The following is a 282420-nucleotide window of genomic DNA, read 5'->3' as shown; positions in this document are numbered from 1 at the left end:
TCCTATCCCAGAGACCCCCCTAACTTAGGGACCACCCAGCACCCACGAGGCATGGTGCCCCCCAGCTCCTATCCCAGAGCCCCCCCTAAATCAGGGACTACCCAGCACCCACGAGGCACGGTGCCCCCTGGCTCCTATCCCAGAGACCCCCCTAACTCAGGGACCACCCAGCACCCACCCAGCATGGTGCCCCTCAGCTCCTATCCCAGAGACCCCCCTAATTCAGGGACCACCCAGCACCCACCCGGCAAGGTGCCCCCCGGCTCCTATCCCAGAGCCCCCCCAACTCAGGGACCACCTGTGACGAAGTGGGACTATTCTTAATGTTTCCTCTGAATAGTGTGGGGGTGCCTCAGTTTCCCCTAGGCAGTTCTTAAGTATCTAGGGGGTGGGGTAAGGGTGTATGATCATTGCAGAGCCCTAGAGGGCATGTGTGTGCAGGAGTCTGGACACAGAGAATGGCCGACACCCTGTTTCCTGGCAACTGATGGCCTGGGCCCTTCCCCCCTGCAAGGTGAGAGCTAAAGGGTTGGAGAACAAAGGAATCAGGTGACCTCCTGGCCCAGGAAAGGAACAAAGCCCAGAGGAGGAGGGGCTGGAGGGGGTTTCAGTTTGGGGCTGGCTGGGACATGGAGTGAAGTGCAGACGTGGTTGTCTGGCTCACTGCCCCCCAAAATGGACCCAGCTGAGGGGTCCCGTTCTCTGCACCTGCAAGCTCTGTTTTAGACCATGTTCCTGTCGTCTAATAAACCTTCTGTTTTACTGGCTGGCTGAGAGTCACGTCTGACTGCAAAGTTGGGGTGCAGGACCCTCTGGCTTCCCCAGGAGCCCCGCCTGAGCGGACTCGCTGTGGGAAGCGCACGGAGGGGCAGAGGATGCTGAATGCTCCGAGGTCAGACCCAGGAAGGTGGAAGCTGTGTGAGCTGTGTGTCCTGAAGACAGTCTGCTCACAGAAAGGCGACTGCCCCAGAGTCCTGACTGACTTCATGGGGAGCAGTTCCAGAGCATCGCCCAGGGACTCCGTGACAACTGGTGGCAGAGGTGGGATGTACTGCACCCCGTGGATGGTGCTTCCTGCAGTAAGTGACTGGGGAGCAGTAACACGAAGGGGGATTGCCGAGGACCAGGCCTGCTGAAGGCTCAGAGAGGAGCGGTTTCGGGGGGCGGTTAACCCCTGGGAGTGTGTGACCAGCGAGAAGGACTGTGCAGTAACAGGGTTCCCCTGGGGATTGCAGCGAGCAGTCCAAGGGGCGGAGGAGTCTGCAGCTCGACCCTGGCAAAGAGGTGGTGACCTCGAGAAGGGCTGGCACACTAGGGGTTCTCCCTGGAAACCGTGGGGAGCTGAGAACACACGGGCCTGTGAGTCCACAACAACTTGGGAGGAGCGGAGTGATGGCCTGTCACCGTCTCCTTAAGAAGGACATTGTAACCCTGTGCAAAAAGAGAGGGTTGAGCGTTGGAAAGTTCACCAAAGCAGAGTTAATCGTGCAGCTGGAGGAGGATGACCGCTCTAAGGAACAGATTCCTGACCCCAACTGGGGCTATAGCAGGATCTGGGAGCAGCTGAAGCGGGAGCCAGGCATCCCCAAGACTCCTGTCCCCGACCAGACGAGGGTCTTCACGATCGGGTTCCCCATCGGGGGATCGAGACGGACGGGATTGGAGCTGAGTCTGAGAGAGCAAGAGGACTGTGGGGGACAGCGAGAGCCCGAGAAAGAGCTGCAGAAGCAGCAGCAGCATGAACTGGCGGTGGGGAGCGGAGAGGCCTAGGGGACCTCCCCGGGGTGAGTGGGGATAGATCCCGGGGGGCCAGTTCCGCAGGGAACCTCGAGACTAAATTGCTGCCCCTGGTTAAGGGGGGGGGGGGTTTGGATGCCCACCTCACTGCCTTTGAGCAGGCTGGCGATTTGAACCAAGGGGACCCTGCGGAAAAGCCCCGGTGTCTAGCTCCCTTGCTGGGTCCCAAGGCCATAGACTCCGTCAGCCAGATGGTTGGGGATGTGGACAGGCTCCCACTCCTGACCCCAACCTATATGTCTGTGTGGAGTTTCCTGGGGCCAGGCCCCTCGGACCTCCAGTGGGAGCAGAAGGTGATGGTCAATGGGGAGACATTCTTGGGGTGGCCAAAGGGCATGGGCTGCATAAACCTTCCCACATGCGGCCTGCGAGTGCTATCGACCACCCCTGACCTAAGGGAGGGTGTGAAAATGGAAGGGCCTGGTGTAACTCCTACCAAGGAATGGGAGAGATGCTGGGGCATCCATGGGAACGTTGGTGGCTTCGAACTTCCCCAGGTCACCGGCTAAAGTGACCCCGCTCAGTTCGATCTCGAAGGGGGGAGAGATGTGACGAAGTGGGACTATTCTTAATGTTTCCTCTGAATAGTGTGGGGGTGCCTCAGTTTCCCCTAGGCAGTTCTTAAGTATCTAGGGGGTGGGGTAAGGGTGTATGATCATTGCAGAGCCCTAGAGGGCATGTGTGTGCAGGAGTCTGGACACAGAGAATGGCCGACACCCTGTTTCCTGGCAACTGATGGCCTGGGCCCTTCCCCCCTGCAAGGTGAGAGCTAAAGGGTTGGAGAACAAAGGAATCAGGTGACCTCCTGGCCCGGGAAAGGAACAAAGCCCAGAGGAGGAGGGGCTGGAGGGGGTTTTCAGTTTGGGGCTGGCTGGGACATGGAGTGAAGTGCAGACGTGGTTGTCTGGCTCACTGCCCCCCAAAATGGACCCAGCTGAGGGGTCCCGTTCTCTGCACCTGCAAGCTCTGTTTTAGACCATGTTCCTGTCGTCTAATAAACCTTCTGTTTTACTGGCTGGCTGAGAGTCACGTCTGACTGCGAAGTTGGGGTGCAGGACCCTCTGGCTTCCCCAGGAGCCCCGCCTGAGCGGACTCGCTGTGGGAAGCGCACGGAGGGGCAGAGGATGCTGAATGCTCCGAGGTCAGACCCAGGAAGGTGGAAGCTGTGTGAGCTGTGTGTCCTGAAGACAGTCTGCTCACAGAAAGGCGACTACCCCAGAGTCCTGACTGGCTTCATGGGGAGCAGTTCCAGAGCATCGCCCAGGGACTCCGTGACACCACCCAGCACCCATGCGGCACAGTGCCCCCCAGCTCCTATCCCAGAGACCCCCCTAAGCCAGGGACTACCCAGCACCCATGAGGCACGGTGCCCGCCGGCTCCTATCCCAGAGCCCCCCCTAACTCAGGGACCACCCAGCACCAACGCAGCATGGTGCCCCCCGGCTCCTATCCCAGAGGCCCCCCCCGGAGCTGCCCAGCACCCACCCGGCACGGTGCCATTGTTGGCGATGAAGTCAGCCATGTCCAGCTGGCGATTATCGATCAGCAGGTTCCGGATGCAGCCCACAAACTGCCGGTTGCGCACCGGGAAGCTCTCTGGCAGGTCGGGGACCCCCCCCAGGAGCAGGGGGCCCGTCAGATCCAGGGACCTGGGCAATGGAAGCAGAGTCATACGGGGACATGACCATGCGGTGGGGATTCCTCCCCATTCACTATCCTGAGCCAGGCACCGGAAAACCCTCCCCTGCCTGGTGCTGGGCTGGCAGGGGCTGCGAGTCGGGAGTGAGGGGCACCGACTGAGCGGGGGGGGCAGGGCTGGCAGGGGCTGCGGGTTGGGAGTGAGGGGCACTGACGGAGTGGGGGGGCAGGGCTGGCAGGGGCTGCGGGTTGGGAGTGAGGGGCACTGACGGAGTCGGGGGGGCAGGGCTAGCAGGGGCTGCGGGTCGGGAGTGAGGGGCACTGACGGAGTCGGGGGGGCAGGGCTAGCAGGGGCTGCGGGTCGGGAGTGAGGGGCACTGACGGAGTCGGGGGGGCAGGGCTAGCAGGGGCTGCGGGTTGGGAGTGAGGGGCAGCAGCAGGTCTGTGCAGAAGCCGCTTGGCTTTCGCTCCTCGGGGCCCCAGCGAGTCTCTTACTTCTTGGTGCCCGACTGCGTCCCCTGCGCGGAGCAGGAATAGTTCCCCAGCACCTGGCCAAACTTCAGGGCCACAGCCGCGTCGCAGTCATCCACCGTCACCACGGCCACCTTCTGCTCCGAGGGGCCCTGGGGCACCCCCGACTTCCCAATGACGGGCTGTGAAGAGAGCAAAACCCCAGGGTGCAGCAGGTGGCTGGGGCAGGGCATGCGGCACAATCCGCACCTCCCTGGCCCAAGGGATTTGGGCACCAGTCAGACCTTCGCTGCCATCCCATCGTGAGAGCAGCCCAGCAGCCTCCTCCCCGAATGGGGCCGCACCCCAGAGAAGAGGAGTCCCCAGCACTCCTGGGACCCAGATCTCGGCCTGCCCCTGCCCGCGGGAAGCGGCTGGAGAGTGACAAGACGGGAACCGGCTGGCAGCCTGCGGGCATGTGGAGTCGGGGAGAGTAGCAGCCCCAGGAGCTGCCAGCAGAGCCGCTTTGCCATCACCCACCCGGCCAGCTCATGGCCCGACCTTCTCCTGGCCGCTCCCTGCCCAGCCAGGCCCATGGGAAGCTGGCCCTGCCATGGCCCTGTGGGAGTCAGGCTCCAGGACTCCCATCCCTCAGGCAGTGCAGTGAGTGCCTGTGACCAAGTGGGAATTTTGATGCCTATGTGTGCCTCAGTTTCCCCAGTATTCTGCATGGTACTGGGGGCGTGTCTGCTCTCAGGACAGGCTAAGAGACACAGGTGAATGGTGCCCAGCTATCTGCACTGGGTGAGCTGTGGCGACCCCATCTCAGCCAGCCCCCAGGCCAGCGACACCTGGCGCCCAGTGCCCCAAAGGGGATGGATTCCCCGCCCCTCCACAGGGCAAATGGGTTACCCCCCCCCGAGGCAGGAGGGAGTGGGAGAGGAGAGGGAGCAGAGCTGGCTGCGGGTCCCTTGGAACAGGGCGAGGACAGATGGACGGACAGAGCCTGACCAAGGGGAGCTTGGCTGAGCTCTGGGCTCACAGCAGCCGGCACTTGACCCCTTGCTCTGCTGTGCCCAGTGGGTGGGTAAACCCACATGGTGCCGGCAAATGGCACTAATCCCAGCTGAGCCGCCACGTCTCCGCCAGGAGGCTGCCTCGGGCCCTGGCCACGCGGGACACGCCGGAGAGCCAGTGTAGACACCAGCTGTGCCCGCGGGAGGGGCTCTCCCGTTGCTGCCGATCATCTGCCTCCCGCCCCCAGCGACCTGGTGCCATCTGCATCCATCCATTTCGCGCTGCCCCATGGATGGCTCGGGGCAGCCCTCAGCCAGACTTGTGGGGCAGAACTCCTGGCGTGAGACCTTGGGGCCCGCCCTGGGCAGGAGACTGGGAGCCCTGGGATTGGGGCCTCCACCCCTCCCCCAAGAACCCCTCCCCCTGGACCAAGAGCCTCAGATGCTTCCCGCGGGTCCCACCCCACAATTGCCTCCTCCAGCTCTCTGAGGCCCCAGGACAGGAGCCTGCCCCCCGCCCCCGCCCCCAGCCAGCTGAGAATTGAGGGGGCTGGGGGGGGATGCAGCGAGCTCAGCACCAGGGTCAGCCCGTAGCGAGGGAGGGGCTGGGCTGGGCCAGGGGCCCAGCGCTGCCTCCTGGGGGGCTCTGCTGGGACCTCTGACTGCCTTGGTGATCGCCTCAGCTCCCCTGACCGTGGCGTGGCTGGCAGGCACGGCACTGACAGGCAGCTGCCCGGATGCCCTGCCCTCCGGGTGCCCGCCGGCCCCGCCCCACTCACCTTGTTGTAGTACCACAGCCGGACCGTGTGCCACTGGCCATCGCTCACGCCGCCCGGCACGGACGGGGACACCGTGGTGGTCGACTCGCCTGGGGGGAGCAGGGGACGCTGGTTACTGCGGGGCCCTGGCGAGAGGGGCACCCCAGGGGATGGGGGGAGCCACGGCCTGAGGTGGGCCAGGGAACCCAGAGCTCCCCCCCCGGCAGCAGGGAGCTGGGCCCTGAGAGGGGAGCAGGGCCTGGGGGCAGAGGGCTCTGCGGGGGGCTGCACGCCCAGGAGCCAGAGGGAGCCAGGGGGTGAGGGGAGGCAGGCCCAGGGGAACTGAGAGCCAGGGCAGCTGGGGTGAGGGGTGGGGAGGGCTGGTGGGCCAAGGGGAGCCAGGCCGGGGCCGAGGGGAGCCAGGGCCCGGGCCGAGGGGAGCCGGGTCATGGGGAGCCGGGCCGAGAGGAGCCAGGCCGGGGCCGAGGGGAGCCAGGGCCCGGGCCAAGGGGAGCCGGGTCATGGGGAGCCGGGCCGAGAGGAGCCAGGCCCGGGGCCGAGGGGAGCGGGGCCCGGCCAGGCCCTACCTGCCGAGAAGGTGAACTGGATCTGCTCGTGGATGATCTCCAGGGCCACGAAGTCATGCTTCTCGTTGAAGCGCCCGTTGTACAGGAGCAGCCCGTTCCGCTCCTTCGTGGCGAACCTGCCCGCGGGGGAGAGGATGAGAACAGCGTCCCCCACAACACACCCCCTGGATCCCCTGCCCTCACGCCTGACAGGCTGAGAGAGCCCAACCCCCCCGGGACCCTCCAAGATGGGCAGGAGCCGGTGTAGTCAATTAGTTTGTGTCAAGGTTCAGACTCCAGAGAAAAAAATAACAATAATGATAATAAGTAAAGGAAAAGATTTCGGGGTCTGTTCAAAAGCATCTGACTGTCCAGATTTGGCCTACTGTCCCCTGCTGACGAACCCTGGGCATGAGCATGGCCAGAGGACTGGTGCATGGAGGCACCTTGGCCTGGGTGGGGAATGGATGGCATCAGGGCACAGAATTAAGGTGGGTGTCGGGCATAGTTAAGGGGGTGTTGAGGCAGAGTTAAGGGGGGCACTGAGACAGAGTTAACGGGGGGGCATCCAGGCAGAGTTAAGATGGGTGCTGGACCAGAGTTAAAGGGGTCATCGGGTCAGCATTTAGGGGGGCATTGGGACAGAGAGAAGGGGTGCATCTGGTCAGAATTAAAGGGGCATCAGAGCAGAGATAAGGGGGGAGAATTAAGGTGATGGGCCCCCATGGAGTGTGCTCCCTGTGCAGTGAGGCATGAGTTCAAGGCTGGGTAGTGGCGATCCCATCTTTGGTCGCCCCACAGCAATCGGAGTATAAAGGTGGCCATGGGCCTGGCTCCACCGTGCTCCCTGATCCCCCCTCCCCGTCAGAGATCAGAGGAGTGGCGAGGAGCCTGCAGAGCCTGCAGCAGCCCTGCATGCGTGGGGAGAAGCTGGGCAAGGTCCAGGGCCTGTGCCATGGCAGCCTCACCTCCCTGAGGGCCAGAGACTCTGGGGCTGCTGGGCTGGTTCTGGGGCTCCCTCAGCCCCACGGGGGCCAAGAAGAATGAATATAATGGGGCTGGGACAGCAGGGGCTGTGGGTTGGGACTGAGGGGCCGGTGAGCGTGGTACATGGACGTACCAGTGACACAGGGAAAGGCAGGTACGGGGGGGGTATGGCTGGATGGGGGCACAGGGGGGTATGGCTGGACGGGAGTATGGGGTGGGTATGGCTCAATGGGGATAGAGGGGGTATGGCTGGATGGGGGTAGGGAGGATGGTTTGACTGGATGGGCTACAGAGGGGGGTATGGCTGGACGGGGGTGCAGAGGGGTTATGGCTGGATGGGGGCACAGGGGGAGTATGGCTGGATGGGGGTAGGGAGGAGGGTATGGTTGGACAGGGGTATAGAGGGGGTATGGTTGGATGGGGGTATGGAGGGTGGTATGGCTCAATGGGGATACGGGGGGTATAGCTGGATGGGGGTAATGAGGAGGGTATGGCTGGATGGGGGTACAGCGGGGGTATGGCTGGATGGGGTATGGGGGTGTGACAAAGTGGGACTGTTCTTAATGTTTCCTCTGAATAGTGTGGGGGTGCCTCAGTTTCCCCTATGCAGTTTTTAAGTATCTAGATGGTGGGGTAAGGGTGTATGATCCTTGCAGAGCCCTAGAGGGCAGGTGTGTGCAGGGGTCTGGACATAGAGAATGGCCGACACCCTGTTTCCTGGCCACTGATGGCCTGGCCCTTCCCCCCTGCAAGGTGAGAGCTAAAGGGTTGGAGAACAAAGGGATCAGGTGACCTCCTGGCCAGGGAAAGGGACAAAGCCCAGAGGAGGAGGGGCTGGAGGGAGTTTCCATTTGGGGCTGGCTGGGACAAGGAGTGAAGGGCAGACATGGTTGTCTGGCTCACTGCCCCCCAAAATGGACCCAGATGAGGGGTCCTGTTCTCTGCACCTACAAGCTCTGTGTTGGACCATGTTCCTGTCGTCTAATAAACCTTCTGTGTTACTGGCTGGCTGAGAGTCACGTCTGACTGTGGAGTTGGGGGGCAGGACCCCCTGGCTTCCCCAGGATCCCGCCTGGGCGGACTCGCTGTGGGAAGTGCACGGAGGGGAAGAGGATGCTGAAGGCTCCGAGGTCAGACCCAGGAAGGTGGAAGCTGTGTGAGCTTTGTGTCCCGCAGACAGGCTGCTCACAGAAAGGAGACTTCCCCAGAGTCCTGACTGGCTTCGTAGGGAGCAGTTCCAGAGCATTGCCCGGGGACTCCATGACAGGGGGGTATGGCTGTATGGGGGTACAAGGAGGGGTATGGTTGGATGGGGGTATGGAGGACGGCATGGCTGGACGGGCGTACAGAGGGAGGGGTATGGATGGATGGAGGTACGGGGGGTATGGCTGGATGGGGGTACAAGAGGGGTAAGGCTGGATGGGGGTACAGAGGGGTTATGGCTGGATGGAGGTATGGGGGGTATGGCTGGACTGGGGTACAGGGGGGTATGGCTGGATGGGGGTACAAGGGGGGTATGGCTGGATGGAGGTACAGAGGGGTTATGGCTGGATGGGGGTATGGAGGGGTATGGCTGGAGGGGGGCACAAGGGGGGATATGGCTGGACAGGGGTATGGAGGGGGGTGTAGCTGGAGACCAAATTTAGGCTGCTAGTGAAGAGGTTAAAGTCCAGGACTCCCTGGGAGCAGTCTCTGAGATGCCAGGGAGACGGGCAGAGCTGCAGGGTCTCAATGCGGGGATGAACAGACGGTGTACGGGGTGGGGGGGGGGTTATAACTGGGGCAGGAGGGGCTGATACAGGAAGGATGGGCTCTGCCTAAACCACAATGGACCCAGGCTGCTGGCATGTCAAATTCAAAGGTCATAGAGGAGTTTTTAAACTAGGGGCTGGGGGAAGCTGACAGGTGTGGAGGAGCTCGTGGTTCAGACAGAGACGTCCCTTAGGGGAGGATTCTCTGTGTCCTACTAAGGAGGAGAGGACAGAAGTTGATACCTAGTGAGGTGGTGGAATCTCCTTCCTTAGAGGTTTTTAAGGTCAGGCTTGACAAAGCCCTGGCTGGGATGATTTAGTTGGAGATTGGTCCTGCTTTGAGCAGGGGGTTGGACTCGATACCTCCTGAGGTCCCTTCCAACCCTGATATTCTACGATTCTGTGAACGTACAGTTAGGAGCTGAAAAGAAACAGATGAAAAGAGCCCCAGACAACTAAACAGGGACACATTTTATAAGTGCTTGTGTACAAATGCTCAAAGTCTGAATACTAAGATGGGTGAACTGGAGAGCCTGGTATTAAATGAGGAGGCTGATAAAACAGGCATCCCAGAAACTTGGTGGACCGATGATAATCAATGGCACACGGTAATACCAGGGTACAAAATATCCAGGACTGACCGAGCGGGTCGTGCTGGTGGGGGAAAGGCACCGTATGGGAAAGCAAGCAGAGTCCAATAGAGTAAAAACCTGGAACGAATCAATCTGTGCCGCAGGATCTCCAGTAGGTAGAAAGGTCAATGCTTGGCCAATAAAAGTAGGGGAACTTGCTCCTGACGCCCTGAGCAGGATGGTGACGGTGACTGTGATATGCTCTAGGAGCTCAGAGAGGTTATACAATAGGAAACTCAACAATAATGGAGGATTTCCCTATCAATGGAAGAGGAAACTGAGGCACAGGAAGTGACTTGGGCAAGAGCACAAAGGGAGTCAGCAACAGAACCCAAGAGTCCCGACTGCCCCCCTCATGCCTACTTTTAACTATGACACCCCACTCCTCCCCTCACCCAGAGCCAGGAGTAGAACCCAGGAGCCCCAGTCACCCATATCCTGCTCTAACCATTCGATCAGACATCTGCACAAGGCACCGCTGACCTCCAGCCCCGAGGAGCCGTTCCAGCTTCCACAGGGTGTGCTGGAAATTCAGGGGTTGGTTGGGGGGCGGGGCAGGTCTCGCCTTCTATGACGAGGTAACTGGCCCTGTGGATGAGGGGAAAGCGGTGGACGTGTTGTTCCTGGACTTTGGCAAAGCTTTTGACACGGTCTCCCACAGTATTCTTGCCAGCAAGTTAAGGAAGTATGGGCTGGAAGAATGCACTATAAGGCGGATAGAAAGCTGGCTAGATTGTCGGGCTCAACGGGTAGTGATCAATGGCTCCATGTCTAGTTGGCAGCCGGTGTCAAGTGGAGTGCCCCAGGGGTCGGTCCTGGGGCCGGTTTTGTTCAATATCTTCATAAATGATCTGGAGGATGGTGTGGATTGCACCCTCAGCAAGTTTGCAGATGACACTAAACTGGGAGGAGTGGTAGATACGCTGGAGGGTAGGGATAGGATACAGAGGGCCCTAGACAAATTGGAGGATTGGGCCAAAAGAAATCTGATGAGGTTCAACAAGGACAAGTGCAGAGACCTGCACTTAGGACGGAAGAATCCCATGCATCGCTACAGACTAGGGACCGAATGGCTCGGGAGCAGTTCTGCAGAAAAGGACCTAGGGGTTACAGTGGACGAGAAGCTGGATTTGAGTCAACAGTGTGCCCTTGTGGCCAAGAAGGCCAATGGCATTTTGGGCTGGGGGCGCTGAGGGGTGGGGGCACTGGGGGCTGTCAGGTGCTGGGGACTGGGGGCACTGAGGGGTGCTGAGGGCTGGGGGTGCTGAGGGATGGGATGCTGGGGGTACTGGGGGCACTGAGGAGGTCTGGGGACTGGGGACTGAGGAGTGCTGAAAGCTGGAGGGTACTGGGGGGCGCTGGGCACGCTGAAGACTGGGGGGCACTGGGGCTGAGGGGCACTGAGGACTGTTGAGGGCTGGGGGTATTGAAGGGGGCTGGGGCTGGGGGGCACTAGGAGGTGCTGGGGGCACTGAGGCTTACTTGGGGATACTGGGAGGTGCTCCCTGACCGCTCTGGAAGAGAATGTCACTCTGCAAATGGGGCTCTCCCCCCGGCAGGCAGTGCTGCCCCGGTGCAGCACTAGGGGGTGCTGTTATACAGGGCGCAGGCAGGGGCTCAGCAGGGGGCTCGTAGCCAAATTCCAGACCAAGTCTATCAGCGTCAGCCAAAGCTCCTGCCCGCTCCAGATGTGCTTGTGGGTGCCTGTTCACAACGGCTGCTCGGTTCCACCCCAGAGGTGGCTGCATTTAGACCCTGGCGGCTGAGATGGGAGAAGGGTCTGACACGGGTGCTGTGGGGCCCAGCTACAAATGTTATTACAGGTGCTGGGGCAACACCTCGCAGCCAAGCTCAGGGCCCTGCACTGCACAGAGCGTGAACCAGACCATGCCCTGAACAGCTTACACCCTAGATGACTAGATGCAGGCTAGCAGGGGAAACTGAGGCACGGCGAGGGGAAGTGACTGGCCAAGGTCACTCAGCAGGGCAGTGGGGTGTCCTGAGTCCCAGGGCTCTGCCATTGCCCCCGCCTCCCCGTGCATCCAGCACCACATGCCCATTGGCCCAGGGCCTCACCCGCCTCCTGGCGCGCCTCTGCTCTGTAGGGCCTGACCCCATGTCCAGCAATGGGCAGGTACCCGCCGGCCCCTCCTAGCAGGGATTTTCTGTCCCTTGGCCACCCTAATGCTGACTGTAGCACCCCCAGCCAGGACAGCAGTGCATAGGGTGCCCCCCATACGCACAGCCCAGCAATTTGCCAGGCTGTGGGGTTGCTGGAGGGGGCCATCCCCTCGGCACTCCTGAACAACAGGCCTAGCCCCAGCCCCCCATGCCAGCTGCGATTCATTACCCGCTGTCAGCGCGTAGCAGCCCCCCGTGGGGTGATGGCCCAGCCCCGGCCCCGCCAGGCCCAGCCCCTGCAACGGCTCCACCGCGGGACAAAGGGCCCTGGCTGCCCTGCCTGTGGCTGTGGCTGGCTAGGCCTTTGTTCTGGGCTGACAATGGCTAGCACTGGCAGGATTATGGGGAGGGGAGCCAGGCCCATTGATGAGGGTTGTGATCTCATCGCTCCTTGGGATAATCCCTCCCATCCCCAAACCCTGCCCGTCCTGCTCTGCCTTAGCTGGGGGGAGAGTGGGGCAGGGCAGGGCCAGGCAGCAAGGCCAGAGGCAGAGGGAAGCAGCTGTTCCAGCCCCATCCCCAGCCATGGGGGATCCTCTGGGGGGCCAGGCCTGGGTGAGGGCTGCTGGCGAGCTCGCAGAAAGGCACCCGGGGGCAGACACCCCACCCCACTGGCAGCCAGCCCCCCACCACATCCAGCCAGACAGGCCCTGGAGTGAGTGGAGGGGGCTCCGGGGTCGGGGAGGGCCAATGGAGGAAGACCCCCGGGTGTCCTGCTGGAAAACAATGGGCCCTTCTGGAGCAGCGGAGGGGAGGGGAGAGCCCTGGGCTTTGGAACAAAGATGCCATTTTGTGTCCACCTGCCAGACCCCGATCCCCAGGGGATCTGCTGTGGCAGGGGCTGGGGCAAGGCTGGCACCCCCCAAATAAGAGCTGCCATCGCGGGTCAGCCCAATGGTCCATCATGCCCAGTAGCCTGGAGCAGAGACAAATGATCCCAAGTTGGGACTCCCCTTCCAGAGTAAGTGGCAGTACCAAGGACAGCCCTCCGGGGAGGGCCCCCATTATGGAGGAGCCAGGGAACAGCAGCGGGGGATTCGAGGATGAGAGATACGGAGAGCGGGGCTGTGATGAGCGGGAGACCTGCAGGTGAATTGCTGCCTGGCATAAAAGTAGTGGGACTCATGCGACATCTAGACGGCCCGGCAGGCCGTGCTGGGGAGGAGCCGGTGGTCGTGGTACCTGTAGGTGCCAGTGACAAAGGGAAAGGCAGGAGAGATGTCCTGGAGGCTGCTAGGGAAGAGGTTACAGTCCAGGACTCCCTGGGAGCAGTCTCTGAAATGCTTCAGTTGCACGCGCAGGGCCAGGGAGACGGGCAGAGCTGCGGGGTCTCGATGCAGGGATGAGCCGACGGTGGAGACCAGGGGCTCTCAACCTTCCCAGGCTCAGGAGTCTGATCTGTCTTATGGACCCCACGTTACACCTTGTGACGATGTGACTCAGCAGGGCGGGGGGAGTGTTGACCTGGGAATGTGCCCTGGGGATGGGAGACCTGAGAGCCTGTCACCTGAGCCAGGAGGGGGAGGGGGAGGTAACACCTCTGCCCAGGAATGTGAACAGAGGCTGCAGCAGGGAACCTGCTGGGTGGGGTTAGTTGGCAGTTTGGAGGCTGGGGGGAGGAACACAGGGAACCCCAGGGCTGGGGTCTAAGCTCCCTGCTCCCCCAGAAGGACGTGATTGAGGGGTCCTGGTTGTACCCACAAGCTCTGTTGTGGACTGTGTTCCTGTTGTCCAATAAACCTTCTGTTTTACTGGCTGGCTGAGAGTCTCAGTGGATCCCAGGAAGAGGGGTGCAGGGCCTGGACTCCCCCACACTCCGTGACAACTGGTGGCAGCGGTGGGATCTACTGCACCCCGTGAACGGCGCTTCCTGCAGTAAGTGACTGGGGAACAGTAAAACGAAGGGGAATTGACGGGGACCAGGCGTGCTGAAGATTCAGAGACGGTTTCGGGGGGCGGTTAACCCCTGGGAAGGTGTGACCAGAGAGAAAGACTTTTGCAGTAACAGGGTCCCCCGGGGGATTGCAGCGAGCAGTCCCAGGGGCGGAGGAGTCTGCAGCTCGACCCTGGCAAAGAGGTGGTGACCTCAAGAAGGACTGGCACACTAAGGGCTTTTCCTGGAAACCGTGGGAAGCTGCCCGGCCTGCGAGTGGCCAGCAGGGAGATGTACGCTAAACGCCTTAAGAGTGACCTGGTGGAGCTGTGCAGGCAGAGGGGGCTGCGCATCGGGAGGTCCACCAAGGAACAACTGATTGCCCAGTTGGAGGAGAGGGATCGCTTGGATGACCCGATCCCTATCCCTGAGGGGAGCCGCCCGGCAGACGCAGCGTGGGCCCTGGGGCCTGACCGGGCTGGGAGGGGTCAGACTGCTGCCGAGGACATCCCGAGACCCTTCCTACCTATGTCTGGGGGAGGGGTTGGGGGAAGCCCAGCGAATACCGAGGGCACCCTGACCCCAGCACCCAGCAGGGGATCCTCCCGGCGGAGCTCCCCATCCCTGGAGCGGAGGCGGCTGGAATGGGAGAGGGAGATGAAAATGAGGGAGCTGGAGGATCATGAGAAACAACGTCAACATGAGCAGGAGGAGAAGGAGAAACAACGTCAACATGAGCGTCAGGAGAAGGAGAGGGAGCGTCAGGAGAAGGAGAGGGAGCGTCAGGAGAAGGAGAGGGAGCGTCAGGAGAAGGAGAGGGAGCGCCAGGAGAAGGAGAAACAAAGACAGCACGAACTGGAGCTGGCCAGGCTGAAGAGCAGTGGGGCCCCGGCTGTGGTGAGTGAGGGGGGACCCAAGACTGCAAGGAACTTTGATAAGTGCTTCCTGGCCCAGCGTAAGGAGGGGGAGGACATAGATAGCTTCCTGACGGCCTTTGAGAATGCCTGTGAGCTGCACAGGGTTGACCCTGCAGACAGGCTCCAGTTTCTCACCCCCTTACTGGACCCCAAAGCCGTGGAGGTGTACAGCCGGATGACAGGGCCGGAGGCAGGGGACTATGAACTGTTCAAACAGGCCCTGCTCCGTGAGTTTGGGCTGACCCCCGAGATGTACCGGAGAAGGTTCCGGAGTCAGCGTAAAACGCCTGAGGTCACCTACCTACAACTGGCCAACCGGATGCAGGGGTATGCCCGCAAGTGGACAGCGGGGGCCCGAGCTAAAGAGGACCTGCTTGACCTAATTGTACTGGAACAGCTGTATGAACAGTGCCCTTCCGACCTGAGGCTGTGGCTGGTGGACAAAAAGCTCGAGAACCCCCAGCACGCAGGGCAGCTGGCCGACGAGTTTGTGAACAGTCGGTCAGGGGGTAGCCGGGAGGAGTCCCAAAAGAACAGGCCCCCCCCGATGCAGAGAGAGAGTCACCAGGGGGCCTCCCAGCGGGGAAATAGGGAGAACCCCCTCCCAAGGGGAACGCCTGGCGTCGGGCCCCTCCGACCCGCTCGAGGGGACCAACGTGACCTGAGCTGCTATCACTGTGGCCAGAGAGGCCACGTACGGTCCCAGTGCCCTGGGCTCAGGGACAAACTGAGCAGACCCAACCTACCCAGGGTTAACTGGGTAGGGACCCAGCTGGACGAGGGGCAGACGACTCAGGCAAGGGGGGCTGCCAGTTTACCACCTGCCCCGGAGGGAAGAGTACCCCAGGCCAGCTCCACCAGAGGGCTGGAGGCTCTGGACTCAGGGCGCTCAGTTTACAGGGTGGGCGCGGGGCTGTCCCTCCGAAGAGAGTGCCTTGTTCCCCTGGAGGTGGATGGGAGGAAGGTCAATGGATACTGGGATACGGGTGCGGAGGTGACGCTGGCCCGGCCCGAGGTGGTGGCCCCAGATCGGGTGGTGCCCAACACCTACCTGACCCTGACAGGGGTGGGTGGGACCCCATTTAAGGTGCCCGTGGCAAGGGTACACCTGAAATGGGGGGCCAAGGAGGGCCACAAGGATGTGGGGGTACACCACCATTTGCCCACTGAAGTTTTGATGGGGGAAGACCTAGAGGACTGGCCAAGCAAGCCCCAGACCGCCCTGGTTGTGACCCGTAGCCAGAGCCGGCGAGGGCCACTGCTCCCTGACCTCGGGGAGGGTACCGCACCGGAGGCGCAGGACCCTACCCTGGTGGGAAGGGAGGGCCGAGGGGCACGGCTCAGAGAGGCTGAGGCCTCAGACCTGGCCACTGAGGGGGAACCGGTCCCCATCCCTTCCCCAGCCGCTGAGTTCCAGGCCGAGTTGAGGAAAGATCCCTCCTTGCGGAAGCTCAGGGACCTGGCCGACCTCGGTGTGGTACGGACCATGAGCAGAGGCTGCCAGGAGAGGTTCCTGTGGGAGAAGGGGTTCCTATACCGAGAATGGGCTCCCACAAGGGAAGTAGAGTCCTGTGGGGTCAGGAGGCAGCTGGTGGTCCCCCAGAAGTATCACCGCAAGCTCCTGTACCTGGCCCATGACATCCCCCTCGCAGGGCACCAGGGAATCCGGCGCACCCGGCAGAGGTTGCTACAGAACTTTTACTGGCCCGGGGTCTTTACCACGGTCCGGCAGTATTGCCGATCCTGTGACCCCTGTCAGAGGGTGGGGAAGGCCCGGGACAAGGGGAAAGCGGCTTTGAGACCTTTGCCCATCATAGAGGAGCCTTTCCAGAAGGTGGCCATGGACATCGTGGGGCCTCTCAGCAAGACGACCCGGTCGGGGAAGAAATACATTCTGGTCGTGGTAGATTTTGCCACCCGCTACCCCGAGGCAGTGCCCTTAGCTTCCATTGAAGCAGACACCGTGGCCGATGCGCTCCTGACCATTTTCAGCCGAGTGGGGTTCCCCAAGGAAGTCTTGACAGACCAAGGCTCCAACTTCATGTCGGCCCTGCTCCGGTGCTTGTGGGAGAAATGTGGGGTCCGGCACGACTGGGCCTCAGCTTATCACCCCCAGTCCAACGGGCTGGTGGAGAGGCTTAACGGGACGCTAAAGATGATGCTGAAAACCTTTATGAACCAGCACCCGCAGGATTGGGACAAGTACTTACCTCACCTGCTGTTCGCGTACAGGGAGGTGCCACAGGAGTCTACCGGATTTTCGCCTTTCGAACTGTTATATGGAAGGAGGGTGAGGGGCCCCCTGGACCTGATGAGAGACGAGTGGGAGGGGAAGGCCACTCCCGATGGAGAGTCAGTGGTGGAGTATGTCCTGATCTTCCGAGAGAGACTTGCTGAACTCATGGGCCTGGCCAGGGAGAATCTGGCCAGAGCCCAGAAGAAGCAGAAGGTCTGGTATGACCGCACGGCAAGGGCCCGTGCCTACGCCACCGGGGATCCGGTGATGGTTCTCATCCCAGTGAGAAAGAACAAACTACAGGCCGCCTGGGAGGGCCCTTTCAAGGTCGTCAAGCAGCTCAATGAGGTAAACTATGTGGTAGAGCTGTCGAACCGGGCGCACCACCGCCGGGTGTACCATGTGAATATGATGAAGCCATATTATGCCAGGGGGAATGTGGTGTTTGCCGTGTGTGGACAGTGGGAAGAGCAGGGAGATGACCCTTTAGTAGATCTATTCCCTGGGACCAGAGCTGGTTCCCCCCTGGAAACAATTCCCCTCTCGGATCAGCTAACCCCTGCCCAGCAAGCTGAGGTCAGGGAGGTGCTGCATCCGTACCGACAGCTGTTTTCCAACCAGCCTGGACGCACTAATCTGACTGTCCACCGGGTGCAGACAGGGTCGCACCCGCCGATAAGATGCTCCCCCTTCCGAGTCACAGGGAAAACTGCTCAGGACCTGGAAAGAGAGGTCCGGGACATGCTGGCTTTGGGGGTGATCCAGCCATCTGCCAGCCCTTGGGCCTCGCCGGTGGTGCTGGTCCCCAAAAAGGATGGGTCGGTCCGGTTCTGTGTGGACTATCGGAAGCTCAATGCCATCACAGTATCTGATGCCTACCCCATGCCCAGGCCTGATGAGCTCCTAGACAAGCTGGGAGGAGCTCGGTACCTCACCACCATGGACCTTACAAAGGGCTACTGGCAAGTGCCGCTGGATGCAGATGCCCGGCTGAAATCGGCCTTTATCACCCCTCTGGGGCTCTATGAGTTCCTGACCCTGCCTTTCGGCCTCAAGGGAGCGCCGGCCACCTTCCAGCGCCTAGTGGACCAGCTCCTGAGGGGGATGGAGAGTTTTGCCGTGGCATATATTGATGACATCTGTGTCTTTAGCCAGACCTGGGAGGACCACGTGTCCCAGGTTAGACAAGTGCTGGACCGACTCCAGGGGGCTGGGCTGACTGTAAAAGCGGAGAAGTGCAAGGTGGGGATGGCGGAAGTGTCTTACCTGGGCCATCGGGTGGGGAGCGGCCGCCTAAAGCCGGAACCAGCCAAGGTGGAGGTGATCAGAGACTGGCCCGCTCCCCACACCAAAAAGCAGGTCCAAGCCTTTATTGGGATGGCAGGATACTACCGAAGATTTGTGCCCCACTTTAGCGCCATAGCCACCCCCATCACTGAGCTATGCAAGAAGGGGAAGCCAGACAAGGTGGTCTGGACCGAGCAGTGCCAGGAGGCTTTCCGGGCGCTGAAGGAGGCTCTGGTCAGTGGCCCAGTTCTGGCAAACCCAGACTTTGACAAGCCCTTTGTGGTGTTCACCGACGCCTCCGACACGGGACTGGGGGCGGTGTTAATGCAGGAGGATGAAAAGGGGGAGAGACACCCCATCGTGTACCTGAGCAAGAAGTTGCTACCCCGGGAGCAACACTACGCGGCCATCGAGAAGGAGTGCCTGGCCATGGTGTGGGCCCTCAAGAAACTAGAGCCCTATCTCTTCGGGCGGCACTTCACCGTGTACACCGACCACTCGCCCCTGACCTGGCTGCACCAGATGAAAGGAGCCAACGCCAAGCTCCTGAGATGGAGCCTGCTCCTGCAGGATTACGACATGGACGTGGTCCACGTGAAGGGAAGTGCCAACCTGATAGCGGATGCGCTGTCCCGGAGAGGGGGCCCCGAACTTCCCCAGGTCACTGGTCACAGTGACCCCGCTCAGTTCAGTCTCGAAGGGGGGAGAGATGTGACGATGTGACTCAGCAGGGAGGGGGGAGTGTTGACCTGGGAATGTGCCCTGGGGATGGGAGACCTGAGAGCCTGTCACCTGAGCCAGGAGGGGGAGGGGGAGGTAACACCTCTGCCCAGGAATGTGAACAGAGGCTGCAGCAGGGAACCTGCTGGGTGGGGTTAGTTGGCAGTTTGGAGGCTGGGGGGAGGAACACAGGGAACCCCAGGGCTGGGGTCTAAGCTCCCTGCTCCCCCAGAAGGACGTGATTGAGGGGTCCTGGTTGTACCCACAAGCTCTGTTGTGGACTGTGTTCCTGTTGTCCAATAAACCTTCTGTTTTACTGGCTGGCTGAGAGTCTCAGTGGATCCCAGGAAGAGGGGTGCAGGGCCTGGACTCCCCCACACTCCGTGACACACCTCACTTCACAATGACCGGCTTACAAACCCAGACATGACAATACAAAAGTGTCACGGCCACTGGGATGACGTTCTCCTTTTTACCATGTCATTATAGAATAAATGGGCTGGACTCTAAATCTTGTCGTCCAGGCAGCGTGTAGGGCCCAGCGCGGGACCAGCGCCGTCTGGATGACGTTTCAGTCTGTGCTGACTTCCCCAGTGCTTTCCATGGAGCCTGCTGTCAAACGAGGCAAATCTCCAGAGGAGTTGTTGTACCCCCAGAAGACCTTGCATACCCCGGGGGTACCCATCCCCATGGTGGGGAACCACGGGTGTAGGGTTGGGGGGTTCAGTTTATGACTGGGAAAGGAGGGACCTATACCACAAGGATGGGCTCTGCCTAAACCCCATGGACCCAGGCTGCTTTCTCTCAAGTGGAGCAGTTTTTAAAGTAAGGGCCGGGGAAGGGGCAGAGACGTCCCTTAGGGGAGGATCTGTTCTGGGGCTTCGCTCTGTCCTCCCCAGGCGGGGAGGGGAGGAGCTGGGACGGCCAGGCCTGTGGGCGGGGAGGTGCTGAGTGGGTGGTGGGGGGGTGAGTGGACTGTCCGATTCACTGACAACACGGAGGACGAGCTGGGGACCCACCTCAGCCCCAGCTCCGCAGAACCCCTGGGCCCAGAGTGCTATTGATACGTGGGCAACGGCTTCCCACCCCGGGGCCAGCACTCAAATGAGGGCGATGTCCCCCCGGAGGAGGTGTCAGTCGCCCAGCCCCCCCAGCACTGACATGAGGGTGATGCCCCCACAGAGGAGGTGCCAGTCATCCAGCCCCCCGGCCGGTGCCCCCCCAGCACTGACATGAGGGTGATGCCCCCCCCAGAGGAGGAGCCAGTCATCCCCCCCTGGCACTCACATGAGGGTGATGCCCCCCCAGAGGAGGTGCCCCCCAGCACTGACATGAGGGTGATGCCCCCCCCGGAGGAGGTGCCAGTCATCCAGCCCCCCCCCCCCCCCTCCCCGGCACTCACGTGAGGGTGGCGGTGAAGTGGAAGCGTTGACGCAGGCCCGGGAAGGTGACGAAGGAGTGGGCGGGGAAGCTGCGGCTGCTCATCTCGCAGTAGGGCTTCTCGTAGTCCCCCGAGGGGCAGTCACACTTGAAGCCCCCGACCAGCAGGTTGGTGCAGGTGCCCCCGTTCTTGCAGACGCCCGGCATGCAGCGGCCCAGGTGGGCATTCACCTCACAGTGCTCTCCTGCAGGCAAGGGCAGCCGTCAGGGGCAGTGCCAGGGACCCCCCACCCCAGGGCACATGCTGCTGGTCCCCGGCTGGTACTGGGAGCCACGGGCACAGCACCCTGCTGCACCCAGCCCCCAGGAGCTAATCACCCTGCACCAGACAGCACTCCTGGCTCAAGCCCTCCCAATTCCCCAGTGCCCCAAACAGCTCCCCACTGCCACACATCTGGCACATGCCGTCACGCCCGTGCACTGCCAGCCTGGCGCACTGGGGTACCTGACCGAGCAGGGCATGTGCTCCGGGCCCCACTCACAGCCAGGGGCTTGTCCTCGCCCAGTCTGACATGGCTCCCTGGGCTGGCAGCACTGGTATGTGGGGGTGGGGGTGTCTGCAGAAAGCCAGGGGCTCCGCTGGCCGCCTGGCAAAGGCCCTGGGACACGAGGCCGGCCGGAGCCCGAAGGTGCAGGAGCAGGGACGTGGGTCCTGCTGACAGATCCCCAGCTGGGGTGATGCCAGGGAGCAGGCACTCACCCCAAGGCTGCGGGCACGGGGCAGGCGCTGCGAGGCTCGCGGGAGCGAGGGCATGGCGAGTTACAAGCGGGGTGGGGAACGTGCACTTCCTGGGACGGGCAGGACACCGGGGACAGCACTTCACAGTGCAGGGGACCCGGAAAGCTGGGGCTGGGGCAGGCCAGAGGGCAGGGGCAGAGAGAACAGACTCTTGGGTGAGAGGGGAGTAAGCAGGAGTAAGCAGGAGTAAGAAGGGAGGGCCAAATCGCACCTGGAGCTGCAGCTAGCCAGAGATGTCAAGAGTAACAAGAAGGGTTTCTTCAGGTATGTTGGCAACAAGAAGAAAGCCAAGGAAAGTGTGGGCCCCTTACTGAATGAGGGAGGCAAACTAGTGACAGAGGATGTGGAAAAAGCTAATGTACTCAATGCTTTTTTTGCCTCTGTTTTCACTAACAAGGTCAGCTCCCAGACTGCTACGCTGGGCATCACAAAATGGGGAAGAGATGGCCAGCCCTCTGTGGAGATAGAGGTGGTTAGGGACTTTTTAGAAAAGCTGGACGTGCACAAGTCCATGGGGCCGGACGAGTTGCATCCGAGAGTGCTGAAGGAACTGGCGGCTGTGATTGCAGAGCCATTGGCCATTATCTTTGAAAACTCGTGGCGAACCGGGGAAGTCCCGGATGACTGGAAAAAGGCTAATGTAGTGCCAATCTTTAAAAAAGGGAAGAAGGAGGATCCTGGGAACTACAGGCCAGTCAGCCTCACTTCAGTCCCTGGAAAAATCATGGAGCAGGTCCTCAAAGAATCAATCCTGAAGCACTTGCATGAGAGGAAAGTGATCAGGAACAGCCAGCATGGATTCACCAAGGGAAGGTCATGCCTGACTAATCTAATCGCCTTCTATGATGAGATTACTGGTTCTGTGGATGAAGGGAAAGCAGTGGATGTATTGTTTCTTGACTTTAGCAAAGCTTTTGACACGGTCTCCCACAGTATTCTTGTCAGCAAGTTAAGGAAGTATGGGCTGGATGAATGCACTACAAGGTGGGTAGAAAGCTGGCTAGATTGTCGGGCTCAACGGGTAGTGATCAATGGCTCCATGTCTAGTTGGCAGCCGGTATCAAGTGGTGTGCCCCAAGGGTCGGTCCTGGGGCCGGTTTTGTTCAATATCTTCATAAATGATCTGGAGGATGGTGTGGATTGCACTCTCAGCAAATTTGCGGATGATACTAAACTGGGAGGAGTGGTAGATACGCTGGAGGGGAGGGATAGGATACAGAAGGACCTAGACAAATTGGAGGATTGGGCCAAAAGAAATCTGATGAGGTTCAATAAGGATAAGTGCAGGGTCCTGCACTTAGGACGGAAGAACCCAATGCACAGCTACAGACTAGGGACCGAATGGCTAGGCAGCAGTTCTGCGGAAAAGGACCTAGGGGTGACAGTGGACGAGAAGCTGGATATGAGTCAGCAGTGTGCCCTTGTTGCCAAGAAGGCCAATGGCATTTTGGGATGTATAAGTAGGGGCATAGCGAGCAGATCGAGGGACGTGATCGTTCCCCTCTATTCGACATTGGTGAGGCCTCATCTGGAGTACTGTGTCCAGTTTTGGGCCCCACACTTCAAGAAGGATGTGGATAAATTGGAGAGAGTCCAGCGAAGGGCAACAAAAATGATTAGGGGTCTGGAACATATGAGTTATGAGGAGAGGCTGAGGGAGCTGGGATTGTTTAGCCTGCAGAAGAGAAGAATGAGGGGGGATTTGATAGCTGTTTTCAACTACCTGAAAGGGGGTTCCAAAGAGGATGGCTCTAGACTGTTCTCAATGGTTTCAGATGACAGAACGAGGAGTAATGGTCTCAAGTTACAGTGGGGGAGGTTTAGATTGGATATTAGGAAAAACTTTTTCACTATGAGGGTGGTGAAACACTGGAATGCGTTACCTAGGGAGGTGGTAGAATCTCCTTCCTTAGAGGTTTTTAAGGTCAGGCTTGACAAAGCCCTGGCTGGGATGATTTAACTGGGAATTGGTCCTGCTTTGAGCAGGGGGTTGGACTAGATGACCTTCCGGGGTCCCTTCCAACCCTTATATTCTATGATTCTATGATTCTATGATTCAGGCAGTGATGTTATTGACTTGAACTGGGACCGTATAGAACATTGTTGCAACCAAGGTCCTGTAGTGGCACCAAAGCTTGTATAATGGGGTCAAATGAGGTGTCTCAGACAAGGTCATGGTTTGCTGCTGCTGCTGATGCTGTCTGTATGTGGGTATCATTTTTGTAGTTGAAGTTATGAATATTGGCTCTGTACTGTCTGTATTTCAAACTTGTGCTCTGCTTCTGGGTGACACCCCAGAGAAGTTGGTGTCAGCTCTGCCTAGCCTGCTGGGTGGCCCATGAAGGACCATCAGCTATACAATGACCCATTGAGAGAAGGCAGACACGCCTTGGGACTCAGCCAGGCATGCAGGGACCTGCCTATGGACAGAACTCTGAGGTGTTTCCAGGCCATGTGCTGGGCAGCTTGTCTTTGGGACACAGAAAGCAGAGACCATGGCAAGAGACTATACAAAGCTGCTGCAGATCCTCCATCTGGTCTTCAATCCTGTGTCTGGCCTCTGGAGGGACTTTGCTACAAACTGAAGCTCTGAATAAAGGACCGAAAGACCCCTCCCAGCTGGGGACGTTCTGCAGAGACTTGATTTGAACCTGCAGCTTATTCTGTCACTGCTGCAAGCCTGAACCAAGAACTTTGCCATCACTGTATGTCATTGATTCCATTTAACCAATTCTCGCTCTCATCTCTATCTTTTTCCTGTTATGAATAACCCTTTAGATTTTAGATTCTAAAGGATTGGCAACAGCGTGATTTGTGGGTAAGATCTGATTTGTATATTGACCTGGGTCTGGGGCGTGGTCCTTTGGGATCGAGAGAACCTTTGTTCTTTTACTGGGGTATTGGTTTTCATAACCATTTGTCCCCACAACGAGGGGCACTGGTGGTGATACTGGGAAACTGGGGTGTCTGAGGGAATTGCTTGCGTGACTTGTGGTTAACCAGTGGGGTAAAACCGAAGTCTTCTCTGTTTGGCTGGTTTGGTTTGCCTTGGTGTGCACAGAAACCCCAGCCTTGGGCTGTAACTGCCCTCCTTTTAAGCAATTTGTCCTGAATTGGCCCTCTCCGTTGGGTCTCGCCAGAACGAGCATCGTTACCCAAGCAGTGTGGCCTGGAGCACTGGCCTGCACTCAGAGGAGCTGGGTTCTGTTCTTGCCTTTGCTAGGAGACCTTAGGTGAGTCCCCCAGCTCTGTACCTCAGTTTCCCCCAAACAGGGATAAGGACCCTGACCGCCTTGTGACACATTCAGAGCTCTACAGATAGGGAAACCGAGGCCCAGAGGAGCACAGAGAGCTGGCCTGAATTTCGATTCCGGGGTCCTGTGCCAGGCCCCTCAGCCGTATGCATGGCTCTGGTTGGCAGCTCTCCTGCTGTCAAGCAGCCCCTCAGCGCACAGCAGATAAAAGAACCCGGGGAACAGAGATCTGGGAACACACAGAGATGGAAGCTCTGCCTCAGTGCCCCAAACCCGCCGCTCAGCTCCCCCCCCCCCCGCTCCCCCTCAGTAGGAGTGGGACACTCAGCCGACCAACCACACGCTGCACGCAGCCCAGCACCCTCCCAGCCCCTTGAAAGGCAGGTGCTTTTAACCCCCTCTATCCCGCTGCCTCCTGCCGCTCAGACAGTGACCAGGCGGGTCGGTTTCTCTGCCCTGCTGTTGGGCTGCACCCCTGTAAGGGGCTGGGTACCAGCACCAGCTTCCACGGAGACTAGCAGCATCCTGGGCCCTGCTCGCCTGGCTTGGCTGTACATCTAAGGGCCCGATTCTCAGCTGGTGCAAATCGACGCAATGGGGCTGCACCAGCTTACGCCATCTTATGCCAGCAGAGAACTGGGCCCACCCTTGACGGGCCAGCAGCCTGGAACCCCGCAGAATCTGGGATGAATCACAGAAGCAACTCTGCCCATCTGCGCCTCCTACTCTGAGCAGCCAGCGTATTCCCAGCCCAGAGACCGTGCCCACGCCAGCCCTGCGCTAAGTGTGTGTCCTGCAGTCCCATGTGACGAAGCGGGACTGTTCTTAATGTTTTTTCTGAATACTGTGTAGGTGCCTCAGTTTCCCCTAGGCAGTTCTTAAGGATCCAGGTGGTGAGATAAGGGGGTGTGACTGTGGCAGAGCCCTAGAGGGCAGGTGTGATGGTGTCTGCACAGAGAATGGCCAACACCCTGTTTCCTGGCAACTGATGACCTGGGCCCTTCCTCCTGCAAGGTGAGAGCTAAAGGGTTGAAGAACAAAGGAATCAGGTGACCTCCTGGCCCAGGGAAAGGGGAAAGCCCAGAGGAGGAGGGGGTGGAGGGTGAGTCAGTTTGGGGCTGGCTGGGGATGAGGAGTAAAGTGCAGACGTGGTTGTCTGGCTCACTGCCCCCCAAAATGGACCCAGCTGAGGGGTCCTGTTCTCTGCACTTACAAGCTCTGTGTTCCTGTCGTCTAATAAACCTCTGTTTTACTGGCTGGCTGAGAGTCACGTCTGACTGCGGAGTTGGGGAGGCAGGACCCTCTGGCTTCCCCAGGACCCCGCCTGAGCGGACTCACTGGGGGAAGCACACGGAGGGGAAGAGGATGCTGAAGGCTCCGAGGTCAGACCCAGGAAGGTGGAAGCTGTGTGAGCTGTGTGTCCTGCAGACAGGCTGCTCCCAGAGAGGAGACTTCACCAGAGTCCTGACTGGCTTCATAGAATATCATAGAATATCATAGAATATCAGGGTTGGAAGGGACCCCAGAAGGTCATCTAGTCCAACCCCCAGCTTGAAGCAGGACCAATTCCCAGTTAAGTCATCCCAGCCAGGGCTTTGTCAAGCCTGACCTTAAAAACCTCTAAGGAAGGAGATTCTACCACCTCCCTAGGTAACGCATTCCAGTGTTTCACCACCCTCTTAGTGAAAAAGTTTTTCCTAATATCCAACCTAAACCTCCCCCACTGCAGCTTGAGACCATTACTCCTCGTTCTGTCATCTGCTACCATTGAGAACAGTCTAGAGCCATCCTCTTTGGAACCCCCTTTCAGGTAGTTGAAAGCAGCTATCAAATCCCCCCTCATTCTTCTCTTTCGCAGGCTAAACAATCCCCGTTCCCTCAGCCTCTCCTCATAACTCATGTGTTCCAGACCCCTAATCATTTTTGTTGCCCTTCGCTGGACTCTTTCCAATTTATCCACATCCTTCTTGTAGTGTGGGGCCCAAAACTGGACACAGTACTCCAGATGAGGCCTCACCAATGTCGAATAGAGGGGGACGATCACGTCCCTCGATCTGCTCGCTATGCCCCTACTTATACATCCCAAAATGCCATTGGCCTTCTTGGCAACAAGGGCACACTGCTGACTCATATCCAGCTTCTCGTCCACTGTCACCCCTAGGTCCTTTTCCGCAGAACTGCTGCCTAGCCATTCGGTCCCTAGTCTGTAGCTGTGCATGGGGTTCTTCCGTCCTAAGTGCAGGACCCTGCTTCATGGGGAGCAGTTCCAGAGCATCACCCAGGGACACTGTGACACCCTGCCCACGCCAGCCCTGCGCTAAGTGTGTGTCCTGCAGTCCCGCAGCCAAGAGACCCACAACAACAACCCCGCGTGCTCACAGGCCGGCTCCCACAACACACCCCGCAACAACAACCCCGCGTGCTCACAGGCCGGCTCCCACAACACACCCCGCAACAACAAGCCCGCGTGCTCACAGGCCGGCTCCCACAACACACCCCACCACAACACCAATGCGTGTACACAGGCCGGCTCCCACAACACACCCCACCACAACACCAATGCGTGTACACAGGCCGGCTCCCACAACACACCCCGCAACAACAAGCCCGCGTGCTCACAGGCCGGCTCCCACAACACACCCCGCAACAACAAGCCCGCGTGCTCACAGGCCGGCTCCCACAACACACCCCACCACAACACCAATGCGTGTACACAGGCCGGCTCCCACAACACACCCCGCAACAACAAGCCCGCGTGCTCACAGGCCGGCTCCCACAACACACCCCACCACAACAAGCCCGCGTGCTCACAGGCCGGCTCCCACAACACACCCCACCACAACACCAATGCGTGTACACAGGCCGGCTCCCACAACACACCCCGCAACAACAAGCCCGCGTGCTCACAGGCCGGCTCCCACAACACACCCCACCACAACACCAATGCGTGTACACAGGCCGGCTCCCACAACACACCCCACCACAACACCAATGCGTGTACACAGGCCGGCTCCCACAACACACCCCACCACAACACCAATGCGTGTACACAGGCCGGCTCCCACAACACACCCCGCAACAACAAGCCCGCGTGCTCACAGGCCGGCTCCCACAACACACCCCGCAACAACAAGCCCGCGTGCTCACAGGCCGGCTCCCACAACACACCCCGCAACAACAAGCCCGCGTGCTCACAGGCCGGCTCCCACAACACACCCCACCACAACACCAATGCGTGTACACAGGCCGGCTCCCACAACACACCCCACCACAACACCAATGCGTGTACACAGGCCGGCTCCCACAACACACCCCGCAACAACAAGCCCGCGTGCTCACAGGCCGGCTCCCACAACACACCCCGCAACAACAAGCCCGCGTGCTCACAGGCCGGCTCCCACAACACACCCCACCACAACACCAATGCGTGTACACAGGCCGGCTCCCACAACACACCCCGCAACAACAAGCCCGCGTGCTCACAGGCCGGCTCCCACAACACACCCCACCACAACAAGCCCGCGTGCTCACAGGCCGGCTCCCACAACACACCCCACCACAACACCAATGCGTGTACACAGGCCGGCTCCCACAACACACCCCGCAACAACAAGCCCGCGTGCTCACAGGCCGGCTCCCACAACACACCCCACCACAACACCAATGCGTGTACACAGGCCGGCTCCCACAACACACCCCACCACAACACCAATGCGTGTACACAGGCCGGCTCCCACAACACACCCCACCACAACACCAATGCGTGTACACAGGCCGGCTCCCACAACACACCCCGCAACAACAAGCCCGCGTGCTCACAGGCCGGCTCCCACAACACACCCCGCAACAACAAGCCCGCGTGCTCACAGGCCGGCTCCCACAACACACCCCGCAACAACAAGCCCACGTGTACACAGTCCAGATCACACAACAGACCCCACAACAAGCCCATGCACATGCCCGAAGGAGGAATAACCGCTGTGGTGACCCTTTTATTGCCAGAGCAAGGGGACGAAGCACTGAAGGGGCCCGGGTGAAATCTGCCGAGAGCTGGGGGAGCAGGGCACTCCTGTGATCACAGGCCAGCGGGTGCTGCCCTTGTTTGCTGGCTCAGGGCCTTAGCCTGGGAACTGTGTGGGGCAGGGGCTGTCACGCCGTCTGTGCTGTGCCCACCCGATGGGGCCCCAACGTGCTGCTCGACACCCAGGATCAATAGCACGAATGGCCAGGGACCCGGGAGCCGGTGCCTTGGGAAGTTCTAGATTTATGGCTGTTTCTAGGGGAAGAGGCGCCAGGAATCACCAAGAAACAGATTCAACCTTTCAGCTGCCGCTAATACAAACTAACGTGCAAGGCGACGGCTTCGGCACGGCACCAGTGCCTGGGTGGCGATGCGCAGGACAGGCAGGCCGCACGCCGGGTGGAGCCGGGGCTGGGGCCGGGGCCGGGCCGGGGCCGGGGGGTGGGATTGGTTTCTTTGCTATGACTCTGGCTGTCGAAGACAGAGATTTTGAACAAGCAATTGCGAGATGCGCCCCAGGGCAGACTCCCCTCACAGAGCCAGGGCTGCAGCTGGGGCCACGGCCAGGCCTGTGCCACACAGAGACCGTCCCTGTGTCCGGGGCGGGCAAGGAACTGGCATGCTGGGAAGTGACCCCTGGCCTTTTATCACCGCCACTGAGAGGCACTTCGCCCTGCTGCATTCTTCCAACACGCACCCCCCCACCACCACCACCCCAGCTCCTGCCTTCTAACTTCCTGCACAGGCCGGCACCTCCCAGAGGGCCCCTCGGCTTGGCCAGGGTCCCCCCCTGGCTTGCTGTCTTCGGGGTTTCCCAGCCGGGCAGCGGGAGGGGGAACCTGCCGTGTGGCTCTGAGGTTTCTTCCCCACTGGCAGTAAAAGGTTTCACAGCAGGGCCCCCTGCGTGCGGCGCACCAGGAACACTGGCCGCAGCACAGACCAGCCCGGCTGGCGTGGATCGCAGGGGGCACAGGGAGCCCTTCAGAATGAGCCCCCCCAGCCTGCGCCCAGGTCTCCGCAAACACTGGGGCAGGCGTTCAGAAGTGCTTAGCACCTAGCAGCTCCCATTGGGATCCTTCTCACTGGGGGCCCAGTGGGGATTCTTCATTGCCCCAGTGTGGGAGGGGAATTCTCCATTGCCAGGGAGCTCACAGCTTTCTACAGTCCCGGGTCACACTCCCTTCAGCGCCATCACCCCGGCTACACTTGGGGAAACTGAGGCACAGAGCGGGGCTAAGAGTTAAAAAGAGAATTTGTGACACAGCCAGGGAGAGAGCTGAGGAATCCCAATCCGACACCACTCCCCTCCCACAGCTGGGAATAGAACCCAGTCTAGCTCCCAGCACGCACTGCTGAAACCCCGAACCCCCATGTCTCTCCCAGAACTTGGGCCAGAACCCAGGAGTCCTGCCTGCAGTCATGTGTTCTAACCACTAGTCCCCGCATCCCCATGTCCATCCCAGGTTATGTGGGGGAGCATTTACTGACACCCGACCTGCGGTGCTGGCAGCCTCCTGGGGCAGGGCTTGGGGGCAGGCAGTGCAGGGACACTGGGGGGCACCAGGCCTGGTTTACCGGGGTCCTGGGTCTGCAGTGGGTATCACAGGGGCACGCCAAGCTGTTATGCCACTGCTGGGTTTGGAGGTCACTAGCTGCCAGGGTGAACAGGGATGGGGGCTGGCAGCTGTGGAGCACGTCTGAGGGGAGGGAGGGTCTCTGGGAGGACACAGGGTGGGTGGTGTCCCTGTGTGGGAGCAGGCCAGACACTGGGGCCAGGCTCTTCGCAGGCGCTAAGAGGGGGCAGGCCAGGGGCTCGGGCTCAGAACAAGTGGCTGCTGCGTCCTCACGCTAGGGCTGGACAATCCCACAGGTGGGGGCAGCCTGGCCAGTGCAGGAGGCTGCCCCACTCCATGGCCTGCCCCACGGCTCACGGCACAGCCTCCAGCAGGCCTCAGTGCTCCGGCCCCGGCTCCAGCCCCTTGCGGTGGGGACGCTCCACTCCAGGGCTGGGGCTGGGGCAGAGACCCCACCCGGGCCATGGGCCTCAGGGACACCCCCCCGCCCCACAGAGACATGCCCAACAGACATGAGACATGGCCACTGCCCTGGGCTGGACTTGAATTAGTGCCTTGGGTGTGTGAAGGGGGCTGGGTGGAAGGCCCCCACTATGCCCCAGCCCTCCAAGCCAGCCAGCCCAGGCCCCGGGAGGTGGAGAGGGATGGCTGGAGAGGGGGGTACAGATGCGGCTGGCCGGACGGGGGTACGGATGGGACGGCTGGAGAGGGTGGTACGGAGGGGGGTACAGATGCGGCTGGCCGGAGGGGGGTACGGATGGGATGGCCGGACGAGAGTACGGAGGGGGGTACGGATGCGGCTGGCAGGACAGGGGTACGGATGGGCTGGCTGGACAGGGGTACGGAGGGGGGTACGGATGTGGCTGACCGGAAGGGGTTACGGAGGGGGGTACAGATGTGGCTGGCTGGACGGGGGTACGGATGGGCTGGCCAGACGGGGGTACGGAGGGGGGTACAGATGGGCTGGCCAGACGGGGGTACGGAGGGGGGTACAGATGGGCTGGCCAGACGTGGGTACGGATGCGGCTGGCCGGACGGGGGTACGGAGGGGGGTACGGATGTGGCTGGCCGGACGGGGGTGCGGATGGGCTGGCCAGACAGGGGTACAGATGCGGCTGGCCGGACAGGGGTATGGATGGGCTGGCCGGACAGGGGTACGGAGGGGGGTACGGATGCGGCTGACTGGAAGGGGTTATGGAGGGGGGTACAGATGTGGCTGCCCAGAGGGGGATACGGATGGGCTTCCCGGACGGGGGTAAGGAGGGGGGTACAGATGCGGCTGGCCGGACGGGGGTAAGGAGGGGGGTACGGATGCGGCTGGCCGGACGGGGGTAAGGAGGGGGGTACGGATGCGGCTGCCCGGACGGGGGTATGGAGGGGGATACAGATGCGGCTGCCCGGAGGGGGGTACGGATGCGGCTGGCCGGCCGGGGCACGGCCGGGGCCGGAGAGACGGACAGAGGCGCGTGTGGGGACAGACAGAGGAGCCCTCCCCCGCTCACCGGTGAAGCCGGCGTGGCAGCGGCAGGTGTAGCCGCCCTCCCGGCTGTGGCAGCGGCCGTTGCGGCCGCAGGGGCCGGAGGGGCACAGGTCGATCTCGCTCTCGCAGTAGTGGCCGGTGAAGCCGGCGGGGCAGCGGCACCGCAGGCCGCCGACGGGGCGGATGGGCCGGAAGAGGACGGTGGCGGAGGCCAGGAAGGGCGCGGAGCTGTCGAAGCGCAGGACGGACACGCAGCGCATGTAGTTCTCGCAGGGCTCCCGCAGGCAGACGTTGTCGTCGAAGGGCAGCACCCGCTGCTCGGAGACGGCGGCCAGCAGCGTGCGGTTGAGGTAGAGCCGCTCCTGCAGGTCCTGGGAGGGGACGTAGCGCCCCCCACGGGCCCCGCCCGGCAGCAGCACCGACAGGCTGACGTTGAGGATGTGGGCGGCCGGCACGTCCGTGTCGTTCTGGATGTTGAAGAGCACCACGTGGCGGCGGGGGGCCGCGAGCACGGCCGCCACCCCCTGCAGGAAGAGCGGCAGCAGCGGGGAGAGGAACCGCTCCTGGGACATGTTCTCCAGGCGCAGCGTGATGCTGTTGGTCAGCGTCTCGTCCGTGATGACGGTCACCCGCAGGGAGCACTGGGCCGCCACGCTGTGCACGCCGTCTGCGAGAGAGGAGGGCACGGCGTGAATGGCGCCCGCGGGGCTGGGCTCCCCCGGCCTCGGGGACAGGCTTCCACAGCTCCTGAGTCTCCCAGGAAGGCCCCAGGGCCGGGCTGCGGGGCGGGAGTGAGGGGCACCGGCAGAGCCGGGGAGGGAGCCCAAAGCCTCGTTCTTCTGGGAGCTGCTCCTGACACCCCCGCATGAGCCCCCCTCCCCCGCATGTCCCGGAGCCCCCGGCTGTCGCCTGCCACTGGCTTCCCTGGTGGCTCAGCACCACGCTGGAGATTAACTTGTCACAGCCCCTCCCTGGAGGGTCCCAGTGGGGGGGGGCGGCTGTGCAGTGGGGGGGCGGCTGTGCAGTGTGATGGGGAGGGGCTGTGCAGTGTCATAGAGAGGGGAGGGGAGGGGCTGTGCAGTGTGACGGGGAGTTGTGCAGTGTGATGGGGAGGGGAGGGGTTGTGCAGTGTGATGGGGAGGGGCTGTGCAGTGTCATAGGGAGGGGAGGGGAGGGGCAGTGCAGTGTGATGGGGAGGGGAGGGGCAGTGCAGTGTCACAGGGAGGGGAAGGGAGGGGTTGTGCAGTGTGACGGGGGCTGTGCAGTGTGATGGGGAGGGGCTGTGCAGTGTCACAGGGAGGGGAGGGGAGGGGCTGTGCAGTGTGACGGGGAGTTGTGCAGTGTGATGGGGAGGGGAGGGGGCTGTGCAGTGTGATGGGGAGGGGCTGTGCAGTGTCACAGGGAGGGGAGGGGAGGGGCTGTGCAGTGTGACGGAGGGCTGTGCAGTGTGATGGGGAGGGGCTGTGCAGTGTGACAGGGAGGGGAGGGGAGGGGTTGTGCAGTGTGACGGGAGAGGGAGGGGGTTGTGCAGCCTGCCCTCAGCCCCATCACTCCCCTGACTTGTTCCCCATGCCGGGCTTGTTGGGGTCCCTGTGTGACACGAGGTTGCTGGCTCTCAGCTCAGGTCCCCACAGCACTGGAGCTGCTGGCCCCGGGACCCGTCTCTCTGGAGCTTCACCCCAGACCCCGCTGGGGCCCTGAGGTTCAGCAGCGGGGGAAGGGGGGGTTGCTGCCCCACTGCTGTTTGTGTGGCCCCTGCTCCGAGGGGCAAGCAGAGGGACCCTGCTAGGTGTCATGTCCCCCCCAACCCCGTCTGCCCTGGGCCATGGGGCGCCGTCCCTTTGACCAGCTCCTCCCTGGTGCCTTCTACCCTGGGAATTGACCCTTGAACTCTGAGGATATGGAGAGCGGGTCCTGCTGCCGGGCCCCCGTGGCCAGCCTGACAGGGTTCACGCCCCCCGCCAGTGGGACCAGCTCTGCGGGTACCGCAGGGGGCAGGAGCAGCTCCCAGGAGCTCTCAAGAGAATCAAGCTGCTGCTGCCCCTGCCCAATCCCAGGCTGCACCCCAGAGAAAGCCAGGCCTGGGCCAGCCTGACACACTGCTCTGAGCAATACCAGAGTGACTCCGGAGTGACCCCAGATCCCTCGGGGCTCGTCTACACTCCGTGGGTGGACACACACTTAGTGCAAACTGAGGGCAGCCCAGACCCGTGGGGCCCCGACTTTGCCGGTCCCCACCCAGACCTGCCCCATGGGAGACCCTAGGAAGTGGGACACAGAACCACCAGTTCAAACCCACCTTGTTCCAAGCTCCCCCCCTTCACTTCCTGGCCACGCCCCATTCCAGGCCACCTCCCCTCCCCCGCATTACTATGTCAAGCCTGTACCCTCATCTGGGTGCCCGCACATGCGCGCATAAGCCCCGCCAAGCCCTTGGGGAGAAGAAACGCAGCTCCCCCTACCCCATGGGCACAGATGGGGAAACCGAGGCATGGGGGACAGGGACCAGCCTCAGAGTTGGGACAGACCTGGGGACAGAACCCAGGAGCCCAGCCTGGCAGTGGGGCGAGGGACAGCAGACACTGTGGGTAGATGTCATCTTGGAGGACAACGGGGAGATCTAGGCACCCCCACTGGCCATGCTGGCACAAGGGCCGGGGCTGGAACCTGGCCGGGAGGAGACGGAAGTGAGGTCACTGAGATGCCTGCCCCAGGGGTGCCCGGGCGGCAGGGCAGGTGGCTATGGAGAAGAACGAGGACGGGTGCTGCCCCCAGCCCGCAGCCTTGGCCCAGGTCGTGGGGAAAGGGAACCTGGCTCATCCCCCCTCAGCAGGCCAAGCCAAGCCCCGCAGCCCCAAGCTGCCAGGCTGCAGGGGTGTTGCCTGGCCCTGAGTTACTGAGCGATGTCCAGCCACGCCAGCCACAGGCACCACGGAAACACTCCCAGCATGCCCGGCCTGGTGCCCCTCACTGCCCGGCTGGGTGCCTGGGGCCGGCTGCCAGAGCTGGGGAGCTGCCAGCCAGTTCCCTGCCAGGTGAGCCCCATGGCACAGCCGCCCCTCCCCACGTCCTGCAGCCGGGGTGGCTGTCGGCGTACAGGGCACATGGGTGGTGTCTTCAAACAGGCCCCCCAGGCAGCGGTGCCAGGACACCAGGCTGCCCTCTGCGACCTCCAGCCCGCTGGTCTCTGGCCGTCTCCCCTCACACCCCGTGCAGCCCCTGCAAGGCCCAGGGCTCAGAAGGGGCATTTCAGCAGGCACCCTCCTGCACATGAGGCCAGCAGCTGTGCGCCAGCAGGTGCCAAAGCAGACAGCTGGCAGCCAACACCCAATAGGAACCCTTTTCCCAGCAGCTGGGGGGCCGTTCTCACATGCTGGACCTCACTGGGGGCTCCCCCAACTCCTAGCCCACATCAGCCTGTGGCTACCAGGTTATGCCCCCTGGCTAGTCGGTATCTGTCTGGCTCCCAGCCCAGGGGACATGACAGACCATGCTGCCCATCTCAGCCCCAGCCCCAGCCACTCTCTGTGGCAGGTTAGTTCTGGCCACAGGAGCCGCCTGTCTCGCTGACCCCTGGGAGTTAGCCTGCGCGAGTTGCCCCCAAGCCCTGGGGGGGCTGAGGGGAAGGGGCACATGCTGCACCTGGGGCTCATCACGCTTCTCCATGCCATAGCAGTGAGGTCTCTCTCTGTGGAGAACCTCCCTCAAATAGAAGCAGTGTAGGGGCTATGACACACAGCTGAGCTTCCAGCAGAGGGCAGCAGTCTCTGTCTCTCTCTCACACACACAAACATACCAGTTCATCACAACTCTTAGTGCTGTTTCAGCCAGGGATCTCAAAGCACTGTGCAAAGGCGGGTCAGTAGCATCGCCCTCATTAGACAGCTGGGGAAACTGAGGCACAGCATGGAGGAGTGACACCTGAAGTCACCCAGGAACTCAGTGCCAGAGTCCTGATCTAACCACTAGCCCTCACAGCCCCCCCAGAGCCAGGGACAGAGCACAAGAGTCCTGAAAAGGGATGTGGACAAATTGGAGAGAGTCCAGCGGAGGGCAACGAAAATGATTCGGGGACTGGAACACATGACTTATGAGGGGAGGCTGAAGGAACTGGGGTTATTTAGTCTGCAGAAGAGAAGAGTGAGGGGGGATTTGATAGCAGCCTTCAACTGCCTGAAGGGGGGGGTCCAAAGAGGATGGCTCTAGACTGTTCTCAATGGTAGCAGATGACAGAACGAGGAGTAATGGTCTCAAGTTGCAGTGGGGGAGGTTTAGATTGGATATTAGGAAAAACTTTTTCACTAGGAGGGTGGTGAAACACTGGAATGCGTTACCTAGGGAGGTGGTAGAATCTCCTTCCTTAGAGGTTTTTAAGGTCAGGCTTGACAAAGCCCTGGCTGGGAGGATTTAGTTGGGGATTGGTCCTGCTCTGAGCAGGGGGTTGGACTAGATACCCCCTGAGGTCCCTTCCCACCCCACCCCCGATCGTCTATGGTTCTCTGACTCCCAGCCCTGTACTCAGCCCAGACCGCAAAACTCTGAAGGCACCTGCCTTAGGCATGGGGACTTCGCCCTGGTGCCAGCATCCACCCGCCCCCCACGTGCACTCCCCCCCCACACCCCAGGTGGCTGCAGCCCAGCAGCACCACGTCACCTGTGCAAGGAGCCACTGCTGAGAACCGTGACATCTCACTGTGGGGCCACAAGGGGAGGCTCCAGCACCATGAACTGAGCCGCAGGGGGGAGGGCTGAGCCAGGGGGGCTGAGTGGGGGGCTGAGCCGGGAGGGGCTAAGCCAGGGGAGGCTGAGCTGGGGGTGGGGGCTGAGCCTGGGGGCTGAGTGAGGAGCTGAGCCGGGGGGATGAGCTGGCAGGAGGCTGAGCCGGGGGGCTGAGGCGGGGGGGCTGAGCCTGGGGGCTGAGTGGGGGGCTGAACCAGGGGGACTGAGTGGGGAGCTGAGCCGGGGGCTGAGAGGGGAGCTGAGCCGGGGGGGCCGAGCCAGGGGGCTAACAGAAGCCGCAGGGCAGGGCGAGGAGCCGAGGAAGCGTGCACACAGCTGCAGACTGCTCGGAGCCTGGAGAGCAGCGTTACACGTCTGTGTGGTGCTGCCTGACTGAGGCTGCAGAGAGCTGCCCCCAAACACCCGTCTCAGGGCGATGTGAACGGCTCTCATTCACCACTGCCGTGTGTTCACTCTGAAGCCTAATGGTGACATGTTCAGTCCGGGCTTGGCTGTTTCACTGCCGGTCAGTTCTGCAGAATCTTTCTGCCTGTCTGGGGTGGAGCCTGGACGTATGTGAGAGAGGCCCTGCGGCTGTCAGGAAGGAGCTTAAGGGGGAGGGTTTGAGGCCCTGGCACACTCCACGGGTCCTGTTTCCAAAGCTGCAAGGAACCAAACACAACATGAGGGGGCCCCAGGGTCGTGACCTCACCAAGGAGGTCAAAGATCATCGCCCCCCACCAGGCTGCCGCAAAGAATGAGGAGGGGCCGGTTGGCCCCACAATGGCCCCGCCTGACCAGTGGGGAGGCCACGCGCAGGGATCCCGTGCCCTCGCTCCCCCCCCCCCCGCGACCTATAGAGCATGGGGGGCAGTGCGGCCATGTCACAGCTCCCCTGCAGGAGACATTTACTGAGTGCCCAGCCGCCAGCCCATGTCTGTCTCAGCTATGTCTATCCTGGAATTCGCTCCCCCAGCCTCAGGGTCCCCCATCCAGGCCCCCAGTTCTCCTGCCCCAGAAAGCTGATCCCCTCCCACCAGCCCCTTCCCACCTGCCTCCCTCTCCTCCCAGACGGGACATTCCTGGGCCGAGCCACCCACACACACCCCACGCCCCGGAGCAGGCAGCTGTTAGCTCAGCAAACACTGGGCCCTGGGTGCCCGGCGCTGAAGGGCTCTTGGGCTGGAGAGCGGATGCCTCGGATACCTGGGGTGGGGGCTGACAAACCCTCCTAGCACAGGGGCCTTTTCACACTCCGCACCAAGTGGCCTCCCTGGGCCTGGGATAGCAGGAGTGAGGGGCACCAGCAGAGCTGCGGGGGGGCAGGGGGCTGGGGGTCGGGAGTGAGGGGCATCGGCAGGGCTGGGGGGTGGGGGGAGCCCAGAGCTGGGCTGGCAGGGGCTGTGGGTCGGGAGTGAGGGGCACCGCCAGGGCTGGGGGGTGGGGGAAGCCCAGAGCTGAGCTGGCAGGGGCTGTGGGTCGGGAGTGAGGGGCACCGCCAGGGCTGGGGGGTGGGGGGGCGCTGGCTCTCGCAGACCCTCCTGGGATATGCACACGGTTTCCCAGCTCCATTCATTGTCTGACAAAGGACAACGGCTGCCATGGCAACTGCCAGCGCATCTCCCCTGCGCCCACAGGCAGGGCCCCGGGCTTGGCAGGGCCCAGGCTGGGGACTCCTCCTCCCTCCGCTGCTGGGGCTGAGGGCAGGGTTGGCACCAGGCAGTGCCCCATCTCCCCCTGCTCCATGGGGGCGCCATGCTAGGGTCCTTCCCCCCATCAGGCAGGGGAGCAGGGCCTGGCGAGGACAGCCCTGGCTGAGGGGCTCTCGGAGCCGTGGGGGCATAGCCCAGCCTCCCCTTCCTAGTCCCAACCCCAGGGCAGAGCTAGCTGGCTCAGGGCCCAGGCCCAGGACTCAGCCCGTAACCCGGCTCCTCCCTGGGCAGCCCCCACTCAGTGGTCCAGGCAGAGGCCCCCACTGTGGTCACTGGTTTCTGTGCAGACACTGGCCTGCGCTGAGTACCAGCGAGCTCGTTACACCAGGGCCCAGCGAACAGAGCACAGACGGTACCAGCCTGCCCTGGAGCAGGACCAGCAGCCCAGAGACAGAAGGTTCTGCTGGGCCAAGGCTGGGCCTGGCTGGACAGCCACACCCCTGCGCCCTTCATCTTCTCCCGCTGGGTCTGACGCCAGGGCCGTGTCCCGGAGCACAGGCCCCTGCCCAGTGACCCAGCCCTGCGCAGGGAATCCCCCCAGCGCAGTCCCCAGCAGCCCAGCCTGGGCGGCTCCAGTGCCGGGCAGGGCCCAGCCACTCGCTGGGTCTGCGCAGCCCCACAGAGCTTCCCCCTCGGCCACAGTGACACCAGGCGTCCGCTCGGCTGCCCAGCACACATGGGTTCAGTGGACAGCTGGGCTGAGTCCGCAGGGGTTTGGAACAGCCCGATCCCAGCGAGAGACAAGGGCCGGGCGCACACAAGGGTCCCCCTAACTCCCTGCCCCCCCAGCCCTGCCGGTGCCCCTCACTCCCAACCCGCAGCCCCTGCTAGCCCAGCCCTGCCCCCCCAGCTCTGCCGGTGCCCCTCACTCCCAACCCGCAGCCCCTGCTAGCCCAGCCCTGCCCCCCCAGCTCTGCCGGTGCCCCTCACTCCCGACCCGCAGCCCCTGCTACCGCAGCCCTGCCCCCCACCCAGCTCTGCCGGTGCCCCTCACTCCCGACCCGCAGCCCCTGCTAGCCCAGCCCTGGGCCCCCCCAGCTCTGCTGCTACGCTGTCTCCCTCACTGCTGGGGCCAGGACAAGAAGCATGGGTGTAAATTGCAGCGAGGCCGGTTTAGGCTGGGGTGGAGGAAAACACCCTGCCAGGGCAGTCACCCCCAGGGAGGCTGTGGGATCCCCGTCATCGGGGGCTGAGCCCAGGCTGGACAAAGGCTGCCAGGGTGGTGGAGGTTTCTTTGGCCCTGCCTCAGCGCAGGCTGCTGGGCTCGGTAACCGCCACGGCCCCTCCAGTCCCAGCTCTGATCCGATGGCCGTTTGGGGAAAACGCACAAACCCAACGTCACTCCACATGCCAGCCCAGCGGGATTCGAACCCAAGTGTCCAGGGACAGTGCTCAAGCTCCCTAACCTCCCAGCTCAGCCATCTAACCTGCCCCATGGGGGCCCTGCCAGCCCCCTATGGCCCAGCAACTGGTGCTGCCAGCCCACACCTCCAAGCAGCTGCCGGCCCCAGCCCCTCTGAGACACGGCGGGCACACGAGGCAAGGGAGTGGGAGCGCGCCCCACTGCCCTCGGCCCCCCACATGCCCAGCCCCTGTCCAGCGGCCCGTGGCTCTGGCTGGCCACGCTGGGTTGCCATGGAGGCAGCAGGAAAGGGCCAGCTATGCAGGGGAGGCTTTTGTTCCTCGCACTCGGTTCTCTTCTCTCTGACTCACGAGACAAACACCCCCTTCCCCGGACGCTCAGCCCGGGGGGAGGCAGCTGGGGGAGGGGGAGGCTGAAGGGGTGGCAAGGGACTGGGGGGCCCACGGGGAGCTGGGAAAGGGGCTCTGGGGTGAGCGGGTGAAGGTGACAGATGGGGAGCTGAAGGGGGGGCAGGGGCTGAGGGTGGGGAGCTGGGGGAGGTGCTGTGGGGCTGGCAGGGCAGGAAGGCTGGAGGGGGAGGGGAGGGGGAGCTGTCCCATTCTCTAGTCCCCGGCTCATTCTTCCGCTTTCCGACCCAGTGCCCCAAGCCCCTTTGTGCCTGGCTGGCCCCGCCCCGCCCTCGCCCGCCCCACCTTTGTGCCTCTGTGCTGGAGAAAAAGGGCCCCCCAGTGCCCTCCCCCATCTCTGGAGGGGTCACAGGGACGTGGCTGCAGCCGGATCCTCTGGCACCAGACTGGGGGGGGGCTGAGTGATGGGGGTTCCCATGTGGATCACCATGGAGACAATGGCCCATGGTGATGCCCCCGGCAGGCACCCACCGGGCGGGGGCCACCTCGGTCATCAGCCCCCTCCACGTCTGTCCTTCCCATGCGGCCTTAGGCCCTGCCAGCCCCACACTAGCCCCAGACACATGGGGGGGGCAGATTCACTGACTCCAGCTCTGGCTGGTTACACCCCAAGGACATCCCCCACAGACTCTCCTGCCAGCCCCCCGCTCCGTGACCCTCCCCTCAGACATGCTGGGTCCCATCCTGGCCTACCCCACGCGGTACCATGAGAGTCTCTGAGGGGCTGGGGCTCCCCGGCAGAAGGGGGGTACCTTGCTGGACTCAGACCGGGCCATTGCCGGGCACAGCGCCGGGCTGGGCAGGCCCAGCTCAGGACTTGGCTGCACCAGTGCTGGAGGGGTTAAAGAAGAGAGCCCCCCGTAGCCCAGGCCCTGAACCCTCCCACTCCAGACCCCAGGGGTGTAACCCCCCTCCCAGCCCCAGGTGCCCTCTGCGAGCAGGGGGGCAGCAGAGCCCCGGGATGGCATCAAGGGCAGCCCCGGCCCATGCAGCTGACAACTAACGCACGGTCGCAGGCCTGGCCAGGCTGGGGGGAGATTAACAGCACGGTTGAGTTACGGGGGGGGAGGGTGTCTCAGATCCCCCACCCACCCCCTGCTCTGCCCCACACAGCCCACTGGCGAGACCGGCTCCGCCAGCGCCGCCCCTGCCCCCCAGAGCCAGAGGGGCAGGAACCATTAACGAGCCAGGAGGAACCCTGCCTGCGCCCCGCACAGCACAGACCCCCCCACAGCGCAAACCCCCCACAGCACAGACCCCCCTCACAGCATCCTGCCTGTGCCCCCCACAGCACAGCCCCCCACAGTGCCCCCCACAGCACAGGACCCCCCCACAGCATCCTGCCTGCGCCCCGCACAGCACAGACCCCCCCACAATGCAAACCCCCCACAGCACAGACCCCCCTCACAGCATTCTGCCTGTGCCCCCCACAGCACAGCCCCCCACAGCGCAAACCCCCCACAGTGCCCCCCACAACACAGCCCCCCACAGCGCAAACCCCCCACAGTGCCCCCCACAGCACAGGACCCCCCCACAGCATCCTGCCTGCACCCCGCACAGCACAGACCCCCCCACAGTGCAAAACCCCCACAGCACAGACCCCCCTCACAGCATCCTGCCTGTGCCCCCCACAGCACAGCCCCCCACAGCGCAAACCCCCCACAGTGCCCCCCACAGCACAGACCCCCCCACAGCGCAAACCCCCCACAGCACAGACCCCCTCACAGCATCCTGCCTGCGCCCCGCACAGCACAGACCCCCCCACAGTGCAAACCCCCCACAGCACAGACCCCCCTCACAGCATCCTGCCTGTGCCCCCCACAGCACAGCCCCCCCACAGTGCAAACCCCCCTCAGTGCCCCCCACAGCACAGACCCCCCCCACAGCATCCTGCCTGTGCCCCCCACAGCGTAGACCCCCCCAGTACCCCACACAGCACAGCGCCCCCTGCAGCCCAGCCCAGCACTGTGCAGTGCAGCTGACCGCTTCCTTCAGGACCCCAGGGATCAGCCCCTGGCTGGCGCACAGCCCTGACTCTGGGGTGGAGTGGAGGTGTAAATACCTGCGCCTAGGCCAGGCCCTGCGGGCAGGATCTGGGCTGGGATGCGGAGGGTTATTTTGGCTTCCAGGTGTCAGCAAGACACTGGGATGGGCAAGAGCTAGGTGAACGGGGCCAAGCTCAGAGACCAGGATACTGGCCCAATATCCCCCTTCCGGCTCCAAAACTCGGCCAAAACCCAAAACTCCACAGCTAACTCCCCCAGAGCTGGTTCCCAACCAGCTCCCTCCGCCAACCCTCACCCCCATGGCCATGCTCCCCATGAACAAAGGGGGCCCCCTCATTCCAGGGGTGCAAGGCAGAGGTAGTTGGGGGCACAGTGAGGGGGACCCCCAGCACCACCCAGGAACGACTTCATGCCCCCCGATCCCACCCTGTACATGGCACCTGCGACCCCCCCCCTTCGGTTCAGTAGGGTCCATGTTCCCCTGGTGCCCTGCGCTGCTCCCCAGCCCAGAGTCTAACCCTCTCTCTCCCCATCATGCTGCAGGGAGATGGGGTCTGGATCCTGGGACAAGCTGTCACAGCCAGGACACTCCACGGGACCCAGACCCAGCAGCCGGGGGTGGAAGGTCCGGTCCATTTCCCACCCAGTGCCTGGCTGGCCGGTGCCAGGCAGGGGCGTGGACCTGGGGCTGACGAGGGATACAGCACCAGTGGACCTTGTGTTATGAAGGAGCCTGTGATTTCCGGGAGCCGTGGAGAACCCGCAGGGAAATCAAGGCGGTCCATCTGTTCCACATCCTACGGGAGGGCGATGAGCGGCCAGGCCACGCCGGGGGAAGGGGACGCGGCCAGGGGAGCCAGGCTGCGGCTTTGTGACAGTGAAGGCTGGGGGGGGCGGGGGCGGCTGGAGGGAGGCAGCAGGAAAGGGTACAATTGTCCCAAATCCCTGGCTCCGGGCCCCTCAGAGCAGCAGCACAAGCCCCTGCCCTAGCCTTTCCTTTGATTGGGACCATGGTGGCCGGGAGCCAGGGATCAGAGCTGACCCACACACCCAGGTCCCCACAAGGAAGGCCCAGGACCCACTCCCTCTGGGAGAGCTGGCTCCCATCGCTCTTAGTGCCTAGCGCTGAGCCAGCAGCTGAGCATCGCTTCATGGGGGGCTTGTAGCAGCATCCTCAGGCCACTGGTTGGGAAACTGAGGCACAGAGAAGGGCCAGAACCTGCATGAGTCTTACGCTGGTGACTGTTACATTAGTGGTGGGGCACTGCATCGCTCCTTCAATGCCAGCCCCCTGCCAGCAGGCTGGCACAGGGCACCCAGACCGGGATCGGGCCCCGACTGCAGAGCCTGTACCCTTGAGGCACCGGTTCAAAGCCAGCTGGGGTCAGCAGTGGCTGAATGTTATCGCACCTGTGAGCTGCTTAACCCCCCTTCCCAGGGCACAGCCCCCGCTGCCAGCGCCCCGCCCAGCGCCAGCTGCTAGGGTGGTACAGACACAACCCCGGGCCTGAGAACGGCAGCAGAGGAGCAGAGTTCTCCTGCCAGTGCTATGGGCACGGCAGAGAGAATGGGGGACTGGACACAGGGGGGCAAACAGGCCTCGGTAACCAATTGCCCCCGGGGCAGCCTGGGCCACAGGGGCAGCTGGGCCTGCCCGGGTCCCAGCGGAGCCAGGGGATGGAGGTTAGGGGGAGCATGGGGAGGGGGGAGCCCCTTCCATGGGGAGGGGCTGCTCAGTAAGGGGCAGGGGGTGCTGCAGGGGGGCCAGCACTCAGCCAATGGCAAAGGCCAGTCAGGGTGGCGCTGCCCTGGGGCGGGGTGGGAAGGGAAGACATGGAGGCTGTGTGGCTGCCAGGAGGCGCCTGCCAGGCGTGGACCAGCCTGGCTCTGTCGGGCACCAGCCAAGCTGGAGGGTCAGGGACGGGCTGGCATGCCGGCCGGCCCCCGACGTACACACACACAAGGGTGGTGAGCGCTGCCCAGCGCCGCATCCCAGGGCACAGTGGGATTCCCCAGCGTCTGCTCTCCCCAGACACCAGCGAGGCCCTGGGGAAGGTGAGAGCCTGGCCAGCCGAGGGGTCCAGCCAAAATCGGGGGCGTTTCAGTGGCAGAGAAGCAGCAGCCCAACCATCTCTCCCTTTCCCCAGCTGGAGCATTGTCTGACAAGTCCACTTCCCCGGCCAGCCAGCGCTCACAAGGGCCCGGCAGCATCTGATCAAAGAGACCAAGCTAAACCGGCCAGAGGCCGGCACACAGCCATTGCCGCACTGCTCAATGCTGCAGCCTGGCCGTGCCAGGCCCTCGAGAGTCGCCCCCGCTGCCAGGAGCCGGCTCAGTCTCACCCCAGCCAAGGGCTCCGAGGCTCCAGCACTGCCGGCCTCAGGGGCTCAGGGAAGGGTGGAGGTCAGTGGAGACATGCAGGCGGGAAAGGCCTGGCCCCCATGTGCCCACTGACGGGCGCAAGATGAGCAGGACCCAGACAGTGGCAAGACTCAGGTGCCCCCAGCACAGTGCACAGCATGATCCAAGCAGCACCTGATTGGCAGGTGGCCCAGAGATCCCAGTGCTGCCACCTGGGACCGGGCTCCAGCCCTTCCTTTCCTAGGGGGCAGCCCCCCCACCCTGCCACGCCCTCCGTGGGCTTAGAGACTGGGCTGAGATCAGTGGGTATCACATCCGTCCTGGGCCTCCTCCTTTGGGTCTGCCCAGCCGCTGCCCCACGGTGGAAATTGTTCACTCTGAGGAGTTGTGGGGAGAGTTTCCAGAGAGTTTCCAGGGAAGGACAAGCATGCCAATCCCGCCCCCCAAGACCCATAACAGGGAGTGGGGGCCCCACCCACAATTGCCTCCCCAGCCCCCAGCGCTGGCCAGCCCCACACAGACAGCTCCCACGACCCTGTCCAGACCAGGTATCACGGCATGTGCCAGGCACCCAACAAAGCAGGGGATCCCCTCCCTGGTACTGCCAGTGCGCCACCTGCCAGCCGCCAGAGCCCTGGGGTCTCTGTCACTCACTGCCCAGCTGCCCATGGCACAAGGACCTGACCAACTGTGCGGGTGCCCACATGGCTGCAAGCCTCCCCCCACCCCAGGCCTGGACCCTGGGAGCTCTCAGCCCCTCCCCCTCGGCCCACCCTTCGTGGGCCCAGGCCACAGTCCCTGCCCTGCCCCTTGGCTGGAACGGAAATACTGCCTTTGCACAGGGGCCAGGCCTCCTTACCCCATATGCAGTGCCCTGGGGTCCCCCAAACCACTGCCCCCCAGAGACAGGCACATTGCTCCAGCCAGCAGCGGGAACACAACCGCCGAAGCTCTGCTCTTTGCCAAATGCTTGATAAACAGCCAGTAACAGCCTCCACCCTGACAGGTGGCTTCACCCTTACGTCAGCAGTAGGGAAACTGAGACACAGAGCATCAATGGCTGTCAGAAACAGAACCCAGGAGTCCTGACTCCCAGCTCCCCTGCTCTAGCCACCAGAACCCATTCCCATCCCAGAACTGGGAACAGAACCCAGGAGTCCAGACTCCCTGCTCTCCCCTCCCCCGATCCAACCCACTGAACCCCAGGGCCCCAGACCTCGGTGAGCCACATGTCACACCCTGCCCCTCACCTCCCGCCGTGCCTGCCCGTCCAGCTGGACCCACGCGCCCGTTTCCTACTGGAACGTGGGGAGAAAAGATCTCGTCTTCGCAGCCATTTGGTAGGAAGGGACCTCTCTGGGGCTCTGCCTGGGGAGGAGACCTCCCAGGGCATCACAACTCAGTATGATGCTTCTCTCCCCTTCACCCCTCCCCCCTCAGCTCCCCTGATCTCCCTGCGAACGGGGCTGGGCTCTGGGGTCCCCTCCAGCCTGACACCCCAGCATGTCCATCGCCCTCCTCCCAGCTCCTGCAGGCTGCTCCCTGGTGTGGCTGCCCTGGGCACCTGGGGGGCTGGTCCCCTCCCTGCAGGGAAATGGGGTGCCCCTCTGCTCAACCCTGGGTCATACAAGCCTTCACTTCGCCTGGCTCAGGAGAGCTCTTCCCAGCCCCACAGGCTGTGCCCAGGCCACCTTCCCCTGACAGCCCCACAGTGCAGCCTCATGAAGTGGCTGATGGGGTGGGTTCGGGGGCAGCGCCAGATGCCGGGGGGATGGGCCTCACCGGGGTGCCGGATGCCCCTGACCTACTTCAGGTCTCTCCAGCGGCTTATGGCAGCAATCCGCTCCTTGCCAGTCAAGGCTCCTGGGCCCCTCCAGGCCCCACCCCCTCCTAAACCATATAGGTCGAGCTGGGCTAATCTCTTGGCTTCTCGACCCACCAATCCCCCGGGCCGCCCCCCAGTGCCCCTCTTCCCTCAGCGGCAGCCCTTGCCCAGAGCAGGGCCAGGCAGAGGTGCTCCGTGAGCAGCCCATGGGCAGCCAGGCCTCTGCCTGCAGCCCCACTGGTGAGCAGATGGTTCGAGTGTATTAGCTGCCACCAAGCCCCCGCCACCCCTCAGCCCCCACCCTCTCCATCATGCCCTGGGCTTTGTGCTCGTGTGGGCACAGCCAGGCCCCTGGCTTAGGGGGCAGCAGCAGGACAAGTCTGACAGGCGGAGGTGTATCCCCGGGAACACAGGGACACAGCTGAAAACTGGTGGGCTATTCCCTGCAGCTTGGAGCTGGCCCAATGTGGGGAGCTGCGGGTCGGGCTGGCGGGGGGCAGCAGTAACAAGTCCTTCCTCAGCACGGCAGTCACTGGCCCTGCAGCCCTGGCTCTCTCCCCCAGCCCCATGCACCAGGCAGCAGGGTTTGGGGGCTGCTGTCCACCCCACTCCTCCAGGCTGGCCCCAGTGGGCTTCTCCCATGTCCTGCTGGTGGAGATGGGCCCTTTGCAGGGACCCCAAGGGGGCCGTGGAATCGTAGCTCAATGGGCCAAGGTGTTTTCAGGATCATCTCCTGCGGAGAAGCTCGGGCCCAGACCCCCAAAGGCAGGTAGGCACCTGACTCCCAGTGGGCTCTAGCCCTGGCTCTCCCCCCAGCCCCAATCAACCCCACACCTAATGCACAAACAGGCCCCCAGCCCCTTCCTCAGGCTCGTCCCCAGCTGGGCACCACGACCTGAGCCAGGCTGGTGGTAGGGCTGGGGGGCGGCTCCCTCGCTGTGTCTGCCAGGAGAGAAGCCAGCCCCTGCCACGGCATCCGCCCCTTGGCGGCAGGGCTTGGTGCGTCTCCCGGGGGCAGGAGGTTAAAGCTGCCACGTGTCTGAGTTATTGACACCTCGCAGCATGGCCCCAGCTGGGACCGCCCTGGCAGGGGGCCCAGCTGCGACTGCTCTAATCACCAGCCCCCCCAGCGAGAGCGGCCCGGCCCAGCGCCTACCTGCTCCGATCCCTCCCCCAGCCCAGCAGGTGCACGGCACGGCCCCCCCATGGAGAGGCTAATGGCAGGGCTCAGGCACAGCTGCTCCCCAGCCACCCCCAGCCTGCAGCTGCCAGCTGGTCCCAGACCTACCCCTTCGGCTGCATTAAGCAGGGGCCCCTCGGTTGCGGGGCTCCAGCAGGGCCCGGCGGCAGGCAGGTCGGGTGGGTGAACACCCCCTGCTGCAGTGAGCAGCTACCCCTCCCCACCCCACGCCAGCTCAGCCGGGCCAGCCAGGCCCTGGGACACCGAGAGCAGCCCAGGCAGCAGGCAGCACCAGTCCAATGGGCTCTGGCTAGCGCCCGTCCTCACCGCTGGCCCCGCTGGGCTGGGGAGAGGGATCCAGGCTGGTCACATGGCAGAGATCATCAGAAATGCAGCTTCAGCAGCTTCCCCCACCCCTGCGGCACGTTTCGTCCCCCGGTGCCGCGTCCTGCCCCAGCTCGTCCCAGCCTGGCACACCCTCCTCTCCGCCCAGCACAGCCCCAGCAACACCCTTGGCCGGCAGCGCCCGGCACCTCGCTGCTGCAGCTGCAGGCTCCCCAGCACGGCACCGCGGGGGGCCAAGTGTGCCCTGCCCCCATGCAGACGCAGCTCCGTGGCCCCCAGCAGCAGGCTGGCAGAACAGGGGCCCAAGCGAGACGCCAACAAGCGCCAACTCGTGCAGGGGAAATCCCGAGCCGGGAGCGGGAGATCGTGGGCAGGCCCTGCCTCCAAGCCTGTGCAGGGAAGGCCTGGCGAGGTACACACCCCGCCCTGCTTCTCAGGCCCCGTGCCAGCCACTCGCATGCTGGGGAAAGGTCCCAGACTGGAGGCCTCAGATTCAGCCCTAGCCCATGGGCACGGCCAGCCCCTCCCCCCGACACTTGTCCCCAGGCCCACTCCGATCTTCTCTTCTCCTCTGAGACTCCCACACCAGGGGGCTGGGGGCAGGTGGGGCAGGGTGGCTGAGGCTAGCTGGCAGGGTGGCCCAGTGGCCAGGGGCTAGCTGGCAGGGGAGACACCGGGGTTAGCTCTGGCTGTCATAGGCCAAGCATGTTCCACACACCCGGCCTCTCTGGCCCAGCCCCCCAACCCGCAATTCCAAGGCAGTCGGGCACAGAAAGCCCGGGGGGGGTGGGGGCCCACAGGAAGAGGAGCCGTGCCCAGAGGGTCAGGCCGGTCGCCCTGCGAGGGGCCGGCAGCGCTGCAGACAGACAGCAGGGACGGGCTGAACGGCTGTGGTGGGTCTGAGCAGCCCCTCCCGGGCAGCGACTCCTGGCCCTGACAGGGCCAAGGCAAAGCCCTGGGGCTCTGTGCTCCCCTGGCAGGCTGTGAGCCAGCCCCCTCTGCCCCACCAGCCAAATCCTGTCCCCAGCCAGCTGTGGGTCATGACCCCGGAGAGCCCCCACACGGAAGCACCCAGCACCAGGGACCGCCGGAGGGGCCACCAAGGAGACACTCAGCAGCTGCCTGATCCTAGCTCTGGCTAAGGTGGAAAGAGCCCGCGTGACAGTCACAGCCCTCGGCCCCGATCACCGGCCTGGCGCCCCGGGCAGGTCCCGCACTGCTGTGAGATCGCGCCCCTCCCCCGGCACCTGCTGCACCACACCCCCCCGGCACCCACCGCGCCTCTCCCCCGGCGCCCGCTGCCCCTCCCCCGGCACCTGCTGCACCACAGCCCTCCCCCGGCACCTGCTGCACCACACCCCCCCGGCACCCACCGCGCCCCTCCCCCAGCACCTGCTGCCCCTCCCCCGGCACCCACCGCGCCCCTCCCCCGGCGCCCGCTGCCCCTCCCCCGGCACCTGCTGCACCACGCCCCCCGCACCCACCGCACCCCTCCCCCGGCACCCACTGCCCCTCCCCCGGCACCTGCTGCACCATGCCCCCTGGCACCCACCGCACCCCTCCCCCGGCACCCACTGCCCCTCCCCCGGCACCTGCTGCACCACGCCCCCCGGCACCCACCGCACCCCTCCCCCGGCACCCACTGCCCCTCCCCCGGCACCTGCTGCACCATGCCCCCTGGCACCCACCGCGCCCCTCCCCCGGCGCCCGCTGCCCCTCCCCCGGCACCTGCTGCACCACAGCCCTCCCCCGGCACCTGCTGCACCACACCCCCCCGGCACCCACCGCGCCCCTCCCCCAGCACCTGCTGCCCCTCCCCCGGCACCCACCGCGCCCCTCCCCCGGCGCCCGCTGCCCCTCCCCCGGCACCTGCTGCACCACGCCCCCCGCACCCACCGCACCCCTCCCCCGGCACCCACTGCCCCTCCCCCGGCACCTGCTGCACCATGCCCCCTGGCACCCACCGCACCCCTCCCCCGGCACCCACTGCCCCTCCCCCGGCACCTGCTGCACCACGCCCCCCGGCACCCACCGCACCCCTCCCCCGGCACCCACTGCCCCTCCCCCGGCACCTGCTGCACCATGCCCCCTGGCACCCACCGCGCCCCTCCCCCGGCGCCCGCTGCCCCTCCCCCGGCACCTGCTGCATCACGCCCCCCGGCACCCACCGCGCCCCTCCCCCAACACCTACTGCACCACACACCCCGGCACCCACCACGCCCCTCCCCCGGCACCCACCGAGCCCCTCCCCCGGCACCTGCTGCACCACGCCCCCCGGCACCCACCGCGCCCCTCCCCCGGCACCCATCACGCCCCTCCCCCGGCACCCGCTGCCCCTCCCCTGGGACCTGCTGCACCACGGCCCCCGGCACCCACCGCGCCCCTCCCCCGGCATCCATCACGCCCCTCCCCCAACACCTGCTGCACCACGTCCCCCGGCACCCACCGTGCTCCGCCCCTCCCCCAGCACCCACCACACCACTACAGCTACATTTAGGGGAGCAGGACGGGGCAAGCTGTCTGGCTAGCTCTAGGGATCGCCCCTTCCATGGGCACCACCCCCCTGCTTGGTCCCCACCCCCGTACCACAGCCACACACAGCCCTTGTGATTATCCTGAGGGGGCCCAGCCACTTCTGTAGCAGAGCCCTGAGCGATGCAGCCCCACGGCCCCAGCGATGGCCCCACGCCTGCCTCCTGCACCAGAACCCAGAGCCTTGCTCTCTGCGGGGCTCCCAGGGGCCCTTCCAGGGGAGACCCTGGAAGCTAGAGGAGGAGGTGGGGCAGCCTCCACCCGCCCCGGCTCTGCTGGCCCCTGGGCTGAGGGCGGCTCGGCCGTGGAAAGGTCATAGCCTCCTGCGCTAGCCCCGTGTGGTTAGTTTTGAGCGTGCAGAGGGGGGTGTCCCTGGCAGGCTGCCACAGCCTCCCTCATCGCCCAGCCAGGGGATTTGCACTTTGGTTGGGCCTTAGCCAATTGCAGAGACCAATGAGCAGCTCCCGCCCCACCCCCGATCTCAAGGTGGACTGGAGGCCAGAGGGCCTGGCACAAAGTGGCCACCAGCGCGGAATATCCACTAGCCCCACTACAAGTCTGAGATCAGAGCCACTGGGCAGTTTGCCCCAGACCAGGGCACCTCCACTGTGGCTCGGAGTCTTTGTGGCGAGGCTGGACACCTGCATCCAAGAGACGCTGCTCCGGCCAGGACCCCGGCGTGGGCCCTCTGGCCTGCGCGACACCGAATGGGTCCTTCCCCCCTTCTCTAGCTGACACCCCGGCCCCTTGAACGTCCAGGACAAAACCCCACCGACCTGAATGTGCCCCTGAGTTTGGCCTAGGCCCCCCCAGCCCGGCCGGAGTCTTACCTGAGACAGACACCCGCATGATGGCCTCCAGGGGCCTGTTGTTGTCCAGCGCCCGGCTCAGACGCAGCTCCCCAGAACTGCGGTTCAGCAGCACCAGGTGCAGCTCGTTGCCCTGCTCAAAGCTGTAGGTGAGCGTGTCCGAGATGTCGGGGTCATGGGCTGGGATGCGGCCGATCACCCCGCTGGGGAAGCTGCTGGACTTGTTGGTGATGTAGTTGTTGAAGAGGATCTCAAAGTTTCTCAGCATAGGGGGGTTGTCATTCTGGTCCAACAGGCGGACGTGCACCGTGGCCCGGCTCACCAGCGGGGCTGAGGTGGCCTGGACTACGATGACATACTCTGCCTTGGCCTCGTAATCCAGATCCATCAGCGCCGTCAGCTCCCCGGAGAAGATGTCGAGCTGGAAGACCTCGGGAATGTTGCCCTCCACGATCTGGTACATGACCTGGGCATTGGTGCCCTCGTCCGGGTCGCTGGCCGTGATCTGCGCCACCGCCAGGCCAATGGGGCTGTTCTCTGCCACAAAGACGTCAAACTCGTCCCGCTCAAAGACCGGGGGGTTGTCGTTCACATCCAGGATGGCCACCTGGATGTCGACAGGGGTCCTTGTGGCCGGGATGCCCTTGTCCACAGCGTAGGCTCGTAGCTCGTAGAGAGGGACGTTCTCCCGGTCCAACCGGCGCAACGTCCGCACGATGCCGGAGGTAGATTCAATTATGAAGTCCCCATCCCCATCATCTCCACCTTGGAAGGTGTAGAACACCCTCCCATTGAGCCCCGAGTCCCGGTCAGTGGCGGAGACCTGCAGGACGCTGGTGAAGGCCGGGACATCCTCGTAGACAGAGCCCTGGTAGGCATCCCGCAGAAATTGGGGTGTGTTGTCGTTGACGTCGTTGACCAGGATTTCCAAGTAGGTGGTGTCTGATTTCTGCGGAATGCCATTGTCCCGGGCCGTGATGGCCAGTGTGTAGGACACTTGGTCCTCGTAGTCCAGCTCCATCTGGGTAGTGACTGCGCCTGTGTCCACGTCGATCTGGAACTGGGGGATACTGTCCTCCATAAAGTAGGTGATACGGGCGTTCTCCCCCGTGTCCTCGTCTGTGGCACTGATGAGCACCACCGTGGTGCCAACCGGCCGGTCCTCATTGATGTTGACAGTGTAGTGGGAGCTCTGGAAGACTGGCCGGTGGGTGTTGGCATCAGTCACATTGACGAACACCCGGGCCGTGTCGAGCCGGGTGCCGTCGGAGGCCGTGACAGTCAACAGGTATTGCCGCTCCAACTTGTAATCCAGCGGCAGCGCCAGGGTGATGAGGCCGCCCCCACTCTGGCTGGTGATGGAGAAGCGGTTGCGGGTGTTGCCGTTGGCTATCTGGTAGGTGATGACGCTGTTGGCGTCCCGGTCAATGGCCGAGACGGTCAGGACACTGGTGCCCATGGCAGCATCCTCGTTCAGCCGCACAGAGTACTCCTTCGGGGTGAACTCGGGGTTGTTGTCATTCACGTCCAGCACAGTGATGCTGACACTGGCCGAGGAAGCCATGGGGGGGCTGCCGTGGTCCCGGGCCTCCACCCCAAAGCTGTAGAAATCCACCGTCTCCCGGTCCAGCTCCGAGGCCACCACGATCCAGCCCGTGCTGTTGCTGATGGCGAAGGGGAACCTGGGGCCGGCCTCCAGCAGGGCATACTGCAGTCGAGCATTATCCCCGGAGTCCGCATCGACGGCCTGGATGTGTAGGACCGAGTAGCCGAGGGGCACGTTCTCCAGCACCGTGGACTGGAAGGGGGTGCTGACGAAGATGGGAGCATTGTCGTTGACGTCCAAGACCTGGATGGTCACCAGCCCGCTGATGTTGGACAGAGGGGGCCGCCCCCCGTCCTGGGCCCGGATGCGGAGCGTGTACTCCTTGCTCAGCTCGTAGTCCAGCTGGCTGACCACGTCAATGCTGCCCGTCTGGGCGTCGAGGTGGAACTGGCCCCGGGTGTTCCCGCTCATGATGCTGTAGTGCACCAGGGCACTGCTGCCTTTGTCCCGATCCGTGGCCGTCACCCGCAGCACATGGGAGTTGGTGGCCACGTCCTCAGGCACCTGGGCCATGTAGCGCTTCTCACTGAACTGCGGCGCATTGTCATTGTCGTCCTCCACGGCAATGTGGACGGTAGCCGTGGAGCTGCGGGGCCCCGGGTCCCTGCCCTGGTCGCTGGCCTCCACCAGGAGCTGGTAGGACTCCACAGACTCCCTGTCCACCAGCCCCTTGGTGCGGATGACCCCGGAGCGGGGGTCGATCTCAAAGGCTGCGTTGGCCCCGTCACCATCGAGGAGTCGGTAGAGGATGTCGGCGTTGGTAGTGGCGTCCCCGTCGGTGGCCCTGACTGTCAGCACCTCGTACCCGACCTCCAGGTTCTCCCGCACGCTCTCCTCGTACTCCTGCTGCTCGAAGGTGGGGCTGTGGTCATTGGTGTCGCTCACCAGGATGGTGAGCGTGGCCAGGGCTGTGCGCCGGGGCGTGCCATGGTCCACGGCCGTCACCCGGAAGACGTGGGTGCTCTTGGTCTCACGGTCCAGCTCCTCGGCCGTGCTCACGGCCCCGCTCAGGGGGTCCATGGCGAAGCAGCTGCTGGAGCGGCTGTCGAAGAGAGCCGCCATGGAGTAGTGCAGCCAGCCCGCCTCGCCCGCGTCGGGGTCCGTGGCCTGCAGCGAGATCACCGGGGTGCCGGCTGGCCTGTTCTCTGGCACCGACACCTGGTACGTGGGCGGCTGGAACTGGGGGCTGGTGTTGACGTTCCGCTTCCTCCGGCTGCTCCCCCGGCCCGGGGCCCCGTCCGCACCCTGGAGCAGCTTCCCCAGCACCACCTGCTGCCCAGGGGAGCTCAGACCCAGACTCCAGTTGACCAAGGTCCTAGCGCCCCTCCCCTGCCTGAGCCCCCCCGCCCCGTCCCCCTTCGCGCACCGCTCGCACAGCAGCCCCAAGCGCACCGGGTGCCCCGACCGGAGACACATGGCCCGGACGGGGAGGATCAGCTCCCCCGAGGCCTGGGGGGAGAGGCTCCCCCCGGCGCCCCGCACCCTGCACCGCGGCTGGCAGCCTCCCCAAGCGGCCGCGGGCGGCAGGGGGATGCGGGAGCCGGGCTCCAAGCACAGCGCCCAGCTCCACCTCCTGTCCCCAGGAGCCTGGGGCAGCAGCAGCCGGCTCAGCAGCTCCCTCTCCCCGGCAGCCCCGCAGCCCTGCCCGGCCATGTGCGCCCAGAGGCCGGCTGCACCTGCCGGACAGAGCCAGAGGGCGCAGCGCGGCGGCGGCCGGGACCGGTCCAGCAGCATCAGCCGCGTCCCGGCCGCGGGCCCCAGCGCGCACGGCCCGCGGTGCCCGGGCGCTGCGCCCTCCAGCCGCGGCACCCCGAGCGCCAGGAGCAGCAGGAGAGCGCGGCTGGGCTGGCAGCAGCAACCGCCCATCGCCCGCTCGCTGGGGCTCAGCGGCGGCTCCTACGGCGGCGCTGCCCGGCCCCGGGCCTCATGCCCGGCCGGCTCCCTGCGCCCCCCTGCTCCCTGCGCCCCCCGATCCCCGTGCGCCCCCCGGATCTCGCCCCCCGGCTCCCTGCGCCCCGGCTCCCTGCGCCCCCCGATCCCCGTGCGCCCCCCCGCTCCCTGCGCCCCCCCGACCCCCGTGCGCCCCCCGGCTCCCTGCCCCCCCGACCCCCGTGCGCCCCCCGATCCCCGTGCGCCCCCCGGCTCCCTGCGCCCCCCCGGCTCCCCGTCCCCCGGCTCCCTGCGCCCCCCCGATCCCCGTGCGCCCCCCTGATCCCCGTGCGCCCCCCGGCTCCCCGCCCCCCGGCTCTCTGCGCCCCACGGATCTCGCCCCCCGGCTCCCCGCCCCCCGATCCCCGTGCGCCCCCCGGATCTCGCCCCCCGGATCCCTGCGCCCCCGGCTCTAGGAGACCGAGCCGCCCCCGGCCGAGCGCCCTGGCCCAGCTCCGCTCTCCCCGCCCGGCAGCCCCGGTTCTGCGGCGCGGCGGCAGGGGCTTGCGGGAGGCTCATTACCATAGACCTGCTCGGCGCAGCGCGGCGGCCCTTAAAGGAGCAACGGCAGCCTCGCCACCAGCCGGGGGACCCACCCGGGCCCCTGCGGGCAGCCAGAGACACAGTGCTCTTCCCGGGCGCGGGGCAGGGGCTGGGGCGGCTCCTAGGGCAGCCAGCCTGTCTCCATCAGGCCCATTAGAGTCATCTACCAGGTGAGGGGCAGTGAAGTCTAGTGGTCAGAGAAGGGGCCCAGGGAGCCCCAGGACTCCTGGGTTCCTCTCCTAGCCCCCCCTGCTCAGGCATGTCCCCATTGCAGAAGAGGGATAAGAAAGTGTGGGATCCTGGGCTGAGACGGGCCGCCATCCACAGAGATCAGCTGGGCAGAGCACCCTGGTCCGTACACACCAGCCCTGGTCCATACCAATGTTCCCTCTAACTTTTGACAGGCCGCGTGTGCAAAAAATGTCTTTGGTGCAAATTGTTGTGCGCACAGTGTTTCACCGTGTGTGTGAGGTTTGGGATCTGTGCGCACACGCACGTGCACAGCTGAGAGGGAATGGCGGTCCATACGCACCAGCCCTGGTCTGTACACACCAGCTCTCTCCGCCTCCTCACACTCTGCATCCACGCCAGCCAGGCTCTGTTATGGCCAAGGACTGCTCTGCTCCTACTAGCTTGACTGAGGGAGGGGGGCTCCAGAGAAGTGGGGTAAGTGTGAACAGACATGGAGTTTGGATTCAGGGAATGCTGACATGCCCACACCCTGTGCACACACGTATACACACACATTCACTGTGCACATGCTGTGTGCAAACTTTGCACTCAACATAGACACCCACACATACACACAGTCACTCCTCTTCCAGAATTAATGCAGCAAAGCAGAAAGGAAATAGTTAATCAATAAACGCCAAACTAGCTCCTAGTCCAGTGGCCCATCCTTGGTGGGCAGGTGAGTGGAGGTCGCAGTGAATCACAGAATGTCAGGGTTGGAAGGGACAGGACCTCAGGAGGTCATCTAGTCCAACCCCCTGCTCAAAGTAGGACCAATCCCCAATTTTTGCCCCAGACCCCTCAAGGATTGAGCTCACAACCCTGGGTTTAGCAGGCCAATGCTCAAACCACTGAGCTCTCCCTCCCCCCATGACACCATGGGAGACTAAATCCATGTATCAGAGTAGCAGCCATGTTAGTTTGTATTCACAAAAAGAAAAAGAGGACTAGTGGCACCTTAGAGACTAGCCAATTTATTTGAGCATAAGCTTTTGTGAGCTACAGCTCACTTCATTGGATGGATGCATTCAGTGGAAAATACAGTGGGGAGATTTATATACACAGAGAACATGAAACAATGGGTGTTATCATACACACTGTAAGGAGACTGATCACGTAAGATGAGTTAATACCAGCAGGAGAGCGGGGGGGGGGGGGGGGGAGAAAACCTTTTGTGGTGATAATCAAGGTGGGCCATTGACTTCCTGAGGAAACTACAATCCATTGGTGATCTTCCTGAAAACACCATCTTGGCCACTATGGATGTAGAAGCCCTCTACACCAACATCCCACACAAAGATGGACTACAAGCCGTCAAGAACACTATCCCCGATAATGTCACGGCTAACCTGGTGGCTGAACTTTGTGACTTTGTCCTCACCCATAACTATTTCACATTTGGGGACAATGTATACCTTCAAATCAGCGGCACTGCTATGGGTACCCGCCTGGCCCCACATTATGCCAACATTTTTATGGCTGACTTAGAACAACGCTTCCTCAGCTCTCGTCCCCTAACGCCCCTACTCTACTTGCGAGATATTGATGACATCTTCATCATCTGGACCCATGGAAAAGAAGCCGTTGAGGAATTCCACCATGATTTCAACAATTTCCATCCCACCATCAACCTCAGCCCGGTCCAGTCCACACAAGAGATCCACTTCCTGGACACTACGGTGCTAATAAGCGATGGTCACATAAACACCACCCTATACCAGAAACCTACTGACCGCTATTCCTACCTACATGCCTCCAGCTTTCACCCTGACCACATCACATGATCCATCATCTACAGCCAAGCTCTGCGATACAACCGCATTTGCTCCAACCCCTCAGACAGAGACAAACACCTACAAGATCTCTGTCAAGCTTTCTTACAACTACAATACCCACCTGCAGAAGTAAAGAAACAGATTGATAGAGCCAGAAGAGTTCCCAGAAGTTACCTACTACAGGACAGGCCTAACAAAGAAAATAACAGATCGCCACTAGCCGTCACCTTCAGCCCCCAACTAAAACCTCTCCAACGCATCATCAAGGATCTACAACCTATCCTGAAGGACGACCCATCACCCTCACAGATCTTGGGAGAGAGGCCAGTCCTTGCTTACAGACAGCCCCCCAACCTGAAGCAAATACTCACCAGCAACCACACACCACACAACAGAACCACTCACCGAGGAACCTATCCTTGCAACAAAGCCCGTTGCCAACTGTGTCCACGTATCTATTCAGGGGACACCATCACAGGGCCTAATCACATCAGCCACACTATCAGAGGCTTGTTCACCTGCACATCTACCAATGTGATATATGCCATCATGTGCCAGCAATGCCCTCTGCCATGTACATTGGCCAAACTGGACAGTCTCTTACGTAAAAGAATAAATGGACACAAATCAGACGTCAAGAATTATAACATTCATAAACCAGTTGGAGAACACTTCAATCTCTCTGGTCACTCGATTACAGACCTAAAAGTGGCAATTCTTCAACAAAAAAACTTCACAAACAGACTCCAACAAGAGACTGCTGAATTGGAATTAATTTGCAAACAATTAACTGAGGCTTGAATAGAGACTGGGAGTGGATGGGTCATTACACAAAGTAAAACTATTTCCCCACGTTTATTCCCCCCCTTCACCCCCCCCCCACTGTTCCTCAGACGTTCTTGTCAACTGCTGGAAATGGCCCACCTTGATTATCACTACAAAGGGTTTTCTCCCCCCCCCCCCTTGCTGGTAATAGCTCACCTTAAGTGATCACTCTCCTTACAGTGTGTATGGTAACACCCATTGTTTCATGTTCTCTGTGTATATAAATCTCCCCCCTGTGTTTTCCACTGAATGCATCTGATGAAGAGAGCTGTAGCTCATGAAAGCTTATGCTCAGATAAATTGGTTAGTCTCTAAGGTGCCACAAGTCCTCCTTTAAATCCGTGTAGCCAACTGCCCCCATGTGTGTTGGGGGTGTGGGAACCAGGCCTGAGCCCGGGAGCTGCTGACTTCAGTTTCCAGGAGAGGTTTGTTTGTGCAATGGCCTAAGTCAGCCTTTCTTGGCTGCCCCAGGCATCACTCACCAGGGACAAGGAAACTGGCCCGGTCCTGGGGTTCTGTAGCCACCAGATCATCATGTAAACAGGACACTCCAGTGTCCTGCATACCTGCTTCTGCTGTGTCCCAGGCTCCGGGGGCCAGAGCCTCAGCTGGTATAAACCAGTGTAGTAACTTCCCTTTACACCAACTTAGCACTGGGCCCATTCAGTGTAAACGGACCATGGAGGAGTTGATCTTATGAGCTGGGGATTTTCAGAAATATGTTTTCAAAGTTGTTGTGGCATCAAATTAAAAAGGGGCGTTGCCAAGCTGTGGATCTGAGTCATTTCCCAGCCGGGTGGTGTGCTCAGGGTGCAGCCAAACACCTCCAGGAGTAACCAGCGCCTTTCAGGCAAAGGCGGACTGCGGCCGCAAACAAAGCATGCTCAGGGAACGGGCTCTCCCTTCCTGCGCCAGCTTGCACCGAGTTCCATACAGTGCCTCCTGATTTACACCACGGTGCGTGAGAGGGGAATTGGGCCAGGTGGGTTATTTAGTCGGGGATTGGTCCTGCTTTGAGCAGAGGGGGTGGGACTCGATGACCTCCTGAGGTCCCTTCCAACCCTGATAGTCTATGATTCTAAGAGTGAGCCCAGTGGGTTACTCCTGATTTACACCAGGGCGAGTGTGAGGGGAATTGGGCCCAGTGGGTTACTCCTGATTGACACGGGGGTGAATGGGATTAAAGTCGGGTCTAACCATGCCAAGAACTGGCCTGTTGCCCTGCCTGGGAGCTGACTGGGGCTGCACCTGGGGGGGCAGCGAGCGCCCAGGCTGCAGGGGCGAGAGGGGCAGGTCCAGGCACCCCCTGGGCATTAGCATCTCCTCTGGGGGGGTGACACTGGATCTGGAATCTGAGGATGGGGGCGGGGGTCTGTTTGCGGGGAGAAGAGCGAAATCCTGGCGAGTAGCTTTGGCTGCAGCTGCCAGTGACAGGGCTCTGGGTCCTCCTGCCGCAGGGCAGGAACTAACTGCGGGCTTCCCGGCGCGGGGCTCCTTCGCAAGCACCTGATCCTGGCCCCGCGGGACCGAGCCCGGCGCTGGCCCGGCCCGGCTGTTTCTCCCGCCCTGGGTTTGTTTGTGGTCTTGCTGCGGGCTCCAGGCCGCGGCCCGTGACCGTCCCCTGCCCGGCTCCGGCTGCAGCCCAGGGGCGCCCCGCCCGGGCCGCACGCGGGGCCCCGCAGCCCGCAGCCCGCGGCCCGGCCGGCGCGTCCCCCGCGCGGGGCAGCCGAACGCAGCTCGCGCCGGTGTCTGTCCTGCGAGGACACGAGCCCGGCCGCACCTGCGCGCGGCTCGGAGCCGGCGGGGCTGCGCCCTCTTAAAAGGGCGATGCCCCGCTCAGCGGCCAGGGCAATTGTCCCCCGCGCCGCGCGGCCCTTCCCGGGGCAGGGGCTGCCGCCTTTGCCGGGCAGGCCCGAGACTGGCGTTGTCAAGAAGCCGCCAAGGAAAGCGGCGGCTGGGGCCCAAGCGGCCAGGCGAGGCCGGGGCCAGGGTGTGTTAATTCAGCCGCCTGCCGGGCCGGGGGCTCGAACCGGCTGCGGGGTGAAGCTACCCCTCTCCTCGCAGCTGCTGAGCAGGGCGGGCTGGTGCCCGGCTGGCCCAGGGCCCGTGGCAGGGGCCTTTCCTGGAGCTCCAGCTCAGCAAGCAGACACAGGCGGAGCCCGAGTGCCCCAAACCAAGAGCCACAGACGCCTCTGAAGTCCGGCTCCCGCCCGCAGGCAGCCAGAGGCCGGAGCCAGTCCGCCAGCTTGGGCTGAAAGCGGCTGGGGCCGCTGTTGACGAGCTCCTGTGGAGCTGAGGACAACAGCGGCTGGATAGGTGCAGCTTGCCACGAGGGCCGGATCCCGCAGCCGCCGCCGGGGAAAACCCACTGGTTTTGCACAAGTGGGGTCAACCCCTGACTACAGTGTGTTGTGCCAAATCTCCATTAGCAGTTAACAGGACAGGGTCTCTGACACACAGCCACGCTGTTCTGTACCATGCAGTAGGTGGCATGGCAGTGGTGACTCATACACCAGCCAGGCCATTACATCGGGGTCAACTGGGAAAATATGACACCCCACCCCCACCCCCTTCCTTGCTCATTTTCCAGCAAAGCAGCTGCCTGACCCCAGCTCTGAGTTGTGATGTGACGAAGTGGGACTGTTCTTAATGTGTCCTCTGAATAGTGTGGGGGTGCCTCAGTTTCCCCTATGCAGTTCTTAAGTATCTAGGTGGTGGGGTAAGGGTGTATGATCGTTGCAGAGCCCTAGTGGGCAGGTGTGTGCAGGGGTCTGGACATAGAGAATGGCTGACACCCTGTTTCCTGGCAACTGATGGCCTGGGCCTTCCCCCCTGTGAGGTGAGAGCTAAAGGGTTGGAGAACAAAGGAATCAGGTGCCCTCCTGGCCGGGGAAAGGGACAAAGCCCAGAGGAGGAGGGGCTGGAGGGAGTTTCGGTTTGGGGCTGGCTGGGACATGAAGTGAAGGGCAGATGTGGTTGTCTGGCTCACTGCCCCCCCAAAATGGACCCAGCTGAGGGGTCCTGTTCTTTGCACCTACAAGCTCTGTGTTAGACCATGTTCCTGTCATCTAATAAACCTTCTGTGTTACTGGCTGGCTGAGAGTCACGTCTGACCCTGCCTGGGTGGACTCACTGTGGGAAGCACACGGAGGGGCAGAGGATGCTGAATGCTCCGAGGTCAGACCCAGGAAGGTGGAAGCTGTGTGAGCTGTGTGTCCTGAAGACAGGCTGCTCACAGAGAGGAGACTTCCCCAGAGTCCTGACTGGCTTCATGGGGAGCAGTTCCAGAGCGTCGCCCAGGGACTCCGTGATAACTGGTGGCAGAGGTGGGATGTATTGCACCCCGTAGATGGCGCTTCCTGCAGTAAGTGACTGGGGAGCAGTAAAATGAAGGGGGATTGACGAGGACCAGGCGTGCTGAAGGCTCAGAGAGGAGTGGTTTTGGGGGGCAGTTAACCCCTGGGAGTGTGTGACCAGCGAGAAGGTCTGTGCAGTAATGGGGTCCCCCTGGGGACTGCAGTGAGCAGTCTCGGGGCAAAGGAGCCTGCGGCTTGGCTCTGGGAGAGAGAAGGACTTTTGCAGTACCATGGTCCCCCTGGGGATTGCAGCGAGCAGTCCAAGGGGCGGAGGAGTCTGCAGCTTGACCCTGGCAAAGAGGTGGTGACCTCGAGAAGGGCTGGCACACTAGGGGTTCTCCCTGGAAACCGTGGGGAGCTGAGAGCACACAGGCCTGTGAGTCCATAACAACTTGGGAAGAGCGGAGTGATGGCCTGTCACCACCTCCTGAAGAAGGACATTGTAACCCTGTGCAAAAAGAGAGGGTTGAGCGTTGGAAAGTTCACCAAAGCAGAGTTAATCGTGCAGCTGGAGGAGGATGACCGCTCTAAGGAACAGATTCCTGACCCCAAATGGAGCTATAGCAGGATCTGGGAACAGCTGGAGTGGGAGCCAGGCATCCCCAAGACTCCTGTCCCCGACCAGATGAGGGTCTTCACGATTGGGTTCCCCATCCGGGAATCGGAGACAGGCGGGATTGGAGCTGAGTCCGAGAGAGCAAGACGACTGTGGGAGACAGCGAGAGCCCGAGAAAGAGCTGCAGAAGCAGCAGCAGCATGAACTGGCGGTGGTGGGGCGGAGAGGCCTAGGGGACCTCCCAGGGGTGAGTGGGGATAGACCCCGGGGGGCCAGTTCCGCAGGGAACCTCGAGACTAAATTGCTGCCCCTGGTTAAGGGGGGGGGGGTTTGGATGCCCACCTCACTGCCTTTGAGCAGGCTGGCGATTTGAACCAAGGGGACCCTGCGGAAAAGCCCCAGTGTCTAGCTCCCTTGCTGGGTCCCGAGGCCATAGACTCCGTCAGCCGGATGGGTGGGGAGGTGGACAGGCTCCCACTCCTGACCCCAACCTTTAGTCAGGCCCCAGGTGGTGCAGCCTCAGATGCTGAGGGTCTGTGTGAGCTGAGTGAGGGTCCCAGGGATGAAGCCCCTCGCCCTGCCTATGGCCCAGATCCCTGTGCAGACTCAGGAGGGGTGGGGCTGGCTGGTCGTTGGGGTTCTCCAGGATATCGGCTGTGAGACCCTGTTGGGGAGTGACTGTGTCTTTTTGGGACAGGATCCAGGCCCTGCTCCTGTAATGGCCAAGGGTTTGAATTTGAATCCAGGGAACCAATCGGCGGAGAGGGAAATGGTCAGTGAAAATGCAAATGACCTGGCTGGCAGCAGGGAAGAGCTGCTAGGCTCAGGACACCTGCCTGCCTGTAACCAGCCCCCTGGGGCTGGGTGGGACAGAGAGATGCTCCCCACTCCCTTGCACACCGGAGAGGGGGCTCATGGTGGCTCTGATGCAGTGAGGAAAGCAGGGAGCTCGCTGCCTACCCCCACTGGGACAGCAAGGGCAGCGCTGAGCACAGTGGGAGCTGAGACCCCAGCTGAGTGGGGGGAGACACAGGCAGGGCAGGGGATCTGTGGGGTGTGGCAAGGTGCTTGGTAAGGAGAGTCTGGATGAGCCTAGGCAGCCTTGTGAGCTGATGGCTGTGGCTAGTCAGCAGGGTGGGAAGGCGAGGAGAGTGGAAGATGAGAGTCCCTGGACCTTACCTGTTAGCTGAGTGGAGAATTGGGACAGGGAAGGAAACGTGTCTGTGTCTGTCAGGGGTATTGACTTGCCTGTGGAGGGAGCTACCCTGGTCTCCAAGCAGGTGTCTGTGACCAGCCTTGTGTGCTGGGACAAGGGGAATGAGATCCCAAGCTGTGTGTCTGGTAAAGGAGAAAGTGTGTCCGTCTCTTCTTTGTCTGTGGAGCAGACAGAAGGGGCCTTTCAGCCTGTGATGGTTGAGGGTAGTGCAGTTGTCTCAGAGTTGGTTCTGGATTCAGCTAAAGCCCAGGAAGGGAAGGGTCCTAAGTTTGTGTCTGCTCGGGAGAATGGCCCTGTAACTAGATCGCATCCAGTTAGTGTCTATGTAAAATCCCAGAGCCCAGACAATTCTGGTGCTTGTATTTTGCCTGTTGCTAGTGTGTTGTTGGAAAGGGTGTAGCAACTCTGTCTAATCAGGGTGAGATCCTAGCCAGGGCACAAGGAGAGCATGAAGGTGATGTGATTGTGTTACCTCCTGAGGGTGTGGAAACCTGTAGCAAGAAGGAAAAGATTCCTGAACTTGTGTGTGGCAAAGGGAAGGAGAATGCTTCTGACCTTTTATCTAGGAAGTCTGTAAATTTGCCTGAAAGGGGATTGTGTAAGAATCCGCCGGATGGGCCAGAGGTAATTCTGGATGTAAGTGAGACCTAGAAAGAGTCTGTTGTTGCTCAGGAAAGTGTTCCTCTAGAGCAAGCCCTAGGTGAAGAGGGTAAGAGCAGAATTTCTGTGAGGGGTGAATTGTTGCATAGAAAAGCCCTAGGGAAAGGAATCCTCATGGAGTCTTTGCAAACAGTTTACTGCAACTGAAGGATGTGAAAGTGATTTAATCAAGAAAGTTTCAGTTGCTAACAGCCAGAAATTTTCTGTTGTGAATGGATCCACTGACTTCCCTGTTGAAAGATCCAGTGTGGATAGCTTTGAGAAGGTCTCATATGGAGTGAAACCTGTTAAAAAAGTTAAACAGTCCTATAACCAAGTGGCTGTGTTTGGCCAGCTGGTTGGGGAGACAAGGTTGTTGAGAAAGGGATGTCCCCATGCTAGTTCTGTAAGTGAATAGTATGTGGCCCAGGTCAAGATGGGGGCTCTTAACCAAGAAAGCCCGAATTGCAGCCCTCCAGACTGGAGCGCTGGGAGAAGACCCGATCCCAGTTTGACCCCTGGGGGTTTTGGGATGGCAAAAGGGCACGGGCCGCATAAACCTTCCCACATGCGGCATGCAAGTGCTATCGACCACCCCCGACCTAAGGGAGGGTGTGAAACTGGAAAGGCGTAAAACTGGAAGGGCCTGGTGTAACTCCCACCAAGGAATGGGAGAGATGCTGGGGCATCCATGGGAACGTTGGTGAGTTCGGACTTCCCCAGGTCACTGGCTAAAATGACCCCACTAAGTTCGGTCTCGAAGGGGGGAGAGATGTGACAAAGCGGGACTGTTCTTAATGTTTCCTCTGAATATTGTGGGGGTGCCTCAGTTTCCCCATGGCAGTTCTTAAGTATCTAGGTGGTGGGATAAGGGTGTATCCCATACCCACAGGGGGCCATGCTGCCTGGAAGGAGAGGAGGTAAACCCTGTGGCTGGGAGCATTCAAGGGCCTCTGTGAACCTGCAGAGTGGGCTAGGCCTGGGGTGGGAGTGGGGGGTCACCCTCCTCCCTCCCTGGAGGCTGTCAGAGACACCGGCCTTCTGCAGCTTGTTCACTTAATTAGCAGCCTGGCTTTGGCCAGCGTCACTCAGGCTCTCTGCTGCAATGGGACACCCACGGCTGGCCTGTGCCAGCTGCCTGGGGCTTGCAGGGTTCAGGCTAAGGGGCTGAATAACTGTGGGTCGCTGTTATTTGTCTGGAGCACACACGGCTCCGGGACGCTGGCAAATGCCGCACTCAGAGCTGAGCCAGGGCTCAGTGTAACTAACGTGTGAACACCCAGAACAGGCATGGTGTGGGCGGCCGGGCTCAGGGCTAATCCAAGGGATGGAAGGGGATCAAGAGCTCCCCTGGTAAGCGCCAGGCGCGGAGGTGGTCAGTGAAAGGACACCGACTGCACCTGCTCTGTGGCCTGTGCTAACACTTTGCCTCTCTCTGGAGCACGTCCCCTGCGGGATCTCAAAGGCCTGTGGGGACATGGCTGAGTTTAGCCCCATGAGCACCGCTAGCCCCGGGGAACGGGAGGTGAGTGCTTTATGGAAGGTCCCGGGGGGAGGCTGCGGCAGGCCGTAGCCCCAAGGCACTCCTGGCCCGGCCAGATAACAGCGTGCCCAGCATCTATGCTGGGAAACGTGGCCAGGAGCGTGGTCGGCAGTGATCTCGACACCCACTTGAGCTTGTCCTAGGCACTTCCATCGCCCCTCGCTGCACTGGTCCCTGGGCATCCCTGGATAGCTCCGATTCTCCTCTCATCTTCACTGCAGGAGCTCCCCGGGGAGGCAGCAGAGCGGTGGGTGCTCAGCACCTTCAAGACTCAGGCCCAACCCCCAGATCAGAGGCCACGTTTGGACACTGTCTGTTGGTGGCACTGCCTGAGTGCCCCAGGGCAGGGAGTGTGGGGACCGTGCATGCCCGGCTGGCACACACAGCCTCAGAAAGTTGGGCTGGATTTCGTGCTTCGTTTCTCTTCTTATTCCTCCCAGAGCATCTGTTGTTTGAAGCCCCCGCCCCCGATTTCTGGTATTTGTGGATCTGTGATTAACGGGACTCGCTGGCTTAGCCCCAGTCCTGCTGGATTCTGGCGTTGCCGGATTACCGCATCCACTGGCCAGCCCAGGATCACCTCGCTGGCAAAGCTGGCTGGATTCGCCATCTCCTCAGCACTAGCCTCTCTTCCCGAGCGCCTGCTGGCTGGGGCCCGGCCTGGCTCAGCACAGCCGGGGCAGGAAGGCTCCAGCTGCAGCCACCTTACTCCCTAGCCACTGGGGCTGGCTCAGCGCATGGCCCCCAAAGCTCCCTTCCCCCCACGCCAGGAATGTGAATTCCAACCCCCTTTTGAATTACAAATTGGAGCTGCCTGCTTTGTCTCCCTCCAGTTGGGCATTGTCCCTTTGCCGAGCAAGCGGCTGGAAGCGGGGAAGGGAGCCTGGCTCCCCAGCCCAGCTGCTCTTTCATGTGCAAAAAGTTTGGCCAGATTTTTTTTTTTTTTGCAGCTACCAAGTTAACAGGATAAAACCCCAAAGAACTTGAGCATTTAACGAGCTTTGCAGGAAACCCATTAACAGCTTTGCCGGCCCCTGGCCCTGCCTGACTCTGCAATTACAGCAGTAGTGACCAGTGTCAGGGCGCCAGCAGCCCAGGGAGCAGCAGAAGAGAAGGGCAAGCCCGTGGCCTTGTGAGGGTGGCCACCTTGGTGAGGCCAGCACTGAGCTTCCCAGCAGGTGGTAGAGAACTAAGGGCCAGGGCAGGGCCTCACACCTATTAGGCACCTCACTCGCTCCTATTGATTGCCAGGGAAGTTAGACACCCACCTACCTCGGAGGATCTGGGCCTAGACTCCCTAGGCAGGGCCTGTAACACCCTGGGGCCAGGAGATGTGTACCCTCCCCCCCCCAAACAGTGGGGTACGACGAGCTTTGGGGCAATCAGAGTGATTTTGCTCCAGTCCCACCTGCAGCCTGGCCAGGGCAGTGGGGTGCCAGCCCTGGACTAACACGCTGGCTGGACCAAGACGCCGAGGGGCCGTGTTGCATCTGTCGCCCTGATAGTGGCCAGCCCTTTGCAGCTCACTGGTGAACACAGCCCCAAACATGGGGAGAGTGCAAGGATTGATCACTCTCCCTGGATCCAGAATGGCCCCCCAGGGCCAGATCCCCAGCAGCTGGATCAAGGGCTGGGCTGGCAGAGGGCCTGAGTCTGTTGCCTGTCTCATTGGAGATAGGCAGCGGGAAGTGGGCAGTATCCCTTTAAATAGTCTGTGAGCCCCTCTAGCCACGCTCCCGGCTTTGGAAGCTACCAGAAGCCAACTGGCTGTGCCCAGGGCCCCAGCGCGCAAGGTGCTGCACACACAGCACAGACACCACTTCCTGTTCCAAAGAGCAGACCAAGGCCCTGCACGTTTGTGACTAGTCAGTGCACACAGAGATTTGGGACCCAACGGGGCCAGTGTGGGTGTAAACAGCTGGCACCTGTCTGTATAAACATCCTGGGCCCGACTCATCCCGCTCTCACTTAATTGGCAGCAGGGGATTTACACCAGAAATGAGTTTGCAGGTTGCTTTAAAGACTATCCGCCTCAAGGAAAAACAGAAACTGGGTTTTCCCCCTTTTCTAAAGGGCAAATAAAACATGCCCCAAGGGGAGAACTAGCTAAATCATGGCACCACGTATACTGCAGGAATGAAGCTGGAGTCTGAGGGGAAGGGATTTTTAAAAGATGCTTATTCTACTCAAATGTCTGCCAGGCACTTGGGAGAAAAAGTCTCTGTGGTAAAGAGCCTGGCCCCCCCATCCAATTAAGGGCTGAAAAACTCTGACTCCACAGCTCCAGCTCCGCCAAGGAGGCCCCCAACAAATCCAGCAGTACGCCGGATATCCAATCCAAAGGTAAAACAGAAATGGGGGGGAGGGAGGAAGGGAGAGGAAGAAATCTCATCACCTGATGTTGGTCCACTAAACAATAGGACCGCCCCCGGACTGGCACTCTCGCATTACCCACCATAAAGCAGTAAAACAAGGGGGACAGAACCCCACTTCTTTCCTTTTGTAGGATACTTAAAAACAGTGGCCCTGGTGCCTAGCCCTGCAACCCTTATTTCACCTTCATTTCTCCTGACTGCTGTCCAGTCGGGTGCACGAGGGGAAGCAGGACTGTGGGTGCAAAAGGCACATGGTTGGCAGAGCACGAGGAGACCCTGCTGGATACAGTAGCGCGTAGCAGATTCACAAGGCTCAAGTGACATTAACTGGCTAGTAACTGAAGGAGCTCAGCTGTGGTCTTGAGCTCCGTGCCTGCAGGGTAAAGCAGGAGGCGGATTTGTGTGTGGCCAGCTAGTGGCTTGTGGCAGGGCAGGCATTCACACCCCAGCTGGCCATTAATACCTTTGCTCCCCTCCGGGCAATGTAGCAATTAGTGACTTACCCCGTGATCTGCACCATGCTGTGCAGAGAGAAGACCCCCCCCAGCTGCCCTTTAGTGTCCAGGTCAGCTTCAGGCCAGCCTTACCTATCCGGGTGGCACAGGAACTGTCCTCAGCTGCTAAAGTGCCCCCAGCCCCATCGCCACGCTCTCCAAGTGCCTCAGGCTACACTGGACTGGCACTCCATGGGCGGGGAGGTGGGGCAGCATGGTTCCCCCATCCAGAAGCGCAGACCCCAAGATGAAGGCCCAGCTCAGAGGTATGTGGATGCCTGATTTGCCCCATGTTAATGGGAGTTAGGGGCTGAGACAGCTTGGAGGAGCTGGGCCCAAGTGACTTGCCTGAAGTGGGGGACTGGGAATTGAACCCCCATCTCCTGTGCCCCAGGCTGACACCCTAGCCATTGCACCACGCTGCTGTATTGCAGAACAGAAGGGTCACTGCTGACTGGCTAGTATGTACCCCTGACAGCAGCCTCCCCATGCCCCCTGGGTGGTGGTCTGCAGCCCAGCAGGGTGCTGCAGCAGCTGCCCCCTTCAGGCTAGCAGGCCAGCCTGCCCCCTGGCATTGCCCATCTTGGATGAGACCCACCTCTGGAGCTAGGCCCCAATCCAACAAAGCACATGCTCTGCAGATTCAGGGCCTCGTATCAATCACTGGAGCAGCCCACTGCTGGGCCCCACTTCTGCTCTCTGCCCACACTGTGGGGAAGCGCTGCCATCCCCATGGACAGCTGGGAACCAAGGAGCAAAGCGAGCGACTTGCAGCAGCACTGGGAATTGAACCCACCCATGTCTTTTGTACCTTCACCACAGACCCGTCCTTCCTCTGCCTCACACCCAACACTGGGCCCTGTTCTAGTGCTTTCCTGCCACCCCCTCACATCCCCATAGCTGTGTTATAGGGAAAGTGAGGCAAGAAGTTCTTGAGAATCCATTACCCTCCCACGTCCACTTCAGTGCTTGGCACAGCCTCTGCCATGTTCCTGGCCCTGAGAAAGGCGTGGCAGGGAGATGGCCCCCTGGAAGGGGGTTTTGCCCCACATGGCTGGTATGGGAAGGAGCAATGAAGCAAATGAATGAAATGCCAGTGGCATGGGCCTGGCCCAGGGGTCCACAAAGGAAGATGGCTGTGACGCCAGGCCACCCTGACTTGAGTGCTGGTTGATTTAGAGTGTAGAGGCCTGGTACACGGCCAGGGGCTCACCTTGTAGAGGGGAAATTGCACCTTTGCAGCACAAGTCAGTCAGCATGAAATCAGCCACTAGCCTTCACTAGACTGAGCCACCCACCCAGCAAGGGCCGGCAATGCAGTATCACTGCACGGAGGAGCCAGGCGGCTGGGGCTCATGGACACACTTGGTTTGCAGCCGCAGAACCAGGATGGAAAAGGAAAAGCACGAAAAGCCATGGATTTCCTTATCCTAGGCACTGAAGAGTTAACAGCTTCCCTGGCATGGAGATACATGACCTCAGCAGCACTGCCTAGATCCATCCACCCAACTCTATCATCCTTTGCTTCCACAGCCCTTCATCCCAACCGCTCTACAAACACACAGCACTGGCTGCAGCCAATCAGCATGAAAAGGAAGACAGTCCAGTTAACTGGTCAACACCTCACACTCCCAGGAACTGCCAAGCCGATGGAAAGCAGAGAGGAGCCCAGTGCGGAAGGTCTCATCGTACAGAATCAAATCGTCCCCACTTCGAAGCAGAGAATCCTCACACGGCGCTTTCACCCCACAGCCACCGACCTACCAGAGCCCTGCAACGAGGCCTGGCCTAGCTCAGAGCATGAGCAGAAAACTTCTCCAGGCAACGAGTCCTGCACTTGTTCTCAGCTCTTCTCTAGCTGAAGAGTCTCCCCCAACCCCTTTGTGACTCCTTCCTCTGCACCGCCTCCTTGGCCTCTGGGGGTCGGCTCCTTGGCATTTGGTACCTGACCTGGTCTGGAGGATGCCCCGACCTGCATTTCCAGCTCTGATCCACCACAGCCAGAGACACTGTGCCCCCAGCATGCTGGGTGGCCTTAGGCAGGGGCTCACTCTCCTGTTGAGCAGCAGGTGCCCAGAGACTGAGCTAGGCCCGCTAAGGAGAGTGAGCATCTGCAGGCCATCGGATCACTCGCCCGCCCGTAGGGGAACCTGAGCGGACAGTTCTAAGCTATGGGGACTAAGAAGCAGGAGCCCAAAGAGCCAGTGGTGAGGAGCCGGGGCCAGCGGTCTCCCCACATTGCTTTATTGTATTGAATTGATTGAGAGAGACAATCCTACATCCATGCGAAGAGACTACAGCTACAGGAAAGCCACATACATGACAGGAGCCCAGCTTGGTTTTTCCCTTCTCATCTCCTTAACCCTTGGGGTTCAGTGGGGGCGGGGGCTGCTGAGAGCATGAACAGGACATCAGCACTTTGTCCTGCCCAGGTTCCTGGCTAGGGGCCCCCAGGGAAACCCTTTCCCCAGGCTGCCGAACATAATTTGAGGGACATGGCTGCTGGGGAGAGTAAGAGCTGGCACTGTGAGTGCTTTCCACCTTCCAGGTGCTGGAGCCTCGACATCCCGCGAGGCAGGGGAGTTAAGTGCCATCCCACGCTCCAGTGGGGACAGGAAGCAGAGGGGAGTGATTTGCCCTGGGTCACGCAGTCAGCTGGTGCCCAAGCTGAGATCGGAACCCAGGAGCCCGGCTCCCAGCCCTGCACTCCACACACCAGACCGCGCTGCCTCAGGGAGATTAGGGGGGAGCTGGGTTTAGGTGTCGTTCATGCCCATGTTCTGCATTCGCCCTTCCAGGACGCTATCGCCACCAGCTGGTTTCTTTTTGCTTCCTTCATGCTGCTTCTTCTGTTTCTTGAAAGGTTCCTGGTCAATGGGAGCAGGTTTCACAAAGGGAATCATTTCTGTCAGCCCTGCTGAGAGACGCAGGCAGTTACCCATGGTGAGAGCGGGCAGGAACACTTCCACTTTGCTCTCTTGGCCTGAGAACCATTCCCCTTTACACCACCAAGGGAAGTCCTGCCCAGAAGCCCTCATTCCTCCAGTCCCCACAGCCACAACCTTCCCTTTCCCTTCCCACCCCGCTGGCTCCCTGCTCGCAGGACTGGGTTGAGAACTCGCAGAAGAGTCACATGGGAAGCAGTGGAGCTGGGGGGAGAAATCCAGAAGAGGTATTAGCACTGGGAAGGAATGAGCAGATTGGACTTGCTCCAGGCCAGAGTCCCCCCCGGTCCTGCCTCTCCTATGCTACCAGATGGGGGAGGAGACAGCAGACAGGGAGATGTGGGTCAGAGCACAGAGCAGGGGTGCCACATGAAGGGCTTTCCGAGTCGTACCTGGCGGCATGAAACCCTTCAGTTTCTCTGGCACGACGATGCCATCGTGTGTCTGGTAGTTCTCCAGGATGGCACAGATTGTGCGGGTCATGGCACACATGGTGGCATTTAGCATATGGACAAACTCCACCTGCAAGGACAAAGCCAGTGACCCTGTGAACAGGGCTCGTGAGGAGCTCTGGCCAAGGCCTGCAGGGTGCAGGCTAAGGAGCTGCTTCCCCTCCCTCCGAGGGGAGACTGATGCATCACTGACCAGGGAGCCCAACGGCAGGCACCACAGCAGCATTTCCAAATCAAGATTTCTGGTTGGGGCCCAAGTATTTCCGTATCTGAATCTTCGTCCCAACCCACCCAGAGTTGTCCCCCGAAAACTGAAGGGGGAACGGGGGAGGAGGTTCCCATCAAAATTTTCTGCAGAAGACACCCCCATCCCCCCAATTTTCTGACCAGCTCTAACTGGGCCCCAGCAGAGAGGATGGAGTGGCTGATGCCCGGGGCGGCTCAGCTCGCCCAGGATGGGACACTGCGCTGGCAAGGAATACATTCACTTTGCGGTGAGTGGGAGAGCGAGGAGCGCGGGAGGAAAGATCCCAGCAGGGAGAGCAGCTCCCAGGCAGACACGGAGCATGCAGCAGCAGCAGAAGCCTGGGAGGTAACTGCTCCAAGATGGTTATTCAGTTGCCCCAGGACGCACACGGAGAGTAAAAGGGAGGTACTGAAATGCCACCTACTTTGTCCATCATTTTCTTGGTCTGCCCATAGCGGATCCGCAGGCGACGGGCCTGGTAGTCTGTGCAGTTGGAGCAGGAGACCAGCTCCCGGAAGGCGCCTGACCCTGGGAACCAAGCCTCAAGGTCCAGCTTCTTACTGGCAGCGTGGTTCAGGGAGCCTGCGAGGGCGGGAGGCAGTTACTCAAGCTGGCCAGCGAGACAGCAGCTGCATGGTAGCAGGGAGAACGAGCCGAAGCTGCCTCCGACCTAACAGTGGCTTTGCAGGGACAGAGGACAAAGCCCTCCCTGCTAAGTTACCTGCCCAACTGCTGTGCTCTGGTTTCACCACAAATGATTATGGGGCCTAGAGATAGGCACCTTAGAAACTCCCGAGACCCAGCGTCACAGTGAAGACTAGTACTCAGGGCTCTGCAGGACTCTAAGCAATGGGGATTCTCCTGGAAGAGGAGGATCTAGGGCTGATTCTCTTCCAGCCCCCCGGCCACTGCTCCGGGGTGGGGCTTGGAGCGTCAATTCCTGCAGGTTAACTCTCTGGCCCATCTCGCGCTATGAACGTGGCTCCTGGACTGGGCTTCCCTGTTCTCACCTTCCTATGCCAGCTCCTCAGGGGAGAAGGAGCCAGTCCTGAAGCCTGGCCAGCGAGCAGGGACCGAACAGGTGATCAGGCCGACCAGTCACGAATGCCATTCCCGCCCACCCCCACTCAGGACGTACTTTTAGCAGCTCCCCTTCCCACACCTCAGTGCAGTGCAGCAGTTCTGGGGCACAGGGCCTGCGCAAAGAACCTGTAGTGCCCTCCCCTCTCGGTCCCTTGTTTTAAAGAGGGATGAAGGCTGAATAAGTGAAATGTGAGACGGAGCCTCAGGACACCAACCACTGCACAGCAGCCTCCAGGATCTGCCGGGTGATGTCCACTCCAAACTGCCGCCTGCCAAGGGGACCTGCCATTGCTAACAACAAAGGCAACGTCAAGCCAACACGCCAAGCCTTCCAAGAGGCAAGAGCGTCGTGCACGGCTCTCACCCAGCTCATACTGGGTTATAAGGCATTTGGCCTTCTGAGAAACCAGGTGCACTGCCATATGGAGGCACAGCAAGATGACGGAGGCTGGGTCTACACTGCACAGCTGTGTCAGGCCGGGGGCTGAGAGAACCGTACTGCCAGCCAACAAGAGGGCTTCTGCTGGCCCAGCTGGCCCCCTCGGGAGGTGGTTTCACTATGCCAACAAAAAACTCCCAAGACCTGGATCGCCCATATTGACGCCAGGGGGCTTTGCCAGCACAGAGCCACCAGGCAAAGCATCTGTGAGAGCTAATGGGCAGAAGGGGCCACCACATCGTCTAGTTTGACCTCCTGTACATCACAGACCACCCAGTGTAGACACGGCCTTAGCGAGAGGAGCTTCAGGCTCAGATGCCCAGCTAAGGCTGGTGCAAGCCACACCCGAAGCGTTCGATTTTAAGGGGTTCTTTGACACTGAAGACATCTCTCCCCTCCCTGCTGTCGCTTAGCTTTGCCTCAACACCAGCCAGAAGGGGACGTGGGAGCTCTCGGCACTTCCTCCTTTCATGGGGACAAACCTGCCATCTCTGCAGCACCTCACCCCCACTGCCTGGGGAGGAGACAGGGACCAGAGACCAACCCCATCCCGGCACTTGAGTTCCTGAAGCATGTAGGAGTCCAATCGGGGCCCCGCTGCTGTATGTTAGCACAGCACCAAGCACTGAGAGTTCCTGCCCAAACTCCCTTACAGCGTAAGCGGAGACACAAAAGGGGGAACAAGACAGCTGGGGGGTGGGGGAAGCACAAGGTAATGGTGACAGCGTAGCACATGGATCAAACTGACAGTCTCAGCCCAGCAGCGCCTAACCAACACGCACACAGCTTTCAAAGTGGCCTGTCCCGGACTCCCCTGCGGTGCCCACACGGATGCTGCTAGCAGGTCACAGCAGTTCCTTCCCTAGAGGAAGGGACGAGCCATTTCAGACTCAATACAAGTCCATTATTAGCTTTTCCTATGAAGCCCAAGTGAGCTCTTGATCCCCCCAAGATTGTTCTGACCGTGACTAGGCACTACTGAGAGCGGGGATACAGCCGCTGCAGTGTATGTTCCTGAAGTGTTACTGCCCAGTGACCACCAAGGAAACAGGACACTTTGGGCTCCTTTCCGACCACACCAGCCACCGGCTTGTGCAGGCCGTGGGACAACAGCCGCTTTATCTTTATGGCGGCAGTGTGCAGAGGCTGAGCCCAAGGCCCATCGCGCTGGGTGCTGTACACATTCTAACCAGAGGCACAGAGAGGGGCAGGGGCTTGCCCAAGCTCACCTGCAGGTCAGAAGTCGAGCCAGGACCAGAGCCAGAGCTGGCTCCTCAGACACTGCCCTGCCCACTCAACTCCTCTCTTGGCCCCTGTCCTTCGATGGCAGGCTGGTCCTGTCACATCATTACAGAATCTCAGGGGAGGAAGGGACCTCAGGAGGTATCGAGCCCAACCCCCTGCTCAAAGCAGGACCAACCTGTGACGAAGTGGGACTGTTCTTAATGTTTCCTCTGAATAGTGTGGGGGTGCCTCAGTTTCCCCTAGGCAGTTCTTAAGTATCTAGGGGGTGGAGTAAGGGTGTATGATCATTGCAGAGCCCTAGAGGGCATGTGTGTGCAGGAGTCTGGACACAGAGAATGGCCAACACCCTGTTTCCTGGCAACTGATGGCCTGGGCCCTTCCCCCCCTGCAAGGTGAGAGCTGAAGGGTTGGAGAACAAAGGAATCAGGTGACCACCTGGCCCGGGAAAGGAACAAAGCCCAGAGGAGGAGGGGCTGGAGGGGGTTTTCAGTTTGGGGCTGGCTGGGACATGGAGTGAAGTGCAGACGTGGTTGTCTGGCTCACTGCCCCCCAAAATGGACCCAGCTGAGGGGTCCCGTTCTCTGCACCTGCAAGCTCTGTTTTAGACCATGTTCCTGTCGTCTAATAAACCTTCTGTTTTACTGGCTGGCTGAGAGTCACGTCTGACTGCGAAGTTGGGGTGCAGGACCCTCTGGCTTCCCCAGGAGCCCCGCCTGAGCGGACTCGCTGGGGGGAAGCGCACGGAGGGGCAGAGGATGCTGAATGCTCCGAGGTCAGACCCAGGAAGGTGGAAGCTGTGTGAGCTGTGTGTCCTGAACACAGGCTGCTCACAGAAAGGCGACTGTCCCAGAGTCCTGACTGGCTTCATGGGGAGCAGTTCCAGAGCATCGCCCAGGGACTCCGTGACACAACCTCAATTAAATCCTCCCAGCCAGGGCTGTGTCAAACTGGGCCTTAAAAACCTCTAAGGAAGGCGATTCCACCACCTCCCTAGGGAACCCATTCCAGTGCTTCACTACCCTCCTAGTGAAAAAGTTTTTCCTAATATCCAACCTAAACCTCCCCCACTGCAACTTGAGACCATTACTCCTTGTTCTGTCATCAGCTACCACTGAGAACAGTCTAGATCCATCCTCTTTGGAACCCCCTTTCAGGTAGTTGAAAGCAGCTATCAAATCCCCCCTCATTCTTCTCTTCCGCAGACTAAATAATCCCAGTTCTCTCAGCCTCTCCTCATAACTCATGTGTTCCAGTCCCCTAATCATTTGTGTTGCCCTCCGCTGGACTCTTTCCACATCCTTCTTGTAGCGTGGGGCCCCAAACTGGATGCAGTACTCCAGATGAGGCCTCACCAATGTCGAATAGAGGGGAACGATCACGTCCCTCGATCTGCTGGCAATGCTCCTACTTATACAGCCCAAAATGCCGACAGCCTTCTTGGCAACAAGGGCACACTGTTGACTCTCATCCAGCTTCTCGTCCACTGTAACCCCTAGGTCCTTTTCTGCAGAACTGCTGCCGAGCCCTTCGATCCCTAGTCTGTCGCGGTGCATGGGATTCTTCCATCCTAAGTGCAGGACTCAGCACTCGTCCTTGTTGAACCTCATCAGATTTCTTTTGGCCCAATCCTCTAATATGTCTAGGGCCCTCTGTATCCTGTCCCTACCCTCCAGCGTATCTACTGCTCCTCCCAGTTTAGTGGTATCCCTACAGAGAGGAGCGTGTGCGCCCAGGAGCAGGAGAGCCGAGTTCCGTACCTGAGACAATATTGACGACGCGGTAAGGAATGCCCAGCGACTGGTAGAACTCCTCAGCAGTCGCAATCATTTCATCAAATATCTCCCACGACTTGTTGTCATGAGGCGACGCGTAGACAAACTGCTCAATCTGGGCGGGGTGGGAGGGAAGAGAGAGAAGCAACGTATAGAGGGTCGGACTGCATGTCTTAGTCTGCTGCTGCTCAGAGGTGGGGCAAGGCCCAGGAATGGTGGATTCAGAGAACGGGAACCAGAAGACAAGGAGATTATTGCAGTAGAGAATGTCTTCTCCAATGTCCATCTCATGGAATCCCAGTGTAACGAACTGATGGTGACGGGAAATGACAGAAGGCCTGGAAACTGATAGCAATTTATACTGACCGACCCCTAAAGGACCTTTGCAGTCTCACAAATCTGTAATTACTTTACTCGGAAGAGGCCAGCAGCAGCACCCAGAAGGGGCTTTCTGGAATAACTCTTGTTCTGAGGGTGTTGAACCTGCAGACCTCTCCTCAGATCATGCAGCGAGGGGGCTCTGCAGTTCCCCTCTGCTCCAGGGTATTACTCATTTTCCCTTCAAATATCCAACACCTGGGAGAAAAGACCCCAAGCCCATTCTTATCTACTAGCTGGGAAACGTTTGCAGGATGCTAACTGGCTAGCAGCACGTCCCTTTACCTTTTCAAACTGGTGCACCCGGAAGATGCCTCTGGTGTCACGGCCGTGCGAGCCAACTTCCTGCCTGAAGCAGGTGGACAGCCCAGCGTATCTGATGGGCAGATCCTCCGGCTTCAGCCACTCATCCCTGTGCAAAGCTGCAATTGGCTGTTCAGAGGTAGCAATCAGGTACTTCTCATCGATAGAGCTGTCCTCCGATTTCTCACTGCCCTTGCCAATGACCTGGAGACGGGGGTTGAACAGCATTCTGTTAGCGTGCCAGAGCAGAACACACATCTATGGATACGTGCAATAGCCTCCGCAATGCAGACCTGGGCCCCAGGAACAGCAAGAGCCACAGGCTAGAAGGATCCTTTGCCATGGCAAACACTAACGGAAAACCGTACTTGGTTTGCCAGCATCAGGATGCACAGGCCCTTCCCTGCAGCTTACCTTGTAAAGCTCCTCATCAAACTGACTGAGCTGAGCCACCTCCTGCATCACCTCTTTCCTCATGAAGAAGGGTGTGTAGATAGGGGTGTACCCCTTGCTGAGCAGGGTCTGCAGAGCATACTGGATCAGCGCCTGCTCAAGGAAAACCAGGGCACCCTACAAACACAAGACAAGCCTCTCAGGTCACACGAAGGACCAGTGGCTCGGATTCCAGAGGTGCTGAGTGCATGCAACTCCTGTCCTGGGAGCTGAGTGCCTCTGACGACCAGGCCAGAAGTGCCTACAATAGCTCAGCTTAGAGAATGGAGCCAATAACTAAGACAGAAAAAGGAGTCCAAATCGATGATACCTGAAGGCAAACAATGGTGGTGGGCTTACCCCATGCAAGTCTTGGTCCAAGGTTTTATACACAGCCATGCCATGGAGCGTCTGCACTGAAACCATGCTCAGCAACAGCAGACAGGCAGCACTAGTCATACTCCCACGCACCCAGTCGGACACCCTTTGCTTGTGGCACATGCAGCTGTCTTTAAAAAGTTAATGCAAGGCTGAACTCCACCAGCTGTGCAGAGGCTTTGCTCCCTCCCTAAAGGAGGGGAAAACTCCCTCTGCCTAGTACATGATCAGCGATCAAATTCAGCACCAGAAAATGCACTTGTGCTTACTAGTTTAGTAGATCAGATTAGTGGGAGGTACAACATGAATGGCAGGAAAGCAGCAGATCTCTGCCACAAACACAGGTGGTTTGTTCTATGCCTGTCTGATTCCTTTTTCTGCATCCCAGAACCAGGAAGGTTTGGGGCTTCGGGCTCTCACCTTCAGGAAGTACCCTCTGCTTCCAGCTACTATGGCCCCCTTTTCTCCCTCGAAGCCATCCACCATCACCACCAAGTCTACATGGGAGTACTTCTTCCTCACCGCGCAGTCTCCCCAGATCCTCTCCACTCGGTTATCTGCATCCTGCATGCAAGGCGAGAGAAGGAAAACATGGGCTCACTTGGACGGCCACGCCCGGTGCGGGGTGTAGAACCGTGGGCTAGTGTGTTCTGTGGAAGGTAGGTAAGGAATGAAGAGGGAGTGATCAGGCCCTCATTCCTCTCCCTCCCTTTCCCCACAAGGGTCAGTGCTCAAGCCTCAGGCATCTCCCAGTGGAGAGCATCAATACTTGTCTGAGCGCTTGCCACAGCTGTTACGGGACTCAACCAGAGGGGCTCCCTCACCTTGGGATTGGCTCTGCAGTCTCCATAGCGACTAAATCCAGGCAACTGACAGACAAATCTTGGAATCCTAATGCTGATCCCAGCCGGCAGCATAATATGATGTCACTTGGCTGCTGGCCCAGCCCAATTGTATTCCTGGAGTTAAACATTCTTGCTGGGTGAATGCAGTGGGCAAGGGCATATCCCAGCATTTGGCTCTGCCTAAGTTTCCCATGTATGCACTAAACAATGGCAGAGAGTTCCACACTGTCTGAGCGGGTCTTTGTGTTCAGTGAGCTCCTTCGCTGCAGGACACCCTGTCTTGTAATGCAGATTTCATTCACTCCCTACCCAATCTCAGCAACCCCTCTCAACAGGGAGCTCACTGACTGTGTCTGCGGTCACTTTGATGTGCTGTGTATGGCTGTTTCAAGCTGACTGTACGGTACTTCCCAAAACCTGACAGAGACATCGTCTACACAGAGGGGATGCGTTTGGCTCCTACCTCATCGTTGCTGATGGGCACAGAGGGGTGGAGGAGGTTTCCAATTTCTCGGAGGCTTTCAAACCGCTCTGCCTCCAGTTTCACACGCTCAGCATCACACTTCAGGATGGCTTCGTCAATGAGAACACGGACTTTCTTAATCTGGGTTACCTGAAGACCCTGTTACACACAAATCACTGGGCATGTCACTACACAGCTCAAACAACAGAGAAAATGAGCATTATGCTCTTGAAAAGGGCCAAAGAGTTTTTTTAAGTAGCGTAAACCACTCTGATCTTTGCCTAACCAGCCTGACTTTTGCAGAGGTAAATCACATTTCACTAATCAAACAGACTTCACTGAATATGTCAATACAGTATTGGATAAAGGAAAACCAGTTGACAATTTATTTAGACTGTCAAAGGCCTTTGACAAAGTCCCTCACAAGAGGCTACTACAGAAGCTAAGTCATCAGAGTGAGAGACAAAGTATTGTCATAGATCAAAAACCAGCTAAGAGTCAGGAATCAGAGTAGGAATAAATGGTCAATTTTCATCATGGCAGAAGATGAAGAGCAGGTGCCTCATAGTTTCTCATTAGGCCCACCGTTACTTTATGTATTTATTAGTGATCTGGAAATGGGGGTGAGCAGTGACGTGCAGATGACACGAAGTTATTTAGGTCAGTCCAATCCAGAGAACTGTGAGGAACTTCGGAGGGACCTAATCAAGCAAGAGGAATGAGCAGCACAAGGGTAGATGAAGCTAAATTTGATAAATGCCAAGTACTGCAGTTGGGATGGAATAATTTCAACTACTCCTAAACCTTACTAGGCTCTAAATTCATTAGATCAACTCAGGAAAGGGACCCGGGCATCACTGTAGCCCACTCAGTGGAGACTTCTGCTCAATTGCAGCTGCGGTCAAAAAGCAAATAATTCTTAAGATGCAAAAGGAAAGGGACAGGGATTCATATGGGAAATATGGTGCCATTACATAAACCAAGTGTGCCTCATTTGGAAAACCGTGCACAGTTCTGGCCATCGCATCTCAAAAAGGAAGATTAAAGGGGTTCAGAGAACGGCAACAAAAATGATTAGGGCAACGATAAAACTGATCTGAAGAGAGATTGATGAGACTAGGATTGTTACCTTAGGAAGGTGGAGAATAAGAGGAGCCATGATATAAGTCTATAAAACTAATGACTGGTTTACAGAAGGGAGATCAGAAGCTTCTGTTCTCCCTGTCTCACAACACAAGAACAAAGGGACATGCAAAGAAACGGAGAGGCGGTAAATCCATAACTAATACAAGGAAATACCTTTTCACGTGTGTGATTGGCAAGGAGTTCCACAGTTCAAGGGACATTAAGGCCAAAATCTTAAGATTAAAAAAAGGGACTGAACACATATCTCTATGGATAAGAATATCTGGCTCTAATAGTGGATCCTATTGAATTTTGGACACAATAATACACCGCTTGAGTGTTTCTTGTACCTGTCCCTAAAGCATCTGGTGCAGGCAAGCAAGATACTGTCTTAGCTGGCCAGGGGGCTGATCCAGTCTGACAATTCCTGTATTTACATTTCAGCTGAAAAACAGCACCCCCAGCAGCACTATACTTCTCGTCTCCAGGCAGGGACACCGGTTCAGTACAGACTGAGGAAAGAGAACCACCATCTGAACTGCCAATAGCACTTCGGTGTGTTCCTCAGAGGTGTCCTATTAAAGTATCGTCTCAGCCTGACCCTACCTAGCTGACAAGATCTAACCTGTTCACAGCACAGTGATTTGGCGGGAGGTCTCTGACTGCAGAAGTACAGAACAGTCAGACTTCAGGCCGGAAGACGGTGAGATAAACAGGAATAAAAGAAAAGGCAGGTGGTCAACTATCACTTTTCAGAGTGCCCGCAGCCCCGTGAAAGCCATGGGCGTAACTCACCGCTAAGATGTCGGCAGTGAGGCCATCAAGATTTTGTGCATGTTCTGGTACCGACTCATCATCACCCATGGGCTCTTTTTTCTGCAAAGGGAAGAATTGAGAGGAACAATGAGCACGCTAAGAACATACGGAACATGAGCATGCTAAGAACATACGGAACAATGAGCACGCTAAGAACATACGTTGTAAGCAGCGACATGGGTGCGTACTACAGTTACTACAGTGTGTGGAATCAGGACTGGGAGGAGAGGGCCCAGGAAAGGATCTCAAACTTCATCTTACAAAGCCAGCCACAATATGACACAGAATGAAAAACCATGGCTGGATTGTGCAGGGTAGTGGATTCTTCTAATCAGCTATACGCTTTGGCAGTAAATCCGACATGTGAACAATTTTCTCAGCTCTATTGATGCAACAACCTTAATTTGACATTGTCAAAAATTTCTATGGACATTTTTCAGGTCATTCATTAAGCAAACTTCTTCCTCCTAGAGGTCATCAGCCGCAGGAAGATTAGAGAGATTCCACTGCTTTCCAATAAGACTGTAACAAATCGGGCCACATCAGCGCTACACTAGCACCGTATTACCAGGGCACACCGCTGCTATGATCTCACAGCACTCATCTCTCTTACCTTCATTTTCTCACCTATCGTTTTGCTGCACAGGTTCTTCAGTTTGTTCAAGTTGTCTGCACGAAATCTGCCTGGAAGGGAAGCATTGGAGGAAAAAAATAGACCAGTGATCTCCATAGTGAAACTACACATTTGCTAGCAGATTCAGAAACCTGTTGAGTTGGTAAGTTGTTATCCCTGTAGGTGATGTAACACAGACACAAACAGTTCAGATACACAGCTCATTCCCTCTTTGCTTCAATTAGCTTTACAGATCTTATTCAGAGCCTTGGAAAAATGAGAGGAGAAACTTGCCCGGAGCAGGCATTCCATAACAGCGGAGGGAAAGAATGGCATCACAGCAGGAATAGGAGTTGAGAGAGTCTCCTCTGCCACAAACTCACTGCATGCCTGTGGGCAAGTCAGTCCCCCCGTGACACCATTTTTCCAGCTATAAAGCAAAAGCAGTATTTCACTACTGCACAGAATCACCGGGTGGCTTAATTCAGACTTGCACAGTTCCACTCACCCTCTGGCCCTGTGCAATGTTTTAGGTAAACTGTTCACTGTGTCATTAGTCGGGCTGAGGGAGGAGATTTTATGCCTGAGCTGGTAAATTTTCAGGGCTTGAAAACAATCCCTTCACCCCACTGGTCAGCGTAGAGCAGAAAACCCATGGCAAGAGGGGGAGGCAACTCCTTCCACCCCTCCCAGATTCCAGAAAAAATGTCAATTTTCATTTAAAACGTTTCCAGTTTCTTACGGAGGCTAAGACAGGCTCCCAAATGTTACCATGTACCAAAGCCTACAGCAGGGGTCGGCAGCCTTTCAGAAGTGGTGTGCCGAGTCTTCATCGATTCACTTTAATTTAAGGTTTCACATGCCAGTCATACATTTTAACGTTTTTTAGAAGGCCTCTCTCTATAAGTCTATATATTATATCACTAATCTATTGTCATATGTAAAGTAAACAAGGTTTTCAAAATGTTTAAGAAGCTTCATTTAAAATTAAATTAAAATGCTGATCTTACGCCGCCAGCCCACTCAACCCGCTGCCAGCCTGGGGTTCCGTTCACCTAGGCTGGCAGCAGGCTGAGCGGGGCCTGCGGCCAGGACCCTGGCTGGCAAGGGGCTGGCAACCAGAACCCCAGACAGGCAGCGGGCTGAGCGGGGCCAGTGGCCGGGACCCCAGACTGGCAGTGGGCTGAGCGGCTCAGCCCGCTGCCGGTCTGGGGTTCAGTCCGCTGGCTCCTGCCAGCCAGGTTTCCGGCTACCGGCCCACTCAGCCCGCTGCTGGTCTGGGATCCCGGCCCTGCCCACAGTGGGTACCTACTTTCTCCCTGGTTCTAGCCCATTCTCTTCCTCTCTCTCTGCACTGAGCTGAGGGTGGGAGTGCACTGAGCACAGGACTGGCGGTGAAAGAGCAGGCTGGGGGTTGGGGTGTCAGGTCTGGCCAGGAGCTAGAATGAGGGAGGGGGCTCAGGGTTGGGGCAAGAGGTTTGGATGTGGAGTGCTTACCTGGACAGCTCCCATTTGGTGCGAGGGGTGCAGGTAGAAATGTGGGGGGGTGGGGTGCAGGAGCTCCTGTTTGGTGCTCAGGGTGGGCGTGGGAATGTGGGGGGTGCAAGAGTCAGGGCAGGGGCTGGGGGCATGTGAGGGGGGTGCAGGAGTCAGGGCATGGGGTGTGGGGGGGCTGGGTATGTGTGGGGGTACCGAAGTCAGGGCTGGGGTCGTGGGGGGGTGCAGGGGTCAGGGCAGGAGGCTGGGTGTGTGTGAGGGGGGTGCAGGGGTCAGGGCAGGGGGCTGGGGGTGTTAACTAGAGACAGGTACTAATGCATCCAGGAACTGCACCGTGGCTGGAACCCAAGTGCAGGAGATAGAACAGGATCAGACTTGTCACTAGACTCTAGAGCTGGGGGATTCTTAGGGGAAAGTGTGGTGGCAACCCTTGCTGGTGGCCACGTTCACACTTTCCCCTAAATACTTCATTAGCTTTAGGGAAAACAAATAAATACGCACATGCACATTGCAATTCGTTTACTCCTAGCTAGTAAGTTCCTTGTGAAAAGTGATATTAACAAGCATACAAGTATCACTTGTCACAGCCCTGCCAAGCATGGGGACAAATTAAGCCCTGGCTGGGGGGCCGGGGGAGGCAGCGGGGGGCTGGAGCCTGAAGCCCCACCGCCAGAGCCTGGGACCTGACAACGCACAGCCAGAGCCTGGAACTGGAGCCCAAAGCCCTGCGACCAGAGCCTGCTGCCCCGCCATCCCAGGGCTGAAGCCCAAAGCCTGAGCCCCACCATCCTTGGGGGTACATGGGGTCTTCCAGGGGTACATCAACTCATCTAGATATTTGCTTAGTTTTACAACAGGCTACACAAAAAGCACTAGGGAAGCAGTACAGACTAAAAATTTATACAGACTTGTTTATGCTGCTCTATGTACTGTACACAAACATGTAAGTACTGCACAAGATTTATATTCCAAGTGATTTATTTTATAATTCTATGGTAACAAGGAGAAAGTCAGCCATGTTTCAGCACTAGTGGCTGTGACATTTTTATATTTTTATGTCTGATTTTGTAAGCAAATAGTTTTTAAGTGAGATGAAACTTGGGGTACGCAAGACAAATCAGACTCCTGAAAGGGGTACAGTACTCTGGAAAGGTTGAGAGCCACTACTTAACAGCACTGCCCTGGACTTCACTGGTGGGCACCTCCCTCTATCAGCCTCCGGCTGGTCTGTCTAGTACTGTGGCTAATGGCAGTCTAGTTCACACCTTGTAAATACTGGTAACACTTATGCGGGGGGAGGGGGGGAGAAGAGGGGGCTTAAAAGATGTGTGATGTGCTTTGAGATCACTCAACCAGGAACCAAGCTCAGATTTATATTGATGGCTGATTTAAAAAAAATATATACCAGTAAAAAAAAGTGGATTAAAAGTGGTGTCAGTGAATGATATTCTTCCAAGGTGCTCTGAATGCTAGGAATATCAGCAGAGAAACCAAAAAGCAAATTCCTCCAACCCTTCTCTCCCAAATACAAAGTTGCATTCCCAGAGACCTGACAGTGCAAACTGATTGAATAGTGCCTACTTTTGATCTGTGGCATGAATGAATCAGTTTCTACTCTAATTGCAGCTGGATTGCATCAGACTGCATGAATCACCAATCCCCAAGCAGCATCCTGCCAAATTGTGCTCCCCTCCCCTGATTTAAATGCCAACACACACACGTTCACAGCACAGCTACTGAATTGCAGCTTCTCTTGCATCAAAGTGCTCACTCCCAAAAGCAGAGGACAGCCACTGCGACACTGCCTTCAGCCCAGAGCTTCACTACAGCAACCTCCTGCCTCACTGTCTGCATTTAAGCAGCGCTGCCCAGATATGCAAGACATTAATACAGCACGTGCTGACAGCAAACAGTGCTGTCTGACAACGTGCATTAACCCAGCCCTCTTTCCATAACAAGGAAAGAGGTTCTTCCACATGAAGGCAACTACATTAAAAGTGGGGTCCATGTAGCCAATGGCTTCACATTCTAATAATTACTATTGCCAAAAAACACCTCAGCAACATAAGCTTCTGTATCCTAGAAATAGTGGCCTCTTTTGCAGATTCCCAGAGTGATCTGTCTCCCATTACGACTACATAAATGCATTAAGCTACCATATTTACTCAACAAACAGGTGATCTTTAAATGGATCAACAAGTAACCCACAAAACACAAGGTTCAGATTAGAAAGATCCCCTTGGCTAGTCCCAGGCCATGTGACCTTTTCCTAAATCAGGGGCTGATTTAGTTCTTCTCCCTGGTCACAGCTCCAGGAACAGAGCTGGGAAAAGCTTACTGGTCCTAAGAACACCTGTACTGGTCTGGCAAAGCATTTCTAGGACCGGTGAACCATGACACAGCAGACCCGAAAATAGGTCTTTTCTTTCTGAGGCCCCAAAACATGCTACAAAAACTCCACGGCCTAGCTGTGCCACAACAACGTTTTTTCGGCTTATAAAAGCCAAGGCTAGTGTTAGGGGGTAGCAAGGGGGACTGCCCAGGGCTCCCACCATAGGGGGCACTCTGAAACTAAATTGCTCAGGCTGTGGTGTCAGTCCTGGGTGGTGGGGCTTGGGGCCCCAGGCTGCCGTCCTGCATGGCTGGACTTTGGCTTTCTGCCCTGGGCCCTAGTGAGTCTAATGCCGGCCACGCTTGGTGGCCACCCCTGAAACCTGCTCGCGGCCCCTTTGGGGGCCCAGGACCCCTGGTTGAGAACCACTGCCCTAACAGTCACCTCATTCTTACTGTTCTTATCTTCCCAACCCAACCTTCACTTATGACACAGCCACCAGTAATCTCAGGAACTGCTGAAGTCAGAAGTCAATGCTTTAGACAGCCAACAGATGGGTTCCAGTCTGTCAGATATTTCTAATGACTTATTGCTACAGGACTCAGGGGCGATCACGCCAGTTTGACTGGCTGCGGAAATTATGTGGAATTGGAGCGGGGTGAAACAGAACACAGTGGTCACCGTGCAGACTGGATTTCAAGGTCAGGTAACCAGCTGGAGACCCCAGTGCATGCTCCACACCTTGATGAAGTCAGGGGGCTCCTACCAAAGGCAGCAACAACGAAAGGCCCAGATTGACTCCAGCTGGCTCGGGAGCCACCGTGCCCCGCCCGGCCCCAAAGGGCTCTCCGCTGCCGGGGGCATCGCTGCTGGCTCACCCTGAAGCCACAGGGGCCCAGAGCAGCCCTGCCTCGCCACGGGCACCTGGGGCACGGTCCTGCGCTGACAGCCACTGTCACCTCACGGCCTGCCAAAGCTGGGGGGGCTGGGGGGGCTATGGAGATGCAAGGACTGAAACCTTCACGGGGGGGCCCGCACCCGGAGCGCGGGGACCCCCCCGCTGCAACGGGGGGGAGGGGGGCCCGCACCCGGAGCGCGGGGACCCCCCCGCTGCAACGGGGGGGAGGGGGGCCCGCACCCGGAGCGCGGGGACCCCCCCCGCTGCAAGGGGGGGAGGGGGGCCCGCACCCCGTGCAGGGGGGTCCCCACTGGCTCCAGGTGGGGGAGGCTGGTTCGCGCATGCGCACCGGGCTGCCGCGGACCCCATCTGGCAGCGGCCGGACCCGCTCCCCGCCCGGCACCTACATCGCCGCCAGGCCCCGTCCGCCTCCACCAGCGCGTCCACCAGCGCCGGGTCCTTGAAGCGCTTGATCTGCGTCTCGCGCACGCGGCCGGGGTCCCCGCCCTTGTCGGCGCGGAACAGGTCCAGGTCCAGCACCATCGTGCCGGCGGCGAGCGGCGCTGAGGCAGCAGGCGGCGGCACTGCGCAGGCGCGGCACTGAGGGCGCGGCGGAACGGCGGCCGCGCCTGCGCAGAGCCGGCCGGGAACGGGACGCAGGGCGCATGCGTAGGAACGACAGCCTGGCCGAACAGCGGCTCAGCGCGCCTGCGCGGCTTTCCGGGGCGGGGCGGGGCGCGGTGGAGCGCGCCCTGCCGGCGCGGTGTGGCGTCGCAGGCAGCCCGAGCGCGGCGCGTGGGGCAGGGGTGCTGCCGAGAGCCAGGGGACCCCCTGCAAGCCGGGGGGGGCAGCGGGACCCCAGCCCCCCGCGGGCCCCGGGCTGCAGCCTGGCGACCCGGGGGGAAACTCTCCTGGGCACGTGGCCTCAGCCAAGGGCCTGCGCAAAACTACACAGCCTTCTCCCGCCCCCTGCCGCGCCCCTTCTCCGGGCCCCCCATTCCACCCCCCCGCTACTCTCCCAGCCCCCTCCCGCCCTCCTTCTCACCGGGCCGGCCGGGGGAGGGGGCTCCGGGCTGAGGCAGGGGCTGGGATGCGGGGGGGGTGAGGGCTCCGGCTGGGGGTGTGGGCTGTGGGGTGGGGCCAGAAATGAGGGGTTCAGGGTGCGGGAGGGGGCTCCGGGCTGAGGCAGGGGCTGGGGTGTGGGAGGGGGTGAGGGCTCCGGCTGGGGGTGTGGGCTGTGGGGTGGGGCCAGAAATGAGGGGTTCAGGGTGCGGGAGGGGGCTCCGGGCTGAGGCAGGGGCTGGGGTGTGGGAGGGGGTGAGGGCTCCGGCTGGGGGTGTGGGCTGTGGGGTGGGGCCAGAAATGAGGGGTTCAGGGTGCGGGAGGGGGCTCCGGGCTGAGGCAGGGGCTGGGATGCGGGGGGGGTGAGGGCTCCGGCTGGGGGTGTGGGCTGTGGGGTGGGGCCAGAAATGAGGGGTTCAGGGTGTGAGAGGGGGCTCCGGGCTGAGGCAGGGGCTGGGGTGCGGGGGGGGTGAGGGCTCCGGCTGGGGGTGTGGGCTGTGGGGTGGGGCCAGAAATGAGGGGTTCAGGGTGCGAGAGGGGGCTCCGGGCTGAGGCAGGGGCTGGGGTGCGGGAGGGGGTGAGGGCTCCGGCTGGGGGTGTGGGCTGTGGGGTGGGGCCAGAAATGAGGGGTTCAGGGTGCGGGAGGGGGCTCCGGGCTGAGGCAGGGGGCTGGGGTGCGGGAGGGGGTGAGGGCTCCGGCTGGGGGTGTGGGCTGTGGGGTGGGGCCAGAAATGAGGGGTTAAGGGTGCGGGAGGGGGCTCCAGGCTGAGGCAGGGGGCTGGGATGCGGGGGGGGTGAGGGCTCCGGCTGGGGGTGTGGGCTGTGGGGTGGGGCCAGAAATGAGGGGTTCAGGGTGCGGGAGGGGGCTCCGGGCTGAGGCAGGGGCTGGGGTGCAGGAGGGGGTGAGGGCTCCGGCTGGGGGTGTGGGCTGTGGGGTGGGGCCAGAAATGAGGGGTTCAGGGTGTGAGAGGGGGCTCCGGGCTGAGGCAGGGGCTGGGATGCGGGGGGGGTGAGGGCTCCGGCTGGGGGTGTGGGCTGTGGGGTGGGGCCAGAAATGAGGGGTTCAGGGTGTGAGAGGGGGCTCCGGGCTGAGGCAGGGGCTCGGGTGCGGGGGGGGTGAGGGCTCCGGCTGTGGGTGTGGGCTCTGGGGTGGGGCCAGAAATGAGGGGTTCAGGGTGTGAGAGGGGGCTCCGGGCTGAGGCAGGGGCTGGGGTGCGGGGGGGGTGAGGGCTCCGGCTGGGGGTGTGGGCTGTGGGGTGGGGCCAGAAATGAGGGGTTCAGGGTGCGGGAGGGGGCTCCGGGCTGAGGCAGGGGCTGCGGTGCGGGGGGGGTGAGGGCTCCGGCTGGGGGTGCGGGCTGTGGGGTGGGGCCAGAAATGAGGGGTTCAGGGTGCGGGAGGGGGCTCCGGGCTGAGGCAGGGGCTGGGGTGCAGGAGGGGGTGAGGGCTCCGGCTGGGGGTGGGGGCTGTGGGGTGGGGCCAGAAATGAGGGGTTCAGAGTGCGGGAGGGGGCTCCGGGCTGAGGCAGGGGCTGGGGTGCGGGGGGGGTGAGGGCTCCGGCTGGGGGTGTGGGCTCTGGGGTGGGGCCAGAAATGAGGGGTTCAGGGTGCGGGAGGGGGCTCCAGGCTGAGGCAGGGGCTGGGGTGCGGGGGGGGGGGGTGAGGGCTCCGGCTGGGGGTGTGGGCTGTGGGGTGGGGCCAGAAATGAGGGGTTCAGGGTGCGGGAGGGGGCTCCGGGCTGAGGCAGGGGCTGGGGTGCGGGGGGGGTGAGGGCTCCGGCTGGGGGTGTGGGCTGTGGGGTGGGGCCAGAAATGAGGGGTTCAGGGTGCGGGAGGGGGCTCCAGGCTGAGGCAGGGGCTGGGGTGCGGGGGGGGGGGTGAGGGCTCCGGCTGGGGGTGTGGGCTGTGGGGTGGGGCCAGAAATGAGGGGTTCAGGGTGCGGGAGGGGGCTCCGGGCTGAGGCAGGGGGCTGGGATGCGGGAGGGGGTGAGGGCTCCGGCTGGGGGTGTGGGCTGTGGGGTGGGGCCAGAAATGAGGGGTTCAGGGTGCGGGAGGGGGCTCCGGGCTGAGGCAGGAGGCTGGGGTGCGGGAGGGGGTGAGGGCTCCGGCTGGGGGTGTGGGCTGTGGGGTGGGGCCAGAAATGAGGGGTTAAGGGTGCGGGAGGGGGCTCCAGGCTGAGGCAGGGGGCTGGGATACGGGGGGGGTGAGGGCTCCGGCTGGGGGTGTGGGCTCTGGGGTGGGGCCAGAAATGAGGGGTTCAGGGTGCGAGAGGGGGCTCCGGGCTGAGGCAGGGGGCTGGGATGCGGGAGGGGGTGAGGGCTCCGGCTGGGGGTGTGGGCTGTGGGGTGGGGCCAGAAATGAGGGGTTCAGGGTGCGGGAGGGGGCTCCGGGCTGAGGCAGGGGGCTGGGATGCGGGAGGGGGTGAGGGCTCCGGCTGGGGGTGCGGGCTGTGGGGTGGGGCCAGAAATGAGGGGTTCAGGGTGCGGGAGGGGGCTCCGGGCTGAGGCAGGGGCTGGGGTGCGGGAGGGGGTGAGGGCTCCGGCTGGGGGTGTGGGCTGTGGGGTGGGGCCAGAAATGAGGGGTTCAGGGTGCGGGAGGGGGCTCCGGGCTGAGGCAGGGGCTGGGGTGTGGGAGGGGGTGAGGGCTCCGGCTGGGGGTGTGGGCTGTGGGGTGGGGCCAGAAATGAGGGGTTCAGGGTGCGGGAGGGGGCTCCAGGCTGAGGCAGGGGCTGGGATGCGGGGGGGGTGAGGGCTCCGGCTGGGGGTGTGGGCTGTGGGGTGGGGCCAGAAATGAGGGGTTCAGGGTGTGAGAGGGGGCTCCGGGCTGAGGCAGGGGGCTGGGATGCGGGAGGGGGTGAGGGCTCCGGCTGGGGGTGTGGGCTGTGGGGTGGGGCCAGAAATGAGGGGTTCAGGGTGCGGGAGGGGGCTCCGGGCTGAGGCAGGGGCTGGGATGCGGAGGGGGTGAGGGCTCCGGCTGGGGGTGTGGGCTGTGGGGTGGGGCCAGAAATGAGGGGTTCAGGGTGCGGGAGGGGCCTCCAGGCTGAGGCAGGGGGTGGGATGTGGGAGGGGGTGAGGGCTCCGGCTGGGGGTGCGGGCTGTGGGGTGGGGCCAGAAATGAGGGGTTCAGGGTGTGGGAGGGGGCTCCGGGCTGAGGCAGGGGCTGGGGTGCGGGAGGGGGTGAGGGCTCCGGCTGGGGGTGTGGGCTGTGGGGTGGGGCCAGAAATGAGGGGTTCAGGGTGTGAGAGGGGGCTCCGGGCTGAGGCAGGGGCTGGGATGCGGGGGGGGTGAGGGCTCCGGCTGGGGGTGTGGGCTCTGGGGTGGGGCCAGAAATGAGGGGTTCAGGGTGTGAGAGGGGGCTCCGGGCTGAGGCAGGGGCTCGGGTGCGGGGGGGGTGAGGGCTCCGGCTGGGGGTGTGGGCTGTGGGGTGGGGCCAGAAATGAGGGGTTCAGGGTGTGAGAGGGGGCTCCGGGCTGAGGCAGGGGGCTGGGATGCGGGGGGGGTGAGGGCTCCGGCTGGGGGTGCGGGCTGTGGGGTGGGGCCAGAAATGAGGGGTTCAGGGTGCGGGAGGGGGCTCCAGGCTGAGGCAGGGGCTGGGATGCGGGGGGGGGGGTGAGGGCTCCGGCTGGGGGTGTGGGTTGTGGGGTGGGGCCAGAAATGAGGGGTTCAGGGTGCGGGAGGGGGCTCCGGGCTGAGGCAGGGGCTGGGGTGTGGGGGGGGGTGAGGGCTCCGGCTGGGGGTGTGGGCTGTGGGGTGGGGCCAGAAATGAGGGGTTCAGGGTGCGGGAGGGGGCTCCAGGCTGAGGCAGGGGCTGGGATGCGGGGGGGGTGAGGGCTCCGGCTGGGGGTGTGGGCTGTGGGGTGGGGCCAGAAATGAGGGGTTCAGGGTGTGAGAGGGGGCTCTGGGCTGAGGCAGGGGGCTGGCATGCGGGAGGGGGTGAGGGCTCCGGCTGGGGGTGTGGGCTGTGGGGTGGGGCCAGAAATGAGGGGTTCAGGGTGCGGGAGGGGGCTCCGGGCTGAGGCAGGGGCTGGGATGCGGAGGGGGTGAGGGCTCCGGCTGGGGGTGTGGGCTGTGGGGTGGGGCCAGAAATGAGGGGTTCAGGGTGCGGGAGGGGGCTCCAGGCTGAGGCAGGGGGCTGGGATGTGGGAGGGGGTGAGGGCTCCGGCTGGGGGTGCGGGCTGTGGGGTGGGGCCAGAAATGAGGGGTTCAGGGTGCGGGAGGGGGCTCCGGGCTGAGGCAGGGGCTGGGGTGCGGGAGGGGGTGAGGGCTCCGGCTGGGGGTGTGGGCTGTGGGGTGGGGCCAGAAATGAGGGGTTCAGGGTGCGGGAGGGGGCTCCAGGCTGAGGCAGGGGCTGGGGTGCGGGGGGGGGGTGAGGGCTCCGGCTGGGGGTGTGGGCTGTGGGGTGGGGCCAGAAATGAGGGGTTCAGGGTGTGAGAGGGGGCTCCGGGCTGAGGCAGGGGCTGGGATGCGGGGGGGGTGAGGGCTCCGGCTGGGGGTGTGGGCTGTGGGGTGGGGCCAGAAATGAGGGGTTCAGGGTGTGAGAGGGGGCTCCGGGCTGAGGCAGGGGCTGGGGTGCGGGGGGGGTGAGGGCTCCGGCTGGGGGTGTGGGCTCTGGGGTGGGGCCAGAAATGAGGGGTTCAGGGTGTGAGAGGGGGCTCCGGGCTGAGGCAGGGGCTGGGGTGCGGGGGGGTGAGGGCTCCGGCTGGGGGTGTGGGCTGTGGGGTGGGGCCAGAAATGAGGGGTTCAGGGTGTGAGAGGGGGCTCCGGGCTGAGGCAGGGGGCTGGGATGCGGGGGGGGTGAGGGCTCCGGCTGGGGGTGCGGGCTGTGGGGTGGGGCCAGAAATGAGGGGTTCAGGGTGCGGGAGGGGGCTCCAGGCTGAGGCAGGGGCTGGGGTGCGGGGGTGGGTGAGGGCTCCGGCTGGGGGTGTGGGCTGTGGGGTGGAGCCAGAAATGAGGGGTTCAGGGTGCGGGAGGGGGCTTCGGGCTGAGGCAGGGGCTGGGGTGCGGGGGGGGGTGAGGGCTCCGGCTGGGGGTGTGGGCTCTGGGGTGGGGCCAGAAATGAGGGGTTCAGGGTGCGGGAGGGGGCTCCCGGCTGAGGCAGGGGCTGGGGTGCGGGGGGGGTGAGGGCTCCGGATGGGGGTGTGGGCTCTGGTTTGGGGCCAGAAATGAGGGGTTCAGGGTGCGGGAGGGGGCTCCGGGCTGAGGCAGGGGGCTGGGATGCGGGAGGGGGTGAGGGCTCCAGCTGGGGGTGTGGGCTGTGGGGTGGGGCCAGAAATGAGGGGTTCAGGGTGCGGGAGGGGGCTCCGGGCTGAGGCAGGGGCTGGGGTGCGGGAGGGGGTGAGGGCTCCGGCTGGGGGTGTGGGCTGTGGGGTGGGGCCAGAAATGAGGGGTTCAGGGTGCGGGAGGGGGCTCCGGGCTGAGGCAGGGGCTGGGGTGTGGGAGGGGGTGAGGGCTCCGGCTGGGGGTGCGGGCTCTGGGGTGGGGCCAGATATGAGGGGTTCAGGGTGCGGGAGGGGGCTCCGGGCTGAGGCAGGGGCTGGGGTGCGGGAGGGGGTGAGGGCTCCGGCTGGGGGTGTGGGCTGTGGGGTGGGGCCAGAAATGAGGGGTTCAGGGTGCGGGAGGGGGCTCCGGGCTGAGGCAGGGGCTGGGGTGTGGGAGGGGGTGAGGGCTCCGGCTGGGGGTGTGGGCTGTGGGGTGGGGCCAGAAATGAGGGGTTCAGGGTGCGGGAGGGGGCTCCGGGCTGAGGCAGGGGCTGGGATGCGGGAGGGGGTGAGGGCTCCGGCTGGGGGTGCGGGCTCTGGGGTGGGGCCAGAAATGAGGGGTTCAGGGTGCGGGAGGGGGCTCCAGGCTGAGGCAGGGGGCTGGGATGTGGGAGGGGGTGAGGGCTCCGGCTGGGGGTGCGGGCTGTGGGGTGGGGCCAGAAATGAGGGGTTCAGGGTGCGGGAGGGGGCTCCGGGCTGAGGCAGGGGCTGGGGTGTGGGAGGGTACAAAGTATTAGTACAACGAACTAGAGGAGTGGCGTCCCTTGACAGCAGCAATGCAGCACTTCCTGCCTGTTCTGAAAGATCATTCAGCTTCTGTCTGATCCATCTGATCAGTGTTAGGGGGTAGCAAGGGGAATTGCCCAGGGCTCCACGCTGGACAGGAACAGAGCGTCAAAATCTTCTGTGCTCTTCTTTAGTTTACGTTATCTCTGAAGCTGATAAATCAGCAAAACCTGATGGAATGGATAGAAATTCTAGAAGCAGTTGTGGACGGAGATGTACCTGCTGAAACTCTTCAAGTTGATGAAAATTTAGACATACAGTCAATCCAGGACGTTTTTGGAGAGTGTTGGGGACGACTTCCTGGTGCAAGCGCCGGAGGAACCAACTAGGGGCCGTTCTCCTCTTGACCAGCTGCTCACAAACCGGGAAGAATGAGTAAGGGAAGTAGAAGTGGGTGGCAGCCTGAGCAGCAGTGGAGATGGTGGAGTTCAGGATCCTGACAAAAGGCAGAAAGGAGAGCAGCAGAATACGGACCCTGGACTTCAGAAAAGCAGATTTCGACTCCCTCAGGGAATTGATGGGCAGGATCTCCTGGGAGGCTAATATGAGGGGGAAAGGAGTCCAGGAGAGCTGGCTGGATCTTAAAGAATCCTTATTGAGGGCATAGGAACAAAGCATCCTGATGTGCAGAAAGAATAGCAAATACGGCAGGCGACCAGCTGAGCTTAATAGTGAAATCTTTGGTGAGCTTAAACTCAAAAAGGAAGCTTACAAGAGGTGGAAACTTGGACAGATGACTAGGGAGGAGTATAAAAATATTGCTCGAGCATGCAGGGGTAATCAGGAAGGCCAAAGCACAACTGGACTTGCAGCTAGCAAGGGATGTGAAGGGTAACAAGAAGGGTTTCTATAGGTATGTTAGCAACAAGAAGGTCAGGGAAAGTGTGGGCCCCTTACTGAATGGGGGAGGCAACCTAGTGACGTGGAAAAAGCTGAAGTACTCAATGCTTTTTTTGCCTCAGTCTTCACAGACAAGGTCAGCTCCCAGACTACTGCACTGGGCAGCACAGTCTGGGGAGGAGGTGAGCAGCCCTCAGTGGTGAAAGAACAGGTTAAGGACTGTTTAGAAAAGCTGGATATGCACAAGTCCATGGGCCAGATCTAATGCATCCAAGGGTGCTTAGGGAGTTGGCTGATGTGATTGCAGAACCATTGGCCATTATCTTTGAAAACTTGTGGCCATCGGGGGAGGTCCCAGATGACTGGAAAAAGGCTAATGTAGTGCCCATATTTAAAAAAAGGAAGAAGGATAATCCAGGGAATTACAGACTGGTCAGCCTCACCTCAGTCCCTGGAAAAATCATGGAGCAGGTCTTCAAGGAATCCATTTTGAAGCATTTGGAGGAGAGGAAGGTGATCAGGAACAGTCAGGGTGGATTCACCAAGGGCAAGTCCTGCCTTACCAACCTGATTGCCGTCTATGATGACATAACTGGCTCTATGGATATGGGGAAAGCGGTGGATGTGATATATTTTGACTTTAGCAAAGCTTTTGATACGGTCTCCCACAGTATTCTTGCTAGCAAGTTAAAGAAGTGAGGATTGGATGAATGGACAACAAGGTGGATAGAAAGCTGGCTAGATCGTCGGGCTCAGCGGGTCATGATCAACGGCTCGATGTCTAGTTGGCAGCTGGTATCAAGTGGAGTGCCCCAGGGGTCAGTCCTGGGACAGGTTTTGTTCAACTTCTTTATTAATGATCTGGAGGATGGGATGGATTGCACCCTCAGCAAGTTTGCAGATAACACTAAGCTGGGGGGAGAGGTAGATACGCTGGAGGGTAGGGATAGGGTCCAGAGTGACCTAGACAAATTGCAAAAACAACGAGAAGCCCTTTAGTCTCTAAGGTGCCACAAGGACTTCTTGTTATTTTTGTTGATACAGACTAACACGGCTACAACTCTGAAACCTAGACGAATTAGAGGATTGGGCCAAAAGAAATCTGATGAGGTTCAACAAGGACAAGTGCAGAGTCCTGCACTTAGGATGGAAGAATCCAATGGACTACTACAGGCTGGAGACTGACTGGCTAAATGGCAGTTCTGTAGAAAAGGACCTGGGGGTTACAGTGGATGAGAAGCTGGATATAAGTCAACAGTGCACCCTTGTTGCCAAGAGGGCTAACAGCATATTGGGCTTTTTCGTAGGCGCATTGCCAGCAGATCAAGGGAAGTGATTACTCCCCTCTGTTGACTGGTGAGGCCACATCTGGAGTATTGTGCCCAGTTTTTGGCCCCCCCCCCACTACAAAAAGGATGTGGACAAATTGGAGAAAGTTCAGCGGAGGGCAACAAAAATGATTTGGGGACTGGGGCACATGACTTACGAGGAGAGGCTGAGGGTGTGACGTTATTGAGATAATCTGGGACCGTATAGATCATCGTTGCAACGAAGGTCCTGTAGTGGCACCAAATCTTATATAAAGGGGGTCAAATGAGGTGTCTAAGACAAGGTTATGGTTTGCTGATTATGATTATGCTGTCTATATGTGGGTATCATTTTTGTAGTTGAAGTTATGAATATTGGCTCTATACTGTCTGTATTTCAAACTTATGCTCTGCTTCTGGGTGATATCACAGAGAAGTTGGTGTCAGCTCTGCCTAGCCTGCTTGATGGCCCATGAAGGACCATCAGCTATACAATGACCCATTGAGAGAAGGCAGACACACCTTGGGACTCAGCAAGGCATGCAGGGACCTGCCTGTGGACAGAACTCTGAGGTGTTTCCAGGACATGTGATGGACAGCTTGTCTTTGGGACACAGAAAGAAAGACCACATGGCAAGAGACTATAAAAAGTTGCTGCAGGTCCTCCATCTGGTCTTCAACCCTGCTTCATAGCTCTTGGAGGGACTTTGCTACACTGAAGCTCTGAACAAAGGACTGAAAGACCCCTCCCAGCTGTGGATGTTCTCCAGAGACTTGATTTAAACCTGCAGTTTATTCCATCACTGCTACAAGCCTGAACCAAGAACTTTGCCATGAATGTATGTAACTGACTCCATTTAACCAGTTCTCGCTCTCATCTCTATCTTTTTCCTGTTATGAATAAACCTTTAGATTTTAGATTCTAAAGGATTGGCAACAGCGTGATTTGTGGGTAAGATCTGATTTGTATATTGACCTGGTTCTGGGGCTTGGTCCTTTGGGATTGAGGGAACCTTTGTTCTTTTACTGGGGTATTGGTTTTCATAACCATTTGTCCTCGTAAGTAGTGGCACTGGTGGTGATCCTGGGGTGTCTAAGGGAATTGCTTGTGTGACTTGTGGTTAGCCAGTGGGGTAAAACCGAAGTCTTCTCTGTTTGGCTGGTTTGGTTTGCCTTGGTGTGCACAGAAACCCCAGCCTTGGGCTGTAACTGCCCTGCTTGAAGGAATTTGTCCTGAATTGGCCCTCTCCGTTGGGTCCCGCCAAAACCAGCATCGTTACAGTCTGGCCACTGTAACGAGGCTGGTTCTGGCGGGACCCAATTGAGAGTGCCAATTCAGGACAAATTGTTTAAAGGAGGGCAGTTACAGCCCAAGGCTGGGGTTTTTCCACCTCTAAGCCCTGGTCTACACTAGGACTTTAGATCGAATTTAGCAGCGTTAAATCGATTTAAACCTGCACCCGTCCACACAATGAAGCCCTTTATTTCGACTTAAAGGGCTCTTAAAATCGATTTCCTTACTCCACCCCTGACAAGTGGATTAGCGCTTAAATCGACGTTGCCGGCTCGAATTTGGGGTACTGTGGACACAATTCGATGGTATTGGCCTCCGGGAGCTATCCCAGAGTGCTCCATTCTGACCGCTCTGGACAGCGCTCTCAACTCAGATGCACTGGCCAGGTAGACAGGAAAAGAACCGCGAACTTTTGAATCTCATTTCCTGTTTGGCCAGCGTGGCAAGCTGCAGGTGACCATGCAGAGCTCATCAGCAGAGGTGACCATGATGGAGTCCCAGAATCGCAAAAGAGCTCCAGCATGGACTGAACGGGAGGTACGGGATCTGATCGCTGTTTGGGGAGAGGAATCCGTGCTATCAGAACTCCGTTCCAGTTTTCGAAATGCCAAAACCTTTCTGAAAATCTCCCAGGGCATGAAGGACAGAGGCCATAACAGGGACCCGAAGCAGTGCCGCGTGAAACTGAAGGAGCTGAGGCAAGCCTACCAGAAAACCAGAGAGGCGAACGGCCGCTCTGGGTCAGAGCCCCAAACATGCCGCTTCTATGATGAGCTGCATGCCATTTTAGGGGGTTCAGCCACCACTACCCCAGCCGTGTTGTTTGACTCCTTCAATGGAGATGGAGGCAATACAGAAGTAGGTTTTGGGGACGAAGAAGATGATGATGAGGAGGTTGTAGATAGCTCACAGCAAGCAAGCGGAGAAACCGGTTTTCCCGACAGCCAGGAACTGTTTCTCACCCTAGACCTGGAGCCAGTACCCCCCGAACCCACCCAAGGCTGCCTCCTGGACTCAGCAGGCGGAGAAGGGACCTCTGGTGAGTGTACCTTTTAAAATGCTATACATGGTTTAAAAGCAAGCATGTGAAAGGATTACTTTGCCCTGGCATTTGCGGTTCTGCCTTTGCAAAAGGTTTCTGGGGAGGGCAGCCTTATTTCGTCCTTCATGGTAGGACACTTTACCACTCCAGGCCAGCAACACGTACTGGGGAATCACTGTAGAACAAAGCATTGCAGTGTATGTTTGCTGGCATTCAACCAAAATCCGTTCACGCGGTGGGAGGAGGCAAAATGCGACCTTGTAACGAAAGCACATGTGCTATGTATGTAATGTTAACTTTCAAGGTTTACCCTGAAAGAGTGTAGCCACTGTTTTATAAAATGTGTCTTTTTAAATACCGCTGTCCCTTTTTTTTTCTCCACCAGCTGCATGTGTTTCAATGATCACAGGATCTTCTCCTTCCCAGAGGCTAGTGAAGCTTAGAAAGAAAAAAAAACGCACTCGCGATGAAATGTTCTCCGAGCTCATGCTGTCCTCCCACACTGACAGAGCACAGACGAATGCGTGGAGGCAAATAATGTCAGAGTGCAGGAAAGCACAAAATGACCGGGAGGAGAGGTGGAGGGCTGAAGAGAGTAAGTGGCGGGCTGAAGAGAGTAAGTGGCGGGCTGAAGACAGGGCTGAAGCTCAAATGTGGCGGCAGCGTGATGAGAGGAGGCAGGATTCAATGCTGAGGCTGCTGCAGGACCAAACCAGTATGCTCCAGTGTATGGTTGAGCTGCAGCAAAGGCAGCTGGAGCACAGACTGCCACTGCAGCCCCTCTGTAACCAACCGCCCTCCTCCCCAAGTTCCATAGCCTCCACACCCAGACGCCCAAGAACACGGTGGGGAGGCCTCCGGCCAACCAGCCATTCCCCCACAGAGGATTGCCCAAAAAAAAGAAGGCTGTCATTCAATAAATTTTAAAGTTGTAAACTTTTAAAGTGCTGTGCTTAAAGTGCTGTGTGGCATTTTCCTTCCCTCCTCCACCACCCCTCCTGGGATACCTTGGTAGTCATCCCCCTATTTGTGTGATGAATGAATAACGAATGCATGACTGTGAAGCAGCAATGACTTTATTGGCTCTGCAAGCAATGATTAAAGGGAGGAGGGGAGGGTGGTTAGCTTACAGGGAAGTAGAGTGAACCAAGGGGCGGGGGGTTTCATCAAGGAGAAACAAACAGAACTTTCACACTGTAGCCTGGCCAGTCATGAAACTGTTTTTCAAAGCTTCTCTGATGCGTACCGCGCCCTCCTGTGCTCTTCTAACCGCCCTGGTGTCTGGCTGCGCGTAACCAGCAGCCAGGCGATTTGCCTCAACCTCCCACCCCGCCATAAACGTCTCCCCCTTACTCTCACAGATATTGTGGAGCACACAGCAAGCAGTAATAACAGTGGGAATATTGGTTTCGCTGAGGTCTAAGCGAGTCAATAAACTGCGCCAGCGCGCCTTTAAACGTCCAAATGCACATTCTACCACCATTCTGCACTTGCTCAGCCTGTAGTTGAACAGCTCCTGACTACTGTCCAGGCTGCCTGTGTACGGCTTCATGAGCCATGGCATTAAGGGGTAGGCTGGGTCCCCAAGGATACATATAGGCATTTCAACATCCCCAACAGTTATTTTCTGGTCTGGGAATAAAGTCCCTTCCTGCAGCTTTTGAAACAGACCAGAGTTCCTGAAGATGCGAGCATCATGCACCTTTCCCGGCCATCCCACGTTGATGTTGGTGAAACGTCCCTTGTGATCCACCAGAGCTTGCAGCACTATCGAAAAGTACCCCTTGCGGTTTATGTACTCGGCGGCTTGGTGCTCCGGTGCCAAGATAGGGATATGGGTTCCGTCTATAGCCCCACCACAGTTAGGGAATCCCATTGCAGCAAAGCCATCCACTATGACCTGCACATTTCCCAGGGTCACTACCCTTGATATCAGCAGATCTTTGATTGCGTGGGCTACTTGCATCACAGCAGCCCCCACAGTAGATTTGCCCACTCCAAATTGATTCCCAACTGACCGGTAGCTGTCTGGCGTTGCAAGCTTCCACAGGGCTATCGCCACTCGCTTCTCAACTGTGAGGGCTGCTCTCATCTTGGTATTCATGCGCTTCAGGACAGGGGAAAGCAAGTCACAAAGTTCCATGAAAGTGCCCTTACGCATGCGAAAGTTTCGTAGCCACTGGGAATCGTCCCAGACCTGCAACACTATGCGGTCCCACCAGTCTGTGCTTGTTTCCCGAGCCCAGAATCGGCGTTCCACAGCATGAACCTGCCCCATTAGCACCATGATGCATGCATTGGCAGGGCCCATGCTTTCAGAGAAATCTGTGTCCATGTCCTGATCACTCACGGGACCGCGCTGACGTCGCCTCCTCGCCCGGTATCGCGTTGCCATGTTCTGGTGCTGCATATACTGCTGAATAATGCGTGTGGTGGTTAATGTGCTCCTAATTGCCAAAGTGAGCTGAGCGGGCTCCATGCTTGCCGTGGTATGGCGTCCGCACAGAAAAAAGGCGCGGAACGATTGTCTGCCGTTGCTCTGACGGAGGGAGGGGCGACTGACGACACGGCTTACAGGGTTGGCTTCAGGGAGCTAAAATCAACAAAGGGGGTGCCTGTACATCAAGGAGTATTTCAGGCAGGACTGCACGGAGGGTTCCAATAAGAAATGGTGCACCTAAGTTATCGTTGTTATTGGAACAAGGAGGTTAGCCTGGCCTCTGATTGATACATGGCTAGATTTACCTCGCTGCACCTTCTCTGTGAGTGACTGCAGTGTGACCTAGAGGAATGAGTCCCCTAGACAGGGGAGGAGGCAAATGAGTACAAAACAAATCTGCTCTATTTCTTGTTTTGACCCACTCCATCTATCTTTTACATCTTTGGCTGGCAGCAGACGGTGCAGAAGGACTGCATGCCATCCACATCTCATGGCTGCTCGGCAGAAGATGGTACAGTACGCCTGCTAGCCATCCCCATCTCTTGCCTGCCTGGCAGAAGATGGTGCAATACGACTGCTAGCAATCCTCATCTCTTGCCTGCCTGGCAGAAGATGGTACAGTACGACTGCTAGCAGTCCGTATCGCCTGCCTGCTCACCATAAGATGGTTCAATAGGACTGACTGCAGGACTAAAGAGAATGACCTGGTCAAGTCACTCCAAATGTAGTCCCTGCGCCCATGTCTGCCCAGGCGCTCCCAGCCGACGCGGCCAGGAGCACCTCGGACACGATGAGGACGACTACCAGTCGTATTGCACCGTCTGCTGCCAGAAGGCAAGGGGTTACTGCTACTGTGCAGCAAAGCCGTACCGCGTCTGCCAGCACCCAGGAGACATAGGGTGACGGTTACCTGAGCGGGCTCCATGCTTGCTGTGGTATGGCGTCTGCACAGGTAACTCAGGAAAAAAGGCGCGAAATGATTGTCTGCCCTTGCTTTCACGGGGGGAGGGAGGGAACGGGAGGCTGACGATATGTACCCAGAACCACCCGCGACAATGTTTTAGCCCCATCAGGCATTGGGATCTCAACCCAGAATTCCAATGGGCAGCGGAGACTGCGGGAACTGTGGGATAGCTACCCACAGTGCAACGCTCCGGAAGTCGACGCTTGCCTCGGTACTGTGGAAGCGCTCCGCCGAGTTAATGCACTTAATGCACTTAGAGCATTTTCTGTGGGGACACACACACTCGAATTTATAAAACCGATTTCTAAAAAACCGACTTCTATAAATTCGACCTTATTCCGTAGTGTAGACATACCCTTAAGGTAAACCAAACCAGCCAAACAGAGCAGACTTTCCAAAGACAAACTTTTGGAAAAACTCTCCATAGACACAACTTTAGGATTAATCCTCTCCTGTGCCTGGTTTATGTTAACTTGACTGAACATAGCTTTAATATCATTTCCAATCATAAGAGCCTTATGGATTGTGTTCTTCACTCCCACAACCATGGTGCCCTCAAATCCCTTCCATTTAAGGTGGATTTTAGCCAAAGGTACCCTGACAAAATACTCAGATAGGGCTACAACAGTTACACTTTCATCTGGCCAATAGTCTTCCTCCCTGACAGGACTTGCTTTAACCAAAGTAATATCTGCTGCGGGGTCCCTCCATGCCATACACCTCACTCCATTCACTTCTGCCCTGCTAATAAACTCTGCATTATTTTCCCCATATTTAGCTTTAATATGAGTTTTAAGGTCAAATTCTTCAGAGACCACAGAAACAGCATTTGCACACAGGGCACCAGCGCTGGGCTCTGTGTGGCTTGCCTGTGAGTTTATAATAACAGGATTAGCATTTGCCATGGCATTTGGGGTTGCTGGTTTTGGGCTGCCCTTCAGTGTTGGGTAATCTGGTCTCATGTGGCCAAGCACACCACAGTGATAGCATTCAACCTGTTTATTCTTGAATTGAGAGTTCCAGCCCTCTGGGCCCCCATGAGCTCCTTTATAAGAGTCAGGGCCAGGTTTACTTTTAAATCCTTCCCTCCTCTTGAACTGGGGAGAATGATGATGCATTTTCCCCTGGGGTTTATACCCTTCCTGAGCCCTGTTTTGGGTATGGGCATCTGCAATCTCTGCAGCCCGTAGGACTGACTCAGGGTCCCTATCACACACAGGTGCTCTCACATGGTCAGGCACGATGTCTAAGAACTGTTCCAAAGTTATTAACTCCAGCAGTTTTTCAAAACTCCCATGTGCCTTTGCGCCCACAACCCACTTTTTAACAAAACCCATTAGCTTATGAGCACATTCTACAAAAGTACAAACATTAGGCATTTTAAACTTTCTAAACTTAACTCTGTAAGAATCAGGAGTAACCTTGAACCGCCTCAACACAGAATCTTTAAACCGCTCATAATCCAAGGCTTCTTGTTCCCCCAATTCATTAAATACCTCCCTGGCTTTCCCAGTCAGGCTGGTCAGCAGGACAGGCATTCGCTGATCATTGGGGATCTGGTACAGATTGCAGAGGCGTTCAAAAGTAGACAAAAACTCCTCTAGGTCCTCAGTATCGTTGCAAATGGGACACATCCTCTCCCAGTTTTTCTCGTGGCGGTGGGGGAAGTGGAGTATCATGTGGTGATGACTTTCTCTGCTCTTCCATGACTTGGAGCTGAAGTTTGGCTGTCTCCTGTTCCATCTTGTGAGTCTCCTGTTGTCTCTGTCGAGCTTTCTCCTCAGCAGCCAGCAGCTCCAGATGCCCCTTAGGAGCTTTTTCTTCTCTCTCAGCCGCTTCTCTTTTGAACTCAGAATTCTTTTGCTTTTCCAGCAATTGAAGATTTGTTAGATTCTGTTCATGCTCAAGTTGCAGTTTATTTGCTGCCTTTTGCACTGTAATTTTTTCTGCAGCTTCTGTATCCTCAGGTAAGGGCTGTGCTCCTGCCTCCTGATCACTGGCCACTAACAGATTTCTCAGTTCTTGATTTGTAGCTTTCTTTCTAAAGCTTATCCCCTTTTCTGAACACAAACCTTCCAGGGCTTTTTTGCCAAGGCCCTCATATGCTCTTCGCTCACCCATTGCAACTGCTTTTTAACCAGCCAAACTCTCACTACCAAAATTCAAATTTGGTTAGTGTGGGGTTCTGACCCAAAGTTTAATTGACCTGGTTCTGTGGATCCTGCTGACTATGCCACTGTAACGATGCTGGTTCTGGCGGGACCCAACGGAGAGTGCCAATTCAGGACAAATTGCTTCAGGCAGGGCAGTTACAGCCCAAGGCTGGGGTTTCTGTGCACACCAAGGCAAACCAAACCAGCCAAACAGAGAAGACTTCGGTTTTAACCCACTGGTTAACCACAAGTCACACAAGCAATTCCCTTAGACACCCCAGGATCACCACCAGTGCCACTCCTTACGAGGACCAATGGTTATGAAAACCAATACCCCAGTAAAAGAACAAAGGTTCCCTCGATCCCAAAGGACCAAGCCCCAGACCCAGGTCAAAATACAAGTCAGATCTTACCCACAAATCATGCTGTTGCCAATCCTTTAGAATCTAAAATCTAAAGGTTTATTCATAACAGGAAAAAGATAGAGATGAGAGCGAGAACTGGTTAAATGGAGTCAGTTACATACATTCATGGCAAAGTTCTTGGTTCAGGCTTGTAGCAGTGATGGAATAAACTGCAGGTTTAAATCAAGTCTCTGGAGAACATCCACAGCTGGGAGGGGTCTTTCAGTCCTTTGTTCAGAGCTTCAGTGTAGCAAAGTCCCTCCAAGAGCTATGAAGCAGGGTTGAAGACCAGATGGAGGACCTGCAGCAACTTTTTATAGTCTCTTGCCATGTGGTCTTTCTTTCTGTGTCCCAAAGACAAGCTGTCCATCACATGTCCTGGAAACACCTCAGAGTTCTGTCCACAGGCAGGTCCCTGCATGCCTGGCTGAGTCCCAAGGTGTGTCTGCCTTCTCTCAATGGGTCATTGTATAGCTGATGGTCCTTCATGGGCCATCAAGCAGGCTAGGCAGAGCTGACACCAACTTCTCTGGGATGTCACCCAGAAGCAGAGCATAAGTTTGAAATACAGACAGTACAGAGCCACTATTCTCTGTACAAAAATGATACCCACATATAGACAGCATAATCATAATCAGCAAACCATAACCTTGTCTTAGACACCTCATTTGACCCCCTTTTATAAGATTTGGTGCCACTACAGGACCTTGGTTGCAATGATGATCCATATGGTCCCAGATTATGTCAGTAACATCACAGGGGGAACTGGGGTTATTCAGTCTGCAGAAGAGAAGATTGAGGGGGGATTTGATAGCAGCCTTCAACTACCTGAAAGGGGATTCCAAAGAGAATGGAGCTCGGCTGTTCTCAGTGGTGGCAGATGACAGAACAAGGAGTAATGGTTTCAGGTTGCAGTGGGGGAAGTCTAGGTTGGATATTAGGAAACACTATTTCACTAGGAGGGTGGTGAAGCACTGAAATGAGTTACCTAGGGAGGTGGTGGAATCTCCATCTGTCAGGGTTCCCTCCCCACCCTGAACTCTAGGGTACAGGCGTGGGGACCCGCATGAAAGACCCCCTAAGCTTATTTCTACCAGCTTAGGTTAAAAACTTCCCCAAGGCACAAATCTCTATTTGTCCTTGGCCTGAGATATGCTGCCACCTCCAAGTGATTTAACAAAGACTCAGGGAAAAGGACCACTTGGAGTTCCTCTTCCCCCAGCAATCCCCCCAAGCCCTTACACCCCCTTTCCTGGGGAGGCTTGAGAATAATATCCTAACCAATTGGTTACAAAATCATCAAAGACCCAAACCCCTGGGTCTTGGAACAGATGGCCTCCTGAGGTCTCGTCCAACCCTAATCTTCTATGATGCTATGATTCTATGAGGGGTTGAGGGCTCTGGCTGGGGGTGTGGGCTCTGGAGTGGGGCCGGGCATGAGGTGTTTGGGGTGCAGGAGGGTGCTCCAGGTTGCGACCAAGGGGTTTGGAGGTCGGGAGGGGCCGCTGGGCTGGCACTGGGGGTTGGGGCACTGGGGGGTGTGAGGGCTCCAGCTTTGGGGGTGTAGGCTCTGGGGTGGTGCTGGGCATGAGGGGTTTGGGCTGTAGGAGGGTGCTCAGGGCTGGGGCAGGCGGTTGGGGCACAGGGGTGGGGTGAGGGCTCCGGCTGGGGGTGCAGGCTCTGGGGTGGGGCTGGGGGTGAGGGGTTTGGGGCATAGGAGGGTGCTCTGAGCTGGGACCGAGGGGTTTGAAGGGTGGAAAGGGGATCAGGGCTAGGGTTGGGGTGCGGGAGGGGGTCTGGGGTGCAGGCTCCTGGCAGAATGTACCTCTGGCAGCTCCCAGAAGCAGCAGCATGTGTTCCCTATGTGGTGGTTCCTGGCCAATTGGAGCTGCAGAGCTGGTACTTGGGGTGGGGGCAGCGCCTGGAGACCCCTGGCTGCTCCTATGTGTAGGAGATGGAGGGGGGGACATGCCACTGCTTCCAGGAACTGCGCAGAGCCAGGGCAGGCAGGGAGCCTGCCTTAGTCCTGCTCCACCCGCCGGCCAGTCATTTAATGGCCTGGTCAGTAGTGCTGACCAGAGCCATAAGGGTCCCTTTTCGACTGGGCGTTCTTGTCGAAAACTGCACACACCAGCCAGGTCCTGGCTACAGCCTTGCTCGGAGTGGGCTGGCCAGACCAGCTACCTTCCTCCAGAGCCTGGTCTGCAGCAGTTGCCAGCGTGTCCTGGATTGCCCCGTTTGCCCTCGCAACCATGACTGTCAGCTACAACAGTCACAAATGGACATTTTTATTTAACCCCAAAGCGACATGTGGACCCTTCCCCGGCGCTGCCCGGTTCCCGTGAGTCTGCGCCCCGGGGACCCTTCCCCGGCGCTGCCCGGTTCCCGTCAGTCTGCGCCCCGGGGACCCTTCCCCGGCGCTGCCCGGTTCCCGTCAGTCTGCGCCATGGGGACCCTTCCCCGGAGCTGCCCGGTTCCCGTCAGTCTGTGCCACGGGGACCCTTCCTTGGCGCTGCCCGGTTCCCATCAGTCTGCGCCATGGGGACCCTTCCCCGGAGCTGCCCGGTTCCCGTCAGTCTGCGCCACGGGGACCCTGCCCCACTGTGGTAACACACAAAGGTGACACGCTCCTTGGCTGCACCATGCTGACAGATGCTGGACGAGGTCACTGGTGTAATAAGGTATCAAATCTCATTGGTAATGTAGAGTCACAAAAGAAGCTGTCACTGGTACAAGAAATGTGTCAACTAGTCCCCAAATAATGCTTTAATTCTACGCCCCACTCAAAGACACCTTGAGGAGTTACCACTCTGCACAGTTTGCACACTGGTGATGTATTACAAATACTACATGATTTCTTTACAAAAAGGAATTTTCTTTCACACTGTAGCCACAAACTAAACAGTGTAAAAAGAAAGAGCTCAAGTAGATCCCATTTTAAAATCCCAAACTAATGGTGCTGTTAGCAGGTAAAGGGTCAGATTCTGATCTGTTCTCTACGGGGTGTGAGTCAGGAGTAACTCCTCAAGAGGGTGGCATTGCTGTACCCCCAGTGTGAACGGTCTGTTGCAGGGAAATCAAGGCTTGGCACTTTCCTCAGATGATGGAGCCAAGCTACCTAGATGCCTAACCAGTAAGCAAAGAGCGGGCCTCTGGGCATGAAGGAGAGATCTTAACAGAGCTAGGAATGGGAAGGCACGGCCTCCTGGACTGTCCCATGCAGCTGTTCCAGGCAGGCCGCTTCCCCCCGGCACAAGGGGCTGGGTGGCATATAAACGTCTCTTTGGATATTAAGACACAATTGATTAATTTACAATCCAGCCTGCACAGGAGGGAGGTCTCAGTGTTGCCAACTCTCAGGATTTTTTCATGAGTCTCATGATAATTAAAAGTATGTTGCTGGCCCTCGTGGCTGTAGAGAAAGCTTCAAAACGTGACCCCACTGCACCCTAAAGGCTCAAAAAAACAGAAGGCAAATAAAAGAAACCTCAAATCAGGGGCGACGTGGGAGAGGCCCCAAGCCCTTGCCCCCTCCATGGCTCCGCCCCTGCCCTGCCTCTTCCTCCTGAGGCTCCGCCCCCCCCCAGCCAAGCTGGAAGCTGGAGCCAGGTGTGGGGCCTGAGAGCAGCCCCCTGACCCATCTCGCTCCCCCAGGCTCCCCCTCAGGGCAGGGGGAGGGTCTGTGGGTCCCCACAGCTGTCCACACGGCTCTTACCCCAACCCAGCTCCGGCTTCCGACCTGGCCTGAGGGCAGGGGCTCAGGGTCGAAGAGCCACAGCCTGGCCATGGGAAGAGCCACCTGGGCAGCTGTGGAGAGCTGCAGACCCTCCATCTGCCCTGGGCGGGGAGCCTGGGGGTGGAGACACAGGCCGGGGGCTGCTGTCAGGCCCTCCCTCCCCGGGCAGCTGGAGGGTCTGCGGCTCCCACAGCTGCCTGGGATCCATGGATGCTCTTTGCTGGGCCAGGCTCCAGCGTCCGGCCTGGCCAAGGGGCAGGGCCCCAGGGAGGAATGGTTGTGGGGTGGGGGGAGACGAGGGGAAGGGGGCCAGGCCCGTAGTGAAAAGTGGGAAGGCAATGCCCTTGGCCCCTCTATTCTGGTGCCCCTGGATCAAATCTCTTATTTTTACATAATCTCATGATTTTAAAGCCAATCTCATGATTTTGAACTGCTGGGGTTGGCAATACTAGGTCGTGTAAGAGAGTTAAAGGGACATGGCTGACTTATAAAAGATCCCCTGCCAAGTTCCATGTGAGATCACTAACTGGGAAGGCTGCAGGCAAGAGGGTCTTGGTGTTTTCCAGCCCTCCTTAGACAGCACCTTGGGTCTAGTCAGTTCTGCTCTTTTCCCTGTATAGTCCGGGAGCGAGAGCACAAGCCTCCAAATGAGCATGGCTCACTTGAGCAGTCCCACAGCCTTCAATGGGACCACTCCCGGGCCTAGCGTTACACACGCGCTTCAACGTTTGCAGACGCAGGGCTTAGCTCAGTGTCCCAGGCTGTTTGTGTGGGTTTCTCACCCAGCAAAAGGGGAGAGTCAGGCCTTAAAAAGCCTGTGAAAAGTTGACTGTAAAACCGCACCCATTGGCAGGGCCATGCAGTTGCAGGGTTTTAGAGCACGGAACCACTTTTAACTCTCTTTTATAAAAGCATTGGGCTTAAGAGTTGACAGGGCCCCTTGAACACGTGATACTTAAGGCTTGCCTACAAGGGCAGTGTGACTGGTCTCATCACACCAGTACCACCCCTGAATAAAAGTGAGAGAACTGTACTCATGTCACGCTCCACGTGGCCAAGTGCTTACTTGGAACCGTTTCCCTTCATAATCTAATCAGAACATGATAGAAAAATGGCCCTGCCCTTCTGGACCTTGGGCTAAGGCTGCACTCAGGACTGTTCTGGGGCTCCCAGCCCCAGTCACCACAGCTGTGGGGCATGCTAATCAGGGGGACTACGTGGTTGGACAACCAAAGGGGGGCCTCACTCTCATGGCTGTACAGCACACCCCTGAGCTACTTGTGTGAGTTGTGATTGTTCCACGGGAGGCAACCAGCCCCTTTTCTCTCCCCATAGGTCAGAGGGAGAATTGGGAAGATGATGACACAGTTAACGAGGAACAGCGTTACTTTGGCAATAGTTGGCAAGGAAAGATGATGTGTCCGTACCTGCACAAAGCAAGGCTGGCGCAGGGCTCTCTGACTTCAAAGGAATATACAGAGTAGGTCACCTGGTCTTGTGCCCAGTGGTAGAACTGACTAAAGGGGCAATTACTGCTGCCTGCCTCCCTCCCCCTCAGAGACAGCGTGTGCAGAAAGCAGCATGAACAAGTCACCTTGTTCTGAAGTCTGTTTCTAGGACAGGGATTCTTGTTTAAACACATCCCCGGTTTTGTGGTCTGGCAGAAGAGACCTGTTCTGAACTGCACGTGGTATAAACTGCCCTGTGCTCATTCCGGGCCGACTCCTAGCTCACCTGCACCACCCACAATCGGGGAGTAGGATCAATGGAGTTAAACTGGCAGAGCGTGAAAGGAGAATCAGACTCTTTATTCTCCTCCCAGGTAATCGCTTCAAACTGAAACGATTCTAACCTGAAAGACGAATCCACACAGCTGATTGGAAAGTTAAATATGCCGGCATCACCAATGCCCTGAAAGCAGCATAAGCTTGTCAGCTGTGACTGTTTGTGAGTTTCAAGAACACAAGTGCTCAGACCCATGCAGGACCTGGTCCGACTATGAGCCCAGCGTGTGATGAGAGATTATTAACCGTAGTGCTCAGGGGATGCATTGGGAGGCCATTGTGCCAGGCGCTCTGCAAACTGAGCCAGGACACCCTGCATCAATGGCAACGACCTCCACGGAGAACCTGAAGGCAGCAGCTGGTGCTAGTGAGAATTCTGGGCCCGCTTCAAGAACGCATTGACCAGCAGCTGGGTGGTGCTGCGCTTGGCCTGATGGACAGCCCACGGGCACGCAGGTTTAGTCATCCGCACACTGACTAACGTTACTGCTGCTCCTTTACCCACGTAGAGCCTGTGCTGCCAACTTACTGGCAGCTCATGTTCCACGCTCAGGGCTTGAGTTACTGCTGCGGTTTTACATCAGTGTAACTCCACTGCAATCCAGGCCGGCCTGAGACCAGAGTCACCTCTGAGATCACCGAGCAGAGTAGTGCACTGGGGAATCGAGCCCCTGGCTGGCATTAAAGGGAGCTGAATGCACCCCCTTTTCTCTTGAATAGGAAGGTGTGGCCTACAGAGACTACAGGTTTCAGCATGCAGTGCCCCACCTCATCGCTAGTGGCTTGGAGTCTCCGAGTCTATGTAGTCTCCGAGGGCCAGGTCAGGGCAGCCATGGCTCTGTTGTTGAACTCTAGGGCTGGACAACAGCTATGCTTTGCAGCACATCCGTTACTCCTGGGGAAATTGTGCACCACTGCGCATGCACAGAATTTATGTCTCCTGCAGATTTCTTTGCTTCCCCACAGAAAAATGACTTTCTGATGGGGAAGCAAAGGGAAGCCACAAGAGTGGTCATGTGGCTCTCCCCAGGAGTATGTTTCAGGTGCCTAGGGCAGCCGGCAGAGAGGTAAATCACTGTGGGGCAGGAGGCAGACTGGGGAAGTCCCAGTTGATGGCTCCTACCCTGCGTTGGGCTCAGCTGCTAGTCGCGGCTGGGCTGGGGAGGACGGGACTTCCTCTTCCCCTGCACGGCATCTGGGGCTAGGTCAAATCACCCCCAGATTTCCCCCGGCTGTAGGAAACTCTGCAAACTCCCTTCCGACCGCTTCCTGCACCCATCACTCATTAGCTGCATGGGGAGGGATCCCTGTACAGGGAGCTGCACCCCAATCTGCCCAACCCCCATGCATCCAGATCCCCTCATACCCAGACCCTCCTGCCGAGCCCAACCCCAACACTCAGAACCCCACCTGATGAGCCCCATCCCCCTGCACCTGAACCACCCCAATGAACCACCCTCACCAGGATCCCCACCCCACCAAGCCCCAACCAGCCGCACCTGGATCCCCGCCCCAATCCCCCAGCATCTGGACCCTTCACTGAGCCCCCCACACCCAGACCTCCTGCTGAGCTTTATCCCCCCCCATATACCCAGACCCCCCGCACTGAGTCTCAACCACCTTCACCCCCCATGCAGAGACCCCTTACTGTTGCACTCAGAACGCCCCACCCCAACAAGCCTCTGTGCATTCAGATCCCCTCTGCAGCCAGATCCCCCACTGAGCTGCCTACACCCAGATTATCCCACACAAAACTCTCTCATCCCACACCTGGATCCCCCCTCCCAGCTAAGACCCTCCACACTTGGATCCTGCCTTGCTGAGCCTGCCTGCCCACAGCTGGTGCACCTGGCATGGAGGGGCAGGGCCCTGGAGTGTTTCTGGGGAAGGCCTGGTCCTTGAACTGTGTCAGGGTTCGGTGCGGCCTCACCACTGAGTTCATGTCCCAGGGGGAGGGGGAGCTACACAGTGATCTCCCACCTCTGTGCGGCCTGTGGCCTGTGCTGCCCAGTGCCATGCTGGAACCTCTACATTTATTTGACAAATAAAATGTGCAGAATTCTGCAGAACTTTAAAATATTGTGCGCAGAATTTTTATATTTTTGGTGCAGAATGCCCTCAGAAGTAGCACAGGTACTAAATCAGGGGTGGCCAAGCTGGGGCTCTGGAGCCACATGCGGCTCTTCAGAAGTTAATCTGCGGCTCCCTGTCTCTGTCTAGGCACTGACTCCGGGAGGGCTGGAGCTACAGGCGCCAACTTTCCAATGTGCCGGGGGCGCTCACTGCTCAACCCCTGTAAGAAAGGTCGCTGTTGGCTGGCTGAGTGGATTGGTCTGGACCGTCAGACTTGTTTGGCATGCCAGGGACAGGGCTGGAGCTTGTCTCTTACCACCAGATCTCCAAGGAGGGCTGAGTATGTGAGTACATGGGATGGTGCAGCTAGCCCTAACTCAGCATTACTGCTCTGTCTTTGTGGGGTTTGGAGCACGTGCCTTGATTCGTTGTGCTGATGAAAGTGGCTAAAGCTTTGCTCTGCCCGCAGTGTGAGTGTCTTCCTTCTTTACCCCGGGGCTCCCAACCAGGCAGTGAACTCGACAACCTTGACTCTGTTGGGCCTGATTCTGGGCCTAGAGCCCTACAATCCCCAGCTCTTAAAGCAGAACTAACTGGAAACGGATAATCATCAATAACCACGCAAAGACTCAGGAACGCTCCGTGCCTTCCTCAGAAACAGGCAAGATTTGTCAGTACAGACACTCGGCCCCAGCTCTCGATTTCGGGCCCCATTGCAGACTGTGCAACGCACTCAGCAGCCCCCTCCATCACAGCTGAGGCAATGCCAAGACTTCTGGCAACCCTGCGTGATGACACTGGGCAGCAGAGAGAACCACGCGTTGTCTAGAGAGCCAGAGGGAACCACGCGTTGTCTAGAGAGCCAGAGGGAACCACGCGTTCTCTAGAGAGCCAGAGAGAACCACGCGTTGTCTAGAGAGCCAGAGGGAACCACGCGTTGTCTAGAGAGCCAGAGGGAACCACGCGTTCTCTAGAGAGCCAGAGAGAACCACGCGTTGTCTAGAGAGCCAGAGGGAACCATGCGTTGTCTAGAGAGCCAGAGGGAACCACACGTTCTCTAGAGAGCCAGAGAGAACCACGCGTTCTCTAGAGAGCCAGAGGGAACCACGCGTTCTCTAGAGAGCCAGAGGGAACCACGCGTTCTCTAGAGAGCCAGAGGGAACCACGCGTTCTGCCTGTGTCCTGCAGCCTCGATAAAGATCCCTTTGCTGCTTACAACAGCCCGGCCCTGTCTCTTTTCTGATAGCGAGACTTGGCTGAACTGAAACCCTGTGTCTGAACATGGCCAAACTTTGAGGTGTTTGGACCCTGACTTCAGAGTGGGCCTTTCTCTATGGGAAGCTGTGATCAGAGGGCCCAGAGTTTGAAAAGGAAAAGAAAGCAACCTGCTTTCTTGTTCTTTCCAAGCCCCTTGCTTCCCTGCCAAAGGGACCCATCAAATCAGCGCTCTCTGGGCACTGCCTGTGTGGTGTAGAGAGAACTCCTGTCTCCAGCGGGTTAATGTTGCTGCTGGCAGGGTCTTGTGCAAATCAGACCTCTGCATTAGTCCCCTGGCCTCTGCTGCAGGCCCACGGTGCGAGCGGGCGAGGCCCTAAGCAGGCTGTGGCTAACAGGCTGGCTCCCAGGCTTGGATGCAGAGGGGAACCTGGTTGATTTCAGGGGTCTTAGAAAAGGGAAAGCACAAACCACTGTGACTGAGTTTGGACACAGTCATTTGGCGAGACATGGACTACGAGGAAACCCAGAGATGTGGGTCAGCCTGTCTGGACACAGGAAACAGGCAAATGTGTCGTTTAAAAACACATCTGTATTTGGCGATTTCTTTTGGAGGGAATGTTAACTTCAGAGTTTGTTTGTTTAAAAAAGCAACAACAGCTCAAGTGAAAAGTGTATCTGATAAGGCCACAAGGAGGTGTCAGGGCGCAGGGTTCACCAGGGGTAGCGGCGAGGTATCCTGCAGCAAAGGCAGGGGGGCTGAGGCTCCCCTAGAGGTCCATGTCTGTGCTGCCCGACGAGGTCTTCAGCGGGACAGAATCGAACCCATCCGACGTCCTCTGGAAACAGGAACAGAGAGTGGCTGTCAATACGCTCTGGTCAGCGCATCTCACCCTGCGCCCAGGAGCGCCTCCCATGGACTTATATGCCCACAGTGCCTAGGAGCCTGCTGCTGAAGCAGGACCCGTGGCGCTAGGCGCTGTACAACACAGAACACAAAGGTAATCCCGGTCCCAATAGCAATCTGGGAAGGGCAGGATGGTTGTGACCACCTGGCACCTGTTTGTGGCCCCCAGGGTTGTGCCCCTAGGTTGAGGGCCCTGGTTTAGATAGAATTTCTCCAATCAGCTGGCAACGGCCCAGACAGCGAGCTAGCTTTAGGAGAACTGCAACGGCCCTGTACGTGAGGCTAGTGTGCCTTTCCCTCCAGCGGCCACCCTGTCTGCTAAAGCACCCTGCAGTCCGCCACTCCAGCTCTGCAGCTGCTTTCCCCACTGCTCTGTGTGATCCCGCCTCAGCCTCGGGGGGCACCAGGAGACTGCGGGTTCCAACCCTGCCTTTGTGAGCGGAGCTGCGCAGGTGGAAATAAGCAACACCTCCCACACCCTCGGGACTGGCCCCACTGGACAGAGGGGCAAGCTGGGCCCTCCCCGCATGTCACTGCATTGTGTCTAGATGCGCTGACGCCCCAGGGCCTGATCCCTGCAGCCTGGGCTGCCCATGGAGACTCAGCCGGACACAGTCAGGAGGGGCGCCAGGGAAGGAGCAGCAGCTCCACGAAGCAGCACGGACTCCAGGCCTGGACTGTTCTGGGCTCATTTCCAGAGGTGCTGAGTGTCCACAGCTCCAGCTGCAGCCCAGGGAGCTGCCGGGCTCAGCGCCGACCGTCAGACCCTCTATCCGCCAGCAGGGGAGTTGCAAGCCGGGGCTGCCTCCGAACAAATGGGGGGAGACTGGTGGGTTCAGGCCCTAGGAGCTTCTGCCTCCCCTCCCCCACTCCAAAGATTCATTGATCCTCCCTGCTGCCCCGCCACCCTGCTCTCCACTCTCCCTCCAGCCCCAGCACACGCCGCACCCTTCCCTCGGCTCACCACAGGATGAGACGGGTGAGCTGAAGGGCCAAGGGAGAAGCATCCCACACCCACAGTGAGACTCCTCTGGGCCGGCCTCCATCCCTCCTGCCCAGGGTCCCAGAGGAGCCTCATCCCCCAGCTGGGGTGAGCCGGAGGGGCAGCACATGGCAGGTGGGAGGATGGCAGCAGACGCAGGGTGTGGAGCCTCTGAGCACTGCTGAATGGACACACAACCGGGGCTGGAGGCGAGCCCCACATTAGCAGCTTACTCCTAGAAATAAATCACCTTCTCTAGCGCCAGCCACCCGAGAGTCCCAAGGAACTAGATCAAATAAGGCCCAGTCTGAGACCTGCCCTGGCTCAGGGGTCGGTCTCATGAGCCCCATTTCAGAGATGGGTAAGCTGAGGCCCAGAGATGGGCAGTGACAGTATGTCTGCTGCAGAGTGGGGAGTCGAGCGCTGGCAGGCCCAGCTCTGGGCCTCACGCTCATTTGTTATCCGGGTTACGGGAGCCTCGAAAGGCCCCAGCCAGGCCTGAAGCCTCGTTGTGCCGGGTGCTGCAGAGCAGGGGACAGGCCCTGCCACGGGAGGGCAAAGAGAGGGGAAGTGACTTGCCCAAGTTCACCCTGCAGCTTAAAACCCAGGTGTCGGGCTCCCCGCTCAGACCCCGAGACCACGCTGCACCCCCAGCAAGCTGGGCTGTTCCCGCACGCAGGGCAAAGCTGATGCCACCTCTCGCCTCTCGTGCCCGGTCTCTCTAACTGGGGGCTGCCTCGTCCTCTTACTTTATTGGCACCAGCCCTACAGACGCGCAGCCGAGAGGGGAAACGCAGGCCGCCTTCCCCGTAACTGCTGTTCTTCGAGGTGTGCTGCGCGTGCCCATCCAACGCGGTGTGCGCATGCCACGTGCACCGTGCCGGGAGGTTTCCCTCAGCGGTGTCCACAGGGGACCGGCTCCGGCGCCCCCCTGGAGCAGCGCACATGCCACGGTAGCTAGGCGCCGCCAGCTCCCCCCACCCTCAGTTCCTTCTTGCCGGAACCCCCGACAGTGGGGAAGGAGGGCGGGTGGTGGAATGGACATGCGCTCGAAGAACACCAGTGACGGAGAAGGTGAGAGCTTGCTCATGTCCATTCAACTTCGGTGACTCCCAAGCAGGACCCCTCAGAGGTGCGTAGGGGTTCACGGATGTGTAGATTGCAACACAGCTCTGCTGAACCCAGCATCGTCCCTGGCCTGCTGAGGGATGGCATAGTGGGCCATGAACGTGTGCACAGAGGACTACGTCGCGGCTCGACAGATGTCCTAGATCGGGAAGTGTGCCAGGAAGGCCGCTGAAGATGCCTGCGCTCTGGTCGAGTGGGCTCTGATGATCGGTGGCAGAGGGACTCCTGCCAACTCGTAGCAGGTCCGAATGCAAGAGGTGATCCCTGTTAGAAATCCTCTGTGTGGACACCAGGGGCCCTTCATCCGATCAGCTGTAGAGATGAAAAGCTGAGTCGACTTACGGAAAGGCTTTGTCCAATCTAGGTAGAAAGCCAGGGTCCTTCTTACGTCTCTTCACTGGTCTTGTGGGGCTTGGGGCGGAAGAGTGGAAGGAAGATATCCTGGCTCATGTGGAAAGCAGACACCATCTGGGGAAGGAAGGCCAGGTGGAGCTGAAGCTGGACTCTCTCCTTATAGAAGACCGTGTATGGTGGTTCTGAGGTCAGGGCTCACAGCTCAGAGACTCGCTGACGTCCCTGCCACCAGGAAAGCTACCTTCCATGATAGGTGAGAGCAGGGAGCACCAGGCCAAAGGATCAAAGGGTGGGCCCGTGAGCCTGGACAGAACCAAGTTGAGATCCCACTGAGTGACCAGGGACCGAACTTGTGGAAAAAGACCGCTGAGGAATCTGACTGTCATGTCATGGGAGACCACCGTCTGCCCCAGTGGGCCGATGACAGGCCAAAATGCACCAGATGCACCCTGATAGAGGAGTGCGCCAGGCCCTGTTTCCTCAAATGAAGCAGGTAGTCCAAGATCGACTGCACTGAAGAATATGAAGGGGAGGTGCCCCGTTCGGCCACTCAGTGGGAGAACCACGTCCACTTTGCCAGGTAGGTCTGTCTAGTTGAAGGCTTTCTACTCTTGGGGAGGATCTGTTGGACCCCCTCTGAACAAGCCTGTTCCTCAGGGTTCAGCCACTCCACATCCACGCCATGAGGAGGAGGGATGTGATGCTGGGGTGCAAGAGTTGGCCATGATCCTGTGACAGCAGGATCTGGTCAGTTTGGCAGGGGCCATGGAGGGATCACTGCCAGTCTTGACAGCAGCAGTGCTGGTGAGGCCATGTCGGGGCGAGCATGATAACCTGCACCTTGTCTGTCCTGATTTTCACTAGGACGTTGCTGGTGAGCGGAATCGGAGGGAACGTACATCAGGCTTCCTGCCTACGGCAGGAGGAAGGCATCTGAGAGGGAGCCCTTGCTTAGACCCCATCTGGAGCAGAACCTGAGCAGTTCTGTCTGGTGGCGATCAAATCCACTGGGGAGTCCTCAGACTCAAATCCAGGAGTCCTCAGACACCTCTGGGGGTCGTGCCGGCTACCTCCAGGTGGAGCACCCACCGGCAGTGAGAGGAGAAGTCCCTGCTTAGATGATCTGCTAACGTGTTCTTGGTACCCAGAAAGTGACACGCTTCTGGTTGCCTTCTATGATGAGATAACTGGCTCTGTGGATATGGGGAAAGCGGTGGATGTGATGTATCTTGACTTTAGCAAAGCTTTTGATACAGTCTCCCACAGTATTCTTGCCAGCAAGTTAAAGTAGTACGGGCTGGATGAATGGATGATAAGGTAGACAGAAAGCTGGCTAGATTGTAGGGCTCAACGGATAGTGATCAACAGCTCAATGTCTAGTTGGCAGCAGGTCTCAAGCAGAGTGCCCCAGGGCTCAGTCCTGGGACCGGTTTTGTTCAACATCTTTATTAATGATCTGGATGATGGGATGAATTGCACCTTCAGCAAGTTCGCAGATGACACTAAGATGCGGGGAGAGGTAGATACACTGGAGGGTAGGGATAGGGTCCAGAGTGACCTTGTCAAATTGGAGGATTGGGCCAAAAGAAATCTGATGAGGTTCAACAAGGACAAGTGCAGAGTCCTGCACTTAGGACGGAAGAATCCCATGTACCACTATAGGCTGGGGACTGACTGGCTAAGCAGCAGTTCTGCAGAAAAGGACCTAGAGGTTACAGTGGATGAGAAGCTGGATGTGAGTCATATAACGACCCTGCGTTGCATACGGGAAACTGAGGATTTTCTGGACAAAACTCAGGATAGGCTTCTAGGGGCACAAAGCTCTACAGATACAGAGCAGGTTGCTCAGAGGAGCCAAGAGGCCAGTGAAGAAGCTTGGCAACATGTGACCTCCAGAAGAGGTAAGCGGAATGTCCGGGTTCCAGTAACACAGACACAGGTAACTAACCGCTTTCATGTTCTCTCCACAGGTATCGTTGCGGAGAGCGGACCAGATGATATGTCTGGGGCGAGAAAGCAGAAGGAGACTCCGCTGGTTGGAAGGCATGAGATGCGCTGTCCTGAGGTTGGGAGTTCCACGACCACCACTCCCAAGAGGAGAAGGCGGGTGGTGGTGGTCGGGGACTCGCTCCTCCGGGGGACTGAGTCATCTATCTGCCGCCCTGACCGGGAAAACCGAGAAGTCTGCTGCTTGCCGGGGGCTAAGATTCGCGATGTGACGGAGAGACTGCCGAGACTCATCAAGCCCTCGGATCGCTACCCCTTCCTGCTTCTCCACGTGGGCACCAATGATACTGCCAAGAATGACCTTGAGCGGATCACTGCGGACTATGTGGCTCTAGGAAGAAGGATAAAGGAGTTGGAGGTGCAAGTGGTGTTCTCGTCCATCCTCCCCGTGGAAGGAAAAGGCCTAGGTAGGGAGCGTCGAATCGTGGAAGTCAACGAATGGCTACGCAGGTGGTGTCGGAGAGAAGGCTTTGGATTCTTCGACCATGGGATGGTGTTCCAAGAAGGAGTGCTAGGCAGAGACGGGCTCCACTTAACGAAGAGAGGGAAGAGCATCTTCGCGAGCAGGCTGGCTAACCTAGTGAGGAGGGCTTTAAACTAGGTTCACCGGGGGAAGGAGACCAAAGCCCTGAGGTAAGTGGGAAAGCGGGATACCGGGAGGAAGCACAGGCAGGAATGTCTGTGAGGGGAGGGCTCCTGCCTCATACTGAGAATGAGGGGCGATCAGCAGGTTATCTCAAGTGCTTATATACGAATGCACAAAGCCTTGGAAACAAGCAGGGAGAACTGGAGGTCCTGGTGATGTCAAGGAATTATGATGTGATTGGAATAACAGAGACTTGGTGGGATAACTCACATGACTGGAGTACTGTCATGGATGGTTATAAACTGTTCAGGAAGGACAGGCAGGGCAGAAAAGGTGGGGGAGTAGCACTGTATGTAAGGGAGCAGTATGACTGCTCAGAGCTCCGGTACGAAACTGCAGAAAAACCTGAGTGTCTCTGGATTAAGTTTAGAAGTGTGTGCAACAAGAGTGATGTAGTGGTGGGAGTCTGCTATAGACCACCAGACCAGGGGGATGAGGTAGATGAGGCTTTCTTCCGGCAGCTCACGGAAGCTACTGGATCACATGCCCTGATTCTCATGGGTGACTTTAATTTTCCTGATATCTGCTGGGAGAGCAATACAGCGGTGCATAGACAATCCAGGAAGTTTTTGGAAAGCGTAGGGGACAATTTCCTGGCGCAAGTGCTCGAGGAGCCAACTAGGGGGGGCGCTTTTCTTGACCTGCTGCTCACAAACCGGGTAGAATTAGTGGGGGAAGCAAAAGTGGATGGGAATCTGGGGGGCAGTGACCATGAGTTGGTTGAGTTCAGGATCCTGACACAGGGAAGAAAGGTAAGCAGCACGATACGGACCCTGGACTTCAGGAAAGCAGACTTCGACTCCCTCAGGGAACGGATGGCCAGGATCCCCTGGGGGACTAACTTGAAGGGGAAAGGAGTCCAGGAGAGCTGGCTGTATTTCAAGGAATCCCTGTTGAGGTTACAGGGACAAACCATCCCGATGAGTCGAAAGAATAGTAAATATGGCAGGCGACCAGCTTGGCTTAATGGTGAAATCTTAGCGGATCTTAAACATAAAAAAGAAGCTTACAAGAAGTGGAAGGTTGGACATATGACCAGGGAAGAGTATAAAAATATTGCTAGGGCATGTAGGAATGTTATCAGGAGGGCCAAATCGCACCTGGAGCTGCAGCTAGCCAGAGATGTCAAGAGTAACAAGAAGGGTTTCTTCAGGTATGTTGGCAACAAGAAGAAAGCCAAGGAATGTGTGGGCCCCTTACTGAATGAGGGAGGCAAACTAGTGACAGAGGATGTGGAAAAAGCTAATGTACTCAATGCTTTTTTTGCCTCTGTTTTCACTAACAAGGTCAGCTCCCAGACTGCTACGCTGGGCATCACAAAATGGGGAAGAGATGGCCAGCCCTCTGTGGAGATAGAGGTGGTTAGGGACTTTTTAGAAAAGCTGGACGTGCACAAGTCCATGGGGCCGGACGAGTTGCATCCGAGAGTGCTGAAGGAACTGGCGGCTGTGATTGCAGAGCCATTGGCCATTATCTTTGAAAACTCGTGGCGAACCGGGGAAGTCCCGGATGACTGGAAAAAGGCTAATGTAGTGCCAATCTTTAAAAAAGGGAAGAAGGAGGATCCTGGGAACTACAGGCCAGTCAGCCTCACTTCAGTCCCTGGAAAAATCATGGAGCAGGTCCTCAAAGAATCAATCCTGAAGCACTTACATGAGAGGAAAGTGATCAGGAACAGCCAGCATGGATTCACCAAGGGAAGGTCATGCCTGACTAATCTAATCGCCTTTTATGATGAGATTACTGGTTCTGTGGATGAAGGGAAAGCAGTGGATGTATTGTTTCTTGACTTTAGCAAAGCTTTTGACACGGTCTCCCACAGTATTCTTGTCAGCAAGTTAAGGAAGTATGGGCTGGATGAATGCACTACAAGGTGGGTAGAAAGCTGGCTAGATTGTCGGGCTCAACGGGTAGTGATCAATGGCTCCATGTCTAGTTGGCAGCCGGTATCAAGTGGTGTGCCCCAAGGGTCGGTCCTGGGGCCGGTTTTGTTCAATATCTTCATAAATGATCTGGAGGATGGTGTGGATTGCACTCTCAGCAAATTTGCGGATGATACTAAACTGGGAGGAGTGGTAGATACGCTGGAGGGGAGGGATAGGATACAGAAGGACCTAGACAAATTGGAGGATTGGGCCAAAAGAAATCTGATGAGGTTCAATAAGGATAAGTGCAGGGTCCTGCACTTAGGACGGAAGAACCCAATGCACAGCTACAGACTAGGGACCGAATGTCTAGGCAGCAGTTCTGCGGAAAAGGACCTAGGGGTGACAGTGGACGAGAAGCTGGATATGAGTCAGCAGTGTGCCCTTGTTGCCAAGAAGGCCAATGGCATTTTGGGATGTATAAGTAGGGGCATAGCGAGCAGATCGAGGGACGTGATCGTTCCCCTCTATTCGACATTGGTGAGGCCTCATCTGGAGTACTGTGTCCAGTTTTGGGCCCCACACTTCAAGAAGGATGTGGATAAATTGGAGAGAGTCCAGCGAAGGGCAACAAAAATGATTAGGGGTCTGGAACATATGAGTTATGAGGAGAGGCTGAGGGAGCTGGGATTGTTTAGCCTGCAGAAGAGAAGAATGAGGGGGGATTTGATAGCTGTTTTCAACTACCTGAAAGGGGGTTCCAAAGAGGATGGCTCTAGACTGTTCTCAATGGTATCAGATGACAGAACGAGGAGTAATGGTCTCAAGTTACAGTGGGGGAGGTTTAGATTGGATATTAGGAAAAACTTTTTCACTAAGAGGGTAGTGAAACACTGGAATGCGTTACCTAGGGAGGTGGTAGAATCTCCTTCCTTAGAGGTTTTTAAGGTCAGGCTTGACAAAGCCCTGGCTGGGATGATTTAACTGGGAATTGGTCCTGCTTTGAGCAGGGGGTTGGACTAGATGACCTTCTGGGGTCCCTTCCAACCCTTATATTCTATGATTCTATGAGTCAGCAGTGTGCCCTTGTTGCCTAGAAGGCCAACGGCATACTGGGCGGCATTAGTTGGAGCATTGCTAGCAGATCAAGGGAAGTGATCACTCCCCTCTATTCAGGACTGGTGAGGCCACATCTGGAGTACTGTGTCCAGTTTTGGTCCCCCCACTACAGAAGGGATGTGGACAAATTGGAGAGAGTCCAGCAGAGGGCAACAAAAATGATTAGGGGGCTGGGGCACATGACTTACGAAGAGAGGCTGAGGGAACTGGGCTTATTTAGTCTGCAGAAGCGAAGAGTGAGGGGGGATTTGATAGCAGCCTTCAACTACCTAAAGGTGGGGGGATTCCAAAGAGGATGGAGCTCAGCTGTTCTCAGTGGTAGCAGATGACAGAACAAGGAGCAATGGTCTCAAGGTGCAGTGGGGGTAGGTCTAGTTTGGATATTAGGAAACACTACTTCACTAGGAGGGTGGTGAAGCACTGGAATGGGTTCCCTAGGGAGGTGGTGGAATCTTCTTCCTTAGAGGTTTTTAAGGCTCGGCTTGAAAAAGCCTTGGCTGGGATGATTTAGTTGGTGTTGGTCGTGCTTTGAGCAGGGGATTGGACTAGATGACCTCCTGAGGTCTCTTCCAACCCTAATCTTCTATGATTCTAGATGGATTCCATGGTCGATGCAGAAGTCCCAGAGACGGAGTGCCTCTTGGCAGAGGATCGCGCTCCCACTTGTCTGTTGATGTAGAACATCGAGGCTGTGTTGTCCGTCAAGACACTGACCACTCTACCCAATGGGTGAGGTAGGAAGACCACGCATGCTCTGTGCACCGCCCCGAGGTCTTTGACATTTATGTGGAGCGTCATTTCCGCTGGGGACCAGGTACCCTGGGTCTGGAGAGTGCCGAGATGCACCCCCAGCAGTGGTCCGAGGTGTCCGAAACCAACTCGACTGCGTGAGGAGTGCTGACTCTCGTGAGAAGGGTCCCTGAAGAGGGGCGGGGAGGGGAGGTGGGAAGGAGGGGTAGAAAGCAACTGAAGGGTGTAACCCCGCACCACCATACTGAGGATCCATCAGTCTGATGCTATAGATGCCATCGCAGGGAGGAAAGGAGAAAGGCAGTTGGCAAAAATAAGGGAGGGAGGATTCTGGGAACAGTCCAGTATGTCTGAAGCACTTAGAGGCACTTAGAGGAGAGGAAGCACTTAGAGGAGAGGAAAGTGATCAGGAACAGTCAGCATGGATTCACCAAGGGCAAGTCATGCCTGACTAACCTAATTGCCTTCTATGACAAGATAACTGGCTTGTGGACAAGGGGAAAGCAGTGGAAATGTTATTCCTGGACTTTAGCAAAGCTTTTGACACAGTCTCCCACAGTATTCTTGCCAGCAAGTTAAAGAAGTATGGGCTGGATGAATGGACTATAAGGTGGATAGAAAGCTGGCTAGATTGTCGGGCTCAACGGGTAGTGATCAATGGCTCCATGTCTAGTTGGCAGCCGGTATCTAGCGGAGTGCCCCAAGGCTCCATCCTGGGGCCGGTTTTGTTCAATATCTTCATTAATGATCTGGAGGATGGTGTGGATTGCACCCTCAGCAAGTTTGCAGATGACACTAAACTGGGAGGAGAGGTAGATACGCTGGAGGGTAGGGATAGGATACAGGGGGATCTAGACAATTTAGAGGATTGTGCCAAAATAAATCTGATGAGGTTCAACAAGGACAAGTGCAGAGTCCTGCACTTAGGACGGAAGAATCCCATGCACCGCGACAGACTAGGGACCGAATGGCTAGGCAGCAGTTCTGCAGAAAAGGACGTAGGGGTTACAGTGGACGAGAAGCTGGATATGAGTCAACAGTGTGCCCTTGTTGCCAAGAAGGCTAACGGCATTTTGGGATGTATAAGTAGGGGCATTGCCAGCAGATCGAGGGACATGATCGTTCCCCTCTATTCGACATTGGTGAGGCCTCATCTGGAGTACTGTGTCCAGTTTTGGGCCCCACACTACAAGAAGGATGTGGAGAAATTGGAGAGAGTCCAGCAAAGGGCAACAAAAATGATGAGGGGACTGGAACACATGAGTTATGAGGAGAGGCTGAGGGAACTGGGGATGTTTAGTCTGCGGAAAATAAGAATGAGGGGGGATTTGATAGCTGCTTTCAATTACCTGAAAGGGGGTTCCAAAGAGGATGGATCTAGACTGTTCTCAGTGGTAGCAGATGACAGAACGAGGAGTAATGGTCTCAAGTTGCAGTGGGGGAGGTTTAGGTTGGATATTAGGAAAAACTTTTTCACTAGGAGGGTGGTGAAACACTGGAATGCGTTACCTAGGGAGGTGGTGGAATCTCCTTCCTTAGGGATTTTTAAGGTCAGGCTTGACAAAGCCCTGGCTGGGATGACTTAGTTGAGGTTGGTCCTGCTTTGAGCAGGGGGTTGGACTAGATGACCTCCTGAGGTCCCTTCCAAACCTGATATTCTATGATTCTATGTCGTCCTCGGGCATACCCTCAAAACAAGCACTTGCCCGTCTGTTTATTGCAGGCTGAGCTTGACTGAGTGGCCTGCAAATATTGTTGGCTAGGACACTGCTGGTAGCCTCTGGATTTCTTACGGGGAGACTCCTGGCGAGGCTTGCTCCCCTGGCCCTGAGGCTGTTGTGGCTTGAACTGCTTGCGGGGAGGACCGGGAACATACATCTGGGGTCCTCATGCCTGAGGCTTCGTGCACTGGAGGAGGGCGGGAGAGAGGGGCAGCTGGTCTCTCCAAGGCTCTGGACACTGAGGGGGCGGCCTGAGAGCACTGGGTGAACCACCAAGGGTTCCATGGGTACCACGGGGCCAGTTTCAGTGCCGACAATGTAGCCAGTACCACCGGTACCTGAGCTTGTCCCACTGTCGGGGAACCTCGCTCCGAACCAGGGCTGGGTCCTGAGCGGTCACTCCCAGGCGACCAGGACAGAGCGGAACGGTGGCTCTGCCCTGACCGATGCTGCCTGGCGTCCGATCTGGAGTGGGGTCTTGGGCACCGGTGGCGTTCAACGGATCCGCGAGGGCCTAAAGCTGGCGATCTGCATCTCGCACTTGACGAATGGTACCGGGATGAGGAGCTGGATTGGAAGTTGGAACGGGCCCGGTGCCGGGAAGTGCCCACCCGCGGTGATGCCCTCCTAGGGGATCGGTGACAGTCTGAGGAATGGTAGAGTTGATCCCTGGAGCGGTACCATGGTCTTGCAGATACTGGGTGTCAGGACCTGTACTCCTGCTGGGGGGAACATGCCTCCAGAGGTCTGCGCCTGGTCGCTGGCGAGCTGTGCCGCGAGCCTCGCTGCCTGTGGCCAAGGTCTGGGGACTGAAGGGGGCTGCGCTGCACCTGCCTTTCACAGTCAGAGGCGCCCTGGGTACGGGAGGGTGAGCGCTGGCAGGACGCCCCCCGCGACGGGGAACGGTGCTGCTGAGGTAGGGACCGTGAGAGTCTGAACACGGGTTTACCCCCTGACTGGGGAACTGCAGGAGCCGGTGTGGGCAGCCCCAGGAGGGTCATGATCTCCTGTGCCACCTGCAGGGCCTCCGGCGTGGACAGTACCTGGAGCTGGCAGAGGCCTCTGCCACTATCTGGGGTGGCTGCTGGGGAGGGGGCTGGGGTACGCTGCTCAACCAGAGCTTGGGCCCGAGATCCCGACCGGGGTGAAGAGGTGTCTGGCACAGGACCTTGCTCGCACCCAATCTTATCCTTTCCCTTGTGGGAGGTTGGAAAGTGACCTCGCACCATCTTCTTGGCCGGAGCAATGGATGGGGCCCGGTGCTGGCCCGTGGACGGTCCCAGTGGGGTGCTGCGTACCGAGGTCACGGTAGTCGGAGCGTTGCTCCGGTGCCGGGGTGAGGGCCAACTCCATCAGGAGTGCTCTTAAACGAATATCGTGCTCCTTCTTAGTCCTTGGCTTGAAGGACTTGCAAATTTTGCACTTTTCACTAATGTGCCTTTGCCCAAGCAAGGCAGACTGCTGCTGTATGGATCACTGATGGGCATGGGCCTCTTGCAGCGATCATAGGGCTTAAAGCCTGGGGACTGGGTCATCTAACTATAGCTCTAACTATAGCTAAGGGATTTACTAACACTAACAGAAAACTCTAGACACGATAAAACAAGGATTAACGAGTTCGTACGAACAAGAAAGCAACAGCGCTAGCTGAAGCCTCAACAGTTCCAGCACCGTCACTGGAGGCGAGAAGGAACTGTGGGTATGGGGAGCCGGCGATGCCCATATTCCGCGGCGTGTGCGTGCCACTCCAGGGGGCATCAGAGCCGGTCCCCTATGGACACTGCTGAGGGGGTGTTCGTCCGGCACCCGGTGCATGCAGCGAACACACCCCTGTGTTGAATGGACATGAGCAAGCACTGGAAGTAGTAACAGCCCCATGAACAATGCTGGGGTGGGAAAGCGGGTTCCAGTCCCAGTGATCACGGGCAGCATTCTGGGGGCAGGAGACTCCAGCGACAGATCCGGGACAGACCCAGGGCCCAGCACCGCTGCCTTGAGGTCAGAGCTAGGCCCAGGCCAGGGAAAGTTTATTTGTGGAGTTTATTTGTATTTCAGCACCTTACTGGGGACTGCAAAGTGGTTCATTGTAACCCTGCAGGTAAGAACATTGTAATCCTACGTCAGCAGAGCAGGGGGTGCAGCAGGCGGGGCTGGGGTATTAGCACAGATGAGGGAGAGTGCCACGGCTGTCAGTTTACACCACACAGCTGCTAGGTACTGAGATAGCCTTGGATGCCATGCATCAGGGACCTGAAACCAAGAAGATTCCTGGTGTAACTGCTTCCCCAGTGGCTAGATGGAGAAACTGCTCAGCATGCGAAGACAGCTTCAGATTCTATTTGCAAAGCCCCAGTAGTTGATAGGCACGAAGCAGGGAGACACAGGGGCTGGGACAGGAGGCCCTGCAGGGAAAATCCCAGGACCAGCCAAGCTGGGGAGAGCTTCCTAGAGAGCCAAACTCCAAGATTGAGGTAAGTCTGCACTAGGCCCAGTTCACAGCAGGCCAAGAACTCCCTGATCACACCCGGGGTGGGCGAAGGGTTCCCATCCCTCCTGTCATTTCACTAGAACACTAGGCCCTGTCTGTCCTCCAGCTCTTTGCTCACTGCAACTCTGGGGACAGGCATGCAAGGAGTGTGTGTGAGATCAGTGAATGCTGTGGGGAGTGAGGGGCTCTTGGGAACATTAGCGGTTCCTCCAAATCCCTGCTGGCAAACTGGGTTGGGACAGTGGGGCCCAGAGGTGCTGGTGGCTTGCAAATGGCCTGCATCTAAACTGAGAAAGGAACCCAGGAGTCCGGACTCCAAGACCACATAACCACAAGACCAGCGTCCCCTCTGCCACTCCATCAGCACCCCAGCAGCGTTTCTGCGCATCCTAACAGTCAAAGCAAGTGGGTTCAAAGGCTCACCTCTGATCTGGGGAGCTGGTGACAGCTGCTGCCCCCAGCAATGGCACAGGGGATGGGCACCCACCTTGTAAGTGAAGGACTTTATCTTGCCAAAGAGAGACTTCTTGCTGGTGAATATCAGATCATCTTCCACATCTTCCCCCTCCATAATGGCACAGCTGTCGGCGGCTGGCAGCTCACTGTCCTTGGCAGTTGAGTTCATCACCAGCTTGGAATATTTATACTCCAACCTTCAGGGGAAGGAAGAGCAGAATGGATGGCACGGGCCCTTTGTGTGGGCACCTCAGAGCTATACACAAAAGGATCTGTGTAGTGTAAGGCCCTGGTTTTCAGAGGGTGTGGGGTGGTAAAACCATCAAAAGATCTGGGGTGCAGTAAAAATGGGGGATGCAGACACTGATCTCCCTGGGACAGGTGGGCTGCCCCTCTCTGCAGCTCTGGGAGCGGTGGCTCCTGGCAGCCCTTGCCTGCAGCTCCCTGGGGGCATCCCGCTGAGGTTTGTGCAAGCGGGTGGGACGTGCTGTATTCTCCAGGGTGCGGAGGCCAGGCAGCCACTTGAGCTGGTAGGTTGAGGCATCGGGAGGTGGCAGCAGCCGAGCCCGGGATCCAGCAGCAGGGAGCGAGCTGTGAGGGAGTGATTGTGTGGGCTCAGTGGGGGGAGGTGTCCAGAGAGATCTGTATCCAGCCCGCAGCAAGCGGGTCTGTCCCTGGCAGGGCCCCATGTCCAGCAGACCGACCTAGGTATCGAACCGTGTGATCTCTCTGGAGACTGCGATGAAGAGGTAGTTCCTGTGCTAGGCTCTACAGGGCGCAGTGTTCCTCTCCCGGCTACCGGCTGAGCAGCCACCTGGAGCCATCCGCTCCTCCCAGCTGGGAGCCGACTGGATGGGACACCCCAGAGAAGGTGGTGCTGGCCAGCAGGGGACACTCCTCCCTGGGAGTCAGGACGAACCCCAGGGGAAGAGCCGGGCAGCAGCCCTCTAACAGGGTGGCAGCTACTCACTTTTGGTTTTTCTTCCAGAAGTAGCAGGTCATGCCAGTCAGCAGGATGGCCGCGCAGGTCCCGGCCGAGATCCCCACCCTGAGCCAGAAATCCATGGCTTTGCAGATGCTGACCTTCTGCTCTGGGAGGGGGACGCCGTCTGCACAGAGCTTCGGCTCCCGCCACACGTACGTGGTTCTCTGCAGGGGGCAAACAGCCATGCCCCCCCCTTCAGTCCCACACAACGTCCCAGGAGCGTGGGGGTGAAGCCAGGCCCCCGGAGCAGCACTCCACCTGGGCAGCACCATGCCGAAGGGAGTCTGCTCCTGCTGGGGCAGCCCTGGCAGGACCACACCCAGTAGCTCTGGGCTTGCTGTGCACTCCCTTCAGGCCCTGCCGGACCATTGCCCACCACCTCGACAGCTCCCGATTCACCCTGACCTCCACTTGGAGACAAGGACTGGGTAGGGCACTGATTCCCAGGGACTTGTGGGAATTTCCCATGGAAGTGGGGGAGTCTGGCCTCTGCCATAGGCGCCAACTTCTCCTGGCACCGGTGGGTGCTTGCCCCCGGCCCTGCCCCGTCCCCATTCCAACCCCTTGCCCGCCCCAATTCTGCCTCCTCCCTGCCCCTATTGGACTCCTTCCCCAAATCCATGCCCCAGCCCCGCCTCCTCCCCTGAGTGTGCCACGTTCCCACTCCTCCCCCCTCGCTCCCACAGCTGTTTCGCGGCAGCAAGCCCTGGGAAGAGAAGCAGGGAAGGTGCACTCAGGGGAGGAGGCGGAGGCGAGCTGCAGGGGGGAGCTGCTGGTGGGTGCAGAGCACCCATCAATTTTTCCCTGTGGGTGCTCCAGCCCTGGAGCACCCATGGAGTCGGTGCCTATGGCCTCTGCTACAAACCCTCTAGGCTCTCTGAAGACCAGCTGGGCTCTCCTACAATGCTTTAGGGCACTGGGGACTAAGAATCCTGCAGCACCATCACTGCAATGCTGCGTGCAGCTAGTGTAACGCAGGGCACGGCTGCTGCCGGGAACAGCACGGCAAGGGTGGGCCCCCTGCATTGCTGGTGCAAGCCCATCAGCTCGCTTATCAACCGCTCGCTTCTCCCGCCAGCTGGACGCACCCCTCCCCGCCCCAGCCCATGGAGACGCAGCTCCATCGTGTGAGAGCTCACCTGGATCCCGCTGAGGCAGGCGCTGACGATGGCGTGGTAATCGTAGGCGGAACAGAGGGGGCAGGCTGCGGAGGTCTCCCACAGGAAGTGGAACGTGCAACCATCACATGTCCCATCGGGGCATTTACTGTCAGGAGGAATGAGGAGGATCCTGAGCCGCCAGCCCCAGTCACTGCCTGCAGCACCGTGTGACCAGGCAGGGCTGCAAGCGAGCTGCAGCGTGACCCCGGGCACAACGTGCTTAGTGTCCAAGCCCTGGGGCCTGGCTGGCAGATGGTGCACCATCTGGCTTGGCACCTCCCCAGCAATGCAGATCCTGCTGGCCGCTTTCCACCACCAATCACACCCTGGCGGCGCACCAGACTAGCCAGGCCACAAGGGATCATCACTAATAGGATGTGACGCAGGAACAACCCTGGCTGGCTCACCCAGGGCTGGGCAGGGCCCAGGGGCGAACGGGAGTGAAGAGCAAAGAGAACTGGCTATAGTCCCTCCTTTGGTCAGCAGCTTGGACGCACTCACCCAGGGAGCTGGCACGCAGGGACACATGCACAGAGGAACACCACAGCACCCCAGGAAGGTGGCAGAGCCATGGGGGAAGCTCCCTACTGCGACAGCAGATTGGGACAGGCTGGGCCATGTTCTGCAAACCTGGCTCTAGTTTAGTTACAGAACCTGGCACAGAAACAGCCTCCCAAATCCTTGTGCACATTCAGACAGCCCGGGAACCAAGTGTGGCCACTGAGTTGGGCTGACTCTGTTTCTCAGTGCCCAGGCACAGAGGTGCCAGGTGCCCACACCTTCAGTGGATGACAATGGGAAACGTGCTCAGGACTTCTGAGCAACAGGCCTGAGTGGGGGAGGGATAGCTCAGTGGTTTAAGCATTGGCTTGAGGAGACCATTTGGGATCTGGGGCAAAGATTGGGGATTGGTCCTGCTTTGAGCAGGGGTTTGGACTAGATGACCTCCTCAGGTCCCTTCCAACCCTGGTATTCTATGATTCTATGAATTTGGCCACCCAAACTCAGCAGCCATTTGTGAAAATGCAGCTGTTTCTATGCGCGGCAAGATCCCAGAGTGGTGGGTTTGGAGAGGAACTGTGAGCTCTTTGCCCAGCAAGCACCAGGCACTGCCCAAATCCAGGAGCTGGGCTGGAAATGCTGATCTGTTTGTGAACAGCAGGCCTGGATGGCACCAGAGGAGAAGGGGACCTGATGGCGGCTGGGGAAGAGACACAGGTCAGGCCCTGGGGGGAGTGCACAGGGCCCGGCACTGCCCCAGCACAGTCCGGGGGAGCTTGGCTGAGGACTGCAGGAGCAGGGCCAGTTTGGACCCAGGGCAGCCAGCTGGCCTCAGTCTAGGTCACAGATTTGAAAGCAGCCTTCAGGTTGAGCCAGCTGCTGCCCAGGGAAAGAATCTGGCTGTCCTGTGCAGGGTCGGGAGAGCCCCTTCCACACCGTCTGCATCCGCATTCCCAGCCTGCCCTTCCCTCCCTTGCCAGGGGGTCCTCCACAAGCAACACCCTGCAGTGGAGGCAGCTGGCATTTGGGCTGGGGATGCTTCGGCAAGGTGCCCTGAAGCTCATTCTCAGCAGGAGGAGAGGGGGAGGCCCAGAGACTGAAACTCCCAGCATGCAACACTCCACCTTGGGCCATGGGGCTGGGCCAGCTGGTTTTCTCAGACATTTTGCACTACTACCGAGACAGGGTCCTCCGCTCTGGGGGCAGCGCTAATGCAGGGAGGGCCCCACGGGCCAGCTCAGCCAGCTCACAGTGGGTCTAGACGCTGCAGGGTGGTTGAAGCAGCAGCACCTTGTCTACACTAGGGCTCCTGTTGTTGCTGCCACGTGTAGGGCTGCACGACCGGGAGCAGTGCTGCTGGGGGCTTTCAGAAGGCTGAAGGCAGCTGGCGCCATAGCGTGCCTACCGGACACGGCTCTCCACCAGCTGGCAAGCTGCCACCGCAACCTGTTGCTGGGCAAACTATGGGCACAGAACGGATCAACACCCTGTGTTGCAAACAGCCCAGGGTCTGGCATCCTGTCCTGCACATTACTCCTTCTCTGAGCTGTTCTGCCTTGTACTGAGCCAGCGAGCCTGTCCAGAGAGGGGCGGGGGCCCCACAGTGCACAGCAGCCCTGGCGCTTACCTTGGCACAGACAGGGCTCCGGAGCCTGTCTTCAGGGGGTCACATCGCAGGCGGATGGCTGTGGCCCGCCCAGAGCTGCAGGACTGGGTCACGTCATTGGACCTGCAGGTTAGACAAATGCACTGCACTTAGCAAGGCCTCTGGTCTAGTGTGAATGCTCAGCATGGCCCAGCACTTCACAAGGCAGGTCCTGTGGGACCTGGCTACGAACCAGGTCACACAGCGGGGGTGGGGAGAAGATCCTTGAGCCTTCTCCCCCCAGCCCCAGGGGACCGTGGCTATGACTGTGGTTCCCTTGCTGTCTGGGGTGGGGAAGGACAGTCCTGGACTGTTCCCTGAGGGCCTGGCAAAGGCTCCGCGTGGAGCTGGCCACAGGCCTCTGCAGCTTGGAGCTGCACTTGGCTATGCCGAGCGATGCAGGTGGCGATGGTGGGCAGGGACTAGGGCGCCTGCCCCCCTGCACTTGAGGCCCCCGTTACCTGTAGAAGAAGATCACATCGGTCAGCCCCGTGTTCTCGGAGGCGAAGTGCTCAGGTAGGGAGGTGATGTTGTCCAGGGTTGTTTCTGTCGTCACCCCTGAAATGACACCCAAGCGGATGAGGGTCCTAGCACAGAGCGGCTCCACTCCCAGCGCTCGCACTGGACCACGGGGAAGCAGGGCGGGCTCCCAGCAACTGCCGAGAGACATGCACAGCGGGCTGGTCCATGCCTGCCTCCCCTGCCCACTCGCCCTAGATCAGCAAGCCACATGGGGCTCCTTATGGCTGGCGTGTGAGCACCAGGAACAGACAATCTGCAGGGGACGCTATGCCCCAGTAAAACCGCCGCAGCCCCCTGCCCGCAGCGATGCCTGTCGGGCTGCAGCATGGTCACAGCACCGGGGGGGCCAGCTGCTCAGAGACAGCAGCAGCCACTGCTTGCTGCCGACTGTGCAGGAGCCTGCCCCTGCCGAGCCCTGTGCACAGGCTGGTGCTGCTGGTGGGGGCTGAGTGCCCCGCTGCCCCTCTCCCCCCATGGGGAGCGCAGAGACGTGCCAGCAGCCAACTGCTTCTGGGAGCAGCGTGGGGCCACAGCATGCAGGCAGCCTGCCTGAGCTCTGCTGCGCCGCCGGCTGGGAGCCACCTGTGGTGAGCTCCTCCCGGCCAGAGCCTGCCCCTCGCACCCCCTCCCGCACCCCAACCCCCTGCCCCAGGTCAGAACCCCCTCCTGCACCCAAACTCCCTCCCAGACCCAGCACCCTAACCCCCTGCCCCAGGTCAGAACCCCCTCCTGCACCCAAACTCCCTCCCAGACCCTGCACCCCAACCCCCTGCCCCAGGTCAGAACCCCCTTCTGCACCCAAACTCCCTCCCAGACCCAGCACCCCAACCCCCTGCTCCAGGTCAGAACCCCCTCCTGCACCCAAAGTCCCTCCCAGACCCTGCACCCCAACCCCCTGCCCCAGGTCAGAACCCCCTCCTGCACCCAAACTCCCTCCCAGACCCAGCACCCCAACCCCCTGCCCCAGGTCAGAACCCCCTCCTGCACCCAAAGTCCCTCCCAGACCCTGCACCCCAACCCCCTGCCCCAGGTCAGAACCCCCTCCTGCACCCCAACATTTTGCGTGTGATGCAGCTCTCGGAATATTTTAGTCAAAGACAAAAACAAAAAAATGTATCTTCTTCTTTGAAAGGTTGCCGACCCCTGCTCTAGAGTCTCTTAAGGTGTGGAGGGATTTCTCAGTTTTCTTGGCAAGCTTGGTTTGATCCCTGGAATGAAAGGTCCTCAAACGTAGTTGGGACTTCCCTCAGAAATCCCAACCGTTGGAGCCAGGAAGCCCTCCTCACGACCACTGCCATGGAGATGGAACAAGTAGCTGTGTCAGCAGCATCCAAAGAAGCCTGTAGGGACGTCTTTGCAAGCAGTTGGCCCTTAGCGACGATTGCCTGAAACTTCTCCTTCTAATCCATTAGAAGATGCTCAGCAAAGGCATCTTAGTATGGCTATACTTTGCCATGAGGGCTTGATAACTGGCGATCCTGCACTGAACATGACTTACAACCAGATAAATCAAGATGCTTAAAATCTTTGCTGCGTGGCGTGGACTTGGGGTGGTGCTGGCTGCCATGTTTGTTCACAGCATCAAGCTCACAGGAGTTCAGGGGGATGTGAAAATAAAAAGTCTGAGTCCTTGGAGGGAACGTTGTGTTTTGTGTTTGCTCTCTTACAGAGGCCGGGCCATGCCATGTTATTTCTGCTGGGTCCACCAAGGCCTCGTGGATGGGTAATGTGACACGGGCAGGCGTGGTGGTGTGCAGGCTGTCAAGTAGTTTATGCTGCGACTCCTTAAGCAGGAGTCCGCCACCCTTTTAATAAGGTACAGTAGGGATAAGGAGGTTTTAGTACCGTTATACAAGGCACTGGTGAGACCTCACCTGGAATACTGTGTGCAGTTCTGGTCTCCCATGTTTAAGAAGGATGAATTCAAACTGGAACAGGTACAGAGAAGGGCTACTAGGATGATCCGAGGAATGGAAAACTTGTCTTATGAAAGGAGACTCAAGGAGCTTGGCTTGTTTAGCCTAACTAAAAGAAGGTTGAGGGGAGATATGATTGCCTCTATAAATATATCAGAGGGATAAATACCGGAGAGGAATTATTTAAGCTCAGTACCAATGTGGACACAAGAACAAATGGATATAAACTGGCCACCAGGAAATTTAGACTAGAAATTAGACAAAGGCTTCTAACCATCAGAGGAGTGAAGTTTTGGAATAGCCTTCCAAGGGAAGCAGTGGGGGCAAAAGATCTATCTGGCTTTAAGATTAAATTCGATAAGTTTATGGAGGAGATGGTATGATGGGATAACATGGTTTTGGTAATTAAACATTCATGGTAAATAGCCTGTGATGGGATATTAGATGGGGTTGGATCCCAGTTACCCAGGAAAGAATTTTCTGTAGTATCTGGCTGATGAATCTTGCCCATATGCTCAGGGTTTAGCTGATCACCATATTTGGGGTCGGGAAGGAATTTTCCTCCAGGGCAGATTGGAAGAGGCCCTGGAGGTTTTTCGCCTTCCTCTGTAGCATGGGGCACGTGTCACTTGCTGGAGGATTCTCTGCTCCTTGAAGTCTTTAAACTATGATTTGAGGACTTCAATAGCACAGATATAGGTGTGAGGTTTCTTGCAGGAGTGGTGGGTGAAATTCTGTGGCCTGCGTTGTGCAGGAGGTCGGACTAGATGATCATAATGGTCCCTTCTGACCTAAATATCTATGAATCTATGAAATGGTTTAAAATCAGCAGCCCAGGACATGGCGGTAGGTTCGTCAAGGGAAGATGGAGAAATGTTGGTCGTAAGGAGTAATCTCTTTGTCCAGTCTCGCTTCCTAGGCCTCAGAGGTCTCATCCTGTGGATCAGTAGCCCGAGAGAGAAATGCTGGTGGGGAGTCTCTTCTCTTCTCCTGGCGAGAAGCACTAGGAGCCCTTGAAAACTGCTGACAATAAGTCACCCAAGGGTCCAAGTAGGGCCACTGGGGTGGTGCAAAAGCCATGGGTGGGGGCACCCAAGGGTGTCCATACCAACCGGGTGGGGCTTGACTCTCATGAGGGTAAGAGATCTCAGGAAGGCAGGCTCATTGGCAGCCGAAAGGAGAGCTTTGGACAGAATGTGGGAGATTGATGAAAAATCCCCAATCATCGTCTTCCTCTTCCTCATTGGGCAGAGGTGGCGCAGTCCTGGAAGTAAAGGAAGACTCCGTCGGTATCACGTGCGTCTCCAAGGAACAGGAGGTGATCAGTACGGGATGGTGCTGGGCTGAGCAGGGGAGATTCAGGCGTTTCTGAAAGCACCAAGTCCCTAGGAAAGGAAGCTCCTGTGGTACCGGGATGGGCAAAATACTGACGAAGTGAGACTGCAGAGGTGGCTGTGTCACAAGGTGCCGACAGTACCGGAAGTCTCATGTGTTTGGTGTACGGCCAGGAGGCGTAGGTCTGGTCTTTTATGGAGCTGAAGTACTAGGTACCGAGGCCCTAGGGGACTCTGCCAGTTGTGGTGCAGAACAGCTGGTCTTCTCTGTACTGCTCTGTTCACCTGACGGTACCAATCTTCCAGAGCCAGAGCTCTTAAAGTCCTTAGGCTTGTTGGCAGTGACGGTACTTGAGGAGCCTGCAGCCTCATGGGTCACAGACCCGTGGGTGCTGAGGTGGTCGACCTGGCCGGGGACCATCTCTTTGCGGCAAATTATCTACCATGGGGACTTGAGACTGCTTCTTAGAGATTTTTTGAGAGGATTCCACCTATTTCTTCTTCGAAGCTCTCGGGTTGTGTTTTCCCAAGGAAGTTGACGTGGCTGGCCTGGTCGGGGACCATTGTGCAAGGGGAGTCCCTGGGCCAGGGGCAGAGGTCGGTTGGAGCAAGCGCTTCATCGTAAGGAGACGCAGTTTTAGTTCCTGGCTCTTTCTGCCCTCAACTTTAATTTGAGGCAGAAATTACACTTCTGAGGAACATGTGACTCTCCACGACACCATATACAACGGGAATGTCCGTGACCGGCCGGGATAGCCTCCTGGCCTGAAAGGCGATGTTTAAATCTGGGGGAACCGGGCTTACCCTTCCCGGGTTTCACTTCCTCTGAGGGGAAAAAGTGAGGGAAAAAGGTAGATGGATGGGCAACAGTCGCTATCCCAGTAAGAATTTTTTTGTGATTTTTTTTTTTTTTTTTTGTGAACTAAAGAAAGGGAGACAAGGGATTCCAGCTACTAACTAAGGAAAACTCTCGGAACTACCATGAGCAAGAGCAAGACACAGTTATGGTAATCTCAGATCAGGCGCCTCAGTCCAAGGCGGCTGAGAAGGGACTGAGGCGGTTTGCCCACGCAGCGCGATGCAGCCCGGTGCGGGGCGCGAGGCAGGGAGGGCGCATGTGCAGGCCGAACGGACACTGCTGCCTAAAATCTCCGATCTGAGGCACGTGGGGCGCAAAGGCACCTAGGGTTAAAAGAACCTAGAGGGGGGCGCCCACGGGACACTACTCGAAGAAGCAGCAGCACGTCCTTGGCCTTACACCCAGGAGGTGCCTCTCAGTGGAGCAGGGTAGGAGGCCAGTTTCCAGACTCTGGGCCGAGCACAGGAGCTGCAGGCCTGACCCTCCCTGCCCTGCCCTGAGTGGAGTCACTGACCCCACCGCAAACCACTGCCCAGCCTCTCTTCTCCTCCCATTGCAGCAGGTGCAGGGCACCCCACTTTGCCCAGGTGCCCAGGAGCACCCCCGTGTGGGACAGGGCTGGATCAGACCCTGAAAGGCCAGTCCCCATCCCCAGACCGGGAAGCAGCACCTACCTACGACACGGTCAGCCAGGCTCACAGGCTGGGAGGACACTATGGTTTTGTAGCCCATCACATCAGAAGGGACAATGATGGACTGGCATACGTAGGAGGTGACCGATTTCGAGAACTCCGCCTCCCCATCAGGGACCCGCATGTCGGTGACGTTGTCCATACAGGTGGCCATCTTCCTTCCCTGGGGTTAAGGAGCAAAGCAGTCAGCCCCCGTGCGGTGCCAGCACTCTGCTTTCTGGGGGAGGGGGACGAGCCACACGTGGTACGGGGATTTGAGGTGAACGTCTCCGTATGGCTCTCACCATGCTTCTTGGCCCAGACCTGTGAGACCCCATTACTGTCCTGGCCTTCTGCACAGCTGCAACAGCCCATGTTGGCACTTGGGGCTATGGAGATTTCTAGGTAAAACCCACCTGCTAAGGCCCTGCATTGACCATCAAACTCATAAGAAAGTAAGAATGGCCCTACTGGGTCAGACCAAAGGCCCATCTAGGCCAGTATCCCGTCTTCTGACAGTGGCCAGTGCCAGGTGCCCCAGAGGAAATGAATGGAACAAGTAATCATCAAGTGATCCCGTGTTGCTCATTCCCATCTTCTGGCAAACAGAGACTACAGACACCATTTCTGGCCATCCTGGCTAATAGCCATTCATGGACCTATCCTCCAAGAACTTAGCTAGTTCTTTATTGAACCCTGTTATGGTCTTGGTCTTCACAATATCCTCTGGCAAGGAGTTCCACAGGTTGACTGTGCGTTGTGTGAAGAAATACTGCCTTTTGTTTGTTTAAAACTTGCTGCCTATTAATTTCATTTGGTGACCCCCTAGTTCTTGTGTTATGAGAAGTAGTAAACAACACTTCCATATCTACTTTCTCTACACCAGTCATGATTTTATAGATCTCCATCATATCTCCCTCAGCTGTCTCTTTTCCAAGCTGAAAAGTCCCAGTCTTATTAATTTCTCCTCATACGGAAGCCGTTCCATACCCGTACTAATTTTGATTGCCCTTTTCTGAAACTTTTCCAATTCCAATATATCTTTTTTGAGATGGGGCGACCACATCTGCACACAGTATTCAAGATGTGGACATACCATGGATTTATATAGAGGCGACATGATATTTTCTGTCCTATTATCTATCCCTTCCTTAATTATTGCCAGCATTCTGTTCGCTTTTTTGACTGCTGCTGCACAATGAGTGGATGTTTGCAAAGAACTATCCACAATGACCCCAAGATCTCTCGAGTGCTAACAGCTAATTTAGACCCCATCATTTTATAAGTATAGTTGGGCTTATGCTTTCTGATGTGCATTACTTTGCATTTATCAACATTAAATTTAATCTGCCATTTTGTTGCCCAGTCACCCAGTTTTGAGGGATCCTTTTGCAGCTCTTCGCAGTCTGCCTGGGTCTTAACTGTCTTTAGTAATTTTGTATCATCTGCATATTTTGCCACAGCACTGTTTACCTCTTTTTCCAGATCATTTACGAATATGTTGAATAGGACTGGTCCCAGAACAGAGCCCTGGGGGACAAGACTATTTACCTCTCTCCATTCTGAAAACTGACCATTTATACCTACCCCTTGTTTCCTATCTTTTAACCAGTTAACAATCCATGAAAGCACCTTCCCTCTTACCCTGTGGCAGCTTACTTTGCGTAAGAGTCTTTGGTGAGGGACCTTGTCAAAGGGTTTCTGAAAATCTAAGTACACTATATCCACTGGATCCCCCTTGTTCACATACTTGTTGACCCCCTCAAAGAATTCTAGTAGATTGGTGAGGCATGATTTCCCTTTACAAAAACCATGTTGACTCTTCCTCAACGAATTATATGAATCTGTCTATAATCTATATTAATCTATATGTCTGACAATATTGTTCTTTATTATAGTTTCAATCAGTTTGCCCAGTACTGAAGTCAGGCTTACGAGCCGAAAATTGCCGGGATCACCTCTGGAGCCCTTTTTAAAAATTGGCGTCACATTAGCTATCCTCCAGTCATCTAGTACAGAAGCGGATTTAAATGAGAGGTTACAGACTACGGTTAGTACTTCTGCAATTTCACATTTGAGTTCCTTCAGAACTCTTGGGGGAATACTATCTGGTCCTGGTGACTTATTGCTGTTTAATTTATCAGTTTGTTCCAAAGTCTCCTCTAATGATACCTCAATCTGGGACAGTTCCTCAGATCTGTCACCTAAAAAGAATGGCTCAGGTTTGAGAATCACCCTCACATCCTCAGCCATGATGACCGATGCAAAGAATTCATTTAGTTTCTCCGCAATGACCTTATCGTCCTTGAGTGCTCCTTTAGCACCTCAATTGTCCAGTGGCCCCACGGGTTGTTTAGCAGGCTTCTTGCTTCTGATGTACTTAAAAAAAAAATTTGCTATTACTTTTTGATTGTTTGGCTAACTGTTCCTCAAATTATTTTTTGGCCGTCCTAATTGTATTTTTACACATCATTGGCCAGTGTTTATGCTCCTTTCTATTTTCCTCACTAGGATTTAACTTCCACTTTTTAAAAGATGCCTTTTTGCCTCTCACTGCTTCTTTTACTTTGTTGTTTAGCCACGGTGGCTCTTTTTTTGGTTCTCTTACTGTGTTTTTTTAATTTGGGGTGTACATTTAAATTGAGCCTCTACTATGGTGTCCTTAAATAGTTTCCATGCACCTTGCAGAGATTTCCCTTTTGGCACTACACCCTTTAATTGCTGCAAAACTCACTTCCTCATGTTGTGTAGTCCTCCTTTCTGAAATTACATGCTACAGTGTTGGGCTGCTGTGGTGTTTTTCCTGCCACAGGGATGTTAATTTTAATTATATTATGGTCACTGTTACCAAGCGGTCCAGCTGTATTCACCTCTTCGACCAGATCCTGTGCTCCATTTAGGACTAAATCAAGAATTGCCTCTCCTCTGGTGGGTTCCAGGACTAGCTGCTCCGAGAAGCAGTCATTTAAGGTGTCAAAAAACTTTCTCTCTGCATCCCATCCTGAGGTGACATGTACCCAGTCAATATGGAGATAATTGAAATCCCCCATTATTACTGAGCTTTTTATTTTAATAGCCTCTCTAATCTTCCTGAGCATTTCACAGTCACTATCACCATCCTGATCAGGCGGTCAGTAATATATCCCTACCGCTATATTCTTATTATTAGAGCATGGAATTTCTATCCATAGAGATTCTATGGTACAGTTTGATTCATTTACGATTTTTACTTCATTTGATTTGGCTGTATTTTAAAGAATCTTTATTGAGGTTACAGGGACAAACCATTCCGATGTGTAGAAAGAATAGTAAATATGGCAGGCGACCAGCTTGGCTTAACAGTGAAACCCTTGCTGATCTTAAATACAAAAAAGAAGCTTACAAGAAGTGGAAGATCGGACAAATGACCAGGGACGAGTATAAAAATATTGCTCGGGCATGCAGGAGTGAAATCAGGAAGGCCAAATCACACCTGGAGTTGCAGCTAGCAAGAAATGTTAAGAGTACCAAGAAGGGTTTCTTCAGGTATGTTAGCAACAAGAAGAAAGTCAAGGAAAATGTGGGCCCCTTACTGAATGAGGGAGGCAACCTAGTGACAGAGGATGTGGAAAAAGCTAATGTACTCAATGCTTTTTTTGCCTCTGTCTTTACGAAAAAGGTCAGCTCCCAGACTACTGCACTGGGCAGCACAGCATGGGGAGGAGGTGACCAGCCCCCTGTGGAGAAAGAAGTGGTTTGGGACTATTTAGAAAAGCTGGACGTGCACAAGTCCATGGGGCCAGATGCGCTGCATCCGAGAGTGCTAAAGGAGTTGGCAGATGTGATTGCAGAGCCATTGGCCATTATCTTTGAAAACTCATGGCGATCAGGGGAAGTCCCAGACGACTGGAAAAAGGCTAATGTAGTGCCCATCTTTAAAAAAGGGAAGAAGGAGGATCCTGGGAACTACAGGCCAGTCAGCCTCACCTCAGTCCCTGGAAAAATCATGGAGCAGGTCCTCAAGGAATCAATTCTGAAGCACTAAGAGGAGAGGAAAGTGATCAGGAACAGTCAGCATGGATTCACCAAGGGCAAGTCATGCCTGACTAATCTAATTGCCTTCTATGACGAGATAACTGGCTCTGTGGATGAAGGAAAATCAGTGGACGTGCTGTTCCTTGACTTGACTAGGCTCCATGTCTAGTTGGCAGCCGGTATCAAGTGGAGTGCCCCAAGGCTCGGTCCTGGGGCTGGTTTTGTTCAATATCTTCATAAATAATCTGGAGGATGGTGTGGATTGCACCCTCAGCAAGTTTGCAGATGACACTAAACTGGGAGGAGAGGTAGATACACTGGAGGGTAGGGATAGGATACAGAGGGCTCTAGACAAATTGGAGGTTTCGGCCAAAAGAAATCTGATGAGATTCAACAAGGACAAGTGCAGAGTCCTGCACTTAGGACGGAAGAATCCCATGCACCGTGACAGACTAGGGACCGAATGGCTAGGCAGCAGTTCTGCAGAAAAGGACCTAGGGGTTACAGTGGACGAGAAGCTGGATATGAGTCAACAGTGTGCCCTTGTTGCCAAGAAGGCTAACGGCATTTTGGGATGTATAAGTAGGGGCATTGCCAGCAGATCGAGGACGTGATTGTTCCCCTCTATTCGACACGGGTGAGGCCTCATCTGGAGTACTGTGTCTAGTTTTGGGCCTCTCACTACAAGAAGGTTGTGGAAAAATTGGAAAGAGTCCAGCGGAGGGCAACAAAAATGATTACGGGACTGGAACACATGAGTTATGAGGAGAGGCTGAAGGAACTGGGGATGTTTAGTCTACGGAAGAGAAGAATGAGGGGGGATTTTCATAGCTGCTTTCAACTACCTGAAAGGGGGCTCCAAAGAGGGTGGATCTAGACTGTTCTCAGTGGTAGCAGATGACAGAACAAGGAGTAATGGTCTCAAGTTGCAGTGAGGGAGATTTAGGTTGGATATTAGGAAAAACTTTTTCACTAGGAGGGTGGTGAAACACTGGAATGCGTTACCTAGGGAGGTGGTGGAATCTCCTTCCTTAGAAGTTTTTAAGGTCAGGCTTGACAAAGCCCTGGCTGGGATGATTTAATTGGGGATTGGTCCTGCTTTGAGCAGGGGGTTGGACTAGATGACCTCCTGAGGACCCTTCCAACCCTGATATTCTATGATTCTATGCTTTCTTTCGCATATAGTGCCCCTCCCCGACCAGCACGACCTGTTCTGTCCTTCCGTTATATTTTGTACCCTGGTATTACTGTGTCCCATTGATTATCCTCATTCCACCAAGTTTCTGTGATGCCTATTATATGAATAGCCTCATGTAATACGAGGCACTCTAGTTCACCCATTTTATTATTGAGACTTCTAGCATTGGTATATAAGCACTTTAAAAACTTGTCTCCTTTTAGCTGTCTGCCATTACATGATGTAACTGAATGGAACTCTTCTTTATTTGACTGTTTATGATTCATAGATTCATAGATATTTAGGTCAGAAGGGACCATTATGATCATCTAGTCCGACCTCCTGCACAACGCAGGCCACAGAATTTCACCCACCACTCCTGCAAAAAACCTCACACCTATATCTGTGCTATTGAAGTCCTCAAATCATAGTTTAAAGACTTCAAGGAGCAGAGAATCCTCCAGCAAGTGACACGTGCCCCATGCTACAGAGGAAGGCGAAAAACCTCCAGGGCCTCTTCCAATTCCTTCCCAACCCCAAATATGGCGATCAACTAAACCCTGAGCATATGGGCAAGATTCATCAGCCAGATACTACAGAAAATTCTTTCCTGGGTAACTGGGATCCCACCCCATCTAATATCCCATCACAGGCCATTGGGCCTATTTACCATGAATGTTTAATTACCAAAACCATGTTATCCCATCATACCATCTCCTTCATAAACTTATCGAGTTTAATCTTAAAGCCAGATAGATCTTTTGCCCCCACTGCTTCCCTTGGAAGGCTATTCCAAAACTTCACTCCTCTGATGGTTAGAAGCCTTTGTCTAATTACTAGTCTAAATTTCCTGGTGGCCAGTTTATATCCATTTGTTCTTGTGTCCAGACCCTGCCTGTATTTTATCATTTTTCATCCTCTCGTCCTCACTAGGACATAGAGAATCTCCATTAATAGATCCTCCCCAAAGGGATGTCTCTGTCTGAACCACATGCTCCTTTGCACCTGTCGGCTTCCCCCAGCCCTTAGTTTAAAAACTCTAAGACCTTTTTAATGTTAAGTGCCAGCAATCTGGTTCTAGTTTGGTTTAGGTGGAGCCCATCCTTCCTGTACAGGCTCCCCCTTTCCCAAAAGTTTCCCCAGTTCCTAATAAATCTAAACCCCTCCTCCCTACACCATTGTTTCATCCATGCATTGAGACCCTGCAGTTCTGCCCGTCTCCCTGGCCCTGCGTGTGGAACTGGGAGCATCTCAGAAAATGAGGCCATGGAGATCCTGGACTTCAATCTCTTACCTAGCAGCCTAAATTTGGCCTCCAGGACCTCTCTTCTACCCCTCCCTATGTCACTGGTACCTACATGTACCACAACCTACATGTACCACCTCCCCAGTGCTATGTATAAGTCTATCTAGATGTCTTGAGAGATCCTCAACCTTCGCATCAGGCAGGCAAGTCACCATGCGGTTCTCATGGTCATCACAAACCCAGCTCTCTATGTTTCTAATGATCAAATCGCCCATTACTAACACCTGCCTTTTCCTAATGACTGGAGTTCTCTCCCCCGGAGAGGTAACCTCAGTGCAAGAGGATACCCCATCATCATCTGGAAGGAGGGACCCAACTATGGGATTGCTTCCCTCTGCTCCAGTTGGATGTTCTCCTTCCCAGAGACTTTCATCCTCCTCAACAGCACAGAGGCTGTCAGACCAGGGGTGGGACCATCCTACTATGTCCCGGAAAGTCTCATCTATGTACCTCTCTGTCTCCCTTAGCTCCTCCAGCTCAGCCAGTCTGGTCTCCAAAGCCCGTACACGGTCTCTGAGGGCCAGGAGCTCCTTGTGCCGAATGCATACACATGCCACCTGCCCATAGGGAAGGTAATCATACATAGAATCATAGAATATTGGGGCTGGAAGAGACCTCAGGAGGTCATCTAGTCCAACCCCCTGCTCAAAGCAGGACCAACACCAACTAAATCATCCCAGCCAGGGCTTTGTCTAGCCGGGCCTTAAAAACCTCTAAGGAAGGAGATTCCACCACCTCCCTAGGTAACGCATTCCAGTGCTTCACCACCCTCCTAGTGAAATCGTGTTTCCTAATATCCAACCTAAACCTCCCCCACTGCAACTTGAGACCATGGCTCCTTGTTCTGTCATCTGCAACCACTGAGAACAGCCTAGATCCATCCTCTTTGGAACCCCATTTCAGGTAGCTGAAGGCTGCTATCGAATCCCCCCCTCACTCTTCTCTTCTGCAGACTAAACAAGCCCAGTCCCCTCAGCCGCTCCTCGTAAGTCATGTGCCCCTGCCCCCGAATCCTTTTTGTTACATGCAGCATTTCGTGCAATAAACTGGGTAGCCCCCGCTCTGTTGCTGGACTTCTGCCCGCATTCTCTTTTTACTCCTGCGGCTGGTTCCTTTGTCGTTGTTTTGTTTATATCAAGGGGTGTTTTTGGCTTTTAAGTTTAAAGAATGTTGAGTTCTAGCCCCTGGTCACACTGGTCGCTTAGGAGCGGGCTTTGACAGCCCTGGTCTCCCTGAGTAGCCCCACCCCCTGGTTAAGGGTTGATGGGTGCTAAAAGGCTTAGGGATCACAGCCTCCTTAAGAAGCTCTCAGCTCTCAGCCTTGCCTAGCAGGCTGCTAGGCTCAGCACACGGTCCCGCAAACAAACAAAGCCCAGGGTATATTTCAAGCAAGCAGCAAGCACACCACACAGACTCATCCCGCTTGTGTGCTCAGCTGCACTGAACTGACCCAATTCTAAATGAAAGATGTGTGTGTCCCTGGCGCCACCTAGCGCCCCTGGGAGAGAGCCCACCCGTCCTGTCTCAGGGTGCCAAGCATGGTGCCTCGCTTTGTACAGGCTGAATTTCACCCCAAGACATTTACATCACTACAGGGCCACAAGATTTTGGACATCAGGAAACAAAATAAAGAACTGCTTCATTCTCAATCAATCGTCCTGTGTTTCTGTACACTGCTTACTACCCCTGCACACCAGAAGTGGCTGCATCTCAGTGGTGCAAAATGTCTGTCTTTTTCAAAGTGCTTTGGGATCCTTCAATTCATACCAAAAGATGGGTGGGATGGGGCTGTGACTGGATCTATTAATGAGGATTCTCAATATCCTAGTAAAGAGGAGATGATAGAAGTTGATAAAAGTAAAAGTAGGAACCGAAGAGAAAGTCAAATGCAAAAGAGTCCCATTCAATTACATCACATGGGCGCAGTCAGCTAAACAGTGACACATTTTATAAGTGCTTGTATACAAATGCTAGAAGTCTGAATACTAAGATGTGTGAACATGAGTCTGGTATTAAATGAGGAGGCTGATAAAACAGGTGTCCCAGAAACTTGGTGGACTGATGATAATCAATGGGACACGGTAATACCAGGGTACAAAATATATGGGAATGACCGAGAGGGTCGTGCTGGTGGGGGAGTGGCACTGTATGGGAAAGCAAGCGAAAGTCCAATAGAGTAAAAATCTGAAACGAATCAAATTGTGCTAAAGGATCTCTAGATAGAAATGTCATGCTTGATCAATAAAAGTATAGGAATATACTACTGGCCACCTGACCAGGATGGTGATAGTGACTGTGAAATGCTCAGGGAGATTAGAGAGGCTATAAAAATAAAAAACTCAATAATAATAGTGGGGGATTTCAACTGTCCCCGTATTGCCTTGGTACATGTCACCTCAGGACGGGATGCAGGGTTAAAGTTTCTAGACACGATAAATGACTGCTTCTAGTCCCGGGACCCGCAAGGGGAGAGCCAATTCTTGATTTAAGCCTTGGCTCCACTACACAGGTTTGTCGACAAAATAGCGGCGGTGTACACACTGCAATGCTGCTCCTGCCAACGTAACACCCCTGCCGTGCCGACAGCATAAAACCACCTTGACCAGCGGCACAGAGCTTTTTGCAACACAGTTAGAGTGACGCAGCGTCCGTGTAGACACTGCTTGGTTTTGTCGCCCTAATGGGTCTCCAGGAGGTGTCCCACAATGCCCATTATGACCGCTCTGGCCAGCAGTTTGAACTCTGCTGCCCTGAGGATTCAGAGATATGCGCCCCTCCCCCGTTTAAAGGCCCAGGAACGTTTGCAATTCCTCTTCCTGTTTGTTTGGGGCACAGTTCACACAGGATCTTCCCAGCTGACCACACTGGCTCTCTGCAGCAGACGTGCTCTGGTGGATCTGCTGAGCCTGGGAGGAGAGGAAGCTCTGCAGTCACAGCTTCGCTCCAGCTGTAGGAACTTTGATGCCTACGGGCCGATTGCTCCTGGCCTGCAGGAGAAGGAGCATGAATGGGACATGCACTCTTGTGCTGAAATCAAGGAGCTGAGGCAGGCGTACCAGAAGGCAAGGGAGGCCAACCATTGCTCTGGTGCAGCGCCCAAGACATGCCGCTTCGACAAGGAGTGCACACCCTCCTCGGCGGTGACCCCCTGCCAAGAGCCCCATGGGGACACGGGGAGGGAATGGAGGCAGCCCCCGGCGGACTCATCCCCGACGAGGAAGTGGTGGATGAGTAGGTGGAGCTGGAGGAAGATGTGGAGCATACGGCAGGGCTGTCCAGTGGTGTGGTGAGTCGAGTCAAGACCTCTTTTCCACTCCGGAGGGGTCTAGCCAGGCCCAGCACTCCGGCTCCGGCGCTCAGGATGCAGGAGAGGGGAGCTCCGGGAAGTGCACGGTGAGAGAAGAGTGCGCTCTCATGTACTTTGTTATATGGGAGAGGAGGGATAAGGGACAGAAATTAACAACAGAGCCTATCCATCTACTCAGTGGGGCCACAGTGGAAAAGTCTGTTAACATACAGGGGATGTCCCGGGAATCTTCCATAGAGATCTCTAGGAAACTTTCCTGTAGATATTCTGCAATCCTCTGCTGAAGGTTCCTTGGGAGAGCTGCCTTGGTTCCCTAACTGTAGGAAACTTTGCAGTGCCACCTGGCAATATTTCTGCAGGGGCCAGAGCCGCGCACAGGTGAACAGCCTATGGAGCCATTCTGAAGCTGCATGCATGCGGGAGATGCTCCCTTGCATCCTGGGTTACCCTTAGGAGTGAGATATCGGGTTTGACTACCCTAGCCTGTGGAAAAGGGTGCCAATATTCACGGCTCTCTAGCCACTCACAGTAATCCCCTTTGTAAATAACCCTTTGTCCCTTCCTGCCCTTTCCCCCTTGCCGTGTGAACTCACCATAATTGGGACTCGCAGCAACCGGTGTGCTAGCCAAGGGACACTGAGAAAGAGGTGTGTGTAACTTTTGTGATTCAAGCTCTGAGTGCACTCACAATACAGTCTCTGTTCATTGTTTCTTTGTCTTCTGCAGATATGCCCTTGAAGACCCACTCCTCCAGACCGGTGGAGTGCCTCCATCGGATAAGTCATGCAGCACTTCACAAAACAAGAGCATGGAGGGAGACAATCAATGAAAGATTGAGGCTGGATAGCCAGGGAAAGACACAGGGTCAAGAGCAGATGATAAAGCTCCCGGAGGTCCAGAAAAAGATGATGAAAGTCCCTCATTACCCTGCAATCTGAGCCCATGCCCAACTTCCTCTCCAGCCACTACAGAACTCCGGTCCATGCCTTCCCCAAACTCCCCTACCACATTCTTTGTGTGTTCCTGGTCCCTCACAGTACCCCACGCACTCCATGCCTAGGGACTGGTTTCCCAATGAAAGCTGGAGTTAGGAGAGCCCTAACCGCAAGATTGCTCCTCATTGTCATATCCTGTTTGACCAAAATGTTGTGGTTTATCTGGTTATTAAACTTAAGTCTTTGAAATAAAATGAGTCATTATTTGTAACATACATACATTGCTGGGTGCTAACATTAAAACACAGAGGCTATCGGTAGGAATATTTGCTCCTTGCAATTAATGCTCAAGAAGCAAGCTCTACAGGGGTAAGTCATGGCAGCAGGTAAACAATGCCTGGCCAAATGCATCACATACAGACACATCATTGGGAATCATTGTCAAAATGCTCCTTCAAAGCCTCCCTGATTTGTTTAATCTCCCGCTGCTGCCCTTGTATCTGGCTGCTCAAAATCAGCAGCCAGCCAATCAGCCTCAGCAGCCCACCCCTGGGTAAAATTTTCCCCCTTCATTTTGCAAATATTATGTGGAGAACAGCAGGCCACAATGACCATCAGAATATTTTCCTCACTGAGGTCTAACCGGCCAAAAAGATAGCACCAGCAACCTTTTAATCAGGCAAAGGCCCATTCAACGGTCATTCGGCACCTGCTGCGCCTGTTGTTGAAGCACTCCTGGATGGTGTCTAGGTTCCCGGTGTAAGGCTTCATGAGCCACGGGAGCAAGGGGTAGGCGGGGTTTCCAAGGATCACTACGGGCACTTCCACACCCCCCACTGGAATCTTCTGGTCTGGAAAGAAAATCCCACATGCAGCTTTCTATACAGTCCAGTGTTCCAAAAGATGCCTGAGGATAACATGCACCTTCCCGGACCATCCTGCATTGATGTCAGTGAAACAACCCCAATATTCCACCAAAACCTGCAAGACGATGGAGAAGTAGCTCTTTTGGTTGATGTACTCCATCGCAAGACGGCCAGGGGCCAAAATTGGGATATGTGTTCCATCTATCGTCCCACCACTGTTAGGGAATCCCATTGCCTCAAAACCATCCATTATTTCCTGCACGTTACCCAAAGTCACAGTCCCTCTTAGCAGGAGGCGATTAATGGCCCTGCACACTTGCATCACCGCAACCACCACGGTGGACTTTCCAACTCCAAACTGATTCACAACTGACAGGTAACAGTCTGAAGTTGGCAGCTTCCACACAGCGATCACCACTCTCTTTTCCACAGTGAGGGCAGCTCTCATTCTGGTGTCCTTGTGCTGCAGTGCTGGGGCGAGCTCTGCACACAGTTATGGGAAGGTAGCTTTGCACATCTGAAAGTTCTGCAGCTCATCATCCCATATCGCTCCCACCACACAGTGCTTGTTTCCCAAGCCCAATACCAGTGGTCCACCATGGCAAGCTGTTCTGTGAATGCAAGCAGCACTCTTGAATTATTTGTTTCCATGGCAGTCAGCAGGGCAGGCATTACCAATTCACTGTCTGTTTCACAGCTCATGAAGTACTGCAGGACCAGCCGCGTTGTGTTCATAACCCTCATCACCAGACTGGTCAGCAGCTCAGGATCCATGCTGTCAGGCAGAGATAGTGGGTGTACAGTTTACAAGGGCTGCTGAAAAACGGCACAAAGTAGGAAGCCCATGGAATGATGGGATGGAAAGAACTGCATTATGGGACAGCGAGCATGTCCTCACGATGCACTGTGATCCATTCCCAGAGCTCCCAGCAGCAGAGGGTGACAAAGGGTGCAGAGTTGCATAGTGGGATAGCTACCCATGTTGCAATGCTCTCCCTCCCTGTCAATGCAAGAGCAATGACTGGGGATGCGCTCACCTGACACAAGAAGTGTTGTGTGGATGTGATCAACCAATGTTATTAAAGCGACTTATGATCATTGACGTAAATTAAGTTGACTTAACTCTGTAGTGTAGACATAGCCTTAGTCCTAAGTGGAGCACAGTACCTGGTCCAAGAGGTGAATAACAGCAGCCATAATATAATTAAATTTAACATCCTTGTGGTGGGGGTGGGAATACCAAACAAGCCCAGCACAGTAGCATTTCACGTCAAAAAGGGGACCTGCACAAAAATGAGGAAGTTAGTTAAATGGAAATTAAAAGGAATAGTCACAAAAGTGAAATGCCTGCAAGCTACATAGGAACTTTTTAAAAACACCGTAATAGAGGCTCAAATTAAATGTACACCTCAAATCAAAATAATAAAAAAAAATTGTTTAGAGGCAAAGAGGCATCCTTCAAAAACTGGATGTCAAATCCTACTGCATCAAGTATAATTAGGCAGGTAAAAAAGAATTTGAAGAGCATCTAGCAAAAGACACAAAAAAACCCCCAAATTTTGTAAAGTACATCAGAAGCAGGAAGCCTGCCAAACAATCAGTGGGGCCGCTGGATGGTCGAGGGGCTAAAGGAGCACTCAAGGAAGACAAGGCCATTGCGGAGAAGCTAAATGAATTCTTTGCATCAGATGTGAGAGAGATCCCTGCACCTGAGCCATTCTTTTTAGGTGACAAATCTGAGGAACTGTCCCAGAATGAGGTGTCAGTAGAGGATGATTTGGAACAAATTGATAAATTAAACAGTAATAAGTCACCAGGACCAATGGGATTCACCCAAGAGTTCTGAAGGAACTCAAATATGAAATTGCAGAACTACTAACTGGGGTACATAACCTATCGCTTAAATCAGCTGAACCAGGTGACTGGAGTATAGCTAAATTTTTTAAAAAGGCTCCAGGGGTGATCCTGGCAATTGCAGGCCGGAAAGCCTGACTTCAGCACCAGGCAAACTGGTTGAAGCTACAGTAAAAAAAAAGAATCATCAGACACATAGATGAACACAATATATTGGGGAAGAGTCAACACAGCTTTTGTAATGGGAAATCCGGCCTCACCAATCTACTAGAATTCTTCGAGGGGGTCAACAAGCATGTGGACAAGGGTGATACAGTGGACAAGGTCCCTCACCAAAGGCTCTTAAGCAAAGTAAGCAGTCATGAGATAAGAGGGAAGGTTCTCTCATGGATCAGTAATTGGTTAAAAGATAGAAAATAAAGGGTAGGAATAAATGGTCAGTTTTCAGAATGGAGAGAGGTGTTCCCCAGGGATTTGTACTGGGACCAGGGCTGTTCAACATATCTATAAATAATCTGGAAAAAGGAGTAAACTGTGAAGTGGCAAAATCTGCAGATGATACAAAACTACTCAGATTGTTAAGTCCAAAGCAGACTGAAGAATTATAAAGGGAGCTCTCAAAACTGGGTGACTGGGCAACAAACGGCAGATGAAATTCAGTGTTGATAAATGCAAAGTAATGCACATTAGAAAACATAATCCCAACTGTACATATAAAATGATGGGGTGTAAATTAGCTGTTACCACTCAAGGAAGAGATCTCGGCGTCATCGTAGATAGTTCTCTGCAAACATCCCCTCAATGTGCAGCGTCAGACAAAAAAGCAAACACAGCGTTAGGAACCATTAGGAAAGGGACAGATAATAAGCCAGTAAATATCAAAATGCCACTACAGAAATCCATGGTACACCCACGCCTTGAATACTGTGTACAATTCTGGTCACCTCATCTCAAAAGAAGATCTGTTAGAACTGGAAAAGGTTCAGAGACGGGCAACAAAAACGATGAGGGGGACGGAACAGCTGCTGCATGTGGAGCGATTAAAAGGACCGGGACTGTTCAGCGTGGAGAAGAGACGACTCGGGGGGGAGAGGACAGAGGCCACGAGAACGGCCAGACGGGGTCCGACCAAAGGTCCATCTAGCCCAGTGTCCTGTCTTGTGAGTATGGTGCAGCGGGTGCTGGACTTCAGCAGGGCCAAACTGCAGCGGGATGGGTGTTGAGTGCAGTGGGTATTGGGAGTCCACACGGCTGGACTGTGAGGAGGGAGGAGTGGAATGCGGCGGGTAGAGAGTGGAACCAGGAGGTTGATAAGCGTGTGCTGGTGGGGAGGAGGGGAAGCGCATGGGTAAGAGCGCGGGTGTGGAGCAGCTCGGTTTGAAGAGCTAGTATCGCCTGAAGCATGTCTGCTTCGAGCTCCATAACTGTTAAGAGCCGCTCCGTGGCTTCTTTCTGGTGCGCCAGGGCCAGGTGCCCCAGAGGGAATGAACAGAACGGTAACCATCAAGTGATCCATCCCCTGTTGCCCATTCCCAGCTTCTGGCAAACAGAGGCTAGGGACTCCATCCCTGCCCATCCTGGCTAGTAGCCATTCATGGACCTATCCTCCATGAACTTATCTAGTTCATTTTGAACCCCGTTATAGTGTTGGCCTTCACCACATCCTCTGGCAGGGAGTTCCACAGGTTGACTGTGTGTTGTGTGAAAAAATACTTTTGTTTGTTTTAAACCTGCTGCCTATTAATTTCATTTGGTGACCCCTAATTCTTGTGTTATGAGAAGGAGTAAATAACACTTCCTTATTTACTTTCTCCACACCATTCATGATGGTATAGACCTCTATCATATCCCCCCCTTAGTTGTCTCTTTTCCAAGCTGAAAAGTCCCAATCTTATTCATCTCTCCTCACACAGAAGCTGTTCCATACCCCTAATCATTTTGTTGCCCTTTTCTGAACCTTTTCCAACCCCAGTATATCTTTTTTGAGATGGGGCAACCTAATCTGCAAGCAGTATTCAAGATGTGGGTGTACCAGGGATTTATATAGAGGCAATATGACATTTTCTGTCTTATTATCTATCCCTTTCTTAATGATTCTCAACATTCTGTTCACTTTTTTGGCTGCCGCTGCACAATGAATGGATGTTTGCAGAGAACTATCCACAGTGACTCCAAGATTTCTCTCTTGAGTGGTAACAGCTAATTTAGACCCCATCATTTTATATGTGCATTTATCAACATTGGATTGCATCTGCCATTTTGTTGCCCAGTCACCCAGTTTTGAGGGATCCTTTTGTAGCTCTTCGCAGTCTGCCTGGGACTTAACTATCTTAAGTAGATTTGTATGATCTGCAAATTTTGCTACCTCACTGTTTACCCCTTTTTCCAGATCATTTGTGAATATGCTGAATAGGACTGGGCCCAGTACAGACCTCTAGGGGACACCACTATTTACCTCTCTCCATTCTGAAAACTGACCATTTGTTTCTTATCTTTTAACCAGTTACCCATTCATGAGAGGACCTTCCCTCTTATCCCATGACAGCTTACTTTGCTTAAGAGCCTTTGGTGAGGGCCCTTGTCAAAGGGTTTCTGAAAATCTAAGTACACTGTATCCACTGGATCCCCCTTGTCCACATACTTGTTGACCCCCTCAAAGAAATCTAGTAGATTGTAAAGGGAAATCATGCCTCACCAAATACCGTGTTGACTCTTCCCCAACAAATTAAGTTCATCTCTGTGTCTGACAATTTTGTTCTTTACTTTAGTTTCAACTAGTTTGCCCGGTACTGAAGTCAGGCTTACCGGCCTGTAATTGCCGGGATCACCTCTGGAGCCCTTCTTAAAAGTTGACGTCACATTAGCTACCCTCCAGCCATCTGGCACAGAAACCGATTTAAATGAGAGGTTGCAGATGACAGTTAGTAATTCTGCAATTTGACATTTGAGTTCCTTCAGAACTCTTGGGTGAATCCCATCTGGCCCTGGTGACTTACTGCTGTTTAGTTTATTAATTTGTTCACAAACCTCCTCAAATGACACCTCGATCTGGGGCAGTTCCTCAGATTTGTCACCTAAAAATAATGGCTCAGGTCAGGGAATCTCCCTCACACCTTTGACTGTGAAGACCGATGCAAATAATTCATTTGGTTTCTCCGCAATGACCCTATTGTCCTTGAGTGCTCCTTTAGCATCTCGATCATCCAGTGGCCCCACGGGTTGTTTAGCAGCTCCCTGCTTCTGAGGTACTTAAACATCTTTTTGCTATTGCTGTACTTTTGGAGTCTTTGGCTAGCTGTTCTTCAAAGTCTTTTTTGGCCTTCCTAATTGTATTTTTACATTTCATTTGCCAGAGTTTATGCTCCTTTCTATTTCCTCTCACTGCTCCTTTTACTTTGTAGTGTACATTTAAGTTGAGCCTCTATTATGATGTCTTTAAAAAGTTTCCATGCAGCTTTCAGGGATTTTACTTTTGGCACTGTACCTTTTAATTTCGGTTTAACTAACTTCCTCATTTTTGTGTAGTTCCCCTTTCTGAAATTAAATGCCACAGTGTTGGGCTGCTGTGGTGTTTTCTCCGCCACAGGGATGTTAAATTTAATTATATGATGGTCACTATTACCAAGCTGTCCAGCTATATTCACCTCTTGGACAAGATCCTGTGCTCCACTTAGGTGTATAAAATCATGACCATGACTGAAAATGATTGAAAATTGTATGATTGAAAATGACCATTTGTATCAGTGCTGCTTCCAATATTATACAATTGCAACAAATTTTATCCAAAATGCTCATGTAAGGTGTCAATGGAACTGTTACAATTTATCCAGTATGATAATCCTGATTAAATCCATGTATCATCTTTGTATCTGAGGTTATGAATATTGACCATGGACTTGTATCTTAACAATGTGTTGTATTCCTGGGTGACACTCCCCAGATAGTTTTACATTAGAATCATAGAATATTAGGGGTGGAAGGGACCTCAGGAGATCATCTAGTCCAACCCCCTGCTCAAGGCCTGTGTTGCTGGCCCATTAAGGACACTCCACTCTCACAATTGGCCATCCTGCCCAGATAGCTCTTCCTGCGGACTCCTCAGACAGGGAGGAGCCAATGGCCACGCCCTGTGACTCAGCAAACCACGTAGGGCATGTGATATGCTCATGTGCCCCTGGACTCCATCTTGGGGCAATAACTTTTCACCCACCATGGTTGTGGGCTTTGTTTGGAACAGCAAGTTTCTATGCACATGGCAGAGGATATAAAAGACCCGAGACATCTCCATTTTGCCCCTTTTCTGCTCCAGTTCTCTGGACTGTGGATTTACAACTCAAAGGAGTATTTTGACCTGAGGGGACCTTCCAATCTCTTGGAAGTTACCAGAGAGACCTTACAAGCCGGCCGTCAGTTCCATTACTGCTACAAACCTGATAGAAGGGCTTTGCAATCATTTGTATGTATATGATCTATTAACTATTTATAACTCTCCTTTTCTTTTCTTAATAAACCTTTAGTTAGTGTACTAAGGGTTGGCTGACAGTGTGATATTTGGGTAAGATCTGAGATACATATTGATCTGAGGGTAAGTGTCTGATCCTTTGGGATTAGTAGAACTGCACAGACGGTGAACTGGCTTTTCAGTGACCTCTCACTATATTTGACCTGTTTGTCTGGATGGGAGCCAAGGGGATGGTGTTTGGTTAACCAGTGGGGTGACATAGAAGCTCTTTTGTTACTGTTCTGGTGCATCTAAGAAATAGCCACCAGTCTGGGGGATTGTCTGCCCTGCTTCTTGCAGTCTGCCCTGAGTGTGGCCTTCTCAGTGTGGCCCACCACAGGCACCTAGTCACAGTGTGGAGAAAGTGAATAAGGAAGTGTTCTTTACCTCTTCTCAGAACACACGAACTAGGGGTCATCCAATGACATTAACAGGCAGCAGGTTTAAAACAAACACAAGGAAGTATTTCTTCACACAACGCACAGTCAATCTGGAACTCTTTGCCAGAGGATGTTGTGAAGGCCAAGACTATAACAAGGTTCAAAAAAGAACTACATAAATTAATGGAGGATAGGTCCATCAATGGCATTTAGCCAGGATGGGCAGGGATGCAGCCCCATGCTCTGGGTGTCCCTAAACTTCCGACTGTCAGAAGCTGGGAGTGGACGACAGGGGATGGATCATTCAAGGACTGCCTGTTCTGTTCATTCCCTCTGGGGCACCTGGCATTGGCCCCTGTAGGCAGACAGGACATTGGGCTAGATGGACCTTTGGTCTGACCCAGTAGGGCCTTTCTTATGTTCTTATCTAAATGCATGACACCTAGATGCTTGTGGTCATTAAATAGCCTATGGCACTTTCCACAGGAATCTGGGTGTTACCAGCTGGGGCGACTGCCAATGTACCATACCTTTGGAGCATTGTCAGTTCTGCAGAATAACACTAGATGCATCAACGCAAGTGGTAAGTGCGTGGAGATCTCAACACCGTTCCCATTCTTGCTGGTGGTGCCAATACATCAAGCAAACAAAAGCAGCCAGGTTTAGCACCAGCGCTGGCTGAAATCCCAGCCTCAGCTGCCCCAGGCTGCAGGGGTCAGCAGAGGATGCAGGAACACCCCTGTGCACTCACGTGGTTCCCACACAGGTTGATGCTGAAGTGATGGAAATATTTCAGCCCCTTGGAGGTGAAGCTTGGCCCGCCTGCGAAGGATGTGCTATTGGCCAGCGCTGAGAAGTCGTACTCCAGGGTCCTGCCGTCCTTGTCAAGCAAGAAGCGGCAGTCGTTGTAGCACAGTGAATGGATCTGGGGGGAGGAACGTCCCAGTCAGCCAGTACGAGCCCTTCCAAGAGCGTGCGGAACAGCTGCTGCTGGCTCAGAGGCACTCTAAAAAATTGGCCTCTGGATGGGCTGTGTTTTAAGGCAGCAGCATCCCTGACACACGGAAGGATGTGGGCATTTCTACAGGGACCTCTCAAGAAATTTATCCATCTGTTTAGGGTACTTACATGGCAGCTCAGAATCTGCACCGTAGTCACCCTCAGGGCAGGGCCATTATCCCGTTTCACAGGCTGAGGAACAGGGACCCAGGTCATCCAGGGAGCCTGTGCAGAGCAGGGGACTGACCTCAAGTGTGCCCCGGCCCGGGCTAGTGCACTGAGCACTGGGCCACCCTTGCTGTGGGCACGCTGTCCGTGTCGCCCCACACGCCATGCGGGTTTGGTGGCAATGAAACGGCTTTATCTAGGGATGTGCACACTCGCCTTGCGTCATTCGGAGCCCAGCATTCCACCCCAACTCCCATGATACAGGATCTGAGTTCAAGGCAGGAAAAACTGGTGGGGGCGGAGGGGAGAGAAAAAAATTCTAAGGAAATACGTCTAGGGAGGCCCCATTCTGCTGGGAATTCCGTCAGTTCCCCACTATGGTAAGTCTTGAAATCAACAGTTGCTGGATTTGTCAGTGTAACTCCCGGCAGAATCCCGGCCAGGTACAGGACAATTGGACCATGGTCAGCAGGAATGATACGGGCAGGCCAGGCCTTGGAGACCCTGCATAGTGACCCAGGCAGAAGACTGCCTTAGCACTTCTGGTACCACAGAACGTACACGTCCAGAAGCCTCAGAAAAAAATCCCCTTTGCATTCACTACAGGCCCAGCCCTCACCGCCCGTTACTGATGGGCAGGCCGCCAACTGTGCGGCAGCCTGGATTCTGCACAGGAGAGCGGAACTCAAACTCGGGATCACACTTTACAAACCTGTCAGCCCAGCAGGAAAGAGACTTGCACTAGTTCAGGGACCCCACCCTACGGCTGGGGAGGTCTGTGATACGTGCACTGCCAGGAGGTGCAGTCACTGCGAGTTTGAACAGAGAGAGGGGAGCTCTCCCTTACCAGGGACCAGGCCCGGATCCTGCAGTCGGATCCAGGCGGGCCGGTCCTTCTGCCCGTGTGACGTCACTGGGTGTACGAGGCTGCTCACACACACCAATCTGCAGGATCAGCCTGCTCGGGGCGGGGCTGACTCAGCGTGGGCGTTTGTGCAGCACCTGGTGCACCAGCCCCACATCACCATGGGTAAGAGGGAGGAGGAGGGGACAACACCTTGTTGCTCTTTGTTCCAGGGCCGCAGGGGATGCAGGCCTGACTGCCATAGGGCTGGTGGGCTTTCAGGTAAGTGCTGGGTGTGCATGGGTGGCAGGCGCCGGAGGCTCGGTCTATGTAGTTCCCAGGCGGGCAGGAGGTGCAGGAGCCCGAGGACTCCAGGGCGCAGAGCCGGCAGTAAGAGGCTACCCCATCCATCACGTTGGTCACGTTGATCGAGTAGAGCTTGGCGACGTCATTCGTGTACTTTCTTCCCTGAAACAGAGGGGTCCCCGTGAACCCACAACACCAGCAGCGCTGCCCCAGGGTGCGCCGGGAACGCAGGGATTGTCCTGGGACTGCGCAGTAGGAACGTGAAGGGACATTTCCTGGCTCTCTACCTTGGGGCCTGGCCCCCAGCCTGCAGTGTCTGAGCCCCTCGCAAGCACTCACATGGTGACCCTGGGAGGGAGGGTGGAGCTACCGTCCCCACTGCGCAGATGGGAGCTCAGGCAGATATGCTAATGGACTTGCCCAAGGTCTCACAAGGACAGAGGGAGGAACGGAAGCTGGGTCTCTCGAGCCCCAGGTCTGCTCCCTGCCCACAGCTGCCCAGCCTCTGCTGAAGGGACACTGCTAACCAGAATTGATTGCAAGGAAATCCCAGTTTCTGACATGTACAGATGGTCTCCACGACAGGAGAGGAGTGTGATGTTATTGACATAATCTGGGACTGTATAGATCATCCAAGGTCCTGTAGTGGCACTATATCTTATATAAAGGGGGTCAAATGAGGTGTCTAAGACAAGGTTATGGTTTGCTGATTATGATTATGCTGTCTACTTGTGGGTATCATTTTTGTAGTTGAAGTTATGAATATTGGCTCTGTACTGTCTGTATTTCAAACTTATGCTCTGCTTCTGGGTGACACCCCAGAGAAGTTGGTGTCAGCTCTGCCTAGCCTGCTTGATGGCCCATGAAGGACCATCAGCTATACAATGACCCATTGAGAGAAGGCAGACACACCTTGGGACTCAGCAAGGCATGCAGGGACCTGCCTATGGACAGAACTCTGAGGTTTTTCCAGGCTGTGTGCTGGACAGCTTGTCTTTGGGACACAGAAAGCAGAGTCCACATGGCAAGAGACTATAAAAAGCTCCTGCAGGTCCTCCATCTGGTCTTCAATCCTGCTTCTGCCTCTGGAGAGACTTTGCTACACTGAAGCTCTGAACAAAGGACTGAATGACCCATCCCAGCTGTGGATGTTCTCCAGAGACTTGATTTGAACCTGCAGTTTATTCTATCACTGCTGCAAGCCTGAACCAAGAACTTTGCCATTACTGACAGGTTTCAGAGTAGCAGCCGTTTTAGTCTGTATCCACAAAAAGAAAAGGAGGACTTGTGGCACCTTAGAGACTAACAAATTTATTTGAGCATAAGCTTTGATATGTTGTATTACTCTGAGCAGTTTTCTGTGTTTAACCAGTTTTGCCATGGCCAGGGAGAGGGGGATTCTAACCTGGTGGGAAATAGCTATTTGTCTGTGCAAAAAAGCAGTTTGTCTGTGAATGAAGTTTCTGAATGTCTGTCTAATGTCTCAGAAGTGAATCTGGAATTAGATCAAGCACAGAAAGATCTCATTGGTCAGGACAATGTTTCTCAGGAGCAGATTAAAGTAGATGGTCGGGTTAAAGCCCTAACTGAGGAAGGAAAGGGTAGATTTTTGATGGGTTGGCTAGTACAGCTTGTAAAAGTGAACCTGAAAAGGGTAACTGTGATTTGCTGGAAGTAGCTCAGGGTAGTGAGAAGAGCAGCAATTTATCTGTGGGGAGTGGCAATGTGCCTGGTAAGGAAAGTTTGGGTGAGCCTAGGCAGCCTTGTGAGCTGATGGCTGTGTCTAGTCAGCAGTGTGGGAAGGCGAGGAAAGTGGAAGATGAGTGTCCCTGGACCTTACCTGTTAGCTGGGTGGAGAATTCTGACAGTGAAGGAAATGTGCCTGTTTCTGTCAGGGGTATTGACTTGCCTATGGAGGGAGCTACCCTGATCTCCAAGCAGCTGTCTGTGACCAGCCTTGTGTGCTGGGACAAGGGGAAAGAGATCCCAAGCTGTGTGTCTGGTAAAGGAGAAAGTGTGTCCGTCTCTTCTTTGTCTGTGGAGCAGACAGAAGGGGCCTTTCAGCCTGTGATGGTTGAGGGTAGTGCAGTTGTCTCAGAGTTGGTTCTGGATTCAGCTAAAGCCCAGGAGGGGAAGGGTCCTAAGTTTGTGTCTGCTCGGGAGAATGGCCCTGTAACTAGGTCGCATCCAGTTAGTGTCTATGTAAAATCCCAGAGACCCGACAATTCTGGTGCTTGTATTTTGCCTGTTGCTAGTGTGTTGTTGGGAAAGGGTGTAGCAACTCTGTCTAATCAGGGTGAGATCCTAGCCAGGGCACAAGGAGAGCATGAAGGTGATGTGATTGTGTTACCTACTGAGGGTGTGGAAACCTGTAGCAAGAAGGAAAAGATTCCTGAACTTGTGTGTGGCAAAGGGAAGGAGAATGCTTCTGACCTTTTATCTAGGAAGTCTGTAAGTTTGCCTGAAAGGGGATTGTGTAGGAATCCGCCGGATGGGCCAGAGGTAATTCTGGATGTAAGGGAGACCCAGAAAGAGTCTGTTGTTGCTCAGGAAAGTGTTCCTCTAGAGCAAGCCCTAGGTAAAGAGGGTAAGAGCAGAATTTCTGTGAGGGGTGAATTGTTGCCTAGACAAGCCCTAGGGAAAGGAATCCTCATGGACTCTTTGCAAGCAGTTTACTGCAACTGAAGGAGGTGAAAGTGATTTAATCAAGAAAGTTTCAGTTGCTAACAGCCAGAAATGTTCTGTTGTGAATGGATCCACTGACTTTCCTGTTGAAAGATCCAGTGTGGATAGCTTTGAGAAGGTCTAAGATGGAGTGAAAGCTGTTAAGAAAGTTAAACAGTCCTCTAACCAAGTGGCTGTGTTTGGCCAGCTTGTTGGGAAGACAAGGTTGTTGAGAGAGGAATGTCTCTATGTTGATTCTGTAAGTGAACAGTCTGTGTCTCGGGTTCAGAGGGAAGACTGGGTAGCTGAGTCTGCAGAGCAGAACAGCTGTGTAGTTAATCTCTCGAGAATGCAGGGGATGGCAGGTATACTCTCATCTCTAGACATTTTAGATATGACTTGTAGTCTCTCAGTGAACTTAATATCTGATTCCATGTGGAAGCAGAGGTTGGTAAGGGAAGGACAACAGAACTTTGAGTCTAGCTTGTTAGTGAAAATGGATGGAATCTCTTTAAGACAGAGTCCAGCCTTGGAAGCGGTAGCAGTTAAGGATCTGAAAACTGGTGAACTGGCTCCTGTCTGTGGTAAGGCAAATTACCTGACTGACTAGGGGAGGAAAGACTTGCTAATAGTTTTCAGAGTAGCAGCCGTGTCAGTCTGTATCCGCAAAAAGAAAAGGAGGACTTGTGGCACCTTAGAGACTAACCAATAGCTGTGAGCACAGAGAGCACACCCAAACAGCCAGTGAATTCTGTTAAGCAAGAGAGATCAGGGTTTGATCCTACAGGACAAAAAGAAAAGAGAGACCTTAATTTTGCAAAGGGAAGCCACAGGTTAACCCTAAAATGCCAAAACCCCAATAGTACTGAGCCAAAAGTATGGAATAACAAACATGATTGTAGATGGACACTTGCAATGAATTTGTTGTTATTGCTCATGGTAATTTTTGTAACGAATGTGTTGCTATTACCAATGTAATAATGTCCAATGTGCCTAACCTTTTGAAAAAACCCTTGAACATGTTAAAAGGATTACATGAGAACACACTTTGTGTTAAAAGGCCTTGTTATACTGATGTTTCACAGTTAGTGCCTGTAAACAGTATTGGAACGTTTCACAGGGGAAGACATTCCAGACCTGATGTGCTGTATGAAAAGGGAAACTGAGGCACACTACCATATTGCTTTCACGGCTAAATGCCAAGATTCCTGTCCTATGGACAACATTAATATCTACATTGACTTGATGTTAATTGGGTTCCAAACATTTGCCAGAGTTTGTATGGATCAAGTAGCTACGTTCTTTAGCTCTTGGCAAGATCACATGAGACATACAGGAACCGTGCTGCAAAAGCAGATCCAATCCTCTACTGTTCTAACCAAGTTTTACTTTGATTTTGTAAAGAGATTCAATCATGTTATTGAACATGACTTTGATAAATCATTTCTGTTATACACCAATACTAGCTGTAGAAAGACAGAAGCTCTTTTGGGATGCAGTCAGTGATGTTTGTGTCATCCCTTCCTGCATCAATTTTGCATTGGGGGTGTGACGTTATTGACATAACCTGAGACTGTATAGATCATCATTGCAACCAAGGTTGTGTGGTGGCATCAAATCTTATACAGAAGGGGGTCAAATGAGGTGTCTCAGACAAGGTCATGGTTTTCTGATTATGATTATGCTGTCTATATGTGTGTATCATTTTTGTAGTTGAAGTTATGAATATTGGCTCTGTACTGTCTGTATTTCAAACTTATGCTCTGCTTCTGGGTGACACCCCAGAGAAGTTGGTGTCAGCTCTGCCCAGCCTGCTTGATGGCCCATGAAGGACCATCAGCTACACAACTGACCCATTGAGAGAAGGCAGATACACCTTATGACTCAGCAAGGCATGCAGGGACCTGCCTGTGGACAGAACTCTGAGGTTTTTCCAGGCCATGTGCTGGACAGCTTGTCTTTGGGACAAAGAAAGAAAGACCACATGGCAAGAGACTATAGAAAGCTGCTGCAGCTCCTCCATCTGGCCTTCAGTCCTGCTTCTTACCTCTGGAGGGACTTTGCTACACTGAAGCTTTGAACCAAGGACTGAAAGACCCATCCCAGCTGTGGATGTTCTCCAGAGACTTCATTTGAACCTGCAGTTTATTCTGTCACTGCTGCAAGCCTGAACCAAGAACTTTACTAAAAAAGAAAAGGAGTACTTGTGGCACCTTAGAGACTAACCAATTTATTTGAGCATGAGCTTTCGTGAGCTACAGCTCACTTCATCAGATGCATACCATGGAAACTGCAGCAGACTTTATATATACACAGAGAATATGAAACAATACCTCCTCCCACCCCACTGTCCTGCTGGTAATAGCTTATCTAAAGTGATCATCAGGTGGGCCATTTCCAGCACAAATCCAGGTTTTCTCACCCTCCACCCCCCCACACAAATTCACTCTCCTGCTGGTGCTAGCCCATCCAAAGTGACAACTCTTTACATAATCAAGTCGGGCTATTTCCTGCATAAATCCAGGTTTTCTCACATCCCCCCCACCCCCATACACACAGAAACTCACTCTCCTGCTGGTAATAGCTCATCTAAACTGACCACTCTCCAAGTTTAAATCCAAGTTAAACCAGAACATCTGGAGGGGGAGGTAGGAAAAAACAAGAGGAAACAGGCTACCTTGCATAATGACTTAGCCACTCCCAGTCTCTATTTAAAAAGGACACTAAACTTTCTAAACTACTACATGCTACAAGGGGCCACAGCAATGGTTCCCTCACCCCACCTAGCAATATTGTTAACCTATCCAACTATACTCTCAGCTCAGCAGAAGCAGCTGTTCTATCTCGGGGCCTCTCCTTCTGCCCCTCCACCCCCACGAACATGATACAGTTCTGTGGTGACCTAGAATCCTATTTTCGACGTCTCCGACTCAAGGAATATTTCCAAAATACCTCTGAACAACATACTAATCCACAGAGGTCTCCCTACCAACACTACAGAAAGAAGGATTCTAGGTGGACTCCTCCTGAAGGTCGAAACAGCAGACTGGACTTCTACATAGAGTGCTTCCGCCGACGTGCACGGGCTGAAATTGTGGAAAAGCAGCATCACTTGCCCCATAACCTCAGCCATGCGGAACGCAATGCCATCCACAGCCTCAGAAACAACTCTGACATCATAATCAAAAAGGCTGACAAAGGAGGTGCTGTTGTCATCATGAATAGGTCGGAATATGAACAAGAGGCTGCTCGGCAGCTCTCCAACACGAGTTTCTACAAGCCATTACCCTATGATCCCACTGAGAGTTACCAAAAGCAACTACAGCATTTGCTCAAGAAACTTCCTGAAAAAGCACAAGATCAAATCCGCACAGACACACCCCTGGAACCCCGACCTGGGATATTCTATCTACTACCCAAGATCCATAAACCTGGAAATCCTGGGCGCCCCATCATCTCAGGCATTGGCACCCTGACAGCAGGATTGTCTGGCTATGTAGACTCCCTCCTCAGGCCCTACGCTACCAGCACTCCCAGCTACCTTTGAGACACCACTGACTTCCTGAGGAAACTTCAATCCATCGGTGATCTTCCTGATAACACCATCCTGGCTACTATGGATGTAGAAGCCCTCTACACCAACATTCCACACAAAGATGGACTACAAGCCGTCAAGAACACTATCCCCGATAATGTCACGGCTAACCTGGTGGCTGAACTTTGTGACTTTGTCCTTACCCATAACTATTTCACATTTGGGGACAATGTATACCTTCAGATCAGCGGCACTGCTATGGGTACCCGCATGGCCCCACAGTATGCCAACATTTTTATGGCTGATTTAGAACAACGCTTCCTCAGCTCTCGTCCCCTAAAGCCCCTACTCTACTTGCGCTATATTGATGACATCTTCATCATCTGGACCCATGGAAAAGAAGCCCTTGAGGAATTCCACCATGATTTCAACAATTTCCATCCCACCACCAACCTCAGCCTGGTCCAGTCCACACAAGAGATCCACTTCCTGGACACTACAGTGCTAATAAACAATGGCCACATAAACACCACCCTATACCGGAAACCTACTGACCGCTATTCCTACCTACATGCCTCCAGCTTTCACCCAGACCACACCACATGATCCATCGTCTACAGCCAAGCTCTGCGATACAACCGCATTTGCTCCAACCCCTCAGACAGAGACAAACACCTACAAGATCTCTGTCAAGCTTTCTTACAACTACAATACCCACCTGCAGAAGTAAAGAAACAGATTGATAGAGCCAGAAGAGTTCCCAGAAGTTACCTACTACAGGACAGGCCTAACAAAGAAAATAACAGAACGCCACTAGCGGTCACCTTCAGCCCCCAACTAAAACCCCTCCAACGCATTATTAAGGATCTACAACCTATCCTAAAGGATGACCCAACACTCTCACAAGTCTTGGGAGACAGGCCAGTCCTTGCCTACAGACAGCCCCGCAACCTGAAGCAAATACTCACCAACAACCACATACCACACAACAGAACCGCTAACCCAGGAACTTATCCTTGCAACAAAGCCCGTTGCCAACTGTGCCCACATATCTATTCAGGGGACACCATCACAGGGCCTAATAACATCAGCCACACTATCAGAGGCTCGTTCACCTGCACATCCACCAATGTGATATATGCCATCATGTGCCAGCAATGCCCCTCTGCCATGTACATTGGTCAAACTGGACAGTCTCTACGTAAAAGAATAAATGGACACAAATCAGATGTCAAGAATTATAACATTCATAAACCAGTCGGAGAACACTTCAATCTCTCTGGTCACGCAATCACAGACATGAAGGTCGCTATCTTAAAACAAAAAAACTTCAAATCCAGACTCCAGCGAGAAACTGCTGAATTGGAATTCATTTGCAAATTGGATACTATTAATTTAGGCTTAAATAGAGACTGGGAGTGGCTAAGTCATTATGCAAGGTAGCCTGTTTCCTCTTGTTTTTTCCTACCTCCCCCTCCAGATGTTCTGGTTTAACTTGGATTTAAACTTGGAGAGTGGTCAGTTTAGATGAGCTATTACCAGCAGGAGAGTGAGTTTCTGTGTGTATGGGGGTGGGGGGGATGTGAGAAAACCTGGATTTATGCAGGAAATAGCCCGACTTGATTATGTAAAGAGTTGTCACTTTGGATGGGCTAGCACCAGCAGGAGAGTGAATTTGTGTGGGGGGGGTGGAGGGTGAGAAAACCTGGATTTGTGCTGGAAATGGCCCACCTGATGATCACTTTAGATAAGCTATTACCAGCAGGACAGTGGGGTGGGAGGAGGTATTGTTTCATATTCTCTGTGTATATATAAAGTCTGCTGCAGTTTCCACGGTATGCATCTGATGAAGTGAGCTGTAGCTCACGAAAGCTCATGCTCAAATAAATTGGTTAGTCTCTAAGGTGCCACAAGTACTCCTTTTCTTTTTGCGAATACAGACTAACACGGCTGTTACTCTAAGAACTTTACTGTTACTGTATGTAACTGATTCCATTTAACTGATTCTCGCCCTCATCTCTATCTTTTTCCTGTTATGAATAAACCTTTAGATTTGTCCCCATAACGAGGGGCACCATTTGTCCCCATAACGAGGGGCACTGGTGGTGATACTGGGAAACTGGGGTGTCTGAGGGAATTGCTTGCGTGACTTGTGGTTAACCAGTGGGGTAAAACCGAAGTCTTCTCTCTTTGGCTGGTTTGGTTTGCCTTGGTGGGCACAGAAACCCCAGCCTTGGGCTGTAACTGCCCTGCTTGAAGCAATTTGTCCTGAATTGGCACTCTCAGTTGGGTCCCACCAGAACCTGCATCGTTACAAGGAGCAAGGAGCTTTGGGACCGGGCTGCCACCCTCTTACCGCCTCGTGATACGCCGTCCGCTGGAAGGCCCAGGTGAAGCTCATTGTGGCGTTCTTTTCAATGATGTATGTGTAGGACTGTTTCCCTTTGGAGCCACTCCAGGTCTCCACGGGCGTGTTGGGCCGTGAGTTCACGCCCTGCCAGGGGGTAGGAAGACAAAAGGGGCTGGTCAGCGGCCTCCGGAGCAGCTGGTCACTTCTACCCAGAAGGGTTTTATTACCCAGACCCCCGAGTCCTCTCCCGCTGCCCAGCCGGGCTGAAGCTTTCAAAGCACCTCAGAGACAGGTGCTGTCAGGTTCCAGCTCCAAAAGCCACTTGGGCGCTCAGCTCTTGCATCTGGAATTCAGAGCGTAAGTCACTCAGGTGCTGTGACCCAGGGGCCGTTTAGGTGTCGCATTCGGACGCCCACTGGGCACCGACCCAGCCAAGACTTGTGAATTGATTTGATGATTCTATAATTGCACAGACTCCAGCCCACAAGACATTCCTGAATCAGTGCTTGCAGGCAGCTGTCCAATAAGGGCAGAAGTGATGCCATGCACCTCAGGAGACCAGAGACCAGGAGGGATGCACACCAGGCGGCCAGCATGAACCATCTCTCACTTTTATCTGTTCGAGACGAAGAGCCCCCTGACCACAGCTGAAGCCCCTGTCCTTTCCTCTCACGGCCGGGATCACACCATGCATGTAGCTAGTTAGAGGCCTCGTCCCTGATACTCAGACCCTGCTCATCTCACCCAACCTCTCTGCCAGGCCGTGACAGCCATTCCCAGTACCGGATCGGGAGGGGACACAGTGCTCTGCGGGCACACACGGCAATGCAGATGGATGGTACTGGCTGGCAGACCAGTGGGCAGCAGGGACATGGCAGTGAGGGCAGGACACTGAGGCACAGGAGTGGTGGGTTGCAGCAGCTGGGAGGGAGGCCGCAGCATGCCAGGGCGGCCAGGAGAGGAGTGAACTGGGTGGAGGTGTGTGCGCAGTGGGGCAAGGTGTGTGCACTAAGAGATGCCCCTCTCCAGGGGTCCTTCTTCCAGCTCCTTTGGGGACAGGACTTTTCAGGGTTAAGGGAATTCAGAGTTGTAGGGAAGTGCTTGAGTGAGAGCCCTGGAGACAGAGGGCCCCTAACCCAGAGTGGGTACAGCATGGGCAGCGGCTGGGCAAGCTTCTCCCACAACCCATCCATTGTGGGTCAAAGGGGAGCTCAGTCTCCAGCTCAGCCCTGGGTCTCTCTGCTGAGACAGCAGTGCAGGACCCAGATGCACTGGTGGTTCCTGTGATCTGGATCTAGGCCCACCAATGTGTTTCCAGGAAGCTGCTGGGCAGCCTGCAGCCTGAGCCGGCCTTTGGCCCGACTCAGAGACCTGAAAGCTGCATGCCTGCCCCAAGAGAGCCCACAGCACTTCCTAGGGGTGTGACGGGGCAGGGGAGGCCCTACCCAGGCGGCAGAGAGAGTGTGATGATTTGCGGGAATGGAACCAGTGCAGGAAGCAGCCGAGCCAACCTACCACCATGAAGTACAGCTCGCAGTTCACGCTGCAGATGGTCTCAAAGACAAAGGTGATTCTTGCCACCTCTTTGCTCTCAACATCCTCCATCACAGACTGCGGGGGCCTGCGAACACAGAGCAGATCTCAGGCTGCATCCTGCTGCGCAAGGCACTGGAGAGGGCTGAGAGTGCCTGGATGCGCGTGCAGGGAGCGCAGGGTGACTGGTGTTGGGAGGCAGGTTCTGCTCAGGGACCCCGCTCTGTGGGTTTACTCCAGATTTACCCCAGTGATGGAGTCTTGGCCTCAGCATGTGTATCTGAGACCAAGCCAGAGACCCTGGCCCATAGGAGCAGCCAGAGCAGGGATTGCTGCATGGAGAGGGATTGCTGCATGATTCTATGAGAGGGAGTAAAATGGGCCTACCCTCCCAGCACCCTCTTGGCCAGATACTGTGCAGGGGAGACTCCAGGACCCAGGGGTGCCCACCCCTCCCCTGACTACATGGCCTTGGGGAAAAACTGCAGGGAGGAGCCAGCCAGAGGGGGGCTGGAGCCACGGCCAAGGCTTCCTACAGCTCTGACTGGGTTTTCCCTGCCCTGCGCTGATGGGCATAAACAGCCAATCCCCTCCCTTAGTCTCTACCCCTCAGCTTCACTCCACTCCTGCCCTGTCCCTGCTTCTCTTCCACATCTCTCTCCCTGCCATTTATCCCCTCCCAACTAAAACCACCTCCCACAAAGTCCTGGCATCAACCCGGCTGCCCAGCTGGCGTGTTCTCCCCTCCCTCCCCCAGGTCTGTCTGGTCAGACCGTGAGATCTTAGGGGCTGTCTGTACAGCGCCTGGCACCACAAGGGCTAGTCCTGGCCAGCCCAGAGGCACTGCCGGAATGAGCATGATTAATAACACCAGCTTCCTGCGCTGGGAGCGAGGGCAGCCCTTTCAGCCAAGCCCATCTGTGCACTGAGGTGTAGCACCTGCCCGCAGGGCAGTGACCCACTGAAATCTGCCCTGTGGCTTTCTGGGGCCTGGAATGCTGGGCGCCGCGAGGCCAGAGGCAGGCCGCCCCCGCTCTCACCTGAACCCAGGAACGACCATTGTCAGGATCATGAAGTCGTTGTCGGAGGCGCCTGCTGCTGTATATATGTAGTCGCCAGCCACCTCCCACCCTGGAAGAGCAGAGGCCAAAAGTCACAGCCTCCCAGGACTGCCAGAGCATGGCCACCGCCAGGACCGCGCCCCAGGGACAGGCATTTAAGGGGCAGATCAAGGTGGATGGCGTCACACCCCATCTGGTGCCTTGTACGGTCACTTCCCCCTGGGCAGAGGGGCGGAGTGCTGCCCCCGGTGGGGAGGGCGACGGGAGAATTCTCATCTGCCCCCCGCCCAGGGCATCTCTGAGTCCCCTGACGGGTTTTAGCCAGTGGCTTTGGTGGGAGCCACATCGGTTACTGGTAGAGCGTGGGCGAGTCGCCCTCCACTGCCTGGCTGCTGCTTCGGGTCTGTTTGCTGGCACACAGCAATGCCACCCTCTGGTGTGGGGGCACCAAGGAGCCTGCACTAACATGGCCAGTCCCGTACGGGAGGGGGAACCGTGAGAGGGATGGTACCAGGATAACTATTACAGGGACAAGCACCCCCCTTCTGGACATAACCCAACCGGCATGGGCGGCGGGTGGAGCCCCCCTTTGGGGAGGCTGGCCCTGGCTCCGCCCCTTCAGCCTTCCCCACCCCCTGTGGCTGGAGTCTTGAGACCCCCTCCCCCACCCGGCCAGAACCCCGAGATCCCCTCTCCCCCCAAGCGGCTGGAGCCCTGAGACACACCCCCTCGGCCGGAGGAGCCCCGGGCCAGCTGAAGCTCCAAGTCCCCGCCCCACCTGCCCGGAGGAGTCCAGGGCCAGCTGCAGCCACTCTGCGTCTCCCCTCCCCAGACCCCAAGCTGCCCGGAGAAAAGCGTCTCAGACTCTCCTCCGGTAAAAGCTTTTGCTATGCCCCATGCACGTTCCAGGCAGCTGACGAGGCGCTGGACTCCAGAGAGATGACTGATGAACCCAGGAAGCTGAATAGCACATACCGTCTCCTCAGCCGCCCCAGAACCTGCAGGGGGCATAATAAAACAAAACTTCCCCCCAGAACCCCACAGCCAGGGGTCTGGCAGCAGCAGCAGAGCCTCCGCTGGCCTATTATACCCACTGCCCATGCCACCGGGACTGAAACCTGGGTGCAGAGCTGCCCACTTGAGGGCCAGCTAACCAAGCCCCGCAGCTGCAGTTTCTCCTGTGCTGGGGGAAGCCCGGCCAGCCCCTGTGGAAAGCACGCTGGTAAACGACTCCCCACAGGTACCTGCGAACCCTTTATATTCAAAGTTGATTCCACTAAGGACGGTCGTCTCCATGTTAGCCGGCAGGGTGTTCCACCACTTGTATTCGAAGCCCAGCACCGGCTCGGTCCCAGCAGCACAGCTGATGCAGCCTGGAGCAGAGGGAAACCATGTTACTCCAGCTCAGCGCTTTGGCCGTGGATTCCATGCAGCAGGAGCAGGGAAGTTGCCGTCTCCAGCAGTCTCACTCCCAGTCCGTGGAGGGTGCAATCCATGGGGACTCATGGAACGAGCAGAGGAGGATGGGTCAGAGGGTGAGTCTAGGACAGATGTGGGCAAACTACAGCCTGCAGGACGGTGCTGCCCGGCCCCTGAGCTCCCCACCGGAGAGGCTTGCCCTGGGCAGCGCTCTGGACGGCGGGGCTGCGCGCTCATGCAGGACAGCACAGCAGCGTGTCTGGCTCCAGTCAGGTGGTGCGGCAGCCAGACATGCTGCTCTGAGTGGCCTGGCAAAGGGGCCGGTCCCGGGGGGCAGTCAGGGGACAGGGAGCAGGGGGCGTTTGGATGGGGCGGAGGTTTGGGGGGGAACGGGGGATGGTTGGATAGGGCAGAGGTTCGGGGGGGGGAAGGGAGGGTTAGATAGGGGGTGGAGTCCTGGGGGGTGGTTAGGGACAGGGGTCCCGGGTGGGGACGGTCAGGGGACATGGAGCAGGGGTGGGTTGGCTGGGTCGAGGGTTCTGAGGGAGGCAGTCAGGGGGCGGGAAGTGGGAAGGGGTGGATAGGGGGTGGGGGCCAAGCTGTTTCGGGAGGCACAGCCTTCCCTACCTGGCCCTCCATACAGTTTTGCACCCCAATGTGGCCCTCGGGCCAAAAAGTTTGCCCACCCCTGGTCTAGAGTCCAAGGAACAGGATCCAGGGGCTGGAAGCTGAAGCTAGAGAAGTTCAGGAAAGAGATAAGGGGCAGATTTTAAGTGAGGGCAATTACTCAATGGAATGATGAAGGGACGGGGTGGATTCCCCAGGACAGGACGAGGCGTCTCTTTCTCAAATCCAGCCTCTAGCTCAACCACAAGCTACAAGTGGGATGCGGGCATTCCTGGTTCTCTGCCCTGTGTGAGGCAGGAAAGCCAAATGCTCCTTCTTGCCTGACAACATGCCGAGGGGATGGCCAGGGTAAGCCAATGGTTCTGCCACTTTCAGTGCAGGGATCCCTTCTCCATACCAGACACCCAGCCCAGGACCCTGGCAGGGAGCTAGCCAGGCCCATCCTCCCATTTAGCAACATGGTGACTTGCCCCAGATCAAGAACCCAAACCTGCCCTGACTCCATGGCCCACGGAGCATGGCTAATGGGGAACAAACCCAGGCTGTGCCTTGCTGGGAGAGCCGATCTCCAGCCCCGCTGGACTCAGCCGACATAACAGACAGGGTGGCATTACCGGAGCCATTGGAATATGAGCCGGATGGGCAGGGCTCACAGGCGCTGGAGTTGGTTTTGAAGAATCCAGGGTTGCAGGGCGGGCACTTGGTTTTCACCCCTGAGGGGGGCAGTTGCACGGCTGTAGGCAGATCCTCACTGCAGGTTTTTGGTTCTGCCCATTTAAACATTAACTGAGTCTGGAGGAGCACAGAAAGCAGGTGAGAGTGGGCATGGCCCAGCCTGGGCCCGGCAGGGACACTTGACAGCTGGTGTGAGCTTGGTGGGGAGACAGAAAATGAATCACCTCCACAAGGAGGCGCTGTTGTACATGGGACCCACCCCCAGCAGTGTGCAGTAACAGCCATCACTGCGACTCTGCGCCCTGCCCAGCACGCTCCTTGGGGAGGCAAACAAAAGGGAGAGTGGAGATTTCTTCTTAACCAGAAACCACCCTGATCCTGGCAGGCGGCAGAGCCAGCTGCTGACAGGATGCAAGAGCTGTCATGCCAAGGCTCTGCAGTTCTATGCCCCTTTCACTGGAGGATCTCCAAGCTTCATGCGAAGTTAACCGACCCTCACCATGGGCCAGGGAAACGCATTGCGCCCAGCTGAGGGTTTTCCCACGGCCACATGGCAAGGCAGAGCAGAGCTGGGCCCAGAAGCCAGCAGCGCAGACTCCCAGAGCCCTGCTCCCACCCCCAGGACTGTGCATTGGGATGTAAAGGGGCAGGGCTTTAAACAGAGCCAGGGAGCTTGATCCCGGGCTGCTGGGAGCTGGTGGGGCAATGGAAGGTGGAGCAGCCCTTTGGCTGCTCTACCTTGTGCCGGTATACTCTCCTCTACACAGCCCAGGATCCCCATAGCACAGCACATTCCAGCCTGTCTCCTCCAGTCCCTGTCACACCGCTGGGAACGGCAGACTCCCTTTGGGCTGAGGATCTGGGCAGTGTTTTTAAACACGAATGCTCCCAAGGGGAGATGAGGGGAGAAGTGCCACGTTGGACCTGTCCCTGACCTGGGGAGATGGCTCAGTGCTCAGGGCACCAGCCCAGCACCCAAGAGACGTGGGCTCATTTCCCAGCTCCCCCGGAGACTCCTGAGTGACAGGGCAAGTCACTTAGGCCCTCAGGGCCCAGCTGTCCGTGGGATAACAGCCTTGCCCTGCCTCCCGGGGGTGTGTGGGGAGAAATGTGTCAAGACTGCTCAGACCCCGCTCTACCTAAGAGCGCTGGGCAGCGGCTGAGTGTTCAGAGGAAAGGCTGAAGAATTGTGACACGGCTGCTTCCCCTGCCGACAAGTCGTTTGGCTGAAGCGGGTCTGTGTGGAGAAGAAGCTGGGTTCCTGGAGATCGGTCAGGTTTGTGTTGTTATCAAACCCCACACCGGCCCCTTGATGGCAAACATGCGTTTCCAGGGAACAAACTAAAATGAGTGGAGAAGAGACTCCATTTCCCACTGGCCATACTCAGGGGCCAGGGGTGCCCGTGGGTGCCGCACCAGGCCACAGCAATACTGGGCTCCAGCCTGCATGCAGGTACTCACACAGGTGCCTTCCCCCAAGCCTAGCTCACTCCCCTTCCTGGACAGCAGCACGGGCTGGCTCACTTTAGCTAAGCCCCTGTATTTAAAGCAGGACAACTGCTGGGAGTATGCAAACCCTAACGGTAGTTAGAGGAATTGGGTGGTACCCCTTTAAGTTCTTAGTGAGCCTTCCAGTGGCCCTCGCTGTGTTCTGCGCACCAGGAGACCCCCGAACCCTTCAGCGTGTGTGTCGCGAGGCTCTGTATGCTGCCTACACTTAGTCACATGGTTGTTCAGACCCACTGCGCCCTTCATACGTAAAAAGACACAACCCGAACCGACGGGCCATGGAGTCAGTCTGCTTTCCCCAGGTGTGGGTGTGAAAGACAACAGGGGAAGCTGCCTAGCTCTTGGTCAGACCAATCCGAGACAGAGCGCTGCCAGCCGCCCAAAGCAAACACACGGTGCACTCTCTGCCCACTCCAGGCTCTTACAGGGTTGGGCAGAACAAAGGCAAGGAAAGGTTTGCAGCCAGGAGCATGACTTAAGTAAACTGTGTCCTTTCAGTAGCGAATGCCGGCCAGCGCTTTGAACATGAACAGAAGAGCACGGTGTCACTGCGGTGCTAAATAGAAATGGGTGACTCCTGAGGCAGCCCTAGGACAAGAACACAGACTGGCCGGCACATACCTCTCCACTCGCGTCGCAGGCCGTGTGCGTGTAGAAATAATCCTGATCTGTGCAGGGCGGACGAGGTTTGCACGAGCTGGAGCCTTGGTCTTTGTTGTAAAGAGAAAGAAAAAGATTGTGATTAAAACCAAGCAATGGGAGCAGGGCAGCCCACTCGATCCCAGTAGCATGTGCCGTGAGAGGACAATTCTGGCTCTTCCTCAGCATTCACGTCCTCCCGTTAGTGTGTCCAGGGTCCCTCCCGTGACGTGGGGCCGTGTCCATGGTGCACAGACTAGCTGCTGCTCGCTGATTAACTCTTCTAGGGTCTAATGGTGCATATTCCCCCCCCCAAGAGTCACTGGCAGGGTACACTAACTCTGTGCTGTATGTTTATCTACCTCAGGTGTCTTCCAGCTCCTATTGCTGGACTAGCCTTTGGTGTGTTTCTCTTCATGACCCCAGCGAGGCAGAGCAGGGCCACTAACCCTGACGGACGGGGGGGACCATTGCACAGAGAGACTAAGTGACTTTCCCAAGGCCACGCAGGGCTCTGTGGCAGGGTGGAAACCGAACCCAGCTCTGTCCCAGGCCAGCGCTCTAACCACTGCACCATCCTCCCTGGAGTTTGCTACATCACTGACAGCTCCCAGGGACCATGTTTCAGACTCCACTCTGGAAGTGTCAGGGTGAATTAACCACAGTTAGAGCGAGTCATATCTTAGCCCTTAGGGACGTGTCAGCCCCACCTCCCTACAGGCCAGCCCAGCAGGGCCAATACATTGCTGTAGGGCACAGACCCTCGTCACTGCTCCTGCCAGCTCCCAGAAAGCTGTCGGCCAGCAATCAAGCCGAAACCACAAGGTGGTAAGATCTGCTTTGGGTACTCCAGTTCTGATTAGCTCTGTAGCAATCACTGGGAGACATGTAGGGTGGAAACTAGTAAGTGCTTCCCTCTTCAAATATTTGTGCAGTGTGAAAGTGCTGCCCTGTGAACATCGGTTTTCTGGCACAGCCTCACACAAGAATGTCGGCAGCTGGGCGGGGTAGATCCGGTGGGTAACAGACCCTTGTCGCTGCAGGAGGAAGGTGCTGGGTACTGTAAAATGACCAGTCTGAAACAGCTAGCAATGGGTTCGCCCACTGGCCAGCCGACAGCCTGGTGGACAGACCACTGGACCAGGACACCAGGGTTCTATTCTTGGCTCTGCCACTGAACTGCTGTATGACCTTGGACAGGTCACGGCCCTTTTCTGTGCCTCAGTTTCCCCAACTGGGGATACGGATACTGACCTCCTTTGTAAAGTGCTAGTTGTGACAGGTATTACTGCTGTGACAGGTTCCCGAAGGTGGGACTTTCCTGGGCCTGCTTTCATTTCCATGGGACACCCCAGAGAAGTCTGCTTGCCTTCGAATGACCTGCTGCACCACATTCTCCAGAGTTGGAAGTTTCTGGTAAATGCACCATTCCACTGCGGGAATGTTGTAACAAAAATCGCTCCCCTTTATATCAGGCCTGAAAAACTGGAACCTTTGGGGCTCTGGGGCAGTGGGGACAAACTGCTTCCAAGGACACAGAAGCCGGCTACGGGGGATTTTAAACACCTGATCAGAGTTTTCTTTTGTAAAACCAGACCTGCCGCGCCCCCCCCCCCAGGTTTTGACTTGGGCCCCCTTTATCTCACCCCATGCCACATAGTTTGGGTGAAGGGCAACAGAGGTTCGGTCCCATCTCTCTGTACAGGGCTCCGTGGACATCTCTGGTGACGCTGGCATGTGAACAAGCAGGAATACCAAAACAGCCAGCTTCACGCTTGGTTTCAACAGCAGTACGGGGGTGGGGGAGGGGACGGCAATGCCCGGGGCAAAGTCCAGGGTCTATGTCGGGCTTCTGGGGGGCACTGCCAGAGATCCCACTGGTGGGCAGGGAACAGGAAGTGACACAGACAGTCAGGGAGACCCCGTCGGCGATGCCTGGCCTGTGCCAGGCCCTCCCAGCTAGCCGTATTCCGCTTCCTGAACTCCTGGGAGGCCGAGCCCTGCAAGCTGTTTGTAGTGGAGGGAGATCAGCACAGCCGGGCCGGGCCTTGTCAGAAGGCCCTGGGGTGCCGAACACGGCAGCCGTGTGTCGGGGTGCCAGCGTGGGAACACGCCGCCTGTTACCTGAGTAGGCATCTGGCTCACACCGCTGGCAGGAGGTCGCACCCTTGCTGGAGTAGGAGTTGGCTGGGCAGAGCTGGCAGAAGGACGATCCCGAGGTGGCAGCGTAGGTGCCTGCTTTGCAGGGGAAGCATTCCGAAGTGTAGGCCACCCCTGGGCAGGAGGGAAGGACACACAGTCAGCTCAGACTGTCGCTGGCTGGGAGTGGCTGGTGCGATCGTGCAGCAGGCGAGCATGTACCTGTGATGCCGATGTTCCGCACGAGCACGGGCTTGGGGACCTTGGACCACACGGAGAAGGCCGTGGTTCTCCAGTACAGCACATTGTTACCATGACTCAGTTCCACCTACGAGATTAAACAGAACCCCCTGGGGGTAGGTCAAATCCTGGCAGGAAATGGGACGTTGCTTTGCCTGGTCCCTTTGCTCCAGCAAATTCATTGCAGGGTCCAAAGAGGCTGGTTGAAACAGGGTTGGGGTGATACCCAGTGGTTAGAGCAGGGACCCAGCTCTGATCTCACTTGGCTTCAGACCGGTGCAGCTCCACCAAGCACCGGCACTCCCGACTTACAGCGGCATGGGCAAGGACAGAATCAGAGTCTAGCAGTCCTGCACTCAGCAACAGATCATCTGTCATCCTGGGCCTTCAAACAAGCTGTGCTGACAAAGGGAGTGGTGGCTGGGACACCGGGGACATCTCCTGTGGCCACGATTTTTTAACGTGACCAGTCACTCTGGAGCACTGAGCACGTGCGACCCCAGCAGCTACTGGTTGGATTTTAACTGATCACCCCCAGGGAAGGGGAGGAGGGACCTTGGCCCAACACCCCATCTACAGGACAGCTCCTCCAGCAGCCCTGGGACACAGGGTTAGCTCACTGGCTGTGAGTGCAGGTGTGGGTCTCCACAGCCTGCCAGCCATGCCCCCAGCCGCGTCACACTGTGCTGGGGAGATGGAAGATCGGGCAGTTGGCTCCTACTTACGCTGTGTAACTCCCATCCCTTCTCCGTGGTTCTCATCCACCGGGACTCCTCCACAGTCGGCTGGCACTGGTCATTCTGAACCTAGGGCACATGGAACTTGGGCTAAGGATGCAGTTTCGGCAGGTCAGTTCTCTGCTGGGTTCTTAGTGCAGTTTCTCACCCCATTGACTGTTTTTGAAAGGACCACTTCCACTGCCCTCCCAACCGCCTGCCACAGGGCGAAGCCCTTAAGCTGGGCTCTGTGAGATGGGTAACGTGCACAAGCCCTAGAACATCACACGAAGGACTGGCATCTACTGTAGGGACCACCCACAGAGACTACATGTCCCAGCATGCAGTCTTATTAACTGAGAGGGTGGCCAGCCACACTTCGGCCATCCTGCTCTCCAGGACAGTGCAAGCAGATGGCACTCCCAGCAGCTCCTTGGAGCTGGGCATCAAGAGACTCCTAAGGGCAACCGTGAACCACCTCCTGCTGAGCCAGAGGGATGGGCAGGGACCCCTCAGTGCATGTTTCCTCTTGGGACTGTGACAGCAGCTGGACTGACCTCCTGTAGTGGCATCTGAGCCATGTGAGAGGCCAGGAGCCTGCCCCAGCCTCGGCTAACACAGCTGGGTCGGTTAGCTCAGGGAGCAGAGCAGGGGTGGGCAAACTTCTTGGCTCGAGGGCCACACTGGGGAATAGAAATTGTATGGAGGGCCATGAATGCTCACAGAATTGGGGTTGGGGTGCAGGTGCGGGCTCTGAGTGGGGCTAGGGATGAAAAGTTTGGGATGTAGGAGGGTGCTTTGAGCTGGAACCAAGGGGCTGGGAGAGCGGGAGGGGGATCGGGGCTCTGGAAGGGGTGCAAGTTCCAGCTGGGGGTGTAGGCTTGGGGCTGGGGATGAGAGGTTTGGGGTGCAGGAGGGTGCACTGGGCTGGGCTGGGATCAAGGGGTTTGGAGAGCGGGAGGGGGATCAGGGCTGGGGCAGGAGCGTGGGGAGAAGCTCAGGGGGTGCAGGCTCTGAGTGATGCTTACCTTAAGTGGCTCCCAGAAGCAGTGGCATGTCCCTTCTCCGGCTCTTACGTGGGGGTGTGGCCAGACAGCTCTGCACGCTGCCCCATGCAGCAGGTACCACCCCTGCAGCTCCCATTAGAGCATGTAGGAGCTGAAGCGGGGCCATGCCGTGGCTTCCGGGAGCCATGTGGTGCAGCTCGCGGGCTGGCTTAGTTTGCCCACCCCTGCAGTAGAGGCTCAAGTGTTTAGGTCCCAGGTTCAATCCCTCCTGACCCTCCCAGGGTGTGTCAGACCAGCCCTTGGAGACTCTGATACGGGAATGTGTCCCGGAGAACTCCAACGAGGAGCAGCAACTCAAGGAGACGTACAAAGAACTCAAAGATGATGCTGCTGTCTGGATAGATGTACTCGAAGGAGACGGTGCCAGACTGCTTCAGGGTGACGGCGTACATCAGGGTGGCTGTGCACTCGTCTGTGTTGGAGGCAACGTAGTCTCCCAGGGGCACCCAGGTTGAGCTGGAACAGCGAGAACAGCATGGCAGTGAGCACAGCACCGAGGCCAGACGCTGCTCAGGGAAAGGAGAGCTACACAAAGTGAGGAACAGCATCGCTCACTGGGGCTGGGAGACATTCCCCGCCTGCTCCGGTGGAGCACACAGGCCAGACTGTGCTCTCAGCCAGGTCAGTGCAGTCACTGGCATCACCAGGGATTTGCAGGTGTGCTCAGAATGGCACAGCTGACTAGAAAGGCCCCGCCCTGAGCACTGTGATCACGTAGCCGTGCCGGGAGCCCCACCGTGCCTTCCCTTAGCGCATCTCCTTTGCTAGCCTGTCACATGGCTGGAAAGCAGCATGCTCGGTGACCTTCCTTCCTGCCCCCCCCGCTGGTCGTTGCTCTGAGCCGAACAGACCGATCTGGCCCTATTGAGAAGAAAGGGGACAAGGCTCTGCAGAGCTGCAGCTGCTCGGAGTGCGCCCGGAAGTGGGATGAATAATTTAAGTGACGCTAGAAGTAGGTTACATTTGCAAGTTGCATAAACGCTCTCGCTCGTGCCACGTCGCCGTCTTCCAGGGAGAGTTATTCATGAAAAGCCTGTTTTCGGATTGAAGCAGCTGAGCGCCTTCTCGGCGTGGGAAGTGATCAAAGGCCAGGAGGGAAACGAAGCTGTGCGGGACGGCGGAATGCACACAAGGTCCGGGAGCAGCTTCCACAAAGGAGAGCGAGTAGTGCAAACTCGACTGCAGTGCACGAAGACTGGAGGGAGGGGACTAAAACCTACCCGAGCCCTGTCTGCATTCAGAGGTGCCCTGGTTTAACTGAAGCAGGGGTCCCCAACGCGGTGCCCGCAGGCGCAGTGGGCCCACGGGGGCAGTTGTGTGCGCCCGTGGGACATCGCACTGCCGAAATGCCGCTGCCGAGCGCTGCCACCTGAGAACCGCCCGCTGAAATGCCACCGAGAAGCGTTGCTGTTTCTCGGCGACATGTCGGCAGCAGGGTGCTTGGCGCCCGCCACGGTCTGTTGGGTATAGGAATGTGCTATTCCCAGAGGAAGGCTGGGACCACTGAACTAACGGCATGATATCGAACGGCTTCCATGGATGCTCTTAATTAGATTTAAACCAGGCTTAAGTCAATTCTTTGCCAAATTAAGTTAAATCAATATAAGTCTGGCTTAAATTAGTAGTAATGCAACTGAATATAGACAAGGCCGTAGTTTCCTCCAGCAGCTGCAGTCAGCAACAGCGCTCTCCTTCACCTCCAAAACAGCTGGGTAGGTTGCTGTGGGCTGTTGAACAGCTGCCATGTACCACCCCAGAGGTGGCTACAGTTCAGTGGTGGGAGAACCAGTACCTGTGCATCTGGCCCTCCCCTGTTGCTGGTAAAGCCCTTTGGCACCTTTCGGAGGCCAGAGGCCATCACAGTAACACTAACAAATGATAATCAGCTACTAGGGCTGGTTGCAGGGACAGGTTCCTTACAACACAGATGCCGTTTCTGCTCTAGCTCAGAAAGATACCACCAGAGATGACTTCAAATGGCTGTCTCTGCATCCTGGCCGGTGCTGCTAGACCCTCCCTGGTCAGAGAGCTGGGGCTGATGTGCCCGCAAGCGTGCCAGGTTTTCTATGCAACTCTGAAGATGGGAAGAGTGGAAGTGGGGGAGGGGCAAGAGGCAGGTCCTAGAAGGTGACAGGATCCATCTAGCCCAGTCTGGCACTAACAGCACCAACGCCAGCTGCTGCAGGGGAAGGGGCGAGAATTCAGTGAGCGCCGATGGAATAATTGCTCAGAGCCCACCCTCAGAGTTGCTGGCCAGCTCATGCCATGATGTGCCAGGGATTATAGTCACAGTTAGACTAAAGTGTTAATGCGATAAGGGCTGTTCTTATCCAGAGATGCCTATACCATTTTTTTGAATCCTACTGAGCTCTTGGCCTCACTAATATCATGTAACAGTGAGTTCCACAGGTTACGTATGCACTGGGCAAAAACTAAAGGAAGGGGGCAGTGAAGAGTTGAGCCTGCACAGTGGGTTCCCCCCAGGGACCATACAGAGCCTGGAGAGAGCACGAGTCCTGAGAGTCCATGACATGGGGTCTTTCACGGTGCTCTGGACAGTCCTTGGCTGAATCAGCTGCGGGTGAGGAGACCCTCCACCGGACCCGCGGTACTGACCTTGCCAGTCGGACATGGTGGCTGCTCCACTCTGCTCCACCATGGGAAAGACCCGGTGAGAGGGCACCAGTGGGGAGGGGGACTTGTGGCTACCACTAGCTTTGGCTGGGAGATTGGACCCCACTGCTCAGCTACAGGATCTGCTCTGCTCCGCTGGCTGCTCTGCTCGGACCCGGAGAGAGGATGCTCCCTGCCCCTGGCGGCAGGGCAGAGGTCTCTGCACTGCTCTGGGTGAAGCGCTGTTCCAGCGGCAGCGGGTTGCAGGGGCAGGGGATCACAGCTCTGCCCCACGGCACCCACAGGCAGATCATATGGGTCTGTCGTGGGAACAACACCCGGTACAGCAGGCGCCTGATGGCAGTCGACTAAAGGATGGGAGAGAGGGAAAGCGTCTGGCACAAGGCTCCACCTACCTAGCACAGAGCCGCCAACCAGGACGGCCTAGATCTGAGGGTCTGAACGCCCTTCAGGGTGTGTGTGGCAGGGCAGGCTGCCCCACTAGGGGCCAGTAGGCCTGGGGCCAGCCAGCCCTGTTCAATTAGCCCTGCCTGGGCTGTAATAGGCAGTGAAGCAGCCTGAGAGGGCAGGGCTAATCGGGTCAGAGGACGGACTGAAACACCTGGTCCCATGAAAGGCCAGAGAACTCAGCTGAGAGAGGAGCTACTGGGAACAAGCTGAGCTCCTGTGGAAGACCCTGTAAGAACTCAGGGCTTCACCCAGAGAGGAGACTGCAGGGGACCTCTGAGGGGCCCAAGTGGGGGTAGAGGGGTAGAGGCTGGGCCTGATTCCCCTTACTCCCCTGGTATAAATCAGGAGTAGAGTCACTGTCAATGGAAAGACGTGTGAGACTGGGCAAGCGAGAGCAGAAACACCCTGATTTGTCCAATTATGGCATAAGCCTGGTTGTCAGGTGCTAGTGGCCAGAAGCTTGCACTGACTGCAGCTGGAGGGCGGGGGATCAGCGCTCCTGGAAGCCGGGCTCTCCGGCACGAAAGGCCAAGGATGCTGGCTGCAGCCCCGGCTCCATTCAAGGCGGCTGTGCCCTGGGGCGCAGCAACCACCAACTCACGTGGTGCAGTTCTCCAGGGACTCCGAGAAGCTGTTGTCGATCTCCAGGTTCGTTGCAATGCTGGCGAAGCCGTGGGGCAGCTCGTCCCACTCATCGAAGCGGATGCCAGTGCCCAGGGAATACCTGCCCTCGGCACACGGCTTGCACGACTGGTCCTTCATGTCGAGGAACTGCCCCGCTTTGCAGGAGAAAGCTGTAACACAGAACCCCAGAGACAGAGCTCAGAGGAGAGAGGGGGACACAGAACAGGGTTCAGCCAATGATCCCCAGCATTTGTATTGCATCTGGAGTGCCAGGATCACAGACTCCCAGTGCAGGGCTATCCCCATTTTATGGGCTGTACATCTGATTGAACTGATACGCAGCTCACTTTAAAAACAATGAGGAGACGGGGGCACCTTAAAGACGAATAGATTTATTTCGGCATAAGCTTTCGTGGGTAAAAACCCACTTCTTCAGCTGCAACTTTAAAGCTCACTTTAAAGGGCTCCCCTGCTGCAGTCCTGTCTTTCTAATCTCCCCCAGGAATGGAAAAGAAGCTGAGTCTTGATTAATGAATGCCTGTTCCTATCTGCAGACAGGTTCTGTTCGTCCCTGTGTTATTCCGTAGCTTACGAAACACTGTCTTTCTCTGGAGCCTCTCTTACAGTAATCACTGCATGGAAAAATACTCAATAGACCCCAGATATACAGGGTCTGAGTCTGCTTCACTCACACTGGTGCTACACTGACCTCAATGGAGTTACTCCTGATTTACAATGGGGTCAGAGGGGAATGGGGCCTCAGGGGGTTACTCCTAATTTCCATGAGGAGAATCAGACCTAATATTTGCTGCCCTGCTGCTCAGGAAGTGAGTGGCAAAGCTCCCCCCAGTTTCACAGGGAGCAGGAGCAGGCCTGCACCCTTTAATAGCTGGGTGGGGAATGTTTCGGAAGCCAGTGGCACAGATGAGATGTGAAAAATGCAGCCTCCCCCAGTCACCACCTGTGCAGTGAGCACAAGTCAGCTGGGGCAGGCCAGTAGCTTACAGCATTCCGTGCCCTTGATGGGGTCTGGCAGGCCCGTGCAGAGTCCCGGGGTGTGCGGCACGGCCACCCTCCACCGCGAGCCGAGGCTATCGCAAGCCGTGTATTCATAGTGGTATTCAGACTGGAAGAGAAAGCACAGAGGTGAGCTAGAGCAAGACCCTCACAGCACCAGCCGTGTACACTGGGAGCGCTACGGGCCTGACTCCTGCTGACACCCCGCTGGACCCGGGGCACAGAACCCAGCTTGTGCCAGGCTGAGTCCAGGCGCGCTGCCCCGACATTACTGGAGTTACTCCCAGCTACGCTGGTGTAACTGAGATCAGAGTCGGGCAGATGGAGTCCCACCATCACAGGATCAGAATCGGGTCCAACACGCGTGTGAGGACGGCCTTTCACACCCCGCCCCACCTGGCTGTAGCTGGGGACCACCTGCCAAGAGGCGTTTTCATCGCCATCACGCTGGCAGGGGCCGGTGAACAGACCAGGGCCAGTTCCCTAACCTGCCCCAGGGGCTTCAATGGAGCTACTCCCAGTGTACGCCAGGCCCTTAGGCCAGATTTCCCCAGGGGTCTAGGGGCCTGAAGAGGCAGGCAGACACAGTGGGATTTCACGGCGCCTGGAGGAGTCGACTTGCCATGGGAGTTGGGGGCTAACCTGCTCAGGTGCTTTTGCAAAACCATTAGGTGCCACCTGCCTCCGTAGGGGTCAGGCTGGTCAGTGCCTGGGCACACGCGGAACCTGGGTCCCACTCTCCTCCCACTTACATCACGAGGCCTGGGGCGTCACAATGGAGATGAGAGAAGAACTGAGCCCAACACCCGCCCCTGCAACAATGCTTCCCGATAATGTTCTTCCCCAGCTGTTACCACTTCTCTGAGCCGCTGGACAGAAAAGCCCACAGAAATTCTATTAGTCTTTCCATGTGAGAGCCAGATGTTCCTGGCCCACATGGTCACCAGTTAAGTTTTATCCATGTTTTTGGTCTATCCAGGGCCATAATGTCATGCCCCCTTCCTTGTCCTTCCATGACATGAGCATGTGTGAATTACACCGCTGTTGATTGTACCCAAGTCTGATACACGATTGTCTATGCCTGCTTTGTTCCTGCTGTGACCTGGCACATGCAGGGGCTGAGCTGGGACAGATAAGGTCTCACATTCACGCTGCCCTAGCTCCTCTCGTCTGGGCAGAAATGGGGTAAGCTACAGGCCCAGGCTGTAGAGGGTGCAAGCAGGAGTCACTGCAGTGACAGAGCACAGGATGCTGCAGGGGAACAATGCAGATGGAGGAGGAGAAGCACAAGGGACCCAGTGGAACGGTTTCCAGGGGACCCCACAGTTGAGGCCCACAGATGCCAGCCCAGCTCTTCTGCGGGCCACACCCGAGGTCTCCCAGAAGGCCAGTGGTGGAGCTGGGAATAGACCCCAGCCCTCCCTCAGGAAGGCGTCAGTTGATACTCCCTTTCCCCTAGCCCTGGCTGCATGGACTGCGAGACTGCTCTGGTCACACAGCCCTACCTCCATGGCAGGGAGGGGCTCCTTTCTGGTAGCCTGACTGTAGTAAGATGGGACTCGAGTAAGGAGAGCCTGGGCTGAACGCAGTGTTGATGTAACCACAGGTGTAAGTTAAACAGCAGGCATAAGCCAGAGGACATCAGGTGGAACTGCCTAGACTCTCCTCCCGCATCTTACACTCCCCTCTTAGTTATTTTTCCTCCCTCTGACCTTGGCACGGGGACGTGATGCTCCTTTTGTGCACACACTGGATGCCAAATCGGTGCAAGAGGGGCTCATTTATCACCCCCTTCCTCTTCGGGCAGGTCTCCCTCACCCCATCTGTGCACCCTCACTGCAATCAGTGTGCCAGTGTAACCCAGAGGTGAATTTGGCCCCTCTGACCAACATGCTCCTTACACGTAAGCAGCTGAAGAGAGGGTGCTCGAGATGGCCGTTCTGTTTGACCTTGCAGGGGAGACTAACGGATTTGAGGTTGGTTTGTTGTTTCTTTATATTGTATAAAAAATGGGCAGCAGAAGTCTGCCCCCATTGCTTGTTTTTTAACATTCGAAATTCAGGGCTTGCCTACCCCGAAGTCTCTCTGGGCTTCTGGAGAAGAGGAAGGGTCATGACCCATCTCTCTAGCTCCTGGAAGGGGAAACTGAGTCACAGAGCTGGGAAGCAATTTATATCCAGATTCTTTAAAGCTTTATTTTCAAACCCATCTAAGCCTCACTCGCCCAACAGACCCTGGGAGAAAAGGGGTCCTTGGAAACGATTCAGTACTCTGAGGCTGACAACGCTCCCATCTCCGAGGTCCCGCCAACAGGGCTTCTGGCAAGGCCGGGGAAGAGCAGAATCGACATGCCTGATGTCTGTCTATGGTACTTAGCTGGGCCCCGGCACTGCAGAGTCTAAGTGCCTCAGTCGTTACGTCAGCACAGCCGCCCTGTGTGGCGGGGCCAGGCCGGGAGCCTCAGCACACAGATGGGAAGCTCAGGCCCGGAGGGTCCATCCACACTGCAGCTGAGAGGAAGCCTGGCTCTTGGGCACACAGAGAAAAGCCAGCCCACTGGAGATAGCAGCAGGGAGGCTGCTGCGCCCGTGGAGATGCAGGCTGGCCCCCAAGCTCAGCTCCAGGGGCTCACTCCCGGCTGCAGGGAAGCCATACCCAGGGCCGTGCCCAGTTACGCTGGAGTCTCTAGGGGAGTGGAGACATGAACCCAGATCTTTATGTGCCAGATTAACTTAGCCACCCCTCCTCTCCATGCTTCTGACACCCCACTTCACTGCATGCTGGGGCATGAGACAGGCCATGTGCACGCTGAACCCCTCCATGCCACGGGGGATCCGCCTGCAGGATCACACATGGACAGACATGAGCGTACATTCAGGGCCAGCTCCATGTGTTACACACCCTCTTCCACTCTGGGAAAACTCGCCTCTAACCCCTGCTGAGCAAAGAGAGTAAGTCACTGCGGCCGGCCGTGCTAGACAGGCAAGGCACCGCTGCCCATTTGTCAGCGTGGCAGGCTGGGATTAGCTGGGTGGCTTATCACGCTCAAAGCAACACAGCCCACACCACATGCATGTGGCTTGGAGCGGCCCAACACAAAGGTCCCCGAGACACAGCCTGCCTCTCTGCGCGCCGGTTCTCTGCCATTGGCAGGGGCGGGCGGAAACAGAGCCGCAGTGATTAGGATCCACTTACTGTCGAGCGCTGTCAGCCCGGCGGGCTCGCTGGAGCAAGCTGTCCACATGACAGCGCTGGTAGAGACAGCGCCTGCCCCTTTCACTGGAAGCACTGGTGTGAAACGAGACAATGCTTTCTAAAGGACCGGCAGCAAGTCTAAAGTATGACAGGGCTGCACAGAGAGGGCCTGATCCTGATCCCACTCGCCCACGAGGGAATCAGGAGTAAATCCATTACACTCAACAGAATTACAGCTATTAAAAAATAAACCACTGCTGAGAGAGCAGGATCAGGCCTATTAATGTGACTGGCGAGTCTGTCTGGTTTAAGATTGCGAGCTGGCTTAGTACAGTGTTACCTAACCTCCCGCAGCCAAGGCTCAGCGTGAGAAGGAAGAGGTGGGTCCTTTTCCAAGGCCCACCCCCAACCCTGGCGACAGGCAGGAGAGGCCTCAGATAAGGCCAGAATCTTCAAAGGGAACAGCACCCACAATCTGGACTGGCCTTTCCGAAGAGCCCAGCAGATGGGGTGCTGACTGACCCCTTTTGAAAAATTAGCCCTTCTTTGGGTGCTATCTGGGAGCTGAGCTTTTGGGAATCTGGCCCCATGCATCTCATCGTGAAGATGCATTGCAGGGGTGCCACCACCCCGTCCCCAGGCTCGGCCCTGACAGGGAGAGCCGTGGAAAGGCTGAACCCAGGACCTCACTAGATATGAACCTGCTAGCCTGCAGGTTCTAGCTGTGCTCATTTCACCAACCCTCCCACGGGGGCTCTGCAGCAGAGAGCTCTTTACGGACCGAGCATCGGGTGCTTGGCTGCCTGACTGCGTGGATAACTTCAGCCTCATCAGACAGCTGCCAGACGATGCTGCTTGGGCTACGCTGCCAACATAACCTCCACGAGCCCCTTGCTGGGAGGTTGTCCGTGGCCAGAGTCATCCAACCAAAGCCACGCAACTGAGCTGTGCTGGCCAGTAGCCAGAGAGATGGGCCAAGAGCCATGGCTTCTCCAGATACCTCTACCAGAGAAGATGTGGGCTGAATACTGAGCTTTGTCAATGCAGGGGCAGGATGATGGGCATGGGGTCTCCCATATACTGTGATCCTTGTAAGCTGGTAGCACCGGGGAGCCGCACTTAGGGACTAGGAGCCCATTGTTTCATACATTCAGCTTCACAGATTCCAGGGCCAAAAGAGAACATTGTGCTCACCCAGTCTGACGTCCTGCATAGCACAGGCCAGGGAACTGCCCCCCAATCATTCCTAGAGCAGAGCTTTGTGAAAAACAGTCCATCGTGATTTACAAGTGGGCAGTGATGGAGAATCCCCCATGATCCTTGGTAAATTGCGCCAGTGGTTAATTATCCTCCCTGTTCAGAATTTACATCTTATTTCCAGTCTGAATTTGTCTAGCTTCAACTTCCAGCCATTGGATCATGTTATATCTTTCTCTCCTAGATTGAATAGCCCATTATTAAATATGCCTGTACTTACAGACTGATCACGTCATCCCTTAACCTTCTCTTCATTAAGCTAAATAGATTAAGCGCCTTTAGTCTATCACTATAAGGCACATTTCCTAATCCTTTAGTCGTTCGCATGGCTCTTCTCTGAACCCTCTCCAGTTTATCCACATCCTTCTTGAACTGTGGGCACCAGAACTGGACACCATATTTTAGCACCAATCACAAGAGGGCCAGCTGTAAAGGTAAAAGAACCTCTCTGCTCCTACTCAGGATTCCCCGGTTTATGCATCCCAGGATGACATTAGATCTTTTGGCCAACACATCGCATTGGGAACTCATGTTCATTGGATTATCCACCACAACCCCCAAATCTTTTTCAGAATTCCTGCGGAGCAGGACAGAGTCCCCAGTCATGTAAGTGTGGCCTGCATTCTTTGTTCCTAAATGGAGACATTTACATTTAACCCTCTTAAAACACATTGTTCGCCTGTGCCCTGATCACTCCGTATCAGTGACCTGTTCTCTTTACTATTTACCACTTTCCCCAGTTTTGTGTCATCTGCAAACTTTAGCAGTGAAGACTTTGTTTTCTCCTCCAGGCCATTGATCAAAACGTTAAGTAGCGTAGGGCTCTTGTGCTGGGTGTTGTACAATCATAGAACAAGAGGAAGGTCCCTACCCCAATCAGCGTAAGACAATCTAAGCAGAAGACAAGTGACAACAGGCAGATACAGCCAGACAACCCCTGGAGGAGCGCACACAAACAACGGGAATCACTTATACTGGTCCTAATTGTCTCATTGCTGCCATGCGCCTCCCCCCATCAGTTTGTTGTATCCGCTGGTCTCTCCTCTTGGACTTTGATTGTCAGCTCGATTGGGGCAGGGTCTGTCTCTTTTCTGTGGGTCTGGACAACAGGCCTCTCACACTGCTGCTGTCCAAATAATCCGAGCCCCTCTGGCTTGGCGGTGTTGCTGCTCCCAGGCAGCGCTGGACAGAGCCCTGCCTTTCTGAGCCTTATAAACTTTAATGTAAAAAAAAAAAAGCTAGCAATGTTTCAACTCGCCTTCGGTTTCACATACGGTTTAATTCAAACCCTGGGCTCCAGTTTAGTCTGACAGCATTCCAAAGCCTGAGGGGGTTTGCCTGAACTCAGCAAGCAGCCAGGGCAGCGCTCCCTGCCTTTGTGAAAGCCGCGTGTTTAACTTGGCGGGACCTGGGGGTTAGTGTGACAATGAACATTGTTCATTAAACAGGTTCCTAGGTAAACCCGGACACGGAGTTCTGCCTAAGGAAGCAGGGGCAATTAAGAGACATTCACACCAGATGTTTCATAAGCTGAACTGGTGCCTACAGTGTTTACTCATCTCATCACACACAACTAAAGCACACGGACACAAACCACAGCAGGCGGACTGGCTGCCTCAGGAGATTGCTCATGGCTCCTCAGCCTTTCAGCAGCTCAGCTGACTGCCTGGAGCCTGGGGAAGAGCGTCATGCTGGGGTAGAACGGGTCTGTCGGCAAGTCAGACTCCTGGATTCTATCCCTGCCTATGACACAGACTCACTGTGTGACTGCACAAGTCCCTTCCCCTTTCTACGCCTCAGGTTTCCCACCTGTGAAATGGAGATAATGACTCTCCCTTCTGTTCTCCAGACGTCCTTGTACCGCCCGAGTACCTCCCACCTGCCTTGTCTCTTAATGCACTGGTGCCGTCCTTTGGCTAGTTGCGAGACTCAGTTCTAATTCACGAGGTTCTTGGGCGAAAGGTGCTATAGGAAGGGAAGGGAGTACCAGGGCAGCCCCCTTGCCTTGCTCATCTGAAGCACAGCTGCCTACAGAGACTCAGGCTCATCGCCTCACACTGTGGATCTGCACATGGAGCTCAGATGTGAGAGGAGAGGAACAAATTAACTTTTTTAAAAAGGTCATTTTCCTAGATGCCAGAGTCAACCGGCTCTCATGTGCTGGGACAGGAGTGCAGGGCTCCCCTGACAAAACCCGGCACCTGCCTCGCTTCAGAAGAGGTGCAGCAACCTTCTGACCAGCCTCGCCTTATCTTTGATCCTGTTCAGTACAGCCATATGGAAGAACATCTGTTACTGGGGCTTATGTTTCCCCACCACAAGTTACCTTGAAAGCCGATATCCACAGCAGGGAGGGAGGGAGGGATATTTACCTACGAGTTAAAGCAACATTTAAGACCAGTAAGACCAGCTGGAACATTTAATTTTCAGAAGTGGTAGGCAAGCAGCCAGAGGATTTAGCAACATAAGGGTCCAATCTTGCTGGGTTCGATTTCCCCACTGACCTCACAATAAGTGAACAGAATTCAGGCCTTAAGAATGAGGATGTTGAAAACTTGCCCCTTAATGGTTTATGAGCATCTGGGTGAATTGACCTAAGTCACTGATTTTAATCATGATTTAAATCATGCAAGCAGGAAACCTTAATTTAAACAGTTGATTTTAATCATGTTTTGCATTTGTACTTTAGTTACTTTCCTAAAGAATGGCTGATTCACACTGATTGGTAACCATTAAAATATGTACATTTGCAACTAAAAACATTTACACAAAATTGGGTGCTTCTTTTTCCTATCCAGGAGGATAGACTATATCTATACACTGATTTAAGTTTTATATCATTTTATATTCATTCAGATTCTTAATTTTTACATTTTTTTACAATATGAGAACAGCAGCCATACAAAGGTCCATCTAGCTCAGTATCCTGTCTTCCAACAGTGGCCAATGCCAGGTTCTTCAGAGGGAATGAACAGAACAGGTAATCATCAAGTGATCCATCCCCTGTCATCCATTCCCAGCTTCTGGCAAACAGAAGCTAGGGACACCATCCCTGCCCATCCTGGCTAATAGCCATTGATGGACCTATCCTCCATGAACTTAGCTAGTTCTTTTTTGAACCCTGTTATAGTCTTTACCTTCACAACACCCTCTGGCAAGGAGTTCCACAGGTTGACTGTGCATTTTGTGAAAAAATACTTTTGTTTGTTTTAAACCTGCTGCCTATTAATTTCATTTGGTGACCCCTAGTTCTTGTGTTATGAGAAAGAGTAAATTACAGTCATGACATTATAGACCTCAATCATATCCCCCATTAGTCGTCACTTTTCCAAGCTGAAAAGTCCTAGTTTTATTAATCTCTTCTCATATGGAAGCTGTTCCATACCCCTAATCATTTTGTTGCCCTTTTCTGAACCTTTTCCAATCCCAATATATCTTTTTCGAGGTGGGGTGACCACATCTGCACGCAGTATTCAAGATGTGGGTGTACCATGGATTTATATAGAGGCAATATGACATTTTCTGTCTTATTATCTATCCCTTTCTTAAGGATTCTCAACATTCTGTTCGCTTTTTTGGCTGCCGCTGTACATTGAGTGGATGTTTGCAGAGAACTATCCACAATGACTCCAAGATCTCTTTCTTGAGTGGTAACAGCTAATTTAGACCCCATTATTTTATATGTATATTTGGGATTACGTTTTCTAATGAGCATTACTTTGCATTTATCAACACTGAATTGCATCTGCCATTTTCTTGCCCAGTCACTCAGTTTTGAGAGAGCCCTTTGTACCTCTTCGCAGTCTGCTTTGGACTTAACTATCTTGAGTAGATTTGTATGATCTGCAAATTTTGCCACCTCACTGTTTACCCCTTTTTCCAGATCATTTGTGAATATGCTGAATAGGACTGGGACCAGTACAGACCTCTGGGGGACACCACTATTTACCTCTCCATTCTGAAAACTGACCATTTATTCCTACCCTTTGTTTCTTATCTTTTAACCAGTTACCAATCCATGAGAGGACCTTCTCTCTTATCCCATGACAGCTTCCTTTGCTTAAGACCCTTTGGTGAGGGACCTTGTAAAAGGCTTTCTGAAAGTCCAAGTACACTATATCCCCTGGATCCTCCTTGTCCACATGCTTGTTAACCTCCTCAGATAATTCCAGTAGATTGGTGAGGCATGATTTCCCTTTACAAAAAACATGTTGACTCTTCCCCAACAAAGCATGTTCATCTATGTGTCTTACAATTCTGTTCTTTACTATAGTTGCAACTAGTTTGCCTGGTACTGAAGTCAGGCTTACTGGCCTGCAAGTGCCAGGATCACCCCGGAGCCCTTTTTAAAAACTGTCATCACATTAGCTATTCTCCAGTCATCTGGTACAGAAGCTGATTTAAATGATAGGTTACAAACCACAGTTAGTAGTTCTGCAATATCACATTTGAGTTCCTTCAGAACTCTTCATAGAATCATTAGTTTAGGACATCTTAGAATCATAGATTATTAGGATTGGAAGAGACGTCAGGAGGTCATCTAGTCCAACCCCCTGCTCAAAGCAGGACCAACCCCAACTAAATCATCCCAGCCAGGGCTTTGTCAAGCCGGACCTTAAAAACCTCTAAGGAAGGAGATTCTACCACCTCCCTAGGTAACGCATTCCCGTGCTTCACCACCCTCCTAGTGAAATAGTTTTTCCTAACATCCAACCTAGACCTCCCCCACTGCAACTTGAGACCATTACTCCTCGTTCTGTCATCTGCTACCATTGAGAACAGTTGAGCTCTATCCTCTTTGGAACCCCCCTTCAGGTAGTTGAAGGCTGCTATCAAATCCCCCCTCATTCTTCTCTTCTGCAGACTGAACAATCCCAGTTCCCTCAGTCTCTCCTCATAAGTCATGTGTTCCAGCTCCCTGATCATTTTTGTTGCCCTCCGCTGGACTCTCTCCAGTTTGTCCACATCCCTTCTGTAGTGGGGGGCCCAAAACTGGACGCAATACTCCAGATTTGGCCTCACTAGTGCTGAATAGAGGAGAATAATCACTTCCCCCGATCTGCTGACAATGCTCCTACTAATGCAGCCCAATATGCACTCTTGGGTGAATACCATCTGATCCTGGTAACTTATCAATTTGTTCCAAAACCTCCTCTAATGACACCTCAATTTGGGACAGTTCCTCAGATTTGTCATCTAAAAATAATGGCCCAGGGTCAGGGAATCTCTCTCACCTCCTCAACCATGAAGACCAATGCAAAGAATTCATTTAGTTTTTCCACAATGGCCTTATCATCCTTGAATGCTCCTTTAGCATCTCAATTGTCCAGTGGCCCCACAGGTTGTTTAGCAGGCTTCCTGCTTTCAGGTGTACTTAAAATTTTTGCTATTATCATAGAATATTGGGGTTGGAAAGGACCTCAGGAGATCATCTAGTCCAACCCCCTGCTCAAAGCAAGACCAATCCCCAATTTTTGCCCCATATCTCTAAATAGCCCCCTCAAGGATTGAACTCATAACGCTGGGTTTAAGCAGGCAATGCTCAAACCACTGAGCTATCCTTCCCCCACAGAGGATACTTTTGGGAGTCTTTGACTAGCTGTTCTTCAAATTCTTTTTTGGGCTTCCTAATTATATTATTACATTTCATTTACCAGTGTTTATGCTCCTTTCTATTTTCCTCACTAGGATTTAACTTCCACTTTCTAAAGGATGCTTTTTTGCCTCTCACTGCTTCTTTTACTTTGTTGTTTAGCCACAGTGGCACTTTTTTGGTTCTCTTACTATGTTTTTTAATTTGGGCCTCTGTTTAAGTTGAGCCTCTATTATGGTGTCTATAAATTTATAAAGTGTCCATGCTGCTTGCAGAGATTTCACTTTTGGCGTTGTATCTTTTAATTTCCGTTTAACTAACTTGGTAATTTTTGTGTAGTTCCTCTTTCTGAAATTAAATGCTACAGTGTTGGGCTGCTGTGGTGTTTTCCCTGCCACAGGGATGTTAAATTATAATGCATTTCTTATTTATTCAATACCTTTTTTTTTTTTAAACTTGTGATGTGTCAAACTGCATTTGAATAGAAATCGGAATTTTATTAAAAAAGCACAACAATAGCAGTATGTGCCATAGCCTAGGACTAAGACTCTACATTAATAAACAAAACCAGCATTTTACAATCGTTAGTTAAATAGAACTACCTTGGTTATAGCAGCTTCCCTTTTTCCCTTATGTTTTGCATTTGAAATTATTTATTACTGGTGAGGCCTCATCTGGAGTACTGTGTCCAGTTTTGGGCCCCACACTGCAAGAAGGATGTGGAAAAATTGGAGAGAATCCAGCGGAGGGCAACAAAAATGATTAGGGGACTGGAACACATGACTTATGAGGAGAGGCTGAGGGAACTGGGGATGTTTAGTCTACGGAAGAGAAGAATGAGGGGGGATTTGATAGCTGCTTTCAACTACCTGAAAGGGGGTTCCAAAGCGGATGGCTCTAGACTGTTCTTAGTGGTAGCTGATGACAGAACAAGGAGTCATGGTGTCAAGTTGCAGTGGGGGAGATTTAGGTTGGATATTAGGAAAAACTTTTTCACTAAGAGGGTGGTGAAACACTGGAATGCGTTACCTAGGGAGGTGGTGGAATCTCCTTCCTTAGAAGTTTTTAAGGTCAGGCTTGACAAAGCCCTGGCTGGGATGATTTAATTGGGGATCGGTCCTGCTTTGAGCAGGGGCTTGGACTAGATGACCTCCTGAGGTCCCTTCCAACCCTGATATTCTATGATTCTATGTAACTAGTTTATTTAAAAAAATGTATTTGATTTCAACTAAAAAAATCCAATTTATTTTATTTAACAAAACCATTGATATTTCTGCATCCTGACAAGCATTCGCTTCAAAGCTCTGCGGAACAGGGCCCATTGTTTTGTTCTGTGTTTGTACAGCACCATGCACAATGGGGCACTGGGCCAGAACTGGGGCCCCTGGGGGCTACTACAATACAACTCATATAAACAAATGAGAGAAGGATATTTGTAAACAAGGCCAGGGATGCGGAGAGAACAGACATAATGGCTGTAGTTTCAGTGTAAAGGCTGATTAAGAAACAGGATGTTTTGTCTGATAAAAAGGACATACAAATGTTTTTAATAAAAATAAGATTATGGCCTTCCCTCTGTCCCAGCTGGGTGAAAGTGGATTCTTAGCACGTAAGGAGGACCTCTAATGCCGTTTTCCGCCTCTCTCTCAGCTTGGACACCAGGCTGGTCAACGTCATTCTTTGTTTCTACTCAGTTTCACTCGGGGCTTCCCCTGAACCAGTACCAGGTTGGATTCATATTTTTATCTATTTAGGTTTATAGCACAAAGGGAAGATTTCCAAGGCTCCAGCACCCTGAACCTCATTTCAGAGATACCAGACCTTACTGCCAGCAGCATCCCCAAGATAAAGATGCCAATCAGAATCCCAGCTTAACCAGGCCTTAGCACAGCATCTGCCCCCTCCACAAGCGGAGGGAGAAGATGGGTCTTGCAATATGCCCTGAAGATCAGGAAGCGCCACAGAAAAATGCATGGAGTAAAAACCCACTGAAGGGCCAGTCCCCAGACCTCCAATGGGTCCCAAGACAAATCCTGGGGAGCAGGTGGTCTCCAGGCCCCCCTGCAGCACCTGCTGCATCAGGGACCTCTGATCTCATCTGCTGTAGGTATTGCTGTGACACCCCCCCACACTACTGCAGCTGAGCATGTCACCCTGTAATGCATTTACCTGGGCACACCCCTGGCAGGCAGGCAGGCAGGCCAGCCGGGCACTGTTGTTATCCTCCTTGCACTGATGGGAACCTGACCTCAGCTCTCCTGAGTCCGCACCCAACTCCCTAGCCACTAGGCCAGCAGGTGATTGTTACTCCCGCCCTTCTCTGCTCCAAACCCCGCCCATGCACTCCCTCCACCCGCTCTCCCTGCCCGCTCCTGCATTAGTCCCTTTAGCTAATCTTCCCGCAGCAAAACCCACCCCCAAAACTACAATCAAGCCAACAACAGTGGTAGCACTAGCTTGCCCTTTGCAACCACCATGCTGACCCCCCTGCTGGCGGGTTCCATTGCTCCTCCCACCTGTGCCTGTCAGGGACACTCTTACTTCAACATCTGGTCAGTGCTCAGCACAATGGGGATCTCCCCTGGGGTCCCCAGCTGCCACCGTAACTGCATAGTACAACGCACACACGATTTGAATGGGCTTGAAACCCCAGTGCTAGGGGACTGACTTCTGCAGTTCCTGATGTGATGTTAACAGAGCAGTTTTAACACCGCATTAATAGGGTGTTGGGCTTGGGGTTTTTTTTTTTGCACATTACTTTATTATAAGAAGTGGTGGCAGGTAGGGGACTCAAAAAATTCAGAACAGCTCCAGAAAAATGTTTCTATGAAATATGGTGTAGCTGAGGTTTCAAAACTGTTCCCAGGTTGGTGGGAAAAGGGTATTTTGAAACATTCAGTGTTCAGGTTTGCAGAAACAAACCTTTGATGTTTCACAACTCCTCATAGCTGGAGGGGAAAAGAAAAAGCAAGAGAAAAATCTTTCACATTAGGTCAGCCTGATGTGCAGTAGAGATTTCCGAAATCTCTTGAGCTCTGTTGCAGCGCACCCAGGACCAAATTGTCATGACAAGGCACCGATTTTCCTTTTGCACAGCATATGCCAGTGGATCAGGGAAGAAACACACTAACCAAACTGCAGTTACCACGGACTTAAGGCCAGAAGGGATCATTCTGATCATCTAGTCTGGCCTCCTGCAGAGAATGGGCCAGAGAACCTCACCCAGCAATTCTGGCATCCAGCCCCTGCCTGGTGGTTGAGCTAATGCTTTTTTCTTTTTTACAGGGAGACACCCAACTCAATGTAAAGTCTCCAAGTGACGAAATCCACTGAGTTCCAACAGTTAACTTTGTAGTAAAAAATGTGCCTTATTTCTGGCCTGACCTTTGCAACCTAGACTGATATACAAATGATACTATAGTGTTTCTTCTGTCCGAGTACTTACAGAGTCTCTGTGACAGGGTCGGGCCAGAGGGCTATAGGAGAGTGATCCTACTGGGATCCGGGAAGTTTAGCCCACTGCTAAAGAATCCCCCCCACAGCCTAAGAGGGGATCCACAGGACCTGGACACCAAATAAATCCGGGGGACAACTAATGAAACAACAGGGACAGGAGTGCGGTCAAAGGGTCAAACGAAGGGAACCGGACGGGGACACCGAGCAGAGAACCCCGGACATTGCCCACTGCTCCTCAAAGGCATCAAGGGAGTCAGTGGATGCCGCCCACAGGAACTCTGCCTGGAGACGTGAACGGACGGAGGATGGGATAGAGGGGGAGGGATAGCTCAGTGGTTTGAGCATTGGCTTGCTAAACCCACAGTTGTGAGTTCAATCCTTGAGGGGGCCATTTAGGGATCTGGCGCAAAAAAAATTGGGGATTGGTCCTGCTTTGAGCAGGGGGTTGGACTAGATGATCTCCTGAGGTCCCTTCCAACCCTGACACTCTATGACTCTATGATTAAATAGGCCCCACAGTCACAGGAGACTCCATCGGCCAACCTCCTCACTCTGGTTTTATAGATGGCCATTTTAACTAGGGCCAGGAGGAGGTTGACCAGGAGATCCCGTGACTTTGTGCGGCCGCGGATAGGGAGTGTGTAAATAAGAAGGTGAGGGGAAAAGTGCAACCAAAAACATAATAAAATATTTGTGAGGAGCCGGAATAGGGGCTGCAGCCTGGCACACTCCAGATATATGTGCCAGGGTTTCCCTCACGCCACAAAAGGGGCAGGTGTCTGGGATAGAGGTGAACCGCGTCAACAAGACGCCCGTGCTCAGGGCTCTGTGGAGGAGCCGCCAACTGATATCCCCATTGGGCCTCGGGACCAAGGTGTAATATAGGCTGGCCCACCGGGGCTCCTCACCCTCCAAAGGTGGCAGAAGGTCCCGCCATTTTGTATTGGGGCAGGACATGAGGGTGAGGGCATGAAGGGTGTGGAGCACGAGCGTGTATAGATGTTTGCTTGGCATGGTCTGGAAGCAGACCGGCTGCATCTCTTGCCGCCGTTTCACGGTGAAGGGGGTCAGTTGGGCCCACGGTGCAGGGGCCTGATGAAAAGGTCTGGCAGGCCTGGGGTGGAGGGTAGGCAGGGCGCACCTTTGTGCGGTACCCGGTCGAGATAAACCCAAGCAACGGGCGGCAAAGCGGCCCTCACCTCCTGAAGTACGCGCCAGGGAGTACAAGGTCTGGAGAGCCCCATGCACTGAGCGAGCGTCAGGGGATCCAGCCAGTCTCCCCGGTCGTAATCCAGGAGGTCTCTAACTCTGGTGACTTCTGCCAGGACCAACCTCTGGTGCACTGAGGGGGACTCCACCACCTGCACGCGATGCTGGGGGTTGTGTAGCAGGGGCTCCGTGAGGAGATCTGCCCCCTCGGTGGCCGCCACAGACTTGGTCGTTGAAAGCCGTTTCCAGGTCCGGAGGAGGTCCTGGTAGAAGACTGGCAGCCCAGAGAGGTCTCGCAGAAGACCTCTCGGATGGAGATAAAGGAGCTGCCAGTTGTATCGGAGCCCTCGGAAGGCTTGCGTAGAAGGCTCTCACCCTCCCACACATCTCCACCGGATCCGTGAGGGGGGTGCCGTCTTCTGCCAGAAGGCAGGTGACGTGTTTCTTGGCCCCCCTCCTTTTCTCCAGGGTGTAGAAGCGGGAGCCGTGATCCAACTCCCGAAGGAGATAGATGCAGGATCGAACAAAGGTGCCCCGAGCCCGATGGTCCTCGTGGGCCTGGAGCTCCTCCCGCTTCTCCCGGCATGCTCCATAGAGGGGCGGATCCTCGGGGCTGGCGGCCAGATGCCTCTCCAGCTCTAAGACCTCCCATTCCAACTGCTCTATCGCCTCATCCCTCCGTCGGCTGGCGCTCCAGGTGTAGTCACGGCAGAAGAGCCGGGGACGCACCTTCCCCAGGTCCCACCACCGCCGCACTGAGGGAAAGGCATGCCGCTGTCCTTGCCAGGCCAGCCAGAACTCCTGGAAGGATGCCACGAAGCCCACATCCTCCAACAAGCTGTTGTTGAAGTGCCAATAGATTCATAGATATTTAGGTCAGAAGGGACCATTATGATCATCTAGTCTGACCTCCTGCACAACGCAGACCACAGAATTTCACCCACCACTCCTGCGAAATAGGCCCCGTGCAGAAAGAGGCCGTCACGGTGGCTAAATGATGGTCAGGAAAGAGGGCCGGCCCGATGCTGGAGGAGTGGGCTCGTGAAAGGTGGAAGTGTGATAAATAAATGTGGTCCAACTGGGAGTGGCACGACTGATGGGCCTCCACCCGGACAAAGGTGAACGTGGAAATGTCATCCGGGTGGTGGTCGTGCCAGATGTCCACCAGGGAGTGGTGTTCGACTATCTCTCAGAGGACGTCCGCGGTGGCCGGGCACTGCTCGGTCCCCAAGCGATCCCGCTCCTCAAGGATGGTGTTAAAGTCCCCACCCAGGACCAGGCACTCGTGAGGATCCAAGGTGCCGAGGAAGGCGGACACCTGCTGATAGAATTGCAGCCGCTCCGGGCCCGATGTCAGGGCATAGACGTTAACGAGGTTGAGCACGAGCCCCTCCATACGGGCCCGGAGGTGCAGCAGGCGACCTGGCACAGCCTCGGCAACCCCCAGCACCTCGGACCATAGGTCTTTTTAGCAGGGCCCTTCCCCTTCTTCTTACTCTGGCTGTTCCCGCCGGCTGGGGGGGCTTCCCCAGAGTCAGAGGGGGCGAGGGACGTGGCAGCAGCTCACCCTGGTGCCCGTCGCTGCTGATGCCCCAGCGGGGGCAGTAGCAGGTGGTTCGGCTGCGGCAGTGGAGGTAGAGGCTCGGGGGGGGGGTGGAGTTTTCTGGAGGGGCCCCACCTGTCTCTGCTCCTGCCATTGTGAGCAGGAAGGGAAGGGGAGACACCAGAAGGAGGAGGGGAAAGGAGAGGCAGGTCGACCACTCCTTCCAGCTAGGCTGCAGGCAGGGCAGGAGGGCGCCAAAGGGGGTGGGCTGGACGGGGGGGGCAATCAGGGGTTAGGGGCAATAACCAACACGGGGTGCGATTCCGACTCCTCTAGCTGCACTGGGGGAGGGGGGATACAACAGCATTGGGGGTGCAGTGAAGAGGGTTTAAACTAAAAAAGGGGAGTGGCACAAGCGCATGGGAGGGGGCATGGGCGCACGGACAAGGGGCGAAGCGGGCTGGAGGTAGGACAGGGAAACCAAGGGGTTAGCTTCAGAGGCTGGGGCGGGGCAAACAAACAAAGGCTGCAACGGGAAATGGGTGGGGCAGGCAAACAAACTGAAGCTAGTAAAGGGGGCTGGGGTAAAAGGGGAGGAAGGCTGCAAGGGGCAAATGGGGCAGGTAGCAAAGGGCAAAGCTGTGTGGTGGGCAATCCGGGGGGGGGGGGGTTGGGGGGGAACATGCACCCACATGCGCCTGCACAAAGTCAGTTTGGGCTGGCTGCTGCTTCTGGCCCAAATGGTGGAAATAGCTGCTTGCTTGGTTTGCTACGCCCTGAATCCAGGAGGCAGGAGCTGAGGCAGATAGTATACAGCCAGTGGGGGTGGTGGAGGGGGCAGCAGTGGTGGTGGTAGTGGTGGGGGGGACACAGATGGGTGGGGGGGTAGCTCCACGCCACACCCCATGTCCCTACAAACACAGTCAAAACCCCCACCACAAGAGCACAGTTTGAAAGTTACTCAGTCCGCGATAGCCCCCTCCACGGTGGTCTGCAGCGTCTCCAGGTGCTCCCCAATGGCAGATGGGCCTCCTCCTCCTCTTCTCCTCTGGGCTTCAGCAGTTCCAAGCAGCAGACTCCACAACAGCAGCTCCAGGAACTCCAGGTGGTGGTCCGGGCAGGCAGAAAGGACCCCTTTCAGGTGGTGGTGGTGTCCACAACAACAATGGCTGGGGCCCCTCACTCCCCCCTTCTGGGGAGCGGGCCAGCAGGCCCCCCCTCCAAGGGGCTGCAGTTGGAGCAGTAGGAGCACCTGAGGATCAGGGGGGTCCAGCAGCCGGCCAGCAACCAGGTAGCAGAGAAGGAGTGGTGGTGTCTAGCCCAGCCAGGGGAGCAGCCGGAGCAGTCACAGCAGTAGCAGCTGGTAGAGCCCAGGGCCTAGCATCAGCAGTACCAACAGCAGGAGCAGCAGCCCTCTCCCTCCAGGGCGGAGGGCTGCAGGAGAGTGATAGAAGGCAGATATATTAGTCCCAGGTTAAGTAGGTCCCTTTTCCCTGGGTAAGGTAACAGGGAAGGTTCCAGAACAATCAGGAACCTTCTGGAGACAATTAAGACAGGCTGATTAGAACACCTGCAGCCAATCAAGAAGCTGCTAGAGTCAATTAAGGCAGGCTAATCAGGACACCTGGGTTTTAAAAAGGAGCAGTCTGGAGCTGGGTGCGAGGGAGGAGCGGAGAGTGAGAACGTGGACTGTTGGAGGACTGAGGGGTACAAGCTTTATCAGACACCGGGAGGAAGGTCCTGTGGTGAGGATAAAGAAGGTGCTGGGAGGAGGCTATGGGGAAGTAGCCCAGGGAGTTGTAGCTGTCACACAGCTGTTCCAGGAGACACTCTAGATAGCTGCATTGCACAGGGCCCTGGGCTGGAACCCGGAGTAGAGGGTGGGCCCGGGTCCCCCCGCAAACCTCCCAACTCTTGGTCAGACACAGGAGGAGTTGACCTGGACTGTGGGTTCATGAAAACGGCCAAACTGAGCGCTGCCTTGAATCTCCGAGGCGAGCAAATCCGCCAATAAGCGCAAGACTCACCCACGTAGAGGAGGAACTTTGTCACACCTCATAAGATCCATATATCTCAAATATTACTGAGTTTGTCAGTGCCCGTTTGAAAGTTTGGGCTTTAACTTTCCTGTGCCCTAGCTTGCCCCCCTGGAGAACAAGGCTGATGGCATGCCTGCTTCCCAAAGGGGCGGAGAGCCTTAAATCACACTGAGAGGGTGTTTGAAGATTAAAGGCCAGGAGCTCAGTGTTATTTCCAGTCCCTGCCACACTGCTCTGAGAGCAGGACCAGGCTTGGGCTTGGACAGCTCCCTATTCCCACGTCCTGGAAACAATCCTGATTCTCACGCATGCTGTGCTGCAGGCCCCTGAAATGAGACTGATACTTGCTGCTGCAAGGAGTTCCACAGGTTGACTGTGTGCTGAGTGAAGAACTTCCTTTTATTTGTTTTAAAACCTGCTGCCCATTAATTTCATTTGGTGGCACCTAGTTCTTATATTATGGGAACAAGTAAATAATTTTCCCTTATTCACTTTCTCCACACCACTCATGATTTTATAGACCTCTATCATAGCCCCCTGTAGTCTCCTCTTTTCCAAGGTGAAACGTCCTAGCCTCTTTACTCTCTCCTCATATGGGACCTATTCTAAACTCCGAATCATTTTAGTTGCCCTTTCCTGAACCTTTTCTAATGCCCGTATTTTTTTTTTTAGATGAGGGGGACCACATCTGTAAGCAGTATTCAAGATGTGGGCATACCATGGATTTATATAAAGGCAATAAGATATTCTCCGTCTCATTCTTTATCCCTTTTTTAATGATTCCTAACATCGTGTTTGCTTTTTTGACTGCCGCTGCACACTGGGTGGATGTCTTCAGAGAACTATCCACGAGGACTCCAAGATCTCTTTCCTGATTAGTTGTAGCTAAATTAGCCCCAGCCATTTAAAGCAGTGTTTCCCAAACTTACAACAACATTTGCGTACCCCTTTTGAGACGACATTTGTCTTACCAGCGTACCCCTTCTCCGGTGAAGATAATGGGGGGGCGGCACATTTTTATAACACACTCCTAATTCGTTTCATTCTGGATTAAATGTTTATTACATACACTTGAAACAAAAATTTTAATAAAAATAGTTACATACAGAAATAGTACTAGAAATAATTAAAACAGAAGCGAATCAACAGTCTGGCAGAACAGCATATATGGTGAATTTGTATAATTCTGAAATTAAAATACACTGGTTTGGTTAGGTTAGGGAAGAAAGCACTCGTTTTAATACTTACTATTTGGGTATTGAAAAAATTTCAGTACAAACTAAACTATTCAGTGAGAGGGATGGAACTGCTTTTGACCAGACACTATCGCGGTGATTTTGTTCAATATCTTCATAAATGATCTGGAGGATGGTGTAGATTGCACTCTCAGCAAATTTGCGGATGATACTAAACTGGGAGGAGTGGTAGATACGCTGGAGGGGAGGGATAGGATACAGAAGGACCTAGACAAATTGGAGGATTGGGCCAAAAAAATCTGATGAGGTTCAATAAGGATAAGTGCAGGGTCCTGCACTTAGGACGGAAGAATCCCATGCACCGCTACAGACTAGGGACCGAATGGCTAGGCAGCAGTTCTGCGGAAAAGGACCTGGGGTGACAGTGGACGAGAAGCTGGATATGAGTCAACAGTGTGCCCTTGTTGCCAAGAAGGCCAATGGCATTTTGGGAATGTATAAGTAGGGGCATAGCGAGCAGATCGAGGGACGTGATCGTTCCCCTCTATTCAACATTGGTGAGGCCTCATCTGGAGTACTGTGTCCAGTTTTGGGCCCCACACTACAAGAAGGATGTGGATAAATTGGAGAGAGTCCAGCAAAGGGCAACAAAAATGATTAGGGGTCTAGAACACATGACTTATGAGGAGAGGCTGAAGGAGCTGGGATTGTTTAGTCTGCAGAAAAGAAGAATGAGGGGGGATTTGACAGCTGCTTTCAACTACCTGAAAGGGGGTTCCAAAGAGGATGGCTCTAGACTGTTCTCAATGGTAGCAGATGACAGAACGAGGAGTAATGGTCTCAAGTTGCAGTGGGGGGGGGGTTTAGATTGGATATTAGGAAAAACTTTTTCACTATGAGGGTGGTGAAACACTGGAATGCGTTACCTAGGGAGGTGGTAGAATCTCCTTCCTTAGAGGTTTTTAAGGTCAGGCTTGACAAAGCCCTGGCTGGGATGATTTAACTGGGAATTGGTCCTGCTTCGAGCAGGGGGTTGGACTAGATGACCTTCTGGGGTCCCTTCCAACCCTGATATTCTATGATTCTATGATATCTGGCTCAATGTTTGTGATCTTAAGATGAAGATGGAGCTTCACATCAATAAGACGATTTCACTTTTTTTGTTTTGATGCCAACCAGGGCAGAGAATCCGATCTGGCACAAATACGAGGTGGGAAAAGGCAGAAGATACTTGACAGCTTTGTCCGATAGAGCTGGATATTTAGAGCTAACCCCCAACCAAAATGACATCAGTGTATTTTGCTCAAATTTTGATTTCAGGAGCTTTCTTCTTCTGAAGCAGAGAGGTTATTTGGGAATGTTTGAACATTGATAAAAGGGTTCCTTATCCATTCAAAGGTGCCATCCGGTTCAGGGAAATACTTAAGATCTTTCTGCAAGCTTTCCAAATGTGGCTTCATGGTTTGCAACACATCACTATCAAGTTCGTCAGTCGAGTTTATTACTAAATCATGAAGAGCTGAAAAGGAATCCAGTTCACGGCGACTAAGACGTTTATGCCACAGTTTCAATTCTGCGACCATGGCGCTCACTTTGTCTTGAACATGAAATATGGATATGAGTTTCCCTTGCAAGAATAGATTGAGGTTGTTTAAATGAGCAAAGGTATCTGCAATATATGCTAGTTTGCGTAGCCATTTCCAGTCGTGTATACAGTCTCACAGGTTAAAGGTTTCATCTAAAATAATTTGCAGTTCTTCTCGCAGCTCAAACAGGCGATTCAGAACTTTTCTACACGAAAGACAACGCACTCCAGTGTGAAATAGGAGTTGTGTGTAAACACTGCCCATCTCATCACAAAACTGAGAAAACAGCCGGTTGTTCAGAGGGCGGCCTTTCACAAAATTGATTATTTTCACAGCTTCATCCAGTACTTGCTTTAGATCTGCGTGAATGTTCTGGGTGGCGAGTGCTTCCCTGTGAATGCAACGAGTCAATTTTGCTTCTGGCGCAAACAGCTTGAACACGTGCAACAACTCCTTTCTTTGAGCCAATCATGGAATAAGCACAGATGGCGCCAGAGCCAACACAACGACTCCAATCCAAGTCATTGTTTTTGATAAAGTCATCAATAACTTTAAAAGTAGCTTCTCCAGTTGTACGTGTTGGTATAGGTTGGCAGAACAAAATATCATTGTGGACTTCATTATTCAGCTCGTATCTGACAAACAAAAGATTAGCTAAATTCACATCATCAGTGGATTCATCCACTTGCAATGCATAGTAGCGACACTTTTGTACTCTTGACAATAATTGCTGCTTTACGTTTTCGGCCATATCTGTAATTCTATGATGAACAGTATTATTTGAGAGGGCGACACGATCTATAGCTTTCAGAGTAACAGCCGTGTTAGTCTGTATTCGCAAAAAGAAAAGGCGTACTTGTGGCACCTTAGAGACTAACCAATTTATTTGAGCATAAGCTTTCGTGAGCTACAGCTCACTTCATCGGATGCATACCGTGGAAAGTGTAGAAGATCTTTTTATACACACAAAGCATGAAAAAATACCTCTCCCCACCCCACTCTCCTGCTGGTAATAGCTTATCTAAAGTGATCACTCTCCTTACAATGTGTATGATAACCTGGATTTGTGCTGGAAATGGCCCAACTTGATTATCATACACATTGTAAGGAGAGTGATCACTTTAGATAAGCTATTACCAGCAGGAGAGTGGGGTGGGGAGAGGTATTTTTTCATGCTTTGTGTGTATAAAAAGATCTTCTACACTTCCACAGTATGCATCCGATGAAGTGAGCTGTAGCTCACGAAAGCTTATGCTCAAATAAATTGGTTAGTCTCTAAGGATCTATAGCTTTGCTAGCCTTGTCTCCAATCATCACTTGCACAATTACTTTGGCTGCAGGCTTTACTAATGTCTCATCAATCACTTCAGCAGCTCCGGACTTTGCGATTAAGTATGCCACACTGCATGAAGCTGCCAAAGCTTTCATATTTTCACCTCCCATCACATTACGAATTGTTTTCTGGGACTTTTGGAGATCTTTGCGCCTATTTTCAGAGAATTCTAAAGGTTTTCCCTCGTATTCTTTATGTTTGCTATTGAAATGGCGTTTTAGGTTAGATGGTTTCATACTTTCATTTGTGGGAGTCTCGTAACAAATCACACATAGTGGAACAGGCTCCACCTCATCACCAGTCCACAAAAATCCCAGTTTAAAGATATTCAACATATTTGCGGGCTTTTTTTGTTTTCTTTGCAGCTGATACGTTAAATAAACTTACAGATGGTTCACACGGTCACTAATTTTTTTGTCACAATTGTCTGATGTAGTCATATCACTGCATTTTTTGGTATAATCATCACTAAAATTCGTATTTCCTTCATAATTTTCTTTTGTACGTTTCGAACTTCCCGTTTTTAGCCAACAATCCATTGTAAATGAGTTTAACAAAAACAAAAAGAGAAATTTTGTACATTAATACACACCAAGTATGTACTTGCTACGATCCTTAGAGTCGTTATTCACTTTTATCCACCAGTGTGACTTCTGTGCATGCCACAAAGGCAAGTGTATTGCCCCAGCCACGGTAATGTGCAAGCATGGTTTGTGTCAGTTCTGCCGTGCTTCTGACCCTCTTCTTTCTTCGGTGCAGCTCTTCGGCAGTTCGACTTCTGCTTTTCTTTTCTTTGCCGCTTGGGGTGGCAAAAAAGCTGGAGCCGGCAGCGGGTCTGGGCCACTCAGACCGGCAGTGGGTCTGAGGTTCTGGCCACCGGCCCTGCTCAGACCGACAGCAGGCCCCTTGCCAGCCGGGGTCCCCACCGCCAGCCCCACTCAGCCCACTGCCGGCCTGGCTGAACAGGACCCCCGGCCAGCAGCAGGCTGAGCTGGACCGGCGGCCGGCAGGAGCGGGCTGACAGAACCCCAGACCGGCAGTGGTCTGAGCCACTTAGCCCGCCACGGGTCTGGGGTTCTGTCTGCCGGCCCTGCTCAGCCCGCTGCCGACCAGGGGTCCCGTTCTGATAAAGTAAAATAAAAAATTCTGCCCCGTACCCCTTGAAACCCTTTCACGTACCACCAGGGGTATGCGTACCACACTTTGGGAAACACTGATTTAAAGTATCAAGAAATTTTGTCTCTGCATTTTGTCCTGAGGTGACATGTACCCAGTCAATACGGGGATAATTGAAATTCCCCACTATTATTGAGTTCTTTATTTTGATAGCCTCTCTAATCTCCCTTAGCATTTCATCATCACTATCATTGTCCTGGTCAGGTGGTCGATAATAGATCCCTACTGTTATATTCTTAGTAGACCCTGGAATTACTATCCATAGATATTCTATGGAACATGTGAATTCATGTAAGATTTTTAATTTCACTTGATTCTACATTTTCTTTCACATATAGTGCCACTCCCCCCACCCCCCACCCTGCATGACTCGTTCTGTCCTGCTGATATATTTTGTACCTTGAAATAATTGTGTCCCATTGATTATCCTCAGCTCCACCAGGTTTCTGTGATGCCTATTATATCTACATCCTCCTTTACCATGAGGCACTCCAGTTCACCATCTTATTATTTAGACTTCTAGCAGTTGTGTACAAGCACTTTAAAAACTTGGTCACTCTTTATTTGTCTGCCCTTTTCTGATGTGTCAGATTCTTTATGTGAATGTTTCTTGTCTGATCTGGCCCATACTTTATCCTCTTCCATCCTCTCCTCCTGACTAAAACCTAGAGAATCTCTATCAATAGACGCTCCTCTAAGAGACGTCTCTGTCCGATCCACATGCACTCAGCAGCCATCGGCTTTCCCCCCCATCTCTTAGTTTAAAACCTGCTCTGCAACGTTTTTAATGTGAGGTGCCAGCAGTCCAGATCCTTCCTGTATAGGCTCCCCCATCCCAAAAGTTTCCCCAGTTCCTAATAAATCTAAACCCCTCCTCTCTACACCATTGTCTCATCCACGCATTGCGACTCTGAAGCTCTGCCTGCCCACCTGGCCCTGCGCCTGGAACTAGAAGCATTTCTGAGAATGCCACCATAGAGGTCCTGGATTTCAGTCTTTCCTAGCAGCCTAAATTTGGCCTCCAGGACGTCTCTCCTACCCTTCCCTACGTCATTGGTACCTACATCTACCACGACCACCAGCTCCTCCCCAGCACTACGCATAAGTCTATCTAGATGCCTCGAGAGTGCCGCAACCTTTGCACCAGGCAGGCAAGTCACCATACGGTTCTCCCAGTCATCACAAACCCAGCTCTCTATGTGTCTAATGATCCAATCTCCCATTACTAACACCTGCCTTTTCCTAATGACTGGAGTTCCCTCCCCCAGAGAGGTAACCTCAGTGTGAGAGGATACCCCAACATCATCTGGAAGGAGAGTCCCAACTATGGGAAGGCTTCCCTCTGCTCCTGTTGTCTCCTTCTCTAGGCCTTTTATCCTCCTTAACAACGCAGGGGCTGTCTGACTGTAGATTTGTCCCACCTCCGGTGTCCCCAGAAAGTCTCATCAACGTACCTCTCTGCCTCCCTTAGCTCTTCCAGTTCCGCCACCCTGGCCTCCAAAGCCCATACACAGTCTGAGGGCCAGGAGCTCCCTGCAACAAATGCACACATATGCCACCCGCCCACAGGGCAGGTAATCATATATGCTACACTGAGCGCAATAAACAGGATAGCCCCCACTTTGCTGCTGGGCTTCTACTACAGTGACCTAGGTTGATGATAGGGTTTTTGGTGAAATCAAGAAATTCTGGTTATAGTTTAGCTTTGATTATAGATTATAGTTTAGTTTAAAGGTTTTTAAAGAATGGCAAGTGCACCTTGCCCCCTTTCTACTCCCCTTCCAAACTCCCTCTCAGCAGTCCCTGTTCACAAAGCTATGGGGCGGGGCAGAGCACAACTGGGGAACTGAGGCTGTTAGCCTGTCCTGCCTAGGCTCTCATATTCGGGGGCTGTGACAGTGAGCTAGTGTAGGAAGGCCCGTCCAGACTGGAAGTTACCCTGCCAGCTCCAGGGCAGAGGTGCCGAAGGTCATGGCGAGTCTGTGGAAGAGCAGGGAAACGAACGCCAGGCTGGCCCTGAGCACTCCTCTCACTCCCTCAGACAGGTAGAGTCCTAAACTTCCCCTGGGACTGATGTTTGACAAACTCGTTCTTTGTACAAGGACCGGTACATCCTCTGCCTAGGAGATGGCCAAGCAGCTACCCACGACCAAGGAAACTCCCCTGCCGAGTGCTGGATTCCGGTGCCAGGAAGAAGCCTTCTGCCAACACAACACCCGCAGCCAGCAGAGACAACACGCTCAGTGCCCAGCACAGGACTCAGCCGCCACCTTGGGCTGCTCTCCCAGAGGTAAAATGGGGGGTTTTCAACCTGCGCCAGCACCCCCATGGAGACAGGGCAGTTGTGCTCAACACGAGTTAGCTGGCAGGCAGTTCTGCAGAAAAGGACCTGGGGATTACAATGGACAAGAAACTGGATATGAGTCAACAGTGTGCCCTTGTTGCCAAGAAGGCCAACGGCATATTGGGCTGTATTAGTAGGAGCATTGCCAGCAGATCGAGGCACGTGACTATTCCCCTCTATTCGGCACTAGTGAGGGCACACCTGCAGTATTGCATCCAGTTTTGGGCCCAGCACTACAGAAGGGATGTGGACAAATTGGAGAGAGTCCAGTGGAGGGCAACAAAAATGATTAGGGGGCTGGAACACATGACTTATGAGGGGAGGCTGAGGGAACTGGGCTTATTTAGTCTGCAGAAGAGAAAAGAGTGAGGGGAGATTTGATAGCAGCCTTCAACTACCCAAAAGGGGGTTCCAAAGAGGATGGAGCTCGGCTGTTCTCAGTGGTGGCAGATGACAGAATGAGGAGCAATGGTCTCAAGTTGCAGTGGGGGAGGTTTAGGTTGGATATTAGGAAAAACTATTTCACTAGGAGGGTAGTGAAGCACTGGAATGGGTTACCTAGGGAGGTGGTGGAATCTGTGGTGGAATCCATTTACGTTTTTAAGGCCCGGCTTGACAAAGCCCTGGCTGGGATGATTTAGTTGGTGTTGCTCCTGCTTTGAGCAGGGGGTTGGACTAGATGACCTCCTGAGGTCTCTTCCAACCCTAATCTTTATGATTCCACATACAAACCTTCTCCTAGCACAGACAGCTGCTGAAGGCACCTGTACGCCCAGTCCTCTTCTCATTCCAAGGCAGTGCCACGACATCAGCGGGTCACTCATGACTCACACTGTGGTGAGGCAAGGGATCCGGCCTCCAAGGCATGAAGGCAGCAGGCTCCTAACCCCAGCAGACCTTCAGGGAGCTCCCTTGCAGACAGGGTCTGAATATTGGAACCAGGCACGTGGAAAACTCCAGAGGCAGCTCCAGATGCTGGGGCCCATTCTGTTCTGGTCTGGGTTGCAGGGGGCAGGTGGACCAGGAACTGCGCAAGGCAGGCCAAGTGGGCACATGCGACACCAGGAACAACTCAGGCCCACTCAAGTCACGGGCAACTCTGCTGTTGAGGCACTGGGCCAGGATTGGGCCCTTTGCCAGTTACACTGGCTGGGATTGAAAGGACAAGAATCCAGCCAGCCAGATTTGTATCATTAGCACAGTCAATGGCAGCAGGGCTCCCAAGGGCCCATCCCACCCCACCGTGGTCAGAACACATGGGATCTTCCCTCCCCCACCCCCCCAATGCTCACAATGGAGATGGATAGCATGGAATAAAACCTCGCTCCATCGAGCGAGCTCAGCTGGACACCCTCCCTGGGTTCCGTCATGAGAGTTAATGGGGTGTGCGTGCACACATGCACCTCTCCTTATTGTGCCCCATACACAGCAGCCAGGCCAATCACAGACCCCCTGCCCCCCATCCCCCACTCAGGGCAAGGGGTGAGATATGCCAAAGGGCATGTGACACCAGTGGAGTGTTCCAGAAGTGGAGGGAGGAATACATAAAGTGATGCCTCTTGCTAGCCTGTTTTAAAGGGACAGTGCACATCTCGCCAAGCTAGTCCTTTTGAGACCTACGTTGAGAACAGCTGGTGAGCTGGGAGACAGGACAATAATACTCCAGAGTCTAATCAAGAGGCAATTCAGTTTTGAAGGGGATCAACGGGGCTGCACGATAACTTCAGAGCAGGGGACAAATCCCTCCCAGGTTTCTTATGCAAAACCAGATTAGAAGAATACTTCAGCACAAGCAGAGCTAATCGATTCCAGCTGCGCCAGCCTGGGGTAGGGCTAACCAATGCTTACAAACACTCAAGAAGCGGTGTTGGATTTACATAGGGTCCACAGCCCTGGAGCTGACCAGCCATGGCAGTGCTGATGCACCCGGGTGGTTCTGTTCAGACTAACTGAGGTGCTCTCAGGACTAGGGCAGCCCACCGTGCAGCCCATGAGCCCTGTAATACAGAGAGCTGACCACAGGTCACAGTAGGCTATAGCCCAGCTGGTGTTGGGAGATGGATCACTTGATTCCCTGTTCCATTTATTCCCTCTGGGGCACCTGGCAGTGGCCACTGTCAGCAGGCAGGATACCAGGCTAGACAGACCTTTGGTCTGACCCAGTCTGGCCATTCTTATGGGAGCCCCCACTCAGGCGAAGGCGGAGCACTGCATGCTGGGGCCTGTGGTCTCTGGAGGCAGCACCTAGGCTGCAGGACTCCCCTGCAATATGATCTGCTCCATTTTACGTCCTCAGGCTCCTGGTGAGCTGCTGCTGCTGCAGCCCCAGTGGAGTGCAGTTTGGGCATGCTGTTGTGACCACTGTGAGCATGGCACTGTGCTCGGCAGCAGACCTTCCGCAGAGCTAAGGAAGCTGGCTCCATACAGGACAGGGCTGATGCATGGCTCCTATGACAAGAGCTTCAACACGCTTGTCAGGCTGCAGATCACCCTTATTCTGCAGCTGTACCCAGGATCCACCACCCAGCTCTTCATGCGGGAGGATCCAAGTCCACTGCACAATGTTACTGCTCCCAGCCATTCACAGGCCTTCCCATCTCTGCCTCGAGCAGCAGATGCAGGATGGGAGCTGCTCAGATTTTTCCACAATGCACTAGTACAAACATGCTTGCACAACATGGCAGGTGCTGACAGGGTGACCGGTGTTTTGGGAAAAGGTTAGCTGTGAATGCGGCAGTTACATGGCTCTGTCTGTAAACAAACGGCACCAGAAGCAGTCCCAGTAACCAAGCAAACAACCCCTATGGAAAGAGCAGTGAGGAAGGACGGCTGAGCGATCAAGCTACTGGCCTAGGACTCTGAAGACCCAGGTTCCCTGCTCTGCCACCGACTCCCACTTAAGGCGTGTCTATGCTTAAATGCTGCGGCTGCATGTCAGTGTGGCGGCTCACCCCAGAAGGGCTCTCCCATGGCTGTCATCAATCCACCTCCCTGAAAGGCAGCAGCTAGGTCAATAGCAGAATCCTTCCCATTGACCTAACACTGCCTACAGCAGGGTTAGGTTGGCATAGCGCCATCTCTCAGGGGGTGGATTTTTCACACCCCTCAGAAATGTAGCTACGCTGTTGCGAGTTTTCAGTGTAGACCAGCCTTCAGCAGGGGTGCTGAGAGCCACTGAACCAAACTGTAAACCCTGGGTATGATGAAAACCACTTCAAGCCGGGGGAGGAAGGGGGGGGGGGATGTTCCAGCACCTATGTGCCCTTGTGCCTCGATTCCCCCTGTGAATAATGGCAATCGTAGCACTTTTCTATCTCCCAGGATTAATGGAGACCAGAGAAACACCTTAGCTACTGGTTTCAGCTGGGTAGCCGTGTTAGTCTGTATCAGCAAAAACAATGAGGAGTCCTTGTGGCACCACAGAGACTAACAAATGTATCTGGGCATAAGCTTTCGTGGGCTAGAATCCACTTCATCAGATGCATGGAGTGGAAAATACAGCAAAGAGGTATAAATACACAGCATATGAAAAGATGGGAGTTGCCCAAAGTGGGGGGTCAGTGCTAACAAGCCAATTCAACGAAGGTGGAAGTGGGCTATTCTCAGCAGTTGACAAGAAAGGAGGGAAAAAATCACTTTTGTAGTGCTTGAGTTCAATGTAATCAGGGTGGCCCATTTCAAACAGTTGACAAGAAGGGGAATTAGTTTTTGTAGTGACCCATCACTCCTCCTTGTTTTTACCTTAGCTACTGTTGCTGAGTCAGGGATGACTAACTTGTTTGTACACACAATAGCATGGGAGATACCGAATAGAAACTAAACTCTGTTCTGGTGAGGTCTGTCCCTGCTGTGATCAGAATTGTGCTCACTACAGCCTTCAAGTGAGAAGGGACATTACAAAGAGGTCGTGGCGGGGAGGGGGGGGGTGGGGCGCGCTGACAGCTCAACCCCAGTCTGCTCTGCTGGCAAGGAATACATTTTCCCTAACCCCCAGCCTCAGCTCAGAGTCAAGCTGGGCTCTTTCCAGCACTCACATCATCAACACCACAGAGTCAACAATCAGGAATGAGTAAGTGTGATGAAGTGGGACTGTTCTTAATGTTTCCTCTGAATACTGTAGAGGTGCCTCAGTTTCCCCTAGGCATTTCTTAAATCTCTAGGTGGTGGGATAAGGGGGTGTAATTGTTGCAGAGCAAAGGGCCAGGGTACATAAATGGATGACACTGTCTCTTGGCAACTCATGGCCTGGGCCCTTCCCCCACTGCAAGGTGAGAGCTAAAGGGTTGGAGAACAAAGGAATCAGGTGACCTCCTGGCCCGGGAAAGGGACAAAGCCCAGAGGAGGAGGGGATGGAGGATGAGTCGGTTTGGGCTGGTTGGGGACGAGGAGTGAAGTGCAGATGTGGTTGTCTGGCTCACTGCCCCTCAAAATGGACCCAGCTGAGGGGTCTGGTTCTCTGCACCTCCAAGCTCTGTGTTAGACCATGTTCCTGTCGTCTAATAAACCTCTGTTTTACTGGCTGGCTGAGAGTCATGTCTGACTGCGAAGTTGGGGGGCAGGACCCTCTGGCTTCCCCAGGACCCCACCTAGGCGGACTCGCTGTGGAAAGCGCACGGAGGGGCAGAGGATGCTGAATGCTCCGAGGTCAGACCCAGGAAGATGGAAGCCGGGTGAGCTGTGTGTCCTGCAGACAGGCTGCTCCCAGAGAGGAGACTTCCCCAGAGTCCTGACTGGCTTCATAGGGAGCAGTTCCAGAGCATCGCCCGGGGACTCCGCGACAGTAAGCAATGCTGCTGCAGATGCCTGAGGAAGAGAGGGACCAGCTCACTCCCAGCTCTGCTAGTTCAGGGAGCTGACAGGATTAGAGAGAAGAAGTGAAAGCTTGCCGTAATCAGGGAGTCAGGAACTCTCACAGACATCCTAGGAACAGACCTGCTGGGGAAGCAGGGGCTGCTTTTACATGGCCTCCTTGCAGAGTGGAGCCCGCGGATCCCTGCGGTCATTGCCAGCAGGGTTCTACCACCGGAGCTCTAAGCAGCAGAGACAGGATTCTTTGGTCCAAGCCCACTGTAATCAGCTGGGCCTGTGTCCATTATAGGAGCTAGCTCGAGAGATGATTTCCTGAAAAGATTCTTTGTCTACATCATCCTATTACCTATGTGGCTAAAGCCCTTCAGCCATTCTCCCCCAGCCATAGAACTAGCAGTCTCACTTCACACTTTTAAACCTAGTATAGGTTACAACTTAGGCAGAATATAGGGTATAAAACAGATGAACGGGGTCTGACCTACCTTAAATAAGAACACGGAGGAACAAAACCACTGTAGAGGCAACTCTGCCATAGCCTAGCAGCTCCAGCCAGTGATTTCTACCCAGCTCCTTGCCATGTCTGACAGAATAAGATCCATGGCCTCACCTGTGCTGAGGAGCCGTTCTGCAGCCTTTGTGTAGTGGAGGCTGCTGCGTTTGACATCGGGTGACATCCCATGGCTCCTCCAGCTGGCGCCTAACAGGCTGATGTGCTGTCAACATCTCTACTCTCGGCTCCTCAAGGAAAGTCCCCTTCCTGCCAGTCACACTCACTGCATTATTTTTAGAGCTCATTAAGCTTTACGGCACTGCAGCTTCAGAGCGTCATTGGCTGGGGGGGGGGGGGGGGTGCGTGTGCGTTAGCTTAACGAACAAAGGACTTCATTGACAATTCATTAAATCTACTGATTGTTTTTGTAGGTAGCAATTAGGAGCGAGGGAGGCTGCCCTCAGCACCAGGACAACCTCTGGTATTGACTGGACCACCTCCCACCTGCACAGGGTTAAAACTGAGCACCTCATCTTTCCTCCATGGCTATTATCTTGGATTCCCCCTTCTCCCCACACATCCACATCACCAAACCTTGTGCGGTTTCCTCCATGGCTGCGCTGCTTGAGCTGAAGTAGGAATGTCTCTACCCAGTAGCAGTAGTAGGCTCTTATCCAAGAAGTCTGATGGCAAACTGCCAACCTTGCTTGTCAATTCAACACTGATCCCCCTTCCCATGGAGTCCCTCTACTCCAGTCAGAGCTTATGCTGGTTTATCACCGCTCTGAATGACTGAGGGTCATTTCTAGCTTAACAGCCCCACAGATTTAGACATACCTAAGTAACTTTGTGGATCCGGTCTCAAGACTAAGTGGGGATCAACCCTGTGAGATTCAGGACTAAAACCACAGGCCTTGCCACTTGACCTACAGTAGTAACTCCTAACTGACAGCAGTAGTAGGCTCTTATCCAGACAGCCCCGCCCCAACCTGAAGCAAATACTCACCACACAATAGAAACACTAACCCAGGAACCAACCTCTGCAACAAACCCTGGTGCCAACAATGTCCGCATATCTATTCAAGGGACACCATCATAGGACCCAACCACATCAGCCACACCACTAGGGGCTCGTTCACCTGCACATTTACCAATGTGATATATGCCATGTGCCAGCAGTGCCCCTCTGCCATGTACATTTGTGTAGAGACTGTCTGGTTTGGCCAAAGAATAAATGGACACAAATCTGACATCAAGAATTGTAACATTCAAAATCCAGTAGGAGAGCACTTCAATCTCCCTGGACATTCAATAACAGACTTAAAAGTGGCAATTCAACAACAACAACAAACTTCAAAAACAGCTCCAACGAGAAACTGCAGAACTGGAATTAATTTGCAAACTTGACACCATCAAATTAGGCCTGAATAAAGACTGGGATTGGCTGGGTCATGACAAAAAATAATTTTCCCTCTGATATTCACCCCTTCATGTCAACTGTTGGGAATGGGCCACATCCACCCTAATTGAATTGGCCTCGTTAGCACTGACCCCTCACTTGGTAAGGCAGCTCCCATCTTTTCATGGGCTGTATATTTATACCTGCTTACTGTATTTTTCACTCCATGCATCTGATGAAGTGGGTTTTAGCGCATGAAAGCTTATGCCCAAATAAATTTGTTAGTCTCTAAGGTGCCACAAGGACTCCTTGTTGTTTTTACTGATATAGACTAACATGCTACCCATCTGAAACCTCGTGTCATATCCACTAAGTAGACTAGCCACATTACATGTATTATAGTAGCACCTAAGAGCCCCAATCATGCCCCTGGACCCCATGAAGCTAGGCACTATGAGCACACAGAACAAATAGATGGTCCCTGCCCCATAGAGCTGGCCAGCTAAGCGGGTAAGCTTCGCAAGCGTGCTGCACTGACTGCCCCAAAGCTCCCCTTGCCCCACATATCTAGAAGGTTTGGATAATTCCTTCCCTTGAATGGTTACATGTTTTGGAATAAGTGCCTGCAAATCAAATGATTGACAGTGCCACGCCTCACACAAGCAACCTTTGCCATGAAGTGTTACCATTTTGAGGGGCAGGGATTTTTTCCTCTCAACCTGTCCACAAAGGGTGAGGTTTTCAATCACCTACTTGCCATCAGGATCATGTGCACACCCACAACCTGCCTTGCCAGCTGTGTCCTCTGCAGAGAGTTGTTTGAGACTCGGAAGCAGCAGGGTGAAAACACTAAAACGGCTTATTTAAAAAGGGTAAAGCCGCTGCTTTGCTGGCTGCATCAAATGCGCCAGCTTTCCTCAGTTGAAAGAAACATGAGGAATTGCACTACAGCCTCAGTTACTCTACAATACCTCACTGATGGGCACTGTGCTGCTGAGAATGCAGAGTGACTGAGCAGAATACAGCCCCACGCTCTCTTGAATTAAAAATGCTCCTCTGGAGAACTCAGATGAAAGACAGAATTTGCTCCAGTTAATCAACAGAACTGCAGAGGAGGTGAATAGATTTTTATTCTAAAGACTAAAGATACGTCTTTTTTAAAAACAATTTTACAAAAACTGTACACATCCTCCACCCTCCTAATTCGCTTGCCACTGTGTTTTCAGTGGTGTAGCCACTTCAAGCAAATATCACTACAACCCCAGAAGGCTTCATCAGCTTGAATTTGTATGCTGCAAATTTTATAATTCAAAATACATGCACCCTAATTCATCACTGGGGTAACTGTATTTAAGTCAGTGGAGTTACCCCAGGGACAGATCCAGGCCAAAGATAAAGCTCTGCTTTATGCAGATGAGTTCAATATAAAAATCTAACTGTAAAGCTGCTCATTCCAAACTCCAGGGTAGTAGAAGGCGACTATGACCCTTCTGCTGCCAGGACGTCAGTCAGGTCGCTGGGGCCAGGAAGGTCCCAGGCTTCCCTGCACTTGGGTGTGTCAGAAGACGATCAGATGTTGGCAAAAGTGGTGCCAAGGAAGCTGCCTGAACCCCTCGGTCTGGAAGGTAACCTGGGAGTGAGGTGGCTCTAGGGCTGCCTACTCCTGGGAGCAAGAGGCATTGCAGAGAAATACAAGAGGGTGGAACCCTCCCCAGTGCGCTAAGGGACAAGGCCAGAGACAACAGGGAGCTGCCATACACCTTAGGGGAGCACCAAGTGTCTGTAACCCCATGCAAGAACAGGGATACTTCAACGCTACAGCGTTGAGAGAGAGAGAGAAAAAAATTCTTGCCCTAGGAGAAGGTTACTGGGGAAGGCACATTTTCAACAAGCCAGCTACCAGGCAAGATCTTTACATTACAGGCCTACTGAAAGCTAAGTAACTTGAATTGGAACAGTTAGTTCTACCACACAACTCTGTCTCCAATTAGTCTGCTGAGAACCAGATCAGAGGAAAGCTGTATTTTGAGAAATGGATTTCATGGTGCAAAGAACAGCACGTATCTGCACAGCTAGTGAAAACTTGTCACTGAAGTGTCTGAAATACAACGTGGAGGCCTGTCACAACCCAAAAGGTGTCAAGCACACCAGGTGCTGGGTCAGCGACAGAACGACCCTTGTTTGGCAAGCATACCTGTATAACAGCAGACCCACAGAAAGCGACACCCTGGTGCGGCAGTTGAACAGTTGTTGCAGTGCAAATGCCCAAATGGGTGCACAACTTGTCTGCAAGAGACACAAGGCACGCCAAGTCCGAGGTGTTGCTTTGCAATGTGAGGCCTTACCGAACTCAAGGTGCTGGCAGAAATGCGAGGGCTACGCAGAGTCCCCGGCACACACAGAGAAAAGAAGAGCTAATGATGCACTAATACCGAGTGGTTCTTCAGGTCAGACCCGGAGAGCTCTGTGTAGCTCAAAAGCTTCACGCTTCCACCAACAGAAGTTGGTCCAATAAAAGATATTACCTCACCCATCTTAGGGATTCATGGCCATGCTGACATAGCTCAGCAAATTCAGCACCGATTTGTCATGAGCAAGTGCTGCGCCACTCAAACTCCTTACCCCAGTGCTGTTCTGCTCTGCCCTTCCACAGCAACAAGGGAAAGGCTACCTGCACCAAAACTCTGACACTAAACAAAGACCCTAATCTCCCTCCAGGCAAGCTCACCTGGGCGGGGAGCTGTCCTTTTTCAAGATGATCACTCAAAGACATGGTACAGCTATGCCCAGATTGAAAAACAGAAATGCTAGCCATTGTAGGAGGTTTTGTGGATACGTTAGTGGGCAGAAACTGGTTGAGGTAGAAAGACGATAAACCGCTGGAAGCCGTATAACAGAAGCCATTGGCAAGACGACTTCAGCAAGGGATCAAGCACCAAAGTGTGAAATACAGGCCCAATAAGGGGCTTCATGCAGTGCCCCTGCTTTCAGGAACACCTGTACACAGGGAAAGCGAGGAATTGTAGCAGGAGTTTGAAGTAAATACGACTCAAGCACTACCCACTTGCCAGACACAATCTGACAAGCAGAAAGAGTGACCCAGCCTCACACCTGCTTGGGAGAGTAACTGTCGATGGAGGGCCAAGAGAAAACGCTTCTCAGGCACTCCAGCTAGAGAGGTGAGATTGCCACATATGCAGATATTCAGTGCAGAGGATGCTGTGCCACACCACCACAGCAGGAGTCAAAAACAGCATCATCCACAGTGCCCATCCGGGGATTTGAAGGGTATGGACTCAGCCAGGAGATGTGCTATTCTATCTAGGCACGAATGCTGCCAGCAGAGATAGGTACCAAGTGTGACATCTTCAATCGAGTGAAAGCAAACCATTGAGAACACGAGAGTGCTGACCATCCTTGGTCCGAGCGTGCATCGAACAGGAAAGACGACCTCTTATCACAACCTGCTAATCAGCTTTTCAAACGGACCTGTTTTGCAACACACCGAGTAGCAAGAGAACATACATTTTAAATTACAATTAGGAACCAACAACAGTGCAAGGTTAATGAGCAGCTTGTTTTGACAATTCTCCAATACACCAGTTCCAGTACTGGTTTTCTAGCCCTTGTCAGCACAGTCAAATGGGTTAGCAGAAGACAGTACAAAGAGCAAAGAACCCAGTAATATTAAAAGCTTCCGTAGGCTCAGGGACCCATCTGTAGCAGTGTCTGGTATCATAGCACAGCTCACACACTCCTGGCAGAAGGACAAAACCCTCAGTGCCCACCACTAAGGAGCTCCTTGGGCTACAGACAATGAATCCTGGCACAGTTACAGGAGAGCCGTACGCCAGGAAACTAGACCAGACGTAATACGGTTAACAGGAGTGTCAGTCAGCCCCATTGGAATTGAACATCCCATTCCCCTTGCAAAAGAGAAGCTGGCCAGCAGCCTGCCAAGCCCCAGGAATCCCACCTCCCCAAGCCAGAGGTCAGAGCCCCCCTGAGAGCCAGTCCTGAAGCAGCACAGAAGAACCTGTCTAAAAGCAATGGGGACCCTGTTTCTGTTCCTTGAGGACATTCCGGATGCTGCTGAGAGTAGTACAAAGTCACCAACGAGGAAATCAGCCTGGGACAGACCCCCCAAGTGGTGCAAGCTGGAGTCAGCAGAGCTATGCCCATTTATACCAGCAGATGATCTGGCCCATCAGCAGAAGCAAACAGGCAGCAGAGGACATATCCATCTCAGTGGCCAAACATGCCACTGAGGGAGGAAGTTCTCCAAGAACAAGCAGTTGTGGGCTCAGAAAGCCAATGAGATTCAGAGATAGCTGCTTTGGACACATGTCCAGCAAATGGCAGACATCTACCAGGTGATCTCCCCCGGCCTAGAGATCTCCATTGTTGTGTTATTAATTAGCTGCATTCATTTATGGCTGTTATATTTGGTGGTTGTTTTTTTTTAATTAAATGCAAATAAAAGGGGACATGTTACAGCAGCCACTGGCATCACCAGATCCTGACCTCTGCCATGTGACAGGAATATTACCCTAGTAACCCTAACCTCCTTACATGACTAGAGCTGGGGAGTCAAGAGCACACTCTGACCATACGGCAAGGATAAAGTTGTCAGAAGCATGAAAAAATTCATTAGTACCATCTGATGATTTAAAAATATACCAATGTAATATGGCAAAAAGCATCCCTCTCCTCTGGCTAAAATATAAATACACAGAGAACCTGATCTCAACTTCCACTTAAATCAGAAAAGCTTTGCTTCAGTCTTGCAATGGGAAAAGGATGTGATCCAGAAGAGACAGCCAGTCAGAGCCCCGTGCTGTTGTGAAAGGAAGCCTTCCACCAAACATATAAAATCTAGTCATCTGCCTGCCAGCGCCATATCCAAAACTGTTCAGAAGGGCCTGAGGAGAAGGCATACAGCAAGGCACAGACACAGTAACGGGTTTAGTAAAGGAGAATGTAAAGCCACAGACAAAGAGAGATGAGACTAGCACAGAAATACACTCTAGAATGGAGGAGTGAGAGCCCAATCCAAGTCCCCCTGGAGTCCACAGGGTCCTTCCGCTGGGCTCATTAAGGGCTCAGTCCAATGCCTAGTGCAATCAAGGAACAGACTGGGGGAGGGGCGAGAAAGCACTGGAAGGGGGTATTTCCCCAGCAATCCCCTTTATTGTAGGGGCTTGATCCTGCTCCCACTCGGGTCAGTGGAAAAAGCCTCCATTGACCAGAGTGGAGCAAGAAGCGTGGCAGCTGATGGAAGCTGCTCTCTTTCCAGCTGAGCTTTGACTTTCTCCAACCTCCTTCCCTTCTACCCTTTTTCTTTCTTCCTTTGTCACCGTTTCTTTTTGCCACCCACACTTTTCATAGACATTTTTAGATACGAACCAACACACACACACGCAAAATCAAATTCCTTCCATTCACCTAATAGAAAGTTACGACCCAATTTACAGGCAGCCTGTCACGGTACAGAGAAGAGACCATTTGCCCGGTGGGATTACAGCCAATGGTCAATGAGAAGGGAGCGCACGGGTCACGGGCAGGGCATGGGGAAGCGTCCCCCTGCTTTTAGCAGGGTTGGGGCAATGCACTCCACTTTTCTGGAACCCCTGATCAGTACCAGCAAGGGGGGTGGTGGTAATAGAGCCAGAACGCCAAGGGCTCAGCACAGTGGGAGCCAAGTGCTGTGCACAGTCTGACGTACAGAGGACCAGGCTGACGCTGTAGAATGGCATCACTCTGCCAGCAGCCGCCCTTCTTGGGAAACTCCTTTGCCACCTGCCCAGGGTTTTGGTCTAGCTCTTGTCTGTCTGAACACAGCCCCATTAAGTACGACTCCCCCATCAGGCTATTTTAGGGACATGAGTAAACAGCATGCTTTGCTTCTGCCTCTAGCATTTTTCGTGGGCCAATTCCAGCAGCAGCACCAGAGGGGCTGGAGAGCCCAAACTGGTGACTCTTCCTAGTGATTTTGCAAGGCTATGTTAATTCTAGTGAGGCCAGGCAGCCCTTCTGTGCCTCCCCCCTCTCCCAAAAACATACAGGAACCATCAGGTGTGTCTACATAGCTCCTCAGCCCATACCACACCGGCACTTTGCCATGTATGTATCCAGCACAGCCCCACTGCTGTCCGTCAGGCCCCGGGGACCTACTGTCCTAACCCCCCTCCCCGACACAGGGCATGCAGCCCCTGCCCCCATATGAGGCATGCCATCGCCTCCATAGCGCCTCTCTCGGGCTCCCCGACCCCTGCTCCTCCAGATCCCCCTTATTGCATTGCTACAGCCCCGTCCACTGCCCCATAGAGACCGTCACCTCTGTCTCAATGCCACCCTAGACAGGACCTGGCCTCTGGCCCTCATCAGACCCCCATGGGGCACCTCGTATCGGGCCTGCAGCTCTGTCGCCGGAGCCCCGCAGGGGGTGCCTGGCTCCCCAACCCACTAGATCGCTGAGCGGTGTGGGGCAGCCAGACCCCGTCCCCAGAGCTCCCCCTTCCCCCCAGACCCCGTCCCCAGGGCCCCCCCAGACCCCGTCCCCAGGGATCCTCCTTCCCCCCCATGGCCCCCGGCAGCCCCCCCGCCGGAGAGCGCGGCTCGCCCCGGACTGGGGCCGCTCCGGCCCCTCCATCCTGCCGGGCTGCGCCCGCCCCCTACCTCCTTGCAGGCGTGCAGCTCCCGCTCCGCGCCCCGGCTGCCCTGGGCGGCGGCCCCCGCCCACAGCAGCAGCAGCAGCCGGAGCCCGGCCCGGAGGCGGCGGCAGCCCGCGGGCGGACGCAGCCGGCCGGCCCCAGCCATGGTGCAGCGGAGGCGGCGGCGGGGCTCAGGTGCAGCCGCCGCGGGGGGGCCGGAGGACGCCGGAGCCCCGCCCCGCCCCGCCCCCGGCAACCGCCGCCGCGCGCACCTGGCCACGCACCTGCGGCTCGAAAGATGCGCCCGCGCCCGCGCCGCGCGCGCCAAGCCGCCCCCGCCCCCGCGCGCGTGCTCGGGCTCGTGCGCACCGCGCTCGGGGGCAACGCGCCGCGCGCCCAACTCCGCGCTCTCCCGCGCGCGCCGCCCGCCTGCAGCCTCCGCGGCCGCCAGGGGGAGCCCCAGCTCCGGCGCCTCCGCCCGTCGCCCGGCAACCGCGGCCCGTCGCCTGGCAACCGCGGCCGGGCTCGCAAACCGCGCGCCGCAGGATGCCGCCCACCCGGGACCCCTTCCCCTGCCCCCGCTGCGAGAACGAGGACACCTTCACGGGCCGGGCCGGGCCGAGCCAGGTAAGGGCCCCGCCGCCCCCTGCTGGCCTAGCCCGAGTTCCCAGCCGGACCGCCGTCGCCCAGCGACCCACCCCGCTGCCAGCATGCAGCCGCCTCTGGCGGGAACCCGGCAGCTGGTGAGCAGAGGCGGCTGCTAGGAAGGGAAGGATCTAAACTGGGGAGGCGGGATCGGGACTCCAGTGTCCGCTGCGAAAGATTTAGCCTCAGCTTCCCGCTTGTCTGGATCTTACACATGGCAACAAACTGGCCGGGCCAGGGGAGAGGCAGGGCCTGAAACTACTTTTGACTCCTTTTATACAGAAAATGTCTGGCTTGCGAGTCAGCGGGGTCCCTTTGAAATCAACCTGTCAGTGTTTTAGTAAAAAGAAAAGGAGTACTTGTGGCACCTTAGAGACTAACCAATTTATTTGAGCATGAGCTTTCGTGAGCTACAGCTCACTTCATCGGATGTATACCGTGGAAACTGCAGCAGACTTTATATACACACAGAGAATATGAAACAATACCTCCTCCCACCCCACTGTCCTGCTGGTAATAGCTTATCTAAAGTGATCATCAGGTGGGCCATTTCCAGCACAAATCCAGGTTTTCTCATCCTCCACCCCCCCACACAAATTCACTCTCCTGCTGGTGATAGCCCATCCAAAGTGACAACTCTCTTCACAATGTGCATGATAATCAAGTTGGGCTATTTCCTGCACAAATCCAGGTTTTCTCACATCCCCCCCACTCCCATACACACATGAGCTACTGATGGAAATGGGGGCTGAGTTCCCGTGCGGGTGTGCAGAGCTCATTGCAGGCTCTGACCTTTTACCAGAGTTTGATACTCCAGCCCTGGCTCTGGTCAATAGGCCCTGTGTTAAAAAAGGAGCAAACAAAACAATCAAGAACCCCACAACTCTGCAGACAAGATGAGTAAGACCAGATCTTCACTAGCAGAGGAGCAAGGAATCTGAGTGGGCAGAAAGCAGCAGTGGGTTTCTTGCTGTATTTAAACTACGTCCGAAGTTCGCCTTGGGCAGTCACTGGAAAGGGCTCTGGGCCGGGCGGGACGGGGACAGGACACAGGAGTTACCTGTTTGCTCTGATGGGCAGTGGCTTTCACTGCCAATTATTTTTAGGCCCCCATCACAGAGCAGGATGGATCCCCTAGCTCTAGGGGCTGCACAAACACAGAACAAGATGGTCTCCATCTCAAAAGAGCTGTTATGGGTCCTAACAGCCCAGGAGATGCCTGGGAGAGCGGGGATGCCAGCGGCATAAACCTTCCTTGTTGCACCAATATGACAGGTCTAGGCAGTGGCCTCCTGCAGAGCCCTGCTGGCATGTAGCGGGGCGGGGCGTGGACAGTGGATCCCCTGGCATCCCAAGTGCCTGCAGTCAAATCACGGTGATAGAGGGCTAACTTCCTCTACATATGGAATCACCCCCACACACACATGTCTGGAGGATGCCCTGATGCCAGGGATAGCTCAGTGGTTTGAGCATTGGCCTGCTAAACCCAGGGTTGTGAGTTCAATCCTTGAGGGGGCTGTTTAGGGATCTGGGGCAAAAATTGGGGGATTGGTCCTGCTTTGAGCAGGGGGTTGGACTAGATGACCTCCTGAGGTCCCTTCCAACCCTGATATTCTATGATTCTATGAAAATGATTCAATGGCAAAGACTGTCTGACAGCCGGTGTTCAGAGCATGAGCGGCTGACTGTTGTTTGTTCCAGACAGGCCCTTATGCTGAGCCCACCCACCGGGCCCAGCAGCGGGACCCCTGGAATCGCCTGCACAGAACAGCCACCCTGTCCAGCACCAGGAAGGAAGTCTGGTATACGGAACCTGAGGTAGAGGTCCCCAAGTGCCCCTCCATCCCACTCTGCCTTTTGCTGCTCACCACCTCACACACACTGGTTACCCGCCCCCGAAGGGCACAGCCTGAAATGGTTCAGAATTAGCAGATAAAAGTTCCCCAGTGCACAGCCATCCCCTCGCCCAGGCTGGGCAGCCACACTGGCCATGCCAAGGGCATAGTAAAGCCTTTCACCTGCAACTGCATTGGTTTCCTTTCTGTGCTCCACTTGCTCCCCTGGGCTTTGCTTTCTGTCCAGCAGCATCCCAAGCCATGCTCGTGTGCTGTCCCCACCCCAAGCAGCAGAGAGGAAGCGTGTACACCTCTCGGAACACTTTGCAGCTCTCTAGATGCTTTCCAAGCACTTGACAAACATTAACCTTGCCTCGCAATCCTCCAGCCCTTGGGCAGAGGTGGATTAAGATTTACTGGGGCCCTGGGCACAAAACACCTCATGAAAAGCCCAGGCCTACCCACTTTTTAACATGGGCGTAGTTTGGGGGCAGGGGGCTGCGTTGCCCCCCCAAACCACAAGCCTTGGGCAGGTGCAGAGTGGCACCGGCAGAGACTGTGCTTTGTGGGGGGAGCCGATGAAGTGATCAGCCCCTCCCTTCGTGAAGCAAGGTCCCTGCTGGCAGCATTCCCAGGGAATGAGGGGAGTCTTAGCCACCCCTCACCATGAGGGCCAGCCCCTCTCCATGGCCCTGCCCCTGCTCTTCCCCCCGGAGGCCCCACTGCCTGGCTGGGGGGAAGAGAGGGGACATGGGCCAGTGTTCTGCTCTCAGGCAACCTGGCCTCCTGCCCAGGGCAAGTGGAAGATTCGGGGCTCCCCACAGCAGCCTGGACTCCATGGGCAGCACTTACCACCACCTGGCTTTTGCTTCCAGGTAGCCTGAGCAGGAAGCAGGGCCTTGGGGTGGTGGGAAGAGGAGGAGCAGGGGCAGGGCCACAGAGAGAGGTGGGGCCTCATGCCTCCCCTCTTCTATCAATGTTCTGGTGCTCCTGCCGAGGGCCCCCGGGCATGGGCCAAGTGCATTGATCCCCCATTGCCCTTGGGTTATATCTGTGTTAAAGATAGGGAAACCGAGATGCAGAAAGGCAAAACAGCTTGCCCAGGTCACACAGTGCGTCTGTGGCAGAGTTGAGAGTAGGACTCACTGCTCTGCTCTACCCACTCAGATACCTCCCCTCCCCAGAGCTGGGAGCACAGCTCAGGAGTCCTGACTCCGATGCCCCTGCTCTAACCAGTAGAATAACAGAGAGAAAGTCTTCCCTGTGTAACTCCCCACACACAGTGGAGCTGCAGCAGAATACAATTTGTCCCCTGCCTCAGGTGAAGCCCACGCAACACCCAGGGATGAGACGCCTTTACCAGGGTTGTCAGAGGCTCTGGCTAGTGACTCCCTCTGAACCCTTCTGCAGGTTCCCAGAGACAGCCTGGATTTTAAGATGACCTCGCTCTACAACCACCACAAGGAGCAGCTCAGAGACAAGAGCCAGACAGTCATCCACAAGGAGACCCTCTTGGATGACCATGGGTGAGCAGGAGCAAGTGGCCTTTCCCCAATCTCAGGCAGGGCAGAGCCTCCTCTGGGAGCAGCTTATTGGTGACAGCAAATGCCGCAGTCTGCTCACAGCCTCAAGGGCACCAGTAGCAATGGCTGTTCAGCCTTGTCATGCAGCAGGTGCGCCCCATCCCCTTTTGGGGGCAGGGCAAGGGCTACTGCAGTCCTGGGGCTTAGTTCGCTTGTCCTCCCTTAGCCTCAGGGAAGTGTGGCCTAATGGTCAGAGTCAGTCCGACTGCCCCAGGCCTTCTGGTAGGGTGGCGTTAAACAGTCTAGGGTCTGATGGCCTGGTTTAGCAGACAAATGCAAACCTCTTGGCCTAAGGTGGGAAGACTGCCACCCCAAGGGTGGGGTTGGCAGAAGGGTTGGCAGCAGGGGTAGGGGAATCCAGGCCCACCCTACTCCACCAGGACCCAGCCTAGGGCCCTAAAAGTGGCAGAACCTTCCGCCACTGGGTATGGGGGGATCCCACTGCAACACGGTGACAGCATTCAGCCTCATAGGTCGTCCCCCTGGGCCACTTCCTACCCCATCTCCTCGTGTGGTGGTCCTGGCATCCCCAGCATCCCAGGGTTCCTCAGTGTGGGCAGCTCCCACCCCTCTTGGGCATCTTTCATCACATCTAGCTTCTGCAGTCTGGAGATTCAGCAGCTCCTGCATCCTCCCTTTTCAGCAGTCAGCCCCAACTGAGCTGCGTTGCTCCCTTTTATACCTGGGTTCCAGCTGGCTCATGCCCAGCAGGGCCATGGGGGCATGGCCTCCTTGGCCCATAGGGTGGGCTTAACTCCTGCTGGACCAGTGCGGGACTGGTGTGCGCTGTCACAAGACTACATCCTGCAGAATAGTCTGGCCTCTTGGCTTGTGCATGGAGGAGGTCTAAGCCTAGGTTCAGTGGTGCTGCAGGGTCATTATGGGGAGGGAACGCACCTCCCTGGCAACAGCTCCCAAAATGACCCTGCCCCAGCAGCTCACCTTCAGCCAATACAGCTGAAGACTCCAGCTCCTGGTTCCCAATTTTTGTAGCCATCTGTCCCAATCGGCCAACAGTACCAGGATGTGCCCGGATTCCCCCGCATTCAAACCCACCATCAGCCTTAGGCTGTACCCACTTGCCTGGGGTTTGGAGGAGCCCAGATTCTAGTGCAGGGGAGCTGGGCACCACCCTGGGGCAGCTAGAGAATGGGGCAGGGCAGAAGGTCTCCGTCACAACGTCCTAGTGTTGGCATGTAGCCCAGCATGCTGCTAGCTGATCACAGCATTGGCAGCACCAGGGACGGAGAAAACTAGGAGATCTGGTGTGGACAGTTCTGACGGTGCCCCCGGTACCATGACAAAAGAGTGGGGTGTTTGAAGTTAATGACTAGCAGGGGGCTTCAGACTCCATATGCTGCAGCTAGTTACTGTGAGAATGATGCTAGGAGAGACAGGGGTTTGCAGCCTAGACCCAAAAACGCAGGACTCCCAGGACAGAAGAGCTGCTCTGTTTACATTAGGTTTGGGCATTCGAGGCTCATGGGAGGGCAGCTCCTTTGCACAGTCTGCTGCCTTGCCTGGGTTTCCTGCGACGTTCCTCCCCAGCAGCACAAATCCTGGCCCTGCAGAGCAGTACATAAACGCAGGGCAGCCCCGACATCAGCAAGTCACTTGGCCAGCACGTGGCTAGGCACTATCTTACCTGCTGCCGACCTTGCCAGCTTGCTGGGCACTGCAGGAGGAGTGGCATGGCCTTGGTCACACTGACCGCTGCTCTGAACGGGTTCCATTGTTAGACAGCACACTGGTGAGTCCCCACTAGGTACCAGCTGATCACGGGGATGCCTGCGATTTGTAGCTAATTCCACTAAGAGCCTGTGCGTGGGATACGAGCCAGCTGGAAGGAGCCCCTTGCTGGGCCAGAGAGCAGCTACCCACGCTGCATAAAGGCTAATGGACCCCTGCTCAGAACAGAACCCTCAACCTGAGCTTGCTTCCTCAGCCCCCGACTCCACATCCTCCTAGCTCTGCCTCCAGCCAGTAGCCACCCTCCCTTCTCAGGCGCTGGGGTGGGAACAATCTGAACTTGCCGCTGGGAGCCAGTGGAACTTATTTGGCAGCTTTTCACAGGCTTCCAAACCCTGCGGGCCGGGGGAGGGGTGTCATCAGCAGAGCCTTGTGTCCCAGAGGCGCAATCACAGACCCTGGCCACAGTGTTGCTGTCAATTGTCAATTTCTCCTTCCCTACAAATGGAGGAGGAGGAGAAGGAGGAGGCAGAACCAGATAGGATATTGTGCTCTTTGCAGGGTTGCCAACTGTTGTGATTTTATCACACGTCCTGCAATATTTGGTGTTTTTCTTCAAGCCCCAGCTCCTGGAGTGGGAGACTCTCAGCTTTTATTTATAAAAAGGACATTTCCAGCCCTCTGGGCTGCAGAGAAAAGCTTGGAAATGTGCCCTTAGTCTGACCAGAGAGGCTCAAAAAGCAGGAGGCAAAGAAACCCAAAAGCATCATCTGGGAAGTCTTGTGGCTTTGGGGGGCCTCACTCCTTGAACCCTTGGGGCCGGTGATGCTGCACCTGACAACCAATCAAGAGGCAATTAATACATGAAAGATGATCAAATGATCATTACCAAGGGCATGTTGCCACAGGAGGAAGAAAGGTCTGATCATGTTTTTCCCCTTTGAAAGCTCAGTCCTGCAGTCAGACCCAGTAGCATGGATAGCTGCAAGGAGCTGCTGGTCCCTTTGTCGGGAGCCCTGAGGGCATGCACTAAACCCACCCAGATGTTTCTCTGTGTTACAGTAGCACCAGGGGGCACAACCAGAATGCAGGTGGTATGGTGCTAGGTGCTGGCACGTACCTAGTAAGAGCTGGCCTCTGCCCCAGGGAGTGCAGAATCTGGAATTCTAATGCCTCTCCCACCCCTCCTGCCTACTCCAGAGCACTGAAGGGTCTCGAGCCTGTGAAGGAACCCGAGCCGCCCCCAGTGGAGCACCGTACAGCCAGGGGCCTGTCTGTGAGATGCTGGGTCAGCCCCACAAAGGAGTCGATTCACAGCATCGAGGGAGCCATCGGTAAGGGCAGCAGGCAGCTGCCTGTGCCTCCATCTTAATGGAGATCAGCCAGTGGGATGGGCCTCAAAATGCATCATGGCCCACAAGGTTGAGAGTCTGGGAGGGCGAGGGACCGGCTGGTGGGGCAGTAACAAAGGGGCTGCTCCCTGAGTGCGGGGCACGGTGGAGGCTGCTCCACTGCACTGTTACCATTAGCCACACGGGGATCCCAGCTCCAGTGTGGCTGTGGTGTGGGGCTGCCTGGGCAAATCTTATCCTAGCTACCTGACAGGAACTATTCTGCAAGGATCGGTGGCCCAGAGATTAGGAGGCTGGCTGTGAGAGGCACTGAGTACTCACTGAAGAGAGTACTCTCCCAAGGCCACCCAGTGAGCCTGTGTCGGAACTGCGGATGTGTGAGGCAGCATGACCTTATGGATAGGGGACTGGCCTGGGAGTCAGGAGGCCTGGTCAGTGTCACCCACCTGTGTGACCCTGGGTGAATCACAACACATCCCTGCCTCCATTTCCCCATCTGTATAATGGGAGTAATGATGGTGCCCTTCCTTTGTGACATACTTGGAGATCTACACCCACCGTGCCCTGGACAAGAGTGAAGTATGGTAACTACTAGAACCAGAGTCCCCGTTCAGTCCAGCGTGAGGCCTGGCCTGATGCCACCTTCCACACTTGGTAGTAGTAATCATGTGATTTTCTCCTTCCCTAGAGTGTCCCCACACAGCTGCCACCAACAGTGGATACTCCCGCAAGGAAAACGGCAGTTTCTTCTCTCAGTGAGGAGTTTGCTGGCTTGTGCCCTGGCTGTGCGACTCTGGACCCACTTCCAACTTGAGTGAACCTTCTTCTGTCTGCTCTGCGTGCATTAAACCCCTCTGGTCAGCAAAGCTCATCCAGAAAAACACAGCCATGAACAGGGAGAGATTTTCATTTAATTTCAATCTTGTTTCCGTCCTCTTTGCTGCATTCATCCCTCCATGCTGGGTAACTGCTCTGTCCCTTGCCTGTGGGCCAGACAGCTGAGAGCTACACAGTATCTCAGCAGCAAGTACTGACCTTCACGCATCAGCCCATAATACGTTATGCTACCTTCTCCACCTCCAACATGGTTCCAGTCAGCCACCCAGTCTGATCCTCTAATTCTGGGGGCCCAACTTGGTGCTCAGCACCCACAATCCCCAATAAAGCCTGGAGGGACAGTGGATAACCAATCAGACCCTTTATTAACTTGGGCTTCCAATAATCAGGGCTCCTAAAATGAGAGGCTGTTTTCCAGAAGCTGGCCTGTGGGCGTGGGCATGAGCAGGCACCGTGCTGGTTTATTCATTAAAGAACATTGGGGCATTCAATCAACTGAAAAGGCAGCAAATTCCAAACTAATACAAGGACATTTTTTTTTTTCCACACAATATATACTTAGCCTAGGGAACTCACTTCCACAAGAAGTTGAGGCCATGAATTTGCAAGATTTTAAAAGGGACTGAGGATTTTCCTATGGAAAGGAGAAAATCCAGGGATATTAACCTTCGTGCTGCAGGGCTCAAACTCATCTTTATTAGAGCCCAGGATGAGACCTAATGTGGGGGCAAATTACCCCCATTCTGCTCTCCCAAGGTTCTTACACCACCCTGTGAAGCAGCTGGGGCTGGGCACTGCCAGACAGGGCTATATGGAGCCATGGGCTGATTGGCATTGGGGGTTCCTATGCGCCTGCCATTTGGGGATTAAGTCATCATGGACAGAAATCCAGCTTCCCTACAAGATGCTTTGTAAAAAAGCACAAGTGATTTGTTTGGTCTCTTTCATGCCAGCAAGTTCACCCCTTAGCTCTGCCCCCTTGGGAAGAGTTGCTTTTCTCTGTCCTTACAATGGTTCCAGCACGGGTGCACAAATGTGCTCAGGAGTCACGGGATGCGGTCACACATCATCTCCATGGTGAAAAAATGGTCTTCAGCAAGGTAATGCAGGCCCCTGCACAACACCCAGCACCAGCACAGCTCCAGCCAGGGGCTCGCAAACCCACCTGACGCTCCCAGGGCGGGAGACTTAAACCAGCCATCTCCCAGCTTTCTAAGGTGAACTAGTTGGGGGGAAGCCCCATTGCAGCTGGGCTGCCTCAGAAAGCTCGTGCTAGCAGGGACTAAATGGAATTAGTTACATCAGTACAAATACCTAAGGTAGATGGATTTAAACCAGGTTAATTCATTGAATTACCAGGTGAAAACAACCCAGATTAAGTGGATCTATAGTGGAGGTTTACACCTGTGTAATTAAATGGATCATTTATACTGGTGCAAAAACAGCCATGTGCAGATCAATCCTATCAAGTATCAGTGGTTATACATGACACATCCAGCCCCAGGGTCAGGCCATAGGTGAAAGGAGTCTGATGATCTCAACTCTACAGCTGCTTTGTATTTGTCTGAACTCCTCTGGGGAATAGGTGGTCTTAGAGTAGGAGGAGCCAGTCAGAGGTGAAGTGCGTAGATTGAGACAGACAATAAGGCTTGTCAGAATTCAGGCACCTTTCCAGTGTGGAAAATGCAACTGTAGCACCTGCTTGCATTACACCTCGCTCACACGAGCAGCTGCCCACTTCCCCCTCCATGTATGCCTCAAGAACAAGACTCCCACACACCAGTTTATTGGAGCTGTGGATCAGCTCATGTTTATTCCTCTACACTCATTGCTGGCCCAGCCCTGCCTTAGCCTGCACAATAGGGAAAGAGCAATGGTAGGCTCCCTACACGATTCTTCACTGGTCTGAAAAACTCTTCCATTAAAAAAAAGTTCCTCTCTTGGCAATAGAAGAGGATGACGGCAGGATGGATGGGCTGCTAACCAGCCTTCCAGAACCATAGCTCCAGCCAAACATTACAGCAGCAAAAGGTGTGAACCTCACCACCCTAATCTGTTTCAGTGCCACGTTAACCTCCGACTCCCGTCAGGGCTAAGGCACCTCTGCCCTACAGGGACTAACACCACAACGGGGTGTGTGCGTGTTTCTGACTAGCATGTCCCCAAGAACAGGAGCTGGGCTGATGGACACTTTCTTCCATCCACCTTGCTGTGGGTACCCGGGGGGTGAGCCTGGCACAGCAGCAGCACGGAGTGGGGGTTTTGCACACCTGTGAGCACCATAGCTATGTCAACCCAAAACGTAGGCCGTACCTCAGCAGAAGAATAATCAAGCTTGTGGGTTTGTCGCAGAGCTCCCCCCCTTTCAGGAGTTAGGCCTGGCTCAATTCCCTGCTCTGCTAGAGGAGGAAGAGGATTGGAAGAGAGATCTCCCACCCCAGGAGCTTGCCCAAACCCCTGGGCCATTGGGTATTCTGCTGTGGGTCTCCTCCAATCTCTGGATAATTAAATGTGACTGGTGCTCAGGGACTGGACCTTGACTGTTTCTGAGCTAGAATCATTCTCTCTCTGGCCCAACACAACTTTCATTATTTAGACACCGTGGACCAGCTTCAAGAGGCGGGACTGAGAGAAACCCACATCACAGTATCCCAAGCCCTGCAGGCAAGATGGGCAGCTGAATTCCTCTGGGGTTCAGGCAGGAAACAGGCATACGTTCACCTAGAGGGAAGCGGCAACAGGCACCGTGTTCAGGCTCAGCAAGAGTTCTGTGGATTACAGTGAGCTGAAAACTGGGATGTAGGAACTGGAATACCAGCCTGAGCCCCCCAAGTTGCTTTTCCTGGTGCAGTGAAGCACTCTCAGTGAGAGGCCACCAAGAGGCTGCTCCACCTGCTTGTACGTGGGTGACTAAGGTATTACTACAGCCAATCAGTCTCATCACCCACAGCTCATCAGCCCTACTCAGACAGTCCCACTGAAGTCAAAATGCTCACTCACCTGCGTAAGGGCTGCAGCCCTAGGGACGGGTTCATAGGACCAGGCCTCATGGTATGTGTGATGTCAGAATGACACCTGCTGGGGTCTTGCCAGTGAAGCAGACAGTGCCAGAGGGGTTCAGAGAGGCCACTGAAAGCACACTCTGGGAGGGAGAGCTGAGCTGAGCTAGATTTCAGTGCCCCTTTAATAACACCATTACATTTTCATGATTGGGGGTGGGGGGTTATTTTGTGTGTAAGCCATTGACAGAGAAAACCTGCTGACGGGCATTGCTGTGTTTCTCCACCCCATGCTAGCTTGCTTTCACACCCATTTCAGCCCTGCTCCCCACATTTGCTGTAAGCTCACCCCCATTACCTTCAAGCTGTTTGTACTAGGGTGTGCAAAGCAAGTATCCCCAGGATACTCCTGAGCTACTTGTCAGCTCGCAAGGGTACTGCGCTCCCAGTGCTGGGAGTTCACACAACACACCCACGATACCAACCCAGTCACCCCAGGCCACACATGCCAAGCAGGATGGTCTTGGGTGCCAAAACAAACCTGTACTCTCAGCAATTGCCCTGGAAGGGCCAGAAATGCAGGGAAAATAATCAAAGGCTGGAGCCATTGAAGTGGTTTTAATACTGAGAGCTATAAACTCCCATTGGAGCTTTGAGCAAAGACCACCTTGTGCCCTCCCATTACAGTCACCCATTAGCCTAGGAGCAGGATCATTTATTTTCTTTTGGAGAATATTAAGCTACTCCAGCCTGCATACCATTTGAGGAGCTGAGATTACAAGGGGAATTTTAAGGAGTGGAGAGTAACACACTGTGGCCTGGATTTTGAAAGCTCAGTTCCATTCACAGCACTAAACTAAGGGGCCAGATTTCCTGTACACAGCATGATGAGCCTTCTTGGAAACCTGCCCCTCTCTGCCCAGCCACCATTGTAGGTTCAGGGAGGGATAGCTCAGCGGTTTGGCCTGCTAAACCCAGGGCTGGGAATCTGGGGAAAAAAACTGGGGATTGGTCCTGCTTTGAGCAGGGGGTTGGACTAGCTGACCTCCTGAGGTCCCTTTCACCCCTGAGATTCGCAGGGTTGAAGCCTAGATGGAGATCACAGCCATGCAGCTAACTCACCCTGTGGCCAATGGGGCAGGAGAACAACAGGCCGCCACCCCGTTTAAATGCAGATTTACGGGATTTTTTTTATAGCTTGGCCCCCCGCCCAGAGCGGCCTGCACGCCTTAGGGAGGGAGTAAGGGCCATGTGGTTCCAGGACAGATGGAGCCACAAGCCTGGCGGGGGCGGCTGGCCGGACACGGCAGGAGTCCAGGGTCCAACGCTTCCCTGTGAACACAGCGGCCCAGCCGGGGGGAACGGGCAGGCCGGGGCGTTACTGCCCCGGGGGGGGGGGGGGGGGGCCGTGAACAGAGCCTCCAGCGGCTCCCCCGCAGCACTTGCCTCGCCCCCTCCCCCGCCGCGCGCGCACCCAGCCACGCGCACGCGCACAGCCACCCCCAGCCGCGCGCGCGCGCACCCAGCGGGCGCTTTGCACCCCCCCCCCCCTCCCCGCGCGCGCGGCCGGGCTCAGATCAGAATCGCCTCGATGCTCATGGGCCGGGGGCTCGGGCCAGCGCGGACCCGCCCCGCGGCCTCGTCTATCTGATCGACTCATCACCTCTGAGCGCCGGGCGGGCCGGCGGCGGCCTCCGAGCTCCGCTCCCCGCACAGCGCCCGCGGGCTTCGCGGGAGTGGTCTTCTCATCTCGGGCCGGGCGGCCGCCCCCGGCCCGATCGAATAAGATCAGCGTGTAGCCGGGCTCCCAGCAGGGCCGCACACGCACCACGCACACGCACCCCCTGCCCGCCCCCGCATCCCCCCGCACTCACTCGCCACCCGCTCCCCTGCTGAGGCGCCGCGCGCGCGGCGACGCCTTTTATACAGCCTGGTCCGCACTGCATCATGGGAGCCCCAGCTTCCTCCATAGAGCTCTCCCGGGACGGGCCGCCACCGCTCTCGGGCGCCCTCTTCGGCCAGGAGGACTCCTCGCAACCCTCTTCGGTGGCCCGCGGCTTTTCACCTCCAGCTCCTTTTGCCCCAAGCCGGGACCTGGGCAGGGTGAGCTGCCACCGGGAAATCCCCGCGTCTCCAGCGAACAACATGATTTTAACAAAACGCATAAACGAGGATTAGCTGAAAAAACTGTATGTTTGACTGAGGGGACATTTTCACACACTAGGAGGCTTACACATCCCCTTGGCTCACCCACGCTGCAGAAATCCGTCTGCAGAACCAGCAGGTACGTTAAACACCTTCCAGCATCGGTCCCAAACCCGAGTGGGCAAAGTCCACAGTGCCTAGGGCAGCTCCATAGTGTGAAATCGCCTTGTTTTAGAGACACTGACAGGAAACCTAAGCTGCACAAATACAAATGTGAGGTAGATCAGTGCCCAGATCTGTGTATATGCAGGAAGGCCAGGGAAAGTCACCATCAATTCTCTGGCTCTAAATATTCAGTTTTTTCCTCCTGTATTTTTCTGTGATTTGCATTTTAGTTTGAGAAATATATTCGGCCTCCTAGTTTACTTGGTACATAGCTTCCAGAGCTTGTGTGATTTCTGGTTTTGTCTATGCAGAGTAGATCACGCCATATGCAGGCACACACAGGCCCAGTCTAGCCCAATTCCATTACATCAGTCACCCCATCTGTGCAGGCCAGAACTGCTAGAACATGCTAACTCCCTACCATGCTGTAGCAGGACCTGGGAACATGTTAGTTTTGTTAGCAGAGAAGGGATATACTAATTTAGACTCCTGGGGGGCTGTAATACTTGGGTCTAATGTTGGTTGTTGGGTTTAGTGTGTGGGTGCTAGAGGTGGTCAGTCTAGATATCCTGCTGGTCCCTTCCAGCCTTAAACTCTATGGTGTAAGTCTTAAAACTTTGTTGAATGAAATTCCTCCATCTGTTCAACTGCATAGTCAGCCCACTCTCAAATTCTGTCCTACAGTGCCCTCTGCCATAAGGCTAGTACAAGCTCCATCTAGCCAGTAACCAGACTAGAGAGAGCGGATGTGGTTTCCAGGCTCTGCTACAACATGGTCAGTTTAGATTCCATTCTAGGTGAGGACTGGAGTTCTTTTTAGCAAATCCAAACAGTGGATTAAGAAGCTACCACATTCATTCACCAAGGGGCAAAATCAGAGAAGTAGAAAGGGGCCGTATGAGAGGAAGGGTGGCACAGCAGACAGGGTGCTAGCATGCAACATAGAAGACTCAGGTTCAAGTCCCTGCTCTGCCACAGACTTCTTGTGTGACCTTGGGCTAGTGATTTAGTCGCACTGTGCCTCAGGTCCCCCTCTGTACAATGGGAGTCATACTGCCTCCCTTCATAGGGGGAGTGAGGATAAACACATTAGAGATTATGTGGTGCCCAGATATTAGGGTCTGGGGGCTGTAGAAGAACCTACTGTGAATGTTATACCATCTTTAGCTTTCACAGTCCCTCAGAACACCAACTTAAATGTCTGATACCCTCCCCCTAACACAGCAGTGGGAAAACTATGGCCTGTCAGGGCTTTCAATCCAGCCCATGGGATTGCCAGTGCAGTGGGGCTTAGGCAGGATCGCTGCGTGCCCTGGCCCTGTGCTGCTCCTGGAAGCAGCCGGCACCACGTCCCTGCGGCCCCAGGGAAGGAGTGCAGAGGGCTCTGCATGCTGTCCTCGCTTGCAGGCACTGCCCCCCCCTCCCTCCGCAGCTCCCATTGGCTGAGAATGGGGAACCACAGCCAATGGGAGCTTCGGGGGAGGTACCCGCAAGGCATGATGCCAACTGCTTCCGGGAGCAGTGTGGGGCCAAGGCAGGCAGGAAGCCTGCCTTAGCCCCACTGCACGCTGCTGCCACCCCAGAGCCGCTCCAGGTAAGCGGCGCCGGAGTCCGCAATCCACACCCCAACCCCCTGCCCTGAGCCCCCTTCCGCATCCCTCCTGCCCACCAACCTGGAGCCCCCTCCCGCACTCCACACCCCCTCCTGCACCCCAACCTCCTGCCAAGCCCCCTCCTGCACCCTGCACCCCTTGCCCTGAGCCCCTTCCTACACACCACACTCCCTCCCGCACCCCAACCCTCTGCCCCAGCCTGACATTCAGGGCCCTACATTCATGGGAGCTACATTGAGTCCCCATCATCACACACTTAGAGAATGTTTCACAGGGAAGTTTTGTCCCATTAACTCATGTGTACATTAATTGAACAGGTTTCAGAGGAACAGCCGTGTTAGTCTGTATTCGCAAAAAGAAAAGGAGTACTTGTGGCACCTTAGAGACTAACCAATTTATTTGAGCATGAGCTTTCGTGAGCTACAGCTCACTTCATCAGATAGCTCACGAAAGCTCATGCTCAAATAAATTGGTTAGTCTCTAAGGTGCCACAAGTACTCCTTTTCTTTTTATTAATTGAACAGCTGCTTTTTAAGGTGACAGGTCACTGGGCTTAAAAGAAGGTGATACAACATAGAATGCAGGTGGCATTTTTAGCTAAGTAGTTCTAGAACTCCACTGCTCTGGAAATGAAAAACTAAACAGATAGAAAACAGTTTGCAACACCAAATCCCTGAGCTGCCCTCCCAGCTCTTGACAGCACATGGTCAACCAGACCCATTCACATCCCTGCCAACACTAGTGAAACAGGCGCACAAATAAGGTAGCACATAAAAAACTCCATATTCCACTGAGACCTTATCAAAAGCCAGCCAAGTCAATGGAAAGACTCCCATTGACTCCAATGGGTGCTAGCCCCTAGAAAGGCAAAGTGAGGCTGGGAAGGGAATACCTCAGCCTTTGCCAAATGACAATGGACAAAGTCAGTAGGGAAAGACATTTTATTGGCAAGTTTTTTATTCAGGATTTTATAAACAATGGAGAATTTTAAAAAACTAAGCTACAAAAAACTAGTTGAGTGATCCCTTCACTGCAACTACTGTAGGGGATTGATTCCTACATTTCAATCTGGGTGTGTAGAAGCTGGAGAGAGCAGCTCAAGAGAGGTGAAAAACAAATTGAGAAATCAGGCCCATTAGAGATGGAAATAAAATACAGAACAACATCAGTAGAGGAGGCATTTGTCTTTAACAATCTATACACTTTCCAAATATACAAGTTGTGATGTTAAAATGTGGCTTAGACATTATCTTTACTATTAAGTTTAGTTACATAGTTTTCCCACCCCCTCCCCACATACTCCCTCCTTAGTATAAACATCAAGGCTTGTGTTGGCTTCTAAATCACTTTCATCCATGACATCATTCAAGGACAAGGATGATTTGTACAGTATGTCAGGGTGATGAGCACCACTCTTCTAGCCACCTCTATCTCGTGCTACGTTTACACCAACGACACACTGCTATCGCTGAACAGTGATTTGCTGCCCATTGCAATCCAGATCTACTTTCTGCTTGAAAACCTTCTTATGTGAATATAGAAGGTAGTCTTCAGAACCATGTTAGATGGGTTTCACTTTGTTACCTATTGAGAAATTTCAGTTTAGGATATCATCTCCCTAGTCTTAGGCCCCAAAATATGTAGCTCTAACACAAGAGTGTCATTATGGTCAACATATCTCCCTCCCCTGCTGTTCTTACTACAATTATTGGGACTTAAAAGAAATTAACTCTAAAAATAGCTTAAATGCAACCCATTCCCATCTATGTTCTGCCCAACTCAAATTTGTACCTATTTTGGTAGGCCCAAGCAATTAACTGTGAAACAAAACACAAGGTTTTCCTTACACTGACTGTATAATGTTATAGGAAAGACTATTTGATTTATGTACATCCCTACATTAAGTGATCTTTGCTGATTACTTTATAAAGGGATAGGAAGATAAAAACATCTTCTCACTTTACTGAAAGCACAGAGAACTTGGAGCCGTTGTGAAGACCAGAGGGTCTCTCTCTTGGTTTGGAAGAGGCTTGGTAATGGGGGCATTTCCTCTTGGCATCGCCAAACTGGGCTCTGTCCATTCCTTTAAAGAGATTAAATATTGACCTCTCTCTCCGCCTCAGGTAAGTCCTCGTTTTCAGCAGCTTCTCCCAAACAGATTTGTGCACCGAAGCCTTGAGATTCATTTGATGAACAGAACATAAAAAGCCATCACAATGCAGGATATAGCCACTGCTGCATGAAGTCTGGTGCCAATCACTGCAGCTGAAAGACAAAATGAAGATAAGTGGCATCTCCAGCACACTGCTCAGAATGACCCTCCCTAAGGCTCGTAACACCGAAGCGTTGTAGGTAAGTGTCAGACCCATTTTACTGATGGTTGTGATGGAAAGGTTCAGCAGCTGCCTTCCCCCAAGGAGGAAGTTACAGGGAATCAGGAGCAGACCCAGGTGTCTCAGCTCCGGTGCCTCGCTCTAGCCTGCCCAGCGGGTTTCCCGGAGCAAGTGGCCTTGTGCCCTCTGTGACGGGAGCTTTGCAACGCTGAGGGCCCCTCGGGGTCCCCCTTACCTTTGTAGAACACGCCCCAGACCCCGCGCTTCTCTGACAGCAGCCAGGCCTTGAGCCGCGGCACCTTCCGGAAGTAGGCGCAGGTGCAGACGAAGAGCAGGCCGAAGACCAGCACCCCGTCCAGCGAGTAGGCTGCGAGGTGAGGCGAGGGTCAGCGGCTGCAGCAGGCCTTGCTCCGGGTCATCCCCCCCGCTCCCCCGAGTCATTCCCCCCCCGGCCAGCCCCCCGCTCCCCCGAGTCACTCCCCCCCCCCCGGCCAGCCCCCCGCTCCCCCGAGTCACTCCCCCCCCCCGGCCAGCCCCCCCGCTCCCCCGAGTCACTCCCCCTCCCCGGCCAGCCCCCCCACGTCACCCCCCCCTCACTCCCCCCCGGCCAGCCCCCCCGCTCCCCCGAGTCACTCCCCCCCCCCGGCCAGCCCCCCCGCGTCACCCCCCCTCACTCCCCCCCCCCGGCCAGCCCCCCTCGCCCCGCCGAATCACTCCCCCCACGGCCGGCCCCTCCCCGCCGCCCCGAGTCACTCCCCCCGCCCGGGAAGCCCGGCCAGCGCCGCCCGGCCCGAGGGACCCCCCGCGGAACCCAGGCGTCCCAGCTCGGACAGGACACACCGGGCTACGCCCGCCTCTCACCGTTGGTCATGACGGCGCTGGGGGGGGAGGGGCGGCCGCGTTGAGTCCCGGGCGGCTCCCGTCACCGCATCACACAGACAGGGGCGGCCCCGTCCTTTCTGCGCATGCGCCAACACCGGCCAGCCCGCTGCCAACGCGACAGCGGGACCGCCAGGCAGAACCAGCCGCGCGCTGAAAGCGCTGGCCAGGCGCAGCCAGTCGAAGGCCGAGCGGGCAGGCGACGCCAATCAAACGACTTAGCGCGCTTAGGCCTCCTCAATCGAGTACCGATAGGCGACTCCAATTATTTTTTTAATTTACTGATTATTGGTACCAGGCCTAGACCCAAGCTGGGATCAGGGCCGCACTGTGTCGGCGTGGCACGCACGCAGTGAGAGATAGTCCCTGTCCCAAAGAGCTCGCGGTCTGCACTGCCACAGCTCCAGGATTGTCCTGGAGTCTCAAGGAATCAAAGCTGAATTTTTAATGGCGGGTCATGTCACGGAGTGAAACCAACCAGAATTGGCAACCCTAGGCACAGAGTGGGAGGGTAAACTGAGGCACAGCGAGGGGAAGGGACTGGCCATAAGTCACCCAGCAGTAGGGTGACCAGGTGTCTGGTTTTTGACTGGAACACCCGGTCGAAAAGGACCCTGGTGGCTCTCGTCAGCACCGCCGACTGGGCCATTAAAAGTGTGGTTGGTGGTGCGGTGGCACTAAGGCAGGCTGGTCCCAACCTGTCCTGGCTCCACACTGTGCCCCGGAAGCAGCCAGCAGGTCCGGCTCCTAGGTGGGGGGCCCACGGGGCTCTGTGCACTGCCCCTGCCCCAAGCACCAGCTCTGCACTCCCATTGGCCAATTCCCGGCCAATGGGAGCTGGGGGGATGGTGCCTGCAGGCGAGAGCAGCACGTGGCACCTCCTGCCCCCCCACCTAGGACCTGGACTTGCTGGCTGCTTCCAGGGTGCATGCAGCATAGTGCCAGGACAGGCTGGCGGCCTGCCTTAGCTCCCCCTCCCCCTCGCTGTGCTGCTGACTGGCAGCCACCCAAGCTAAGCCCACCCCCAACCCCATGGCCTAGCCCTGACCCCCCTAACCTGGAGCACCCTCCTGCACCCCAAACCCCTCATCCCCAGCCCCACCCCAAAGCCTGCACCCCCAATTAGAGCCATCATCCCCTCCAGCACCCAAAACCCCTGCCCCAGCACAGTGAAAGTGAGTGAGGGTGGGGGAGAGCAAGCTACTGAGGGAGGGGGAATTTAGTGAGTTGGAGGTGGGGCCTCAGTGAAGGGGTGGAGCTAGGTGTTTGGTTTTGTGCGACTAGAAGGTTGGCAACCCCACCCAGCAGGCAAGTGGCAGAACTGGAGAAAGAACAGAGGTGTCTTGACTTCCAGCCCAGTACCCCATCTACTAGACACCTCTAAATTATGCCATAGTAGATACACAGAGACATCCCTCTTTCCATTACTAGCTCTGAGCTGCGGCTTTGCTGCTTAGGTTTATGGTTTTATGGTAAGTATAAGTGAGGGTAGGTGAGTGTGTGTGTTGTGCAGGGAGCTTTGTGTTGTTTTGTGCGAGTGGTGAATGAGGGGTGTTTGCTGCAGCAAGGGGCTATGTGTCGGAGCAGCTAGAGAGGCAGTTCTTGATTTAGTCCTATGTGGAACACAGGATCTGATCCAAGAGGTGAATATAGCTGAACCGCTTAGTAATAGCAACCGTAATGTAATTATATTTAACATCATTGTAGGGGGGAAATACCAAGGAAGCCTACTACAGTAGTATTTATCTTGAAAAACGGGAAGTATTCAAAATTGAGTAGGCCAGTGAAATGGAAATTAAAAGGAGCAGTGTCATAGGGTCCTTGGTGGGCTGGGAGGCCGAGGGGTTAACATCCACTCAGTCATGGGGAAGTGGTAGGGGAACCCTGGCCCACCAACTCCACCAAGTTCTGACCCAGGGCCCTAGGAGGGTCAGCAGCGTTTGACTTCCAGGGCGACCCTCTGAGTTAACCTCTGTGACACTCTGTGCCCCAAAGCAACACCCTGACACCCCCATATTCACCACTGTCATATACATATATGTTTTGTACAAAGTATGCCTTGGGAGGTATCATTCTAAAAGTCTTCATCTATTAAACATTAATATCTCGTTAGTTGTATGCGCTATCATTGTATGTGAGGTTATGAAGTTTTGCTAGGTGCTATGTGTTTCTATGTACCCGCAGGGCCAGTGAGGCAGTTAGAACTGCAGAGTCTCAATGCGTGGATGAGACGATGGTGTAGGGAGGAGGGGTTTAGATTTATTAGGAACTGGGGAAACTTTTGGGAAAGGGGGAGCCTGTACAGGACGGATGGGCTCCACCTAAACCAAACTGGAACCAGATTGCTGGCACTTAACATTAAAAAGGTCTTAGAGCAGTTTTTAAACTAAGGGCTGGGGGAAGCTGACAGGTGCAAAGGAGCATGTGGTTCAGACAGAGACATCCCTTAGGGGAGGATCTATTAATGGAGATTCTCTATGTCCTAGTGAGGACGAGAGGATGAAAAATGATAAAATACAGGCAGGGTCTGATCATAAACAGTCAAATAAAGAAGAGTCCCATTCAGTTACATCGTGTAATGACAGACAGCTAAAAGGACACAAGTTTTGAAGTGCTTATATACCAATGTTAGAAGTCTAAATAATAAAATGGGTGAACTAGAGTGCCTCGTATTACATGAGGCTATTGATATAATAGGCATCACAGAAACTTGGTGGAATGAAGATAATCAATGGGACACAGTAATACCAGGGTACAAAATATATCGGAAGGACAGAACAGGTCATGCCGGTGGGGGAGTGACATTGTATGTGAAAGAAAGCGTAGAATCAAATGAAGTAAAAATCATAAATGAATCAAACTGTACCATAGAATCTCTATGGATAGAAATTCCATGCTCTAATAATAAGAATATAGCGGTAGGGATATATTACCGACCACCTGACCAGGATGGTGATAGTGACTGTGAAATGCTCAGGGAGATTAGAGAGGCTATTAAAATAAAAAAAAACAATAATAATAATAATGGGGAGATTTCAATTATCCCCATATTGACTGGGTACCTGTCTCCTCAGGATGGGATGCAGAGAGAAAGTTTCTTGACACCAAAAAGAAAAGGAGCACTTGTGGCACCTTAGAGACTAACCAATTTATTTGAGCATGAGCTTTCGTGAGCTACAGCTCACTTCATCGGATGCATGCCGTGGAAACTGCAGAAGACATTATATACACACACAGAGACCATGAAACAATACCTCCTCCTGCCCCACTGTCCTGCTGGTAATAGCTTATCTAAAGTGATCATTAAGTTGGGCCATTTCCAGCACAAATCCAGGTTTTCTCACCCTCCGCACCCCCCCCCCCACACACAAACTCACTCTCCTGCTGGTAATAGCCCATCCAAAGTGACCACTCTCTTCACAATGTGTATGATAATCAAGGTGGGCCATTTCCTGCACAAATCCAGGTTCTCTCACCCCCTCACCCCCCTCCAAAAACCACACACACAAACTCACTCTCCTGCTGGTAATAGCTTATCCAAAGTGACCACTCTCCCTACAATGTGCACGATAATCAAGGTGGGCCATTTCCAGCACAAATCCAGGTTTTCTCACCCCCCCACCCCCATACACACACAAACTCACTCTCCTGCTGGTAATAGCTCATCCAAACTGACTACTCTCCAAGTTTAAATCCAAGTTTAACCAGAACGTCTGGGGGGGGGGGGGGAATAGGAAAAAACAAGGGGAAATAGTCTACCTTGCATAATGACTTAGCCACTCCCAGTCTCTATTTAAGCCTAAATTAATAGTATCCAATTTGCAAATGAATTCCAATTCAGCAGTTTCTCGCTGGAGTCTGGATTTGAAGTTTTTTTGTTGTAAGATAGCGACCTTCATGTCTGTGATTGCGTGACCAGAGAGATTGAAGTGTTCTCCGACTGGTTTATGAATGTTATAATTCTTGACGTCTGATTTGTGTCCATTTATTCTTTTACGTAGAGACTGTCCAGTTTGACCAATGTACATGGCAGAGGGGCACTGCTGGCACATGATGGCATATATCACATTGGTGGATGTGCAGGTGAACGAGCCTCTGATAGTGTGGCTGATGTTATTAGGCCCTGTGATGGTGTCCCCTGAATATGACAGCTTCTCGGAGCAGCTAGTCCTAGAACCCACCAGAGGAGAGGCAATTCTTGATTTAGTCCTAAGTGGAGCACAGGATCTGGTCCAAGAGGTGAATACAGCTGGACTGCTTGGTAATAGTGGCCGTCATATACTTAAATTTAATATCCCTGTGGCAGGAAAAACACCACAATGGCCCAGCACTGTAGCATTTAATTTCAGAAAGGGGAACTACACAAAAATGAGGAGGTTAGTTAAACACAAATTAAAGGGTGTAGTGCCAAAAGGGAAATCTCTGCAAGCTGCATGGAAACTTTTTAAAGACACCAAAATAGAGGCTTAATTTAGAGGTATACCCCAAATTAAAAAAACATAGTAAGAGAACCAAAAAAGAGCCATCGTGGCTAAACAACAAAGTAAAAGAAGCAGTGAGAGGCAAAAAGACATCCTTTAAAAAGTGGAAGTTAAATCCTAGTAAGGAAAATAGAAAGGAGCATAAACACTGGCCAATGATGTGTAAAAATTCAATTAGGAAGGCCAAAAAAGAATTTGAGGAACAGTTAGCCAAAGAATCAAAAAGAAATAGCAAATTTTTTTTTAAGTACATCAGAAGCAGGAAGCCTGCCAAACAACCCATGGGGCCACTGGACGATCAAGGTGCTAAAGGAGCACTCAAGGACGATAAGGCCATGGCGGAGAAACTAAATGAATAAAGACTGGGAGTGGATGTGTCATTATACAAAGTAAAACTATTCCCGCCCCGTTCCTCACACGTTCTTGACAACTGCTGGAAATGGCCCACTTTGATTATCACTACAAAAGGTGTTTCCCCCGCCCGGTAATAGCTCACCTTACCTGATCACTCTCGTGACAGTGTGTATGGTAACACCCATTGTTTCATGTTCTCTGTGTATATAAAATCTCCCCACTGTATTTTCTACCGCATGCATCCGATGATGTGAGGTGTAGCTCACGAAAGCTTATGCTCAGATAAATGTGTTAGTCTATAAGGTGCCACAAGTACTCCTTTTTTTTTTTGCGTCAGACATATAAATGAACATAATTTGTTGAGGAAGAATCAACATGGTTTTAGTAAAGGGAAATCATGCCTGACCAATCTACTTAAATCAATGTACATTAAGTTGTCATGGGATAAGAGGGAAGATCCTTTCATGGATTGAGGACGGGTTAAAAGACAGGGAACAAAGGGTAGGAATAAATGGTAAATTTTCAGAACGGAAAGGGGTAACTAGTGGTGTTCCCCAAGGTTCAGTCCTAGGACCAATCCTATTCAACTTATTCATAAATGATCTGGAGAAAGAGGTAAACAGTGAGGTGGCAAAGTTTGCAGATGATACTAAACTGCTCAGGATAGTTAAGACCAAAGCAGACGGTGAAGAACTTCAGAAAGATCTCACAAAACTAAGTGATTGGGCAACAAAATGGCAAATGACATTTAATGTGGATAAATGTAAAGTAATGCACATTGGAAAAAATAACCCCAACTATACACACAATGTGATGGGGCTAATTTAGCTACAACTAATCAGGAAAGAGATCTTGGAGTCATCGTGGATAGTTCTCTGAAGACGTCCACGCAGTGTGCAGCGGCAGTCAAAAAAGCAAACGGGATGTTAGGAATAATTTAAAAAGGGATAGAGACTAAGACAGAGAATATCTTATTGCCCTTATATAAATTCATGGTATGCCCACATCTTGAATACTGCATACTGATGTGGTCTCCTCATCTCAAAAAAGATATACTGGCATGAGAAAAAGTTCAGAGAAGAGCAACTAAAATGATTAGGGGTTTGGAACGGGTCCCATGTGAGGATAGATTAAAGAGGCTAGGACTTTTCAGCTTGGAAAAGAGGAGACTGGGGGGCAGGTGGATATGATAGAGGTATATAAAATCATGAGTGGTGTGGAGAAAGTGAATAAGGAAAAGTTATTTACTTGTTCCCATAAGAACTAGGGGCCACCAAATGAAATTAATGGGCAGCGGGTTTAAAACAAATAAAAGGAAGTTCTTCTTCACACAGCGCACAGTCAACCTGTGGAACTCCTTGCCTGAGGAGGTTGTGAAGGCTAGGACTATAACAGGGTTTAAAAGAGAACTAGATAAATTCATGGAGGTTAAGTCCATTTATGGCTATTAGTCAGGATGGGTAAGGAATGATGCCGCTAGCCTCTGTTTGTCAGAGGGTGGAGCTGGATGGTAGGAGAGAGATCACCTAATCTTTACCTGTTAGGTTCACTCCCTCTGGGGCACCTGGCATTGGCCACTGTCAGCAGACAGGATACGTGGCTGGATGGACCTTTGGTCTGACCTAGTATGGCCATTCTTATGTTCTTATGTACTTGATTTCTTTGACACTAAACTGGGAGGAGAGGTAGATACGCTGGAGGGTAGGGATAGGATGCAGAGGGACCTAGACAAATTAGAGGATTGGGCCAAAAGAAATCTGATGAGGTTCAACAAGGACAAGTGCAGAGTCCTGCACTTAGGACAAAAGAATCCCATGCACCGCTACAGACTAGGGACCGAATGGCTCGGCAGCAGTTCTGCAAAAAATGACCTAGGAGTTACAGTGGATGATAAGCTGGATATGAGTCAACAGTGTGCCCTTGTTGCCAAAAAGGCCAATGGCATCTTGGGCTGTATAAGTAGGGACATAGACAGCAGATCAAGTGACATGATCGTTCCCCTCTATTTGACATTGGTGAGGCCTCATCTGGAGTACTGTGTCCAGTTTTGGGCCCCACACTACAAGAAGAATGTGAAAAAATTGGAGAGAGTCCAGCGGAGGGCAACAAAAATGATTAGGGGACTGGAACACATGACTTATAAGGGGAGGCTGAGGGAACGGGGATTGTTTAGTCTGCAGAAGAGACGAATGAGGGGGGATTTGATAGCTGCTTTCAACTACCTGAAAGGGGGTTCCAAAGAGGATGGATCTAGACTGTTCTCAATGGTAGCAGATGACAGAACGAGGAGCAATGGTCTCAAGTTGCAGTGGGGGAGGTTTAGATTGGATATTAGGAAAAACTTTTTCACTAAGAGGGTGGTGAAACACTGGAATGCGTTACCTAGGGAGGTGATGGAATCTCCTTCCCTTGAAGTTTAAGGTCAGGCTTGACAAAGCCCTGTCTGGGATGATTTAGTTGGGATTGGTCCTGCTTTGAGCAGGGGGTTGGACTAGATGACCTCCTGAGGTCCTTTCCAACCCTGATATTCTATGAGGGGATCAACAAGCATGTGGACCAAGGGGATCCAGTGGATGTAGTGTACTTAGATTTTCAGAAAACCTTTGACAAGGTCCCTCACCAAAGGCTCTTATGCAAAGTAAGCTGCCACGGGATAAGAGGGAAGGTGCTCTCATGGATTGGTAACTGGTTAAAAGATAGGAAACAAAGGGTAGGTATAAATAGTCAGTTTTCAGAATGGAGAGAGATAAATAGTGATGTCCCCAGGCTCTGTTCTGGGACCAATCCTATTCAACATATTCATAAATGATCTGGAAAAAGAGGTAAAACAATGAGAAGGCAAAATTTGCAGATGATACAAAATTACTAAAGATAGTTAAGACCCAGGCAGACTGCGAAGAGCTACAAAAGGATCTCTCAAAATTGGGTGACTGGGCAACAAAATGCAGATGCAATTTAATGTTGATAAATGCAAAGTAATGCACATTGGAAGGCATAAGCCCAACTGTACATATAAAATAATGGGGTCTAAATTAGCTGTTACCACTCAAGAAAGAGATCTTGGAGTCATTGTGGATAGTTCTCTGCAAATATCCACTCATTATGCAGCGGCAGTCAAAAAAGTGAACAGAATGCTGGGAATAATTAAGAAAGGGATAGATAATAGGACAGAAAGTATCATGTCGCCTCTATATAAATCCATGGTACACTCTCATCTTGAATACTGTGTGCAGATGTGGTCGCCCCATCTCAAAAAAGATATACTGGAATTGGAAAAGGTTAGAAAAGGGCAACAAAAATGATTAGGGGTATGGAATGGCTTCCGTATGAGGAGAGATTAATAAGACTGGGACTTGTCAGCCTGGAAAAGAGATGGCTAAGGGGAGATATGATTGAGGTCTATAAAATCATGACTGGTGTAGAGAAGATAGATAAGGAAGTGTTGTTTACTACTTCTCGTAACACAAGAACTAGGGATCACCAGATGAAATTAATAGGCAGCAAGTTTAAAACAAATAAAAGGAAGTATTTCTTCACACAACACACAGTCAACATGTGGAACTCCTTGCCAGTGCAAGACGGTATAATTCTGCATTTATACTCCAGTAGGAGTGCAAGGCTGGGGAGCTGGGAAATTGGCTGGTGCTTCCATAGTTGATCCTTAAGTGGCTTAGGTAAAGCACTCAGGTAACTCAATTGGGTGTGTGGCGCCACCCGCTGTCGTGTTGGGTGATAACAGGGCCTGGAAAGGCTGGCTAGTATCAACAGAGCAGCGTGAGAGAGGTCAACCCAACTGAATGGTTTGCGGCACAGCAGTTCCAACAGCTCCCAGACTGCACTCTGGGAATGATAACCTGTCACACCCTCCCTGGGTCGGTTCCTAACACTGCATCCCTCTGCTCCTGGTCCCAGATAAGAAAAAGGAAACCAAGCCATCAGTCCCAACTGTTATGCAGACAAAACTACACAGGATCGTTTCAGGGGACAAGACAAGATGTCACATTTATTATAACACAATTTGATTTATGACCAATAATTAATATTTAATACCCATGTATACACACACAGCAAATGTTCTGCAGCTGCTATATAGTTACCAGTCCTGAATGTAGCTTGAGTTCATGGCTTGGGTTTGTAGCTTGTGGTGGCTAACTGTCCAGGAAAGCCGGGCACAAGGAAGAGCTGGGTCTCTGTTGGGCATGCACCGAGGCCCTTCCATGTTGGCAGCAGAATGTTACCCTCCAAAGTCTTCCATCTCATCCATCCTTTTTGTAGGGTTTAGTTTGAATCCAGAATCTATAGGTCTTGCTGTGTCACGCTGCCTCTGTGGTCGGTGTGATCACCCATCAATTGCAGACGTGACTTTCAGCCTAGGACCTGGCTTTGATGTTTCTTCAATTGTACATTTGTTCTTTTCTTTTTAGGGTGGACTCTTCTTGCTTTGTCAGGGCTGTTGTCTGCATCTTCAGCCGCTGGTGTTTACACTTTATTTCGTCAGGACAGTCTGGGGCTGGAGGTTGATTCCATCATCCACACATCTAAACTACACTAATAAGATTACATCAGGGTTTTGTAAAAATGAAGGTTGCAGCAAGCTTTTACAAAATGGAATGAACATTTTAAAATGGAGTTTGGGACAAGTTAAAATGGAGTTGGAGTTACAATATGGACAAGTGTAAGGAACGACAAACAGTGAGCAGAAGTTACAGTGTTGAAGCCGTGCAAGTTTCAGCGATTTAAGCAGCAATTGGATTTAAAGTGAAACTCAATTAGCCAGTTATTGGGGTAACCGGTTTTATGAATGACTGTTGTTTCATTCATAAAACTTTGCTTATGTAGTTATATTAATAAAGTGAACAATTAAAAACAATTTCATTGATCATTCTACATTGTCCCCCTTTTGAACCTTCAGTTCAGGGGTACTGAATGGGTCACACTACATGTAATTGTTTTAAGGCTATAAATGTGAGCCTGGGAGTTTAGCTTAAAACACGTCAGTTCTATCCAGCAGCACATGCAGAGCATTAGAACCAACATCACCGTCAGGGTTCCTAAGAGAACAACGATGGGATGAAAAATTCTATCTAGAACTGCTGACCAGGTGGGCTGCTCCTACAACACTCTGCCCCTTGATCTATGATCATTGCAGTCGTTGTTGTAGGGCACAAGTGATCTATTACAAACCAACCAAACGATCATAACCAGGTGAATATAACTCAGACCATTATAACTGACTAAACACCAGATATAACCAACACAAATGCACACAATTATAACTATAATAATTGGGAATACAATAAAACCATCACCATTACAATAATTGAGTACATTGACAAAATGAGGTTCAAGTCTGATGTTGCAATAGCCAGCAAACAATAGAAGTCACTGAGGTCAGGACCTCCTTAAGCACACACAACAAGTAAGATTTTGTAGGAGTACCGCAGTTGTCATGCAAGGTTAAGCTGATTTGGACTTAAACAAACATTCAGTTGCTAAAATGTTGTAGACTCCCCTATTCCTAACAGGAGTTCTCAAGAGGTCTCTGGGGACCTGAAAGATGGGGCCCTACAATCACGGGCCAAGATCTTACAGGTTATGGGGGCCCATGAATTACCCTTCAGGGCTTGGGGAAGTAGAACCAGGGTGCATAGAGGAAAGTGTGGAATTAACAATAAAAGCAAATGTAACTAACAATACAAATGTATCAATAACAAAAAATCGACAACAAAATGATTATTAGAGAACCTAACAAAAAATAAACCTGATGCATTGGGGATCAAAGTCTTTTGGACAGAGGTGGATGTGATTGATAATTTGGTTGGAGATGGGGGAAGTAGAGAGAGGAAAAGGCATTTACCCTTTACCTAGTATAGTATCCCCTCTTTCTCTGGACTCAATGCTAACACAGGACACCCACCAAAGACAGACACAGAACATGGAACACAGAACACTGAACACAGACTTTGTCATGACACTATAACCATGGTATTTTATAACTCTTCAGCTGGTACCAGCTCTCCTGATGTTCTGGTTCAGAGGCTGAAAGATAGAAGCTTAGAAACAAATTAGCACAGTGCTCTCACCATGGCAGACCCTGCTCGGTCTCTGCCACAGTGTGTTTGGTACTTGGGGCTGCACAAATGCTCATTAAGCAGTGCATTTCTTGGGAGTTTAAATCCTCCCTTTCTCGCAGTAAAAGGGCATTAACACTCCATCTAGAAAATTTTTCCTGTTTTAAAATGCCCAGCCACTTTGCCATGGCCTGGAGATCTGAGGCAGAAACAGGCACTGTTGTTACTGTTTCACTTTCACCACCCCCTCTCATGGTTGTGGTGGTTTTCTTCGTTACCGTTGCAATGGAATTTTGGCCCTGGGAGGGGGAATCTACCCAAATATCCCCTTCCCAATCTCCAGAGGGGTCCCAAAAGTCTGCCCCTCTGGGGTCCAAATGTCCCTTCTCCTGAAGTTACTGCTGCAATTTGTCTATTTGCAAATCCCAATTTTTGTTCCAGTTGTTTAATGAGTGATTTACAGCGGGGCTCTCCCCTGTTCTAAAGGTAACTTTTTGGCCATTCCCTGTAATTCCTGATTTTTTTCCCTCCTTTTCTTTTCTATGTTCTGGTAAGATCTGAGAGTGCTGCTTTAACACTCTGAACCCATCCTTCAGGGCATCGAACGGGGTTTGGGTACTAATGGACATACATTTCCATTTCTCTGTTTCTGCAGCAGAGGCTTGTAAATCTTGGTGCAGTTTCTTGTTTCCATTTTTACATTCAGCCCATTGAAGGAATACCTCGTTACAGCCAAAGTGCGGCTGCTTCCTTTTTCATTGGAGTTGAGGGTTTATATATATCAATAAGTATCATAGAATCATAGAATATAAGGGTTGGAAGGGACCCCAGAAGGTCATCTAGTCCAACCCCCTGCTCGAAGCAGGACCAAATCCCAGTTAAATCATCCCAGCCAGGGCTTTGTCAAGCCTGACCTTAAAAACCTCTAAGGAAGGAGATTCTACCACCTCCCTAGGTAACGCATTCCAGTGTTTCACCACCCTCTTAGTGAAAAAGTTTTTCCTAATATCCAATCTAAACCTCCCCCACTGCAACTTGAGACCATTACTCCTCGTTCTGTCATCTGCTACCATTGAGAACAGTCTAGAGCCATCCTCTTTGGAACCCCCTTTCAGGTAGTTGAAAGCAGCTATCAAATCCCCCCTCATTCTTCTCTTCTGCAGGCTAAACAATCCCAGCTCCCTCAGCCTCTCCTCATAACTCATGTGTTCCAGACCCCTAATCATTTTTGTTGCCCTTTGCTGGACTCTCTCCAATTTATCCACATCCTTCTTGAAGTGTGGGGCCCAAAACTGGACACAGTACTCCAGATGAGGCCTCACCAATGTCGAATAGAGGGGAACGATCACGTCCCTCGATCTGCTCGCTATGCCCCTACTTATACATCCCAAAATGCCATTGGCCTTCTTGGCAACAAGGGCACACTGCTGACTCATATCCAGCTTCTCGTCCACTGTCACCCCTAGGTCCTTTTCCGCAGAACTGCTGCCTAGCCATTCGGTCCCTAGTCTGTAGCTGTGCATGGGGTTCTTCCGTCCTAAGTGCAGGACCCTGCACTTATCCTTATTGAACCTCATCAGATTTCTTTTGGCCCAAACCTCCAATTTGTCTAGAGCCCTCTGCATCCTATCCCTACCCTCCAGCATATCTACCTCTCCTCCCAGTTTAGTGTCATCTGCAAACTTGCTGAGAGTGCAATCCACACCATCCTCCAGATCATTTATGAAGATATTGAACAAAACCGGCCCCAGGACCGACCCTTGGGGCACTCCACTTGATACCGGCTGCCAACTAGACATGGAACCATTGATAACTACCCGTTGAGCCCAACAATCTAGCCAGCTTTCTACCCACCTTATAGTGCATTCTTCCAGCCCATACTTCCTTAACTTGCTGACAAGAATACTGTGGGAGACAGTGTCAAAAGCTTTGCTAAAGTCAAGAAACAATACATCCACTGCTTTCCCTTCATCCACAGAACCAGTAATCTCATCATAAAAGGCGATTAGATTAGTCAGGCATGACCTTCCCTTGGTGAATCCATGCTGGCTGTTCCTGATCACTTTCCTCTCATGCAAGTGCTTCAGGATTGATTCTTTGAGGACCTGCTCCATGATTTTTCCAGGGACTGAGGTGAGGCTGACTGGCCTGTAGTTCCCAGGATCCTCCTTCTTCCCTTTTTTAAAGATTAGCACTACATTAGCCTTTTTCCAGTCATCCGGGACTTCCCCCGTTCGCCACGAGTTTTCAAAGATAATGGCCAATGGCTCTGCAATCACAGCCGCCAATTCCTTCAGCACTCTCGGATGCAACTCGTCCGGCCCCATGGACTTGTGCACGTCCAGCTTTTCTAAATAGTCCCTAACCACCTCTATCTCCACAGAGGACTGGCCATCTCTTCCCCATTTTGCGATGCCCAGCGCAGCAGTCTGGGAGCTGACCTTGTTAGTGAAAACAGAGGCAAAAAAAGCATTGAGTACATTAGCTTTTTCCACATCCTCTGTCACTAGGTTGCCTCCCTCATTCAGTAAGGGGCCCACACTTTCCTTGGCTTTCTTCTTGTTGCCAACATACCTGAAGAAACCCTTCTTGTTACTCTTGACATCTCTGGCTAGCTGCAGCTCCAGGTGCGATTTGGCCCTCCTGATATCATTCCTACATGCCCGAGCAATATTTTTATACTCTTCCCTGGTCATATGTCCAATCTTCCACTTCTCCTGTACCTAGCCAATTTGTCTTCTAGGTCTGAAATTGTATGGACATCAGCTAGCGTTTGATCAGACCAAGGGCTGTGTCTGAATTTTTGCAAGATTTGTTCAAAAGGTGTGGGTTTTTGTACAAAAGGCAATGTTCCCCGTTTTTCCTCTAAGAATATCTTTAGATTGTGTTTTCTTAAACATTTCCCCCAACAATTGTGAGTAACAACAAACCACAACGCAAAACCAAATTGATACACTATAACCTCCTCACTCCTGAAAAAGCAACTTACCCCTCTCTGGGCCAGAGGGAGAGACACTAAGCCTCCCTCTGTATCACTCGGTCTGCTACCACTGAGGGTTCATACACTAAATATAAAAATCCTTCCCAGGATCAGAGAGAGAAACACTAAGTTCTCCTCTTAAGCTCAGTCTTGCTACAGCTGCGAGTATGTACCTAGGATTTTTCAGTTTGGAGCAAGGATCTCTAAGTCCTCCTCCTATTGCCCAACCATACTACGACCGGGGATATACCCACCTCCAATTATTTCCCCCCAGAAGTCCGGGATGGAGAGAAGGATGCTAAACCTCTCCCCTTTTTCTCAGCTCTGCTACGACCAAGGGTGTGTATACTTTTTAATCATAACAATTTTCAATGCACAGCAATTTTACTATTCAACTAAGATTCAAACCAAAACTCCTATTTTCTTCAGAGTTTCTGGTTAATTAATTGAAAGTTTCCAATCTTTTCCTTACAGTGCCAGGCTTACTAAAGCTAGCGGGGTGCACACCAGTTTTTATAATAATCGTGGATTCTAAGCTTGCTCCCCCCACTGCATTCTCCACCATTAACGTTATACCAATAAAATAAAAACCAGCAGGATCTGGTATGTCAAGGAGCATGTCGAGCTCCTTTTGGCAGGAGCCTTCAGGGTAAGTCTCTATTCCACCTACACCTCCGAAGCTTGGTTACTCCCTTGTCATCCCTGTCTCCAGTTGGAGCCTGTTCTGCAGGCCTGGTGGGGTCCCCAGGCAGATTATTAGGGTTGGAAGAGACCTCAGGAGGTCGTCTAGTCCAATCCACTGATCAAAGCGGGACCAATCCCCAACTAAATCATCCCAGCCAGCGCTTTGTCAAGCCTGACCTTAAAAACCTCTAAGGAGGGAGATTCAACAACCTCCCTAGGTAACCTGTTCCAGTGCTTCACCAACCTCCTAGTGAAATAGTGTTTCCTAATATCCAACTGAGACCTCCCCCACTGCAACTTGAGACCATTGCTCCTTGTTCTGTCATCTGCCACCACTGAGAACAGCCAAGCTCCTTCCTCTTTGGAACCCCCCTTCAGGTAATTGAAGGCTGCTATCAAATCCCCCCTCACTCTTTCTTCTGCAGACTAAATAAGCCCAGTTCCCTCAGCCTCTCCTTGTAAGTCATGTGCCCTAGTCCCCTGATAATTTTCGTTGCCCTCCGCTGGATTCTCTCCAATTTGAGCACATCCCTTCTGCAGTGGGGAGACCAAAACTGGACACAGTACTCCAGGTGTGACCTCACCAGTGCCAAATAGGAGGGAAGTGATTATTCCCCTCATCTGCTGGCAGTGCTCCAACTAATACAGCCCAATATGCCATTGGCCTTCTTGGCAACAAGGGCACACTGCTGACTTAAGAATATATATATATATATATATATATATATATATATATATTCTTATCTACTGTAATCCCCAGGTAGTTTTCTGCAGAACTGCTGCTTAGCCAGTTGGTCCCCAGCCTGTAGCGGTGCATGGGATTCTTCCTTCCTAAGTGCAGGACTCTGCACTTGTCCTTGTTGAACCTCAGATTTCTTTTGGCCCAATCCTCCAATTTGTCTAGGTCACTCTGGACCTTATCCCTACCCTCCATCGTATCTACCACTCCTTCCATCTTAGTGTCATTTGCGAATTTGCTGAGAGTGCTATCCATCCCCTCATCCAGATCATTGATAAAGATGTTGAACAAAACTGGCCCCAGGACTGACCCCGGGGCACTCCGCTTAATACCGGTTGCCAACTAGACATCGAGCCGTTGATCACGACCCATTGAGCCTGACAATCTAGCCAGCTTTCTATCCACCTTATAGTTCATTCATCCAATCTATACTTCTTTAACTTGTTGGCAAGAATACTGTGGGAGACCGTATCAAAAGCTTTGCTAAAGTCAAGATATATCATGTCCACCGCTTTCCCCTCATCCACAGAACCAGTTATCTCATCATAGAAGGCAATCAGGTTGGTCAGGTATGACTTATCCTTGGTGAATCCATGTTGACTGTTCTTGAACACCTTCCTCTCCTCCAAATGCTTCAAAATGGATTCCTTGAGGACCTGCTCCATGATTTTGCCGGGGACTGAAGTGAGGCTGATGGGTCTGTTGTTCCCAGTGTTTTCTTCCTTCCCTTTTTAAAATATGGGCACTATATTTGCCTTTTTCCAATCATCCAGTACCTCCCCCGATTGCCACAAATTTAAAAAGATAATGGTCAATGGCTCTGCAATCACATCAGCCAACTCCCTCAACACCCTTGGACGCATTAGATCTGGACCCATGGACTTGTGCATATCCAGCTTTTCTAAATAGTCCTTCACCTCTTCTTTCACCACTGAGGGCTGCTCACCTCCTCCCCAGACTGTGCTGCCCAGTGCAGCAGTCTGGGAGCTGACCTTGTCTGTGAAGACTGAGGCAAAAAAAGCATTCAGTACTTCAGCTTTTTCCACGTCATCTGTACTAGGTTGCTTCCCCCATTCAGTAAGGGGCCCACACTTTCCCTGACCTTCTTCTTGTTGCTAACATACCTGTAGAAACCCTTCTTGTTACCCTTCAGTTGCTAGCTGCAACTCCAATTGTGCCTTGGCCTTCCTGATTACACCCCTGCATGCTCGAGCAATATCCCTAGTCATCTGTCCAAATTTCCATATCTTGTAAGTTTCCTTTTCGAGTTTAAGCTCACCAAAGATTTCACTGTTAAGCCAAGCTGGTCACCTGCCGTATTTGCTGTTCTTTCTGCACACTGGGATGGTTTGTTCCTGCGCCCTCAATAAGGCGTCTTTAAGACCCAGCAGCTCTCCTGGACTCCTTCCCCCCCAGATTAGCCTCCCCGGGGATCCTGCCTGGAACTTATCAAGCTCAGCAATGGCACTATAACAATTTTTATGGGGCGGGGGGAGGGAGGGAGGGGCTACAAGCCATTGAACAGAACTGTAAACCCTGTACATGATGGAAAGCACTTCCAGACACCCCTCGTTCCAGCATCTCTGAAGCTCAGTGGCCTCTTCAAAGGAAATCAAAGTAACCAAAATAAGGCACATAAACAATCCATGGTCCAGAGGTAAAGTTTTTGGTTTCAAAGGAAAGATGCATTTCTATATAGGTGAAAAGAACAGTCTAGGTACTTATGGTGCAGGCAGCCAATGAAAGATTTAGGATCTCCGTAACTTTTCACTCTCAGGTTTGTAAGTCTTGTGACCGGTCAGTACATTGCTGGCATTAGGAACCTTGACTGGTCTTGGAAATAAAAGGATTTTGCAACTCTGAGGCAGCGGGGAGGGGGCAGGAAGAGCAGGACCAGAGTAACTGAGAATCAGGCTGAGGCTATTCTGAAGTCACCTCTATTGCTGGGAGTGCTGATAAGATCTGTATCATTTGCCAATTTCTTTTCCAGAGTATGCTTTTAAAATGCCCAAGCTCACATCCCTCATCCTCCCTACCCTTATCTATACCCGCCATCTAGAGTGGCGGCCTGAGGCACCAGTCTGCCCAGACAGTGTTACTGATTCTGCAAATGCTCTTATTTTGGCAGTCTGCTTGTGGGGGTTTCCAGTGGTAGCTCCAGGCACTAATCTAGACTCAAACCCAGGGATCGGATAGAGCAAGGCTTACACACTTACTCCCCTAACACAATGGGATTTTCTGGTCAACTTCTGCACTCTCACAGTTGCTTATCAATAGCGGAGCTTCCCCAGGGGGACATTTTCAGAGGAAAAGACTATGGAACCTAAGGGACTTAGGCACCCAGATCTCCTAAGGCTTCTTTGGAAATCCCAGCCCTAGTGTTTGTAACACATGTGTCAAGGTTCCTTCCCCACTCTGAACTCTAGGGTACAGATGTGGGGACCCGCGTGAAAGACCCCCTAAGCTTATTTCTACCAGTTTAGGTTAAAACTTCACCAAGGCACAAAGTCTTTGCCCTTGGATTAGGTAAAATGCTGCCACCATGAAGTGTTTTAGACAAAGAACAGGGAAAGGACCACCTGGAGTCCTGTGCCCCCCAAATATCCCCCCAAGCCCTACATCCCCTTTCCTGGGGAAGGCTTGATAAGAATCCTCACCAATTGGTACAGGTGAACACAGACCCAAACCCTTGGATCTTAAGAACAATGAAAAAGCAATCAGGTTCTTAAAAGAATTTTATTTAAAGAAAAGGTAAAAGAATCACCTCTGTAAAATCAGGATGGTAAATACTTTACAGAGTAATCAGATTCAAAATATAGAGAATCCCTCTAGGCAAAACATTCAGTTACAAAAAGACACAAAAACAGGAATACACATTCCCTCCAACACAGCAAATTTACAAGCCAAAACAAAGAAAAACCTAAAGCATTTTGTAGCTAGATTACTTACTAACTTTACAGGAGTTGAAGGGCTTGCATCCTTGATCTGTTCCCAGCAAAGGTGTCACACAGACAGACAGACAAAAGCCTTTTTTCTCCCCCTCCAGATTTGAAAGTATCTTGTCTCCTTATTGGTCATTTTGGTCAGGTGCCAGCGAGGTTACCTTAGCTTCTTAATCCTTTACAGGTGAAAGGGTTTTGCCTCTGGCCAGGAGGGATTTTATAGCACTGTATACAGGAAGGTGGTTACCCTTCCCTTTATATTTATGGCAACATGCCACAGCCTGGTCAACCTGCATCTCCCTGAGCAGCATTTCAGGTCTCCAGGTAAACACTCTGATTGTAGATCCTCTGGCTTAAATGGCCCAAGGCACTTAGAGGGCTGGTCACATGACTCCACCGCCCCTCCTCCCCAGGATTAGCCCCAGGGCTTAATGGGTTTTGTGAGGAGCCTGCTAATAGGAGTAGGATCTATCCAGAACCATCCTCTCTGTCTCCTCAGCGAAGGACAACAAACAAGGCCAGCGTGGTGCGCAAGGGGCTTGCCCTGCCCTGGTGAGAGTCCTGCAGTCTTTCTGGAACCCACAGCTAGGTTCCTCAGGGCCCAGCAAGCAGGTCTGGTAAGAGGCTTCAGTGACAGGGCAGAGGGAAGGAAGGGAGAGAGAGAAGAAAAAGAAAGAAGAAAAAAGAAAGACGTTAAAGAGCAAAAGAAAGAAACGAGTGAGAAAGGGAGAAAAAAGAGGTGAAAGAGACGGAGAGAAAAGGGGACAATCCCCCTCAGAGGCATGGGGCTGTCTCAGGCCAAATGGGTGAGTAGCTTGGAGGGGGCTCCATGGGAAGGGACTGCATGGGGCTCCCTGGACAGGGCTGGACTGTGGGGCAGAGATTGGTAAATGATCATGTGTCCCTGCTGCCGGGTGTGCCATGCCCTGAAGGGGGCTCTCACCCCCTCTTTCCGCCCCTCTATCTCCTGCTTTTCTCGCTCCTCCGCCACACCCCACACCCTGCCCCCTTTCCTCAGCTGCTACAAATCTGAAGCTGCTCCCTAGTGTTTGCCAAAATGATGTTCCCAAACTACTAAGCCCTGACTGGGCTGCAGAGTTCAGAGAGGGTGCAAGGAGTGCCATGGGGCTTGGGGGGGCTCAGGTGCTTGGCTGGCTGAGCACTGGGGGGCGCAAGGCTGAGTGGCTCTGATAGCTGGTCTTGCTAAGCTCGTGTCCACAAGTTGGTATTTCCATGCAAAGAAATGCCAGGTAGGGTGGAGAGTTCGGCTCACCCATGGGACCTGCCTAAAGCACCTCCTTGGCCCCCTGGGGAGAACAGCGCATGCTGACCTCCCAGAGGCCTTGGGAGGGTAACTACAGGGCACCTGTGAGGGGCAAGACAGAGCAAAGCAGCCCCCACCCATGCTGCCCAGAGCTATGCAGGCAGAGGGGGCTGGACCAGTGTGTACAGTGGGGATGCTGAGAGCCATTGACCCAAACTGCAAACCCTGGATAGGATGGAAACCTCTTCCAGCCAGGGGGTGCGGCCGCCCCCCCCCAGCACCCCTACTGCCAGCGCCTGTGTACGCAGGGAGGTACCCCGTCGCTCTGGGGACACCACACACAGACTCAGGCTTTCTGATCATTTGGAAATGAAGTTTGATGGCTTTAAAATATTTGAGGGGTGCAGGGAGTTGAATGTGGTGAATATGAACCTGGCAGGCTGGTCAGTTACAGGACAGGCAGGTGCTGGGCAACTTTCTCCCTGCCTGGCTTTGCTGATGCCCCTCAATCTCAATCCTGACCCACAACTCACACCCCCCATATTTTAGTCCTCCCCATTCCTGCCTCGCTTTGCCAATGCATCTTAGTCTTGACCTACAGCACCCCGGCTGTTTCCAGTGCTGGGCCCCCACCTGCAGCTCTGCAGACACCTCTCAGTCTTCCCACACAGCCCCTCTGCTCTGTTGTCCAATCTGGGCTTCCTCTTGAGCTGAGATTCTGCCTGTCGTACCATGCTGTGATGGGCAGGAGTGTTCGTTAAGGACCACGCTCCGGGCAGTCATTTCTACAGGGTGCTAGATGTTTACCATTAAGCTGGTGCCCATGGGGGCCTGCACAGGGTGCTGGCTGGATTTGGACCCAAGGTCTGCCACGGTGGAAGGTGAGTACTTCAGGCACTGCACCTGCCCCCACATAACAGCCTCCTGCTGGGATAGAGCCACAGATTAATCCGCTGCTGGGTCCGTGCAGTTTCACTCCGCCCTGGGGCCCATGGGCCTGTCACATTTGCCCTCATCCCCGCAGTGGTGCCAGGGGAGTTCCCTGTCTGATGTGGGGGCAGGAGGTGAAGGAGGGCCCAGGAGCCTTTGACTCTGATGCTTCCTATTTGGTTTTCCTTAGCAGTCCAATAATAGGAATAAATAATAATACTTAGCAAGAGGGATTTGACTGGGGAGCAGAAAGAGGTGATATTCTGCTCCAGCTCTCCCCACAGTCCAACACTGCATCCCATTGCCAGGCTCCCCCACAGCCTGGAGCAGTTGGATGGTCAGCAGTTGTTGCCGGCACCCAGTGCCAAGAGGCTAAACAACAGCTGAAGTTGGTTCGTTACCCGGTGTGCTACACCCAATAATCACAACGGGGTGGAGAAGCAGAAAAGTTTATTTGAAGCTTCAAAAAGGTGCAGGGAGATTTGAATCTCAAATCCTGTACCCAGAGCAGGAAATCACACAGGCTTTTATACATCCTTTTTCCCAGCATACTTATCCAATAGCAAGCTGCCCCAAGTATCCATATAGCCAGCCAATCCAGTTCCCAGCTAGTTCCCTGGTTTTCTGTATCATTTGTTAAACTATACATAAAGCTGCTTTATTTAGCACTGTTCTTCCATATCTGCCCTGTTTGGCCTTGCTTAGTTTCAGGCAGTCTGACTCTGCAACATATTGTTGCAGATTCTCAGCATAACTGCTGTGTTTGCCTCCAGGCGGGGGGGCCAAGGACACCTGGGCCTAGTGCGAGGGGGCTTCATTGACACTCGTGGTCTTCCATCCCCTCGAGTTACCTAGTGGCCATGCCCCAGTGTCCCCAACATTGCCATTGTACTGGTTTGCCTTCGCCTTTCCTCTCAGTAAGTCCTGCATAGCCAAGGGCTGGCTATCAGCAAGCGGCACTAGGTGATTGAACTGTCACCCTGAAGGCAAATGGCACATGTATGGATTTGAAGTTGTGCAGCGGTGTCCCAGACCCACTGCTGGTAATGCTAAAAGAAAAGCCACGGAGAATAGAGAGTGAACAGGTAACACTGGGCATGCAGTGGTGAGCTGGTCCTGACTAAAGGAGGATGTGAACAATAAAAACTGGCAGAGACCTGATTTGTAATCATACAGGGAAAAGAACACGGTTATTGGGGCAGACGTATGTCAGGCCCTTGGTCTCATCCAGAGGGTGCACTCATTGGAGGGACAGGGAACTAAGCAACTGAGGCAACGTTTGAGCACATCTCCCCGCTGAGGGGGAAGCTGTCAACAGAGCACAGAATAGAGCTGAAAGAGCCCAAGCTGTCCCACGATTCATTCCCCTTTCTGTAAGACGGAGGCTATAAGAGGAGCTGGATGGACCCATTGCTCAGGAAATCATAGGCCAAGTAGAAGAACCAACAGAGTGGGTGCATTTATTGGTCACTTAGAAAAAAGGATGGATCTCTTCGCTTGTGTCTAGACCCCAACAAATTAAAGCAACGTGTAAAAAGGGAGTATGTCCCTACAAGAGAAGAAATATTGGGGAGATGGCTAATGCCAAATATTTTTCTACGCTGGATGCATCAGCAGGAGTCTGGAAGGTGCCCTTAGAAAAACAGAGCACTCGTTTGTACACCTGACCCCTTACTGGCAAAGACTTGCTGAGGCAGTGTGATGGGTTTCCCCGCCGGGTGCCACCTGGAACTGGGCCCGCCCGACGCCCAAGCCTGGGCTTCCTTTAACTTTACCGCTGTGACAAACTGCAGACAAGCTCTTGAGCTCACACTTTCACCACCACACATACAGGTAGGGACACCCCCAGCTGTGGTAACATGCAAAGAGGCTTTCTGACTAGCCCTTGCATTGGATGGCTTCAGCTAAAGAACGGCCCAGACACTCAAGTGTACACCCCCCTCTAGAGTGCAAACCCAAAGTTATACCGTCTTGCGCTGCACAGAGAACTGTGCAGCATAAACTCATGAAATTTGCCACTCCCTCAATGTGGAGAGATATCTGCAACAGCTTTTTGCCCCACAGTTATGAATTCCACACACTGGGTTTTAGACAAAACAAAAACAAGTTCATTAACTACAAAAGATAGATTTTAATTGATCAGAAGGAATAGCAAACATGAAAGCAGATTACCCAGCAAATAAAACAAAACACAATCTAAGATTAAGATACAAAAGAAACTGATTACAAGTTGTAATTTCTAACCCTAAATATTGTTTTAGGCAGTGTAGCGGGGTCGTATTGGAAAACCCGGGAAGTGGGCGGGCGCAAGCCCACCCACTGCTAAAGGCCCCTCCCCCAGCCTAGCTGGAGGGACCACTGGACCCAGGGACCAACTGATTGCGGGGGACAACTAATGAAAAACAGGGATCAGAGTGAAGGTCAGAGGTTCAAAACAAGGGTACCGGATGAGGATACTGAGCAGAGAGCCCCGGACAGCGCCCACTGCTCCTCAAAGCTGTCAAGGGAGCCAGCGGACGCTACCCAGTGGAACTCTGCCCGGATGCATGAGACGAGGGAGGAACGGAAATAGGCCCCGCAGTTGCAGAGCACCCCCTAGTCCAACATCCTTCTCCTGGTATTGTAGATGGAGATTTTGGCCAGAGCCAGGAGAAGGTTGACGAGGAGGTCTCACGACTTCATGGGGCCACGGATAGGGAGCGCAAAGAGGAACAAGTGTGGGAAAAGAGCAGCCAGAACCTCAACAAGAGGTTCTGGAGGAGCCGGAATAGGGGCTGCAACCTGGCACATTCAAGATAGGCGTGCGCCAGGTTCTCCCTCATGCCGCAAAAGGGGCAGGCCTCAGGTGTAGGGGTGAACCGCGTGCGCCAGGTGCATGCCCGTGCTCACAGCTCCATGAAGGAGCCGCCAACTAATGTCACCGGCAGGCCGTGGGACCAAGGTGGAGTAAAGGCTGGCCCACTGGGGCTCCTCACCCTCTTTAGGTGGAAGATAGTCCCGCCATTTGGTGTCGGGGCAGGACACAAGTGTGAGGAAATGCAATGTGTAACCCTTCTGCCTGTCAGAGTTGGCAGCAACAAGTTCAGTATCTAGGGGTTCAGTATTTAGGGGTTCCATTCCAGTAACACAATGCAAAACTGGCTCAAGCCCCCACCCAGTGACCTGGGACAAATATATACCACCCCCGCTGGGTGCCTCCAAGAGGCAATACTTCCCCTCTCGCAAGCACATAGTCTGAGTGCAGCAAAAAGCCTTTTAATAACGGAGAGAAACAATGTGGCATTATGTTGGGGAAACACCACCAACAGGATTCATAACACAACCCATGAGCAAAAAACCACCCCAAGCAAATTGGGGCATGTCCTTTCCCTTTGGTTCTTGAGTCCAGCAATCCAAAATCATCCAAAGTCCCAAAAGTCCAACGACCCAAAAGTCTCTGTCCCTGATCAGGTGCAGCCCCAGAGTTCAAAAGTTTATCTGCAGTGTTTTACCTCCCAACCTGGGTGGAGATTGGGGGAAGGGGGGGGGTTAAGGGGCACCTTACGTGGTCCAAAGCTGATGGCTCTACCTCTCCATGGGGCTCCGCTTTACCAGCCACCCCATGAGCTGCTCTAGGCATCCAACAAACTGCTCTGCTCCACCAGCCGCTCGGCTCGCCATCCTGCAAACTGCTCCACCATATATCTTCAGGTTCCCCCCACCACTTAACACAACGCTCAGTGATTTCAGCTCTTAGTAAGTTTAGCTCTTTTGTGATTTCAGCTTGTAGTAGGGGAGCCGGGTGCACCATTAGCCCGAAGTGAATTCAGCTCAGCAGCCTGTAACTAGACTCCTAATGGAATCAAAATTAGCTCTGATATTCCACAGTGAAGAGAGGAGGAAGTGCAATTAGCATGTAAGGCCCTCACAAGGAGGGGGGGGGCATGCCACCAAGTATTAATACCTGTTCCCAACCTCTCTCCATTCACAGAGTTTTGGAACCCATGTTCCTTGCCTAGCGAGTTCTACTTAGTTGATGGCGAGTCCCTCCATCATAACAAAAGGCCAAGTGCAGTTCCACTGTCCTTGATTCCCATGATCAGGGTAATAACAATTTATTCTTCCTGCCCCAATAACAGAGACATTGGGGATCCCACAGCAGCCAAAGTGACCATTTGGGCAGCTATGGCCTCATTCTAGGCGGGGTGGGTGTGCCTATGCAAATGAGATCGGCCCCTGAAGTTCTTTTCCACAACTTGCCACACCTCACCACCAGATGTCAGGGTGGAGCTCATCCTGGCTCTGCTTACATCTGTATGGAGCACGAGCATGTACAGATGGTCACTCACTCCTGCCCAGAGGTGCTTGAAACAGCCCAGGAGAGGGCTGTGGCTGGGGGCAGGTAGCTCCCAGGCTGACTGGGGAAGTAGGCACCGCTGGGGCCACGCCCCAAACAGACCACAGCTGGCCCTTATAAAAGGGCTGTGAGCCAGACACTCACTCTCCTCTAGCTGTGGAGGGAGATGGGCCTGGCTGCTGGGGAGTGGTCTAGGGTACCTGAGATGAAGCTGGGCTGGGGAAGGCCAGAGGAGCTGGGAGGCTCCAGGCTGGAAAAGCTGCAGGCCTGGCAGACGGCCTAGGACAGGGCAGCCCAAGGGTAGGTGAAGGCAGCAGGTCCAAACCCCCCTTGCCTGTGATGATGTCACTCCCCTGCCTTAAATATGTTTTACACATGGTGGGAACCCTTTGTCTTCCAGTGTGATTCCCATCCCCAGTCTGTGGAAAAATACTAATATTATCATGGTGTCCAATATCAGGTGACTTGATCACGTGGCCCTGCAGCCATAACTCCGAGTCTGTTTGCAGCACCCCCAGAAAGGTTGTCCCGGTGACAGATTAGCATCTTTGTCAAGGCTGAATCCCCACTCTGGCACTTCAGGTGCAGAACTGGGGGCCCGCAAGGATTTTTAAAAATTAATACTGGCCACTCCAGGCTTGTATTACGCTCCCAAGGTTACAGCGTCTCTCTGACCTTGGCTCAGTAAATGTGGCCACCACCCAAATGCAAAAACAGGCAAAAAAAAGAAGTACAAAGGGGGGGGCCCATGGCCCAGCCAGGGCAGCACCAGGGAGGGAGATGGACCCAGGCTGCTGGTGGCTCCCTGCAGACCCTGCTGCTGACCCAGGGGAGGCCCTGGGCCTGGAGGAACCTGACCGGGAGGAAGGCCTGTGGCGACCAGGGCTGCCAGCCCCCCAGCACCCAGAGGGGCCAGGCGGTAGCCTGGGCCAGCATGAGCCCGACACAGAGGGGGAGCTGGAGCTGCCAGCAGCTGGATACCCGGGCGAGCTGGAGGGACTGGGTAGGAAGTAGCTCAGGGGCAGAACTGCACCATGCGGTGGGTCTATTTGGTCAGCGGGGTGCGGCTGGCTCCCCGCTGACCCAGCAGCGGGACCCTAGGCTGGAACGCAGTGGAGTTGGGGGGGCTGCGTTCCCCTCCCCCCGCCAACCCGCCTCGGGGAGCAGAATCGCACACCGCAGACCCGCACCGGCGCTCCCTCCCCTCCTCCCCCCACCGCCCACCCGCCGGAGGGGTGCACTGCGCCCCGCCCTTTCCCTTCTGGGGTTTGGTTTGTTTGTCCCGCCCCTACCCCACCCCCAGCCTGTTTGCTCCCCTTCCTTTCATAGAATCATAGAATATCAGGGTTGGAAGGGACCTCAGGAGGTCATCTAGTCCCACCCCCTGCTCAAAGCAGGACCAATTCCCAGTTAAATCATCCCAGCCAGGGCTTTGTCAAGCCTGACCTTAAAAACTGCTAAGGAAGGAGATTCCACCACCTCCCTAGGTAACGCATTCCAGTGTTTCACCACCCTCCTAGTGAAAAAGTTTTCCTAATATCCAACCTAAACCTCCCCCACTGCAATTTGAGACCATTACTCCTTGTCCTGTCATCTGCTATCACTGAGAATAGTCTAGATCCATCCTCCTTGGATCCACCTTTCAGGTAGTTGAAAGCAGCTATCAAATCCCCCCTCATTCTTCTCTTCTGCAGACTAAACATCCCCAGTTCCCTCAGCCTCTCCTCATAACTCATGTGTTCCAGTCCCCTCATCATTTTTGTTGCCCTTCGCTGGACTCTCCAATTTTTCCACATCCTTATTGTAGTGTGGGGCCCAAAACTGGACACAGTACTCCAGATGAGGCCTCACCCGTGTCGAATAGAGGGGAATGATCACGTCCCTCGATCTGCAGGCAATGCCCCTACTTATACATCCCAAAATGCCATTGGCCTTCTTGGCAACAAGGGCACACTGTTGACTCATATCCAGCTTCTCGTCCCCTGTCACCCCTAGGTCCTTCTCTGCAGAACTGCTGCCGAGCCATTCGGTCCCTAGTCTGTAGCGGTGCATGGGATTCTTCCGTCCTAAGTGCAGGACTCTGCACTTGTCCTTGTTGAACCTCATCAGATTTCTTTTGGCCCAATCCTCCAATTTGTCTAGAGCCCTCTGTATCCTATCCCTACCCTCCAGCGTATCTACCTCTTCTCCCAGTTTAGTGTTGTCTGCAAACTTGCTGAGGGTGCAATCCACACCATCCTCCAGATCATTTATGAAGATATTGAACAAAACCGGCCCCAGGACCGACCCTTGGGGCACTCCACTTGCTACCAGCTGCCAACTAGACATGGAGCCATTGAACACTACCCGTTGAGCCCGACAATCTAGCCAGCTTTCTATCCACCTTATAGTCCATTTATCCAGCCCATACTTGTTTAACTTGCTGGCAAGAATACTGTGGGAGACCGTAACAAAAGCTTTTCTAAAGTCCAGGAATAACACGTCCACTGCTTTCCCCTCATCCACAGAACCAGTTATCTCATCACAGAAGGCAATTAGATTAGTCAGGCATGACTTGCCCTTGGTGAATCCATGCTGAATGTTCCTGATCACTTTCCTCTCATGTAAGTGCTTCAGGATAGATTCCTTGAGGACTTGCTCCATGATTTTTCCAGGGACTGAGGTGAGGCTGACTGGCCTGTAGTTCCCAGGATCCTCCTTCTTCCTTTTTTAAAGATGGGCACTACTTTAGCCTTTTTCCAGTCGTCCGGGACTTCCCCCGATCGCCATGAGTTTTCAAAGATAATGGCCAATTGCTCTGCAATCACATCTGCCAACTCCTTTAGCACTCTCGGATGCAACGCATCTGGCCCCATGGACTTGTGCATGTCCAGCTTTTCTAAATAGTCCCAAACCACTTCTTTCTCCACAGGGGGCTGGTCACCTCCTCCCCATGCTGTGCTGCCCAGTGCAGCAGTCTGGGAGCTGACCTTGCTCATGAAGACAGAGGCAAAAAAAGCATTGAGTACATTAGCTTTTTCCACATCTGTCACTAGGTTGCCTCCCTCATTCAGTAAGGGGCCCACATTTTCCTTGACTTTCTTCTTGTTGCTAACATACCTGAGGAAACCCTTCTTGTTACTCTTAACATTTCTTGCTAGCTGCAACTCCAGGTGTGATTTGGCCTTCCTGATTTCACTCCTGCATGCCCGAGCAATATTTTTATACTCGTCCCTGGTCATTTGTCTAATCTTCCACTTCTTGTAAGCTTCTTTTTTGTATTTAAGATCAGCAAGGATTTCACTGTTAAGCCAGGCTGGTCGCCTGCCATATTTACTGTTTTTTCTACACATCGGGATGGTTTGTCCCTGTAACCTCAATAAGGATTCTTTAAAATACAGCCAGCTCTCCTGGACTCCTTTCCCCATCATGTTATTCTCCCAGGGGATCCTGCCCATCAGATCCCTGAGGGAGTCAGTCTGCTTTTCTGAAGTCCAGGGTCCGTATTCTGCTGCTTTCCTTTCTTCCTTGTGTCAGGATCCTGAACTTGACCATCTCATGGTCACTGCCTCCCAGGTTCCCATCCACTTTTGCTTCCCCTACTAATTCTTCCCAGTTTGTGAGCAGCAGGTCAAGAAGAGCTCTGCCCTAGTTGGTTCCTCCAGCACTTGCACCAGGAAATTGTCCCCTACGCTTTCCAAAAACTTCCTGGATTGTCTGTGCACCGCTGTATTGCTCTCCCAGCAGATATCAGGGTGATTGAAGTCTCCCATGAGAACTGGGGCCTGCGATCTAGTAACTTCTGCAAGTTGCCGGAAGAAAGCCTCGTCCACCTCATCCCCCTGGTCCGGTGGTCTATAGCAGACTCCCCCCACAACATCACCCTTGGTGCTCACACTTCTAAACTTAATCCAGAGACTCTCAGGTTTTTCTGCAGTTTCATACGTGAGCTCTAAGCAGTCATACTGCTCCCTTACATACAGTGCAACTCCCCCACCTTTTCTGCCCTGCCTGTCCTTCCTGAACAGTTTATACCCATCCATGACAGTACTCCAGTCATGTGAGTTATCCCACCAAGTCTCTGTTATTCCAATCACATCATAATTCCTTGACTTTGCCAGGACTTCCAGTTCTCCCTGCTTGTTTCCCAGGCTTCATGCATTTGTGTATAGGCACTTGAGATAACCCGCTGATCGCCCCTTGTTCTCAGTATGAGGCAGGAGCCCTCCCCTCTCGTGCTGTCCTGCTCGTGCTTCCTCCCCGTATCCCACTTCCCCACTTACCTCAGGGCTTTGGTCTCCTACCCCCAGTGAACCTAGTTTAAAGCCCTCCTCACTAGGTTAGCCAGCCTGCTTGCAAAGATGCTCTTCCCTCTCTTCGTTAGGTGGAGCCCTTTGCGGCCCCCTTGCCCTGATTGGCCCTCCCTTCGTGTGCCATGCCTCCTCCCATGCGCTTGTGCCCTCCCCCCCCCTTTTTGGTTGATCACTGCACCCCCCTGATGTTGTTGTAACCTTCCCTCCCCTAGTGCAGCTAGAGGAGCTGGACTTCCATCTTCTGTCGGTGACTGACCCCCCCACAAGTCCTTGATAGACACCCTATCTGCCCCCCCATTTCAGCACCCTCCTCCCCTGCCCGCAGCCTAGCGGGGAGGAGTGGTTGACCTGCTTCCCCTTTCCCCCCCTTCTCCGGTGTTTTTCCCCTCCTTCCCCTCCCTCACAGCTCATCATGGCGGGAGATATGACGGGTGGGATCCCTGGGGCAGACCCTGCTCCCCTCCCCTGCCTGCCCTCCCGATGCCCCCCCCCAGCCTCTACTTCAACCGTCGTTGCTGAACCACCTGCTATCGCCCCCTCTGGGAGCCGGCAGCAGCAGGCAATGGGGTGATCTCCGTGGCTGCCACATCCCTCGCCCCCTCTGATTCTGGAGGACCCACCCCAGCCAGCGGGAAGGGCCGGGGCAAAAAGAAGGGAAAGAGCCCCGCTAAAAAGACTAGGGCCTCCATGGCAGGGGCTGCCCCCACTGCCACAGCCCCACCACCGGCCGCAGCGTCCCTCCCCGCTGTTCCCTCCACCAGCGCCGCGGGCGCCCCCCCTCCAACCCCCAGAGCGTACACCCAGCTGGCGGCGGCCTCCCCCGCCAACTACTACGCCATCTCTCCCAGCCACCACCGCTGTTACCATCCCTAGCGGCCGGGACCCCTTCCCCACCTTGACCAGGAAGCACGGCGTCCGTTGCCTCCTGGTGCCCGCCTCGCCCCACGTGGAGACCTACGTGAGGGCATTGGCGAGGGTGGTGGGGCCCACGGCCATCGTGGCGGCCTCCAAAATGTATGGCAAGATCATCTTCTTCCTTGCCTCGGAGGCTGCCGCCCAGGAGGCGGTGGAGAAGGGCCTGGCAGTGGGGGGCGTGTTCGTCCCCCTGGAGCCGCTGGAGGACCTTGGTGCCCGTGTAGTTCTGACCTCCGTTCCTCCTTTCCTCCCTAATGCTGTCCTGCTGCCTGCCCTCTCTACCCTGAGGAAACCAATCTCCATTATCAGCTCTCTCCCGCTGGGCTGCAAAGACCCCCCCCCCCCCGTCACATCCTCTCGTTCCGCCGGCAGGAGCAGCTTCAACTGCCGCCGGCGGCGCGGGACGGAGAGGCGCTCGAGGGGTCCTTCCTGGTCCCCTACCAGGGGGCCCATTACCGAGTGCATTATTCCACGGGGGAGGCCCGGTGCTACCTCTGCCGAGTGATGGGGCATGTCCAGAGGGACTGCCCCTTGGCCCAGCACGGAGGAGCGCCCGGGACCCCCGAGCCTCAGCAGGGCGCCGGCCCCGTCATCAATGGCACCCCTGGCTGCCCGGCACCCACAGCCATCCCTCCTCCTTCTCAGCCCACCACTGCTCCCACTCGGGCCTGAGGGGTACTCCCCCCAGTGTGCCCAGACGAGCGGGAGAGCCCTGCCCCCACTGCCCGCACTCTGGCGGGGCCCATAGAGGCGGGTGCAGTGGGAGTATCTCCGGGCGCGGGAGAGGGCCCGCCCCAGGGGGAATCTGCCCCCCCTCGTGCTGCCCCACCGTTGCCTTCCCGAGTCATATTCCCTGCCCCCAGACCCACTCCGTGGTACTCAGCCCGCAGACAATGCCATGGAGGGCTGGACCCTAGTACAGGGAAAGCGGGGCAAGCGGAAGGCTCGAGCTCTGCTCCTGCCATCCGATGCGGAGGGCCCCCTGAAAACCAGAAAGGGGGGCACCGATGCCGAGCCTTCCACCCTGCCCACGGCCACGTTCCATCCACCGGTGCCGGCTGGGAAGACGTGGCAGCACTGGAGCGGAACACCGCCCCTCCGTCGGGGTCCCTCCCCACGGAGGCCTCCGATAGAGCCCCTTCCGCCCCCTTAACATCCGAAGCCCCTGCAAGCCCCAAAGCGAGCGTCGCCCCGGGCGCTGGCGGGGAGGGCCCCGGCGTGGTGGGAGGCGATCTCCCCTCCATCTATGAGGAGATTGAGGCCCTGGGTCTGACCCCGGTCACCCAGGGGAAGGACGACCCTCTGCCAGCGGGCCTCCACCTGAGTGACCTCACCCTGGCCCCCCCTTCCCCATGCCCCCTCCCCATAATCACTGCTTCTGCTCCCGCCTCCAAGGGTCCCCTGGACTCTTCGATCTGCCCGGTCACAGGTGGTGCGCCCGAGCCTGTTGAGGGGATGGCCAGTGCCTCGTGGCTGGGACCCAAGTCACCAGGGGTATTCCCCATTGGTGTGGGGCAACTAACTTCCTTCCCTGGTGGGGGCCCCACTGAAACTTGCCCACCTCCTGAAGCCATGGCTGTCACACCTGCCGTTGAGCCTGAGCCCGGCATCACTGGGGACCCTCTCCCCGTCCCTCAGATCCCTGAGCCGGACGGAGGGGAATCTCCTCCCGGCAGCCTGGTTACTGGGGCCCAGGATCCTGCAGCTGTCCCTGAGGCCGTCTCCTTCCCTTTCCCGGAGGGTGACCCCAGGGAGCAGCCTTTGTGTTTTCCCCGTCCCGACCCACTAGGGGCTGCCATCTTCCCTCCGCCGCCCCCCATTGAGCCAGGGTCTGAGGCGGGCCACGTGGTGCCAGCCTATCAGGTGCCACGTTGAGGGTCTGCCCCTTGCCTGCCCATCTCGGTGGGCCACGGGGCTGTGCCACGGGCCCCACCGGAGGATGAACAGGGGCCAGTGACCCCGCCCCCCCATCGGCTGCGAGAGGAGCTGTGGGAGTTTCTAGAAGACGTCCGTAGCTCCCGCAATAACGTGCAGCTCGCTCTCCAGCGATGGGGGGATTTTCATCAAGCCCTCCAGGCCGTGAGAGCCCTCATGGGGGAGGGTAAGAGGACCTGGAAGCAGGGTGCGGCAGCTCACCATCGGGCCCGCAGCTTCTGTGACTCCTTGCTCACCTTTGGGGTAGGTCTCGGTTTGCTGCACAGCCCACTGGGGGCCGTGAGTGTCCCTGCTGGCGAGGATCCCCCCCAGCCCTCCTCATGGCACCTATCACCTTTGCAACACTGAACACCCGGGGATGTAGGATGGGTCTCCGCAGGTGCTCTCCTTCCTTCAGGAGCAGGGTTACTCTGTGGTTTTTCTGGAGGAGACCCATATGGATCTGGCCGCCGAAGACAGCTGGCGGCTGGAGTGGGGAGACAGGGTCTACTTTAGCCATCTCACAGTTCGTACGGCTGGAGTGGCGACCCTGTTCTCTCCTGACCTATGGCCCGAGGTGCTGGGGGTTGCCAAGGCTGTGCCAGGCTGCCTGCTGCACCTCCGGGTCCGCATGGAGGGGCTCGTGGTCAACCTCATTAACGTCTATGCCCCGACATCAGGCCCAGAGCGGCTGCTTTTTTATCAGCAGGCATCCGCCTTCCTCGGCACCTTGGATCCTCATGAGTGCCTGGTCCTGGGCGGGGACTTTAACGCCACCCTCGAGGAGCGGGATCGCTCAGGGACCGAGCAGTGCCTGTCCGCAGTGGACGTCCTCTGGGAGATAGTCGAACACCACTCCCTGGTGGACGTCTGGCGCGACCACCACCTGGATGACATTTCCACGTTCACCTTTGTCCGGGTGGAAGCCCATTGGTTGTGCCACTCCCAGTTGGACCGCATCTATTTGTCACGTTTCCATCTTTCACGGGCCCACTCCTCCACCATGTGGCCGACCCCTTTTTCGGATCACTGTCTGGCCACTGTGATGGCCTCTCTCCATGCACAGAGGCCAGTGCTGGCCTATTGGCATTTTAACAACAGCTTGCTGGAGGATGTGGTCTTTGTGGCATTCTTCCGGGAGTTCTGGCTGGCCTGGCGAGGGCAGCGGTGTGTCTTTCCCTCGGCGCAGCGGTGGTGGGATCTGGGGAAGGTGCGCGCCCGGCTCTTCTGCTGTGACTGCACTCAGGGCGCCAGCCAATGGAGGGATGCGGCGATAGAGCAGTTGGAATGGGAGGTCTTAGAGCTAGAGAGGCGTCTGGCCGCCAGCCCTTTGTGGAGCGTGCCGGGAGAAGCGGGAGGAGCTCCGGGCCCTCAACAACCATCGGACCCTGGGTGCTTTTGTTCGATCCCGCATCCGCCTCCTTCAGGAGACGGATCGCGGCTCCCGCTTCTTCTACGCCCTGGAGAAAAAGAGGGGGGCCAAGAAGCACGTCACCTGCCTTCTGGGAGAAGACGGCATCCCCCAGGAGAAGGGCCAGGACCTTCTACGCACACTTTTTCTACCTGGATCCGACCGATGCTACCACTTGCAGAGTGCTCTGGGACAGACTCCCGATGGTCAGTGTGGGCGACCAAGGCAGGCTGGAGCTGCCTCTCTCTCTGGCCGAGTTCTTGGAAGCCCTCCACCACATGCCCACCAACAAATCTCCAGGCATGGATGGGCTGACCGTGGAGTTCTACCGCTTGTTCTGGGATGTCATAGAATATCAGGGTTGGAAGGGACCTCAGGCGGTCATCTAGTCCAACCCCCTGCTCAAAGCAGGACCAATTCCCAGTTAAATCATCCCAGCCAGGGCTTTGTCAAGCCTGACCTTAAAAATATATAATGAAGGAGATTCCACCACCACACTAGGTAACGCATTCCAGTGCTTCACCACCCTCCTAGTGAAAAAGTTTTTCCTAATATCCAACCTAAACCTCCCCCACTGCAACTTGCGACCATTACTCCTTGTTCTGTCATCTGCTACCACTGAGAACAGTCTAGATCCATCCTCTTTGGAACCCCCTTTCAGGTAGCTGAAAGCAGCTATCAAATCCCCCCTCATTCTTCTCTTCTGCAGACTAAACCATCCCAGTTCCCTCAGCCTCTCCTCATAAGTCATGTGTTCCAGTCCCCTAATCATTTTTGTTGCCCTCTGCTGGACGCTTTCCAATTTTTCCACATCCTTCTTGTAGTGTGGGGCCCAAAACTGGACACAGTACTCCAGATGAGGCCTCACCCGTGTCGAATAGAGGGGAACAATCACGTCCCTCGATCTGCTGGCAATGCCCCTACATATACATCCCAAAATGCCATTGGCCTTCTTGGCAACAAGGGCACACTGTTGACTCCTATCCAGCTTCTGGTCCACTGTAACCCCTAGGTCCTTTTCTGCCGAACTGCTGCCGAGCCATTCGGTCCCTAGTCTGTAGCGGTGCATGGGATTCTTCCGTCCTAAGTGCAGGACTCTGCATTTGTCCTTGTTGAACCTGGTCACCGTCTGGGCCAAGTCATTACAAAGCGGGGTCCTCCCTCTCTTGTGCAGGCGAGCCATATTCACTTTATTGCCGAAGAAGGTGGACCTCTGCGACTTACGGAATTGGCGTCCCATCTCGTTCCTCAGCACGGACTACAAAATCATAGCGAAGGCCATCTTGTTGCGGCTGGGGTCCATGCTGGAGGATATGATCCACCCAGACCAGACCTACACCTTCCCGGGCTGTACCATCTTTGATAACCTGTATCTGGTCCGGGATCTCTTGGAGCTTGGGTGTAGGGATGGTCTGTTGTTCACTCTCCTGTCCTTGGATCAGGAGAAGGCATTTGACAGGGTGGACCACGGGTATCTCCTGGGCACTCTGCGAGCGTTAGGTTTCGGATCCCAGTTTGTGGGTTTTCTCCAGGTGCTGTATGCTTCCGCAGAGTGTCTTGTCAGGCTCAACTGGACCCTGACCCAGCCCCTCAGATTCGGGCCGGGAGTACGGCAGGGGTGCCCCCTCTCAGAACAGCTGTATGCTCTGGTGATCGAGCCCTTCCTCTGTCTCCTCTGCAGGAGGTTGATGGGGTTGGTGCTTCGAGAGCTGGAGCTGCGGCTGGTCTTGTTTGCGTACGCCGATGACGTGCTCCTCCTGGTCCAGGGCCCGGGTGACTTGGCGCGGGTGGAAGCTTGCCAGACCGTGTACTCGGCGGCCTCCTCTGCACGGATCAACTGGGTCAAGAGCACTGGCTTGGTGGTCGGGGACGGGTGGCAGGCGAGCTCCCTCCCACCCGCGCTTCAGGCCATCCGGTGGAGTGCGGGTCCGCTGCTCTATCTCAGCGTTTACCTTCCTGCCACGCATCCATTTCCACCAGAGAACTGGCACGGTTCAGAGGGCAGGGTGGTAGAGCGGCTCCGGAGGTGGACAGGACTACTCCGGTGTCTCTCCCTTCGAGGGAGGGCACTGGTGCTTAATCAACTAGTCCTGTCCATGCTCTGGTACCGGCTCAACACCCTGGTCCTGGCCCCAGGTTTTCTGGCCAACCTCCAGACATTGATTCTGGAGTTCTTTTGGTCAGGACTGCACTGGGCCCCTGCAGGGGTTCTCCATCTACCCCTGGAGTAGGGAGGGCAGGGCCTGAAGTGTCTGCACACTCAGGTCCATGTCTTCCACCTCCAGGCCCTGCTGAGGCTCCTTTATGGTGCAGGTAGTCCGGCATGGAGCGTACTGGCGCACGCCTTCCTGCGCCGCTTCCGGGGGCTCCGATATGACCGACAGCTCCTTTATCTCCATCCGAGAGGACTTCTGCGAGACCTCTCGAGGCTGCTGGTCTTCTACCAGGACCTCCTTCAGACCTGGAAACTATTCTCGGCGACCAGGTCCGTGGTGGCCACTGAGGGGGCAGATCTCCTCGCGGAGCCCCTGCTACACAACCCCCAGCTCTGTGTGCAGGTGGCGGAGTCCCCCTCGGTGCGCCAGAGGTTGGTCCTGGCAGAAGTCAGAGTCAGAGACCTCCTGGTCTACGACTGTGGAGACTGGCTGGACCCCCTGACGCTCGCTCAGTGTACGGTGCTCTCCAGGCCTTGTACTCCCCGGCTCGTACTTCAGGAGGTGTGGGCCGCTTTGCCGCCTGCTGCTCGGGTTTACACCGACTGGGTCCTGCATGAGGGCACACCCCGCCCATCCTCCACCCCAGGCTCTCTGGACCTTTTCATCGGGCCCCAGCCCCATGGACCCAACCGGTCCTCCCGCCCCTTCTCCGTGAGCTGGCTGCATGACTTGCAGCCGGTTCGTTTCCAGACCATGCCAAGGAAACACGTATACACGCTCGTGCTCCACACTCTTTACTTCCTCACCCTTGCGTCCAGCTCCGACACAAAGTGGCGGGACATCTTGCCGCCTTTAGAGGGTGAGGAGCCCTGGTGGGCCAGCCTATGCTCCACCCTGGTCCTGAGGCCCGCTGGGGATATCAGTTGGTGGATCCTTCATGGGGCCGTGAGCACGGGCGTGTATTTGGCGTGGTTTTACCCCTATCCCTGACACCTGCCCCTTCTGCGGTGTGTGGGAGACTCTGGTGCATGTTTACTTGGAGTGCGCCAGGTCGCAGTCCCTATTCCGGCTCCTCACAAATATCCTGTTACATTTCTGGCTGCACTTTTCCCCACACCACCTTCTCTATGCACTCCCTATCCATGGCCCCACAAAGTCACGGGCCTCCTGGTCAGCCTCCTCCTGGCCCTGGCTAAAACGGCCATCTATAAAACCAGAGTGAGGAGGTTGGCTGAAGGAGTCTCCTTTGACTGTGGGGCCTATTTCCGATCCTCGGTCCATTCACATATCCGGGCAGAGTTCCTCTGAGCGGCGTCCATTGGCTCTCTTGACGCCTTGAGGAGCAGTGGGTGCTGTCCAGGGTTCTCTGCTCAGTGTCCCCGTCAGGCTCCCTTCTTTTGACCCTTTGAATGTACTCCCGTCCCTGTTATTTCATTACTTGTCCCTCTGAATTCACTTTGTTTCCAGGTCCTGTGGATCCTCCCCTTAGGCGGGGTGGGGTGGGGGGGGTTGGTCCTTAAGCACTTCCCCTAACCCAGTAGGTGCAGGAGGGAGAGGTCAGTCTGCCCGGGCTGCCCTGCTGGCTGGAGCTCTCTCCCTTCCTGGGCTGCTGCTTCTGCTGGCTGGAGTCTCCCTCCCTGGACTGCTGTTGCTGAGTGGGGGGCCTTGCCGGCCTGCCCCCCCCTCGAGGGAGAAGCGTGGGCCCACCGCCATCTAGGGGTCTCTTCTACTTGGCCAGCTGACTGCTCTTTGCTGCTGCACCGGAGACACTGCTGTCGTCGAGGGGGAGGACACCTTCCGAGGGACATCGTGGAGGGCGTTTGTTCACGGACTGAGTGACTTTAACGTCTCTGCTCCTGGGGAGGTGTCAACTCCTGTTGTTGTGGGGAGCACGGAGGAGAGGCGCGGAACCCTCCCCCTCGCCCATCTGCTCCCCCCCATTGCCACCCCCCACCATTGCTGTTGCCCCCTCCACCACCCTGCTTACTACCTTCTCCACTCGACGTGGCTGTTTATTCTCCCTCTTTCACCACCTGGGACTGAGAGCGGCAGAGCCTGAGTTACACAGGCACATGTGCTCCCCCCCTTGGACTTACCTCACCCACCCAGCTGCGTTTGGCAGGTGGGGCCCTTCCCTGCAGTCCTCCCCATTCTCCCTGTGTTAGTTTGTCCCCCCCATCCTGCAGCCTGCCCTGCCTCCACTTGTTTTGACCCCCTGGGAGTTTTTCCCCTCTGTTAGTTTGCCTTCCACGTCCTGGCCCTGTAGTGTTTGTTACCTGACCCACCCCAAATTTTGGGTTTTAGTTTAGTTGCCTGCCCCGCCTTTCCTCTTGTAGCTCCCATTTGTGATTTGCCTGGCCTTCCCTTTCTCCCCCGCCCTCCCTCTGGTTCAGTCCCTCCTCCCTGTGCGCCCATGCCCCCTCCTTTAAGCACTTGTGCCCCTTTCAGTTGCCCCTGTACTCACCATTCACAGCCTTCCTAATGCAACTGTAGTTCCTCCCCTTCCCAGTGCAGCTGGAGGAGCCGGTATCCCTGTCCCATAACTGCACCCCCCCCCTTTTTTGCCCCTGCTGGCGCCCTCCTCCCCTGCCTGCAGCCTAGCGGGAAGGAGTGGTTGCTTCTTCCCTTTCCCCTGCCCTCTGAACTTGGGACGCCCTCCTCTCCTGCCTACAGCTCAGCAGGGAGGAGTAGTGGTCCCTCCCCTCCCACTGTACCCTCCTCCCCTACTTGCAGCCTAGTGGGGAAGTGTGGTCCCTTGTTCCCTTTTCCCCATTACCTTCCCTGCGGGGTCTGTGCTGGTGGATGTGGTCCATCCCAACCAGACCTACACCATCCTGGGCCGGACCATATTTCACAACTTGTATTTGGTCCGGGACCTCTTGGAGCTGGGGCGTAGGGATGGTCTGTTGTTTGCCCTCCGGTCCCTGGACCAGGAGAAGGCGTTCGTCAGGATGGACCACGGGTATCTCCTGGGCACCTTGTGGGCGTTCGGCTTCGGGCCCCAGTTTGTGGGCTTTCTCCAGGTGCTGTACGCCTACGCGGAGTGTCTGGTCAGGCTCAAGTGGACCCTGACCGAGCCGGTCAGCTTCAGGCAGGGAGTACGGCAGGGGTGTCCCCTCTCGGGCCAGCTGTATGCTCTGGCGATCGAGCCCTTCCTCTGTCTCCTCTGCTGGAGGTTGATGAGGTTGATGTTTCGGGAGCTGGAGCTGCGGCTGGTCCTGTCGGCGTACGCCGACGACGTGCTCCTCGTGGTTCAGGACCCAGACGACCTGGTGCGGGTGGAGGCCTGCCAGGCCGTTTATTCAGCGGCCTCCTCCGCCCGGGTCAACTGGGTCAAGAGCTCTGGCCTGGTGGTCGGGGACGGGTGGGAGACAAGCTCCCTCCCACCCGTGCTTCAAACCATCCGGTGGAGCGCGGGTCCGCTGCTCTATCTTGGTGTTTATCTATCCGCCACGCATCCTTCTCCACCGGACAACCGGCAGGATCTGGAGGCCAGGGTGGGTGAGCAGCTGCGGAGGGGGATAGGACTGTTCCGGTGTCTCTCCCTGCGAGGGAGGGCACTGGTGCTGAACCAACTGGTCCTGTCCATGCTCTGGCACCGACTCAACACCCTGAGCCCAGCCCCGAGGATCCTGGCCAGGCTCCAGAGGATGGCTCTGGAGTTTTTCTGGCTGGGGCTGTACTGGGTCTCTGCAGGGGCTCTGAGTCTTCCCCTGGAGGAAGGAGGACAGGGCCTGGTTTGCTTGCGCAGCCTGGTCCATGTCTTCCGCCACCAGGCCCTGCAGAGGCTCTTTTATGGTGCAGGTAGTCCGGCATGGAGCACGTTGGCGCACGCCTTCCTCCGCCGCCTCCGATATGACCGGCAGCTCTTTTTTCTCCATCTGAGAGGTCTTCCACGAGACCTCTCCTAGCTGCCAGTCTTCTACCAGGACCTCCTCCAGACCTGGAAGCTTTTTTCGGCAACCAGGTTCTTTGTGGCCACCGAGGGGGCAGATCTCCTCTCAGAGCTCCTGCTACACAACCTCGATCTCCGTGTGCAGGTGGCGGAGTCTCCCTCGGTGTGTCGGAGGTTGGTCCTGGCAGAAACCACCAGAGTCGGAGACCTCCTGGACTACGACAGGGGGGATTGGGTGGAGCCCCGTGCGCTCGAATGACACATGGGGCTTTCCACCCTTCTGACCCCTAGGCGCGTACTCCAGGAGGTGAAGGCCGCCTTGTCACCCGATTCTCTCGCTTTCCTGCGGCAAGCCCTGAGAGAGGGCATTCCTCGCTCACCCCTGGCCCTCCGGACATTTTTCTTGGGCCCCTGTTCTGTGAGCCCCCCTGGCCTCCCCGCTCCCACACTCCGAGCCGGCTGCATACCCTGCAACTGATCCGGTTTCGAACTGCACCCAGAAACCATCTGTACACGCTCGTGCTCATACATTGCATTTTCTCACCCTTGTGTCCCGCCCCGACACCAAATGGCGGGACTATCTTCCACCTAAAGAGCGTGAGGAGCCCTGGTGGGCCAGCCTTTATTCCACCTTGGTCCCACGGCCCGCCGGGGACATTAGTTGGCGGCTCCTTCATGGAGCCGTGAGCACGGGCGTGCACCTGGCGCAGTTCACCCCTACACCTGAGGCCTGCCCCTTTTGCGAGGTGAGGGAGAACCTGGCGCACACCTATCTCGAATGCACCAGATTGCAGCCCCTATTCTGGCTTCTCCAGAACCTCTTGTTGAGGTTCTGACTGCACTTTTCCCACACTTGTTCCTCTTTGCACACCCTATCCATGGCCCCACGAAGTTGCGAGACCTCCTCGTCAACCTGCTCCTGGCCGTGGTCAAAGTTTCCATCTATAACACCAGGAGGAGGATGCTGGATGAGGGGGTGCTCTGCAACTATGGGGCCTATTTCCGTTCCTCCCTTGTCTCACGCATCTGGGCAGAGTTCCACTGGGCAGCGTCCGCTGGCTCCCTTGACAGCTTTGAGGAGCAGTGGGCGCTGTCCGGGGCTCTCTGCTCGGTATCCTCATCTGGTATCCTTGTTTTGAATCTCTGACCTTCACTCCGATCCCTGTTTTTCATTAGTTGCCCCCTGCATTTATTTGGTCCCTGGGTCCAGTGGTCCCTCCCGCTAGGTTGGGGGAGGGGCCTTTAGAAGTGGGTGGGCTTGCGCCCATCCGCCTCCTGGGTTTCCAATAAGACCCCGCTACACTGGAGGTTTAGGAAACGGAGTTAATAAGATACATGCACCTCTAATTTTACTAATAATTACATGAAGAACTAAACAGTACTTTTTACATTTCAAGGACTACAGTGACTTAGAATACAGGGACATTTCTACCCGGCTGATTCTGGGAAACCTTCCCGGGAGGGCATCAGCCACTTTATTAGAGGCTCCTGAAATGTGTTGTATTTCAAAACCAAAGTCTTGAACAGCTAAACTCCACAAAGAAGTTTTTTGTTAATCTCTGACTGTGTGAAGCCACTTCAGTGCAGCATGGTCAGTCTGCGGGTGGAAACTCCGTCCCCAAATGGATGGACGTAGCTTCTTCAGAGCATACGCAATGACGTAACAGTCTTTTTCTGAGACTGACCAGTGGCTTTCTGCTGAGTTTTTTGCTGAGAAACACGACAGGATGGAATTGTTGATGTGGTCCTTCCTGCATTAAAATTGCTTCTACACCACGCTTGGATGCATCTGTGATTACGTCTGTTATACAGACAAAACTGCACAGGATCGTTTCAGGGGACAAGACAAGATGGCACGTTTATTATAACACAATTTGATTTATGACCAATAACTAATAGTCCAGGAAAGCCGGGCACAAGGAAGAGCTGGGTCCCTGTTGGGCATGCACCAATGCCCTTCCATGTTGGCAGCAGAATGTTACCCTCCAAAGTCTTCCATCTCATCCATCCTTTTTGTAGGCTTTAGTTTGAATCCAGAGTCTATAGGTCTTGCTGTGTCACGCTGCCTCTGGGTTCGGTGTGATTGATCACCCGTCAATTGCAGACCTGACTTTCAGCCTGGGACCTGGCTTTGATGTTTCTTCAATTGTACGTTTGTTCTTTTCTTTTTAGAGTGGACTCTTCTTGCTTTGTCAGGGCTGTTGTCTGCATCTTCAGCCACTGGTGTTTACACTTTATTTCATTAGGACAGTCTGGGGCTGGAGGTTGATACCATCATCCATACATATCTCATTCACACATCTAAACTAATAAGATTACAGCAGGGTTTTGCAAAAATGAAGTGAGCATTTTAAAATGGAGTTTGGGACAAGTTAAAGTGGAGTTTGGATTACACCATGGACAAGTGTAAGGAACAGCAAACAGTGAACAGACGTTACAATGTTGAAGCCGTGCAAGTTTCAGTGATTTAAGCAGCAATTGGATTGAAAGTGAAACTCAATTAGCCAGTTATTGGGGTACCTGGTTTTATGAATGAATGTTGTTTCATTCATAAAACTTTGCTTATGTAGTTATATTAATAAAGTGAACAATTAAAAACAATTTCATTGATCAGTTCTACACGACGAACGGTTGGTTGAAGTCCAGGGCCCTCAGTACAGGGTCAAACGTAAGGGCCGCCTTAAGCTGGTTAAAGGCTTTCTGACACTTCTCAGTCCACTGAACTGCATTTGGTTGTTTTTTCCTGGTCAGGTCTGTCAGTGGGGTGGCAATTTGACGGTAGTTTGCTACAAATTGTCGGTAATACCTGGCCAAGCCCAAGAAGGATTGGACCTGCCTCTTTGACTGAGGGACAGGTCAATTTTGGATAGCATTTAACTTAGCCTGTAGGGGGTTGATAATACCTTGACCCACCTGGTGTCCAAGGTACATTACCCTTTTTAGGCCTATTTGACACTTTTGGGCCTTAACGGTTAATCTTGCCTCCCTTATGCTCTGGAAGACAGCTTGGAGGTGTTCCAGGTGTTCTGCCCATGAATCTGAGAATCTGCCACATCGTCAAGATAGGCTACTGCAAATTCCCCAAATCCAGCCAGAAGGTTATCTACCAGCCTCTGGAAGGTGGCGGGTGCATTTTGCAGTCCAAAAGGGAGCACATTAAATTCATACGACCCTACGTGGGTGATGAAGGCTGACCTTTCCTTGGCTGGGTCATCTAGCGGCACTTGCCAGTACCCCTTGGTTAAGTCTAAGGTGGACATGAATTGGGCAAGTCTCAGTTTCTCCAGTAGCTCATCTGTGCGTGGCATTGGATAGTTCTCTGGGCGACTTACAACATTTAGCTTACGGTACTCCACACAAAAGCGGATTACCCCATCTGGTTTGGGAACCAGAACCACTGGAGAGGCCCATGCACACCCACCTGTAACATGTCCTTGATCTCCCTTTCTATTGCGGTTTTGGCTTGAGGAGCCATCCGGTAGGGTTGGGCTCTAATTGGGCGAGCATCACCTGTGTCAAGGGAGTGGTATGCCCGTTCTGTCCATCCTGGGGTGGCTGAAAACATTGGCCCGAAGCTGGTGCACAGCTTCTGGATTTGCTGTCACTGCTTACGCCCAAGGGTCATGGAAAGGCTCACCTCTTCTATGCCACCGTTGCTTTTTCCTTCATAGTAGACTCCTTCAGGCGACTCAGCGTCGTCTCTCTCCTGGGCTGTAAACTGGAGAACCTTGATTTCTTGGGAATAAAAGGGCTTTAGAGAAGTTACGTGGTATACTTTAGGTTTTAGGGTAGGGTCTGGGAATGCTATGAGATATTTAACAGCTCCCAGGTGCTCTCGGACCATAAATGGC

The 282420-nt window shown here is 55.1% G+C and overlaps 5 protein-coding genes, 1 long non-coding RNA gene and 1 other non-coding gene across 10 annotated transcripts in view; 2 read left to right on the top strand and 5 right to left on the bottom strand.

Annotated features, from left to right (window-relative positions):
• CELSR2 (cadherin EGF LAG seven-pass G-type receptor 2) overlaps positions 1–54120 on the bottom strand; it is an 85120-nt gene extending 31000 nt beyond the window's left edge. Inside the window, exons 1-7 of one of the 2 annotated variants that reach the window (XM_048826605.2) lie at positions 50598–54120; positions 31340–31984; positions 20212–20434; positions 6247–6362; positions 5681–5769; positions 3931–4088; positions 3283–3446 (exon numbers count right to left, since the gene is read on the bottom strand). In XM_048826605.2, coding sequence (XP_048682562.2) covers positions 3283–3446; positions 3931–4088; positions 5681–5769; positions 6247–6362; positions 20212–20434; positions 31340–31984; positions 50598–54048 — 4846 coding nt within the window. In that variant the 5' untranslated portion in view covers positions 54049–54120. The remainder of the gene's footprint in view (positions 1–3282; positions 3447–3930; positions 4089–5680; positions 5770–6246; positions 6363–20211; positions 20435–31339; positions 31985–50597) is intronic. The other variant, XM_048826606.2, reaches the window with a different exon arrangement.
• Positions 54121–69864: 15744 nt separating this feature from the next.
• SARS1 (seryl-tRNA synthetase 1) lies at positions 69865–86532 on the bottom strand. Its single transcript, XM_048826652.2, has 11 exons — positions 86335–86532; positions 81201–81271; positions 80567–80647; positions 78647–78805; positions 77759–77902; positions 76943–77098; positions 76511–76732; positions 75833–75962; positions 71733–71890; positions 71002–71131; positions 69865–70578 (listed from the first exon to the last, which is right to left on the bottom strand). The coding sequence occupies exons 1-11, from the start codon at positions 86468–86470 to the stop codon at positions 70421–70423; spliced, it is 1545 nt and encodes a 514-aa protein (XP_048682609.1). The 5' UTR covers positions 86471–86532; the 3' UTR covers positions 69865–70420.
• A 26322-nt stretch (positions 86533–112854) lies between these two features.
• ELAPOR1 (endosome-lysosome associated apoptosis and autophagy regulator 1) lies at positions 112855–221458 on the bottom strand. Of its 3 annotated transcripts, none has more exons than XM_048826627.2 (22): positions 221415–221458; positions 181841–181961; positions 180813–181005; positions 177436–177583; positions 176070–176150; positions 175327–175432; positions 175090–175239; positions 172948–173036; positions 170757–170934; positions 169341–169469; positions 168076–168166; positions 167018–167123; positions 165509–165646; positions 156861–157115; positions 155388–155561; positions 136300–136480; positions 131456–131552; positions 130977–131078; positions 128828–128954; positions 127674–127852; positions 126735–126900; positions 112855–113119 (listed from the first exon to the last, which is right to left on the bottom strand). In XM_048826627.2, exons 3-22 carry the CDS (start codon positions 180971–180973, stop codon positions 113051–113053), a joined length of 2727 nt encoding a protein of 908 aa, XP_048682584.1. In that variant the 5' UTR covers positions 180974–181005; positions 181841–181961; positions 221415–221458; the 3' UTR covers positions 112855–113050. The 3 variants fall into 3 exon arrangements, with proteins under 3 accessions (XP_048682584.1, XP_048682583.1, XP_048682582.1); XM_048826626.2 differs by lacking the exon at positions 221415–221458 and adding an exon at positions 221156–221275; XM_048826625.2 differs by lacking the exon at positions 221415–221458 and adding an exon at positions 213196–213296.
• Positions 221459–221603: 145 nt separating this feature from the next.
• On the top strand, positions 221604–229420 carry CFAP276 (cilia and flagella associated protein 276). The gene is made up of 5 exons (XM_048826684.2): positions 221604–221757; positions 223477–223593; positions 225021–225136; positions 228083–228216; positions 228923–229420. Exons 1-5 carry the CDS (start codon positions 221677–221679, stop codon positions 228991–228993), a joined length of 519 nt encoding a protein of 172 aa, XP_048682641.1. The 5' UTR covers positions 221604–221676; the 3' UTR covers positions 228994–229420.
• A 4222-nt stretch (positions 229421–233642) lies between these two features.
• LOC125625284 (small Cajal body-specific RNA 2) lies at positions 233643–234025 on the bottom strand. The gene has a single exon (XR_007353510.2).
• A 2895-nt stretch (positions 234026–236920) lies between these two features.
• TMEM167B (transmembrane protein 167B) lies at positions 236921–239337 on the bottom strand. The gene is made up of 3 exons (XM_048826687.2): positions 239188–239337; positions 238562–238693; positions 236921–238258 (listed from the first exon to the last, which is right to left on the bottom strand). Exons 1-3 carry the CDS (start codon positions 239195–239197, stop codon positions 238176–238178), a joined length of 225 nt encoding a protein of 74 aa, XP_048682644.1. The 5' UTR covers positions 239198–239337; the 3' UTR covers positions 236921–238175.
• On the top strand, positions 238225–248910 carry LOC125625087 (uncharacterized). The gene is made up of 2 exons (XR_007353458.1): positions 238225–238345; positions 248465–248910. It is a non-coding gene; the product is annotated as an uncharacterized LOC125625087 (long non-coding RNA).
• The last annotated feature ends 33510 nt before the right edge of the window (positions 248911–282420 follow it).

This window comes from Caretta caretta, chromosome 21 (genome assembly GCF_965140235.1).
Source record: "Caretta caretta isolate rCarCar2 chromosome 21, rCarCar1.hap1, whole genome shotgun sequence".
NCBI classification, from domain to species: Eukaryota; Metazoa; Chordata; order Testudines; family Cheloniidae; genus Caretta; species Caretta caretta.
The sequence above is the reverse complement of the archived record's forward strand: the minus strand, read 5'-3'. Positions and strand labels throughout refer to the sequence as shown.

Excerpts from the sequence above, each read along its gene's own strand:
- ELAPOR1 (XM_048826625.2), bottom strand. The coding sequence starts at position 213,267 with ATGGGATGTCACCCGATGTCAAACGCAGCAGCCTCCACTACACAAAGG. Across the intron at positions 181,962-213,195 it reads AGAACGGCTCCTCAGCACAG|TCTGAATACCACTATGAATA; the intron begins GTGAGGCCATGG and ends TTTCTCTTCCAG. Across the intron at positions 136,481-155,387 it reads TCAACCTGTGTGGGAACCAC|GGAAGGAAGATGGCCACCTG; the intron begins GTGAGTGCACAG and ends CCTTAACCCCAG.
- CFAP276 (XM_048826684.2), top strand. The coding sequence starts at position 221,677 with ATGCCGCCCACCCGGGACCCCTTCCCCTGCCCCCGCTGCGAGAACGAG. Across the intron at positions 221,758-223,476 it reads GCCGGGCCGGGCCGAGCCAG|ACAGGCCCTTATGCTGAGCC; the intron begins GTAAGGGCCCCG and ends TGTTTGTTCCAG. Across the intron at positions 228,217-228,922 it reads CAGCATCGAGGGAGCCATCG|AGTGTCCCCACACAGCTGCC; the intron begins GTAAGGGCAGCA and ends CTCCTTCCCTAG.
- TMEM167B (XM_048826687.2), bottom strand. Across the intron at positions 238,259-238,561 it reads CTGGGGCGTGTTCTACAAAG|CTGCAGTGATTGGCACCAGA; the intron begins GTAAGGGGGACC and ends TTTGTCTTTCAG.
- SARS1 (XM_048826652.2), bottom strand. The coding sequence starts at position 86,470 with ATGGTGCTGGACCTGGACCTGTTCCGCGCCGACAAGGGCGGGGACCCC. Across the intron at positions 80,648-81,200 it reads CGATAGGTGAGAAAATGAAG|AAAAAAGAGCCCATGGGTGA; the intron begins GTAAGAGAGATG and ends TTCCCTTTGCAG. Across the intron at positions 71,132-71,732 it reads CCAAGAAAATGATGGACAAA|GTGGAGTTTGTCCATATGCT; the intron begins GTAGGTGGCATT and ends TTGTCCTTGCAG.